A 249,532-nucleotide genomic window follows, 5' to 3' on the forward strand; every position below is an offset into this window, starting at 1 on the left:
AAATTATAATTTTGTCAATGATCTATAATTTCACAAATAACACTTATAATCTATAATCTTTATATTGAGAGGCATGTATAATCTTGCACAATAAAAAATAACCTGAAAACATAAAAAGTAAACAGTTTTTGGCTTACTGCATGATAATAATCCTTTTGTTAAAACTTTTTTATTTAAAGTGTTTACTCTTCTCTATTTTGAAGCTTTTTTTGCACGATCTCTTGCTTTGTTGGTTCCAACTGCAACTTTATCATTGCTATCAAAACTGTCTGATAGCAGAGAATATGGTAAGAATTTACTTTTACTATTTATGTTTTTTTACAGTATTATAACATTTTGCTATAAATTTGTAAAAAATTTTCTTAATTTCTTTTAAATTTTTGTAAAAGCCAAAAATATAGTCTACATTTATTCAGAAAGTTTTGTCACTGAATTAAAGTAGCTGGCAGATGAAAAATATAAAATTGAAAAATGCATATATTTTTTGTTGTGCAAATTTGAATAATGTCTTGAAAACTGTAATTTGTATGTATTACTTTTAACTATGTCCTTGTGAGTTAACAAAATTATAATTCCTTCTGCACAAAAAATAAATATTGTTTTTTGTTATTTTACAGGAAGCTTATTTGGTAGTTTTGGGGCTCTAGAACTTGTGTTACCCACTGTATCCACCATCATCTCTAAAGGGATTTTTCAAGCTTCATTACCAGATTATCCTGAACAGATATTTTTGTTTTTTGTTTTTTTAACAAGTATTACACTTCTTGTATTTCTGTAAGTTCAAAAAGTGCATTTTCTTTATATTTTATTTGAACTATCAAACCACTATACTTAAGTTTTATAATAAGACCTTGCTATTATTTTTTATACAGTGAATATCAAGTATACAAGAACACAAAGCACCATTTTATGTTTAAAAGAAAAAAAAACACCATGATACAAGAATGTCATTTACTCCATTCCTAATAACTTGCATTTAGATGTCTTTTCTCTTATTAATTTCTGTATGACATATCTTTGATATAGCATTATGTGGGTAACTGTTAAGTGAAATGTGATACAAATATACCATTCCTAATTTTCTTTCTTTCAAACACTATCTTTTTAATGTTTATGATATATTATTTTCCTCAAATATCTTATAGTTGTTTTTTATCATTTGTAATAACCCAACAGTTTATAATGAAATATGTTCTTTATAACATTTAGGTGTTTTTTTTGTTATAAGATCTCATATCTCACTTAAGTGTCTCATAATTAATTACTTTTGCTTTTCTGGTAATTATTTAATGTATATGGTGCTAACATTTTATCATTGGACTTTACCTCTTCTCTGATTTGGTAACTTTCTTAGGACATTTTGGAGATAAAAGCACAGGTATTGCAGAAGAATGCTAAACAGTTTTTCAACCTGTTCAATTAGATTAAAATGCTCATACTATTGATGTTATGAATATAATTTAATGAACTTAAAATAAAGTGTTTAGTATTTTTAACAGTTTGGACCTCGGGCAAGTTTCTCTATTAATAATGATGCAGCCTTTAAGGTTAACATAAATTAATCATGGTAATTTGTATACTTTAAGTTGTCAGTTCTTTAATATATGAATATTGTATCAAAACAAATAACTCTTCCAATGTCCAGGCCCATTAAAGAGCAAAAAATTTCAGTTTAAATTTCTTATTTTTGATCTTGAAAAGTGCAAAGTAAACAGTGCTATTAATCTATTTTTCAGCTATGTTCGTCGCAACTTGCATCCAGAGCTATTGGGACACATTGAAAGCTCTGAGAGAATTCCTCTTGTTGAGCAGCTGGATATTGTTAAAGGAGAAATTTTCTAGTTTAATGCATTTAGTTTTGTTAGCTCCATATCTTTGGTAGTTTTGTACTTTTCAATATACATTTGACAAACTTTAGCTCATTTTTAAAAGAATGTGTGTCTCTTCAGTTAATAATTTCCAAGAATCTTGACTGATGAATCATCACAATGCAAGATACTAAAAGAACTTTATTCCAGCTATTTATTGACATTTTCTTGTTGAGAAGTTATTTTTATAGTATAGTGTGTTTTTGTTTTATAGCTTTAAAACAAAACTGATCTGTTAGCTTAAAAAGTACAAGTGTAGAAAACTATTATGTATATTACTTAGAACTAATTTTATAAAACAAATGTGTTATAAACATGTATGTGATATTTTGTTTTACAGTGCTTATGATCACAAAGTTTTTGATTTAATAATCACACAGCCTAAAACCAAAATCTTTTTGTGAACTCGCGATTTAGCACATATAGTGATCCACTTAAAATAATAAAGGTTATGTAACCTAATTCAATTTCTGTTTAGATGATTTTTAAGATGATTTAAATTCTCAAAAGGGATACATAGAATAGTATAAACATTACACTATTTATCCTACACCCCACACACACACACACAAATGCACAGACAGACAGATATCCTTATTTCACCAGATATGTGTATCAACATGTGTTTGTTTTTCTGCAATCATTTGGACAAGATGATGCAACTTTACACTTTCTAGGCTAATAACTCAGTTGTTTATAAGCCTGGGTGTTAATGCAGTTAGTCACACAAGGAAATGAGAACTGTTTCTAGCCTCTCATGGCAGTTCTGTTCCTTCATGGTTTAGGTTTATTTCTTTCATCATCAGAATGATTGAGAGCTCATCAACACTTTCTGTGTAATTTTGAAACATTAGAATTGCAATCATTTTGGATGTGAATTTTTCCTTTTTAAGCAAAGTTAAGTTTTGAATTTTTAAAGACAAATTTGACATCTTCATGTTGACTTGTTGATACTTGTACCATAAATTTACTTTTATTAAATAAATCTTTCCATACAGATTTTTCAACTGTATTGTGTAATATCAATGAGAAATGATACTTGGAACTTATTACAAAATAACAAATCAAAATCAAGTTAGCACATTTATAATTTTAAAGTGCACGTTTGTTACTCATTACAATGAAAGATGAAATATAAAAAGGACGTCCTTGAATTTGAACAAACCTTCAATTTGACTTTTTGTTTGTATGTGTGTCACATTTACAAAATACCTATATTTAATTTGTTTTATTTGATAAATTCTGTTAAAAGTTAATATTCTCTTACACTGACTGTATTTCTGATAGGTACTTGCTCCCTTTCATTCAGAGCTATCTTGATCCTGATTTGGTAAAAACATTTTCATTAACAGAACACCAGTCTTTTATACCTCTTCATTTTTGCACCATTTCATAAGGTGCTGATCAAGTTACTACACCAATTATATTGTGTCATCTATACTAATGCATCCAGCTTCCTCTATTATTATAGCACAATCCTTAGTTTCTTATAATTGGCAGGTACAAACTAGAAACACCAGCTTGTTAGTGAGGAGAAAGAGTGGGAAGTGGGTGAGAGGTGGTAAGTACGTATGGGTAATACAGTTGCAGTGTAAAGAATTGAGAACTTCTGAAACAGTATTGCCTTTTCTTACCCAAAGCTAGAATCCCGTATTGCAAAGGTGGAGGAGTCAGTGAAGGCACGACAGTATTCAATCAAGCAGGGAGTAACTAACTACCTTGTGAGAACAGATGTGCCATGATATGAAAAGAAGGCATACTTGTGAGGTATAGCACTACTTCTGGAACAGGCATGCTCTAAGCACAGTAACGAACATAGTAATATATATATAGAGCAGAACGTAAGTTGGCTAAGCACCATGTCAGGTAATACAGAATCAGCACCTTGTCAAAGAGATGTCTGCATATGTAGTAAGTTTTAACATAGGATATAGTTATATTTAGTCACAATTTTACCTAATAATATATGGGACTATTTCTAAAAGCTTGTAAATTGTATATGAATATGGCAGGTGTGGTCCAGCTGGGCAAAAAACATCCAGTGGGAAGATTAATAATAAGTGTGGTCTGCCCAGGCAAAAACCTCCAGGAAAAGTGCTTTAGATATAAAATATTCTGGCCAATTAATTGTGGTATGCCCAGGGGAAGTGCCTTGCACTTTATTTTGTGATTAACAAGTGTGATCATACCAAGCAAAAACCTCTGGGGTAAGGACCTTGGATCCAGAATATTATGTTATTGCATAATTGTTAAGTATAATGATGACAGCCCTCTTTTCACTGGGTGAGTACAGAGGAGATACAATGTTTGATTTAGCTTACTGTACAACCCTATTCAGGAGGAAATTTCCATCATTTAACACTCCAATAACTGGCCCGGCATGTTAAGGCGTGTGATTCATAATCCGAGGGTCGCAGGTTTGCATCCCCGTCATGCCAAACATGCTTGCTCTTTTAGCCATGGGAGCATTATAATGTGATGGTTAATCCCACTATTTGTTGGTAAAAGAATAGCCCAAGAGTTGGCAGTGGGTGGTGATGACTGGCTGCCTTCCCTCTAGTCTTACACTGCTAAATTAGGGACAGCTAGTGCAGATAGTCCTTGAGTAGCTTTGTGCGAAATTCAAAACAAACACAAACTGGCAATTGAAAGTGGTAAGGACTCCTGTGCTCTACTAGAAGAAAAGTGGAGGGGGGGAAATATGCATTGCAAAATTTCGAGGAATGACTCACTGGAGACAGTGCAATGGATGTCTGCAATTCCCTGCTTTGAAAAGCAGAAAGATCCCAGTTGTAAAATCATGAGTCAGTTGGGATGGTTGAAAACTCCAACATGCTTTACTCATAAGTTCTATGTGTCATGTTCCTTTAGATGTGAAACAGTGATAAAAAGATATACATACACACTCACACCACTGGATATGCAACCAATGGTCTTTGAGAATTACTCAATCTCCACAGTGGGCATTAGAAAAGTATACAAATTTAGTACTTATAATAAGTATCTCTGACCAGGCAACACTTCCCACCATGTGGTATCCAGAAATATGATGTATGTTAATGAAATAAAGATAAATAATAATGTTGACATACTTCAGTCAAAGGCAAAAAGATGTGTGAAGAAATGCCACAGGAGAACGACAGTATCTGATCGTGGAAGACACGGCTACGTTGTGCAGATGATGTGCGACACGTATACTGGGAGTTATTCACATATTAGTCTTAATTATCTCCCTCAAAGGATACCAGTTTCAAGTAGTTAGACATAGATGTTGAATTCGGTGTGAAGAAACATTATATAGATGAAAATCTATAGATATGCCAGTAGTATGAGTTGAACTCTCAACCACTATGAGCCCTATAACATAGCAAAGAATGAACTGGACAGTGTAGTCAATCCAGATCCAAATAGGCATACAGATGGGAAATGGAAGGTAAGCAAATAAGAGAAAAGGCAGCTGATGTCCTGGGAAGGAAGCCCAAATCCAGTTAGAGGATAACGTAAGAGGAATGGTGAAGGATATGCAAGACATTAATGGCATAAATACTGGAATAACAACCACATGTCATGAAGGGGGAAGAAATAGGTCTTAAGGGAAAGATGGTACAAGGAATACATTGTAATGGACAGGGCATGAAGGACAACATTGAGATCCAAATTTGGCAAAACATAGGGATATGGCAAATGGACTGGACAAAAGGAGAAAAATAAATGGGGAAGAGAAGGCTTTTCAGAAGCAGGATAATGGAAGGTGTTAGACAGGGCAGCACTATAATAAGCAACAGTTGAAACAAACAAACCATGATCAAATAACCATGTGCAGAAGTGGGAGAGATGGGGTACAAATGGACAGAATGCTTGGAAGCCATAATGAATAGACCAAAGACTGAAATAAGATCAGAACCTTTTGTGCACAAGGAATGATTTCCTGAGCTGAATCAAAGGATCAGACAAAAGCTGCACATGAATATGGAGTTTGGTAAAGTTGGGATTAAATACATCCAAATATGGTTGTTGGAGTAGCAACCAGAACACAGTAAAGTGTAAGAGGTATTGCTCTAGTAAGGCCCAGAGCAGTGAGGGCCATGTTTAAGCCAACCAATATGGAGCAACCCACATCCCCAAAAGAGATAGAACCTCTCATGCAGAAAGAGAAGAAAAAGGTAGGGCCTTCTTGACTGCCTGCTCCATGTCCAAAAGCTAAAGTAGAGAAGGCTATGCCTGACTAAGATGGGAATTGAAGAGAACCCCCAAATGAATAAGAAACTGTGTGGAAGTAGTAATAATGAGAGACCCCACCCAAGCAGTTCTCAAAAATATAAGCAAAAGCGAATGACTGACAGGAGCCAGTTGTCCATGTAAAGGTGAGTCTGAAAACCCAATGAGTGAAAATAACATTCAAAAGAACACATCATTCAACAAAACTGATATGAAGCTGAAGAAAGACTGACTGGTAATGCCCAGAACTGGAAGACAGAATCTTTGAGGACGAACCACATAAAATGATGTGACATTGTGGTAATTGGAATATGAAGGTAGGCATACATTACACCAAACTTGATCGTCCAAAGTATACTGCATAATAACGTTTTTGCTTCTTGAACACTGTTGGGTGTTCCTTATAGATTTGTGGCTGCTGATCACGAAAATCACAAATTTGCCCATCACGTACCATTTCATCAAAATCTTCAGTTTTGTCATGTTTTTTTTATATTTGTGTCCAAAACTTTTCGTTTCTGTAAGAGACCTATGAACAATGTTTTGTGCAGTCTGGGCATGTCCAGGCATGAAATCAGGCCCACTGAAATCAAGTGTGCAGCCCAAAGCCAGCTTGACACTGTCTCAGCAGGATATAAAAGTGACATGCATACACAGATGCTGCTCATTGGATTAATATAGGCCTTATAGTGTGTACTCGTATTGTTTCAGAATACAGCATTGCCTCAGTAGCACTGTAACAAGTAAGTTAGATGTTATAGACGTTTTACAGGACAATTGGTGTCGGTCAATATGTCTCGTCAATGTCGTAACAGCTGCGATACATTCTGCTATATTTGTGGCAAGTATACGCTTGTTCATCAGAAACGCTCAATGACTGCTCTTGTGAAGAAAGCATATCATCTGTACTTTGGCTGTAAAATTGGTGATCAAGACTAGGAATGGGCGCCTCACATTTGTTGCGTGACGTGCTGTCTGTCTGAGAGCTTGGCTCAGAGGCAGTCAAAAGACAATGCCGTTTGCTGTCCCGATGATATGGCGAGAACAGAAAGACCATGTGACGGACTGTTATTTCTGTTTGATTAATGTGTCTGGTTTCTCTGCCAAAAACAAGATGTCAATTGAATACCCTAATGTGCCTTTAGCAATGAGACCCGTGCCACATGACGACAGTCTTCCAATTCCGAAATCACCAGAGGAATGCACCTAAGTTGAACCAGATGAAGAAACTGCAATGCAAGAAATTGGCAGTAACATTCATCCAGATTTTGAACCGTGCTCCTCAGGTGATCCACATCTCATAGCACAGTCAAAATTAAACAATATGGTCAGAGATTTGTGTCTGTTAATAGCAAAAGCCGAATTGCTGGGTTCGAGACTGCAGGAATGGTGTTTGCTGTCACCAGGTACGAAAATTTCTGTTTTTCGAAGCCACCAAGACGATATAACCAAATTCTTTGCACAAGTTGGCAGTCTCTGTTTTTGTGTTGACATCGAAGGATTGTTTTCTGCTTTGGGTTGTGAACATGACCTGCAAGAGTGGCGTCTCTTTATTGATTCATCAATGTTAAGCTTCAAAGCTGTTCTGTTACACAATGACAACGTTCACGCTTCAATGCCTGATGGCTATGCAGCACACAAGAAAAAAATCTGCGAGAACATGGAAGTGTTGCTGAAGCACATCCAGTACAGCAAGTACAACTGGGATATCTGTGGAGATCTGAAAGTCGTTGCTCTGTTACTGGGACTGCAGTTTGGCTATACAAAGTACTGTTGTTTCATCTGTGAATGGGATAGTCGTACCAAAGAGTCACATTATTCTAGACAGAGCTGGCCACTCCTTAAAAAGTTAGTTCTAGGACAGAAAAATGTGGCGCATGAACCATTTGTTGATCCAGCAAAGATTTTTTTGCCTCCACTTCACATAAAATTGGGACTAATGGAGAATTTCGTGAAAGCAATGAACAAAGAAGGCGAAGGTTTTCGTTATTTAAGACAGGTGTTCCCAAGAATAACTGACGCCAAGATCAAAGAGAGCATTTATGTTGGCCCTCAGATCATTATCAGTTATTTAGTCTATTCAAAGGGGAGAAGAAACCTATGTGAGAAATAATTAAACTGCCTGCAGCTACAAGTATTCCTTCTGTAATTCAACTGAATTCAAATGCCAGTTCATCTATGTCATTAAAACTGCTGATATGATAAATTTGTGATGCAACTGATAGCCATCCAAGACAATTTGAGCTATGTTGTCTACAACTGAAGTGTCAGATGTTGTGGCAGGTGCAGGTACTGTAGTTTCTGATAGAACCAGAGTAGCTCATTTGCTTCAGTATAGTACCTTTTTGCTATATAAACATATCCCTAATGATATCATATTAACTTGCTAGGAAGTCCCTCTACAAATGTTTTAACTGAGATATCCTCTTGGTATGCTGCTGCAATGCAAGGGTATGGTGTAAATATTTAAGCTTATTAGTACAGACAGTAAAGTTTTAAAGAGTGCCATGTTAATGAGCTCTGAATTCTTTTTAATAAGATGAACTAAATTTGTACCAGGTAGACTCATTGATGGAACTCTATCTGGTTCCACGTATTTTATGACATTTAGTACCAGACCATCCAAAATAAGCAGACTGTGCTGCATTATTTCTTAAGTCTGTCATTTTCATGAAACTACCTAGACAAACTACTTAAAGTAATTTGTTTATACAAGTATATACCTAAAAATAAAATACCAAGTTTGAACTAAGATAATTTATTATTGAATCAGATCTAATGCATTTTAACTGGAGGCCAGTTAATGTATCTTCCATGAATGAAAATTCATCAAGAAATGCACTTAACTATAACATAGCTATGAACATTTCTTTTTTTCTTTAGATTAATATTTGGCAGAGCAATCACTAACCTAATTCTATTGTAAATTATGACATTCGTAATTTTTTGACAGATTGAAAAACTTAAATATTTTGTCTAAGATTTACATCAAACAATATATTAAATTAATTAAAGTATAAATGCATGAGAGATTGACACTGACATTTTTATTTCCGTAAATGTTTTTAGTATTGGACAAAACAAATATTTTGTTATAATTTCCTATATAAAAGTCATGTCATTAAAATAAATCAATAACTGACCAGCTGAATCATAACATCACACAGTGTAGCCTGAGAATTGGCTCAATTTTATTTGGTCATCAGACTGAAGTTTAATTCTCAACAATATTTAAACTTTTTTTTTCCCAGACTTATTGTGACTTTATGATTGTTTGAATCAAGTTGAGTTATTTAAACTTTTCAAATTGTAAAAAAAAGTGCAAAATGGAATATTTAAAATTTTTATGCATGCTGATTCAAGGTTTTCGATATGAAGTTAAAAGGAAAGGCTTTAATGATTAATCAATTATCATTTTGAAAAAGATCAGTTTCACATGATTTTCCATCATTTATGAGGAAACAGAAAATAGATGAAGATACACTATATGGCCAAAGGTACGTGGACACCTGACCATCACACCCATATGTACTTGTTGAACATCTTATTCAAAACCCATGGGCATTAATATGGAGTTGGTTCCCCCTTTGTTGCTATAACATCCTCCACTTTTCTGGAAAAGCTTTTCGCTAGATTTTGGAACATGGCTGCAGGGATTTACTCCTTTTCAACCACAAGAGCATTAGTGAGGTCGAGCACAAATGTCAGGTGAGAAGGCCTCACTTTAAGTCAGCATTCTTATTCATCCCAAAGGTGTTCAATGGGGTTGAGGTGCAAGCCAGTCAAGTTCTTCTAAACCAACCTCGGCAAACAATGTCTTTATGGACTTTGCTTTGTACATGGGGGCATTGTCATGCTGAAATAAAAAAGGGCCTTCCCCAAACTGTTGCCACAAAGTTGGAAGCACACAATTCTCTAGAATGTCATTGTATGCTGTAGCATTAAGATTTCCCTTCACTGGAACTAAAAAGCCTTGCCCAAACCATGAAAAACAGCCCCAGACCATTATTCCTCCTCCACAAAACTTTAGAGTTGGCACTATATGTTCAGGCAGGTAGCATTCTCCTGGCATCTGCCAAACCCAGATTCATCTGTTAAACTGCCAGATAGTGAAGTGTCATTTATCACTTTAGAGAATGTGTTTCTACTGCTTCAGAGTCCAATGGTGATGTGCTTTATACCACTCCAGCCAAAGCTTGGCATTGTGCATGGTGGTCTTGGGATTGTGTGCAGCTGCTCTGCCATGGAAACCCATTTTATGAAGCTCCCAACGAACAGTTCTTGTGCTGACTTTGCTTCCAGAAGTAGTTTGGAACTTGGTAGTAAGTATTGTAACTGTGGACAGATGATTTTTATGAGCTGTGCACTTCAGCACTCAACAGTCCTATTCTGTGAGCTTGTGTGGCCCACACTTTCGTAGCTGAGTTGTTGTTGCTCCTAGACGTTTCCACTCCACAATAACAGCACCTACAGTTGACCGGGGCAGCTCTAGGAAGGCAGAAATGTGACAAACTGACTTGTTGGAAAGGTGGCATCCCATGACAGTGCCATGTTGAAAGCCACTGAACTCTTCAGTATGACCCATTCTACTGCCAATGTTTGTTTATGAAGATTGCATGGCAGTATGCTTGATCTTATGCACCTGTTAGTAATGGGTGTTGTTGAAATAGCCAAACCCACTAATTAGAAGGAGTGTCCACAAAATTTTGGCCATGTAGTGTATTTAATATAATTGAAAATGTTATTATCATTATTAACTTATAATACATTTAATGCTTTAATGGTAAAAGTTATAAGTTATTATTATATGCTAAAACAATAAATATCATAGTTGATATGAGACACAAATTTAGTTAGTAATTAATATTAACCTCTGATCAGAGCAAGTTTCCAATGTAGATCAAAACTAAAAATTTACCTGATAAAGGGCAGTTAATGAAATATACTTTACATAGGTTATTACTTAAAAAGATTAGAATGCATTGCTTCATCATTTGGGTACTGTTTCTCTTAACAATATTTTAGGCTGTAAACCCAATAATATCTGATGACATTCAACAAGCTCAGGAGATTTAGATTAGTCCTAAATATACCTATTAAGCTAGCAATGCAAAGCAATATCTATAATTAAAGTATAATAATAAAAATTAAAAGTAATACAATTAGATATTTTAGACATTCTAACTTGTACTGTTAATACAAGTAAAAATAAAGAAATAATATAGTATACCTTACTTACAGAACACACAAATAAAAGCTGTTGGTTTCAAGTACTGCTATAGGTTTAATCTGGCTTAAAATTTTAAGAGTTAATTTTAAAGAATTTCCTCGATATGTTGCCAGTTATTTTCTGACTTCAGTTATTAAGATGTCAGGAAAGGTATCTCCAGCATTTATACTTTTGTAGTGAAGAATGTTCTCTCATCTATTACCATGTAGTATACCATGAATCTTATCTAAAACAGAACTTAATATAGTTAGGTGCATTTAAACTACTGTGTACAAATTTTATCAAATGATAGCATTTTTCAACATTTTTTACAGTAATTGTTATACACATAATACTTGAAGTACATGTTATGTAGATTTATAGATTTGTGTTATTTTCTTTCAAATTATTAACAGTAAAATATTAAGTGATAAACATTTGATGTTCCACAAGTTGGTAGATTGCTTAGACATATCACAAAAAAATATTGCAACAAGATACTAATAATATTTCTGCACAGATGTGTTACGATAGTGAAAATGCTGTAATGTATAATATTCCAACAACCTTTATATCAAAGATGAAAGTATATTCTTTGTTGTATCTATAAAACACAAACACACACAAATAAATTCAACAAGTCTATTTTCTGAGAAGTTATTTAAGGAAATGTACACGTAAAATGAGTAATAATTTATCTTCAATGTTTAAATGTATTATTCAGTTTCTATTCTACTTTATAAGCCTTACATAAAGAAGTATAACAGATAATTCAAACAAGAAAGTAATTTGAAAGTTAAATTTTTTAAATTTATGTTGTGTAATCTTTAAACACTGAATATTGAAACAAATTATTTTTATATTTCTTTTTATTTTCTATTTCACAAACTACATAAAATTTATCAATCAAGCAATTATGTATATGGAATATGTAATAAAAAGAAAAATCTTAATGTAAGAAACAACTCAAAATCCCACAAAATAAAGGAAAAAATAGGTACAAAGTTACCTAAAATAGTAACATCTTAGGTCTTAAAAAATAAAATTTCGCTAATGCATTCTGAACACAAGATATTAAATACAATGAAGAAATAATTCTAACTTATTAGAACAGTATGAAAGTAAATTTCACCTTTTATTATCAGCACTCAGTTTTGTTAAAAACTTAACTAATTAACTTTAAGTGTAAAGAACCTGTTATGCTACAATCTGCTGGTATTTTATAATATTAAACATTATATACAATTCAAAAAAGTTCATGAACAGAATTAGCTAGAGTTATTTTCATGTTGAGAGCAAGGCTGTTATTCTATTATATAATGTAGTAACAGTTGCAGTCTAATATTACTGAGAACTTAAACAAAGAATACAATTACCTTTTGGCATAATATTCATGGACCTTTTCTGGTATTCAGTATGGAAGTTATAATCAGATATATTGGGCTTGGCAGAATTGTGGATAATATTGTTAAAATCATTGTTCTATGTACACATCATTTTTGTTTTTTAAGTAAATATTTTCAGATCAATTGTCCAAACATTTGTAACTAAATATAGTAAAATTATCATTTTCTTTATCATAGAGAAGGTGGCTTTAAAATCTTGTATACTGTTCATTAGACACATCAGAAAAACATTGGTAAAGCACTACTGTTTTTAGTAACAAATCCAACTTCATAAAATAAAACAAGCTAAGATTGTATTGTAAAAAATAACATTATTATATGTAGAGATAATACATTATATATGAACACTTATTTTATGCTATTATTTTGGTACTTTTATGATGTGATTTTATTACACAAAGAACAAAAATTTACTACAAAGGTGTATTAAAGGCAGAAAAACTACTACTATAAAAAAAACATCTAACAAAGATTGGGTTTTCGTGCTCATACACAAAACACAATTTAAGTTCTACAACTTTTAAAACTTAGAAAAGTATAATAAGAGTTTCCTTAATATGTAGTGGTCATTAATAAATGATAAAAGAGAGATTAAAAATTAACCTGTAATACTGTTTAACCTGAAATTATGGTAGTATAAATAATGTAAGTTGTTAATGAATAAGTTAGTGAATGTATATTATATACAGAGGGTGGACAAAAAAAGTGTCCCTCCCCTGAAAATGTTGTTAGTTTATTTTTTTATTAAAAAATGGAAAAATAAGTAAAACTACATGTTTTTAGAATATGCTTGATGAGATCTACTCAAATATTATCTCAAATCCTAATTTTAACACTGGATTTTGTAAATACCTGAACTTTTCATGATTTTAAGTGACATTTTCTCATAACAAGTATTGTGCATCTACTGTAGTTTATTAGATCTGAATGCTCTGAAATTAAACTGAAATGATTTAAAATTCTTTTTTAGTTTAAAAGTTAAACTGATTTTAATGATTAAGCTTTTAACTAAATACTTACAGTGACTGGTATAAACTGAGCAAAAGGTTTAAAAATAAATAATATTGATTGTTAAATATAGTTTGATATTCTGACAAGGTCTCTCCTTGAGCTCTGCTTGATATTAGTAATTGTAAAAGCTTAGTCCACTTCCAGACCTTTAGCACGATTAAAAAATGAACAATGACAAAAGAACTTTGGCATGGCCACAGCAAACATCACAACTACAGTAATGTTAAAACATGCTTTCAAGCTGAGTCCTTGTAAGTATCAGATCAGGTGTACATGGTCTTTTCCACCCACTAAACAAAAACAACATAAATATATAAGTAAAATTTAATCCATAAGAACTCTAATTTACTATATGAAAGTAAGAAATTTGTAATTTAACAAGAACGTTTAAAATCAGTGTAAAGAATAAACCAGAAACATTCTTAGTATCTGAAATTTTCTAATACAAGTAGCAAGAATAATAAAATGTCATGTATCACTTGTTGATACAAGTGAATTAAAAGTTCTGCAGAGAACTTTAACATAAGCAAAGCTTTCCAAAACACAATGCTATGTACACTTTTTTAGTAAAAATACCATACTAGTATTTAATAGAGAAATAAAAGTAAATGTGATTTTATGTTGATTGAAAATCTATACAACTTGAAAAAGTTGGTACAACAAACGTTCAGTCCAAATTTCACCAATTTTACTAGTTGTGTAACTAGGTCTGAAACAAGTGCCCTAGGCAAAAAGTTTGTTGCACCCCCATTAAAACATATTCCTTGTTTCAGAATATTTCTACTTAATTTCAATATCCAAAATATTTTATTTTGAGAGTTCCCTGAATGGTTTAAGCCCTAGGGCAGTTATCCCACATATTACACCATTAGTCAATACAGCTAATATATTAACAAAAATCAGTAAAAGGCAAAAACAAATGTACATTTCATTAACTAATTTAGATTTTAACCTCATTAACAATAAAACACTTGTCTTCAGCATTAATTACATAATGTATTTTAAATGGAGCTCAAATTCTTAGTTAACTGTTATCTATACTAAAATGGTACATTTTCTACTATGTTTTATGAATTTCATTTAGATTTTGTAAAAAATACCATAAATACAATAAATATTTTCTTTCTACCAAAGATGAAAGTCATTTAATTTACACCTTTTTTTCAGAATACAGAAATCCTAAAGTAGCAATCTTTGTAAATGAAAAAAAGCTTACTTCATCCAAAGAGAAAGTAGCTTTCCCAAGTCGACGAGGATCCTTTTCATTAAAGGTTTCTGAAACAAATAAAAATTCTTCACTGTGTAGTTTATTTCTCAAAACTTTGTAGCCAATTTTCAAGTAAAACATTTTTAACCTTCATAAATACCTTCAACCATAAATTAAAAAAAAAAACCTGTGAGAAGAATGGAAATGAGACAGAAATACAATAGTTAAGAATGATATATTATAAAATACCATTGTGTTGTTTCTCACACCAACCTTATCAACATTCTACAGAAATTTTTATCAGAAATATAGTACATTGTTGTCTTGAAATTTACAAAAGACAAGCTGTATAATCTTATCATTATGTAAAAAGTAAAGCCAAAACCATTATAATTTGGTCTTTTTACACTTGTCGGTGAAGGTAAGATATGTAAAGTCGACTTATTTTTTTGCAAACTTTTATCAACAATAAAATAATAGTTATAAACAGTCACAAAACAATGACCTTGACACTTATACTTGTCAAACATTAATACTACTATATCATAAATTTAATGATTAACTCCTACTAAGTTTTAAATGTATGACATGGAACTTTCAAGATGTGTTTTAATGAGCTCTATATACATGCATGTGATCGTATTGTATGCCATATTTCTACCAATATTGCCTTTTAAATACCTGAAGAACATTTAATAGTCAAGCAGAATTGTTTAATATTAAAGCCCTGAACTTCAACATGAAAAATATGAAATGATGGGGTTACCTTGTATGCACAAGAAATTAACCTATGAGCACAAGATAACAAGTCCTATGTACAAAATAATAAAGTATCTCATTACTTTTTAAATTTTTACTTTGTGGTTCAGGCTTTCCAAAGATTAAGTCTACAATGTTTAAGTTATATATTTTTGAAGAACTCCAATACAATAATGGCTGATAATTGATAAAATGCAATTAAATTTGGTGCATTTTACAGAGGTTAAAATTTTTTCCACTGATTTCACAGTATTTATAGAACAACTAATTTTGCTGGTGTCTTTCTCAAGGCTGAGAGAGACATAAAATTCTGGTTACAATCAACAATGCTATTGAAGCAGCATGTTAAGATTATTTACATAAAAATGGCCATTTTTATCAAATTTTATTATTAAACTTTTGTTTGTTTGGCTATTCAAATGTAGTAGTTACTATGTTTGCAGTTAAAAGTTTTATAAAAAATGGTTTCCTTTGACATTTCACAACAATATTTCTTTTTAAAAAATCAAAAGCTGTTAGTATGAAATGTTAAGATGACTATTGTACCAATGTACATTTCTAGGGATTTTGTTGATAACCTAAGTCAAAAATTAAACACATACATTAGACAGAAAATGAAATTAACCATTTAATGGATGGAAAAAAAATGCTCATAGGAATATTGTAATTCTCAGTGAGGTTTTAACTGGCTTCTCAATATCTTTACAAAAAATACATATTCACATCAACGTTGATATTATAACTGCATAAATTGAATCCTCACATTTTAGAATATAGAATTATTATATATGTAGATATAGAGTATTAATTAGCCAAAGATAGTGATGATTTGGATTCTAGTTAATATTAAACATTCCTCACTGATGTCACAAGCACTGTAAGTTCAAAAGAAAAAAAATGATAGTAGAATCAGGGCTAAAATATTTCTAGCAGTGAGAATATCTGCCTAATGTTGTCATCTAATTAGCTTATTTTTGTTCACAAATTACTGTTCAATAAGAATAACTTACCAATCATTGTTTTAAGCTTAACAGCACACATGATGAAATCATCAAAACTTATCTTTTCTTTTTTTCCATATCTGAGGGCCAATGCTCTGAGAATGTGAAAGTTCACACGATATCCTAATAAAGAATTATATTGCTTTATAAATGATATAGGAATAACATATATTTCTATAAAATAATATTCAATTTCATGAAATTTTTAATGGAAATTCAGATAATTCTTCATTTATACATTTTCAAAAACTTCATGGGTACACCATTCCTGTAAAAATGGAGCAAACTGTATTGTCAAATCTTACCAGCTGAATTCAGGGCCATTCTTAGTTCCATTGTATTGAGAAAACCAGAGGAATCTTTTTCATAGTTTTTGAAAACATTCTAAGAAAAAGATAAATGTTCATCTATGTGAAAATGTTATATGGAACTTAACAAATTTAACTTTTTCAATTTTTTTCTATAGAAAAAGTAAAACACCTAGAAATGCTAGGGGATTTTACTTACTATATGAATAAAAATTTTTGAGTAGAAACTTCACACTTGTATCAGTTGAAAAGTTTTAAATACCTCAACAAAGCATGACTTCTAATACAAATTACATCATCTTAAAATTTAAAGCTGGGGAAAGCTTTTAGATAGATGATTTAGAACCTAAAATAAAAGACAACGTTTAATTATTTTTATTCAAAATAATGAGTTTTGTTTTAACTCTGTAATGCTGAATATTAGAACAATAGGAAATTATTCAAACATGTTCATTGAATCCTACTCGATATTAGCTTTTTGACTAACTTTTTTGCATTACATAAATGTGTCATGTTTAATTTAAAATAGGTAGGTGCAGACCAAAATATTTTACACATATTTGAAAGGCAACTGCAAAAATGAAATTTGAATATACTTAACATGTATCATACTTTATTTATAAAACTTCCTTGAGAGTTACTTTCCATTTTAACATAAAATAGTTTAGAGAATACAAAACTGAAACTTATTTCATGTAACAGCAGTGTGACAAAAAGATAAGATTATTGATGCATGCAGACAGATGGAAGAGGAAAAGAAAATTAACAAAGTGATATCAATAATAAATTGCTAAAATAATAAATGTCATAGTCCTGTAATTTATTTAAAAAGTACATTAAATAAATGAAACTAAATTAAATAAAATACAACTACATAAATCTGTGATTAACTTACAAGTAAATATTAACATAATAAAAATCATATTATAACAGACTATTGTGAGAATGTATTTTCTATAATATTTATTCTTCAAAACTAAATTAGTGCTAATTTGTAGGCTTAACGAATTTCAAATCTTCCTGATGTCATGAGTAATTCAATAAGAGTTTTAAATATTTACCTTCCAGATACGCACATCCATCCATAGGTTTTTAAATTCCTCCAGTCCAAGTTTTCCAGAGCGATCAACCTAAGTTGCTAGTTAAGTTAATTATGATAGAAGAACAAAATACTTTGCATGCTTTTGTGTTGAAATCTCTTTATTGTATTTCTAAATCGAGAATTTGATACACACACATGATTCACATAAATAAAAAACATAATTTTACCAAGTAATAATCAGAAACACAATTCAATTCATTTTTTTAAAGTATTTTGTAGTGTATATGGAAAATTGATGGAAAAAAATAGGATTTTCAAGCCATGCCTTGTATTTCATGGAATTTTCAAATTTATAACTGTGATTTTATGAGTATGGTTATGTTTGTTGCACATTTATCATTTAGTTTATCTATGAATTTTCAGTTGTACTAAAATATTAACTCATCTCTAGATAATCATTTGTATTTTGAGTAAATACATGTGTATGTATGATGAAATGGGCACCAGCTTTCCTACCAGTGACATACAGATACTATTAATGTAGTAGAAAAATATGTAAGTTTATGATCACTTGAGGTTGTACTCTAGTGGTCTACCTTCCAGAAGCTTCACTAAAAGAAAGAGAGAGAGTCATGAGATAGTTACTGTAGAATACTGTTATTGCTGTTTGTCACTTGATATTATTATTGATATTGAAAGATATAATTGGAATATTGTATTTGCTGTATATTTTTTGATTTATAGTTCTTTTTCCTAATCCAGCTATTAATGATTTATTATATATTGTTGATTAATATTGGTGTGAATTCCTGGTCAGGAACTTATTTACTAACTGTGTTTTGGTATGTGTTGAATTTATTTCTAAGTGTTGCTATTGTGAATAAATTGGTTTTTGTTGCTAAAACGTCATTGTAATGGCATGTTCATTTTAGATCATTACATAACTATTATATATATATTATTGTACTTATAATATAGCTGAAAAGTAAAAATAAAAAGTGAATAAATATGAATTTGTGAAACATGTTAGAAAGTTATGCATAATATTAGGAATGTCTGTGGAAATAACAGTCAAAAAACATATACAGATATCACTATATACTTGTTAATTGTGGGATTGCTTGGTTTTATTAACAAAACTTCTCTGGATTTTCTTCTGTTAATGGTAGATTGATGATTTAGTATGATGACTCTCTGTTCAGAAAAACTGTGGTTGTTTTTATTTGCTATTCACATGTTCATGGACTTGGGAAAGGTGATTTTGATGTCCTTTTCACCCAATGTTCAATTTTTGTCTTGTGTCATGTATGTAAAAATGGCTGAGCAATTGTCACGTTTCATTTTGTAATTATTTCTTGGTAGAGTGGGTTCATTATAAAATCTTTCTAAAATGTATTTAATTTTCATTCCAGGAGTGAAAATGACTCTAGTTGTTGCATTAAGTTCTGTGACTAGCATGTGGATATAATCTGTCAATTTACACAAAATGATATACACATTTAAGAGCAGTTAGATTGTTGAATGTTGATTTAAATACAAAAATCGTTTTTATTGTTTAAGCTTGTGTACGTGAGAATGATTGCATCACTAATTAAAACTTTTACTGTGTAAAAAATATTCTACCTTATTGTAAAAACTGTAACTTGTAATAAGAAAAAAATAATTATATTATCTTTCATCACTGTTTCAAATAATGTATAGTAAATATGTGCTATGAGGAATTTTTAGAATTTCACTTGCATGTTAACAAGATACTTTAAATTTAATTTACAATGCAGTAAATGAAATTTATTTCCCTAGAAAGCTGTTTTACTTAGAAATTTAAAAACTCTCTCAAGAATGTCACCAAAGCTTAAAACTATGATTTGTGTTGAAAAGAAGAATAAAATATTACTCCACACACAATTCTTGGGGGCAAAATAAATACTTAAAAAACTAACACAATTGTAACTAAAGTAATATAAATATCGTACAATATAAATGAAATTTGACTGTTACCTAGAATAGATAGTTTACTAAATACATTTTTCATGCCATAAAAAAGGATTTCTAAATAACTGCTGTTTTCATTTTCTCACCTAATTAAGAATATTATTGTGAAAATATAAATACATTTTATTCAATTGATTTTAAACAGCACTTTCAGTGAAAAGGATACATCCATCATAGCTATCATACTTCGACAGACATCCACAGAAAACCCATCAAAGTTGAATTCTGTAAAATAATCAATTGAATTTTTCATTTGAAACCACCATGGTCATTTTCAAACGATTTTTAGCAATTGTGTGTGTACCTCTATCATTTAGCTTAATAGTTAGGATTAATAAGCAGATCATTTTGTGGTTCTTAATTACATGTTACTTGCATGGAAGTAAACTTTCATGATTTCATACTGAAATAATATACTTTATACTCTATTTATTAACAACTTACATTCATCATTTCCTATTATTTTCAAATAATTTAAAAGCATATTTGTAACTAACATATGGTGATCTTGAATTTTATAATTTAATTTATGTTCCTTTTCTGTAACATCTATGGCAAATAAAAAAAAACCTAATAATGTTTAATATGATAAAAAAATTATTGCTTCCACCTTTGCCAACCACTATGTATCATACCAACAAACCATGCAATTGAACAAAATTAATGAAAAAAACAAACTACTTAAACAAACACCAAAATCTCACATGCCTATGGAAAAGTATGAGAAATTCCATTATAAGAATGCACCTTTAAATATATCCAACACAAGATATTAGCAGTTGTGTTTAGTTTTCTTACCCTTGTCTAAGGATGTTGTTCCAGGACGATGACATTGAATGGTTTTGAAGAAATTCAAACATTACATATTAACAACTACAATCAAGAACAATGGTTATAAACTTATAGGTTACCATTCTTAATTGATGAAAGTTTATTTATATTAGAAATGTATTTATTTTGGAACAAAACAAATTCATAGAATCAAATGGAAACATAGACTATTGATATAAACTAAATTATTTCTGGTGATCAAAAAATATTTTGGAAAACTTTATAAATACATTTTTGTCAGAAAACAATGTATTAAAATGATTGTAGGTGTAACAACTCACCACTGTATTTTCTTATTAGAAAAGGGCATCAAACTTTTCAGAAAGAAATATCAATGTAAAAAAACTAAGAAATGTAACTATCTAAATAGTATAATGACTGAGAGAATTTTATTAAAAACAAAGTTGTTTAAGAAAATCAATTTTTTTAGTTGAATTAAAAACATCCACACACAAATTCACAAGAACAACAATTATGTTTAGTTCTTTTACTTGTTTTTATGTTATTGTTTTGTTTGTTTCTTGTTAAGCACAAAGTTACATAATGAGCTAACTGCACTGTTCCCACTAAAGGTATCAAAACTCAGTTTTTATCATTTATAGGCCTTCAAGTTTACTGCTGAGCAGTGAACAATTAAACTTTAATCAAACAGATAGTAATTTCAATCACATAACATATTAAGTTACAATATAATTTAGTTTGATTAAAGAGTAATATTACAAATGCTCATTGATTTTTCATTGTTCATAGTTAAGGAAACGTTTTATCCATACATTAATTATGACTCACAAAGTAACTTTATGCTACATGTTCCACATAATTATAAAAACTAACAAAATATTTTCCAAATTGACTTGCCTTTTCTTAGAGCAAAGTTCAATATTTCTTGGAGTTCATAACAATCAATTTCCAAATCTTCTCCAGCAATTCTTGAAAAAAATTCCTTTATTTGTGAATCCTTATCTTTCTCTTCTTTTACTTGTACCTGACACACAAAGATGTTTTAACAAAATGGCTTTATACATAAATTATTGTTTTTAAGAAGCTCATTGATATTTGTTATGAATGTTAAAATATTTGAAAAGGTAAAGTCAAAACAATAAAAGTTAAAAAATAATATAAATAAAATAAACATTTTGTAAACAATTCAGCTGATTTCTTAAATTTACACAAAATTTATCACAGATTTATGGTGTCTGAATGCCCACCTATTTCACATGCTGAAATTCCTATAAGATATTATTAAAAAGAAAAGTAGGAACTATGAATGGATGAATAACAAAATGTTAACAAGGTTTATTACAGAAATACTCAGAGTTACACCTAATAATTATATGTCCAGAATTAATTGGTCTGTAAATATAACTATTAGAGTTCAGGGTTATTAACCCTCATTTTAGATATTTATTAATGACAAAATGGTTTATGCAGATTAAGTCATTGAACACCCAATTTCAAATTTATAATGAGTTTCTAAGGTCTAACAGTTAATTCAAACTTCTAAAAATATGTCTGTTTGTAATGCAACATGATCTTGCATATTATACACTTTGTAATTCCATCAAAAAATGTTAAAACATGTAGCAATGTTAAAACTCTGGTGTTATTCTTTCTGACGTAGGATTAGGGAAACAGATTATGACCAAATACATTTCTTGATTCAGAGTTAAAAATCCATGACTATTAACTTGTTCTCTAACAGAATTAAATAAAACAAAGGTATTTAACTTTATATCTCTTTTTAATAGTTCTTAAAAAAGTATTACAATTCTATTCATCACATTGTTTTTTTTTAATTTAACAACTCAAAAAAGCTTACAAAACATGCAACACAGAGTTAACTAACATAGATTATGAATAAAAACATAACCAAACAGTAAGCATGCTTACATGCAATTTTGACATGCAGTGTTTAGGTCTAGCTGGTGCCTTGGGCTATGTTAATTTGAAACAGAGAAACAACACATTGAATACATTTAATATTAAACATGCACAATGAGGAAACAATAAACTGCAACAAACTTCATCACTTACCAACAAGAAAGACATACTTTAGACTTTAAAACATTTACTACACAAATATTATTATAGACCATAGTAACTGTATTACTGACTGGTATAGCTCAAAATTTTAGTTTTTCATGTATATTTGGATTTGCAACACCAATTTGATCAAGTATAATATATCTTAATCTTACTATATGGCTTCAGTACAAATCAATAAGAATATCTGTTTGTATATTTACATACGGACCACTCAAATATAACTTCAATAATTGGTTTTTCAAATATTTTCATTTAAGTGTTTGTAAAATGTAACAGTACATAAAAAAGGTTGAATTTCTGTGAATAAAAAAGTTCAAAAATCAGTGGTTGATACATTATCTTATTTCCCCACAAAGTTGTGTATATTTGTATGAATGAATAATGATGTAAGATTTAAAACATTATTTACTAAACTCTGTTGCATAAACATAAATACCAATATTTTTTATCCATGCTATTTTTAACACCTTTTTATCTTTATATTAACGTACAATAAAAAATCATATATGATACTCTACCAGTTAGATATCTTGTTTGTAAAACATTGGAATTAAATGAGAAACTGACTACTGACATGAGAATAGGCATTCATGTACAATGTCACAAACAACTAAAGGAAAAATATAATATATAGATGAAGAGCTCAACCAAAGAAAATGACTGTAGGTTTATCACAGAATGCATACTATAGGTGAGTTATAGAAAATGGAAAACAAATCAAAATTAATTTTATTACTTTTAAAAAACAAAATATATTTTGAAAAACGTTCTTTTATTCTGCCTGAATATAGTAGTTTAATTCTTGAATATCTTTATGAAAGTTTATTACTATTTTAAAATTACAATTTAATTATACAGTCATTCACATACATTTCTGATTTTTCTTCTATCCTCTTGTTCCAATTTATTATGAATTGTTATGAATTCTTAACAAAGTAATCAAAGTTTCACTATAAGAAAAATGTACATAAATGGTAAAGACAGATTCAAAATATTTCAAATATTAATTTAATTACATGTTAATAAAAAAAAAGAACTTATAACAAGATATATATATATAACCTACCTCATCATCTGGTTTCAGCAAATCTATTTTCTCATCATATTCACTGTAATGTGAGAATAATTCATTAGTTTGTATAAATTAATGGGGAAAAAAGTACGAATAGAACAAACATAATAGGGCACAGAACTGTGCTATATGAACACATTATACATTTCTATCTTGTTTTAGTCTTATAATATTTATTTTAAATTTATTCTTTGTACTGAATATATGGAGGTTTCATACAGCACATAGTTGAGAAAACTGTTAAGTTGATCTTGTTTCAAGTTTCCTTCATTTTATCTTAAAGGCTGTCAAAAGCAATACCTTTCAATGGTCTTTCAAGTGACATCTATATCTTGATGTTACAGTTCCGTTTCCATGTATAATGAGAATGACAAGTCACATGGTAGTGCATTTTGGCTGGTTAAATATGAGGCATTTCTTTTTTCTAAATCTAAGAAACCTTGGATTTGGTAGTCTGATAGATTAACCTGGGTACATCCAGTAGAACATATGACCTGACATAGGTAAAGTGCAGTACACTCACTGTGTTTGTGTATGACATTTAACAAAATTTGTTTTGTTTTACACTTGTTTGCAGTTTCATTACTCTTATTAACATGGTTAAGGAAGAGTTACAGCATTACTCCATAAACAGTATCTTGAATGAATTTCCAGTTATAAAACAGATGTATCTGGTGTGGCTCAACAGTTAATTTATTTCACTTCATTTCATCCCAAAACAATAAAAGTTATGCCTCTTAATCTGTAGATGACTATCTTATTCATAAAAAAATCTGTCTTGATCATTTCTTCTATAATATCTTTGTTCATTTATTCACTAAAAAATTATACAAAGCTGAACTTATATGTATTTCTAGAGTTAACAATTTATGCAAAAGTTTATTAAAGATCAAAAACATGGTTTGCATAAGACAGCAGTGAACAGAAATATTTTAATCTACAGAGCATGACTAATTTGCAAAGTTGTCTTGATTTGTCTGTTGTAATTTTTTAAAAAATCTTAGTTTTACAAAAATTTCACCAAATTAGTGAATTACTGAATATCAACTCAATCAGTTATTAAAAATAAAAATTTATCAAATTGTTGTAGCATGTCCTATTAGGTAGTTTGTTTTTGGGTTATTTAGTAAAATATTGTGAAGTTTAGTCTACGTTACAATAAAAAAAATAATGTATTTCTTGAATAAGGTTTGCTACAGGCTTTGCTTAGTTTGACACTAAGTTTAGGTCTAAGTTCACAAACAACACTTCAATAGAAACTATAATACTAATGCTCTCTTTACCTAACTTCAAAATAAACTTACTTACAGAATTTTTATACTAATAAATAATAACTCTCATTCTTAATGCTGAACTCAATCATTCATATAATGCTCAGTAACTAACTGTTTCATAAGTCTCTTATTTATATTGTTCCCTTTTTCCTAAATACTCCTCAAAATTACAAGATTATAGAAAGACCTTAAATTTCATGAAATTTCTAACTATATTGAATTATTATTATAATTAGCTTCTTCTAGCAAATAACTAACTAAATAAAAATAATAATATAATTTACAAACATGTTTATAAAAATGATTAAAGTAAAAATATTATTCTTTTACCAAACAACTGTATTCTTTATTAAACAAAATTTACAAAAATATGATTATATTAATAAATTATAAAATATTTTTATGTAAGGTATTGCAATTTTCAATTTAGTTTTGGAGGTTTTATAATAGTGCCTACTAAAGATGTATGGAGTTGATTTCACATCAAACTAAAGAAAGAACTATAAATCAAGCACATGTTTGTTAATTCTGTTGGTAGTGAAGCTGTATTTTTGCTCTCTTTAAAACATAAACTTCAAACATTTTCTAAAATTAACATGTATTTAGTTTTCAGAGTACCACACTTCTTACATCTTATACAGGCTAAATTAAGAACATTTAAATAATAATTTAAGCCTGTTGTTCAAAAAACACTCAGCATATATTAAAGTAATGCATAGAGATATTTTACTATAACTGTTAGGAACGTTAGGTATTAACTACTGATAACAGCAATAATGATATGTAAGCTAACAGTGAACTGTTAGCTATACATATTACTGACTTCTTTAAGAGTCAGAGATAACACCATGTAACAAATTTTGTTCCTGAATAGTATGTGTTATTTCTTAATTGCTCATGTTGTAAAAGTGAAGAAAGTGGCCATTATTTCCTTCAAACTTTGCTTTTGTGAACTGGATAATGAAATTTAGAAATTAACCTATTTTCTTTGTAAAAATGGGCAAATTTTCATATTTTCGTTTACATAAGATCTGAATAAAACAACATATGAATCAAAATTTACATGTATGTATACTAAAGTTATACAAAAGTGTTTAGAAGTGAATAGTTTTTCAAGATTTGTGACTTCAATGTAAATCCCTTTTACATATCAGCCCCTAAATATAGTCTCCCATCATGTTTTCTTTATACGCTCCTTGGTAGCAGCATTTAGAGTCCAGTATATCTTGGTAGAAGTGCTCACCTTGTTTTTTGAGGTGCACCGAATGAGCCAGACACTTATTCCCATTATGGAGCAGAACAGCTTTGAGGCTTCTGGATGAGCTATCAATGAATAGGTGCCACTTTTTCAGGTTACAGGTCATCTTGCAACTTTCACACTTTCATCTAACAAATCCCACTCCTTGAGCCTAGATGTCAAAAGCTCTACATTGATTGATTGATTTAGTGTTTTATGGCACAAAGCAGCAAGGCTATCTGTGCCAAACGTCAGGTAAAAAGGTAAAAATAAATTAAATGTAGTAAAACACATAAAAGGAAATGAAGGTAAAACAAAACAGCATTGAAAAACAGAAAAAGCATAAAACCAATGTTGACACCTAGTCTACAATGTTGAGAGAGAAAGCAGAGAAAGAGAAGTTGTAAAGGACTTACTCTAGCAAAGTGGTAATGATCATAACCTGCCACGAAATTCGTAAAAGGAAACAAAGGTATAAACAAAACAGCAATTAAAAACAGAAAATGGCATAAAACCAATGTTGACATCCACTCTACGAAGTTGTAAAGGACTTCCTGTAGCAGAATGGTAATGATCATAACCCACCAGGAAGACTAACAGGCAAGTACAAGAACCACCGTCAGTCACCTGAAGTTAACCTTTCCAGTCCTGGTTCAGGGTTATGTGTCATTACAGCCATTATCAAAAGGTAAAGTAATAAAAGTTTCAAAAAACATGTAGCAAAAGTGTAATAATAATTTGCCAAATGTCCAGTAAAAAGGTAAAAGTAAAGTAAATGTAGTAAAATTCATAAAAGGAAATAAAGGTAAAAACAAAACAGCAATTAAAAAACATAAATGGCATAAAACCAATGTTGACATCCAGTCTACAATGTTAAGAGAGAAACTACAGTAATAGAAGCTGTAAAGAACTTTCTGTAGCATAATGGTAATGATCATAACCTGCTAGGAAGACTAACAGGTAAGTACAAGAACCACGGTCAGTCACCTGAAGTTAACCTTTCCAGTCCTGGTTCCGGGTTAAGTGTCATTATGGCCAGTAACAAAAAGTAAAGTAATACATACAGCAAAATTGTAATAATAACTCGCCAGGATGACTAACGGGTAGTTCAAACAGCAGCGTTAGTCACCTGAAATTGGCCTTTCCAGTCCTGGTGTTGAGTTATTTAATGTCATGGCCATTTTCCAATTTCAAATCAAACTAGAGAGATTGAGACTCTTAAAAGGGAACCACAATTAAAAAGGTGTAATGAATAAATATCAAACACATAAATGACATTAAAAAAATTAATAGCCATTAAGAAACTAAAAACTTTATCAAGGTGGACAGTGTAATCGTCACCAATAACACTGTCTAATGTTATGGACAAACCTAGGGACAGAACATGTTTAAAATAGTAGTGTCTTTGAGAGTTGTAATGATGGCAAGAAAGTAAAATGTGGCTTACAGTGATTTGAGTGTTACACAAACTGCACACTGGTGCATCAGTTCCAGATAAAAGAAAACGATGAGTTAAAAAACTGTGAACAATGCATACTCAAGTTAGAACAACTTCCTCCTTCTGAACCTTATGGAAGCTAGACAGCCAATGTCCAATATAGGGTTTTATTTAGAAAAGCTTCTTGTCGCGTAGCTCACTCCAAGTTGACTTCTAGCTGGCATGGAGCCGAGCCTTAAATACAGGACCATAGTCCATGTATGGAATAGGCACAGTGGTGATAGAGCCAGAGCAGATAGATTTAGCTGCCGTGTCTGCAAGCTCGTTCCAGCAAATACCAACGTGGCCTGGTATCCAGAAAAACTGGATAGAAGTAGATGTTAAAGAGGAATAGGCCAGTTGGTTTTAAATATCGACAAGAACAAGGTGTGAACTAACATGAAGCAATTCCAGGGCCAGTAGAGAACTAAGCGAGTCAATATAAATAGTGCAGTTGGAGTACTGCTTAGCTTCAATATGATCCAGGGTAAGAGAAATGGCGTACAGTTGAGCATTGAACACAGAAGCTGTAGAGGGGATTCTGTGTGCAACCACTGAACTGCAACAAACCATGGCAGAACCCACAGAGGTACCTGATTTGAAACCATCCATATAAATTGGAATGGAATGATTGTTTGAAAGATGTTCAGTAAATAAAAGATGGTACTTCCAATCGGGAGTATCTACCTTTCTCAGATGACTTAAAGAAAGGTCACATTTGGGGACTGTAATAAGCCATGGTGGGATGGGCAGACCAGTGGAATCTGCAATGTTATCCAAGGACAGTCCCAATTCATCCAATTGCACCTGGATGCGAAGGCCAAAAGAAGCAATAGCAGATCGTCTGTTCTGAAAAAGTATGGCCCACCGAGGAAGGAAAACACAACCCCACGTGGGATGCTTTGGTACGGAATGAAGTTTTGAAGAATATAGTAAAGACAGTTGCAAACAGTGAAGGTGCAGAGAAGGTTCATGGGATTCTATGTATAAGCTCTGAACTGGGAAGGTGCGGAAAGCCCCAGTGCAGAATCGAAGTCCTTGATGTTGAATGGGGTCTAGCATCTTTAAGGCCGAGGGTCTGGCAAAGCCATAGACCATTGATCCATAGTCAAGTTTCGATTGAATAAGAGCACGATATATCTTTAACATAGAACATTGATCTGCTCCCCAACTGGTGGTAGAGAGGACACAGAGGATGTTCAGTGCTCTTGTGCATGTGACCCATAGCTACTTTAAGTGTGGTATAATTGTCAGCTTACGGTCAAAGATAAGCCCCAAGAACATGGTCTCAGGGACCACTGGCAGAGAAACTTCACCGATACGGAGTTCAGGATCAGGGTGAATACCCCGTTGGTGGCAAAAGTGCTTGCAAACAGTTTTAGAGAGAGAGAAATTAAAGCCGTTCCCCATGGTCCACTTGAGTACACAATTGAGGGCAATTTGTAGTTGCTGCTCAATATATCTCATGTTCGACAACTGACACGAGATGTGAAAGTCGTCGACATAGAGCCCGTTTGCAACATTGAGAGGAGTTGTTCAGTGATGGCATTAATCTTTATACTGAAAAGTGTGACACTCAAAACATAGCCCTGAGGGACCCCAAGTTCCTGTAGAAAAGAACGGGAAAGTGTCGAACCCACACGAACTTGGAATCTCTTGTTCATTAAAAATTTTTAATAAACATGGGTAAATGGCCATGTAACCCATATATATGGGGGTATCACAAAATGCCAAACCTCCATGTTGTATTATTAGCCTTCTCAATGTCAAAGAATATTGATACAAGATGTAGTTTGAGAAAGGTTTCTCTGATTGATGTTTCAAGTCAAGTTACGTGATCCATGGTGGAGTGCTGTCGTCGGAACCCACACTGGGTGGGGAAAGCTCTGCATTTGCCTTTGTTAGACCAAGATCTCTGATTAAATCATTGAGGTCTCTTTGGGTGTAGTAGGATGGGCTTCTCTTACCAGCTGCACATCTAAAATTGTAATCTCGATCTTCAACATCTACCTCTTCTTTTGATTTGCTGCTCTCTTCTGAGGATGGCTGCTTTCTCTCTGGTGGAGTGGGTACAGGGAGCTTAGGGTAGTGTGACATTGGGGTGATGGATGATGGAAGGTTCGGATACATGATATCAGATGCATTCTTTGGAAGGGTCCACCATGCAGAAGTAACAACTGCTTAAGTGGTCAGTGGGTTCATGCTAAGTTCTTGGAATGGCAAACTTTATGACTCTCTTTTCCCCTCTGTACCATCCTGCAAAAGAGCAAAATAAAATTGTCATTATGAAGAATAAATTTATTTCATCCACAACTAATATGTAAGAAGTTCGTGCAAAATATTTTCATATGTGATATTTTTTCTATACTATTGGAAATTTAAAAAAATAAATAAATTAAAAGATATTTAAATTTTAAAAGGTCTAAAATTTGTATAATATAAACTCTTACTATTCAAGCAAGCAAAAATTCTCCGTCTTACCTTCTAGAGTTTTTTCGCAGTGCTTGCAGGTAAAATGAAGTGCCCAGGGTTTGTCTTGATCCCTAACAAGCATACCAAAATATGACTTGTTGGCTACACACATTTTAGCAGATGCTGTCACAGAGTACGTTTTCGCTCTTGTCCTGATAAATTGGCCACATACATAGCAGAATATGTCTGGACAATGCTTGCAGCTTCTTGATGCCATATCTGATAAAATCAGATCGGTCTATGTATTCAGTTAGACAACTAAAACTAAACTGAAGTGGTGAGTCCCTGTTTGTGTCTATATATATTACTATGGAAAGTTTTAGAAAATTCTCATAAGTTCTACAACATTGTAGAAATTCTTCAAAATTCTTGCAAGTTCAAGAAAATATTCTATAACCTACTTGAATTTACCTGGAATGTTCAGAAAAATGGGTAAATTTGAAAATTTCATTACTCTAGTCACAAAAGCAAAGTTTGAAGAGAAAAATAGGTCTTTTCCATTTACTTTAGGCATAAGCAATTTGGAAATAACACTTTCTGCTCAGGAAAAAGAAAAAGTAAAAATGTTGTTACATAATGTAATAATTACTAAGAATGTGTTTATTTTCAGTACAAGATAATACCTCATTTTGTTTTCTTTTTCTGTGAAGATTCTAAGAATGAAATCTCCTTCTTCTCCTGGGTCAAATGTTGAGGGAATAATACAGTAGGTACCAGGGGAAAGCTTGAACCGGGCATTGACTTCTCGAAGGTTAATAAAAGATGGAGATTTGGCAACAGATGGATTGTACTTAAAAAATTCTTTGGTTAATGGTTTAGGAAGACTTTGTGGATTTTTCAACTAGACATAATAATAATGAAAATTCATGTTTAAACAGTAACACTATATTGTACATGAAAACACAACACAAGTAATGTAAGTTATTGTATTTTTATTTTAATTCAACTGGCACTATATATTGACATTATTTCTAATATTTTAAGGCATTTGATTTATCCCAGTGCAACTGTAATATCATTGACACGAAATACTTAGAAATGTCGCTAAGGTTAAAAAAAAATATCCTAACTCTTTAATACAGATACAATATTAACCAATAAAATATTCTTGATCTGACAAAATATACTTCTGTCTGCTGAGAAAGTGCTATCTGTAAACACGTCACCTCTGAATTATTCATTAATTCAGCTTCTTATTATTTTTACCACTTCCTGAAATACAAATAAGTACTTTTAAGAATCATTTTCAAACACTTTAAAACACTGTGAATACATCATTCTTAACAAATTCCCAAAAACATTATATAATGCAATAGTAACTATAATTTTGATATAACAAAGATTCAGCTTATTTGATGTTGGATAACAAGGTTTAACATTATCATACTTCATTCACACAAGTTTATTTCCACTATATAGACTTTCAAAATTAAAGACTTTAGTATTAATGCTGCTACAATAACTAAGCAGTTTATACTGTTAATATTAACATTTTCCTTACCTTAAAATGAATTTCTGATAGATAGATACTCACATTTTTACACAGATTAGTTAACTTCCTCAGCTCATCTGCCAAAGAGATTTGCATGCCACTAGCTTTGAAACAACTCCTACTAATTTCATATGATTTTTCACGAATTGTGCCACTGCATGATGGTACCATCCTGCAACAAAAGCTCTTCATCAATTGAAGGGTGATGTGCCCCTGTGCCACTAGCTCCTCCTGTACATATGCACTTGTGAATCTTTATTCTTTTGTATCTATAGAAAACACATTTTCAGGTAAGGCAAATGTTAACTTTTGAAATAATAACTTAGCTCTCGCATTTATTAGCTCAAATTCCATATTGTTTTGGTGGAAGGACTGGTGCAAAATTTACCTAGATATGGAGAAAGCATCTGAAAGACACCCAGTAGCAGGACCTTCAAAGGAGCACACTTGTGAAAGACTGCATATCATATCATGCCTGTATAGGGAAAGGGAAGAGGCAAAGAAGCCAATGTTGTGTTGGGGAGACAGGCATAATGTGAACATGACCATTTGAACTTTGTATACACATCATTGCATAGCCAGTACGTGTAGTGCATTCAGACCATACCTTGTATGCTTATCTTAACTCTACTATCAGGTTTTGTGGGTTTGTTTTTTCAGAGCAAAGTCAGTGAACTATCTGTTGTGTCCACCACAAGGAATCAAATCTTAGAATTTAGCTATGCAAATACATATACTTACTACTCTGCCACCAAGGGACACAATAGCTGTGGGAGAAGAGTGCGTGTGATAAGCATTCATGCTTACTTCAACTCAACCATTATAACACTATATAGGATCAACTCTAACTATAGGAGGAGGAAACATTTTGGTTATTTTGACTTTACAATGCAGACACTGTCTACAGGAGGAGAATATGCAAGACATAGATATATTGTTTATGTATGGTATGTAATCACCACTAATCAACTAAACGGATTCTATGAGGTAGATCCTCTGTGCAGGAGGAAAACAATATAAGATACATTACTGTTTTATATTAATTGCATATACACCTCAACTTCACTGGACAGACTAGTTGCAGGAAGTAGACACAGTCATTTAGTGTGTGCTCACCTCAATTTCACTGATTAAATTAAGGCTGCAAGATGGATGGCAGAGTGACATACATGTATTTGATTTATATGAGAGACAGCCCACACTACACTAACAGTGTCACCACAGTCCCACTTCTCACTATATTGGTACTCCTGTACTAGTCCCAGTGGTTGAGTTGCTGTCAATGATGGTTCTCCATGCAGCTAGAAGCTGGTAAGTGTCAAAGATCTTCCATGCACCACACAATGAAAATGTGGGAGAATTTGTATAGAAGAGTCCCAGATTCACATCAGCCCTTTAGTGCAGAAAGATATTTTACTAGGAGACAATGCAATAGGTGATTACAAAGCCTTATTTTTAAAAGACAAACAGTACAAGCTAAAGTTGTAGGCAGAACACTGGTACTGGCTTTTTCCAATAGGAATAGGTATGATCTGGATCAGACAATAGAATGAATACAGATATACATACCACTATGATACCGTAGTTGCTCTTGTGTAATATCTAATCTCACAGTAGTCACATGTACAGCCAGGGTAGATGGTATCAGTATTTCCAACTATACTGGCTCAATGTGAATTTTGGGTAAGAATACCCTGAGAGGCAACCATCCACTTGGTTGTACCCTGTATAACAACAGAAGGAAATAATATGTGTTTGTCTTAAATACAATAAGGTGATGATGTGATTGAAAAATGAAAATTTGTAAAAGCTGAAAACTTTCAGTGTAAAGGAGGTGAATGTATGTGGAAAATAAAAAAGTAACAAATTCAGAGTAAAGAAAAGGAAAACAGACTGTGAGAATTCACATCCCAAAGTGAATATACCAACAGAAGAGCCAGTGGAACTGCCCTGTAAGGATCTGTAAGGGCAGAGGTTTGTGGAAAAAAAAAAAAGGGTGGGTTCCAAAAGAGAAAAAGATGAAGGCAATGACCTTCAAAGGTGAGGAAGAGAAAAGTGCAGTTTACATTCTTAGTGGTCAAAAAAGAGAAAAAGATGATACAGAAGCCAGATTTCAACTGCCTGAATGAGGCATACACAAGATTGTATAAAACCTCATTTAAATATCAATCAGGCAAGGACTGAGGAGAACAAAAGAGTGGGATGAAATGGAAGGAATAGGGAAAAAATAGAAAATGAGAAAGACCATGGATTGGGCCACATGATACCCAAAAAAAGGGTTGGGATGAAAAATCCATCAATGACCAAATAAGAAGATGCACAAAATTACTACTAGAAAGAAAGAAGTAGCAGAAAAGTCAGTGATAAGACCCATCACAAACAGTGATAGATAAATACAGTGGAATGATGACAAGAATAATACCATATTAGTGGAAAGCCAAATGAGATAAGGCATATTCTATTTGTGAGAGTAGAGAGAGGACATCCATTTGTGGAAAAGGAAATGGTGAGAAGCAAGAGATGGGCAATGCAAAGACGAAGGGGTCTGAATACCATGCAGACCAAGACTAAAACAACCAAAGAGGCTGTGAGGATTTTATGTTTGAGACTAGATTCTTTATAGCAGGTGCCTGTGGTTTGTTAGCAATAAATTTCAACAATAAACAAACAGCACACAGTCCATTTGTTTTAAAATAATTTATTGAAACAAGTCAAATGTATTTACAAATGCTTGTTACACTGTTGATTATCACAGTTGCATCCAGAGATTTAAATAATTGTTTCTTTTTTGTAAAAGTCCACATGGGTTGGTTCAATTACTTTAGAACACATCTGGAAAGACAAACTCTTCTTCTTACTCTGTTCTTACATACAGTCTATGATAATTTCAATTTAAAGTTTGAGACTATACGATTGTGAGTTTGGACATAAAGAGAGTATCTGTATATATAACTATTTACCTGTATCTACATCAAACTACATTCAGACGTGCATTTATAGCCCAACAGAGGCCTAGAATGATCTGCACACTAAGAGATATTACCATGTAATAATACTCAATCAAAACAACAAGAGAAACATTAAAGATTCTAGTAACATGACACAATAATATAACAATTACCAGTTCAAAACAACTGAAATACACAACATAAGATTTGAAGATAGTTGTGTACATAAACCCGTAATAAACTATCATTTCTAAACATAACTAAATTTAAAACTTGCATCAAACTTAAACTGAAACAGTCATGTATAGCTAACAGAGGCATCAACAATAGGGCCTGGAAGGAGGATAAAATCAGAGTTGGTATAGAGAAAGAAATAAGACTAGGCTTGGCTGAGAAATCAACAACCAGAACCGAAGAATAAAGAATAGAGGACCATAAAAGAGGAAGCATGGATATGAGAAGGATGGTAAAATCGTCCAAATGATGTGTATCCAACTAAGGGTAAACTCCATGGAAGGTTTGTAGGTGTAGAGGCCATTCCAGTGATAAATGCAGACTGGCTAAGAGAGGCAGTCTGCCCCTAAGGTAAAAGTTCCTGGTAAAAGATTTGAACAGGCTAAAAAGCATATGATTAATGCCCAAAACAAATATATCATGGTACAGGAGCCACAGGTAAATGATGGAGCAAGAATAGACCATGAAATAGGCTGAGTGGAATATGGCAAAGTGAGCCATCAATAAGGACTGGAATGAGAATATTCTTGCCAAAGAGTGAGAAGGTCGAGCACATTCTCAGAGAGAGAATTACCAAACAATGTGGAGGTTTGGTTTGAGAGACAGAAAGGGAAGTCATGAAGTAGTAGGGACACTGTCTACTGATAAATCTATAAAAGAGGACAAGGATCCAAGAAAGAACAACATCCCACATTTAGAACAAAGTATAAATCACTGTAACTTGAGAAATCATGATAAAATATTAAACCTTTTGCAAAAACAGCTCAAGAATACCAAAACCAAAATTTCATTAACAATATAAATTTCAACAAATTGTGCACATATGACAAATTTTAACACATCTATACATCTAGTCCCAAAAAAATTAATGAAGATTTAGGTCTGCAAATGCATTTAGGGAGTTAATGCACATGGAGGTGTATTGCTCTCAGTTTAGTGGAGGACTTTTATCCCTTAAAATATCATTATCCAATGGTGCAATTCATGTACAATTATGTGAAATTAGATGGGAATTGCTTCAAAGATAGTGGCATACAACTCTTTTTGGCAACATCCTGAGTGAGATACCTAATCTGAGCAAGGAATGAATTATCTTCTCAAAAGAATTGTTTATAATTGTCTTGTCTAATGTCATTCTTACAAATATTAAGAAAAATATTTTCTTAAAGCATCCTGCTAACTTCTAAAAACCATGAAATAATAAAAATTCTAAACTTCATACACATACATTGTAGATTGAAAATCCAATAGTAAGGCAATCTAATCCCATTTTTTTCTTAGATCTACGGTTTTTCTGCATCAAAGCCACTATCATTGTGCAAGTATCTTCCTCATCATCATCATCCACATCTTCAAGAGTGATATTGTATTGTGGATTCATCCAAAATGTATCTGTAATAGGTTAAAACTGTTTAATTAATTTTTAGTGCTATCTAACATTATTTGAAATACTAAGCTAACTGTGTTACTAAATATTTCCATTTAAAATACAATCTCTAAAAATCATTATCATTCTGCTGTACATATTTCCACAAGTACATAAGATTTCAATGTGATAATGATAGAAAGTTCTTTTCTCTCATAATGCTGTTTCTTTATTTTCTCAGAAGCTGGATTTCCATACAAGTGTGAATAAGCAGCGTGTGAAACATTGTGCATAACAAAACCTTTACGTTTCAAGCCAAAATAGCTAAGATTCTGAACTAATCATACACATCTAAACAAAAAATTCATTCTGGAGTTTCACTTTATATTTTTTCTACACTTTACTCACCCAGAAAGTTTCTGCATCCTCCAGCTGATACACTTCGGACCCATCCTCCTTCAAATACATGAGTATCCCACTTTTTTTTGGACACTTTAGTCAAGGGATCATCAGTTAGTGAGTCAGGGTGAAGGTTACATATCTCAAGACGTGTAAAGTTCTGTAGAAAGTCTTTGAATGACATCCTTCACATGGTAAACAAAAGAGATGAAAGTATGTGGCATTAGAGAACATAAACTGATCCTTCTGTACTTTCCACATTCAGAATACCATCTAGACATAGTACATACAATCATACATAGGTGAAGCTGTTACAATAATCTTTTACACAGAACAGGTCTCATTAAAAACAGTATGACATTAAAAATTATTATCTTTTCATTTCTGCAGAAAAGAGTTAATACTAATGTAATTTATGCACATAATGGGATCAAATATCAAATAAAACACAAACATCATTGCATGATTAAAGATATTACTTACCAGAATTCTCCATCATGATCAAAAGTAAGTCCTAACTCCTTCCTCTCATTTTCACTAACCATTGTCCACTCTGGAGACCTAGGACAGAAGGTATTATGATCTCTTACTAACATTAATAAGATAAGGGAACATTAAACTTAACAACTTGATATACATCATATAACATGGACATTTTCATTAGCTGAGAAAAATATTATTATGAAAAATTAGTAATATATCACTACAGGAAATTTATTCTTACTTGCGTATTAATATTTTCTTGCTTTTTATCAATTCATTTAACAAAAGGTGGTTAGGTTATGGCATTTAACTTGCAATCTGAGGATCACAAGTTCAAATCTCTGACCCCCTCCTATATGGCATTGGTAATAACAATAAGTAACAGTGATCTTAAGAACTATTCTTAAATTCAGACATACAACATAAAAGTGTATTGTGTAGTGAAAGTTGATCTACAGGGCAATAGTATTTTTACTATATGCAAGAGAAAATCAAAGTACAAAAATCGAGATAAAATTTTTGGTATCTTATATTTTAAAATCAAATGTAACAAATAATGACGATAATAAATATCATCTAATGATCGCAGATTTATAGCTGAGAATATCTGACAAATAATAAGTTATGAAAATGAAATGTTGCAGTAAAAAGATGAAATAATTACAAATATTTAAAGCATGCAAACGTTAGCATTTAGTGAATGCTTCATTAAATACAAAAACGTTATTTTCTGCCTATAAGTGCTAAAAATATAGTTTCAATGTGGCATTTAATATCACTCTAACATTTAAAAACTCAGTCATATATACCTAAATTTTGATAATGATGAAAGATATTATTAACAAAACACCAGTTTTTAATAAAAAGAGATAGCTTAGTTTTAAGAAATAAATAATTAATAAAATGCATATCATAAAAAACGTTCCTAACCACAATTGATTTGATATTCAAATCACTAAATTTATCAATTCCAAGATTTTTCATATCTTCTTTTGAGATGGTTATTATCTTTTTATCATTATCTGATATAACTTTCCCCTTAGAACATAACTTTTTATTTGAATGATGTAACTTCCAAGTATTCTTATACATTCAGCTTCTTTAAATGCTTCCAAATAAACACAGGTGGTACATAACTACCAATAGATGGTAGGATTTTTGTTACTGACATTATATAAAGCATTTTATAACCCCAAATCATATTTTACCTGTCACTCCATGGACCCTTCCATTCACATTCATTACCCCAAGGGTTACGAATTCGAAGGAGAGGAATCTTCCCATTGACACGTGGGGTGTTAACTTCAACCTAATGTAAAAATTGTTTCTTAGCATACTAATAAAAAAATAATGAAAAACTGTTATGTAGTTCTTTATTTTTAGGGTACAAATTATATGAGAACTACCCTTGGAGTTTTAAAGTGTTGTAACTGGAACAACTATGAATTTCACTTTTCCATAAGAAGTTTAGAATATTATCCGAAATATTCAGTTAAATTTTCTTATAATTTGATATATTAACCAAATATCAAAAAGGTGTAATCACGTACTAATCATTTTACTCAGGTAAAAACTGAATATCTACCAATAGGTAGAAACTCATTACGCCTTTGCTTTGTGTCTCCACGCCAGTGATTCTCAACCTGTGTGCCGCGAGAGACTGGCAGGTGGGCCGCGGTGTTTTTGAAACACATTCAACTTTCATGGGATTTTACAAGCAAGTTGAACACATCAGTTAATAAAAGCTACTATACAAACACTCTGAAACCTTCCAAAGCATTTGGTTTTCATTGAACTCGAGCACTGAGAAGTTCATACTTAAATTTCATTCTCGACTGCAACGGTCGACTGTTAGTTTAATTGTGGCGCAAAAAGTGCTTCGTACGTCATAAATGATGCATCAAACAATCAAACTGCTTTCTGGAACACGTTCTCATTTTGCGGTAGGCTACAGCTACCACGCTGTTGGTAGGAATTTTATAACTGCAGAACTTCGTCCTTATCGAGTATGAATCAACTTTATCATTTATCCATGGAAAAATATTTAAGTAAATCTGGTGCTGCAAAGGATAATGTGTTGAATCAAAAGCAAGGAATCAAACGAAAGTACAAAAACGAATACGGTTTTATCGCTTAGGAATCGGAACATTACCATTCTGCCTACTCTGCAACGCAGCTTTATCGAACGAGGCGCTTGTTCCTAGCAAACTGAAGAGACACTTGGAAACAAAACATTCAGCTGTGAAGGATTAACCGAAAGAATACTTCGAGAATCTCGCGGCTCAACAACATGAACAATCAAGGAAGTTTGTGAACTTCATGCAGCTGCCGGAAAAAGGATTTATGGCAAATTATAAGGTTGCTCAGTTGTTGATAAAACGCAAAGCGCATACGGAATCCGAATCAGTCATTGAGCTAGCGTTAGCAATCATCGTTGAAACTATGCTTGGAACGGATGCTTGTTTGTTTGTTTGTTTTTGAACTTCGCACAAAGTTACTCGAAGGCTATCTGTGCTAGCCGTCCCTAATTTAGCAGTGTAAGACTAGAGGGAAGGCAGCTAGTCATCACCACCCACCGCCAACTCTTGGGCTACTCTTTTACCAACGAATAGTGGGATTGACCGTCACATTATAAAGCCCCCACGGCTGAAAGGGCGAGCATGTTTGGTGAGACGGGGGCTGCCAGAAAGGTTAAGTAAGTTCCACTGTCCAATGACACAATTTCACGCAGAATTGTAGACTTGTCGTCGGATTTGAAGGATCAAGTTTGCGAACACTTCGAAGTGCCTGAAGATGAATTGTCTCTGTTGTGGTCTCTTCGAGTTGATGAATTTACTGACGTTAGTGGAAAAGCTCAAGTTCTGGCTTTTGTTTGATTCATAAAAGATGGAAAATCGTAAACAAATACTTATTTTGCAAAGATTTAAAAAGTACCAAACATAAGGATTGTTCGCTGCATGATTCACAGAGGCGCTCGCCTCCAAATCTTTGCCGAAAGGTTTGTAACCTGTTATGAATCAAGTTATTCAAGCGGTGATTTCATCAAGTCTCAGCCACTTCAATCTCGACTTTTCTCTCTTCTCTGTGAGGCGATGGATTCAGACTATAAAAAGCTATTGTACCACACTGAAGTTCAATGGCTTTCGAAAGAAAAGGTGTTAAAGCGTCTTGTTCAACTGAAAACTGAAGTAATTTCTTTCTTGGAGGTTGAGGAAGTAGGTTTTTATTATAAGATCTGGTGGCTGAAGGTTCAATTTCTCTCAGACTTGTTTGACAAATTAAATTATCTGAACTTAAGTCTCCAAGGACCATTTGAAAACATTATTACTGTAACGACCTTCGATGAAAATGTGACGCCGTGGAAGAATAAGATCTCGAAAGGAGTCCTTGATTGTTTTCCTTCTGTTAACGAATGTCCGTCAAAGAAGAAAATTGTCCCTCAAATTTTGAACACATTAAGCGACCTACAGTCCGCATTAAAACATTACTTCCCGTCACTTGCTGTCGACGAATATAACTGGGTGACCTATCCATTCGGAATCAACGAGAGAACAAATATTACAACTGAGGAGGAAAAACAGCTCATTGATTTACGAAACGACAAATTTTATCAGTCAATTAATTCCCTTGGATGAGTTTTGGATCTCCATTAAAAATTCATATCCTGCAATCAGTTCAAAAGCAGTTGAAGTTCTGCTTTCATTTGCATCTTCGTGGTTTTGAGAAACTGGATTCTCAGCATTGACTGAAATTAAAACCAGAAAGAGAGAGAGGGCTTCTTACAGTCGATGATGAAATGCGAGCTTGTATGTCTACGTTAGAGCCTCGCTTCAATTTGGTTTGTTCTCGGAAGCAGGCACAAGCATCACATTGAAAACATGTGTAAAAATAAAAAGTTTTGATTTTTCTGCTATACTACAAAATCGTTAAAAAGCCTTAGAACGATCGATACTCACGGCCAAAGCAAGCGATAGTATTGTCAATGTGCAGATGACATTAATATAGCTTGCTTTGGCCGTGGGGCTCGGCATGGTCAAGTGTGTTGAGACGTTCGACTCGTAATCCGAGGGTCGCGGGTTCGAATCCCGGTCGCACCAAACATGCTCGCCCTTTCAGCCGTGGGGACGTCATAATGTTAATCCCACTATTCGTTGGTAAAAGAGTAGCCCAAGAGTTGGCGGTGGGTGGTGATGACTAGCTGCCTTCCCTCTAGTCTTACACTGCTAAATTAGGGACGGCTAGCACAGATAGCCCTCGAGTAACTCGAGCGTCACTAGAGTGTGCTCCACTCGTTTTGGAGAAGGGTGGTCATAAGATGATGTATATGCGAGACGCATTTGCAACAGTTAATTGTAAGGTATGTGGGAGTTCAAGGTTTCTGGTATTTGAAAATAATTTGCATATAGAGGGCAGCACAGAAGGAAAAAAATCATTTATATAAGCGGAAGTAATGTACCATATTGCAAGTTCAATGTAATATGGAATTGAAGAGTTCATAAAATAGTACGTTATTGGCAGAGTTAGATGTTGATTTATCCAGTTAGGATAATTATAGCATTGGAAAGAAGGAATAGTGTTACTTTCTGTGGTATAGTACTTTATCATATACATTTGTAGTATTGATTAAAGCTCACCAGCACTGGTTCCACACTGCAAGTCAAGAATTATGAGGATATATTTCATTAACACTGACAGTTTAACCTCAATGGAATGAATGTGTTGAAATTCTTTTAGTCCCTACAATACTAAACCAAAATGACTGTGGTACAGTTACAGTTAGTTTGTCACAATAAACATAATATTATTAATAATGTATCCTGCACTTAGTTTAGTTCGATTTACCTCGTCTCATCCTCGTACAGAACAATTTTAATAATACAAACATGTTCAGTAAAAAAATAATTAAAAGAAACAACATTCAGCTAAATTCTGACATTATTACTTTTGTTATTTGTATACTAACTAAACTAATATCACTGAGTAGAATACATTAAGCCACATTCAGTGTATTCAGAATTAAAAGTTATTAACTTCAACAGTTACTTTTAGAAATATATGCCTGTTTACAAGCTAATCTAAAAGAAATAAAGAAATCATTTTGTTGCGAATATCGAGAGTCTCTTTATCCAACTGATTAAGCTATGATAAGAGGAACAATTGCCACAGATCCAAACTTAGCACGTTCACCTACCTAAGTTTTATTTTTCTACTAATTTGATAATAAGTAAATCACCTAGAATGTAATTTATAGAATTTATCATTAGTATTAATGTGTTGGGACAAAAACACTGCATGCACTATAACACATAGCCAAGTAAGTGCAACTACATTATATACACTTTAGGATTTATCCATCTAGGGCCCCAATACAAAACACTAGCGACATAACACTACAACACAATAATTTTAAACATATTTCAACACAACACATTCTTTCTTAAAAAATTACATCAAAATTCAAAATAAATTATTTAACTTATGTTTAAGGCTCAAAGATAGAAAAAAAACTCACCATACGAATGGCTGTGATACTATAGGCATGACCACAGATCAAACCATTTGATAGTTCCATTTCTGTGATTTGTTGATTAGGCTGTTAAAGGAAATGACAAAAATATATAATTTGGTCAGTTGTGGCATACAAAAACGTCTAGTCATTTAGAATATATATTCTGCAGAATGTAAAAGCTTTAAAACTACTAAACATATATCGCTGTTCTATTTTAATTGTAGTAGAGTGACTGTTTGATTATTTAGTAAAATGTGACATCTTGTTTTTATTACAGCTACCTCTATGGAACAACCCATCAGTGACCATCTTTCATAAGCCTTCAGCATAATTTTCAACATGTTGGGAGGGGCTTTCTTCAACTCAAAAGATTCTGTGACTCCTCCAGTAAAGTCTTCCATAGCCTCGCATGTTGTTCCTCCTTTAAGAGCTTCATAAGATCCATGCAGCCTAACAGGCAGAAACAAAGTTGTTGTTGTTATACTAAAAACTCTTATGAAAATATACCTGAATGATTTCTGTTTAACTTCAAACATTATATTACTTAACAAATACATCTGCATCTATATTAATAACCATATAAAAACTATTATTGGAGATATAGCCATTAATAACTGTGCACATAATTATCTCTTTCTTACTTTATATTTTAAATTCTAAACAAATCCATACCAATAAAATTTGGTATATTTGTTAACGGTTGCTTCAAAGAGCTTTTGTCAGAATTAACTGAAGACTAGTTCGAAAAGCAAAGTTAACAAGGGTTTCAGGTTTAGTTGAATTTCTTTTTTATACATTAAGTTTTTTCATAACTGGTACTTGAAAGTAGATTGATGAGTTACTTAAGTTCCTCTGTTCAAAAGGATACGGGGACAAAAAGTCGAGTCTTAAAAAGATTATTCATTGTATTTACTACAGCCAGCTTGGTTCATTCTCCAAACGTATGATGTATTGTAACTGTGGTGCAGAAGGTTTTAAATAAAAACAGATTTGATAATTTTCTCTATAGCAGTGAAGTAAATTATTTTTCCCCTTATACACATAAAACTATGAAACCAATTTAACAAAACTTGTTGTAGAATAGAAAGTACCTGTAAGAACGTCTGACTGAATTACTTATAATCTCAGCGAAAGATTAACCGTGGGGACGGTTTGTCGAAGTGTACATGACATACCTTTCACATTGTGCTATTCAAAGTATTCTGTGTTTGATGCCAGAATTATCAACCATTTATTTTACTCTATATTGCCGATATAGTAATAATTCATAATACAGTAAAGTAAATATCACATACAGTACACAAAGATACTGAAAAACTTAAGATATGCATTTCAGTAATTCTAGAAGTTATGCAAATGCAATATGAAAACTGTATGTCGGACAAAAGTAATTTCATTTCTCTTACAAACATCATCTTTAACTCCGAGTTGTCAGACTGATGTTGTCAATTTACAGACATGTCTTGAGTACAAATAGTTTTGTAACACATCTAAGTTTTTATATACAACAGACTTATACATTTCATTTAAAGACTGCCTAACTACATGTTGATACACGTAATAAATTTCAAATTATAGTCAATATTCCTTCATTATTACAGGGTCGGTCCAACAGCTTACCTACACCCACATTCAACTGATATCAACGTGAGTTTCAGTTTTAAGAGTCTTTATGTTTTTTCCCTCTACTACCCCAGACATATCTATAATAAATAGTAGCAGGTGGTAGTTGCAGTACCTTAAGCTTTCTATAAGTAACTGCTAGGAGCAGTTAAAAAATACATATGTTTAATAAATGCTATCAGATATATTCTTGATTTTAAATACTGATTAAGAAATATTTTGAGCGTTCACACTTTCCTACCTGTACTCACACACTGGAATATAATGGTGGTATATCTAGAACTTTAGCTCGGAGAAGGAGGAAAAACGTATAGAATTAAGGAGAATCCAACCTCTAACAAATGTATTGTAGTACATGAGAAAGTAAACTAATTTCTGAATGATTTCATTTGGAGGATAGACGTATTCAGGCAAAGATGAATCACTTCAGTTGGATTTTACAAATCTTGCCATACATACCGCCAAGTTTATCATACATGCTGTAGAAGCAGGAAAGTTTACTATACATTTACGGTTTGTAATCACATTAAGTTATAATTTCTACATTATTTTATAATTATCCAAACTTTTAAAGCAAAGTTGGAAAATGTGAGTCAGATATTTGATTGAAAACAACTTGCTCTATCAAAACTGTCCAAACATCCTGTACATAACACATAGAGTCAGTCACAGCAAATTGAAATTAACGTATTAGGCATACATTTAGTGTATTAAATTCGGTTTAACCATGAAATTGCCTTTAATCTCTTTTTACCCACATTTGCGAGGCTATTGCAATCGAGTCCGTATATCGGATGCACCTCTAAACTAATAGACTGATGTACATGAAAATTTGACGCAAGATGGAAAGTCAGTATGGAATAGTTTGGCTCGGATAAAAATCCAAATTCTGCAGTACTTTGAACCTTTCTTATAATAGGAAAATAAAGAATTTTCGCGATTTTCGGTTAATAACTTAAATTTAACTGTTTAAAGTGTAATCTGATTTGTAACAAATTTCATTAAGATAAAGACTTTCTATTGCAAAAAAAAAAAAAAACCCACAAAAAACAAAACATTCTGGATTTTCGAAGGTGAAATTTTACACTATCCATTATAAACGTATGCAATCTCGGAAATGAGCGACAGAGTAGAGGGTTTTGTTGCAAATTTTGAGAGTCTCTTTAACTGCTTCTTTGTTTATAGAATTTCACGCAAAGCTACACGAGGGCTATCTGCGCTAACCATCCCTAATTTAGCAGAGGAAAGGCAGCTAGTCATTGCCACCCACTGCCAACTCTTGGGCTACTCTTTTACTAAAGAATAGTGGGATTGAGCATTACATTATTACGCCCACCACCCTCACGGTTGAAAGGGCGAGCATGTTTAGTGCGATGGGGATTTGAATCCGCAAACCTCTGTTACGAAGTCAAGCGCCTTACCCATCTGGCTATGCCAGAGCCTCTTTAACTAAAGCTTCTGTCCTTGATCCATCTGACTTTTCACTTTTCTATATAATTTTGCTTTTTAACTACCCTTTGTGAGGTATTGAGTTTAACGTAAAGTTTACATTTATGGTATAGCTATAGGCCTGGCATGGCCTAGCGCGTTAAGGCGTGCGCTTCGTAATCTGAGGGGCGCGGGTTCGCGCCCGAGTCGTGCCAAAACATGCTCGCCCTCCCAGCCATGGGGGCGTTATAATGTGACGGTCAATCCCACTATTCGTTGGTAAAAGAGTAGCCCAAGAGTTGGCGGTGGGTGGTGATGACTAGCTGCCTTCCCTCTAGTCTTACACTGCTAAATTAGGGACGGCTAGCACAGATAGCCCTCGAGTTGCTTTGTGCGAAATTCCAAAACAAACAAACAAGGTATAGCTATAAAAACAGGCCAAAATTAAGTATTAAAATTATATTTTCTATTTATGTTTGCTATTATTATATAAGAAACTAATAGTTAAAAATTATGTAAATCAGGTTAAATAAGAATAAAATAAATAGTCTTTAAAAGTTTTAATCAAAAATTAAAATTTCACAACGAGGTTTGCACGCGGATTCTGGTGAAGTTACGTCTTCAAGAAACTTAGGCCTTTTGAAGTAACTCTACCTGCTCAACAGTAATTAAACAGATTATCCCGCTCATCTTTTCTTAGCAGTTTTAATCTTACCAGTCTTATCAAGCGCTCACCCATCATCTCACTGATTGATTACAGACTGACAAAGTGTACCCAGTAAGAATTTTTCAGCCGTGAATTCCTACGTTCACAGTAAAAATATGTACTTATCTGGGTTCAATAAAAAGAACGGAGTGATTGTTCAACACTGATCTTATTATACCTACATTAAATATAAGTAAAAGGACAAAAAATTGGTTCGCTAAGACATAATTGACAAATACCAGTATATCTAAACCTAAGGTTTAATGTGGACCTATAGCTAGTGTGACGCATTAAAAAGTAACAGAAAAAGAAAACTAAAACAAAATGTTGAGTGCCTTTAACAACAAATACTTAATATCTATATTTTGAATTTAATTTTAAGCATATTTGTTTTAACAATTGCAAGAACATTGCCTAATCTAAACAATTCTACAGAAAGTTGAGTATGTCACATTAAAACCATTTTCGAAGCCTCGTTACTCCATTAAAATCCGTGTCGTCATGTCCAATTATGCTAAATTTGACTACCATGCATCTTTACAATTGACTGCAGTTTAGTTTAAACTGCAAAATGCTTCGTCGTAAAGCTCTCTTGTCTAAACCACCCTACTCCTCCCTGCTTACTTTTCATAATCTATTTAATATATGAGGAAGACAATTTCCTAATGCCTATTTCATCATCACCCGGCAATCCATAGACGCTCCGTTTGGTAACTTTAATGATACGTTTTCGTATGGGATATTATGAAAATCCGTTTCTTTCTTATACTGTTTGAGATATACAACAGTTGGCCAGAAGTCTTATTTCGGCAAAGCCATACACTTATGACCTCCTTTCCAAATAAAGATATGTCTTTTTACATATTGTTGCCTGGAGCATGTTGACATGTTTGTGTTTAAGGATTCTTACCTGTTACAATACGCCACACTTTGCTTAACACGTCTAGAGCTTGATTTGTTGTAGATCTCTTTCTGTATGGGCCTGTTGCCACGAGGAGATTTATTTTTCTTCCAGTGTCTTTTAGCACAAGGGATATCTCCATCTTGGAAATTCTAAAGCCCCGATACTTACGAATTTTTACGAAAATGTATGAACATTTTGCATTAAAAAGAACGATAACACAGTTTTCCTAAAATAGACCAATTTCTCTAACATTACGCTACCTACAAAGTGCCAAACGATCTTAAAATATAATTCAGATACATCCCATTTAATCATCATTTTATATCAGTTGTGGTTGTCACGTGGCTTGCTTATTTGTATGTTCAAATAGTGTAAATATAACGCCCTCAAAGCTGTATAACACAGGTTGGCATTTGTTTCTTGTTATTGTTGTTTTATTTTTCATAACGCCACTTATTTCTAAGACAACTGTCTTGACATTCATTATATACATGGTGGGTAGATCACAGATAGTCCATTCTGTAGATTTGTGCTTATTTACAAACAAATAGTAACGTTTTTTTGTTTTGTTTTTACCAAATAGTTGTATTTTGTTTGTATTGATATTGAAAACTTATTGTTTAAAATATTTTATCTTTGTTAAAACAGATGTTTCAAAGAAAAGAAAAAGACAAAGAAAGCCTGCTATTATTGGCTGGTTCAATACAAATAAAACTGGGTTCTTTGACCTATAGACCATAACTAGCTAAACTGATACATTAATGAGTATATACACGATGCCATGCTTGTTATATTATTATTAGTTATAAATACTGTTGTGGGAAAAAAAATCTTCCTAGTTTTAATATACATAACAGGGTGTATTTGTTTGCTATGTACTGTTTAGGAATGGAGTTTCTATTAGTTTATAAATGTCATGGGTGAAGTTAGGTTATTGTGTTATGATAATTCAAGATTATATCTGCGCACATTTACTAGTTTTTCGCAAAAAAAATTGAGGATTTGGCGTGTGGAAAGAAAAAGTTCAGTAATCTTTTGCGAGTAGTTTGAAAGAAACAACACACGGTGTTGATGTTTGAAGGAATAAAATAAGACACTTTATTTACTGAAGAATCAATGGTTGGTTGATCTTGAAGTTTGTAGGGGACATCGCGTTAAGTTTAACTGAAATGTAAAGTGAACTGAACTTAAAGGTTAAGTAAGCTCATACGGTTAGCAGAAGTAATAAATAAAAGATTAACACATGGGCGAAAGTTTATCAGTAAGTCTTGGTTTCTTCAAGATAAGAAGTTAGCAAAAGCCAGAACCAATTCAAAAAACTATATTAGCAGAGATTTTCACTGTAGCTGACCAATCAAAAAATAGGCAATGGTGGCAGACGTAACTCACATCCCTGTTCCATGTGGAAAAGCGAAGATATCCATCGATAAACAAGGTTAAGCAAGACACAATACAACTATCCCGTGAAACAACCTAGATGAATTGCTTAACTAATCAAACAGTAAAAAGTGACACTTCAGGCTAAATGTTGCACATTATTTCTAAAATTATAATTTAGGAGAAATGTAAGGATTTTGTGGATAGGAAATATATTCTGTAGAAGATTAAGATATGCAGTACACCAACGTTTACTAGTTTCAGAAGTATGTGGTTAGCTCTTGCAGTAATATTTGTATTTTTGATTACAGTAAAGCATACTTTGTGGTTACTTGCTTTCCCAGGGGCGTGTGCAAAAGGGTCGCTCCCCAGTAACTATGCGTATAGAGAATTGGTCATTTTGGTTAGTGCATGATTGTTTATTTTCATGCATGTAATTTATATGCTTGTGTTAATATGATTAATACACACGTACATATAATATATGTGTCTAACGTGCCTCCCCCTTCCAATAGTAGTCAAACTTAAATTCCTGTGCACAGCCCTGTATTTTCCAAAGTTTGAATCTAAAATATGTTTTGCATTTTTAGCCTAAAAAGTGTACTTTTTAACGTGAAAAGGAAGTGTGGTTGATTTCAACAGTAAACTCGCATTCTTCGTACACTCGACAGCATCACTTCCTGACCTTTGTTCCTTCATAGCATTGGTTGGCATTTGCATTCATTGAACATTTTTATCAGCCAACAAAAGATATTCCAGTGTCAATTTTTTAAACTCGAATGGTATGTATTTTACTACAGAATCTCTGCAGACAAAAGATAATCACTTATTACAGGGAACAAAGAATCAAAGCAGCAAGAACAAGATAATTGTAATATCTATCTAGACCACATGTTGCTGCTATTACAATACAGAAACTAAATAACTGAAAATGTGTTAAAATATCTCTGTCCCTAAAGAAGGTAAAATGTACTAATATGTCTGTATATCACACAACTAGCCCAAAAGACATGTTTCAAGTTCAGAAAAAAAATCATTATTATGCAGGGGATGTTTTTACAGATATTGTTTTTTATATTTGACTTTACAACTAGTAAATCCGGCTTTCCTCCTCTCTGCCAAAATTCCTACCAGAATACAAAAACATCTCTTGGGCTATATCTCACAAAGAGCATAAAATATGAATAGCCTAGAGGAATCGAAGATACAAACCATAGCTGCTTGCCCAGTGATTAAATCCTAGTTACAAATTTATACAAATGTCATAAAATCCGGCCCCCCAGTGGCACAGTGGTATGTCTGCGGACTTACACACTAAAAACCGGGTTTCGATACCTGTGATGGGCAGAGCTTTGTGCTTAATTCTAAACAAACAAACATAAAATCCGACAATATAACAGATGAACCTCAATTGTTTAAAATTCAAATCAATATGAATAAAAAAACTATTTCAATAGTATATAGCTGTACTTACCGTGTAGAAAATGTCTACAGATTATTTAAAGTAAAGGTTTATTGTACGACCAGTGGCACTTACTTTGCGTATGCTTTCTCAAGAAGGGCACTCCAAAATTCATTTTTCTCTGTAGAGTGCATAAATACAAGACGCCCTCTATAAGTAGGCAATCGGTCATCAATTACAATATCAATCCAACGACCATACTGCCAGAAACGGAAATGGAAAACACCCGCGTAGTCCGAATTAAAACTTTGGTCATCTGGCACTACCTGGTAGAAAAGTCCCTGGTTCAAGGTTAAGTTAGCCACAGCAGCTAACAACCAACAATCACCTGAAAGTTATGAAGATTTCAATTATAAGCTCAAGATCATGACGCTAAAATACATTTATTCATTGTAATAGATAATTCTATCCTTCTCGCTGTGAGATCTTAACCATATGTTCCTGGAGATGTAACAAGAATGCATTTAAATTGTTATTAACTCTGTTTTTAATGTTATAACTTAGATGTTTATTTGCAGGTTCATGATGTTAAGATAAAAAACAGTTTAATAATACAGGTTTAGAGATTTATAAAAACTTTGACGTCAGATTCTTAAGTATATTCGAGGCTATGCTCTAAATAGAGGTTCAGTAAAGCGTGGAGTAGACGAGAGAGAATTGTTTCTCGCCGGCAAAGTGAATCAGTCAGTACGTTTACGTTTCAGTTTTGTTTTCAGTTAAATTTTTGGACCTGTGTTAGCTATCGCGTGTAGTGGTTTATTTTTACTCTAGTATAGCACAGTCGGCACGACTATAAATGTGGTATACAAATTACAGCAGTGTTCAAGTTGTTAAAGCTGATGGAAGAAATTAACTTCTTACTGTTGTTATATGGACTGAACTTTGAATTATCTTCTCCAAATAATTTAAAAGAACCTCCAACGAAATAACAATGTTACAATAACATATATATTTGTTTTATCTATATGTTTCGTGTTTGTTAATTGGTAAGGTATCAAAATGTTGCTTTCAAGCTTTATATATTCTACAATGAGACTGACAAAAATATTTCGATAACATATTTGTTGTTGTTTTTTTCGAATCCGTGTTTATAACTCTGTGATTCGTAATGAGAAAATTATAACGTGGATCATTGAATTGAGGAACAAAAAATCACATCTGTTCTTCATACGGTTCACTTTTCTTTCATAGCAGCAATCTTACAACATTAATAATATAATTTGTATAAATGGACATCTGTTCATTGAGGTTTCACTTAGTTAATCTAGTTTTCCCTCACGGTCAGCGCCACGTAGCTTCCTTTATCCACCGTACGATTATTTGATCGTTTAAAATGTTTTGTCTTTGAAGGTGCAAACATTAAAAATGTTATTTACAAGGGAGTTTTGTAAACAATTTTTCCAATATGAATTTGAAATACCAGAAATCTATATATTTTGTCGAATTTCGACACTTCCTATTGGCAGAATAATATAACTTGGTAAAACGGTTGTATGTCCTCCACTGCCCATGAATATAAAGAAGAAAAAGATATATACAAAAATCAGTTATACGTATAGGTGTAAGGCCTACTAAGAGCGACTCTTGTGGATGCAGCTTAATTATCGTGTGTATGTGTTATTAGAATTTAGCAAAAACCTTTTTAAATAATAATTTTTGTGTACCGACGTAGCATCAAAGTACCTTTCAAAGTCACTTTTCAGATTACTGTTCAAGTGGATTTGTGCTAATTAGAAATATTTTATAGTTTTATATTTTAAGGAAAATACATGTGAAATAAGTATGTTTTAATATCTTTTGGTTTTAATCGAGTTTCAAATAGGTGTGATGTGTAATTTTCTATTTTTTTAAATTTCAATATTATATCGATTTCTGTTAACAAAGACAAAAAACATGGATGACTGATTTAAACTTTCGAAGAGAGGATGTTATAGAGTCATTCTTCTATTAATGAGCCAATGGAGATGACTAATTAACATCTTTGAAGGTGGGTGAGTATTCACAGTATCAACATTTCCAGAGATGGTTTTTGTTTTTAAAATAATTTAAAAAAAGCGTATCATGGTAGTAAAGAGGGTCACTTGAGTTAAATAACACAACTCTGTATATCTTGTCGAATTTCGACATTTTCTACTTGTATCATTGCATTATTATTTGAATCTTTCGAGCAAGAGAAATGAAAATATTTAGTAATTTACAAAAAACATCGCCGTTTGTTTTATTGTAATGCCATACATTTATACTTAACAGGCAGAATATGTCTAGAGAGAATGAGGACAGAAAGGCCAATAGAAGAAGCTGTGTTTTTAAAAAAAAACATTAAGTGAGTATTTTTCTCACTCCATTATTTTTCTTTTCTTTTCTAATATTTTTATTACAACGAAAAAACTAGTACTTTGTTTTGATTGTTGTTAATTTTACCTTGAATCTCATCTTATGCGATAACTGGGGTAAATGATAATGATGATTGATGAGTCTCTTCAACTATGGAGGTGTTATACTGTGGTAATCAATCCTACTATTTTTTAGTAAAAATCAACCCGAGAGTTGGCTTTAGGTATTGTTGACCACCTGCCTTCCCTCTAGCCTAACAATTTAAAATTAGGGACAGTTAGCCATCGAGAAGCTTTGCGCAAAAATTCAGTAAACAAATGGCGAAATGATTAAATGTTGTAAGTAAGATGGTATATAACAACTAAACTTATTTGACATCCAACTAAATATTGTCATTCTCTGCTGTATGATGGCGTTACTGACAGTTGTGTGAAGGGGTCGCACCCTAAAGAGGGAGTAGGATAGAAATCAGAAATATTCTGTTTAAGCACCAAAGGACTTCTAAAAATAGTTCAACGGTGAGAATTTCCTTATGAGAGTCACAGGGCGTACGAACTAATGGTTAGCTTCACCCCATTTCTATTTTAGAAGCATGTTAAAGCACCTGCTTGTAAACTTTTATTCGTTCCCACAAGCAGGTTCACACTCCGTTAAACATTTTCTTCTTTCCAACTTCGAATAAGAAGATATGACATGTATACAGCAAACACAGCTATGCACAAAATTGGATTCGACAGGCGTTTGTTTCTTTTTTAATTTCACGCAAAGCTAGACGAGAGCTATCTGCGCTAGCCGTTCCTAATTTAGTAATGTATGACTAGAGGGTTTGGTTTGTTTTGTTTTGAATTTCACGTAAAGCTACACGAAAGCTATCTGCGATAGCCATCCCTAATTTTGCTGTTTAAGACTAGAGGGAAGGCAGCTAGTCATCATCACCCACCGCCAACTTTTGGGCTATTCTTTTAACAACGAATAATGGGATTAACCGTCACATTATAACGCCCGACGGCTCAAAAGGACGAGTATGTTTGGTGTGACGGGGATTCGAGCCTGATATGCGTATTCGAGTAGATAAAACTCCCAACTCTGAACACAAGATATTAATGTGTTGAATTTATTTTATGTTCGTCCTTTTCCAACATTCGTCTTTGTAAAATAAAAACAAAAACTAAGGACGTCTTATTTTGTTGCAACTGAAAATTAAATGCTATTGTTCGTTTTCCATCTATGTCATATATAAAGTGGGTAATTTTTCATAGTAGGATTAATTGCAATATTGATAATACTTCGGTTCTTTTTATTGTTTTTATGTATGTGTGCAAATCATTGTACCTTTAATTCGCTTAAAATACTACTGTTCGGGTTATATTCTTACGGTACTCACAACACAAATAAATCAAGCAAAATAACAAAATACCATGACTAATATGTTATTATGGACCTATGATAAAAGTCATGAATTGCGTGTCTAAATAGCTTAACAAAACGTGTCTGAAAAGCCGATTGGGTAATTTTAGGCATAGACATATACAAATGGTATATTTCCCTAAATACCCAAATCTTAAAACACCAATTAAACTTTGAAAAATTTAACAGTCATAAAATAATGATCAAAATAATATTTAAATACATTATATATACTACCTGTCGTCTTTAAGTGTCACTTAATCCAACAAAATGACTAGTAACTAATTAACTTACCAAGTTCTCCCTGGACAACATCAAATCTAGTGGCGCCCTCGTGAAACAACACTGGATCTTCAGCAAGTTCCTTAATACAAACAAACGTTACTTTAGTAGTTACGCAAACAAAATGATAAAGAGCTCGTTAGTGACCGTTAAACAACAATAAAAGTGTTATTATGCGTATATACTGAGCATCAGAAAAATACATACAACTAGATAAATGTACTTGGTGAAGTTCATTATTACTATTATTACAATTTAGGCAAAAAGTAAAACGTCTATCAAATCTTCGTGTGTCTGAAAGTTTTATATTTTATTAACTTAAAGCAGAACTGTGATAACTCAGGCTCAAGTCGTAAAAAAAAAGATTGTATGAAACAATAGTTTAACATGAGTTTCGCGTTCATTCGTGAGGAATAACTTGAATTGATTAAGGAGTGGAAATTTTAATCCTCAGAACATTTATTACAGGTCAGTTCATTTACAATTTTTATTAATACTAAATACTTCCTGGATGTTCTCAATTTGTTTCACTCCACGGACTAATATTTTTTTGTTAGAAGTTAGCTCAATTGCAGCTTCTACTAAAAATTTAACTTACTGAAAGTTTTCGACCCTATGAATCGACAAAACCTTTCCTTCTTAAACTGGTTATGGACCGTTAGGGGTAAATAGGCTTAAAATTATGCTTTCTGATTTAACTTGGTCAGTAAGCTCTGAAGTGAAAATGTGTACGTTTGTTTCTATTTACACACGACGCTATACCGTGCAGGTATTAATCTCTGATGTTTAGTGTTTTAAGTCCTCAATTTTACCACTGAATCACTAGAAACTGAAAATAATGTTACTACTATTTGACAATGGAATAAGTTTCAGTTTGTTTGGAATTTCGCGCAAAGCTACAAGAGGGCTATCTGCGCTAGCCGTCCCTAATTTAGCAGTGTAAGACTAGAGGGAAGGCAGCAAGAGGGCTATCTGCGCTAGCCTCCCTAATTTAGCAGTGTAAGATTAGAAGGAAGGCAGCTAGTCAGCCCCACCCACCGTCAACTCTTGGGCTACTCTTTTACCAACGAATAGTGGGATTGACCGTCACATTATAACGCCCTCACGGCTGAAAAGACGAGCATGTTTCGTGCGACGTTGATTCGAACCCGCCATCCTCAGATTACGAGTCAAACGCCTTAACTACCTGGCTATGCCGGGCCTCAATGAAATAAGAAGGTAGGTATATTTTTCAGCTATTCCTAATACATGTACAAGTTTTAAGTTTCACAAAATTGATTATTTGAAAATACATTTTTTTTTAACTGCAGGCTCTGTGTTAAGGATGTGCAACATATGCAACTAAATAGGACTCTAAATTCTCTGGCGCTTTAATGTGAGCCTCAATGTCTGTTTAGGGCGTCAGTTTAAAGTATTTCCTGGCTTAATGGATATTTCTACAGTTGGTCAAGCGGTTAGGAACCACTTTTGTAAATTAAGTAACTATAATAAAATAGAGGTAGAGATTACGATGACAAGACGATGCCCTGTAAACACCACATGGCCACTGTAGTCCTAGTAATTACTCAAATAGTTTTTACCGTCCAGTTTGTTTATTTGTTTGTTGTACTCACTTACTGTGAGATAATGGTTTGGCAGTTAAGTAAACTAAATGCAATTATTTTTTGTCCTTACTATAAAGATTATTATTTAGTTTATTACTTATACTATACGTTCAAGAAACTTCCATTTCGCTCCTAGAGAAAGCTATCGAGTGAAAGGTTCAAAAAATTTAAGTGATTGCTTTCAATTTAAAAAAAAAAAAAGAGTCACCTTGTGGTAAGTAAAGATACTTTAGTTATTTGTAATATAATACCATATATTGTGGCACGGTGGGTCAGTGGTTAGGTTTAGGGCTTATAACGCAATATTTATGGTTCGATTCCCTACAGTGGACAAAGAGCGGATAGCCTATTATGTAGTTTTGCGCTAAAAGAACAAACAATCCACCATGTTTTGCAAATCCGCTGATTCATGAGGTACTAACAAATTTTATTAATTAACAGTCTGTTTCTAACATGATTATCACTCACTTTCTTTTTCCATCACAAACATAATGGAGACAATAAACACTTTAACCTTACTTTATCAGTATGTTACGAACATGATATAAAAATATCCTGAACCTTCCATCGTGGACCCAAGAGACAATAAACACTTATCCTTACTTTAACAGTATGTTACCAAAAGGATATAAAATTATACGTACCTTTCTATTGTGATCCTGAGAAACAATAAATATTTTAACTTTACTTTATCCGTTTGTTCATCTATCGATATTTTGTCTTAAGTAAGTCTGGCACTCAAATTACAAAACGTTAATCAGGCTTTTACTCTCAGTCAGTCATTCTTCTTCACCTTTCCCTATCTTCCTCTTCAAATCATCATACGTTCTTCCTTCTTTTAGCTTGTCTAGCAGCGTCCTCCTCTTTCTTTTACGTCGTTTCCCTTATATTCCTTACTTCTAACACTTCCTTCATCAATCTTTCTCTTACCCGCCCAATCCATTTCTTCATTTAGTTTATTGTTTGTTTGTTTTTCAATGTACTTCTATTCTCTTGTCCCATCTCTAATATTTTTACACTCGTCTGCTTTTTCTGTCAAATTGGTCTTCTCTAATTCTCGTCAAACTCACATATCAAAATGTTCTAATTTTCTGATGTCGTCTACCTGCTACGTATGCCACCACATTCCATAAAAAAGGCTTTAATCACCGTGATGTCTAATCGCTTTGTTAAAAAACAACAACTACTTATTTCTAAATGTTTCTATTTCAATTGCAAATTTATTTCTTTGAAACAATATTCACATACTGTTATTTTTTTATATGCCTTAAATAACAAACTGTTCCACCTTGTCGAGTTATTGTTTTTCATTCTTTCATTTTTATTTCTTTAAATTTTCATCACTTCTTTTTGTTTGTTTTTCATGTCGAACATCTTTTGCTGTTTAGTTAGATTTTAAAAAATAGTTTTCAAGTCTTCTTTGGAAAAATGCAGCTAGAATCATATTATCAACAAACGTCACTGACTTTATTTTCTTTCCTGCCCCCATATACAGAGATTCCTGCCAATAGTCGTCTGTTTCTATAATCTAGTCAAAATAGCTGTAGCAAGTTAATAATATTGATCATATATCCTATTAAATGCTCTTTCTAAATCCGTAAAGGATACAAATGCAAGCTTCTTTGACTTTTCGTTCTAATGCTCCATGCTCTTTCCTAAAGCTGACCTGACCTTTCGTGATAACGGTAAACACACTTGAAGTAAATATGTATCTCAAGACAGCTGGTATGGGTATTAAAACTTTTATTAAACTAAAGTAGAGAACAACGTTTCGATTTTCTTAGGTCATCTTCAGGTTAAGAAAGTGAGTTTGCAACTGACCGTTACCGATCATATGCCTTAGGGACGAGAGTGTAAACAGATACGAAACTGTAGGGGGCGTTGCAGTATAGGTATAAAAGTGTTCCCTTATATTGGTTTAATTTTGGTTTGAGTTGTTGTATAAGTAGAGATTCTTTGATTTTATGTTTGTTTATGTTTATTTCCCTACTTAGTATCTGGGTGTTTTCTTTGGTTATGTTGTGTTTATTTCTTCACCTCATTTTATTTTATTTTTTGGTTCAAACCTTCTATCAGTTTTTCTACTTTACTATGGGGTATACAAGGCCCTATATCTTCTTCATTTACATTAGTACTAATCCTAAAGTAATGTATTCTGGTTTCTTTTTCTTTATTAGCCGTAAACCTCTGGATTTAGAACACTAAAATTAGGGGTTCAATTCCCCTCGATGGACTCTGTAGGTAACCCGATGTGTTTTGCTATAAGAAAAACACATGCATAATTTACCGTATAATGCTTTTATATATTCTTTTCTTCTCGTTTCCTTAATAGTTATCCATCCTTACCAGCATGTACCCATAGACAAGATACACTTTAATCTTACACACACAAAGGTTTAATTTAAGTTGATATGTGTAAGAAATAAAAAAACAATGTTGTTATGCTTCAGTAGTAAGAACAGAGGTCCTTTGTTTAAAAACTTTTAAAAATGGCAACGCCCTAGGAGAAGCCATATTTTATTGACTGAGAATAAACATGTTTTGAACCAAATTGAAGTATTTCAGGTGGTGACGATGAAAGAACAAATTTATTCAGTTTTGACATCAATAAATCAAAAGTTGGGGCCAAAATTGGTCAACTTTGAGCCAAGTAACCAAAGTTAGTATATAGGTGTGTTGTAAATGGTGCATCATATCATCGTGTGTAAAACTAAAATCAGCAATCGACTTAAAAACAAATTAAACCAAAATACCAATAGTGTTGTGCTATTAATAACCCTTATTTTGTACCAAAGTTGCACAATGAGTACATCAATGTTTATTGTGCTCTCATTTATGAAATGAGTTATGCCCATTTGCAGATCAGTTATATCCTGAAAATTAACTTTCAGAAACGATTATGTTATATTTATTTATTTTAGAGGTTGATTAAAAAAGAGAAATTCCAGAGACGCTCTGTCCTGACACATGGTCTCAAAAACCTTATCAAAACACATCGATTGCAACTCTTCATTCATTTAGAAAATATTTTACTTTTACGACTTGAGACATAAGAAAATGTCTAATCGCATACAACGTGAATAATACGTTCTGTGTGATATTTTTCATTTCGCAAGTTTGGTTTACATGATTAAAGATAATGTAAAAACAAAATAAAAAAATTGGCACGTGACCAGATTTTTAATGCAGTGTAAACACAGGAAGAGAGATTGAATCACGCGATCCAGATGTATGACCTATTATGGAATGACCATATGTGCAAATGCGCCCCCTACCTTACGACACGAAAACTGACAGCACGTACACGTGCTGACAAGTATGAGCTATGGATACACGCGTATCACAAACTAATCTTTAAAAATGTTGTTACACTCGTTGTTTTTTAAACAATTCTTTATTGTCTTTGATGCTCATTTAACTAGTTGCAGAATCATTCTTATTATTTTACATTTGTATTGTTGTTTTAAAGGTTGTGGTTACAGTAATAATAAAAATATAATTTAAATATAAACAGAAACCTCTACAATTGTAAACAGTTTAAAATAAAATTTAATTCTGATATTTTAAATATTGATAAGAAAGCATTTACATGGAAATACATAGCAAAGCATGATAATAACCAGTCTCATATTGCTTATACAATATTACGGATAAAACAGAGGAAGTCAAGTTTCTCTACACTATTAGCATTTCCGTTTACAGTGGCCCTAAGACGTGATTTAATGACTTTTAGAGCTAACAGCTGGATGTATGTGAAATTATAATAATTTTAATTTCGTTTGTTTATAATTAAACGCAAAGTACAAAATGGACTATCTGTGCTCTGTCTACCACGATTATCGAAGCCCGGTTTCTAGCGTTGTAAGTCCTCAGACATATCGCTGTGCCATTGGGGTATGTCATTTTACTAAGAGCACGACAGGTATCTCAACTTCGAATTAAAAATGTTAGACAGCAAAAAGCTTCAAAAAGAAAAGTGTTCAAGAAATAATTGATTTTGTTGTTGTAAGCATAGAGTCTCACCATGAGTATCGAAACCGATTTATAGTATCATAATTTTTTGAGTTACTACTGAACCACTGAGAAGATAGGGAATATATTTTTCCCCTCCTACATAAACGAAAAGAAAAAGTAAGCCATGTAAATTAAGTTGCCAAGTAGAGTTTCGCGCAAAGGAACAACTTAAGATGTTGTACAGTGTAAACAATATATTAACTTCCCGCCATCTTATTAAGGATGGTAAAAATCGTTTTATATATTATTCAGTTCCGATTATTAACTCTCTTCTTCTCTTTCAACATAATACAATACAGTAATAGAGTTATTATGTCTAAAAAAATACCGCAGTGAGCATTTGATTTGAATTTCTCGCAAAGCTACAAGAGGACTAGTTGTCACTTGCTAACCCTAATTTAGCAGTATAAGACTAGATGGAAGAAAGCTAGTCATTAATAGCCATCGTCAGCTCTTGGGATATCCTTTTACCAACAAATAGCGCGATTGACCGTTACATTAGAACCCTTCCACTTCTGAAAGTGCGAGCGTGTTTAGTAGGACGGGGATTCGAACCCGCGACCCTCACATTGCGTCAAGCACCCCTAACCATCGGCCATGCCTGGCAAGCAGTAAGTTTAACGTCTATGTATATAAAATTATAGACAACAAATAGCAGCTATACTTATCCTTTCCAAAACAATAAAATTATTCGGTTGCATGCGAGTATAACGATTGATCTCAATTTTTTAATTATAGGTTTTAAAAATCAAATAATTGCACAATACATTCCATATTTCAAATATATACGGAATCAACCTTTAACTGAGCATACCGATTGTGAATGTCTGTACTGGTTCGATGACCGAATCGTAACCTTACCAAGAAAACTTAATTTTGCAAAACTTACGTGTGGACGTTTCCATTCAAATGGCCTCGGAGGAGTACGGCTGTAGAAGATGCAGTTGTCTGTGGCAGGAAACTCTGGATCTTCGAATAATCGTCCATCTCGCAAACACTGATTGCGTATTTTCTCAAAATCCTGAACTTCTCCTCTGGCCCTAATGCCAGATCCCCTCTCTCCAAACTGTAATAAAGTCAAATCGAAGCATTATTTTTTTATTTAACATTATTTTGATCAAGAAAAATCTAAGCTAACACCGGTTTTGTTTAGATACTAATGCTTTACTTAATGTAATGGAACTTAGAGATTGGCGAGAAGTGTATTAAAAGACACAAAATACACAGGAATGTAGTGTTTTAATTTCGACATAAAGAGTGAGTTTCAGAAAGATTTTTACTTTCATTACTGTATTCCACTTCAATATCTTTGCTTTAGCAAAACACGCATATCAATCGGAAAAGCAAATGAAAGCGGATGTTGTTTTTTTTCCACTTCCAGAACTTGATACTCAGCGCTGTTTACTTTTAAAGCTGTTACAACGTTTTAATGTCGCTATGACATACTTACACTCTATAATAGGATGAAGCGTTACAAAAACACGATACTGTTGCACAAAGCAAGAGCTATCCTTTATTAGATTGTATCCGAGCATAGGGTTCGATCTCAATTACTTAATTATAGATTTCAGAAATCAAAAGAGTTGTGCAATATTTGTACTTGATTTAAATATATATATATATATACACACACACAGTTTTCAATCTAACTCTACGAAATGACTCTACCAATGTATAAAAATGTATAATTAACAGTCCATGGTCCCAGCGCACATGAACAAAACACATCTATACCGTGAACGTATTGAAATAGTAAATATTATGTATTAGTCACATAAACCGAACGTCAGAAATGAGGAAATCACATACTTTGTATGCGATTATACGTTTTCTAAGATCTCGAATCTTAATATTGTTTAAAACAGCGTCATGTTCCAGAAATTTTTTCCGTGGGGGCGTTATAATATGACGATCAATCCCACTATTCGTTGGCAAAAGAGTGACCCAAGAGTTGGCGGTGGGTGGTGATGACTAGCTGCCTTCCCTCTAGTCTTACACTGCAAAATTAGGGACGGCTAGCGCAGATTGCCCTCGAGTAGCTTTGCGTGAAATTCAAAAACAAACAAACAAACCAGAAATTTTTGCTTCTCCCCCCAATGATGCTCGATCAACAACGCAATCAATTAACGTCTTTGTGGCCAATCTGACGTCTACATCTTCATTGTTATCATAATCATCCGAGTCACTCTCAAATCTTTATTCACTTTTATGCTTAGTTTTACAGTTATCATCGTTTTCTTTACATAAAGGGACATCAGTGTATTTTAAACTAACTTAAACATATTTACATTGCCTGTCACGACGTTTAAAAAGCTTAAATTGGTATATAGCTTTGAAGCAAACACCTGTGCCATCAAAAGTGGTAACAAATAATCATATTCCAGTCTAACCATTACTTGTTGGTAACAGAGTTGTTACTAAAACATGTTTTCACAGAAAATACTGATCAATAACTATTTTTAGATGTTTAAAAAATTGTTAAGACATAATGGTAAGGTCTTTTGTTGGTTTAGTTTACACCTGAACATTTCTCCAAGCCCCTTCCCTTGGCTGTGGTCTCGTTAGATAGTAAATAAAGACAGAGGGAACCTCGTTAATTCATTCATACGCATCACTAATTATACGATGTTACTGCCTAGTAGAAATAATCACCCAAATTCTGCAAAGTTTTGGAAATCCAGAAGCATTCCTTCTACATATTCAATAAGTTTTCTCCTACCTAGTCCTTTTGAAACAACTGGTTCTGTAGGGTTTTTTTAAACTTGCATAAGAAGGTAATTGTGTGGAAGTTAATCTTGGGCCTCACTGAGTAACAACGTTATATAAATGGATATATCGTGTTATGTCTTTGGTTTCTAGTTTAAATCAGAGAGAGATGCCTAACTGTTCAGAAAAGTACTGCGCAAACACGATCACGTCAATGTCTAGAGACCACACAACAACATATTAAGTACCGTGCTATATTATCGAGTCCTTAATGTACAAAAATCAATCTGGTAATTGCTCTTTCATGCAATGAGAAGATTTATCGCAGTTCTTCAATACTTCTATAAGATACCAAAACAATTTTCTTTTTGTGGTCTTGAAAGCCACCAGCAAAAACAGAACTTGTGGAGTAGACAGAATTTCAAGCACAAAATAAGAAGAAAAGACAATGTAAATTTTCTTTGTTCTTGTGGTTTGCAAAATATAATAATATTTGTTTTTTGTAATTTGTTGGGTTGGTTGTTTTCTCTTTCTTGGCTTTACACTTTCGTATCCATCTCTTATTTGATAATGTTACGTGTCCTTTAGAATGTAACAGGATCTGTGGAGATCCACAGATATTTCCTTGCCGTTTTCTCTTTTGAGTCTTTAACGTTCTTACTGTCGTACACGTCAGACATGATATGGTCTATATCATATCCTTGAAAGAAGTTTTTAACAGATTTTTAGCTTCGAGGTTATGAAGAGTTTGAGCTTTGTTCGATTTAGATAAAGAGTTTTCATCATTAGCGACTGCCAACAAAATGCTTATCAGTTTATAAGTGAATATTTCCTTATGATCAACATTTCTGTCATTTGGAACGGTTACCAACATAGCGAATAGTTTTCACTCTGATATTGGTATTTTAACCCTCTTTTGTTTTTTTCCTGTCGCAATTCGAGATACCATGGTAGTAAATGTCTGAAAGTTTGGTCTCTTGACTGGTTCTGTCTCTCCGAGACATTCATTACGTTTCGGCTTGTTTTTGTATAGTTCTCTAAAGCATTTACTCCAACATCCTTAACTATAAGAAGTTGTCAGTTACTCTGCTTTAATTAAAAAATAATCGTACCTTTGACTACTACGTAAACTACACCTTTTCAAACATTCATCATTTTTAAAACACATATATGTATATACATGTATTATATATTCTACAATCTAAATGTTTTGTGTTGAGCTTTGGAAAATTGCATCACGTTTATATACATTAAGAACTAAATGTTGTTCCGTAGGGTCCCCTAAAGTGTTCTGTTTCAAGAATAAACAAACCCAAAAATTAAGAGAAGCGCATATTTTTATTTCTCATTTTTGAAGTTCATATATCATGTTGAGTTCTACAATACAGAGTGCTTAACTATTCTCTTGATTATTGGCATGTGCACTCTTTTAATGGCGTTATGACAGTACAAACTGTAACGTTGAGCGTCTCTTACGTGATGTCATTTTAGTGTCTACTGACCGACATAATTCTACGAGTGGTTAAAACAGATGACCCCTCCAGGCGTTTTCGGTCTTCTTTCGGGAAAATCATTTCTCGTTTGTCTAGAAGGATAACTCTGTTAGCCGTCTCCACAAAACGTATAAAGAAATTGTACCAGACTCCTGTAATGATGGTGGGTAAAACAAAGTACGCGGCCTAACTAACTAACGTATATTTACTGTCACATTTTCATCAATGCTATAAATGTAGATACCAGTTTGTCCGCTAATTTTTTATTCCTTTAAGTCGCGTGCTTAGTCATTTTTGGTTGTACCATTTTTTCACACCTGAGATGTTTTTGATTAGGTATCATGACTCTTTGTCAATACATACCAATAAACCACAGCAAGTAAGAAAGTGACACTCGATAGTAACCCACATTAGCTTTAGGTGTCCCGGCATACCCGAATGGTAAACTACGCACAACTTGTAATCAGAGAGTCACGGCTTAGAATCTCCGTAACACCAATCATGCTCGCCTTTTCACCCGGGGGAACGTTATAATGTGACGATCAATCCCACTATTCGTTGGTAAAAGAGTAGCCCAAGAGTTGGCGGTAGGTGGTGATGAATAGCTGCCTTCCCTCTAGTCTTACACTGCTAAATTAGTGACGGCTAGCGCAGATAGCCCTCGAGTAGTTTTGCGCGAAATTCAAGACAAACCAAAACCAAACCACTATTGAAGAAACTAATTATAACGAAATGTCACGGGGTTCTCTTATTTGAAGGGTTTTACTTTCCTAATATATGAAGATTGTTAATAGAAGTACTGCAGAAACTTATAACTCGAGAAGTTGGCATCTGGCGAATGCGTTTTTAATTAGTAAATATATTAGCGTTATTCAACCTTTTCAAAGCTAATTTTATCATTTTGTTTATACAGGACTGTCATATTTATTTTCATTAAAATTTTTATTGCTTTCATACTACGTTTCACAGCAACGCTAAAGATTGCGTGAGTGTATTTAACTGATGTTTTGATCACGTTCTGTATAAAATACGTGCTAATTCTATACAAATAATACACAATACTGTCTAATGACACTACGTCTATACCAAAAATCTAAATTTTTTTTCTGGAATTATAATCATTTTCTGCAGAAAACAAGTGTACTAAACCAGAAAGTTTCAAACGTTTCGTTTCGTTGCCTGTACAATTCAGCTTTGTCTGGACTGGCGAAGAAAGGCCCGGTATGGCCAGGTGGTTAAGACGCGCAACTCGTATACGGAGGGTCACGGCTTAGAATCTCCGTAACACCAAACCTGCTCGCCCTTTCAGCCGTGGGGGCATTATAATGTAACGGTTATTCCCACTATTCGTTGGTAAAAGAGTAGCCTAAGAGTTGGCAGTGGGCGGTGATGACTAACTGCCTTCCCTCTAGTCTTACACTGCTAAATTAAGGACGACTATCGCAGATAGCTTTTATGTAGCTTTGCGCGAAATTCAAAAACAAACTGGTGAAGAAATGGAAAACATGCCGACAGGAGGCTGAAGCAATACATACAGGAAATACATTTGATTTCTTTTATTAACTTTAGTTTATCACAACCACATACGATACTGAAATATTTCGATTTATTGGGCACATATAATCTTTAGACTAATAAACTTGTGATATATATAAACTAAAATATTTCAGGTAACCCGTAACATTTAGTTGAAGCTGTCAGAAATAGAGACAATTAAACTGACTAAACTGAATACATAACTTTCACTCGCCCCAGTTGGACCGAGCGTAACAATAAATCTAAATAATGATTTGAAAATTTTTAAGTGGTCTTAATATTCTTAATATCGCCTTAAGTATTCAAATACATAGTTTGAAATAAAAAGTTACTAGTGTTTAAAATGGTTGAGCAAAAATACTAACAAATAACCTATAGGCTAAAGACACAGTATTGTATGTGAGGGATGTCCGTCAATAACGTTGTAAGGTAACAACCACGTAAAACGTAAACAATCACGAAGGAGAAAATAATAACAAAGCAGACACAGGTGTTTTAGAAGGTGTGTAGAAAATCGCTAAAAGACAAATATCTCACGAAATTTAGATTTTCGCAGCTTGAAGAACGATTACTAGCTTTTATAATCTGTCTCTAAATCGACCAGTAAGACCCAAGGTTTGAGTAAGAGATAGGCCACTGAACTCTCTCTACACATTGAAATATGGGCGTATTTTAAAATTGACAGTCAGCCTGTATTAATTTAAGAGTAGGGCGCTGTTGATTGGTTGCCCTCCAACTGTTTAGCAGTTCGAAATTAGAGATTGTTATGCCTGAGCCATGAAGTCTCTAACATAGCCGTTCAGTCATTGTGTTATATGACGTGCCCTTCAGATTTGTTTATTAGTTGTTTTTTTTAGAATTTCGCGCAAAGCTACTCGAGGGCTATCTGCGCTAGCCTTCTCTAATTTAGCTGTGTAAGACTAGAGGGAAGGCAGCTAGTCATCACTACCCACTGCCAACTCTTGGGCTACTCTTTTGCCAACGAATAGTGGGATTGATCGTAACATTATAACGCCCCCACGGTTGAAAGGGCAAGCATGTTTGGTGCGCAGGTTGAAAGTATCAAATACCATTATAAAACTAGCTTTTGGATAACAATAACTACACAATTTATTTTCTGTTAGAAAAAATTAATAATCTGTGTGAAACCGTGAATATTTTTTCCATTGCATAAGATAATAATAAATACCCTTCTATTCGTTTTAAGGAACACACGAATTCAATATAAGCAGTTACACATTTAGATATAAAAATATATATTTTTGACACGAAAGTAAATCAAAGTTGATACAGTTACAGTTGCATTCAGTTGCATATTCTTCTGAATAACAAAGGTTTCTCAGAGAGTTTGCCTCCCGCTAGTACAGCGGTATGTCTTCGGATTTACAACGCAAAATCAGGGGTTCGATTCCCCTCGGTGAGCTTAGCAGATAGCCCGATGTGGCTTTGCTATAAAAAAAACACACACAAACACACTCAGAGAGTTGAGACTAGGACATGGTGTTCTGGATGGTTTCGATTCAATTATAGTTTTGTAATAACGTATGCAAATACATTAAAAGCCTTGTCCACAACGAGATAAGTCTAACTTTGTTCAAGAATACCTCGATTCCATTAAAAACTTCGAGGAGGTTTTATTTATAACTAAGATTATGTTTTTTTAACAATAAGACTTCTATTTTTTTCTGGGTTACTTTATTATTATTGTTTCTTTGTTTCGGAATTTTCACATAAAATCTATACAAAAACTATCTGCACATAGCCACTCCCACTTTTGAAGTGATAGACTACAAAGAAGACAGTCAGCAACGCCTATCGCCAACTCTGATTAAATAGTGGGATTTGATAGTAAGTCTTATATTTTATAGTGTATCCGCAGTTCCATAGTGGGAAGTGAGTTTAAAAACGGGACATGAACCTGAATATAAGAATTCATAGTCCTGCATATCAGGCCACTCTTGAGCCTTTTTAAGTTACTATACGAGTATTCAAGTCACTGGGTCTGTTTTTCCTAGAAAATCAAAAAACACACAACTCTTTTTAGAGTGTTAGTTTGAGTTGCAGCTTATCGATTAAAACACAGATCTTGACGTCCCCCAAGTTTCCTCGGTGGGTGTCAGTTTTGATTACAAGGGAGATTTTTACACATTACCATGTAACACGGGTCTTCGACAACTACACACAATAATTTTTCAAGAGCTTCGATTACAAACAAGATATTTGTCTTGACGATCCCTTACAAATACACATGTACATGAATGACAAAAGATGATTTCTTAGGTATTGAAATATTTTGGTTTTGACTTGTTTGTTGTTATGCGCAAAGCTACACAATGGGTTTCCAGCAATGCGATCACAACATGTGTCGAAACTCGATTTTAAGCATTGTAAGTCCTCATACTTAGCTTTGAGTAATCAGGGACTATAGGTTTTTGAAATAATTCGTTTATAATAACGATTTCACAGAAAGTTATCGATGCTGGTACGTCTTTTCTTTAAGACGTTATTTAGAAAGATAATTTTGGGAATATTGAATAAACAATGGAACAACCTACAATGTCTAGAAACGATATCATGTTTACAAATCACTGTTTCACCACAGCTAACGAAATCCTTCATAGAACATTTCCTCACTCATTCGCTACAGTTACACAAAGTATGGAATAATTACATAATGCACTGCCACTTTTCTAATTCTAATAAAGACTGACCTTAAAGACCAATTGATTGCAGTGCTGTACCATGCTGACCACGAGCCACGTGTCATGCGTTTCTTTCTGTGGTCTTCTTGGAATCTTAAGTCAGCGGATACAACCCGCTTCCTAAACAACAGAGATGGGGCAGTTAAGATCACGTGCTCACGAGTGATAGGCATACACAAGACTCGGTGTCTAGCTTTACGTTTTTCTTCACGTATGCGTGGACTACATCGACAAATGAAAAGAAAAAGAGAGACGTAGGGGTAAGGCAGAAGAGGAACCGCACATAGACTTACTCGGTGCGACGATACGGCCGTGTTATTTAGTAGTAAACGTAGTGCTACAAACAGTTCAATCCAAATGCTTATAAAGTCCAAACTCCAAGTTTTGTTGGGTTTCTTTCATTACCTCTCGCCATTAAATGTCAGAGGAGAAAGTAGTACACTTTTCCCACCTTACTTTGTTTCACGGAATTATCTCAAAGCCTTCATGAATGGCCTTCTAATTCGGTTCCCACACACCGACACAGACAAGTTATTGAATTATCATCTACGAGTAATTTAGTTTTCTCCACGACAATATTTAAATCAACATTAAAACCGGTATATGGTGTTCTACGTAAAATGATCCGACCTTATTTCTTTGGACAAAACTCTTGCTGTAAAACTCCAAAAGAGACTAGTGACATAATATGTGTTTACATGATTTTCAATGAAATGTTTTAGACTTAAGAACATATTTTTTTGGAGGTACTTTATTAAAACGTTTTGTGAAACCGACTAAACTAAAGCAGGTATCATCAGCATCAACCAAGAAATTACTAAACGTATTGCACTTGTATGTATTATTTTATGTAGTAAAATAAAACCCTATTAACCTTTACGTTAACAAGCTAATATAAAAAAATACGTTAGACCAAAATAAGTGTGGAAATAAATAATTTACTATATCTACTAACGCGAATATTGATTTATTTGTTTCCAAATTATAAACTCAATGTATTTTATAGTTTATTCAAGACACTTTTCTGAAATTATTTGATACTGAGTTGTTTTGAGCTTTAACAATATACTCGCGTGCTCACAGATTTTTTTTTTTAATTTCGCGCAAAGCTACTCCAGGGCTATCTGCGCTAGCTGTCCCTAAATTACCACTGTAAGACTAGAGAGAAGACAGCTAGTCATCACCACACACCGCCAATTCTTGGGCTACTATTTTACTAACGAACAGTGGGATTGAACGTCACATTATAACGTCCCCATGGCTGAAAGGACGAGCTTGTTTAGTGCGATGGGGATTCGAACCCGCGACCCGCAGATTACGAGTCGAACGCCTTAACCCACCTGACCATGCCGGGTCCAGTTTTATAGAGAAAATGAAATACACTACTGGCCAAAATCTAAAAGCCAATGAACATAATGAAAAAATATGCATTTTTCGTTGTTAGACTCAACCACTTATTTGAGTGGAGCTTCGAAAGATGAAAATAAGAAAAGAGAAAATGAAAATAAAAAAATTTTTTAGCATTTAATATTGAAAATATGAACACTATGAAATTAGCCTAAATACTAGCTGGTCAAAAGTTTAAGACCTTAGCAAAAAAGAAGTCCTAAACAGGGTAGGAAATGCCCAACAAGAGGTCTTAGTAGTGAGTTGCACAGCCGTCATTGCGAATAACTTCAAACATTCGCTTTGGCATGGTCAATATAAGTGTTTGCAGAAGGCTGGATGGAATGTTATTCCAAGCGATTGAAGATGATTTCACGAAGATCATGAACTGTTTGAAATTGACGTCCATTTCTATAGACTTCCCTTGCCATCTACCTCCAAACATTTTCAATGAGGTTCAATTTGGGCAAACACGCTGGATGGTTCAAAAGAATCACGTTATTCGCCATGAAAAAGTCCTTTGTCCTGCAGGAATTGTGGATTGCAGCGTTGTCCTGCTGAAAGATCCAGTCATTTCCACACAAGTGAGGGCTTTCAGTTAATAAGGATGCTCTCTCCAACACGCCAATGTAGCCAGCTGCTGTTTGACGTCCCTGTATAATCTAAAGCTCAATTGTTCCATGGAAGGAAAAAGAACCCCTGATCATGATGGAACCTTCTTCACTGTGTCGTGTAGAAAATGTTTCCGGTGGGATATCCTTATCGTGCCAGTAACGTTGAAAGCCATCTAGACCTCCCAGATTAATTTTTTTTCTTCACTTTTCTACGTCCTGTGTTTGGTGCTTCTCAGCAAAATATAACCGAGCTGTTTCGTGGTGTCGAAGGAGGCGTGGCCTTTGAAGACGTTTACGGTTTTTAAAACATTTTTCTCGTAGATGCCGTCTTATTGTTCTTGAGCTGCATTCTGCGTCCGTAAGGGCCTTAATCTGGTTCGACGATCGGCTGGTGTCTTGCCGGACAACCTGTCGAATCCTCCTTCTCAACGCCGGCGAAATTTTCTTGGGCCGACCGTTTGAAATTCTCATTCCGTATCCCTCAGGGTCATTTAAGAAATTTGCAGCGGCAGTTTTACTACTCCCTAATCTCACCAGTGATAGCACCTTGAGAGAGACCTTGCTTTTGCAGCTAGACAATTCTGTCACGTTCAAACTCTGTCAACATTTTAGCCTTTGCCACGTTTTTACACAATGTAACACAGGATATGTCAGTGGGAGATGTTGACAACGCTAATGCTTGAACACAAATGACTAAATTTCGTTACGTGTTTACCGATTAACGCTTCGTTTCAGTATGGTCTTAAACTTTTGACCAGCTGGTATTTAGGCTAATTTCATAGTGCTCACATTTTCCATATTAAATGCTAAAAACGTTTTTTATTTTTATTTTCCCTTTTCTTAGTTTCATCTTTCGAAACTCTACTCAAATAAGTGGTTGAGTCTAGCAACGCAAAATGCATATTTTTTCTTTATGTTCATTGGCCTTAAGATTTAGGCCAGCAGTGTATAATACTACTGCACATATAATTTAATATAATGTGATTCTACAACTTTTTTTCCACATAGAATTAACTCTAAGTTTCCTTGACATACTGTGTTCACGTTTACTTGGAGTTTTTAAGAATCATTCAAGAATTAAACGAGCTTATTTATTTATGAATGTCTAGCTTCTATACATTTCTAAAAACAAATATTTACGCACACACAAAAAAAACATTCTAATCACACATTATAACAAAGATTTGCACATGATAATACAATGATGCATAACTGCTGAATAAATAAAACCACGGATAAAGTTATGGTCGGAAAGTGTCTATATTATATAGCTAATGCAACGGTGCATGACGGCTGATCTAGTTCACGACAAGTAACTGAAAAGACAACAGTCCAAAGACGTCTCAAGTAATCTTTTGTGAGAATAATAAGTTACCGAACTTTGGGAAGAAATATATTCGTATAACAAGATTGTTGAATGATTTAGAGCTAAAGAACTTAACATTTCGAATTGGTTTGCTTTGTTCTCCAGGACTAGAAAAACTAATATCAAAATGTTTAAAACCAGCAACAGTTTCCGAGACTACATCTCAAGTCAACATAGAGTAGCGCTTTCATTTATAAGTAAAGCCTATGGTTACGAAGCAAGAACATACTAGTACCATTTTTAAAGTTATTAAAGAGAAGTTTGAAGTTGATGAAACCTGAAAGGTTTCTGGTCACACCTTGAAAAAAAAAGTTGTTTTCGTGGGAAATATACCAGTAGAATTTGGGATTACGGTAATACCATTTGATCACATAGCTGTCGATACTTTCTAAGAAAATCAAGTGGATTTTTACCACTTTGGTATTCTTAATAGTGGTATTGGAAACCAACATTCATGTACAGTGAAAAGTTTGTAACGATATGTGATTTAACATTAACTCCGTTGCTTTTCGCAGGAACTTGTTATACTGGAAATTTTGGTGTAAGCATTATTACAAAACCATAGCCATCATATTGAGCGAGACTGACAATAGATGAAGCAATTCTACGGGCAGTAAGGGATGAGACAAAAAATAGCAATTTTATAAAGTGCAACTAACCATCAGCTTTGTTCTTTTGTGAATAATTATGAGATTTTTGTGTAAATACATATACATTAAAAATAATGGAGCTGTGTGAATTTTGATGAACGACTAGAAATTTAGTAATCGTTTATTGGAATTGAAATTTTCAGTTTAGATGACACCGTATGCTTCGTACGGCCAAACGGCTAGTACCATTCACTAATATAAAGACTTTCTCTGATGTTTGAACCGAATAAAGGAATTGACTGTTACTATTCTAATGCGCCCATACTTGAAAGTGTAGAGCGTGTTAAGAAGCATCGCGTCTCAAACCTCAGGCCCTTCGACCAGAGTTTAACTCACAAGATACCAACCACGTTGAATCCTTACTCATTTACCAGATGTATATTTTTAGTGCTTCTGGTGTTAGTATGATAAAAATTTAGGTGCACCAATAGATGCATATTTTATAACAGAAATATTTTATTTTTCGGTAACCCTTTGAATGTATAAATTAACTCTTTCTTTAAGAGTTGCATTTAGATTTATATCTGAAACTAAAGAAGCAGTTAACGAATTTTTTGGAGAGGGGTGTATCACTTGATTTAGCCACTGTGTCTGTGCCGGACTTAGTAAAATGTTACTTCAGCTCAGCTAAAAACAGATCAGTTAATCCGTTAAAGCATAACTAATTTCTTCACCATCTAGCTTTTTCAGTAAGGATTACAAGAAAAAAATTCGTTCTTGTGGCTATAAAAGTAAAATCTAACTATTTAGTATGAAAGATATAAATTTTGATCCTTTTTTTAGTTTTGGTATCTAACGTTTGAGAAATCACAATTTTACTCCAGGTTACTTAACTATGCAATTCTTAGAGTTATTAGTCATAAATTGTTTTAACTTTGTAGAAACTAATGAAATTCGAATAACAGAACGTTTCAAAACTGTTTTAGTCTTTAAATGTTGCTCGAATTTCTTTTTTCGTTTGCATCCTTATTTCAATGAAGATGTATCTCACGGATTCACATTTAAATCGTGATTTAACACAAGGTCACGATTGCCATGTTACTTAGTCTGATAAGCAGCAATAAATGTTGACCTAAGATACTTATAAATAAATGCCTCAAGTAAATGATCACATTTCAGAAAATTATCAGTAGATTAGTTAATGTAGGATTCCCTACTTTTCTTTTTTCTTCTGCAAAAATTATCAAAAGTAGATATATAGAATATTTTGGTTATTTAAAACAGATCATCTTGACTATTTTTATTATATTTGACATCTTGGTTATTTGTTTATTTTTTTAATTTCGCACAAAGGTACGAGAGGGATATCTGCGCTAGCCGTCCGTAATTTAGTAGTGTGAGGCTAGAGGGAAGGCAGCTAGTCATCACCACCTACCGCCAACTCTTGGGCTACTCTTTTACCAACGAATATTGGGATTGACCGTCACATTATAATGCCCCCACGGCTAAAAGGGCGAACATGTGTGGTACGACCGAGATTCGAACCCGCGACCTTCAGATTACGAGTCGAATGCTGTAACCCACCTGGCCATGCTGGGCCCTTGACATCTTGAAAAGATATAGTTTGAAATTACTCCAAATGCTTGGATTATGCATTTAGTATTGCAGCAACTAAACATGTGTTTATTATGATAAAAGTGAATATTGTACATCTATTCTGAACAATGTGTTGATCTTGCTATACTTTGAATAAAAATAAATTACCTACATATTGTGATATTATGCAGATCACTTCCAAACTTATAAGTTATTTGATATTAATATAAAATAAACAATGATATCGATACGTATAGGGGGTGCTAAAATATATTAAATTATTGTAATAACAACTTAACAGTGCAAGTTTTAAAACAACTTAACCAAATACCTTTTTTATCACTATTATTATACACAATTTCACTATAATATGTTAACTTATTTATTTACCCATATAAATAACTAAAATTTAAAAATTATAAAGTGCTTAATGTTATGGGTAGTACACGTCATGCCCTCGCATTGTTGTGACAACAAAACAGGAATTACCACACATACACATTTACAACGAGCTCTAAACGATTTTTGTTCCGCGCGTGCCACGAGATGTGTTTTACTTTGTCTTCTTAGACTACATTTCTAATCACGTATAGAAACAGATTTACATGTGATGAATGAAGACAGCTAGAAACAGATGTAGATGGAGAGAGATAGGTGTGTTGATGAATATTCATCATGGATGCATGGTATACTTTTTTATGTTTATGTAAACTGTTTATGACATTGTTATTTCAGAGAGTTTTCTAGAGATATTGTAGCTGTTAGCTAATGACTGGCAGGTTTTTGTGTCACATAATTAACAAACTTAGTGTTTTGTATAGTATCAGAAAATGACTATGTGAGACAGTATGCCTATGTATCCCAGCTATATGAGTTGTTTGTTTGCTATTAAGTGCAGAGCTACACAATGGGCCATCTGTGCTGTGCCCATCACTAGTATCGAAACACGGTTTTTAGCGTTATAAGCCTTCATATTTACCGCTGAGCCATTGTTGGAGCAGCTGCATTAGGTCTATAGTTTTGAACGAGGATACGTCTTTACTTTCTTAAGGGTAAAAAAAAAAGGAACTTTAGTTCCTTTTGGGTTGGGTTCAGTAGCAGTTGTACAATGGTGTATATTACTTGTGCTAAGTTACTTTGTGTAATTAATTACCCATAAAGCAGTTCTTTTTTCAAATGCTTGTGAACTCAATATAAGCCCTTTAAAAAAAAAACATGCTGATGATGAAAAATAGAAAAACACTTGATATTTCGTAGACAAGGAATATGATAAATGAAAATTATCTAACAAATGAGAATGACAACGACTGTATATCGTTGACGAAAGGATCAAACTAGTTTTATTTTATTTCTATAAGAAAAAATGACTGAATAGCATCGATAAAAATTGGAAAATAAAATTTCTTGTATACGACTGAAAGTGGATGGGTATATATATATATATATATATATATACATATATACACATAATAGAATAATAGCATTTACGTTGAGTTTTGCATACAAGATATATGAAAATGAATGCATATTTCTTCGAGTAAAGGCTGATTCGTTCGCAGTTGGGGTTTGGAATGCTAATCGTGTTTTTGTAGATGGGAAATACAAACGATTCGGCATGGCCAGGTGGGTTATGACGTTCGACTCGTAATCTGCGGCTCGCGGGCTCGAATCCCCGTCGCACCAAACATGCTCGCCCTTTCAGCCGTGGGGGCGTTATAATGTGACAGTCAATCCCACTTTTCGTTGGTAAAAGAGTAGCCCAAGAGTTGGCGGTGGGTGGTGATGACTAGCTGCCTTCCCTCTAGTCTTACACTGCTAAATTAGGGACAGCTAGCGCAGATAGCCCTCGTGTAGCTTTGCGCGAAATACGTAAACAAACACACGATTGTAGGTCTTTAGTAAAGATATCACAAACTGTTAAAAGTTTAAAATGTTTTTTACTTTATTAGTCTGCTTACAATGATTATCTTCGAATTTCTCTAGGTTTCTAACTCGAGATCTATCGACCTTGAGAAGTACCCAAATAGAAGAAGGCCAAAGTTTGATTCATCTTTATTTTAAATCTCTGTTTACCAAACACTACATGATTGAGAAAGCTTTTCTCTTTGATTTATTTAGAAGCGTAAGTAGTGTATACATAGAGAAAAGAATAAACAGTGCGATATAGTATCAAATAACGAAATAGAAAATAGAAAGAAAAGAGGCCTCTTCGTAAATTAGCTTGATACATACAGTCTCATCCAATATCATCACCATTAGTTCTTGGGAAAAGTCTTGCTTGATGAGAGAACTGACTCCCATGTGCCCTAAAAAGAACTGATAGATGTTAGCGGCTGGGTTGATATTGGAGTCATTCCAGTTTTGTTTTGTTTTTTCTCCCACCGTCTTTGAGACGTCACAGATGCTACTATTTCTGTCTGAGCTAAGTGTGCACACATTCGCAGAAACTTTTGTTTTGTTTTTCAGCACCTACTTCCACAGTTCTCTTTTAATCTGTCTACCATTCACAGTTTCGTTTCCTAGGTAAACAAAATTGGTAAATGTTTGCAACCTTTTCATTCAGAGTGATTTCCAAGTTGTCCAAATTTGCAGTTACATCTAGTAATAATGTTTTCTTAGCTTTTAGTTTTTTTTAATGTAAAATTAATCATATTAAATCCATGTTCATAGCCAGATTGTAAATCACCTTAGAGCATTTTGATGTGGAAAGCGCTAAATTATTTGAGGAAACGCTACTTTCTCAGAAGAGAGAGTGACGAAAGGAAGCGGAAAAAAGATTTAACTTAAAATCGCTTTCTGTTTGTTTTCACCGTTGGTTCATTGGATTACAATGTTTATTGGTGTTGGTATAACTTTGCGAAATGTATCTCTTTAGAAGCTAAAACATGGATAATTTACACCGAATGTTTACCAATAAGTCAGTTAATGTAACATAGTGTATTAATATCATTGTTATCTGCTCAGTGAAAACCTCTAAGTTACACCACCAAATTCCAAGAGATATCTCCTCCTTCCCATCTCAAGATTGTTATGTTTATTTAGTGGAAAGTTGTACAATGATTTATCAACACTGTGCCCGCTGCAGAGATCGAACTGCGAATTTAGCGCTATAAGCTTTCAAACTTACCGTTTTGCCAAACATTGGACCCCTCTCTCTCTCTAATGAGTAACACCATGCAGTACTTGTATGATCCTTACAAATCGTAGCCTAAATAAATATCCTTCCGTTATTATATACAGGAAATGAAACTGTACACCAATATAATAGTATCCGAACATAAAGCGTTCCCATTGGGAAAGTTCAGTATTAAAATAAATAAAACTTCCAGTATTTTCAAGAGACTTCTAGTGAAAAAAGAAAACCATCAACAATTTATAGAGAGTCATGTTCTGATAAAAAGAGAGAGATACGGGAAGAACTGGTAGCAATATTAGTGCTTGTCTCTGAACCTGTGCCGTGTACAGCAATAAAGAAACATATCAAAACTACACCTAAAGATACACAGCACATGCATATAATCACATGAATGTAAGAACCTACTTGGATTGAAAAGAAGAGAAAGGTAAATATTGATAAATCGCGTGAGTTAGGTCTATGTATACATATTTCAAAGCTGACTGATTAATATTGGTTGATGTTATTAATCAGTATACTTATATGTCTTCAAATCACAAACATCTGTTACTTAATGGTAGGGCGTAGAAACAATACAAGTAATGATGCATCACTTCAGCCATGTATATATATATATATATATACAGAGAGAGAGAAAAAGAGAAAGGTAACTCCTCCATATAAACAAAGGCAAATATATAAAGGTAACTCCTCCATATAAACAAAGGCAAATATATATATTAGTTAGGCCTAGTCACTTTGAAATTTCGTTAATTTTAATATAATGATATTTTAGAACGCTAAAATCTGGTAATAGATAGGGGAATACTCGAGAAAAACTAAATTTTAATTAACCAGATGTTTCAAATCATCTTTCTGGTGCATACTTTTGTTTGAATATTGTAATTTTTCTTCTGGAAAACGACCCCCAGTGGCTCACCGGTATGTCTGCGGACTTAGAACGTTAAAAATCTGGTTTCTATACCTGTGGTGGGCAGAGCACAGATAGCCCATTGTGTAGCTTTGTGCTTACTTCTAAAACAAACCCTAACTTAGCAGTGAAATACTAGAGGGAAGGCAGCTAATAATCACCATCCACCACCATTGTTTGGGCTACTCTTTTATCAACCAATAGTTAGAATGACCGTCACATTATAGTACGCCCACTGTTGAAAAGAATAGCTTGTTTGGTCGGATGGAATTTCGAACTTGTGACCCGCAGAAGGGCACGGCGGACCGAAACACAAATTACTCTATTGCTCTACACTTATTTCATATTTTAACCAACAGAGGGAGCTAACTCTATTTACGGAAACATTCCTTACTTGACCTTTTTCAACTGTTACACATTATCGGGCGTTTGTGATAACATATCTATATTATGGCAGTCATGCCTAAATTTTCACTAACACTACCAAAATATTTGGTTATCTCTTAAATTGCTTAGTAAACACAATGCCTGGTTTCCCTGATAAAATGTTTAAGCAAAATTGTTTTAAATTAACCATATTTATCTGTGATATAACTAGTTACTTCAAACGTTCCTGATGACGTGATAAATTTATAGTGTGTTACACATTTATATCAGTGACATTATTTTAATGACATTAGGTGAAATTTACAGGTAATATCCTCAATTTCTCAAAGCCTTATATACACAGTCTTACTAAATTTGATTGGATTCATATAACAGTCAATGTCAAAACCAACTGCAGTGTATATATCAAAACCCCAACTCAGTGTATATGGCAAAACTCAGTTTAATGTACATGGTAACACACGTATATATATGTTGTTGTTCAAACTAAAAATTCATTTCATTCTATGTACTGATGCTACAAGCTTAGATTTACTGTTTAGGAATTATAATATCGAAGTTTTAGCTCACGTAAATCTCGCTACCTAAATTTCAACAAACTGAAACAGTAAAATTATTGGGATTATTTTGGGACAATAAATAACTTACCCGATAAATAGAAAAATGACGATAGGTTCTTCTAGTGTAGTACCAAGCCATTATGGGAAATATAATATCAAGAGTTAGAGACAGAGACTGTTTGTTATCGCTGTCGTCATTATGTGTAGAAACGTGGCACTTTTAATTGATATGAGAAGAGCTGTTGCAAAATATGTCTAGTATAAACTGCTTTCTGCAGGTATATTGCACAAAATAACCCAGAAAATAAACAATACATGTGTCCATAAAAACAGTGTTTCCTTGAACAAAACATATATCTTGCTTGGTATAAGCAAGAAAACCAGGTATGATTCGTGATGACGTAGTACATTTCGAGCCATGTGCTTGTGCACCTGAACACTTGGTTTCAGCCAGTTGATCCAGTTGCCGTAGCCCTGAAGCGTTATCTGACAGCTGCGTTCATATTTTCCGCTATGTTGTTGTAAGAAACTTTCAAGGATGCCAAACATTGTTATAACATACAGTATCTCTTTCTCATGTGTACTTATGAAAATTAAATAATGGTTATTAAACATTTAAAGTAGTTTAATTCTATTTAATTTACTTTAAACGTTCCCGTCGCACCAAACATGTTCGCCTTTTCAGCCGTGGGGGCTTTATGATGTTACGGTCAATACCACTATTCGTTGGTAAAAGAGTAGCCCAAGAGTTGGCAGTGGATGGTGATGACTAGCTTCCTTCCCTCTAGTCTTACACTGCTAAATTAGAGACGGCTAGCGAAGATAGCCCTCGTTTAGCTTTGCGCGAAATTCAAAACAAACCAAACCCACCTATTATAACATTTAAGATCCTCTATTACCCTCAACTGCTTCTGTACCCGAAACAATAATAACGGCTGTTAGAACCTGTGGTACCAGAGCAGTGCGACCCTGAAACCACGTTCTAGACTCCACCATTCTTGTGTGACCATTCAGGTATGTTTTAGCTCTCTGCACGTAGCCTGTCAAGTTTCGTCTTGCTAGAAGTTCGCGGACAAACAAACAAATCACATGAATTAATATAGGGTTATTTATTATTTTCAGCAATTTAATTTTAAATATTTATATGATATTATTTTAAATTCTAAAGACTCAGTCGAGTTATTCTAAATTTCAAATGCTTGTCTGTTTGAATTTCGCGCAAAGCCACACGAGGACTATCTGCACTAGCCGTTCTCCTTATTTAGCAGTGTAAGACTACAAGGCAGGCAGTTAGTCATCACCGCCCACCGCTAACTCTTGGTCTACTTTTTTACCAATGAATAGTGGAATTGACCGTTACATTACAACGCCCCCACAGCTGAAAGGGCGAGCATGTTTGGTGTGATGGGGATTCGAACCTGCCTTAACCACCTGGCTATGTCGAGTCTTTCAAATGCTAATAATATTTTATCTTAACTTCATGTAAACGCTACAATTAGATTTACAGGTTCATCAATATCGGTTATCCACTTTTTTAATGTTGACTTAATATATATATATATTTCTACCATTAAATGAGGTCGCTTCAAGTTAAATCCTGCAAACCTGGGATGCTAAACATACGTTAAACTTGCATATAAAAATCTACAAGACTAACGCTACTTTATTCACTTTATTATCAACGTGACCGAATCTAGAACTCAATCAGTATCCAATAACTGCAATTTTCTCTTTATTGTGTTCGTATACCTATGATCTAATAAAATTCATTAACTCTGTTGTAACATGATTTATAATTGGGACGGGGTTTCTTTTGGATTATTTGATAAAAACAATGCCAGGCTCATTCCAAGTAACTATAACGAATTAATTTATTTTTAAACACGTTTATTACCTTACATGTTACGTCCACTGACCTAACTTCACAAACAATGTTTCAACAGAAATTTTGAATATAATGGTACATACACATAGTTCATAAATAAATTTACTTGCAGAATTTCTTAACTTGTCACTCTCTAACCCAGTGCCAACACCGAACAAAATACCTTACTGATTCTTTAAATATTTTACTAGCTTACACAGAACTTTGTACACCATTACTCATTTTGTATTAAATACACAAAACTAGGAGATTCTTAAGTTTCATGAAATTTCTAGATGACATAATGCGCCCATTGGAAAACAAACATTTAAATTTGAATAAAAAATATAGCTTACAACATTACCCCTTCCAGAATTGTGAAGTTCTTTGAACAACCTTAATACACAAATAAAACAGCACACTGAGATGTCCATTCATTATGTCTTGTTTCTTGTTTTTCTTTTTTGAGGGTAATGGTATGCAGATGAGATGACCTCTTACCCTTCATTGTTTCCCTGTAAGTGGGGAAGTTCTCTCTAGGCAAGTGATTGAGTGAATCCTCTGGCATCTTCATCCTTGGTAAAACTCGAAGGTGAACTCGTAAAAAAAAAAAACACTGAAATTTTAAGCATGTTGAATTTCCGTTGGCAAATTATTTTATCAAATTACTCAGTTGGCAGTTCCTTCAATGATGATCATGGAGGAAGATCTTTGGCTTGGACCATCTGTCCTATTGGATTTAGTAAACCACAATGTTGATATTCTTTTAGTACAATATATGTAAAGTCATGTATGGCATTACTGGTGTTTCTAGTATTTCTGCATGCTGTTTGTTAGATTCTGCTAAATGACAAGTCTCCAGATGTAAATTCAGAAGATCCCATGGCACTTTAATTAAGTGCTCTCTTAAACAACAGTAATCATGGTATATCATCTGTAGCTTTATGCACTGTCGTTACCACAAGTAGCAGTGAAAGATCTGGGTTTCACATTTTATGATATTCATTCAAATAAACCACTAATTATGTGAAAGTGTGTGGTTGTATCTTTCCATCATGGTATTGGGAAACTGATGAAGGGCTATTGTCCCAATCATTTTGATTCCAAGGATCTTGCACGTTTCTGAAAACATTACTGGCTAAAAGTTTCAACCCTGATTTCACTGAATTTCTAAAGTAATCCCAAATTTTAAATCAAATTCATTTACAAGTTCTTTGCTAGAGTTTTTACGTTTCCGTTAGAAACAGCATATGCTTCTTGACATTTGTTAAAACAGTCCATCACAACCATGATGTATTTATTCCCGTTGCTACTCTGTAGCAGAGAACCAACCACATCTGAGGTAACTCCCTCAACTTTTCACTCATAACATAGTTCTTATGATTTACATCAGTTATTGTCAGGTTCTTAGCATCCAACACAAAAGAAGCATGCTTTTACTCTTTCTAGCGTTTTCGAGTCTGACTGGACTCGAACATTCATCCTTAGGATCCTTGATGTATTATCAGTTGTAGATTCCTCACACTCTCTACCATATTGGCCATATTTCCCACAATTATAACAATTAGTTTTCACTGACATCCTTTGGAAGGAGTTGTTATTTGGAATAAACTTTTGCCTACAGTTTCTTGCAGTATGTTCTTTCAAAATACAGTAGAAATACCTGTTGTCTTTTAGTTTATTTTTCGTTCTAAGTAAATAGTCATCTCCTTCTTTCAACTTTTCGAAACTATTATTAGAAGAGAGTTGATACTTCAAAACTATATGAGCTGATAATCCTACAACCTTAAATGATGCCATTAGTGGTTTAGCTACGATTTTAACATATTCAAGTTCCAATTTATCTAACTCGGCTCCATTTTCATATCCTTATTTGCTATGGCATCTAGAAATTGGTCATGTATCAACAATCCATCATTTCACGTCGATCATCTGGATATAATAACTGGGCAACCCTTTATATACCTTCCGCAAGATTGGTTAAGATCTTTCCTTTGCTCTAGGCCTTGCTCCAGAACTATGCTTTTGACCTTCCTTCTGATGTTAACTGGCAATGTTTGATAATTTTATAAAGTTCTCATGTGTAATATTACTTAATGTTGTTAAAGCTGGTTCTTTTAAATGGGCTGAAAGAACAATAACTTGATGTTTACTACTCCACTCATTCACCGTGGAAATAATTTTGAACTAAATTTAATATGGATTTAATGGCACTTTTCCATTACAGTTCATTAGAGTTTTTTGCTTGGACAATTTTGTTCGTATTGAGTGTTAAACTGTCGAATTGGATATGGCAGTCACAAATGGTACAGCATTAGTGGTAACAGTTGTAAACCAAATAAGACCTTCTACCTCATATCTTATGGTAAATGACGTTTTAGGTTGGAATATTTTGGTAGGTGCATTGACGCTGTTTTCTACCTCAAATATCTTGTTGTTATAATTCTTTTGCACTACATTTTCTTTGTTGTAGTTTTTCTGTACATTACAAATGTCATCGTTTTACTTTGCTTTTAACTGTGTTGTTGCATATTTGTATTTCTTCAATTCTGTCTTTGTAATTCTTCTGTCCAACTTTATAAATGATTTATAAAATGATCTTTATAAATCTTATTTTCCACCACCTTAATTTTTGTACATAATTCTCCTTAAATAATTTTTTTTCTTTTAACTCTTCTCTTAAATTTCCATATTTTACCTCTTTATCTTCTTTGATTTTTTCTTCGTCTTCTATTGATTTTCTATCTGTTTCCTCGTGTTTTTAATTCTGTCTTCCTGTTATTGATTTGTTCTTAATACCCTTTGTTTCTTTCTGTAATTTTACAGTTTTCAATAAATTTTCATTTTTCCTTCATATTAAGGTTTTCATTATAAATTTCAAACAAGTTTTATTTTATTTTCACTGAAGTAACCCCTCTTAGAATAGGGAAAATAGTGTTAACACTAAAACTGTTTTTAATAGTAATACTCAGCACACACAAGAACTGTTACAGTTATAGGAGTGTGCGTGTGTGTGTGTGTTTTCTTACAGCAAAACCACGTCGAGCTATTTACTGAATCCACAGAGAGGAATCGAACTCTTGATTTTAGTATTGTAAATATTGTCTACACGTACAGCTGTACCAGCGAGGTACATAGTTAGAGAAAGAATTCAGTAGGCGGTTACTGATTTGTAAAAACTAACATCAGAATCCTTTTAGCAAAACTTTGAAGTAATTTGGGGGAGGGGTCCATTTCTATTTCGGGCAAAACATAAACTATTGTCATGGAACAGTTTTGTTATGCGCGTGTCTGATGCACTAGATGGAGTTAAAGCACTACACTGAATAAAATAAATACCCATCCATCTAGGGTCGCGTTCCGTAAGAAAAAAATGCATTGATCTTTCAAACAATGTATTTTCAAAACTCTTATAATTGGAACTTAATCAATCTTTATTATTTAATATAACTTTCCAGCCTTAATGTATTTTGAATAATAGACATTATAGGACAACATGATATATATATATATAAATGCTCTTTAATTTTACATAGCCAAAGTCTCCCGGGCCTCGCAGGAAAGGTCTGAAAGCTTATAACAATAAATATAAGGTTTCAATATTCATGGAGGGCAGAGCACAATTAGCCCATTGTGTTTGCAGCAGATAAACAAAATAAATAATAAACACAAAAATAAAATATTAAATGTAAAACGTCATTCAGTCACTCAAAATACGACCAGGGTACATAGAAGCAGAAATAAACTGAAGAAACTGTATCAAAAGTATTTGGTGATAAGAATACCTGACTCACAATCTACAGGTCACGAGTTCAGATTCCGCTCGCTGTTTCACCCTTGGGGTCATTATTATTAGTTGTAATTCAAAAGTTGACAGTAGGTGTTGTTGACTCGCTGCCTTCTCTCACTTCAAAACTAGGGATGGCTAGCTCAGGTAGCTTTCTGATAGGTTTCCGCGAAATTCAACAAACAAACCAATAAACACTTTATACTTCAGTAAATATTAATAGCATGTTATAATATTTCAAAAAACGTAACTCATAAAAGCAAAATATTTCAGTTTTATATAATAAAGAATTATAAGAACATTTTTATGGATAACTTTACAAAATTATTAACACGATCTATTCAAGAAAATGTTAAAATACTGTACAAGACGTAAGTTGTGAAGAAAACGTTTTAAGCTGTATTGTCAACATTTTAATGTATGCATGTTTCTTTATTGTTAAACACTAAGCTGCACAAAGAACTATTTATGTTACACCCTCCACGGCGTGGAAACCTGAGTTCTAGATTGAGAATACTACAGACTTAATCCTGAACCACTCCAAAGAGGTTGTGTTTGCTGGAAGCTAGCCATTACTTTTGTTATTATTATTAGTAATAATATAATAATAATGATGGATTACAAGATTGCCTCATCATAATAATAATAAACAAGTAATAATAAAACAACTGCAAAAATTAAGTACGTTGTAACGATGGCAATGCCAAATGGTACAGAAACAAAGTATGAATGAATACACAAAACCATATAAAAGTCCCAACGTAAGTAGTCAGTTAGTACTATTCGTCTGTTTTTCGCACAAAGTTACTCGAGGGTTATCCGCGCTAGCCGTCCCTAATTTAGCAGTGTAAGACCAGAGGGAAGGCAGCTAGTTATCACCATCCACCGTCAACGTTTGAGCTAGTCTTTTACCAACAAATAGTGGGATTAATTGTGGGGCGAATATGTTTGGTGCGACCGGGATTCGAATTCGCGACCCTCGGATTAGGAATCAAATGCCTTAACCCACGTGGTCATGCCAGGCCGAATTAAAACTATGTCAATTTTAGAAACTTATGGTTATTAGCCACTGTAAGACTGTACAGCACTATTAATTTTAAATACTTTTATTCAAACCTGAATCCATGCAACTAATAGGAAATGAGCATTTAGTTGTAAGTAAAAGTTATTATTGAAAAGATGTGGCTATTTATTAAATGATTTCATTTTACATTTACGAAATGTTTTCATTACTAGTTTTGTGACATGTTTTTACTTAACTAAAAGTTAGTATATTCTATGAATGTATGTAATAAAATGTAATATTATGTGAAATGATTATAGTTACTCCTTCACTTCGTATGTTATATAAGAGATAGCTCCCTAAAGACGCCCATTGTATGGTGTACAAAGGACTAAATATTTGATGTTCATCTATTATTGGGTGGTGATTTTTGTTTCATCCTGTACTTAAGCTTTTTAAGGAAATACTTCACGGAGTAATGATAACATTGTTTACAATAGAAGTATGATTTTTTTAAAGCTTATACTAAGCACTATTGTACTTTGTGATAGTTTGTTCCCAGGTGCTTTTAAAATTATATTATTTCGTACTAAAGCCATCGCGAAAACTTTACTCTTTTTTTACTAGCGTGGGGAAGAAAAAAAAAAAAGATGAAAACTTTGGTTCTGTAGCTAGTTCCCAGTTCTTCACTTTATTCAAAACTTTTCAGTAATACTGGGAGTCTCACAATCTGTGAATCACTCGATAATGGCAGTTAGAGACTCAAATAAGTTTATAACTCAACTCCAGTAGTTATTTATAATTATCATAGTGTAGTAAATTGAATGCGGCAGCCGTTTTTGTTTTTTTTCCGGCCCACCCTACTCTAGTGTAGTAATAGTACATAACAATGTTGCCTCATGTGTTTCTTCTAACTTAGCTTGTGTGTGTCTGATATCTGCACTTTTTTTTTGATTGGGCTATTTTTATAATTTGTCGTTTTTTCACATTCACAATGTTTTTATTACTAACATTACTGTCGTTTTTTTCTCTTTAGCACAGTACTTGCAACACTGTCTGAACGGTCCTCTCAGTATTACTGGTTTTAGCTGTTGTTGTAGACAGAATATATTTGGTGTGCGTAGCTGCTACTGCTCAATTTTTCGGGAAAGAATAATTTTCGGCTTTCTCTCCAAACAAAGTCACATGAGGCAGCTGTTAGGATCCACGTTTAGAAACATGTATCTTGTTTGCAACTGTAGCCTCGTAGTTTAAGTCACAATGCATTATAGAGAGCTACCCATCTCCTGGCTTATTTTGTCATTGAGGTATAATTTTCTTTGTTTGTTCTTTATAAATGAAATATCATAGAAAGTTCCACGTTGTGTATGTAAATGTGATAATTTAACTCCACTGTATGTGTTTTGAAAAACATGACAGAAAAAGAAGAAGAAATACACCTTTGCAGAAGTGAGGAAAAACAAGACAATTGCACGTTTCACAAATACATCATGGATTCGTCAGTAAAAGCATCGTCAGGTACAGACTTTACTAACGAAACTATGATCGTAATAAATGATATATTTGTAAAACATATAATTGTCTTATTTTTCCTCAGTTCTGTAATTATGTACCCATTGTTTCAAGTATCAGTTATACAAGTACATTTTTGCTTCAATTTGGCGATTTAACTCTTCTACTGTGTGACAGATACTGATCGTTTTCAACCTTTGACCCAAGATTATTTCAAACTGCATATTAAAAGAGGAATAATCGTTCTGGCTGACATAGTATATGGGTGTCAACAATACTATCCATATCACATACAGAACCACTGGTTTATATGATTTGACCGTCGTAACTCTGGTTCCTCTCAGTGTTTCATATTTATTTTACAATAACACTTCTCCCATGTCTTATACATTCAATATTTAGTGCGTTTTGTCAAATGTGTGGTTACTATTCAAACGTTTCTGTTTAGAAAATAAAAAGATTATGTTAATTGAATACCATCTGATCATGCTATTTCATTATAATTAAGCACAAAGCAACACAAAGGGTTATCTGTGCCTGTTCGCTGCAGATATCGAACGCCCGTTGCTGGCGTTGTAAGTCCGCAGACATAGCGCTAAGCCACTGGAGAATACAAGTGACGAACCAGCTTTGAATTCCTGGCTAGTAAAAGACTCTTCGAACACAGCCTTGCTAATTACCTTACCACAGCATATCAGGATCCAAGACTAATGTGTATAATTTGTATATGACAAATAACAAGAGTTCAACCATATAATCAAAGTCTAAATTCTAGTCTTCGTTAAGACAAGTGTAGATCAATGTTATCACATTTTAAAATGGAGTTATTTGTAACTACTTTTATTAATTTGTTATTAAGCACAAAGCTACACAAGAGTCTATCTATATTGCGCCCACCACAGCTGTAGACACTCAGTTTTTAAGGATGGAGTACGATAGTTATGACGTAATATTTTCCTTTTATCAGTTAATAAATGTAATAACTAAAATAAAGAACACTATAGTTCTGTAAAGCATTAACATAGCTCTTCCAACTGTTGTAACATTGATAAAAGAATTACGACACCAGAATAGAACCTATAATCATTTGAGAATGACTCAGTTTTTAAAAATTCTATCCAGAAAATTCTTTATTTTCTAAATTATAGGGCGTGGATAAAAAGTGATCCCCTCGAAAAAATTAACTTGTAAGAAATTACAGCAGGTATACAACACTTTTTATGAGAAAATGTAGCTAAAATAATGAAAAGTTCAAGTATTTACGAAACCCAGTGTTAAAATTGGGATTTGAGATCATATTTGAACAGATCTCGACAAGTGTATTCTAAAAATATATAGCTTTACATATTTTTATTATGTAATAAAATATATAATAAATTAATAATATTTTCGGGGTGGGACACTTTTTTGTCCTCCCCGTAAAATAGTCATTGTAAAATTCTTACCGTAAAATAACTCCTAAAGTAGCTCAATGTTTCTGTATTTGCGATTTGGCCTTTCAAGGTTCTGCAGATAGACTGGAATGTACCTTTATCTTGACGCTCACTACCTTCAACAAACTGTTTCCACCATCTTTCTTTACGGCTAAACTGTGTGGAAAATATCCCAGTATTGTAAGCGCTAACCCTACTCACAGGAGGCATTCGAGGAATCCATTCAGAAACTCCCGATTCTTCAGAACTATGCTTAGTAGCCCAGTACTGTGGATCATAAATGCTCAGTTTATTTCGTGCAAACAACTCACGTTGTTCGTTCTTATCACAACTCTCGGTTATTTCTTCCGAAGACATAGTGAGCTCTGAAAGTTTTAGTGTTGAATTTGAAAGCTTGTTTTTAACTTGCTGCTTGCCCTCAGTACAAAGTTGAGTTTAACTAGATACTTTAAACTGTACCAGAAACGCTGCAATTTTCGAATGGACAATGAGAGAATCCAAACGATAACATTTAGTTCCAACTTGATCAGCGTTCAGCCTCTTAGTGACAACCAAGACTGAAGTTTTACAAATAGAATGTAAAAAGAAAAGACATTTTCAAAGGTGATATAACCCTATGAACCAACCACTATAACGAACACTGCCAAGAACATGCTCGTTTCAGAAGCTAAAGATAGACATGGTTTAAATAAATAGCTCCTACTTATGTGATAAATAAAGTTAAAACTGTCAAGACAAATCATTATCTCCTTTAACTTGAACAATACGAGACTACCAATTCAAAGTGCAAGATTTAGTTAAAGAATTTATAGTACAAAATACAATTAGTAATAAAAACATGAGTGATTTTGATAATAAAAGTATACAAGCTTATTTAAGCTTGTTTTAAGTTTTCTTTGTTCACCCAATATTTGATGAATTTAAGGAATTAGTTTTATTAAAAATTTTTTGCAAAGTCCCAAAAGGACTAGCTCTAAATAGTCGTCCCTAATGTGAAACTGATAGATTACATCGAAAATAGCCAGACGACAGCACCCACCCAGCTCTTGTTTGATGGTATATTGGAATCTCACTCTTATAACGCAATCACGGTGCCATAGTACTTGTAGAGGCCCTAACACCACAACCACGAATTCCTGAATGCACAATACAAGTACACTAACCACAAAGATCATGCTCTGTCCTTTTTAAACTAAATTAAATTTGTGTTACTGACCTCACGGAAATTAATATCCATCGATGAATTAATTGAAAGTTTTAGACAGGTCAAGCAGACGTAATTTAATAAGGGTAGATATGAGTTTTTCAGTTGTTGAAACCACTTTGTTTAAGTTCTAAAATGCAATAAATACTAGGTATGAGTTATGACATAGTTGTGCTGAATCACATGAGACATGATGCAACACGGTTGTGTGAACATTATTTAATATGTGAGTACACGATGTTTGCTGAATTTCAATCAAAGCTGCTCGAGGGCTATATGCGTGAATCACTCCTTATTTTGAACTGATATATTAGGTAGCTAGTCAACACCTACCACCACCAGCTCTTGACTGTCATAATTTAATGTTCTTACGGTTGAAAGTTGGTTGATTGGTTTGTTGTTTCATGGCGCAAAGCAACTAGACCACGGTTGAAAGAGCAAGCATGTTCGGTAAACTGGATTCAATTCCACGACCGTCAGATTACAAATCGAACATCCTAACCATCAAGTCATATCAGACTATAAAGGAATACAAGATGAAAGATCGTATTTGTATCTTCAATATTATTATATAAAGATTTCTAAAAAAAAATTAACATTTCACAAAGAAACTAAAGTAAAATGATTACGGAAAAAGTTCGTATGTAGAAACTCAAAAGTATTTAACAATGACACTTGATTAACTACCTTATGAATACACCTCTCCTGAAGCAAATTATTTACTTATTAAAGATGTTAAAATATTCCATACAGATATTTCCGGGTTTACAATGTACATAAACGTACGACACTAATTGTATTAGATTACCTCTTCTTAGCTTAAGGTAGTAGTGACCAGTAGCGGCACCAGGATATTTTCGTTGGGGGGCTGAGGTAAAGTGTGGAGGGGCTGATTGCTAGTACCACTTCTTATTTCCAAGTTGTGTTAGTTGGAAACGAATGGGAATTTCTCTCCTTATATTGGCATTAGGGCTTACAAAGGGTATTAATTTTAAACATCGAAATCTAAGGAAAAAGATATACATACTATTGGGTCATTTCATGAATAAGGAACAAATAAGAACTAAACATAGTTCAATATTACGAACAACTGCTCTGAGGCATTGAAATCACTAAATTATATTAATAGCACATGAAAATCCAGAACATATCCGTGAAATACTGTTAGAGAAAGTGTTTATCTTTAACCATATAGTACAAGTACTTAATTAGAGGATAGTGATAATGTAAAAATACAAGGCTAATTAGGAAACACAAACACAGCTTTGATAGGGCATGTTGTAAAACTGTGGGCAGCTAATGAGAGTGAGCGGGGGGTGTGGCGTGCGGGTGGCATCTGGATCTCGATCGGGCTGAGCTGATCGTTAGCCGTACGCAGAGCGTAAACCATGGTCAGCGGCTCGGTGATCATACGCTTAAGGCGTTCGAGGCGGGAATCGTGCGCTCAAACAAAGCAAACCCGCGGCGTGGATATTGAATGGTCATGGTAGCACCAAAACAAAATGTCTAAATTGTAGTTGACCTTCACAGAAAGGCTGGTTTCTTCATAAGTTCACATTATTCATACAGGCTAAACTGTGATTGTGATATTGTTCTTATTATCATAAGTGTGACAAGCACCTGTTACAATAATGTAATTATTACATTACATTAAATTAGGCACTTCTAAATAGCCCAATGACAATTTCAAAATTCATTCTAGAATTGTTTATAAATATTATTTGGTCAGTTAACATGTAAGGTTATTATCTAATCATAAGTATAACATTAATTGAATTGTAAGTTACAATTTTAAGTGTATGCCACAATCATCAGTACAATTTTGGATGGCTGATACACAATGCAAAATGATCTCACAGAGAACACAATACCGGCTAAATGCTTCATAGTTTCGACCTATGCACAATACACTTATACATTCATGCTATATGTTTTACTTTTCAATAAAAGATAAATGAAATTAATGGGTAAATACCTGTGAAAACTTTGGTTTATCAAGTAAAATCCCTGATGATCTGTTGTAACTTGAAATCAACGTGGTTGTCTAATCGTCGTCAAAGCTCAAGATAGAATGGCATTACACAGGGAGCGGTGATTCAGCACATGAATTTCAGTGCATTCAGTACGTTGCTATGGGACGCATGACACATACTTCCGTCTTAATGAAGACGTTGAGTTCTACAGATCTATGTCTCTTTTATGTTAATTGTTAAGCAACAACGACGATTGTGTTTTCCATATTTTATGAATATATGTAGGTAACAATATTGGGGGACTTGGCTCATTTTGGGGAGCACAAGCCCCCAAGCCCTTCCCCCTTGGCGCCGCCACTGGTAGTGACTCTAGTAAACTTGAGGAAATGGGCGACTTGGGATAGTTTTATTTATCGTATTTGGTATGTTGCAAGACCACAAGTATAATAGAAATTCTAACATGTAAGAAAACCACGGATTTTAGATTGTAATTCTGTGAACTTATCGTTGTCCCACCGATGGACAAGGGCTATTCACTGGCAATCAGTGTAATCTAAGTACTTATAGACATCGCTAATATCTTCGAGTTAGCTTTATCCATCTGTAAGTGTATCTCTTACAAATCCCAACAAAAATCGTTTACATGGGTGATTCCGTTTACCTTTAATATTAGTAATATAATTTGAACAAACGTTTTAAGGAGATGTAAGTAAGGGTTGACATTTATGTTCCATCAATAAAAAGTTGTATGTACCACACTGCGATTAAACAGGACAAACACATCATTTTCATATTTTTTCAAGATATGTTTCCTCGTGTCGGATTTGAGTCAGTTTTCGTCCAACAGGAGAGTGCCCGTCATTTGAGCTAAGTATTAGCACTTGAGTGAGATAGTTTTTAATGGTTCAAACTACAACAATTGTTTGTTTTTCAAATTCGTGCAAAGCTACACAAAGGTTATCTGCGCCAAACGTTCCTAATGTAGCAGTGTAAGACTAAAGGGAAGGCAGCTAGTCACCATCTCCCACCGTCAAAGTTTTGGCTACTCTCATCAGTATGTTATGGTATTATTTCTTACATACCTACATGACGTAGAATTTAGTTATCACAATAAAGTAAAAGTCTGTATACCTTACATATAATTACTCGTAATACTAATACAGTGTACTGACATATAAATTTATACTGCAACCCATTATACAGATCTTGTAACTTGAATACAGTAGCAATTAGACGAATGATTGTTGTACGATAAAGTTCACCATCACACGGTGAAAACAAGAAACAAAGTGGTGGAGATTTTAAAACTGCTCAACATCAATAAATCAAACTAAGATAGAACAACTGGATTTTCCTAATGGATAATGTCAGATGTTCATACCCCCCTCCTTTCACACGTCTCGTGAGGGTTTTGATGAAAATGCTCGTTTTCCATAGACCGTGGCGTTATTAATCAAAATACACTTTTCTCAACAAGAAACAGAATTTATTCAAGACGTGACTGACTTTGGTATTTATCGACATTTATTTAAGATTTTTTAAATCTTTCACGCGAATTTTACACATGCGCACAAAAAAATTAACGTGGAGCCTGTATGAGTTGTTACATCTCATTTGTTTTTAGCAGAATATTAAAACACTAATCAAAGTCGATGTACTTTACTCCTTGCTTTCTTCACTCTTGTACAGGTTATTTTCTAAACAAAAACGATGTCTTTAAGCGCGTTCCAGAAGAAACTCGACCATTCAGCGGCGTAAGGATGATCCCCGCAACTGCGAAGTGAGGGAAGGGGGCGAGCCTAAAAGGCATCCCAAGTTGTAACTACACTTACATGGAAATAAAGGTAGAGCGAATTACTTTTTAACGCGGGTGGATGGACTTTTGCAATCACGCCGCTGCAACCATTATAAAAATTTCTTTGGGTTATCCTTAGACAACCGGCATAAAACTAACGATAGTTAAATTATAAGGGGATATTGAAAAAATATACATATGTTTTATTTTTAAGTTCACTGTTTACATCTTACCCGTGGAACGTTAGTTTTGTTATTCTAGAAATGTCCTTTTGGTCTTAAAAAAATTCGTTACTATCCTTGAGCAGCCTTAAAGTAGTGTTTTTGTGCGTTTGAATTCTTACAATACAATCTAAACATAGCACGAGGTCATCAGGTTTACGACAAAATAAACCTTTCTTACTTTGTCTTTCACATGACTTGTACTGCTTTCCGTTATGTTTTATCCACATTTTCCCTTTTGGCAACCTGCCAATAAGCGGTAACTTACTTGTTTGTTTGTTTTTTGACTCTCGCGCAAAGCTACTCGAGGGCTATCTGCGCTAGCCGTCCCTAATTTAGCAGTGTAAAACTAGAGGGAGGGCAGCTAATCATCACCATCCACCGCCAACTCTTGGGCTACTCTTTTACGAACGAATAGTGGGATTGACCGTAACATTATAATGCCCCCACAGCTGAAAGGGCGAGCATGTTTGATGCGACGGGGATTCGAACCCGCGACCCTCAGATTACGAGTCAAACGCCTTAACCTACTTGATCATGCCGGTCCCAGTAACTTACTTCATTAAACACTCCAAGTTACTTATTTACAATTTGACGTTTCATATTTTCACTAAATGTGAGAAAAATCATTGTAAAGTTACAGCAGTATTGTTACTGTTAATAACAAAGCTACAGAATGGACTAACGATGCTTCTCCCATTAAAGGTATTGAAACCCGGCATTTAGAGTTGCAAGTTTTCAGAATTAACGTTGAGCCATTAGGTGGAGTGGATGAAAGTTACCATGATCAAACAAACTTGCATTCAGTAATATTAAGTTTTTCAACGCGGTGACGTAGGAAGCTCGTGGAGACTCAATTTTCAATATTTCTTAGTAAACATACAAATGAATTAAGAAAATTACTTTGAAGAAAAGCAGGATCGTATATAGAACTTTGATTGAGAACCAAAAGATTCTAGGCTCCTAAGACGATCCCTGAAATCCAGCCGTGATACGTGCACCCGCTCCCTTTGTTAAAACAACAACCACATAGACCCGCTTGTAATTTACTTCTTACACCTCTATAATGTTATCATAATGATGTATAAACAAGTTACCCTTATTGTGTTCTCAGCACATGGTGTTCGTACTAAGGTGGGGCGCAGGATGATCCAGTGGTGAAGCTCTGTTCTTCGTATCTGGTGAAGCGACTTCTAATCCACAAGATAACACAGATATACCTATGGACGCATTACGAGAGTGACAGTCAAACCATTAGCGTGGATGGTAGGATGCTACTGATTGGCCGCCTTTATCGTAATTAGTCGTTCAAAATTACACTTCGTAACAAAATTTTTTACTTTTTCTTGTTCCTAGGCGGAAAGTGTTAATTCTCAAATGCTTATGCCTAAAGTAAATGGAAAAAACCTATTTTTCTCTTCAAACTTTGCTTTTGGTACTTGGGAGTGTATAACGAAGGCATGATGAGAGACTATATTTGGGGGCTGATACGTGAAAATGATTTACATTACAGTCGCAAATCTCGAAAAACTACTCACTTCTAAACATTTTTGTATAACTTTAGCATAAATACATGTAAATCTTGATTCATAGTTTTATTCAGACCTCATATAAAAATGCGCAAACTTGCTCATTTTTACATAGAAAATAGATTAATTTCTAAATTTCATTATCCAGGTCACAAAAGCAAAGTTTGAAGGGAATAATGGCCATTTTCTGTACTTTTACAACATAAGCAGTTAAGAAATAATACATACTATCCAGGAACAAAATTTGTGTTATATAGTGTTATCGATAGTCTTAGTAGTGGTCAGAATAAATTGGCTCAACACGTGCGAGAGCGCCACATATTTTGCTCATGTATCACTAAGTCTAAATTTTTCCGAGATTACGAAAACATCGATACTCGGATGATAGCTTTCGGGTTGACGGTTCCTACGTCCATTTTTCGTTCGGTCGTTTATAAATTCATTAAAAATTAATGTTAAGGTGAACAATCGCAAAATTGTTTTACATTTAAGGAAGGATAACATTTCGAAATAGCGCTCTTCGTCAGATCTTTGCGATTGTTTACCCTGGTATTTAATTTTGATACCTTTGTCACCTATACGGTTTTAATTATGGTGTTTCTTTCTATAAGTTCATTAAACCTAAGAATTACATGTGTGAACCGCCAAACCTTTTAAAACGTTTTTTTTTTCTAAACTTCTTGTGCAACTCGGACTCAGGACTATAATAATGTGCAGATAACATACAATATTTAAACTAAGATAGTAAGAAAATATAACAGTTGCATTAATTACAACCGTTTTTAGTGTTTTCTGTACGAGTTATTTCTGACGTTTTTCTTTAATTCTCTACATTAGATGTTGTACAAACAAAAACATAAATCTACCCTTATTTGAACCGTATCGGCAGTAAAAGGCATAAAAATAAGTCAATAATTTGAGGGCCTACAAAGGCCGACTGTGCAATATGCACGTTATAGATCAAATCACGCAATGTTACAAGCACGTAACTAGAAGCATCCGATGTTTAACTTTACCGCAAAACCTACGAGGAAGGAATGTAGTTTTTACCATTTTTGTCTCGATTCCCAGAAATTCCTTTTTATCAGTAAACATTAGTATTATTATAATTTTAACTAAGTTGAAAAACCAAGTTAATATGTTGTTGTCATTTTATTATTACAAAATGGTTTTACCGTAATATGGAAAGTTGAAAACAAAGTTTAAAACACCACTTCTAAACGATCAGTGCCAATGATAAAAACTACAGGGTGTTCGGAAAGTCACTGTGCAGTTTTGAAATCGTATTGTATTCAATCTATTTCAAGCCAGCAACTGATAGCGGTGTTTAGAAACAAAATAAGAAGGATTCAGGCCTGTATTGATCCAACGGGGGTCATTTTCAACATTGTTTATAATTGTCATTCATATTTACCTCCTGTATTCTACATTGAAACATGTCTGTTAATAAATATACAATTGCACAGTGACTTTCCAAACACCCTGTATATTTCTGCTTTAATGTTTTTGCGGTGAAAGCATCCACCAGCGGCTACTTGAGAAGGATTTGTAAATAAATGTTTTGGCTTAGAAATGAAACTTGCCAGCAAGTTAACCGATAGTGCAGTCATATCCTACTTTAGACTTAGATTCATTACCTCAGATAAAATACGTAGTACTTGCAATGGACTATTTTGACGTCACACACACAAATGCCCATGAGTTCGAAAATGTTTTTTTGAAGAATTGATTTGTTTGTTTGTTTTGGAATTTCGCACAAAGCTACTCGAGGGCTATCTGTGCTAGCCGTCCCTAATTTAGCAGTGTAAGACTAGAGGGAAGGCAGCTAGTCATCACCACCCACCGCCAACTCTTGGGCTACTCTTTTACCAACGAAAAGTGGGATTGACCGTCACATTATAACGGCACCACGGCTGGGAGGGCGAGCATGTTTGGCGCGACTCGGGCGCAAATCCGCGACCCTCAGATTACGAAGCTCACGCCTTAACGCGCTAAGCCATGCCAGGCCCCCTTGAAGAATTGAAACTTCAACTTACTGTAAAACATCGTCTTTCTGACTTCAATAAGTAATTCCACTTCCTAGTCTAACGTTTCGAACAGCTCGAAAATCCTCGTAAGGAAGCACATCAGACAGTTTTCGTGTTTCATACAGATCGGCTTATAGTAGGATCTACGACCTGGATCAAAGTTTGTTATATCTCATTTAAAAAAATTAAGTTTGGAAACGCAGCCAGATAATGCGATCATCCGGCTACAAAGGTATTTATGTCGTCATACCACTCTTTGGATCGTAATGTAAGGTCACTTACTCGTTATTTTCGTGGGTGTATTTACGTTTACTCGCAGTATACTGTATTTTACAGTAAAAGTCCAGCTTACTTAGAAACAGCCTTTCACGGTGTGCAAGTATCTACATTTTTAGTTCCAATAAACATTGAAATATTCAGAATTTTAAAATTACATTTCGCACAGAAAAAGCTCAGTTTAACCCTAAAATTATCAGTTTTTTTTTTTTTTTTTAATACCATTCACTACCAGAGGGGGTTCACATATTGAGTAATGTATCTCATATTCGCTCACGGCATTGAATTGAAACAAAAAACATTGAAACCATGCATTTCCTGTATATAATACATAGAATTAAATAATGGCAAAACTGACTGTATTCGTGACTTACGTGAAGTAGCAAGTAATTTGGTGCCAAATAATTTAGTAAAATGCATTTAACATATGTACGGACTTCATCTGTAAATTTGAATCTAAACTACTGGACAGATTTTAAAAAAAAAAATTCCATACCCCACCCTTCTTTCAAGTCAAAACCACCAGTTAAATAAATTGTCGTCAAAATTCGTCATTGATGATAAAAAATAAATAAATTGTGAAACAACTGAAACGTATTTATTGCTAAGCGCAAAGCTATGTAATGGGCCTACATAGATATTCAACACAGACTATTTGCGTCATAAGCATGGGAAGAAAAATATACTATAATCTTTTACTTAAAAAAAAAACAGTCCTTCATGCATGTCTCTAAAAAAATGCATAATTTAAAAACATTAAGTTCTTCTGGAGATGGCTACAACAAGAATCAACCATAACACTATAAAACTCCAGCATTTCTTCTCCATGTAAAAAAAAATTACATAAGTTCTCCAATGTAAAACAGCTTTATTTTAAAGCACAAAACGAACTTTTAAGAAGTAACAAATATACATCCCACAATAACGGAATGGATACGTTGTGGAAAATTCACTAACATAACTTCAAAATTCGTACAAAATTCCTCGAATAACGAAGTTATATCTAACTGAAATTATAAGTAGAGCAATACAAGAAATATTTAAGTTATACAGGTTTCACTTACGCGAGAGAAAAAAGCTAAACTTCTGAACTAATATTTATTTCATCCCATTAAACCAGACACGATTGTTCCGCTTGTAGAGCAATCGTAGTCGTTGACACTTGCGTATCTCTACACAATTTTATTCCATCGTATGTAAAATATTATTTCTGCGTTTCCAAATATTTGTTTTTAAGCCGTTAAATGTTGAGTACAATGGTATTTAGGACAAACGTCAGCTATTATTTCTAGATATTCAAGGGCCTCCACTTTAAGTAGGCCAGTACTGTCGATTTTCCGTTTTAATAACAAATCTTGCCATTGAAATATTCCTATAGCTAGTCAGATTTAATGGATAGTTAAGCTATTGGTGATACTATTATCAAATCTATACAACTATAGTTAATGTTAACTCTCCTTGTTCGGTTAAAAATGTGTCAAGATTTCGTGTATTACATGTTCAAAATCGGGTGAAATAAAAAATACGTTTTATATTTACAGGTAAAATAACATTACGTTTTTATTGTAGTTACAAATGTATTCAGTGAGTAAATGTGTTTCAACTGAAAACAAGCTGAAATCGAGTATTATATCTACATCACACAAAGTTACTTCTGTGGTTTAAGTTTGAATCCAATACTAAATCATTACACGAGTGGAGCCAACAGATTTTAGAGTATGTACTGTAATTTATATTTGTGACTAAAATGTCCAACAAATTAGATGAAAAAGTACTAGTAGTGGAGGACTCCTTGTAATACTTCACTAAAACAAAATAATCTAATTATTGAAAATAATTTCGTCAATGCATACCCAGCTTCCATTGTGATTTTTTTTAAAATTACGTTTCACATGTAAATGAACAGGTGGTCTTTACCGTAAAGAAAAAAATAAGTTACTTTATAGACATGTGCCTATAATATTATCTTGTTGAAAGTGCCCACTAAATTAAATATATTCAGTAAAAATAAAATTGATGGATAAGAGGAACTGTTCTGATGGCAAGAAATGCAAATTGTGTCAAGTGTCTCAGTATGGGAAATAATCATTTTTAGTGTTAAGATTTCTGAATGACACCTGATCTGTACGTTAAAACAGAAGATTTTTTTTTATAATACTGACAATTGTGTGGTTTTATAAAACGCTAGAATAAAAAGTGAGAGTTTGAACAACAAAATGATCACGTTTTGATTCTGCATGTTGTATCTAATATCAATTTCACTTTTAACAAAATATCTTATTCAAATTTTGGACATTTTTAAAAATGGACAAAACATGTTAGAAAAAATGTGATAACTTGGAAAGTCCATCCCGTGCAGTAATAAATATTTGATTAAGAAAACAATAGCATAACAGGACGAAAATGATTTACAGGTTTATAAACGATATTTTAAGTTTAAAAATCAACGAATTTTAGAGTTTAAGTAATGTGTCACACTGATCTGGAAAGTACTGTCAAATCTGATGTAAGTTGTTCACAATTAAATCAGAAGTTAAAAACATTCTAGACAGCTAGTTAGTTTCTTTTCAGATTAGATAGTTTGTTGTTTTTTTTACTTTTGCACAAGCTTATGTGTTAATGTATAACACATTAAAATCTTAGCCAAATAAGTGCTTACCAATTGTTTAACAGTACTGAAAGTAATAAATTACAGATTTAAATGTTAATTGAAAAAACTTGAAACAAAAATTATATAGTTTTTGATTTTTGTTAATAAACCAATAACAAAACATTTAATACACAGGTTTGATGTTTAATATTTTATCAAAATTTGTGATTGGAATTTTAGAATAAAAGATACATTTTAGTTTTAACTTATTTAGACATACCACTAAAATCTACATATTTATGACTATCTGTTCTTTAAATATCTAAGTAATTTGGTTGAGATTTGAAATGAATTGCAGCTGTTTTGAAATAATATATTAATGGTTTTGTTTTATTATAAGAAATAGTAAAATTGATAAAATTTTTCCCCCCAACTGAAATGTAACATGAATAAACATACAGTATGAAGCAAAATATATAAACTCAATTATTAGCCCTGTCCCACAACAATTTTTAAGTGCTATAAAATAGGATACAAAGTTCTCTAAACAAACCTTCTTACTGCATGTACACAATACTTTTGATATATACACATATCACACTGAACTGTTTTTCAATTATACACATTCCTTTCCAGATCAACTAGCTTTTAAACAAAATTCTAATACAATAATTCAACAGTTACTGACCCCTTATTAAAAGAATAAAACATTAAATTAAACTAAACAATTCCCCAAAGAGAAACATCTTCCTTATCCAAATACTCCGATACAAAGCATTAGTGCACATATATAAAAAAAAAGAATTTTATACACATAAAAAGAAATCAGACAAAATAAGCAACAATTTCAGTACAGATTCACTCAAAATTGTGTATGATGAATTAGTTATACTTTAAGTGCCAGAGAATCATTAAAAAAGTAGTTTAATACTCCATTCTGCTTCAATGTTTACTGCTGGCTTTCGAATAATTAAAAGCTGAATGCTACTTTTGTAGGTGAAGAGAAGATCTTTTTTACCAAAATCTGAAAGTAAAAATTAATATTCAATAGATGGCTATACAACAGAAAATAATCATGAAAAACATTAATACAACATCAACTAAGTTCCCTTAGTTTCAAAACTAAAATAGAAGTCAAAGTATTTGTGAAGTTTCCTTCTTGAAAAAAACGACAATTTTAACACCTTCTGATCAAGTCAAGTTTTCAAATGAGACAAAGTACTATGTCACAACATTGTTTATAATTAGCTTACCATGGCTTTCCACTTGCACTGTTTTTGGCTCTGCTAATAAGCCAATAATAATCACTTTTTCTAACCATGCTTTTGTTTCAAACTTCTCTGAACCTTGAAGAGCACTAGAAAACAGCAGTATTTTTCTTTAAAAGGTGATAAATTTAGTGCAAACTTCATGAAAATACACACATTTAGTTTTGAAAGTTACTAATTAAAGAAGAATATAAAATATAAACTACTGCAGAGTTTTATAATTTTCAGTATGAGAAAAGCATCAATAAATTATTGATTAGTTACTTAACATCTGGTATCAAATTGTTGAATGGAAATTAAAACATTCAATAACTGTTGATATTGTTAGTACATTAATTTTTTAAACTGTAAAATAAACTTAATGTTGATATTTAGTTTTGTTCCAAGTAGTCCATACATCTACAATACTCTTAAATGACCACTTTTATTTTATTACAAGTAATGTTTTATAATAAATCAGTGTTGCAGTTAAATGTTTAATTTTACTAGGTCTTGTCAGGATTAACAAGTACATCCAATATACCATTTACATTGTTCTTAGACTTAGAACTTTGTATAACAATGGCCACTGCCTTTTTGGAAGGACCAAAATAAAACAAAAAAAAAATAAACATCAAGTAATATGTTATTTATTCTAGAATAAATTTGAACATAGCTTGGATTACATTCTTTTACAAAATACAAAGTTTGTTGGGTGTAATGAGTGGTTTTTATTTGGGAACTTAGGACTGGCACATACTTTAGAGAGTTATCAATGAAGTTAATTGATTGATTTAGTGTTTTATGGCACAAAGCAGCGAGGCTATCTGCGCCAAACATCCGGTAAAAATGTAAATATAAAGTAAATGTAGTAAAAGACATAAATGGAAATGAAGGTAAAACAAAAAAGTATAAAACCAATGTTGACACCTAGTCTACAATGTTAAGATAGAAGGCAGAGTATAAGAAGTTGTAAGGTATTTACTCTAGCAAAAAGGTAATGATCATAACCCACCAGGAAGACTAACAGGTAAGTTCAAGAACCACTGTCAGTCACCTGAAGTTGCCCTTTCCAGTCCTGGTTCCAGGTTATGTGTCATAGCAGCCAGTATCAAAATGTAAAAAAATAGAAGTTTTAAAAGACATAGCAAAATCGCAATAATGAGTAGCTAAATGTCCAGTAAAAAGATAAAAGTCAAGTAAATGGAGTAAAATTTGTAAAAGTAAATGAAGGTAAAAACAAAACAGCAATTAAAACAGAAAATGGCATAAAAACCAATGGTGACATCCAGTCTACAAAGTTGTAAAGTATTTACTCTAGCAAAATGGTAATGATCATAACCCGCCAGGAAGACTAACAGGTAAGTTCAAGAACCACCGTCAATCACCTGAAGTTGGCCTTTCCAGTCCTGGTTCCAGGTTATGTGTCATAGCAGCCAGTATCAAAATGTAAAAGAATAGGAGTTTTAAAAGACACATAGCAAAATCGTAATAATGAGCAACCAAATGTCCAGTAAAAAGATAAAAGTCAAGTAAATGGAATAAAATTTGTAAAAGTAATTGAAGATAAAAGCAAAACGGCAATTTAAACAGAAAATGGCGCAAAAACCAATGTCGACATCCAGTCAACAAAGTTGTAAAGGACTACCTGTAGCAGAATGGTAATGATCATAACCCGCCAGGAAGACTAACAGGCAAGTATAAAAACCACCGTCAGTCACCTGAAGTTGGTCTTTCCAGTCCTGGTTCCGGGTTATGAGTCAATATGTCCAGTACTAAAAGGTATAGTAGTAAAAGTGTGAAATGATATGCAGCAAAAGTATAATAACAACTCGCCAGGATGACTAACGAGTAGTTCAAATGGATAGTTCAAACAGTAGCATTAGTCAACTGAAGTTGGCCTTTCCAGTCCTGGTGTCAAGTTATTTAATGTTCTGGCCATTGTCCAATGTCAAATTGAATGAGAGAGATTAAAACTGTAAAAAAGGAACCACAATTGAAAAGGTGTAATGAATAAATATGCAACACTTAAATGAGATTAAAAAGATTAATGGCCATTAAAAATTAAAAACGTTATCAAGGTGGACAGAGTCACCATTACCAATAACACTGTCCAATGTTACAGATTGACCCTGGGAAAAAATATGTTTAAAATATTGCCGTCGTTGAGAATTGTAACGATGGCAAGAAAGTAAAACGTGGCTGATAGTGATTTGAATGTTACACAAACTACACATTGGTGCATCAGTTCCAGATAAAAGAAAATGATGAGTTAAAAAACTGTGATTAATACGTAGCCTAGTGAGAACAACTTCCTCCTTCCGAACTTTACGGAAGCTAGATGGCCAAAGTCCAATATAGGGTTTGAAAAAGTTTGTTGTCGCATTGCTCACTCCAAGTGGACTGCCAGCTGGCACAGAGCCGAGCCTTGAAGACAAGACCATAGTCCATGTACGGAATAGGCATAGGGGTGATGGTGCTGGAGCAGACAGATTTAGCTGCCATGTCTGCAAGCTCGTTCCCACGAATACCAACATGGCCTGGTATCCAGAAAAACTGGATTGAAGTAGCTGTTAATGATAAATGGGCCAGTCAGTTTTGAATATCAGTGAGAATAGGATGTGAGCCAACGTGTAGTGATTCCAAGGCAAGTATAGAACTAAGCGAATCAGTATAAATAGTGCAGTTGGAGTACTGCTCAGCTGCAATATGATCCAGGGCAAGAGATATGGCATACAGTTCAGCAGTGAACACAGAAGCTGTAGAGGGGATTCTGCGCGCAACTACTGAACCACAGCAAACCATAGCAGAGCCCACTGAATTACCTGATTTGGAACCATCTGTATAAATGGGAACTGAATGACTGTTTGAAAGATATTCATTGAATAAAAGACGGTACTTCCAATCTGGAGTATCTGCCTTTTTTAGGTGACTGAAAGAAAAGTCACATTTGGGGCTGTAATAAGCCATGGTGGGATGGGCTGACCTGTGGAATCTGCAATGTTATCCAAGAACAGACCCAATTCATCCAATTGCGCCCGGATGCGAAGGCCAAACGGAGCTATGACAGATCGTCTGTTCTGAAAAAGTACTGCCCACCGAGGAAGGAAAACACATTCCCAGGTGGGATGTTTTGGTAAGGAACAAAGTTTCGAAGTATATTGTAAAGATAGTTGCAAACGGTGAAGGTGTAGAGAAGGTTCATGAGATTCATTGTATATACTTTGAACTGGAGAGATACGGAAAGCCCCAGTGCAGAGTCGAAGTCCTTGGTGATGAATGGGGTCCAGCATCTTCAATGCCGAGGGTCTGGCAGAGCCATAGATCATTGATCCAAAGTCGAGTTTCGATCGAATAAGAGCATAATATACCTTTAACATTGAACAGCGATCTGCCCCCCAACTGGTAGAAGAGAGGACACGGAGGATGTTCAGTGCTCTTGTGCATTTGACCCGAAGCTGCTTTAAGTGTGGTATAAAGGTCAGTTTACGATCAAAGATAAGCCCCAAGAACTTGGTCTCCGGGACCACTGGCAGCAAAACTTCACCGATATGAAGTTCAGGATCAGGGTGAATATCCCGTTGACGGCAAAAGTGCATGCATACGGTTTTAGAGAGAGAGAAATTAAAGCCGTTCGCCAGAGTCCACTTCCGTACACAATTGAGGGCAGTTTGTAGTTGCCGCTCAATATATCTCATGTTTGACGACTGACATGAGATGTGAAAGTCGCAACAGTGAGAGGGAGTTGTTCAGTGATGGCATTTATCTTTATACTGAAGAGTGTAACACTCAATACACAGCCTTGAGGGACTCCAAGTTCCTGTACAAAAGAACGGGAAAGTGTCAAACCCACACGAACTTGGAATCTCCTGTCCATTAAAATTTTTTAATAAACATGGGTAGATGGCCACGTAAACCACATGTATGGAGGTCTCGCAAAACGCCATACTTCCATGTTGTGTCGTAAGCTTTCTCAATGTCAAAGAATATTGATACAAGATGTTGGCGGCTGAGAAAGGCTTCTCTGATAGATGTTTCATGACGAATTAGGTGGTCTGTGGTAAAGTGCTGTCGACGGAACCCACACTGGGTGGGCGAGAGGAGGTTGTTTGATTCAAGGAACCAAACAAGTCGAGCATTAACCATCCTTTCTAAGGTCTTACAGAGACAGCTTTTCAAAGCAATTGGATGGTAGTTTGAAGGAATCTTGGGATCTTTCCCTGGCTTAGAGAAAGGTAAAATAATAGCCTGGTGCCAGGCATCAGGAAAAACATTCTCCTGCCAGATCCGGTTGAAGACAATCAGAAGGACATCAAGAGAAGCAGGAGATAGATGGTGCAGCATGTCATAACGAACATCATCAGGTCCAACAGACGTACTGGCAGACCGATGAAGGTTCCACCAGGGTAAAGGGACAATTATAGTCAAAGAAACAGTCAGTTTGAAAGGAAAGAGGTGATTGCTCTGCCTGAGTCTTGATGGCCAAGAAGGTGGAGGAACAAGCAGAAGTGTTAGATATCCGGCAAAAGCTTTCACCTAGAGTGTCAGCGATGCTCCAGACATCAGTCACCTCATGACCATCAGAGAGTAAGATCGAGAGGGAAACAGAATTGTAGTGCCCATTAACCTTTCAAATCCTGTCCCATATGATCTTGGAACTAGTGGTAGAAGATATGCTAGTTGTGAACTTAATCCAAGACTCCTTCTGGCTTTGACGTCTTACCCACCTAGCACGTGCCCGTTGGAAAGCAATACGGTTTGAAAGTTTGGGATATCTACGAAAAGTATCCCAGGCCCGTTTTTGAGCCTTCCATGCTATGTGGCAAGCAGGATTCCACCACGAACGAGGATATCGTGGAAAAAGTGTCGAGGTTTTAGGAATACACTGAGCAGCTGCTTGTATAATAGTCAGTTAATGTTGCTACACAGTTGTCTATTGATGGCTGATTTACAATGGCAGGATCAAGTTCTGCGAGAGCAGTGAAAGTGGACAAGTCTGCCTGATTTAGCATCCACCGGGGCACGCGGGTAGGGTAGCATCGACCACGGTCAGTCTCTCTCAAAAGGATCGGAAAATGATCACTGCCTAGTGGATTACTGTCAACCCTCCATGAAAAATGGGAGAATAATGAAGGGGAGCAAACCGAGAGATCAATAGTAGTAAAGGACTGACTAGGTGCATGAAAGTAAGTGGAAGAACCAGTATTGAAAAGAGAAAGATTGTGATCAGAGAGCATCTGCTTTACAGATCGACCCCTCCCATCAATAACAGCACTTCCCCAGAGGGGATGATGTCCATTAAAATCCCCCAGGATTAGAAATGGAGATGGCAACTGTTCAACGAGAGCATCAAGGCCTGATTGATCATATGTCTCTCCAGGGGACAGGTACAGAGAACAAACAGTGATGGTATGACCCAAGGAAACACGGATGGCTACGGCCTCCAAGGGTGTGTTGAGTGACAAAGACAGGGTGGGCACATGCTGATCAACCAACAGTGCCACCCCTCCATGTACTCGACCATCAAACAACCTGTCATTTCTGTACAGAGAAAACTGCCGAATGGAGACTGTATCAGCAGATTTGAGAAATGTTTCTTGTAAAAAAAGACAAACAGGATGATAGGAAGCAATGAACGTTTTGATATCATCCAGATTAGAACGTAAACCTCGACAGTTCCATTGTATCAAGGTGGCCATTTTTAAGAAGGGGTAGGTGAAGTGGCTGGGGAACCCTTCTGTTTACCACCATGTCTTTTTTCTTTACTGTCTTTAGTCCGAGGAGGTCTATCAACCTCCATGGATCCTGCCCTGGGTCGAGTGGGCAGGTTTTTGTTATTGGAAGGGGAATCCAGTGACTGAGGACACGAACGAATAATTGTTTTGTCTCTTGTGGTGGGAGAAAAAGATGTATCAGAAGAAATGCCTGTATTTGAAACTGAAGGACGTGGATCTTAAGGCTTGTTGGAAGGTATGGGAGAAACAGAGATGGGTGTGGAAGTCGATTTAACCTTTTTAACCACGGAGGTCAAAAGGCTTTTCATTTGTTTTGAAAACGATTCTCTTGGAGGGACAGAGATCTGTCTTCACTCCCACTGTAATTGTGGAATGAAGTGCAGCAGCATATGTCCGAGATGGAGTGGTGGATAGCAATTTCCGAGCCTCAGGATAATTAATGTTATGTATCGTTTTCAAACGCTGCACCTCTTTCCTCCAACCATTTTGGGCAAGAATGAAAGTAAGAGGGGTGAGAACCATTGCAGTTGACGCAATGTGGGTTTATGTCACAGTCATAGGCATCGTGGTCCTTGCCTCCACAACGAGGACATGTCAGGGAACCACGACAAGATGTCTTTGAGTGGCCGAATCTCTCACATTGGAAACATCGAAGAGGGTTTGGAACGTATGGCAGAACTCTGCAAATGAGATAACCTGCCTTGATGGTGGCAGGTGCATGTGATGATGTAAATGTCAAAACGAGGGTATTTGTTGGCAGTGTAACGCCATCTTTGCAAGTGGAGATGCGCCTCACTGCAGAAACTCCTTGAGTGGAGAGACCAGCGAGAATCTCTGACTCAAAAACGTTCTTCAAATCCCTTTCAACAATAACTCCTCGTGAAGAATTCAAAGTAGCATGAGGTGTAACTTCAATAGGTATATCCCCAATTGTCTTTGAATTCAAGAGGAGTTCACTGTGTTGGGTTGTGGATGTTTCAACCAATATGTCACCAGATCGAAGCTTCTTTACTGACTTTGGAGAGCCAGCAAGTCCCTCTTGTCCCTTCTGAATAAAAAAAGGGGACATTTGCCCTGAAGGTTTTTTCCGAAAGAGAATGTAATATAAGAAAATGAGGTACATGTGTTACTGATGTTGAAGATTGCTGTTCAGAGTCTTCAAGACGTGGTCGCTTACCCATTGACTGTTTTTTCACAATTTTATTTACATTTTTTAGAGGATCCATGGGAAAAGGAAAAAAATTTCGGTACCCACTGACCCCACCCACCATGGAGCCTTACAAGGGGACGCACTACAAAGTCACGCAAGGACAATGCAGCAACGCCAGGGTTTCGTGAGCACTATACCCAAACACCAGCATCAGGCACAATGTCCACAACATCCGTTGAGAACTTCCAACACTGGTACTTGGTTGACTCTAGCCCAAGTGGACCAGCCGATTGACCCAAGGTGGGCCACCCAAAGGCCGCCCGTCTACAGGAATTCGAGGCCAAAGTGGTGTGTTAGGGTTGGACCCCTCAACCTCCAGGATCCTCTCCTCCCCTTCACTGGTCGCCACGCACGGCAAACACGTAGGTGGATGTTTAGATCCCAGAGAAGGTAACCAGACAGAACAGAACCTTCCCTGGGAGGTCCCCTCACCACATACAGGAATCCACACCGAGGGGTATCAATGAAGATGTGCAATTTTTTTATGTAGAGTTTGTTGGTTGGAGGTTATCTTATTCACAATAGAAGCAATAGATAAAGAGAAGCACAGATTGTGAGAAATGGAAGCAGGATTTCAGGAGAAACTCAAGTGTGTACATGCAAGAGATAGACATCAGCTAACAATGACTTTCAGGAAATTAGAATCAGTTCTATTAGAGTAAAAAGTTATGAATTTAGTTATAATGAGCCTATTTTGTTGAGCAATAAATTTCAGCCCTTGGTTTCTGCAGATGAGGAATTATTGGAGGAAAAGAAAACAAAAGGGTCAAAGAAGGATGTGGATGATAAGGAGATTATAGTTGTGGGTGATTCCTATATAACACACATGGATAGGATTGTCTGTGGGGTAAATAGGAAGGAAAGCAGATTATGCTATTCAGGGGCACAGGTGAAAGATATAACTAGCAGAACAGGCAATACAATAAAGGCAGGTAGAGATGCAGTTTTGGTGGAGCATGAAGGGGGTTAACCATGTGAATGGTAGGTCGGAGGACCTAAGTAATACATACAAAAGGTTGATAAAGGTATTTAAAGTTAAAAAGTCACAACTTTATTTTATCTGGGATATTGTCCAGAATTAACTGTGTGGATGAAGTTATAAGTAGGTCATTGACTAAATGCTATGCTTCATTTAGTATGTAAGGATGAGTTGATAGGCTGGTTGGACTTGCAAGATCAGTTTAGTAAAAGAAAAGGAGCTTATTTCGTATATATGGTTTACACTTAAATAGGTTATGGAGTGACTTGATTGTTAAGGCTATTAACTCGGTTATAAGAGAGCTTTAAACAAGAACTAGACAGTGGTGAGGGCCAGGATAAACTAAATGCAAAAACAATAAGAGGCAGAGAAATGTTTATCATAGGAAATGAGTACAGAAGTAATTATAAGAACAAACTTAATTGTTACTATTGTAATGCCAAAAGTATTAGAAATAAGACAAAACTTTAGAGTACTGGTAGGAATGGAGGATTATGTTTCATTATATCAAATGCTATTCAGTAGAGATAGAGAATTATTGAAGGGGAGGAGTGCCTTTACATGTAAAACATGAGCTACATCCTGTTAAAAAGTTGATGATATTAAAGATAACAATGAGACTGAATTCATGTGCAGAACAAATGAGGCATATCAATAGTTCCCATGTTGTCCTAAAACATTATGTTATCTGTATTTACACTGCATTTTACCTGCTAGGTATAAGTGTACTCTTTAGGAAGCACACAACTGTTTAAGAGAAATCTGGTGTCATAGATTTTCTTTGAAATTACTAACTCAAATCTGAGTAAGGAAGCATATTATGGTAATATAATAATAATAATAATAATAATAGGTAGGTAAACAGTGACTTATAAGCATAAAGAAATATTTTATTGATGGTGGAACATACTATTTGTTTTAACAGAACCTAGGTCTTTTCTTCTTCTACAAGGTTTATATATCATTATAAAAAACAAAGACACAGGGATCTGAATGTTTCAGAAATGCTGTCAGCAGGTGACAGGACATAGGTTTAGGTTAAGTATGGTTAATATAAATTTAAAAATCTACTTACTTGTTTGTAAGAGTGTCTTTTTTAAATGAAAACCCTTGATAAATATATTCTCCTTGTTTATACTGGAATGTATGTCCGTCATCAATGTAAAGACTACCATTGGAAAACTCCCCCTAATAGAAAACAATTTATTCATGGTTTAGTATCAGATCTATCTATGAGAATAGATGTATTAATTCATAACAGAAACTGATAAATAATTAGCATCAGACTTTCCATAATACCATTACTACATTTATTGATTTAAACAATTGCACAAAAAAAGTAACATTTCATGTTTAAAGTTTCTTCAAGTCACGAGATAAAATTTAAGAATAAGAACAAAACACAAGTTATAAACAAAATCTGTTCTATAAACATTAACCTTATTGCACTAATATAAAAACAAAACCAGAACAACATTAAATATTTAATTTCTGTAGTGTATACTGGAATATAAAACACATTTATATTCCAAAATAGTTATCAAATTTAGTTGGCTTTTTGTTTAGGTTTTTATTTAAACAGACATTTTCAATAACTTCACCAATTTTCCACAATAAGCTTTAGTATGTATAGTTTCAAATTCACATTGTAAAAATGCAAGCTATAACATCAATTAGAATTTCTTAATCCAACAGAAGCTTTGTTCTGTCAGTTATAGCTTGTTTTAATATGACCCTCCTAAAGAACCAGTAAAGCAAAATACTGAGTACTCAAATAAAACAAACAAACAAAATAAAGTAAATTTGATGTTAATTTGTTTATTTCTGGAAGTTAGGTAGCATTAAATATTGGTATTCATTAATTTGGCAAAGTTGTAACAATACAAAGTAAACCCAAACATTCATGAAGCATTATATAATTAAAAGGTTATAAGTTATGGACACCACAGATAATATAATAAAACTACTATAAGAAAAGTATTTCTATTGTAGGTAAAAGTTATTTTAATAAAAGTATAATAAATCTCACTGTTTTATCTAAAGCAACCATGAGTGTATAAGGATCATCATGAGATAAAGAAGAGCTACGACGCATTCTCTCTCTTTTGGAATAATTGTTCCTCCTCGTTGAAACACAGGAATCTATGGTATAAAATCTAATTAGTTCCTACAGTCAACAACCCAGCACTGTTTGTCCAGAGAAATAAATCTATGTTATGAGTTAAACTCTTAGCAAATACATGTAATATTTGTGTGAATGTTTGTATATCTACTGACACGAAAATTGGACAAACTGCTACTCAATTTCACAAATGAATTTTATTAAAATGCTCTTTTTTTGGCAGTTGCACATTTATTTGTATGCCTTTTTTGTGATATGTTACAAGACCTGTTAAGAATTCTTACTTTGACATCATCACCTTAACCCTCTCTCTCTCTCTATGGGTCTTACTATGGTCAGAACTCAAAAGGCATGTCATTTTTGTAGTCTTACATTCAAATTTTTTTTTAACTACTATTTTACAAATATATCAATATAGTTGATATTAATTTGTAGTTTACAGTTCAAATTTTATTATTATAAATTAGTTCATTTCTTCTTTTAAAAGTACCTTTTAAAACATAATTCCTAAGTATTTATTTGTGTGTGTTTTACATATATTGAATGCATCAGCTTTGGCTCAAATCAGATGTTTGTGATGGCAAACAAGTACAAAGTTTGTAAGCAGAAAATATTTTCTATATTTTTTTTTTATTTGTTATTTGATATTTTAGGGTTTTGATTATTTCAATTTTCAATTATTCCAATTATTCAAGCAATCAAAATATTTGTTATGTTTATGGGCTATAAACACCAGTTTGTAGTTTTGTTTGCTTCAAGTTTGTTAAGCTTTGGTAATCAAAGCTTGGGTTTAATTCACACTGCCATGAAATTTGCTTGTATTTATTATGGTAAAGCTGCTAAGGCTATCTTGTCACAATCATTAAATTTGAACTGCTGACTAGAGGTTGGTACCCACTGCCAACTTTGTTTTTCCTAGAACTATGTACCTGAGGAGAGAGAATTGTATAGCAGCACTTTTGCCAAACAATTTTTTTGAATGACTGATCAGAGGACTGACAAATAGCTAGCAAACATTTTCTTTCAACTTTTGTTTTGTTTGTAGATACCATGATTTAAGGTACACTGTACTAATTTATTAATAAGGTCTTTGATTAATCAATCAGCAAATACCACTTGCAAGCCAGCTACAGCCAAGACCATGCATTTTCCACTTCCCAGCTCTTTATAGAACTTTTTATAGCTCTGAATAAGCCCTTCAAATGTTGTACTGTGTACCAATTTCAATTTTCTTCAGCCATTCCCAAAATCTTGCTCTTCTCATGACCAGCAATGTACAGAGTTCTTCTCCAGCATTATCAGTTCTACTTCATTTCTCATAAGGTATACTCGAACATTTGTTTATTCTAATATTTTCATGTGCAGTTTCATCTCAACATCAAGATGATAATGGTGTTTACTTCCCTGGCAAAGAAGGTGGAGGTAACTTGTTAATGATGGTGAAACTTGCAACTACACCACATCACACCCAAACTGTGACAGCTGGTATGTTCAACACAACATATTGTGATGAATCAGGAAATATAAACAAGGTCAATCAATCATGTTGTCACATCTGAAAGCAATGCCCATTTCGATCCAAAAACCCAAACTAAATTCAGTTGAATGAACCTTAAGTTACTGGTGTTTCAAACTATAATTTGAAAGTGAGAGTAATCCTTGCTTGCAGTCAAAATACAATTTTGCTCCAAATATGTTAGTTCTTTTACATAATGACCAGGAAATCCTTGTGTATTTGTTACTCGTGGCTTTTCTGTAACTTCTGGTAGAACAACTTTCTCTTCAATCATTATCATGCATGAGACACTTTCATTTTAATTTCTTTACAGGAACCTATCCTTTTTGATTTTATTGAAATTAGAACCCATTTACATTCTCACCTCACATGTACTATTTGCAGTTAATGTGAGAGTGAGTTGCCTTGACAAACCATTAATTTGGTTACATGATAAACTTCAATTTAATCACAATATATTTTGCATTAACCATACCATATGTTTCCACCATTACCAACCTTTCAAACATTAAAAATTTTCCAGTCTTAGAATTATGCATCATAAATGGATTGATCAATACATCTTGCCCTCAACTAGAGAATAGATGAGAAGCAAACATATTAAAAATGCAAGAAACTTTATAAACCAATGTTTGACAGACAGTTGTAATAACAAATATTTAATATACAGTGCAGTTTGCCAGAATAAATTAACAATTTATATAGTACATAGAATGTTAGGAGAATATCAACTATGCTTATTCAGTTATCCTTGCTTCTAGTAGCAAACTGAAAAAATAAAAATTGTGTAAACAATTCCTAATATTACAAACATTTAGCAAATTGCACTTATTCAAAATTCTGATTTATATGAAGTTTCAGTTCATTAGATTGGGTCATAAATAGCCTTGAGTATTGATAACAGAATGATGTATTGATTTTAATACAAAAACTTGAAACAAAGTGAAGTGTAAAAATGACAAATATACATCACATTCAGGCATGGTAAGTCTAGTTTATGCAAAAGCTTTGTATTGTAAATAAAGCCTGCATTACTTGCAACAATTCATGTTAGTTTTTTAATGCTAGTTAAAAGTTTTATTAATTACTTCATGTAGCAATTGACTAACATACCACTTTGTTTTTACCTTCAAATAGTTAAACTAATTCATGAAAAAAACTAAACTGGCTCTTCCATTTTGAGTAAAATCTTCACACAATAAATAAAAAATATTAAAAATTGAATACAAAATAAAAACTTACTTTGCTTATAGTTACAGGAATCATAGAAGATTCTAGTCCATTGAATTTCTGGTAATTATCTACATCATACCACACCTGAAAAGTAGTGAAATTAATATATATTTAATCTTTGTTACCTAAGTTTTTACACAGCACAAAAAACAAACCCAACAAAAACACAAATGTAATGACTGGTTAAAATTTACTCACAGTTACTACATTTACAAGATATTCACATTTAGAACTTTCTTACCATATATAAATATGGGTAATTGGATAATTTTTTTTTTTTTACATATATGATAGAACAACTGCATTATCCATATTTCTTTTTTTTGTTATTACCTACTTAACAAAACCAATGATTAGTGACGACATTCCTACATAGCAAATTCCACGGAAACAAATAACTGGTGCCATACTTTCCAAGAAGAATACTTATTACTGAAACAGTCTTGTCTCAGTTCCATTGCCACCTTGAGCACAAACAAGACAATTGACTATACAAAGCCCTGTACTGATTAATTAAAAATAGCATTTAAAATTAAAATGCAGTCTTCTTTTTATTTCCAACAAAATGTGATGTTTAACTTCTAAAAATAGCAATTACACACTTAACAGAAAAAAGCAATATCCATTAACACAATTTATTAGTGGACTGTGTGACCCAGATACTTTACTTCTTGAGGGTCATGTTTACTGAGACCAGCACTCATCAGATCTAAACAAGCATTGTTAAGATTATAAAGACTTATTGAACAATTATTTAATTTTTAGTTTACATCCTTTGGTTTAATATATTTGTTGATTTGTTTATTAAAGCCACATCTCCATTAAAATACACATATCTAGTATTAGTAATAAAATTTTGTCAATCCAAATCAAAGTAAATATTTTCTAGTCTGTATGTTAAAAAGGTGTCAAAAAAGTTCTGTAATATACACACACACACACAAAGGATACTTAGCTAAATTATTTTATTTTCTTGGGAATGTAATTAAACTTGTGTCAATTGACAAACACGCTTATCTTTTATCACATGAGATCATACAAAAATTAAAGATTTGTTTCATAGTTTTTAAAATGAATTATAATAAATGTATTAATTAAAATCTAAATTGTTTGATGTGTTGGAACCAACTTCAATAGAAATGAAAATCATTAAATGCAAAAGAGGGAGAAATAAACTTGTGAACTAGCTTGTACAAGAATCTTATATGCAGTTTAAACTTAAGAAGAATTCATCTTCTAGTAACAATACCCTACTTCATCTTAAATTTTTAGCATTTAGGTTGTACTAACTAGACAAATTCATTAAATTGATTATTACCACAAATATAAATATTTATCATGTTTGAAACTAGTAAATGAGCATTCAACATAACGTTATTATAACCAATAATGTATCAGATTGACTATTCAGAATTTATTCTTTCAAAAAATATTCAAGATAAAGTTATGAATGGCAATCATTGTGTCCTCTGCTTTTTATTTGTATATGCAATAGGATCTAATATTAACCTACAAACAAGTTTCAATAGAACCCATTTCTCCACCTAGCAGTAAATTAAAAATAAGTATGTTTTAAATACTATGCATTAACTATTATATCATCTTTGAACCTGCAAACATAAGAGCACAAGTGACTTACCAATAGCATAAGAAGTTTAAATTTAATTTCAAGATTTGAATAAATTCAGAAGAGTAAATTTTTTTTTCTGTTTTAATATGAATATTAAGGCACATCCAACAAAGCAAAATGAGACAAAGTTAAGATACCTTATTTTTTTAGGGTGCATAAGACAATACTTTTATTTCTAAAACAATGCCTGATTTGATCCATCATCTTATACAAAGGTTCAAAGATCAAAACCAGAGTTCCAGCATGAACTCTCTGGTTAATAGCATATTTAACCAGAACTATGTTGTTTCTTTTATTCTGGCTGGCTTTTTTGAGCAAGTGCATTGACATCATACCACCTACTGCAATACAATAAGATATTTATAACTATCATTTGTCTCAATTATTTATGACTAGAAGTTATTTATCTCACATGCTAGTTGCATTAAAATATATTAATTTCATCTCTTACACTAAAATATTGCTAATATATAAAAAGTTTCTGTTTGGTACTCTAATTTTGTAAACATGTTTTCTAAAGTATATTGATATATCTTGAGGTTAAGAGTTCATTGTCATTGAAAACTAGTTCAACTTTGAAACTTTGTAAAGTTGTTTATTACATACTTCTGACTTAAGTTATGCTACATTGAGCTGTTTGTAGCATTTGAAGAGCACAAATAAAACACCACACTTGTTCTTGCACTGATTACCCCAGAGCACAGGTTAGTTTAATAACTTCTAAGACTTTCTTTAAAAAATAACATCCTAGACTTGTTTGACAATAAAGACTGTCTTACACCCAAACTTCAAATAAATAGTTAATTTGCTAAAATAAATCCAGGGTTGTCTTACATGTGGAATCATCTTATACACCAAATATAGCATGAAGGTTACCTGATTTTCTCCTGGGAAATAAACCTCTACATTTGTTGCTTTAGATTCCATGACAGGATGTACCAAAATAGAAGAACCTAAACAAGATTGAAGACACTTATTTACAGTTATGATAGAGAGCTTGAATGGAAATGTAAATTAAACTTTGAAATAAATTATAAGTTAAATTATGAAAAGTGAAAAAGTAATTTTCCATCTAGGTATGATAGTTTGGTATCTTTAACCTTGTTTGCTTACAATTCATAAATAGTGGGAAAAAATATTTATCAAATATGCATCAGAAATCAGTTACATTAAAGTAATAAAACTTAAATCTGTTGTTCAGCCAATTAGATTGGGAAACAGTTTCTACTAATAAAATTTAATAATATGTTTCAAAAGTCTACCAACAAGTTAACCCAAAAAAAACATGCTACACAAATGCAACTAGTTATGAGGTAAAAGGTCAAGCCTTGGGAAGTGAAGAGCAACACTTACAATATACAACTCAAATACTGAAACAAAAAAGTGAAAGGGGGTATATTTTAATAACACTTCTGCACTGGAGTCACAGAAGAGAGAAGTAATGCTTAGCGAGGGAAGGTGGTTTAATATAAAACTACTACTGAAGCAAGATAGGAAGCTAAGGGCATCATTTACAAATGGAGGATTAGTCCCACTTCATTTAACTAACAGAATAACTATTAAAAACGTCAATACTTACATTTTCACATCCTGGAATACACATTACTTAATCTTGGTTTTGCTAGTGAGTTTCCTTGAGACAGTTAAATTATTTGGTATAACTTAAATTTTAGTGTTGGATCATATTAACAATGAAAGTTTTTATAACAGGTCATTTTAAACGATAGAGTAATTTTACATGCTGAATTTCATTTTCAAGATCTGAAGTCATATTACTTATAAAAATATGCAAGAAAAAAAAAAAAGACTACCAATCATGTATTCATTATCCATATCAAATGTTTTTTGATCTGATGGAAATTCCATCCACAAAGGTCGCATTGGGGCATTCCATTTTGTTCATTTTCCATAAACAAGGTGTACCAGTAAGGGAGAAGAGAGTAGCGTTTTTGAATTGCTGAACGGATTAACTGTTTTGTTTCTGCATCAAACAGCCAAGGTTCTCTTCGTTTCGTTTCTAAATGTGAGTGAGCCCGGAAAAATGGTTGAAAAGCTCCAGCCTGTAATGCCAAATGATTTTGGATAACTCATCTTGTAGATAAAACAATATATACAACATTGCTTCAAAGCATAAAATGAAAAATAACTTCAGAATCATTTTGGCAATAAAATTAAAATACCAGTATTTTTAAAAAAATGTTATAAAATAAGAAGATTCACCTGTGACAAAATGGCGTTACCAAAACAACAGTTTACTGAACTTGTTTTTCTAAAGTTGACCATCCTTCTATAAAATATTTAACCTATTCAGTCTTGAGACATGAAAAATTCTGAAATCCTGTTAATTACCTGGATAAAAGTGACTGAATAATAATATTAAAACATGGTTGATGTTATTAGTCATATACAAAACTTAAAAAATGCCCTGCATAGTAATGTTGGGAACAATATTAGTAATGCATTTCATAAAACAAGAATTAAACTAAATGATGTACAATGGTGATAGTATTCACTACAAAAAATTCAGTAACTTGTATTTTAATAGTAGAAACAGTAGCAGTGTGCGTGCGTACGTGCATGCATTTAAATTGGTAACATCTGCCTGGTGTCACAAATGTTGTCTTCTATTTAAATCTTGTCTTCATCAGAATCTGCCAATAACCTTTATTAAGTTCTATTTCTGAAAACAACTTTTGCTATGACAGCCTCTTGGCTGCCCATAAATTCAGATTTGAAATTTGCCATGAGACTGATTCCAGAAGTCTATACAGAAGTAGTCTGATCCATCCCCCTACTTTACAATTACAACTAGTGAACACTAGGCTTAATGATGCCACTTCCAACATTACCTGGACATTCTGCTGCATAATATCACTCACTTCATAAGGTATCTGATAGGGTTTCACTTGGGACTACTGGTTAAGGTCTTGATCTTGTGCTGTATAAGGTCAGTCTTTCTTGATCTATCTGTAAAGATATCTGCATACTGGCACAGTAGGTATTTTTCTGTTTGCCAGTCAGTTCTTCACTGATGTTGAAATCTTTGTATGTCTCATCAACATCCAATGGTCTGAGGTCTAGTGAGTTCTCATCTTCTAAGATAAAGTCACTGTCTTGTTGTTCTTTTTCTGGCATCTATGACAGCTATGTCACCTGCAACATCCATTTTTGTACCAACAGTGTATCCATTAGGTCTTCCCTCCCAAAACACTTGAACAGATTAGCATGGTAGATCTTGGTTTACCCATTCTCATTCACCTTGTTGTCCATTTTTCTGAGTAATTTATTTCAAAAGGCCCCTTCCACTGCAGGGTAAGTTTTTTGTGGGCTGCAGGCAGAAGGACTAAGATCTTCTGTTTGATCCTGAAACATCAATCCTTGACCTTCTTGTCAAAGATGCTTTTGACTGCCTTGAGCTTCATACAAGCTCTGTTGAGAAAGTTAAGTTTCCTCTTGTCAGTTTTTGAGACTAACACATACTGATACAGGTTCCTTACTTTTCATTCTTCCCCCCATCCATGGTTCTTTCAATATTTAAATTGAACCTTGTACTGTTCTTCCATTCAGTAACTCAAAGGTGGAAATCCTGTACTTGCTTATAGGATATCTCAAGCAAATAATACTGTCTGCAAGTACCTGTTACCTTCACATAGTGTGTTCTTTATCATGCTCTTTAAAACTCCAAAACTCCAATCTATATTGTGCAGGGTGGTAAGAAGCAGCCAAGCACTCATGAGTTTCCATACTTCCTTTATCATTTCTCAAGTAAACTGGGTCCCTCTGTCACTTTGGATTTCTCTAGGAAATCATCCTACTCTGCAAAATATCTCCAGGAGGAATACTGCTGATCTCTGTCTTTGCCATTGTTGTGGCTTCCAGATAATGTGTCTGTCAGGAACTAACTTTCTGGGTAGTAATGAAGTAAGTGTGTTGTTATTGGGTTTAGAATTCTTATAGTAGATGTCTGACTTGTTGGCAATAAACTCATAAATCAACAAACAGCACCCACTCTACTTGTTTTCAAAACAACATACATATTCAAAACTAGTTAAATGTATCTGCTACAACTTCTTTACATTGTAGAGATTATAGATGAAAAATGAAAACTACATAGTTCTCTCCTTCCTGTTGAAACTTCACACAGGCATATTCAATTATTTCAGAATTTAAGTTAAGTTGAATTACCTTTGTGTTTCTGTCACACTAGCATTTCATGTATAACACTATGCAACAAATGTTTTTACTTTTTCTTGTTCCTGGAAGAAGTGTTATTTCCCAATTGCTTATGCCTAAAATAAATGGAAAAGACCTATTTTTCTCTTCAAACATTGCTTTTGTGACCTCGGTAATAAAATTTTCAAATTTACCCATTTTCTAGAACATTCCAGGTGGATTCAGTACTGAGAAGCTGGATAGAGAATTTTCTCGAACGTAAAAGAATTTAAGAACTCTAGAATGTTGTAAAACTTATGAGAATTTTTAAAAACCTTTTATAATTTTCTAGAACTTTCCATAGTAATACACACACACACACACACAGGGGCTTACCACTCACCAGATGCATTCTGCTATGTATGTAGCCAATTTATCAAGACAAAAGCAAAAAGGTACTCTGACAGCATCTGCCTTGAAGCATGATGAGTATGACTGGGAGGTTATTTTTGCCTTTGGAACAGCAGGGACACAACAGCATACTACAACAGGAAGCACTGACCACAACAGACCTAGTTCTCTGTGGGGAGGCACAATGTCAAGTGTGAGCCATTAGTGGGCCTCCAGAAGGTGTTGTTCTCACCATTGCACATAAAATTGGGTTTTATAAAACAATTTGTCACAGCTCTTGATACGGAGTCTGCAACCTTCAAGTACCTTCAAGACTTCTTCCCTTAGCTGTCTGAGGCAAAGATCAAAGCTGGTGTCTTTGTTAGACCAAAAATAAAGGAGATCCTGGAGTGCAGAAAATTCCTAAAGAAGCTTAGTTGGAAGGAAGAAAAACCTTGGGGCAGCTTTGTTGCAGTGTTTTGGGGTTTCTTGAGCAATCACAAGGCCATAAAGTACATGAAACTGGCTAAGGATCTGGTGAAGAACTACAGCAAAATGGGCTGTAGGATGTCCCTGAAAGTCCATATCCTTGACACTCATCTTGATTAATTCAAGGAGGACATGGGAGCATACTCAGAGGAGTCAGACGAATGCTTCCATTAAAATACACTGGACTTTGAACACTGCTACCAAGGAGCATATAATGAAAACATGATGGGAGACTATATTTGGGGGCTTATACATGAAATTGATTTACATTATAATCACAAATCTTAAAACTATTCATTCTAAATATTTGTGTATAACTTCAGTATAAATACATGTAAATCTTGATTTATCTGTTATTTTATTCAGACCTTATATAACTGAAAATGTGCAAATTTGCCCGTTTTGATATATAAAATAGGTTAATTTCTGAATTTCATTGTCCAGGTCACAAGCAAAGTTTAAAGGGAATAATGGCCACTTCCTGTATTTTTACAATATAAGCAATTAAGAAATAACACATACTATGTGGAACAAAATTTGTGTTACATAGTGTAATTCACTTACAATTGTGGTAAGTGTTAATAGTCATGTACTACTCTTCCAGTAGTTATACAGCTCTCATACTTTAGATATCTGTTCCTTTTGTAAAAGTGCACTCAGGCCAGTTCAATTACTTTAAAACTTACCTTGATGAAACAACCTATACTTGTCTCTCTTAGAACTATTAGTTGTCCTCTAACACATTAAAGGTTAGGCCCATCACTTCTATGACAATAAACTTCACTTCACACTTTTATTTAAATACAACTTTTTTCTGCTATTGCCTTTTTGTCTTTTCTCCCTCATTTCACACTATTTACATGTTTATTACTTAATCGTAGGTTTGCTATATATTCAACAAGTTACAAGTACAACTTCCAATAATCATTTGCTTTTAACTCTTATAATACAAAAAAAATTCATTCACAAAATAAATTTAATTGATAATATCTAAAGTTTCATGTCAGGAAGGTGTCAAATAGCTACAGATAGTCCTTGTCAGAAACAGGTGCTAGTATTTTAATCAAATTCACATCTATTGATCTAAATGGCTCTTCTATGAGAGGCACCTCCATCAATGACAACTTGGCTACCTTCCCTCAGTCTTGTCCTTTGACAGATGTTACATAACCTGCAGAATCTATTCACACCTCCAACGACTCCCAGCAATTGCTATATGGAAGTTACTGGTAATTCTGTTTGCCACCTTCTTTGTTCCCAGGTGTTTTCCCACAATTAATTCATGAGCCAACTTCATTACTTGAGTCCAGTATTTTGTTGATACTATGATCTATTTAACTTCCCTGGTATAACTGCCTTGATATATCTGGTGTTGCACTTCCCTCCAGTTCTCTACAAGTACCTTTCCTCTTTGTCTTGTGCTCAACCTTCTCCTGAGCATTGTCCCAAAGTTTCTGGAATAAACTGTATTTCTTAAGCTCTTCCTTCAGTTCCTGCAAACCTATGTTTGAGATTACCTTTTGACACTTGCAGGGGCTGGATGTCTTGAGCTCTCATGATGACTGGAGATGTTTCAATCTTCTCTGTATGCAGTTCCTCCAAATTTTACTACCTGGTACATTTCCAATCACCAAGTTATATATTGGTGTCTTCATACATTCTTCAAGGTCTGTATAATATGAAGTATCCACCTTTATCTTTGCAAAGGGAAATTTCCTTGCTGTCCTATCAATTAGCACACAAAGATGTACTTTGCCTGTCTTAGATACTAGCCTGGTTCTTACTGCTGCATTACTGGACCCTGTAATTTTGTATCCTCTCGATTTTTGTCACATGCTCCGATCACTATCTGGCACTGTTAATCAATTTGCTAATTTAAGCCAACCATTATTCATGCAGTGATATATTATGAACATGTCACTTCTTTGTGATGAATCTAATGTGTTTTCTTGATCTGGTTCTTCTGACAGTAGCATACATGGTGCCAGTCACTTTTTTTCTAATCAGTACTGTCTCTAAAAATAGTTTCACCTGCTTTATATTGAGATTCAGTACTGTCTCTGTAAATAGCTTCACCTTCTTTATGTTGAGATTTCTGCTGTTATTAGCTAGTAACAGATTTGCATTCCTTTTCAACGTGTCCCATTTTATAACAAACAGCATTGCTTCTTTTTGTTTATTAATCTCCTGTCACCTTTAGAAGATTCCTACTTCTGATCAGCCATCACTGGTTTTATGGACTTGTTATGTATACTCCATGAGCTTCCATGTACTATTCTGCCAGCTTGATAATTTCTTCATCTTTTGATGCCCTCTCCTTCAGAAACAGTGGCATGTCAATCGAACACATGATCACAAACTGTTCTCATATCAGTAGATCTGTCAGTCCCTCAAAACTATTTTCAGCCTTGGCCATGTTAGTTCATCTGCTAAAGTACTGCTGTAGATATTCCACAAAGTTAAATATAGTTTCTTCAGTTTCAGGTTTGACTTTTGAACTTTCACTGAAAACACTTTTCAGCAAAGCCAATTTTAATTTGACATAGTACACAGCATCTTCTGATGTCATGCCTGCATATAATAGTAGGCTTTTACCTGTGAGAAGTGAGGCAGTTGCCTTTGTTCCAGTTCTGAATTTGACGAGTCTTTCATATTGCTCTAGGAAACCATCTATGTCATCTTTTTGTTCATCAAATTTGGGGAGCCTGGGTCAGATGAACAAGCTTTGCAGATTCAATTTGTGATCTTATTCTATATCCAGTCTTTTCTCCATTCAATCTTACTTCCCATCTCTCTTTGGTTCTTGTTGTTCTTTAAGAAACTCATGTTGTTCACTGTCTTTTAATAAGAGAGTCCCCTCTTTCTAACCATTTATCAAAATTTGACATGGTAGGATAACACGATTGTAATTTTCACATTATTTGCACTACCTGCTACAGTTTTGCATACACAAGCCCTACATATTTATGCTACTGCTCACATTTTCTTCTACCACTGTATAAGCTTGACTGGTCTGCCAAATGTTAGACACTTTTTAGCAGTATGCACAGTAAACATATGGATGTGCTAGTCTAAGGATTCTTCTATAGTAAGTGCCTGACTTGTTGACAATAAATTTCACAATAAATGAACAGCATGTAATTTAATATATACACTATCAAAATAAGTTAAACATATTTACAAAATTATTTATGCTCTGGAAATCAATTGTATCTTAAACACTATACAGTTCTCTTCCTGTCAGAAGTCCACTTAGGCCAATTCAATTGCTTTAGAATTCAGTTGTTTTCTAACTTTCTCTAACCAAAATTCTCTTTCACCTGAATTTATTTTTACCCTGTTTTCACTTCTCTGGTTACAGTTGTTTATACATCTACACTTAGGAGTTCTAAACATTTTTCCATAGCCTCAACTTCAATGAATTATAAACACAAAATAAATAATACCACCTACATTAAAAAAGTATTTTATATGACAATGTATTTGTAATTTCTAAGACATTTCTATCAGAAAAGTTAGCCTAACATCCATGTTTAAATGCTGTAAAGGTTATATTTACAACCTAATAACAGTCTAAAGGAATTTTTCTATTTAATGTTATTAATCGACTTACCTGGTACCATCTCACTAACAGCTCAATATCAGGGTTCATAAAAAATCCTCCAACATCAGCCCCACAGAATGTGATTCCCGAGATACTCATGGATAGGAGCATTGGGACAGTGATTCGAAGATGATCCCAATCAGCAGTATTGTCTCCCGTCCACACTGCACCTATCATGTACAAACAGGCAACTTGATGGCTGCTTGACAATACATACAACACACTAAATAATGATTCCTGTGTATCTCCAGTTTTGCAGCTGCATTTCATAATTAGTAACAGTCTAAAACAAAGGTATATCAACATGTATTCATCTTGTATGTTTAAATTTTTCATGAAAAGATACACTGTGGCTATCCATATACAGTTATCCCTAATTTCAAACAAACGTACTAAAGGCTACAACCAACTACTAAGCTATTCTGATTAAATAATGGGTCTGAATCATAAGTTCTATAGAACACCCACAGCCCCAAAGTGTAGGTTAAATTTTAGCAGAACACTTCCTGTATGATGAAGCCTTGGATATGTCCAGTCTAATCATTAAACCACATATAGCCCTCACTTTAATCAATCATCTAAAGTGTTTTGGCATAGACATCTCAAAAAGGCCTTCTCTATTATGATCATGTTTCTGTTGTTATTTGAGCATAATAAATTGATCTTAGTGTTACATTTTTTTTTAACTTGGCAACCTGTATAGGACCAATTACAAAGAGTGTAGAAATAAAAATTTTCCCCACTCAAGTTTTTATGACTACATATTGGCTAATATGAGAATTGTATACTTCCACATGCATTATTTATAGTTAAAAAATGAAGTCATAAACAATTATTAAATAAAACTGGCTAGGGGCAATGATATAAAATAAAGAAAAATATTTTAGCTTTAACTAAGAGTTTAAGATTTAATATAAAGTGTTAATGGAATTTAAATACTAAGTCTTCACAAGTATGCTCTTGCTTGCCAAGCTGTTGGTTCTTCTTAATGAGTTAATTTAACTAAAATTAAAAATAAACAGTTAGTGTTAAAATAATGCATTATGAATCCTTACCCTACCTGCTTTAACTCAAGATTAATAGAAAAAATTACACTTCAACAGCTTAATATGATTCACACCATAGCTGTTGTTTTACATAATTTTATAATTTAAATAATTTTCTAAAAACTACTACTATCTTTTATATCCCAGCCAGCCTGATAAGCCCTGATATTGGTCAAAAAGCCTCACCACTACTAGATATAGCAGATAGTGTAGTTTGCATACTTATATATTCTGCTTTACTTTCACCTTAAGTTCTTAGAATTGATATTGCAAGTAAACTGGTAAGCTCTTTTCATTTTACATTTATAAATCTAAGACCAATATTAAACTGTCATGTCTAAATTCCACAATCAAGAGACACCTCACAAATCTAAGAACTCATTGTGGCATATGAAAACTGTCACTGAGGATGTCAAGTCCACACTTGTTACATTAAATTGTGGATGCAATATCCATTTACTAGAGTTACAATACTATGGGTGCCATGGCTACAGTTAGCAGAGTTCAGAAGATGTGGCTATTCCTATATATTTCTATGTCATTCATAATTTGTTTTTGTACACATTATAGTCTACCTATTTCAGAAAAAGTAAAGAAATTAACACCAAGTTTTTAGTAGAGGAGAACAGATTATCTTACCATATCTTTGTGACCCTACATAAAAGGCACGAGAAAGCAGAAATGACCGCAGATGACCATTTGACCTCTGTAAATGCCCCTTGTAAGTTGACATTGTCTGCAAAAGAAGATAAGGTTTTTCTTCACAAAATAATTTGTATTCTTCAACAAAGCATAAATTTTTAATTCAATTCTTAAGGAAATGTTTATCAAATTTCCCAACTTAAAAGGTATATAGCAAGAACAATTGTGGTATTTTGAGATATTGTTATCCTATTCAGGTGAAAACAGTAACTGCAATAAGCTAAGGGAAAGTTCAGATGTGTAATACAAGAGTAAATAAGAATTTTCCAACTGAGGCAAATACAGTAACCAAATAATATAAAATGCAGTAAGTTGTGATATTTATTGTACAATGTAAACCAAAGCTAATGAGAGTACAGCAAATCAGAAAATGCACTTTTCTCACCCAGAAGGCTGGTCAAAATCTGAAGACAATTTGAACTGTGCATAGTTCTGAAGAAATTCTTATAAGATGGGAAAGAATATAACTGTACAAAATACAATAGGTTCAATCTTTCACAGTACATGGAATACTCAAGTTACTCATGGCCATCCCAATAGAAAAATTCCTCTGAATTTATTGCAGCATGACTACAATATACATCTAGTAAGTTTGTTAAACAGAATTGGTTTCAATAATTTATAAGCTATCTTTTAAGTCTGACCTATCCACTTATTGAAGGCACTCAACAGTTTTTACTGGAAATTATATATTAAGGGCATGAAGTGAATAAAAAGCAACAAAAAACAAATCTACAAACTGAAATATTGTGTCCTGTTCTATTGAAATTCAACATATTTTATTTTTATTTCTGAGTTTCTCTTTTAGTAGTTCTATAAATACCCATTTTCTTTTTATTAAATACTGTGCCTTAGAAAACCAGAGATCATAAAATTAATGTTTTTTGCTTTGTCTTCTAATTTCTCACAAAATTAGTTATTGTTGACAAGAAAATATGTTATTACAAATTGTAAGTTGATTCAGCAAGTTGAAAATGAAGTTTAAAAACAAACATTAAAAACATGGTAATACCATAAAAGATTTAATTATGGATGTTTCAATTTCTTCAAATTACATCATCAGTGGTGAAACTTCAAAATGTTTACAATATTCTAACTACAAAAAAGAACATTAGCTGTCTTTAATAGAGAGTTCACAATCTGTGGTTCTGGAGTCAAGAATTTTAGTTTTCTCAAAGATAGGGGTGGTTGTTATTCTTACTGTGCAATTAGATCAGGACTTGAGTGGATTAGTTAACTTATATCCATTTCTAGCTGAAACTCATATGCTTGTATGCACATATTTGTAGGTGTAGTTTCAGCAATACAAGCAGCTTTACAGCTTCCATAATTCTATTTATATTCACCCAATGTGCACAAAAATGGGTAATGGCTTTAGTCTTAAACATTAGTTCTAAATGTTTATAGCTTCATTTGTGGGTAATATGTTATGATTATTGTTTGAATTTAGGACAAGTTTAAAACTTTGTTTGCCAATGAAAGAAGTGACAAGAACTAGTGTGTTATTTGAGACAGTACAACTTTTTGGCAGGTTTTATTGTGTTAATTTGTGTGATAGCATGTATGAAATTAAAGGGATAACCGTTACTTTGTAATATGTTATGAATTTCTGAAATTTCAGAATGAAGACAGAAGTAGTTAGAACAAATAATAAACATGTTTAGAAGATTTAGAACAAGATTATATTTGAAGAAGACTGGTGTAAAACTGTCAAAATGAATATAAACACCAATGATTTTTTTCTCATATGATAAACAGGTGGAGCAAAGGTTGTTTATTTTGTTTAACTGGATGTCTGAAAACAGTTATTTTCTTCCATCTCACACGTAAAATTTATATACATTTATTTAGGTATTTAAAAACTTCTTATAGTGATTAATGTTGTAAAAGAGAAGAAAAGTATCATCAATATATCTTCTATATGATACTGCTTTGTAATAAAGGGGACAATTATGCAGCTATTGATGAAAAAAAAATGTATGGGTTGGATGCAGAGGGGATTCAATTGCCACACATTTAGAAGCTCTTTGAAATATTGTCTTGTTGGTAAAGTTAGAGTGCACATCATTTTTGTTTGGGATTAATTGTTTAATAGTTAATTTTAGTGGAATAATAGTGACTAAGGACTGAATATCTAACTACACAAGACGATGGAAGTGACCTGTAGGATAAAGTTGTCATTACTTCTCCAAAATGAAAGATATTTTATACGACAGAACAAAGTTTAAACCTACTGGTATCTTACCATGAGTATTCCATACATGTTGTGTAAATCACGATGTTCCCAGCCTCCATAATGTTTGGCATCTTTATGCATGGTAATTTCTGGACCATTGAATACAGAAGGTTCATTCATATCATTCCAGGTAAAAAGCTGAAGAGTTGATCCCTTGTAGTGGTCAAGCCCAAATTTGCTGGCCCACCAATCACGAACCTCTGGATTTACAAAGTCTAGATAACCAGATGATCCAGGCCAACACCAACCATCATAATCATGTCCATCTTTATTTTTGACATAGTAACCCTTACTTGTTGCTTCACTGTGGATATGGTAACCACTGTCTCGCTTAATATGAGGATCAATAATTGTAACCATTTTACGACCTTTAGCAGTAATGTTATTAATCATTTCTTCAGGGTTTGGAAATTTATGGGTGTCCCATGTGAAGTATCTAAATACATAATTACAAAAATCTCAAAATTATTTATCTTTTTTTGCAGAGAATGTTTTTACTATAATAACAATATTAAAATAACTACAGATGTATTTCAAATTTATAGTTTAATAAAGATTACCCTATGAGAAAAGCTTTACATAAGTAATTTCAATGTACTTTAACACTTGCACCAAATAGGTCAAGCTGGATATCACAATGTATCTCAAGACTGCTGGTATGAGTACCAAATATATTAAAATAAAGTAGAGAACAATGTTTTGACCTTCTTAAGTCCTCTTCAGGTTAACAAACACAGAGGATGTCACAATCTTGTAAAATTACACTCAAAGCCTAAACTACTCTATTGTCAATGTATACAAATAAACTTGGCCTCAAAATGTAGCTAATAAATCAAATTTTAATACAAGTTTTAAGCTTTTAATTTTATAAATAAATATTAAAAACTTCTTCAGCCTCTCTTAGCACAAAAATTGTGACATTTACTCTCTAGTTCTTCCCTCTAATTACAACCCCCTCAAAAATGTATTTAATTTGATGTAAATTACTCATTGTAAGAGTTATTGCCAAGGAAAAGTATAATTTACAGCCTTCAATCTTATTTGGTTACAGAGCCATAAACTAAGTCTTCAGAGCCTTCTTGCAACACCCTTTTTCACAAATTACCAATAGTTATCTATGATGTTTAACACTATTATTTATAACCAATAGAAAACCAAAGTTCAATCTATCAAATGACTAATGTTAGTTTCTGCACAGAGGATTGGCTATTTCACTTTCAGTTTACACTATTCTCACAGAAAGTACATCAAAGGGCTCAGCTAAATATCTTAATGGTTTCTCTTCAAAATAGTTAGATTGATAGAAAAATTATATTTGTAAGACATTTTCTGCTTTTTTCTATGTTATTATTATGTGTTCTTAGGTTCAGCATTTAATTAAATAAAACATTATTCAGTGTAGTAGCACTATATGGTATAAGAGTAGGTTTACCATTTCACTGACAGTCAACAGTAAAGAAAAAGAAGGCCCAAGTATATATTTTTTTTCATGCATATTATTTATTATTATGAAGTGCAACAATTATGAACTTATTAGATTAGATATAGTTAGATTAGGCAAAATAAATAATATTAATAAAATTTCTTTGAGGTATGCTCAGAAGTAGCTCATATGTTACATAACTCCATAAAGTAACATGAACTGTGTTTGCTGAGATGTATATGGTTACAAGTTTTAAGCTACTGATGACTAAATTTTGGTTTCCTGTTATACTCAGCAGTCACTCCAGTGGAAATAAAAGGGTTAGTTTAGATTTTTTTCTAATTTTTCTGTTATGGTGGTCATGAAATAATTTAAATCAAACCAAACAGTTTATAATACAAAAAATAAAAAAATATACAAGGTTTTACAAGTTCTGCAAATGGGATTTGAAAATTTTCAGATGAAGGAAAAGTAGTTTCAGTATTAACATGAAAATCACTTTGCACTTGGAGCAGTCAACACTGATACCATATAATTATAAACAAAGTTTTAGTTTTTGAAAATACTTAATTCTGATTTATTTGTCTTAGAGAAGACTTAATCCTTACTGAAAGCTTGCAACAAAAGCTTATTACAAAAAGGATCAGAGGGCAATTAAAATTTATAATTATACAAACTTTCAAATATTTCTTTAAAATTAGAACATGTCCTAGAATAGCTTTCTCTTTGTAGGCATTACTTTGCATTAAACTAACAGTTACAATATTGTACAATATGACAAAAACTCACTTTTTCCCATCTGTATGTTCAATATCTAACCAAATTACATCATAGGGTATGTCATGATCATCAAAATTAGCATCAACGTTTCTGACATCTTCCTGGTCATTATAATTCCAACGACATTGGTGATAAGCAATGGAAAAGTACTACAGAAAAACAAGACAGATTTTAGTACATAAAACATGATACAAACTACTGTTAAACTTAATTGGAAATAAAATTATGGGACACAACAAAAATATTGTACCTCAAACAGATCATCTTGTTGACACCAGACTACTTCCTTTTAGAAATAAATATTTTTCTCAGTCTAGCACATCTGTTGATTGTATAAATGGAATGTTTAAAACTGTGTTTAAAAAATCCTGTAGCATATATGGGAACAATATTAAAAAAGAAAAGAAAACTTATTACTTTGAACAGCTTCCTACGACTCACTCCTATATCTGGTCTGTGATTACGGGGATGATGTTTCATACTCTGATGATTTCAGAAGAGTCCAAAATTACACAATAACCAGGGATAGTCTGTAGGAAGCTAATCAAAATCTACACAAAATGTCTGAAACTTTCTTTAAAAGGAAAACATTTTTCATTTATCATCTGTTAGCTTGCATCAGATAAAACATTTAAAAACAAACAACTGAAGTCACGGCATTCCAACATCTGTAAATATGAAATCAAAAGATACTAGCTACAAGAAAGTAACTGTAATCATAGCTTGAATAAATCAATTTAAAATATGAAGTGATTTTTCCAAAGTGTTTACATTTTCTTTCTGAACTTACAATAGTTATTTTGTTTTCACTGTCTCTCACTAGTTCATATGCTGGTGACTAAACACTAAAAAATAATCTGATGGCAATGAAAAGTTTAAAAACATTTCAAATAGACAGAATTTTTTAAAACCTTATCTAAAATTGCCTATGAAGACATGATATAAGCAACTGTTAAACTTACTCAGGAAAAAAAAGTGGTATTTCAACTGTATCAATATTTCCAACACCACTATGGTAAGCAACGGAAAGTATTATGCAAAAATTGACTAAGTGGCTTAAATCCAGAAGTATTATATTAGGTGCACAATTAATCATTTCAGTATTTGCTTAGTGGTTTTACTTCCCAATTAACGTTTTGGCAATAAAAGATAAAAAACAAACATTAAAAACATTACAAAGCTTCATAACTCAAAATACAGTGATACCTCAGTTCTTGAACTTAATCCATTACAGAACTCCAAAAATTATGCATTATGAAGCATTTTAAGTAAAAATATTGCTTATTTATATCTGTATAATACTTACATGCATAAAGTCAACCACAAAAACTATAAACACAATACAAAAACAATAAATGAAAATTTAACTGCACTTTACCTGTGCTAAGGAGAGCTGATGGCGTAAGTGAAAGGTCGTGAGGAACGTGGCGAGTAGGAGAGTTATTGTTTGGAAGGAGAGTCACCTTCCATAAAAATGTCAGGTAACTCTCCTTCTGAGGTTCTTTCTCTTTTTGTCTCTTTGCACTGTTATAACCTGCTTGAGACTTACTGGATCTATTTCTCACTAAAAACTTGTCTAATGAGGTTTGTTTCTGCCTGCATTTTAAAATGTTTCTGAAGTAAGAAATGGCATTGTCATTGAAAAGGTTTATGCTGCGATTTGCTACAGCTTTGTCAGGGTGAAATTTTTCCACAAAACTTTGTAACTCCCCATTTTCCACACATTTCCTTGATTAGTGAACTAGGAACATCCTCCCTTCCATCCTCATCTGAAGACACTTCCTCAGTTGCCTTCTGTTGCTGCTCCTTCTGAAGGTCTTGGGGTTCTTCTGTGGTGAGCTCAGTGTTGTGGTCTTCCACCAACTCCTCCACATCATCACCACTCACATTCAAGCCCATACATTTGTCTAGTGAGACAATATTCTCGACAACAGGCTCAGCTTCAAAGCCTTCAAAGTCTATCTGCTACTGAGTCTGGCCATAATTTCCTCCAAGCTGAGTTCATGGTCCTCAAAAGACACTTCCCTTTAGGCTTTCTCTGTAATCTTCAAGCAATGGAGGATACTAAAGTGATTTTTCCAGATACTCTCTGAGGGTTAACTCTGTGTCAGATGTCACTTCAAAGCACATTTAAACAGTGCTTTGGTGTAGAGTTTCTTAAAGTTCAATATGACCTGCTGGTCCATGGGTTGAATGAGAGGAGTGTTGTTAGGGGGCAAGAGCTTCACCATAATGAAACTGTACTCCTCTACCAACCTGTCCTCCAAGCCTGGTGGGCAAGCAGGTGGGTGGCAACTGTTTTTCCGTGAGGTAATTCTTTACACTTGGGGCAAATACTTCATGGACCCACTCCATAAAAAATTGCCTGGCTACCCATGCTTTACTATTAGCCCTCCACATGACATTTGGTTTACTTCTCAGGACATTTTTCTTAAAAACCCTCAGATTCTCAGAATGGTACACAAGCAAAGGCTTAATTAAGTTTTCAGTCCCACTTGCATTACTACATAACAATAGAGTTAGCCTGTTCTTCATTGGCTTGTGTCCTAGCAGTGAATTCTCCTCCTTGGTGATGTAGGTCCTCTTTGGCATTTTTTTCCAAAAGAGGCCTGTCTCATCACAGCTGAACACTTGTTGGGGAATAAAACCCTCAGCTTCTACATAGTTCTTAAATTCCCTAACAAATTTATCAGCAGTGTCTTTGTTAGAACTGGCACCCTCCCCATGTCTCACCACACTATATGTATGCCACTTCTCTTCCTAAATTTTTCAAACCACTCCCTACTAGCCTCAAAGGCATCACTTGTATCAGCACTCCTTCCAGAGATGTTTTTCAGGAGGTCAGCATGCAACTGCTTTGCTTTCTCACAAATGATGGTCTCAGAAATGCTATCACCAGCTGTTTTTCGTTTACCCAAATCAACAACAGTTTTCTACCTCTTCCATTGTTTGTGATCTTTGTTTCATAAGCACTGTCACTCCTTTTGCAACATCAGCTCTTTTGATGATCTCTATTTTTCAGTATGGTGCAGACTGTAGGCTTCGCCATACCAAACTGTGTAGCAAGATCAGACACGCCAACACCACTCTGATACTTCGCTATGAGATCTTTTTTCACCTCTATTGTGGCTCTAACAACTTTGGTTTGCTGCTTTCATTATCCTTCTTTGACCCCATGGTGGCTTATTTAATCAGAACATTTAGAAAAACAACAACAAAAAACACAAAAAACAAGAAAAATGAGAATGTTCACAGCAGATTTTAGTGGGGTTGTAGACTGAGCAACAGGTGTGGGTAAAATGTTTTGGGCAAGCTTGGCGTGGGCCGAAAATGGAATGTGCGTGTGTGTTTACTTGCATTATTTCAACTACGTGGCCTATAACATATGTAAATATTACATGTAACTTAAAATATTTTTGGATTATGTCATCTTAATTATATATCCAGCAAAAAAAACTTTGCAGTAATGGGATAAATAATATTGCGTTAACATAATTTACCTTGTAGGCCTAATGCATGAATGAAAGTTCTATGAATAACTCATAACTTCAAAAATATAATCTTACTGGAGGCAGTGGCGTAGTTCCTGATAAAATAGCATTCTGTTTCATCACATCTTTTGGATCTGGTCCTGGGAGAAAGAAGACATCAATGATTCCACTTTCAGAGAACCAGTGGGTATCAGTCTGTGGCAACTGAGTACTGCCCTTCACAAAGTCAACAATAGATGAAACAACACTCTGTAATGACAGGAATATGCACAACAAGTTTCCTTCTGGTAACTCCTTTTTGCTTTAATTTAATAAAATGAAAACAGAATTAATCTTGATTTAATTAAAGGATCAATTAAATTTTTAAAACCAATTTTATATCTGGGTGATAATAACTTAGTGATAAATTAACTATACCTGTTGAGTAGCAGGTTCTATGTCAATCCATGTTTCAGCTGCATTCAGCCAGAGAAGTCCTACTGTTCTTTTATCACTACAACCACAGAAAAAACGTTTTAACAATAAATAAATATATGTATACACAGCCAGATATAAATTGGTGAATCAAAGATAAAAACAAACTCATAGAAGGACATGAGATTAATACAAACCTAATAAAAATAAACTCAAACTTCTTGTCAAAAGTTTTTGTTTTTTGAATTTCGTGCAAAGCTACACAAGGGCTATCTGCACTAGCTGTGCCTAATTTAGCAGTGTAAGACTAGAGGGAAGTCAGCTAGTCATCACCACCCACTACCAACTTTTGGGCTACTCTTTTACCAACTAATAGTGAGATTGACCAACACATTATAATGCCCCCACAGCTGAAAGGGCGAGTATGTTTGGTGTGACAGGGATTCAAACTCGTAACCTTCAGATTATGAGTTAGACCCCATAACCCACCTGGCCATGCTGGGCCCTAGTCACAAGTACAATTAATGTTCTGAATCTAAGATAAAAACAAAAAAATCTCATGAGGTAGTATTGAAAATCTACTTAAGAATATTATTAGAAACTTTTGTAATGGGAATTAGTCATATTTTAAAGAAAATGCTATTGAAGAAAGTAATACAATCACAAATATGATAAATATGTACATGGATAGGTATGTGCATATTAAACTTCAAAATATGTAACACTTAACTCTATTTTAAGCTTGTTCATGGTGGTTAGCATTTTTTCTCATTAGAATGTAAGAGATGAAATACTAAAAAACATTATAGAAGTCACACACTATTTAGCATTTACTACATAATTCTGTAAATAGATATCTTAATATTTTTTCTTCTCAAAAACACAAAATAGTTTAGTAACAATTGAATTTCAGAAAAAGAAAATACTAAAATGCTAAATAAAATGTTGTGGGTTAAAACTGATAAATATACCTGTGAGCAACCATAAATGGTATTGATCCATAAAGAGCCATAGGATTATTAACCTCAAACTGAAATACATCCAGGTTGTAAAGTCGATATGGATCTGTGGATCCTCTAAAGATGAAAGGAAAATAGTATTACCATTACAAAAACAACAACAAAAACTACTAATTTTAATACTAATTGTCATTAAAATGGATAATCATTTCACATTACCCAGATTTATGATAAAAATAGATTAAAAAGAGCTCCACATGTACACTCCATATACACTTCAATTATTATACTACTGGACAGAAATTCTTCAAATCTGTCATTTCTTTAAAAGTGTAAAACAGATATTCTAGTAATAAATTCTAGCCTTTAACTTTATAAAAAGGATAGTTATATGCAAGAATCAATTATTAACATTATTGTATAACAATCACAATCATAATTTTAACAAGTACATGGTTTTTATGAATTTTGGAAAATCCTAAATTTTGGGAAGTATGTTTTGAATAGTCTAAATCAGTGGTTTCCAACCAGGGTGTGAGATAACATTTCAGTTTATGCAACTTTTAGTTTGTTGTAATATTTTTTTCTTTTCCAAATGTTTTGTTTTTGTTTATATATAATTAAAAATTAATTATAAAAATTTGTTTTGGCCACCTTCACCTTTATTCTTAAATAGATAATTACTGTGAGGGGTGCAAGAACAAAAAATTTTAGGCACAAAAAAGGTTGGGAGCCACTGGTCTAAATGTTAAAAATAAAGTACATCATTCTCCTACTACAAAATTTTAAACCTAAAAAAAAGTTTGTTTTTTCATGGCTTTGGTGTAGGAGAAAAACTTTACTGAGGTATTACCAGCAAGGTTTTCAGTTAACTGTGCTACAGAAAATCTAAAATCATAATTTAAACATAAAAGAGTTGTGCTTTATAACCACATTTTATACAAGTATTGCAAAATTCCCAAGTTTCTTTCAACAACAAGTAAGTTCCTGCAGAATTTTCCTAAGGTGAAATAAGGTGGGTCATATGAAATTGCAATTTCTTAAAGAAGTAATACCTCTTCTTGCAAATCACATTCATTCACAGTTGTATAAGGATTTATATTTTGTATAAGTTTAATAACCTGAAATTTCTGTTTAACAAAGTCAAAAATATACATTTTCTTGATGTATAAATTCCCCTCTAACTATATTTTCTATTTTAACATTTAGTTATAATAACTATTTTGATATCAACACACCAACATTTAAATGTAATGCTCTTTACTACAATGATATCATTAAAACGATTAATGGCCTTTAAGAAACTAAAAACATTTCCAAGGTAGACAGTGTCACCATCACCAATAACACTGTTTAACATTATGGACAAAACCTTAGGACAGAACATGTTTAAAATGGTGCCATCATTGAGAGTCATAACAGCAAGACAGTGAAATATGGCTTATTGTGACCCGAGTGTTACACAAACAATACATATGGAACAGACAGCAGTGATACCAACATGACCTGGTATCCAGAAAAACTGGATAGAAGTAGATGTTAAAGAGAAATGGGCCAGTTGGTTTTGAATATTGGTGAGAACAGGGTGTGAACTAACATGAAGCAATTCCAGGGCCAGAAGAGAACAAAGTGAGTCAGTATAAATAGGGCAGTTTGAGTACTGCTTTGTTTCTATGTGATCCAGGGCAAGAGAAATGGCATATAATTCAGCAGTGAACACAGAAGCTGTAGAAGGGATTCTGTACACAACCACTGAACCACAACAAACCATGGTAGAGCCCACACAGTCACCTCATTTCAAACCATCTGTATAAATAGAAATGGAAGGATGGTTTGAAAGACTTCAACAAATAGACAGTATTTCCAATTGAGAGTGTGCTTTTCTCAGATGACTTAAAGATAGGTCACATTTGGGGACTATAAGGAGTCATGGTGGAATGGACTGACCAGTGGATACACCAATGTTATCCAAGGACAGACCCAATTCATCCAACTGCACCTGGATATGAAACACCAAAAGGAGCAATGGCAGATCATCTGTTCTAAAAGAGTATGGCCCACCGACGAAGGGAAACACAACCCCAGGTGGAATGCTTTGGTAAGGAATGAAGTTTCAAAGCATGGAGTAAAGACAGCTGCAAATGGTGAAAGTGCAAAGAAGGTTCAGACTATGTACAAGCTCTAAACTGGGAAAGTGCAGCAAGTCCCAGTGCAGAGCCAAAGTCCTTGATGATGAATGGGATCAAACATCTTTAAGACCGAGGTTCTGGCAGAGCCATAGACCAGTGATCCATAGCCGAGTTTCGACCAAATAAGAGCACGATACATCTTTAGCATAGAACATCGATTGGCAGTTGTTGCATTGTATTTTACAAATTAAGTTGGTGTTATGTTTGTCAGTGTAGTTTTTACATTGTATGGACTTCAGTTTTGTACCTGGTTTCTGAATAAATTTGGTGTGTACTGGAATGCTGTTTTGTTGTTTTTTCCAAATGTTGGTTATGTTTTTACTGATTTCAAAAACATATGGTATGCAGCAGTATAAGGTTTTGTAGTTTGTTGTGTCTTGGGACTTATTGTTTGTTTGTTGTTGGTCTAAATGTGTGCGTATAATTTTTCCCATGATTTTTGAGAAAATTTGTTGATGTTGATGAAGTGTTTTATTTTGTTGATTTCATCATTAATTTTATCAGGTGAGCATAGTTTTCTAGCTATGTTTATTTTTTATTAATATGTTGAGTTTTTGTTTCATTTCATGTGCTGAGTCCCAGGAAATGAATAATCCAGTATGGGTGATTTTTTCTGCAGATTTCTATTTTGAATTGTGTATCAATTCTGGTGATCTTAAGGTTAAGAAATGCTATTTGGTTAGTTTTTCCTATAATTTATAAAATACAATGGAACAATTGCCACTTCTATACTGGAAAAACAAGCAGAAAAATGGAAACTAGATTCAAATAACAAAAAAAAACACCTTCACATGTTTTTGAAAATCAAATAAACACAACATAACCATAGAGAACATCCAGATACTAAGCAGGGAAACAAATATAAACAAACATAAGTATACAGCAACTAAAACCAATATAAAGGGACACCTTTACACCTATAATAATTAGTAACCTAACATCCAACTGCAACATCCCCTACAATTCCACATCCGTCTATACTCTCGTCCTAAGATGCATCCAGCAACGTTCACTTGTAAACTTTTTTTCTTAACCTGAAGATGACCTCGGAAGATTGAAACATTATTCTCTGCTTATCAATAAAAGTGTTAATACCCATACCAGCCATTCTGAGATACATTTTTACTTCAAGTGGGTTTTCATCATCAAGATGTTAGTTTTTTCATGTTCACGAGGGAACTTAATGTTGTGGTGTATCAAGTTAACGTGATTGAAAAAACTAAATGCATTCTGTAAATGCAAATCCTGCAATTGTATCATCAACATACCTGTACTAATATAGTGGTTGGTGTAAGGTTGAATTGATTGCTTGAGATTCAATCTGTTCATAAAAATGTTGCCTAGAACTGGTGGCACAGGATTTCCTATACTTAGGTCATTTATTTGTAGGTAGTTGTGATTATTGAACATAAATATAAACAAAACCAAAATTAAAGAAGCCCTACTTATACAACAACTAAAACCAAAATTAAACTAATATAAAGGAACACCTTTATACCTATACTAATTAATAACCTACCATCCACCTGCAACACCCCATACATTCCCATACCCATTTATACTCTCGTCCCGAAAACATGCGTCTGTCAACGATCACATTCAAATTCTTTCTTAACCTGAAGATGGCCTAGGAAGGTTGAAACACTGTTCTTTCCTTATCAATAAAAGTATTTATACCTATACCAGCAATTCTGAGATACCTTTTTTTCCTGTATTTGAAAGAAGTCTATCGACCTGTATGGATCCTGACTTAGGTTGAGTGGGCAGGTCTCTGTCGTTACAAGAAGATTAAAGTAACTGAGGGTGTGAACAAATAATTGCTCTACAACTCAGGGCTGGAGAAGAAGATGGACCTGAGGAAACACCTGTATTCAGAACCAAAGGAAATGGATCTGGAGAGCCACTGGAAGGAATGGCAGGGACAGAGATGGGTGTTGACACTGACTAGTAAACTTTAACCATGGAGGGCAAAAGACATTTCACGTGGTTTGAAAACGACACTGCCAGAGGTACACAGATCTGTCTGTACTCCCACAATAACAGATTTCTGATTTCCCACCATATTTATATGCTGAAAGAAGTCTAAGTTAAAAACACTGAAGAGTACAAGAAATCTGTCACAAAAACCCTGACCACATTTTCCATATGAATCATTCCTTTCTTAATTAACACAACTGTCTCATATGCAGCAACTTTTATTGTGAACACAATTTTTAGGAAGTTGCTCATACATTTTACTTTAATAGTTTTTTAACTTGAACAATGTACATACACATGTACATTGCATGCTAAATATGCATGTGAAATGACAGCCAAGGACATTTTATACACCCATTTCTTAAAATGACTATTACTGAATATTTGATGGTAATATTCATTTTAAATAACTTACTTTGTTTGTTTTAAAGATAATGCATCAGCATGCTCAGGAATTCCATAAACATGTTTGAATCCAACAAAAGAAAAGTCCATTCCAACTGAGGATGGACCTGCAACATTATTAAAGTATGATATAGTTACACAAGGAAAACTATCAAAGTTGATTTTACTCAAAAAAATTGTATTCAGTTTTAATAATAAACATTTTTATATCTCCCTTCTACTACTAAAATTGTTTGAAAAATATTATGATCAAATTTCTACTTTTGTGAAAAAAAGCAAAAACTGGATATTTAACAATGACTAAGTTAATGCAATTCCTAATGATAGGCTTAGTTTTATTAATGAAGTTGACAGTATATAAAGTTGGACATCCATGTTACAACTGTGTGGAAATTAATATAAGGCAAATGTTGACAAAATAATTTGATTTTAGTATTATTTCCATGGTTTCACAATAAAGTAATAAATATGGAACAGGTTTAAGGTATTTCAAGAATACAGCAAAATCTAATTAATGTTGAGTGAAAGGCACCAACAAAAATAAAGGTCTGCACTATTGTCTTATTTCCTGTCCTTCATGTTAAACTTGCAAAGTCCTGACCATCACGTTAGACGTCTTTTTATACCACTGATAGTGGTCAATATATTACATCATAGAGTAATTTATATTTTTGCCTTTTATAGCTTTCAATATAAATAAAAATGATGTAAAACAATAATTTTCATTATAACTTTAAACTTTTTGCAATTGGCTATGAAGCAAAGGCCAGGACTTCAAGTTTGTTGACTTGCAATCAAAATTTTATTCACATAGATTCACAACATGGTAGTTGAATAAGTTTGGTATCAAATTGTAAATTATAATTTAAATTTTTTTATATATGAGAGTAAATTTCTTATTTTAAAAGAAAATTAAAACAACATATCTAAATATCAAATTTTGAGTCCCATAGTATGTTTAATGTAGCACTGGTTCAAATTGGATATCTGCAATGCCACAATTCTAAGTCTATAGTTTTGTATGAATTATGAATTTAAAATTACCAACATTGACAAGCTAGAATATAAAATAAGAACCTTGTGTCTTTATTTTGCTGAGATATGCCTCATGTACTGAATCAAATATAGTGGCTCCATTCACCACTTTCCATTTTTGGAAACAGTCCCTTCTATGTATATATACTTATTTCAATACATGATAGCTTAGAATGTCACCAGGTTTTTCAGCCATTTTAATTTGTTAAAAGACTACCATATTTTTGAACTAATATTTCAAGGTCTTTAGTCTGCTAGAAGTTTAATGTTTTTTTAGGCCTAAGTGCAGCTTGGTTACTAAGCTTGATAAATTATAGTGAGATTCTATGGTATTGACATAATAGTTAGATTTTTTGGTTAAGCTGTATACATATGCAAAACCTAAAAGCATATTTTGATTCATATCCTCACATGTGAAATTTGAAAAGGCTTAGAAACCTATGGCACCCAGCAAATGAGTACAAAAGTTCTCATAGCTAGAAGATTTAATTGTTCTTTATAATTTATTTACTGTTCTACATTAAGAAGTTTAATAACTTTTCTAAATAGTAATAATCCATATACATATATAATATATAACTGAAATGTGACTGCATATTACAAAATACTAATTCACTAAATTACAGCCAAGACATGGTCACTTTGTAAAGACTAAACATCAGTTTTATATTATTGAATATCATAATATGTGCATCACATCAATGCAAGTTCTGTAATCTTAGCCAGATATGACTGGAATGTCAATATAATAAATATATACTATTATGAGAATTAAGCTACTAAGACTAAACATTTGTATGTGTTATAATATGTAGTCATTCCAGACAACAAAATAGCATAATTTATCTTCATTTCCCAGTTTCAACTCATAACAGTAAACATCTATTTCTAATTAAATGTTTTATTACTCTTTTAATGTGTGTGATTACTATCTGCACATTAATAAGTTGTAAGTCACCCATGGCATGTGCAGCTTGTGTGCATGCATCAGGAAACATTATTAACATTTACTTTACATAATTTAATCTTAACTAACCTGAAAAGCTCCCTATTTTTACTGGGTTACATCTATAATAATAAATACAAATATACATAAAAAAACAAGAAATAAATTACTTACTCAACCTTCTTTTTTCTTGCTGTCTATTATGCTTACTCCAAGATATTTTATACTTATGATTATAGTGCATTAAATAATGCACCAAAAACAGGCTAACAACATGCTAAAAGCAGACAATTTCCCCTAACTGTCAAAAATCATGTTTTGCTAAATATGAGACAAAAGCCATTACAAATTCACCAAAATTAGTTGTTAACTTTCCCATAGGAATGAAACATGTACTCTGAATGAAACTGATGCTTATTGGTTTAGAAACTAGTTATACATCATTTGATAGATGTAAATCTTGACTTTCTATTGGTTATAGGATAATATTTAATGAATTGCAAAAGAGAAGTATTAACAAAACCTGAAAGAGGATATGACAGGTAGGTGTGGAAGGGGTCCAATTTTCTATTTATAGATCTGTAAGAAACAAAATTTAAGACTATACACATTATGGTTTGTTTGAATAATTATGATAGGGAGCAATTTATGTTTAATTTTGTACATTTTGAAGGGGTGGTAGATAGAGAGGAGATGCTTAGAGAAAATGTGTTACTATGTAACAATAGGGGAAAAATTTAGGATTTTTAAAAATGTTAAGAACTAAAAACATACACTAAAATATATATTACTAGCTAAGGGCTTATCCATATGAACTTGAATAACTAACATTTTGAATGCAAAACACTAAAAGCAAGTTATGTGACCAACTGAGCTGAAAACAAAAGTTATTCAGTGTTAGTGTGTGTGGAACATGAAATAAGCATTTAGAATTTGATGTTTAAAGGAAACTTTGCCTGGTCATATGACACCTGACAACAGTTCACAAAGTTGTAGTTAGAAAGTAGATTGAATTCATATGGATCCCAATGAAATCTACTGTTGAAGAATATATTGAAATTAATTTAGATTACAGATAAATTCTTTTTAAACATAAAACTTCAACAATATTATAAAATCCTACCAAATGGCTTGGAGTCTGCATGACTTTTAAAGTGTTCTTCCCATGCTCCATCCATGTCTTCTACTTCAGCAGCAGGCTTTTCTTCTCCCACCTGGAGAGAACAAACACTATCTGATCAGAATATTATCCTTTTCTCTTATTTCAAGCATACACTCCTTTATGTATTTTTTTTCCTCGAATATAGACATTAAATCCAAATTAGCAAATTTACAAGCTCAAATAAATCACTGACTTAAATAATTCATCTCTTTCAATTTGTTTGACAGAACCAAACTAGTGAAAACCAAAGCATCTAACAGACTCTGAGAAACCTAATAAATAAAAACTTTTACATTCAGAATTTTAGACGTTTTAGTAGTTAAGACACAATAACATTATTTTTACCACATATTTGATAACATACCTTAAAATGATGTACTTTTGAGTTTTTTATCCACAAAAGTTAATGATAAGTCTCAGAATAAAGATAATGTTCTTTGATTTCAAAAAAGATTACCAACATGCTATAAAAACAAAGCACAGAATGTTGATTACACAAAATCTAAGAATTATATGAACATATCAACCTGATTTGCAGGAGCTTCTTGTTCTTGATTCTCTGGTTTTCTATAAAAAGAAAGAAATCAAATTATTTAAGTATTAATGTGATTTTAAACCAGTAATAACTTTGGAAACATTAGAAAAAGGCATTTAATTTTTGTTCTAGTTTTATACAGCTCAAGAATATCGACTCAGTTTGTCAAGGTTTAAGTATTATAAATAGTGCTAACAATTTATATGTTAACTTAACAGGGCTCCATCTATTAGCCACAAAACAATATACAAATGTAAATCATTTAAATTCCCAAAACACAAGAGTAAAATTATTTATGATTCTGGTTTTAGCTTGGTCATCTGTTTAATCACATTTAAAAACCTACAAGTAAGTCAAAATATCTTATATATTTATATCAGGAAAATAACTCATGAAAATCTTGGTAAATTTAGAAATACATGAACAAATGTAAAATGAAACTTTAAAAGAAATAAAAATACAATAATTAAAAACATTCAAGATTTCATATTCAAATACAATGTTGGCAAAAGGTCAAAAACTTGTTTTGATTAACAAGTGCAATGACCTAAGGATTTATTTATTTTTTCTTCAAATGTAATTACAAGTTATAAATACTATGTCAGATGTTGAAATTTCTTTGCTTCTTAAGAAGTTTTGAAATAAACAGTGCTATTAATGAAATAGTCATAATTGGTCCACTTTAACTATGTAGTGTCACTGGATTTATAAGTGACATGAATACTACTCAATCTGTGAAAAAGAAAAAAGTGGCACAAAAGTATGCCTATGGACTTATTCTGTTAGGAATCGAGTTTTGATACCCCTAGTGGGCTGAGCACAGGACAGTCCTTTATGTAACTTTGTTTAATAACAAAAACCATCACCATCTTTAAGGACAAAATTACACCATTGAAAAATAAAAATTCTAAAAATTGTAAACATTACCTTGTTTAAAATATTTAGAAGTTTTAATACATTCAATGAAAAAGTTAATTTTGTACTTACATTTGTTTTAAAAAGCATTTTTAACTTTTGGTTGATTTAATTGAGCTCCAAACAAAAAGATGAGTGTTTGTGAATTCCCCCAATTTTTTCTGAACATAATATAGTTTTCATAATCAATTTAGAAAGGAAGTTCGGATAGTCTTAAAACAGCACTGGAGTTGAGACTTGAAACTTCAGCTGACGTTTTTTATCTATTTCAGTTAACATGTCTAAACCTCTTGTTATTGTGTGATGTAATTAGGAAGTCACAGGTTAGTCATGTAAATATCTACCAAAAGCACTTTCTTGGTCCTCCAAATTTTGAAATATTGTCCCAGAAGGTACCAATTGAAAGACAAACTACTTGACTATACTATTCAGAATCTTTTTTTCACATTTGAAAGCCATGAAGTGTAAAAAAAGATACATATGTATATAGCAGGAATTGTTTTAAAGGCTGTTGTTGATTTTGAATTAAGCACAAAGCTACACAATGGGCTATCTGTGCTCTGCCCACCACAAGTATCGAAACCCGGTTTTTAGTGTTGCAAGTCTGCAGACATATGTTTTAAAGGCTTCAACCTTCCCATCTTCTCCAGAATGAATATCATATACCTTGCTTTCTTCTAATCTCAGGGTATTTGTCCTTCCCTACTACTATTCCTTCTCCACTTTCAGCATCATTTCTTTGCTTCCAGTTAATATAATTTACTTTATTTGACTGTGAATCCAAATGGAAGCATTTCACAGATTTCATTTACAAGAATGCATTTTTGTTAATCAGAAGTAAGTTTTTAAGATTGTTTTCTTGGATTACAGTTACACAGTCTGGCACCTCCAATACAGTTTTTTTTGGTTTGACATTTTTCCCCTAAATTTAGGTCAGTTTTTGACTGAAAACTTTATTAAACGTGTTTGTGTAACTTAAATACAAATATTTACTACCTGTAACAATACATGCAAAATGAATAATGACTGTCCTGACACCATTAAAAACAAACAATCTGACCAAAGAAGTACTTACTGCTGCTCTTTTGTCCTGTAATGTTCAAATTTCATCAAACCCCTAGTATTGGCACTAATAACATGCTGGTCTCCAGAGTAAACATCCAAACGAAAGGGATTAGCATGAATAATTGCTTTGTGTTTTCCAAACTCTATTGTCAAACCTTCAGAGTTCTGAGAAACAAGCTTTAAACTGAAAAGAACAGTAATAATATGTTATGATTTTTTTTAAAGGTACTCTTCTGTCAAATGTTACTTGATTTCATAAAGCAGATGTCTAAAACTGTTCTAAGATACTTTTAAACAATTTAATATACCTAAAGCCCCAAACAGCAGTTTTTGTTTCATGAATTCACTCTCCACATTATGCTGTTCACATTCACACATCATGCAATCTTAAACTGTTAGTATCATTCTGTTATATTAACAAAGAAATGTAGCTTATTTCATCATGCCCAAAGTTTAACAAAAAATGCAGCCTGGCTAACTAATTCATACTTGTTGTAAAATTCTTATCAATGCAACAAATGTAGTTGCCAGTTTGGCCACCAATTTTGATTTCATTTCTTTAAGTCACACACTCAATTCTTTCTTGGCTGCACCTTTTTTTCACAACTAAGGTGTTTTTGATTAAATATCATGACTTTCTCAATATACACCAACAAATCACAGTACTGATGCTTGATAGTAACCAATATCAGATTTAGGATTATAACCCTATTATATGGAACAGACCTACACTTTACAGAACCCACTAGATTCTTTAAAATACATGTTGGTAGTTTTTCCTCTGAAACAGTCAGCAATTTCTTTATAGTAGCACCATGAAACTAGATTAACAGTTTGTTTGTTACCACTTGCACCACTCTGTACAGCTGTATCAAACATTATTTATTACCCATGCTAATTGGTTAAGTTAATCATGTGATACTAGAAGCTCTTCAATATAGGTGAATTTCATAAAAATTAGCAAATTTGAGCTTAAAGCTGGCAAAATATAATGAATAATAACCATCAACCCATAATTTATTTTGAAAACTTGAGTAAGAAGTTGCTAATCTAGTTTGCTTGGCCTAGCCAATACGTATATATCTGCATGTGCTTTCGCCATATAGTCAAGTGCCTTAACCACATGGCCATGCTGGGTCATAGGTTGGTTGGCTGGTTGATTTAGTGTTTTATGGCACAAAGCAGCTAGGCTATTTGCACCAAACATCCGGTAAAAAGCTAAAAATAAATTAAATGTAGTAAAATACATAAAAGGAAATAAAGGTAAAACAAAACAGAAAAAGCATAACACCAATGTTGACACAGTCTACAATGTTAAGAGAAAAAGCAGAGTAGGAGAAGTTGTAAAAAACTTTCTGTAGCATAATAATAATGATCATAACCCACCAGGAATGCTAACAGGTAAGTACAAGAACCACTGTCAGTCACCTGAAGTTGGCCTTTCCAGTCCTGGGTCCAGGTTATGTGTCATTAAGGCCAGTAGCAAAAAGTAAAGTTATAAAAGTGTTAAAAGACATGCATCAAAATTGTAATAACTCACCAGGACAACTAACGGGTAGTTCAAACAGCAGTGTTAGTCACCTGAAGTTGGCCTTTCCAGTCCTGGTGTCGAGTTATTTAATGTTATGGTCATTTTTCAATTTCAAATTGAATTAGAGATTGAGACTCTTAAAAGGGAACCACAATTAAAAAGGTGTAATGAATAAATATCAAACACATAAATGACATTAAAAAGGTTAATGGCCATTAAAAAACTAAAAACTTTATCAAGGTGGACAGTGTCACCGTCACCAATAACACTGTCTGTCTAATGTTATGGACAAACCTTGGGACAGAACATGTTTAAAATAGTTGTGTCTTTGAGAGTTGTAATGATGGCAAGAAAGTAAAATGTGGCTGATAGTGATTTGAGTGTTACACAAACTACACACTGGTGCAACAGTTCCAGATAAAAGAAAACGATGAGTTAAAAACTGTGACCAATGTGTAGTCTAGTTAGAACAACTTCCTCCTTCTGAACCTTACAGAAGCTAGACAGCCAAAGCCCAATATAGGGTTTAATTTGAAAAAAGCTTGTTGTCATGTTGCTCACTCCAAGTGGACTGCCAGCTGGCACAGAGCCAAGCCTTGAATACAGGACCATAGTCCATGTACGGAATAGGCACAGTAATGATAATGCCAAAGCAGATAGATTTAGCTGCAGATACCAACGTGGCCTGGTATCCAGAAAAACTGGATAGAAGTAGATGTTAAAGAGAAATGGGCCAGTTGGTTTTGAATATCAGCGAGAATAGGGTGTGAGCCAATGTGAAGCCATTCCAAGGCCAGTAGATAACTAAGACAATCAGTATAAATAGTGCAGTGAGTACTGCTTAGCTTCAATATGATCCAGGGCAAGAGAAATGGCATACAGTTCAACAGTGAACACAGAAGCTGTAGAGGGGATTCTGCACGCAACCACCGAACAGCAACAGACCATGGCAGAGCCCACAGAGTTACCTGATTTGGAACCATCCATATAAATTGGAATGAAAAGGTTGTTCGAAAGATGTTCAGTAAATAAAAGACTGTACTTCCAAACAGGAGTATCTGCTTTTCTCAGATGGCTTAAAGCAAGATCACATTTGGGGACTGTAATAAGCCATGCTGGGATGGGCTGACCAGTGGATTCTGCAGCTTTGGTAAGGAGCAAAGTTTCGAAGAATACAGTAAAGACAGTTGCAAGCAGTGAAGGTGCAGAGAAGGTTCATGAGATTCCACATATAAGCTCTGAACTGGGGAGGTGCAGAAAGCCCCAATGCAGAGTCAAAGTCCTTGATGATGAATGGGGTCCAGCATCTTTAAGGCTGAGGGTCTGGCAGAGCTATAGACCATTGATCCACAGTCAAGTTTTGAACAAATAAGAGCACAATATATCTTTAACATAGAACATCGATCCGCTCCCCAACTGGCAGTAGTGAGGACATGAAGGATGTTCAGTGCTCTTAAGCATTTGACCCGTAGCTGCTTCAAGTGTGATATAAAGGTCAACTTATGGTCAAAGATAAGCCCCAAGAACTTGGTCTCAAGGACCACTAGCAGTGAAACTTCACCGATAGAGTTCAGGATCAGGGTGGATACCCTGTTGGTGGCAAAAGTGCATGCAAATGGTTTTAGAGAGAAAAAGTTAAAGCCGTTCGACGTAGTCCACTTCAGTACACGATGGAGGGCAGTTTGTAGTTGCTGCTCAATATATCTCATGCTTGACGACTGACACGAGATGTGAAAGTCGTCAACATAGAGCCCAGTTGCAACAGTGAGAGGGAGTTGTTCAGTGATAGCATTTATCTTTATACTGAAAAGTGTGAGACTCAAAACACAGCCCTGAGGGACCCGAACTTCCTGGACAAAAGAATGGGAAAGTGTCAAACCCATAAAAATAAGGAATCTCCAGTCCATTAAAATATTTTTAATAAACATGGGTAAATGGCCACGTAACCCATACATATGGAGGTCTCGCAAAATGCCATACCTCCATGTTGTGTCATAAGCCTTCTCAATGTCAAAGAATATTGAAACAAGATGTTGGCATTTGAGAAAGGCTTCTCTGATTGATGTTTCAAGTCGAATAAGATGCTCAGTGGTGGAATGCTGTTGTCAGAGCCCACATTGGGTGGGTGAGAGGAGGTTGTTTGATTCGAGGAAACAAACAAGATGAGCATTAACCATCCTCTCTAAGTTCTCACAGAGACAGCTCGTCAAAGCAATTAGACGGTAGTGTGAAGGAAACTTGGGATCTTTCCCAGGTTTAGAGAAAGGTAAGATAATAACCTGGCACCAGGCATCAGGAAAAACATTCTCCTGCCAGATCCGGTTAAAAACAATTAGAAGAATATCAAGAAGCAGGAGAAAGATTGCGCAGCATGTCATAGTGTACATCATCAGATCCAACAGATGTACTGCCAGACCAATGAAGGGCCATTTTCAATTCCACCAGTGTAAAGGGACAATTAGAGTAAAAAATACAGGCAGTACGAAAGGAAAGAGGTGAACGCTCTGCCAGAGTCTTGATGGCCAAGAAGGTGGAGAAACAAGCAGAAGTGCTAGATACCTGGCAAAAGCTTTCACCTTGAGTATCGGCAAAGCTCCATACATCAGCTACCTCTTGGCCATCAGAGAGTAAGATGAAGAGGGGGACAGAATTGTAGTGCCCACTGACCTTTCGAATCCTGTCCCATATGACATTAAAACTGGTGGTAGAAGATATGCTAGTTGTGAACTTAATCCAAGATTCCTTCTGGCTTTGATGTCTTACCCACCCAGCATGTGCACAGGCCTGTTGGAAAGGGGAGCAAACCGAGAGATCAATAGCAGTAAAGGACTGACTAGGTACATGAAAATAAGTGGAAGAACCAGTATTGAAAAGAGAAAGATTGTGATCAGAGAGTATATGCTCTACAGAGCGACCCCTCCTATCAATAACAGTACATCCCCAGAGGGGATGATGTCCATTAAAGTCCCCCAGGAATAGAAAGGGAGACGACAACTGTTCAAAAAGAGCATTGAGGTCTGATTGATCATATGTCTCTCCAGGGGACAGGTACAGAGAACAAACAGTGGTGGTATGAACTAAGGAAACACGGGTGGCTTCAGCCTCCAAGGGTGTGTTGAGTGACAAAGACAGGGTGGACACATGCTGATCAACCAACAGTGCCACCCCTCCATGTACTCGTCCATCACACTGCCTGTCATTTCTGTACAGAGAAAACTGCTGAATGGTGACTGTATCAGCAGGTTATAGAAATGTTTCATGTAAGGAAAGACATACAGGATGGTAGGAAGCAATCAGTGTTTTGATATCATCCAAATTAGAACGTAAACCTGGACAGTTCCATTGGATCAAGGTGGCCATTTTTAATGATGGGTAGGCGAAGTGGCTGGAGAACCCTTCTGTTTATGACCATCTTTTTTCCTTACTGTCCTTATTCAGAGGAGGTCTATCGACCTCCTTGGATCCTGCCCTGGGTTGATTGGGCAGGTCTTTGTTGTTGGAAGGGGATTCCAGTGACTGAGTACACAAATTAATGATTGTTTTGCATCGAGGGGTTGGAGAAAAAGATGTATCAGAAGAAATGCCTGTAGTTGAAACCGAAGGATATGGATCTTGAGATTTGTTGGATTGTATGGGAGGAACATAGATGGGTGTAGAAGTCGATTCATCAACCTTTTTAATCATGGAGGTCAAAAGGTTTTTCATCTGTTTTGAAAATGATTCTCTTGGAGGTACAGAGAGATCTGTCTGCACTCCCACTGTAGTTGTGGAACGAAGTGCAGCAGCATATGTCCGAGATGGAGTGCTGGACAGCAATTTCCGAGCTTCAGGATAACTAATGTTATGGGTCATTTTCAAACGCTGCACCTCTTTCCTCCAACCATTTTGGGCAAGAACGAAAGTAGGAAGGGTGGGAACCATTGCAGTTGACACAATGTGGGTCCATGTGACACTCATAGGCATCGTGGTCCTTGCCACCACAATGAGCACGTCAGGGAACCACGACAGGACGTCCTTGAATGGCTGAACCTCTGACATTGGAAACATCGAAGATGGTTTGGAATGTACGACCGTACCCTGCAAATTAGATAACCTGCCTTGATGGTGGCAGGTGCACGTGGTGATGTAAATGTCAAAACGAGGATATTTGTCAGTAGTATAACTCCGTCTTTGCGAGTGAAGATGCGCCTCACTGCAGAAACTCCTTAAGTGGAGACCAGCAAGAATCTCTGACTTGGGGACTTTCTTCAAATCCCTCTCAACAATAACTCCTCGTGATGAATTCAAAGTAGCATGAGGGTAACCTAAATAGGTACATCCCTAATTGCCTTTGAATTCAAGAAGAGTTCACTGTGTTGGGATGTGGATGTTTCAACCAATATGTCTTTAGATTGAAGCTTCTTTACTGACTTTGGAGAGCCAGCAAGTCCCTCTAGTCCCTTCTGAATAAAAAAGGGGAAATTTGCCCTCAAGGTTTTTCTGAAAGAGAATGTAATAGAAGAAAATGGGGTACAGGTGTTACAGATGTTGAAGATTGCTGCTCAGAGTCTTCAAGACATGGTCGTTTACCTACTGACTGTTTTCACTATTTTATTTAAATTTTGTGTTGGAGGATCCATAGGAAAAAGGAAAAATTTCAGTACCCACTGACCCCACCCACCATGGAGCCCTACGAGGGGATGCACTACAATGTCATGCAAGGACATTGCAGCAACGCCAGGGTTTCATGAGCACCATACCCAAACACCAGCATCAGACACAATGTCCACAACACCCATTGAGAACTTCTAACACTGGTACTTGGTTGACTCTAGCCCAAGTGGACCAGCCGATTGACTCAAGGGAGCCACCCCAAGGCTGCCTGTCTACAGGAATTCTAGGACAAAATGGTGTGTTAGGGTTGGACCCCTCAACCATCAGGATCCTCTCCTCCTCTTCATGGGTCACAACACATGGCAAACATGTGGGTGTATGTTTAGATCCCAAGGTGGTAAACTGAAAGAACAGGACTTTCCCTGGGAACTCCCCTCACCACATACAGGAATCCACACCTAAAATAGCTAAAATTATATGTTGATATCTCCATCTATAACTACATCATAGTGAAGAAGTTTAATAACAGAATGACATACATCCAATAATAAAATACATCACTATACGATGCCTTTAATGTATTACACACAATTACTATTGAGACACATTGTTAGGACTGAAAATAAATATCTATAAATTCAGCTTTGAGAAAGCATATTAATGAAGGATGTTTAGGAGGGTTTGACAAGTACATAAAAACCTTATTAGCCAGGATAATATACACATTTCATAGTAGATAAATCAAAATCAGTGAGTAGGCTTACATAATAGTATAATAAAATTGAACAATTTTTGAATGAATCTTTCTCCACCACCCAACTCAATGAATAAATTATTTTATAAATCTTCAGCATTACAGCAAAAAAGTTAAATGATGCAAATTGAATTGCAACTACAACCACATGACAAATGACTGAAGCTTATGGAATTGATTACACACTGTAAATCAAGGAAGCAAAAAACAATTCCCTTGAAACTTAATTCAAGAAATTTAAATTACTTCTTAATATATTACAATTAGTGAATTTAATTGTAACATTATATTCTCAGTACATATATTAAGTAACTGTAGGTCTATATTTTTGCAAAGCTATAGCCTACATGTGTAATTTGGTGGAAAAAATAATGGCTGGGAGACTGACTGCAGTTGACTTGACATCCTTCTGAATGATGCCACAAAACAAAGGACCACCATGCTGCTTTATCTGAAGTATTTTCATGGACATAAAACCCTCACTAGTGACTGATAGGAATGAATTTTTGAAAATACAAAATGATATGCTGAACATTCAGTTTCATACAAGTGTATCAAAGCATGCTTAGACAGTAAAAAAATTTCCTCTCAGGTGGGGACCGAGCAAGTGCACTTATCAAACACTGATCATAAAAACAGGTTTAAAATCTAGACAAAAAACAGAAATTTCACTTATTGATATTTTTAAATTCCTTAAAAATAAAAACACCTGGATTGAGGGATTTGTTATGCAATACTCTTGCTTACCATTTTCCCAAGAACTTTCTGGGCTCAGATATTGATTTTCAAATTTCTAGAAATTCAAAATTTCTGAGAACTAATACAAATCCTATAATAAGTACTGTACATAAATGTACACAACCGAAATGAAACACACATACATTTTAAAAAATGTTTTAGCCCAAACAAATTTCAATGGATTTAGTTATTTCATGAAGTTTTAAATTGGTGATAGATAATGAAAGTGAAAACCTGAGACCAATATAAATACCAAGAAGGTTTCTTCACACATAGACCTTAAAAAACACTGCTGCTAGAAAGCATGAAAAATTTCTTAAAAATATGTTAATTATTTAGGATGTAAAATATTAGTATGTATGCCTTTAACCTTCAAATACTGACTCTTACAGACAACCATTCTTAAATACATAACACAATATTTTTACTAGGTTTTCATTTCCTCTTAAAGCAGCATTATTTCTAAGTATGCAACTCAATGTTATAGAAATGAACAAATTTCATCAACTTCTGGTAAGATATTTAAGATATTTCTTCCCTTTAAACAAAATTTAATTTAATAATTAAACTTCACCTGGTTTCTTTAGGTTCTCCATTTAGTGCTTCAGTTGCCTCAAACCTTTGCCTGACCGGAGTTGCTTCATTAATTTTCATTCGCAACATTCCATCCATCAAGGCACTGATTTCCAGTGTATACAGAACACCTGTTTTTGCATTAGCAAGACGGCTTTCTATTTTTGTTGGTGAAACCTTTAAATTATTCATAAGCAGATAGTATGGGGATTCTCCTGGCTGCATGTTTCTGTTGCGTCTATTCAGGAAGCAAAATATTTCATTTGTACATAACTATATAATAGCTAGAATTAGAATAAAACAAAGTTTCCACTGTTAAACAGTGGATAATATACTTGTTGACTGTTGTATTTATAAGATTTAATTCATTTAAATATTAAGTTTCAAAGGCTTTCACTTGCCTCTTGAGCATCCCCTCAATAATCTTAATAATAAGAATGGTCATTTCCATCCATTTTGCTCCAAGAAAATCTGCAATTTTTTTTACATGGTGTGCATTTTAGTTGTGTAACCTGAAGTTTACAATGTTTAAGGTAAATCACAAACATAATGGAATATATAAGGAGTGCACTTTTCTGTTTAATAAAAATTTGCCAAGACCTAGAGTATTTCAAATATCATGAATTCACTCATTATGACAAATATCAGTTGGAAATCAATGACTGGGTAATTTCTTATTATCTATGTTTTTTCACGTACTTCAACATTTTTAAATTTATGAGGAGAGAAGATGAAATCAAATTATTAATTTGTTTGTATTACAGCAAAGCCACAAGGGCATCTGCAGCATCCACTACAGGGAATCAAACACTGGATTTTAGAATTGTAAGTCCATAGACTTACTGCTATCCTATCAGGGGGACTACAATAAATAAATGATAAGAAATAAATGTAATTAAAATATGTTGAAGTTATTCACTGAAGAACTGCTAGAAACAGAAAAATGTGTACTGTATAATGTAGCAACTGCAAAAATGTTCATTTGCATATTAAAGTGGTTACATAAAATACTGAAAAAGATATTTGAAAATAATTTTACAATATTTTTCATAGGTTAAAATAAGACTAAAGAAAAAAGTTGTGTTATTAAAAGGTTAGGTATTACAGAGAGACATGTGACTTGCATACATGCATTTTATACTACACTTCATATTCTACAAGTACTTTTCATTTGAGCATTTGAATTTTTTCTGCTGGATTTAGTGCGAACTAAAATGTTCCTAAGATAGCCATCCATAATCTAAGCAAGATTAGGCAGGTAGTCAAACACCACCCACTACCAACTCATGGACTACTCTTGTCTGACCAAATAATGAAATTTTAACCATACTCTTGTAATGCACTCACAGCCCCAAAGTACAGAGATCAATTTAATTTTTTACTTCTAATGGGATGTGAACCACAGAACTTCAACTCCCTATCTGAATGTTAACTGATTTAGCACTAGTAGAAAGATTTTCCAATCAAATATAAGTACAGAATTAAAGTGAAAGGTCATTCATCCCTTCATGGTTGCCTCGCAACTTTCTTTCAGTAATAGTTGTCATGAGTTGTGACACTAAATGGTTAAACTCAAACTTAAGATTAGATAAAATGTTATAATTAACACTCATAATAATATCAATATTTAAATTATTGGATAGCTGGAATAATTGTAACACCAATTTCAATTACTAGCTAGTTCAAATAATCAGAACCAGTAGTATAAAAAAAATTAGTTGATAATTAATTATTTCATGTGACACTAATCAATGTATTTAAGAATCAGATAATCAAGTACATCGACTAATAAAGTTAATGACAGTGCTAATTATGAGAAACTTCAACTGCATGTTAACATGTTGGCTCCTACACAACCCACCAGTGAGTTGCACTATACTTTTATTTTAAAGGGCCATGACAGTTACATATACCCTTCCTATAAAAGTAAGTGTAAAATGACAAGTGAGATCTTGCAAAGTATTGGCAAAATAGGCTTGGGAGCCAACAAGTTAATGCATAAAAATATCTTTTTAAATAATATGACAAAATTAAAACAAAGTTGGGATATTAAAAATAAGTCCTGTTCTGGAAAGTACTGACATTTCTGAATGAAATAAAATGATTTGGGAATTAATGTCAGTTTAAGACAAAACTCAGATTTTTTTTGAATATATACACAGTAAATCCACAAATTTTTTCAACTTACCTGCAGAATCCACTTTGGTCACATGTTTTAAAGTTTCCTCTGTCTACACCCACAACAAGAGACAGTGTAGTAAGTACAGAAAGCAACAGTAACATTTTCATTGCTGTAAAATTAATGTTAAAGTAAAGAGAATGTTAAGAATCTTCACAAAACATTTATAGATTTCAAATATGATTAATTCATTACTTTAGTAACTTTTCAAATGTGCAGTCAATTTGATTCAAGTCTTCTATAGAAATGTAAACATGTTCAATCCTAATAAGCATAAATGTTTTTTTACAGAGAAGGGTTGTATGTCCTATGGGACATTTGAAGTGATTTATGTCTATAAAAACAAGGTCTACTTGTATTCTCCAAAATTATTTTACATGACTAAAATGGTACATTTTTAAGAATACCAATATTTTCAACAAAAATCTTAACATTTAGAAATATAATTCTCAAATTCTATGATCTAAGAAACTTCAGTTACTAAACACAAGAGATGTCAGCTAATTCCGTATGCTTTTTAAAAAAACTTCAAATGAATTACAATGTTTGGCTTCTATTAACAGCATACAAATTGTACTTTGAGCATATTAGTAGTATGATTTTCCACATAAGTTGGATATATTATCAAAACACAAAAAGAATTTCTCATCTACATTCCAGTGGTATAAATTGCTCTTATTGTTCAGCTTTTCTAAAGAATACCTTAAATCACTCCCAAAAAGTTTATATTTGATTCTTATATTGATCACATGAGAACAAATATTTTAGCAAAGCTTTGCTACACAGCTAACAAACTAAGTGAATTATCTTTCACCTGAATAAGCCAACGAAGCCCAACACTGCATTAGACTGCAAAGTAGGCTTATCTAATGGAATTAATTGAACTCTTGGCAATTTCTAACATTTTAACAATTTAATTTTCAGTATTTATAAAATTTAAAAAAAGACAAGTAAAACTAATTTTACTCTCATAACTCCAAGTGTTTAAATCATACAAGAATTATATACTAGGAGCATGATAATTTGGTAAATATTTGTTGTATCAGAGAAGCATTGGTGTTACTGAATTAAAAAAAGAATGAGTAATTTAATTGAAACCTTTATAGTATTTAGCTGTAACGAAAATAGTTTTATATAATTATCAACAAGGTTATTATAACCATGTTTAGGATTCTCAAAAGTAGTAGTGTATGTAACTCAGATTCCTTATTAAATGATGAAAAATATCAGGAAGAATAAAATGACATAACCAATGGACAGGAGTTCATTTGGTTCTTTAGTCATCTTTGCACAACTACTCTTCAGAAATGTAGAAATTTAAACCCACTCTTTACTTTAAAACTAGTCTTCATAGGAAAGTAAATAACTGTACGACTTAGTACATTATTGCAAAATTAGGAGCTTATTCACTTTTCATATAAATGATTTGTTGAAGTTGTGAAACAAAAAAGATGAAATACAAGATTTAATATTAAGAATAAAAAGTTAATCAGAGATGTATGCTCTTTAATATACTTGAAATGTGTGATAATTACAAAGCTGATCACAATATTTAACTTTAAACCCTCATGCACAAGTTCCCAAAATTTAACACAAAGTCCTCAATGGATTTATAGATACTGAATGTTAACAGTATTGTATAATTCACATTTTTGTACTGTTAGATATTCCTTCATTCTACATTGCTTTCTTTTGATGAAAATCATAATGTAATATTTTTCTGTATAAGAAAAAATATTTTTATAAAAAATGTTAAACTTTTCATGTTTATAGTTCTTAAACTGCACTTTTTTTTTATTAAAAAATTCTCAAACTTCCATGTCAAACCAACAGCGATTCTCCCACAAAAGTCTTGAGTTTATTGACTCTAATAACAGTTCTTCAAAACAATTACACATTTTTTAATCATCTTACAACTTCAACATGCTCCATGTCATAAGTATAACACAAAATCTGTAAAACTGATGTATGAGCAGCAATTCTAGACAAATTAAAAGCATGATTGCTGGATTTAAAGGTGAGCAAAATATAAAGTACAGCATGACAAAAATACGAAAGTCAGAGTTAGAACAAGCATCTGTTAAAGAAATTATTAATTTTAGAATCATATTACTATTAATGCCAGTCTTCAAATTAATAAATTCCAATTCTTGCACACTAACCTAGCACTAATCCTTTACTTAATTAATATCAGCTTTCCATCATGATGGTAATTTTTGTATGTGTGTGAAATATTTTATCATTACTAGAGTTGTTTTACATTACGTAATTTTTCATTAATAACTTAACCACACTTTAAGTGTAAATAATCAAACAAAACTGTATATACGTACTTTGAACTTACAAGTTAAATGTGTAACATTCAAGTAACAGACCAGTTTTAAAGCAAGATCCAATTTAAATTTTCTTCAATCCTAAAATAAAAAATATTGTTTAATCTAAACTTTAAGTTATAGTATTATTATGATTTAAACAATCTAACAACTGATATTGTACTTCATCTCAGTGCCGTGCAATTTACTACTACTTAGTTAACCTACCTGCTTAAGCTGTTAAAGATAAGTACTGCATCCTTAGCTTACTATCAGTTACTCACATTTCATTCTCAAAGTCATAATACATACCACCGCAACTATTTGATGAACTCATTATTACCAATGTCGTACGGTATAGTACTATTGATAGTATTGGACTTACACTTATATGAGTAACAGCTAAGAATTATTCAACTAAACTTTTTCTACAGTAGAACACAAAGAGAAATAACATTTAATGCACATCATCAGCAACATAAAAATATAAATATATTTCTTAAATATTACCTCAAACATTGATAAATCAACAGTATTAAGCCTACTGCTAAATGACCAATTCACATAAATGAAAATCAAAAGAAGACAACGTGTGAAGCTTAATTTAATATCAATACCGGGTGAAGTGTTAAGTCGTCAGCCCTCTATTGTCAACTTAGGTCGTAATAATATGGATTCAATAATTGAAATGAAAATATACCTGTACACATAAAATTCAATTACATGTACATTATGAACAATGAATTGTATTATGCAAATTTGAACGGCATCTTTCTCGTCAGTAAATAAATGTTAACAAAATAATCAATGATGATGTGTCAGAGATGCTAGTTGTTACACCAGAAAATATATATATCAATATTTATTTGTTTATAATGATTGCACAAATATTATGTTAATTTTAGCATATAAAGGAAAGATATTTTTATGCAGCTATTGAGACAATGCAGACAAATAAAAGGTTTCTCATATAAAAGACCCAAATTATATAATTAGAATAGCAAGATGTACCGTAGTAACTGTTTTTTGTTTGCATTTTATAAATCAAAGCTCATTGGGCTATCGGCTGTGTCTACCGCGGGGAATCGAACCCCGGATTTTAGTAATATAAAATCTGTAAACTTACCGTTATTCTAACGAGTGATACGTAGTAAGAGGAATATCTATCATAACTGTAAAGCTCACACAATAGTAGGAATACACTTTCTGTTTGATGTAACCTTTATTTACAAATCTCGCATGTGTAAGAAATTAAACCTCAGAACAGATATGGATATTCAAAGTCCACTACGTCTTTTGAACGGATAAACCACTGGAGCGTGAGGAAGCATTCAAAGTATACACATATACATGTATATATGTATTATTGTAAGATATATGTTTTTGATATTTATACTTAGACGTTTGTATCGTCTGTAGAAGTGTTGAAGTGAAGTAAAGCTGGATACATCTGAAATTTTCTTGAGATATAAAAGTGTTAATTAAAGTGGAATAGAGTTCTTTAATTGACTAACGAGTTGTTGTGTGTGTTAGAGAGATGTATATTTCTTCAGCCTTGTAAATTCTGGAGTTTGTTTCAACTGAGTACTAAAGAGAAGTTAAATAAGTGACTAGCGTTACTTACGAACTGTACTTTGAAATATTTTTATTGAATAATTCAAAATAACCGTCGAATCCCCGTCGCATCAAACATGCTCGCCTTTTCAGCTGTGGAGGCGTTATAATGTTACGATCAATCCCACTATTCGCTGGAAAAAGAGTAGCCCAAGAGTTGGCGGTGGGTTGTGATGACTAGTTGCCTTCCCTATAGTCTTACACTGTAAAATTAGGGACCGCTAGCGCAAATAGCCCTCGTGTAGCTTTGCGTGAAATTCTAAAAAACAAAAAACAAACAATTCTTATCAGCACATATTGGTAAAATATTGTCAGGGTTGAAGAAACAGATTCAATGCCAAATGAATGAGAACAGATGATGCTTGGAATTAAATCTTAAAGCTTTGTTACATATTTTAAAATGTGATACACGCAAATACATTTTTGAGATAAATATATTGTTTAATTTTTATTTCGTAACTTGGCACTAGATGACAGAAGCAAAAGAAGGGATAGCTATTTTGATTTTGGCTGAGTGAAAATAAACATTTTCGTGTGCATATAACACTCTACCTTAATTTAATATGATTATAATCTGCAACGTACATTGAAGACTGATTATTTCTAGAAGATAGTAGGATGCAAGTTTAACCAACTATGCTAAACTTTGCATCAAATCGAAACAATAATGTTGAGTACAAAAATTCAAAATTCTCATTATAGTAAAAAGTAAAAACAGAAAATCTCTCAAAGTAATATTTTTTTAAATATATTTAGAAAAAAATTAAATTATGTGTGTGTGTTTTCTTATAACAAAGCCGCATCAGGCTATCAGCTTTGTTCACTGAGGGAAATCGAACCCTTGATTTTAACGTTGTAAGTCCGTATATTTATCGCTATCCTGTCGGGAAACTTATTTAAACCAAAGACAGTTTTTTATAGGTATATATCAATTTAAAATTTCAAAAAAAAAATTGTTTATTGATTTATAAAAGGTATTGTACTGGCATTTAAACTGTTGATTTAATAAATACAACACAAAAAGAAATTTGGATTACTTTTTAAATTTGACTATCAACTACTGTTCAAATCAAAACCAATGTCTCTGTCTCCTTCAGTATAAATATACACACTTGTGTTTGTGTGTGTACAAGGCGTATGTATGACACTGTTTCAACGTTTGATTCACATGAAGCTCAAACGTGGTGTCAATATTTCTGTTTTACACCACTTACTTTATTTGTTCTTTAAGATTTAATGGTTACTCCATTAAAAGCAAACGAGGAGTTGATCTTTTGAGCATATATATACAAGATTAATATAAAATTGTCAATTATAAGATGGTGTATGTTTTTACAGCAAACTTACGTTAAGCTATCTGCTATGCACATTAAGGGAAATCAAACCTCTGATTTTAGCACTGTAAATCCGTAGATTTACTACTGTCTCAGCAGGTGACTAAAATGTACAAAAAAGAGTTGAATAAACATGCAAAGATTGTACTTTTCAGGCTTACAACTAGTTACTTTAAAAATATAAAAAACAAGACTGGAAATAGTATTTTTATTATTTTCTCAAGTTGCAAACCTCAATTTTGATTCCATGTTAACAGTATTTGTCAATTTTAGTAAAGTCAAACTAGAGATTTTTAGCTTGAGAAAATAATGTAGACGCTATTTTAGCCTTGTTTGTTAACTTATTTTTGGAGTTCTTAGTTGTGGGCTTGAAAATATAATCTTTGGATTTTGATCCAACTTATTTCCATACATTATGAACGATCCTTATTCCCATTTCTAAACTGACAGGTTTTACTCATTTTGTTTTTTATATCAATTTATGGATAATAGATAGGTGCGAATGCGTTTAGTTTAATGTTATATGTTTTTCAACAGTTTACTCCTGCATTGGCCTTTTTCCCACCTAACCACTACATTGAACTTGTTCAAAATAAATAACAAATGCACAACAAAGAGCAAACACAGGCACTGGTATGCAAATACAACTAAAAAAATGTAAAACTGTTCTCAAAGGTACATCTTTAAGCCAATTCTTATATTACTAAAGATTTAATGAGTCGCCTTCGTCAATGTTATAATGACAAAGAGAAGCAAAAGCAAAGCAGTCTCACCAGAATAATGTTTCTTCTAAGATAATATAACACAGAATAACGCAATGTAAACAAACTGAGTAACATGCTTAACTTATTAGTTCAACATGACAACTATTTACATTCTTCAACAGCCTGCTGTGTAAATGTGTTTGTTAGAATAAGGCAAACCAACTACCTTCGAGACTTTCTTCTTAAGTTGTCTGAGGAAAAGGTCAAAGCTGGTGTCTTCGTTGAACCACAAATAAAAAAGATTCTGGAGTGCACAGAATTCCCCAAGAAGCTCAGTATGAAGGCAAAAGTTTGGGGCAGCTTTGTTGCAGTGGTTCGGGGCTTCTTGGGCAATCACATGGTGGAAAATTATGTGGAACTGGTTGAAGATCTGGTGAAGAACTACGGCAAAATGGGCTGCAGGATGTCCCTGAAAGTCCATATCCTTGACGCTCATCTTGATAAATTTAAGGAGGACATGGGAGTATACTCAGAGGAGGCGAGTGCTTCCACCGAGATATGCTAGACTTTGAACGCCTCTACCAAGGAGCGTATAACGTAAACATGACGGAAGACAATATTTGGGGACTGATATGTGAAAGTGAGTTACATTAGAGTCGCAAATCTCGAAAACTACTAATTTGTAAACATTTTTGTTTATTTTTGTACAACTGTAGAATAAATACATGTAAATCTTGATTCATATGATGTTTTATTCAGACCTTATGTAAATAAAAATATGCAAATTTGCCCATTTTTACATAGAAAATAGGTTAATTTCTAAATTTTATTATCCAGGTCACAAAAGCTGTGCTTTTACAAGAGAAGCAATTAAGAAATAACACATACTATCCAGGAACAAAATTTGTTACATTGTGTTATCGACAACATTTACAACCTGTAATGGATTTAACATTGTTTTAATATTTATGTTTGATTCAGTTTAATATACATTAAACTTATATTGTTAAATATGTATTGCGCAAGTCCCACTTATTCTCTAAATTTGTAGAAGAAGCTTTGAGTAGAATCAACAATGCGTTTTACAAAAGCATTAGAACTTCGCTTAATTGTTATAAATCCACGCGCTAAAAGGCAGTTTTTGGAATATTGTTGGTCAACTACAATCAGTATACTGTAAGTCTTGAATGCTATAATTGTAGTAAACGCTTATTATTCAGAAAATTGGCCTGGCATATCAGGTGGTTAGGGGGCTCAACTCTTAATATAAGTATCGTTGGTTCAATTCCCGTCACACTAAACATGTTCGCCATTTCAGTTGTAGGGACGTTTATAATGTGAGAGTCAACGTAAAATTAATTCGATCGTCGCGGACTTCGACTGTCAATACAATATTCAGTTAAAAAGAAAATTTAATATTCTTTTGTAAATTTGTTAAACTCTTGTGTATAAACTATTATTTGTAACAACCGTTATTATATTTTGTTAAGAAAGAAAAGTGTGTATCAGTCTTGTTGGAAAATATCATCAATTTGATATATATCGATATTCAATTAACTTCTAAATCAAAATTTTCGGCTATTTGAAATCGTAATATGTAACAATAAATTGGAGACTCGTCACAGAAAAGTTATAATACCTAAAACATGAGTTGTGGGAAAAGGTTTAGAAAGTATGATAAAAGATGCTTTGCAAAGTCATTTAATAAAGTTTAGAATTTTATTGCACAGTTGAGATGGTTTCTTTGAGGAAAAATCTTGCCTTGAAAATCTTTTGATATTCTTTGAAAAGGTTACTGCACATGTAGATGAGAGTAAGAGTAGATTTGGTATAGATGGATTTTCAGAAAGCATTTGACAAGGTGCCTCCTAAAAGACTTGTCGCTAGGTGTGGATTAATTAGCAAATTGGATCGAAGAGTAGGTGAATGGAAGAAAGCAGAGGATTATTACAAACGGAATTCAGTCAAATTGGATTAATATCAGAAGTGAAGTACTTCAGGGTTCAATCTTAGGACAATTGTTCTTTTTTATTTACTTCAATGACATAAATGAAGGAATTGTCAATAAATTGATTAATTTTTTCCGACGATATTAGGGTTTTGGGTGTTGCTAGCTGTGAAGAGTATGTTGTTGTCTTACAAAATTATTTTGATCACTTATTGAGTTGGGCAAATAAATGGCAAATGGATTTTAATTATGATAAAGAAATGCAAGATAATTGTATGTGGCTTATCATAATTTGAAGTATAAGTATAATTTTGATGGGAATAACCTTAACAGTATCATGAAAGAAAGGGATATTGATGTAATAGTTAATCAGTCTGTACAGACATTCAATCAGTGGTAAAGCAAATAGAATTTTGGGTTGTAAATACGAAAATATTGAATACAAGCCTAAAATAAGTTATAAATTCATTGCACAGGCCGCTGGTTAAGCCACATTCAAAATATTGTGTTCAGTCTTAGGCTTCCTACGTTAAGAAAAACATTGAATTGTTGGAAAGGGTTCAGAGAAGGGTTACTAGAATGGTGTCTGGGATAAAGGGGTTGTTACATGAGGAGAGGCTGAAATCTCTCAAACTGTTTTCTTTTGAAAAAGAAGATTTAGAAGGAAAATCTGATTGAGGTACTTAAGAATGTAATTTTTTTAATTAAGCACAAAGCTACACAATGGGTTATCTGTGCTCTGATCACCACGAATATCGAAACCCGTTTTTTAGCCGTGTAAGTCTGCAAATATTTCGCTGTGTCACTGAGGGGCTTAAGAATGTAAAGGGAATTGATAGTTTTTTATATTTAACAGTGAAAATAGTTCAACTAGCGGACTCAAGTATAAATTGTGGAAGAGTAGAAGTCATCAGTTTTATATTTTTAACAGGGTGGTTGGCCTTCGGAATGGGTTGTTTTAAGATGTTGTAGAGGCAGTTAATTTAAATTAGTTTCAGAAAAATATTTAACAAGAAATGAATTTATGTTATTTTATTTTCCTTAACAGGCATTTAGTAAACATCCGAGAGCTCACGCATTTAATATTGTCCAAACTTCATCGAGACGTCGAAATATATAAGGTCATATATACGCCTTTTTTATAATGAAGACTTATTTTAACAGCCTCTCACGAACATTACTTGAAATCAAAAGATACGATCAAAGCCAGTATATTCTCCACACAGTTAGATAAACCTATTAGCACTTGTTTAAAAGACAAGGATTTGTTTTCACCCAACATGGAAGGTTGATCAGAGTAAGAAAGGTTAAACATTAGATGAATCATTTAAAACTGAGGTCACAACTTTACAGGTGTCTGTAGGTAGCAGTTGGTACAATATAATTCATATTAATTATATTTGAAAAAACAGTCAGTGTTAACATTAAGGAATAGCGATGATACTTATATGTCAAGGCTGATATTCTAGGTTTGGCACATCTCAGAAAATTGTCATAAAAATATATTATTATTGCACACACAGCTAATGAACTGCAGGAATCATGGGATGTTTCAATTGGTTTGTCCCCCCAGTGGCACAGTTGTATGTCTGCGGATTTACAACGTTAGAATTCGGGTTTCGATATCTATGGTGGATAAAGCACGTGTAGCCCATTGTTTAGCTTCGTGCTTAATTTTAAACAAACAAACAAACCAATTGGTTCTTGTGGAATAGAATAAATAACGATATTTGAGCATCACCTGATAGTTCAAATACACATTTTGTCTTCGGATAATTTCCATGGAATTATCTACATAGGACCATCATATCCCGAAAACATTTTCCTCTGGTTTCATGACAACAATTTCGATCTTATAACATCAATAAAGAGTTTTCTCGGTATCTCATATTATTGTTTTGATTATGAGAAGGGGTTCTGTAACTTAAATAAACATTACTGTGTGAATTATTGTAACATTTAGTGCAGTAATCTTTTCATAAGCGATCAAACCCTTGTTTGTGCTGATTGTAACAGATTTTGTAAATCAAGACTGTTATAACTGATACAAATATATTAGCGGCATGTAGAAAGTTTCATCAAGTAACAAATTTAATTTAATGTGAAATGTATTCCATTATCATTGACAGGACCAAACGTTGTAATGAATTCCACAAATGAGGTGAAACACTTTGTGTACGATTTAAAAAACTTGTTATACCCTCTACACAACTATGTTTCTTCCATTCAAAAGACGTTAATGTCTCATCTAAAATTATTTGTTTTTTTATATTGAGACTGACCAAGAAACGGTAACTCACGAAGTAAATTACTGTGTGGGTCACAATTTTAACGGTAAAGAGACAATATTTAGAGAATTCAATTCACGCGGTGAGTTTTATGAGTTCTTATTTTCAGGATAACATAAGAATAACACAGACACTACTCATAAAATGAAAAGTTTGACGATTATTTCATTTTAAATTATATTATCTATCAAGGCATAAAACCCCACATGATTTTAACTTTAAGGGCAGAATGATAATGACCAAAACTGTCAAACCCTTTAAAATTAGAATGATAGAAAGATTCAACTTTATCCCCATGTCATTGCCATCATTCCATAAAACTTTTAGCTTAGCAAAATTACAGAGAGGATATTTTCCTCATCTGTTCAACACGAAGTTTAAACAAACGTATCAAAGCCTTATACCCGACATGAGTTTCCGCTCACATGACACCATGGCAACACTCGTAAAAGAGAAATTTTTTATCTATTACCAACAGCACCAATAAAAAGGGTACATTTACGACTTTCAAGATGAAATGCACAAATAACATTCATTTTCTTTTAATAGTTATATTCTTAAAAATCGAAAGATACATAGGTTTGTAGTTGTGTTAATATGTTGTGAAATGCAATGAGGAAACTTTATTAAAGTTTATTCAAACATATACATTTTTTATTTTATCTCATTACATACTGTCGATCAGACTTTAAGATACTTCATCAGTACTGTCTGCAGTTCAGAGAAGAGTTTCTTCCCACCTATAGCATTAATCTTTTTTGGTACACGAATACTGTTTCCGTAGGCATGGCCATATGCAGAATTAAGTTTTTACCACCAAAGACTATAGCTTTTGTGCCTAACCATGGATACAATACAACAAACAAGTCAGGTAAGTATACAGTGGTTAGACCACATGCGACAATCTGAAGGTGTCAATATCCAACATGCCCGTAAAGATGGCGAGGTTAAAATCTTAAATTATATTGTTGATAGTTTTGATAAGGAGAATAACACCATATATGAATTTTACGAGTGTTTGTATCATAGGTGTAGTTTATGTTATGAGTATGACAATGAATATTTTTTTCTAAATAAACCCATGAGATCTGTTAGAAAATTAACATTAGATAGACAACATAAACTAGAAGCTTAGAAATAACAAGATGTTTCAATCTGGGAATATTAATTTAATTGTATGAAATCCACTGATACAAGTTTAGTTATAATTCTTAAGAACCTCACCTGGATATAAGGGACAGCTTCAGTGGTGGTAGAGTTAATGGCACTAGACTTTTGGATGATGTGAAGGAAGATGAAAGATCAAGTATACTGACTTTACATCCTTATATAATAAGTGCTGTGAGTATTCAGTTGTCCATCCTGTAGTCATTATAAAAAATGTTTCAGATATACATAATGATTTTTGTTTCATTAAGTGCAAAATTCTATTTCTAAAGAAACTCTATCATTCTGTTTTACATCTGAAAAGTAAAGGCAATGACCTATTTCTCTGTGTAACACATGTGCTGATTTAAGGATACTGCACCCATGTAATCATTTTGATGACTAGAGAGCATTTATCAGCACACAAATTACCCGAAAAGTGAAAAAAGCAGTCAAATGTGGTTATAAGATAATGCAAATTTATGAAAGTTATCATTTTCTAAAAGATCAACATTATTATTTAAAAAATATATGGACACATTTCTAAAAGTAAAAGAGGAGCATTCATGATGAGCCCTTCTCTGCGTTATGTTAGCGGCAAAACGTTAATTATTGAAAAGTATGATGAATAGAAAGATATGCAAATTACCTCTAAAACGTAGAATTTAATCCAGACAGAAGGTCAGTTGCAAATCTTTTTATTGACTCGTTCTGGGGTCGTTAAGGTATCTCCAAGGATAAATCGCAAGTAGCATTACTCTTTAATGAATGATAACACCAAAAACTGTAATAGGTGTTATGTTATTCAATGACGAAGTTATTGTTCTCCATTGGGAAAACTACCAAATTTGACCAGGAACATTTATAGATTTTGAACATTATAAACCGCTTAACTTCTGCAAATTAACTTAGAACATTATTATTTCTCCAAGGACATTAAAAGTCAGCGTCGTGAGGCCAACAAAGCGAGCTAGCTTAAGTGAGGTGTAACAATATCAACTTAAAATTAATTTGCTCGTCGTGGATTTAGATTATCAATAAAATATTCAGTTCTAGACCAGATATAAGACTCAGTATTGTCTGTAAGTTTGTAAAACTGTTATATATAAATTATTATTTGTAATAATCGTTATTATAAATTGTATTATTGTTTGCATGTTAAAATATGTCTATGTTAAGGAAGAAAATAGTGTGCATCATCATTGTTGGTAAATATCATACATTTGATACATGTTAACAGTCAATTAGGTTCTAAATTAAAATTTCCTGTTATTTGAGATTTTAATACTTAGTGTACGAAATATAATAAATTGAAGACTCCACTGAGATAAATTATAATTCGTAGCGGGTAGCGTTCTCCATAGCAAAGTTTGATTCACTTATATACTCAGCAACGACGGTCTCTTGTAATCCTTTTTCTGGATGGGCCGACCCCTTATTCAAATGAACCATTTATTCTGCTCGATTATTTTTTGCGGAGGGATTCGCAAAAACACTGTCACTACTTCTGCTTGATCGATACACGACAGGTTCCAGATTTTCATGCTTCGCACTCCCAATGAAAAAAAGTCATTGAGTTATAATTGATTTGCGTCGACTACTGCATTGAATTCGACTTTTTCGCCCCTGTGGATTTTTTTTTTCACACGAGTTTCTTTATAGTTCGAGACAATTTCCTTTCTGCACTCTTTGCATACGACATGCTACCGGAAGTGTCGGTTTCGTGACTCTTTGGAATAGGACTTCTATGACATTTTAGTGAAACCGTGGTTTCCAAGAATTTGAAATTAAAAAGCGCAGCTGTTAGTATCGTGATAGTAAATGCATGTAAAGCGAAATTCAATGGGATGAATAGGCTATATATATATATATATATATACTAATCATTAAATTGGGTATCGCTAATTATCACTAGATAAATTTCGAAGGTATTTTACGAATTTTACTAGCTTTTATCAACAATCAATTATAATCATAAAGATAGACTTGAAGCGTAATTTCTGTACAAAATATGAGTTTTAATACTTTTGAAAGATGAATAAATGTTAAAATGAAGATGAAGTACATTCAGTAATTGTACTATTAAGCTTAATTTTCCACCTACACTGGTATGGAAGTATGCATGATTCTTGATAACTCAAAATAAAATTACTGTTTTCATATTTTGCCTGAATCTGAGAAAACAATTTGTTTGAAAGTTTGTTTGTTTGTTTGTTTTGAATTTCGCACAAAGCTACTCGAGGGCTATCTATGCTAACCGTCCCTAATTTAGCAGTGTAAGACTAGAGGGAAGGCAGATAGTCATCACCACCCACCGCCAACTCTTGGGCTACTCTTTTACCAACGAATAGTGGGATTGACCGTCACATTATAACGACCCCACGGCTGAAAGGGCGAGTATGTTTGGCGCGACGGGGATGCGAACCCTCAGATTACGAGTCGCACGCCTTAACACGCTTGGCCATGCTGGGCCTTTGCCTGAAAGACCTGATCTACTTGGATTTTTGGAGAGCGACTACCCTCGGCCTGCACGTCTATGCTATCAAGCAATGTGAGTTTGTTGTTCTAACATCCAATTATTAAGCGACATCAGTATCCTTTGATGTATTTTCACTTTGTTTATAGCTAAATTCTAACACAATTAATTGTTAATTATTGCCAAGAAGGTTCTACAAAAGTGCCAAAACGGTATTCTGTCTATCAAATTAAATTCAAGAATGGTGTTTCTTCACGTTCCGTTTTGACATGAGCGCTGTGTTTATCAGTATTTAATTTATGAGAATTTTAATTTTATCAACAATGGACTTGAACAAGTGTAACATAATACCAATAAAGGTTAATAATCACCATTTATAGAGATAATATTCAACTACATAGATTTGTTTTTGCAGTTGTTTTTAATTATTCTTAATACAAAGTTTTACAAAGAAAACTTAAAATCATTTGCACACTTTAAAATATATTTTAACAACTTTTAAAGCATTTTTCATATTTTGATTAGAATAGGTCGATTATTATTATTTAAAAATATCTAAAAATTTTGAATCCTTAAAAAGTTCTTTGAATTAATTTTTAACCAAAATAAACGGATATTGTGCAAGACAAATGTCCATTTTTTACTCAAAGTTTCCTATCTCAAGTGCACGGCTTAAAATTTTTCAATTTTCGAAATAAATTTCCGTATTGTTGCTTATGTATTAAGATTGTATAAATCCTTCCAAATTGAAAGAAAAAGTCTACACAGATCAATTTTCCAGTATGTCTTCCTTAAGAGTGTTAAATATTCGAGTTTTACACGAATGATTTTAAACATTTGCAAAATAATGATAAAAATCTGTAATAAGTAATTTTTGAGATCTAGTAATACTAATTCTTTTGAAGACACAACAGTTATTTTAATTGTAAATTAAAATTTAATTTGTTTTTAATAGAAGTGCTATAAGTGATTAACGTTAATTTGCGAAACTTTATCCAGAAGACACAGTGTCCTTCTGTACTTTCGCCACAAACTCGTTTTCATTTGCTGTAGTCCGAAGGCTAAGTGTAAGTAATTCGTTTTACAACAAGAGAACGTGTTTAGTTTAGTTGTGATCCATAAAACAGCATGATTCGCCATTACATATACAGATATACAGACTTGGTCTCAGCTTTTGACTTCAACAACACCACAGAGAAATTTTCCTCTTCGTGTCACTCAACCACATAGTAGTTCTACCAGTTCTGGGTTAACTCCTCAAAGTTTAATGTAATCACAAACTACAGTAAGTAGCTGCATACTCATGTAGTCATACAGTGATATACTGTATACCAGTACTAGAACTAGTAGTTGTAGTATTGATAGTGATACCATTCTTACTCAAAGCTCAGAGTTAAAAGACTACTCTCGAAAACATCCAACACCCCTTACTGTTATAGCTTATAATTTAGGTAACATTGGGCAGTGTCTGTATACCTATATCATGTATATGTAATTTTTAAAGGAGAGTAGGCAGAGCTGTTGTTTTATAATTTGGTGATAGTCTATTATACTCTTACATTCTAATTATAATACGTCAGAGCGATATACAACACAATATAAAACAAAATTTCATTTTTTTGTATAATGTTGCTTTAAAAATTATACTTCAGATTACAAAACTTTGAAGACTGAAACTAAAAGGCATCAGTTGCTGTCTCTACCTGAGTTTGAAAAGTGTATCACTGCTACTATCAGTTCAAGTAAATTATCGTCCAGAAAGCCTAATAAGACTGTTCACTTCTCAAGAAATAGAGAATATTATCAAAGTTTCATTAATATCAGTTTTATTTTTCTTATATCTAAAGCAGGGCAAAACTTATAAACTTCAAATAATGTTATGATTGTTTTGAAATTTTAAATATAAATATATGTTTAATGGTTACCCATACTATGTAGTTACTTCTTTTGGAATGGTAATGATTGCAATAGGCATTATTCAGTCTGATTGCTGAATGGAATGTTAAAATTTGGAATAAAACTTTCTTTTTGTTTGAGAGAAAAGTACTTTTGGAAAAAGAAATAAAAGAGAGAAGAAATTATTATACTACTGATAAAAGGCTGAAAATTTTAGCTTGATGTTTGGATGTGTTAAAAGAAGTTAACCTTATTCTATTATCTGTTTATAAAAGGTTTGAATGGCAAATCACAGCAGTATTTGTCCTTTTCGTATATTTTTGGTGAAAACTTTTTGAAAATACTATTCAGTTTCATCCTATCATTTTGGCAAAAGTATTGAGATGCTGGAACATATTTAAAAACTGTTAGAATTATATATGACCTAACAATTATATCACCAGAGTGTACAGAAACTGGTATCAGTTTGCTTAATCTGTCCTCAAACAGTTAAAATGGATTCTATTTGATGAAATCAAGGAACAAGAAATCAGATTTTTGCACCTTCGTCTTACCATCACTTCTATCTTACAGTACTTGTCTAGCATTCACCTCCTCTGCGAGGCAATCCACTCAAGATCCTAAGAGTTTGGGGAAGATAGATTTGCCCTAATTACATCCTTTTTGACAAACTTGTAGATTTGGATTCTTTCTTTAAACAAATGATTACTATGTCATGTGAATTTTTTTGAAAAAGCCATGGTTTTTTCTCCACATTCTTAAGAACTTAAGCCTGACTCCTTTTCTCCATCAGTTTGTGTTTGGAGATCTTCCAGTGATTTTGGAATACGTAGTGGAATCTGTAAGACTCTTTCCTTCTTAGTTGATTAATTGTCGTGCATAGAGTTTAGACCAGCCCCTATTTCTATTCCTTATCCCAATCTTGCCTACCCCTTCCACTAAATCTTCTCGTCGTTTTATAGGATGATGAGTGTTACGCCATCAACAGCGTCATTGACTATCCTGTGGACTACTTGCTGGTGGGTGTTCTTTTATCCTTGTTTGTTTATCTATGATGAGACTTCACCAGAGATCTATGGGTTCTTCAGGTTTTATTTGAGAGACGTGTCATCCATTTTCTCACCCTTCTTCCACTGTCTCAAATACCTATTTCCTTTAAATTGGCCGTGTTTGTCCAAAGCACGCCAGGATATTTTCTTTCAGGCTCCTATTGAATCTATAGTTTATTCTTCTTCGGGTTTTTTATTCTATACTGTTTGTTGTTCTCAACAAAACTGGAGACTGCCAACTTGAAACCAATCTGTCACACCTCAATCATTTCTTGGTGCTACCTCGCTTTTCATACTCAGATGGTATTTCTCCATGCTTATGAATGACCAAGGTCGACGTCTAGAATACGTATCTCCATATTTCCATGTTGCAGCTGTCGAGACACTACCTCTGACTTGTTCATCATGGGTTCATCGATTTCTGTTTTTTTTTCTTTTCGGGCTTGCTATGGCACCATACACCTTATGTCAGGTGATCAAGGCTTTTACTGGATTTATGCATTTTCAAGGGTTGTGCTTCCACCATTACATGACTCATATTGGTTGGTTAGTTGATGAAACTGGAGAAATCATTCCTTATTCATATGTAGTATGTTATTTTTTAATGTTTTCTTCCACACTCACTACAGCCATGCCCAATCTTCTTCTCCTTGACCCCATTTGATGGAGTTGACAGTCATCACTTCCCTTAATGCTCCCTTTATTACTGCTTGCAAGATCCTATCTCTTTTGAGGATGTGGTCCAGTATATTGGCACTTATCCCAATGAGTCATGCTCATACAAGATCCCTTCATTTTACTCTTCACAATCAATGAAGCTTTGCACAGGATTACTTGGATATTCCTGTTTTCTTGTAAATGATCTGTATTAATGGGTGGACAAAGCTCACACTTTGGCGATGTTTCTGCTTCCTCCCTTTTGTTCACATTTACATATTTTTAAGGATGCTTAGCTTCATGGATGGGAGCATGGGTCAAGCAGCAGATTGCTTCAGTGCAATGGTCTGCAACCAAAAAGCCTTACAATATCAATATTCTGGAGCTTCTTACTGTCTAGAGGTCTTTGGATCATTTTCTTTCTCTTGCCTGCAATAGTTTAGTTGTGATCCATAATGACATGTCTATACTGATGGCGTATATCACCAAAGAGATACCCATTTTCGTTTCTTTTGTTGTCGAATGTTGAATCTCCTTTTCTAGGTCTGCACACACAGTATTCATCTACGTTCATATCATGTTCCTGGTACTTTCAACCTTGTTGCAGATCATTTAGCTCGCTTGGAAAAGGAATATCTGATAGAGTGATCTCTAAATCCATAGGTTTTTCAGTGGTTGTGCATTCGGATCGTTACTTTGCACCTAGATGCTTTTGCCAATATCCTCAATACCAAGTTACCTCAACTTTGGTTTCTATTGCCTCATCTACTTTCTCTTATTCTCGATGCATTCATTCAGAATTGGAAATTCAAATTCATTGATGTATACTCTTCTATCTGACTTCTTAGGGCGATTTCTATCACCTACTCTATTCCATGTCAATTCCTTCTGCTTCCCCTTACTGGCAAGCCTAGCCATGATTTCTGTGGTTGCTACAGATCAATTTGTTCCACATTTGTCTGTTTCCAATACTTCATCCCTTATACAGAAGAATCGATCCCACGTAGTTCATTGCTCCGTTCCCCTTCATCTTTACACCTGTATTTTATCCAGTTCTTTGTAAGGAAATCCAGTTTATCACTACAAGTATATTCATTGTTTATAAGTTCAGTCTGATTTCCTTCTATGGGTTGTGGGTACTCTTTGCTTGTTTTGTTCTCCTTTATTATGGATAAGTGGACAGATTTATTCCACATTTTTCGATTTTTTCCCGATATCTTAAAGTATTTGCATCTCATACCTTCTCATTCGTGCTACATTCCTTCTGGCCCGGCATGGCTAGGTGGTTAAGGCACTCGACTCATAATAGAGGGTCGCGGGTTCGAATCCATGTCACACCAGCATGATTGCTCTTTCAGCTGTGGGGGCGTTATAATGGGACGGCCAATCCCACTATTCATTGGTAAAAGAATAGCCCAAGACTTGGCGGTGGGTAGTGATGACTACCTGCCTTTCCTCTAGTCTTATACTACAAAATTAGAGACGGCTAGCGCACATAGCCCTCGTGTAGCTTTGCGCGAAATTCAAAACAAACCAAATACATTCTTTCTAAATTAGTCGTCCTTTATGTTTTGCAGTTCTTCGAGATTTGAATGTCAATGTGGTGTTGCACTACCTCTATTTACACCTTTGCCTTCTTGTCCCATTTTTCATTTGTCCCTTAAAATGTATTTTTTCCTCCTTTTAGTCTGTGGACATCATTGATCACATTTGTTTGGCATTAACATTTACATTTCTCATCTTTTATCGAGGTCTGATGTGTATAGACTTCTATGCCCAGTTTGTGTTCTTTGTTGTTATATCTCCTATGTGGCTTTCTACTATTATAACCATTCCCATCTATTCATCCCTTGGCAACTATCCACTGTTCATGAACTCCCTCCTTCAACCTTACCAATTGGGTTCGACTTTTAATTTGATTGGTTCTTCCTTGTCTCCTTTTCCCTGCCATTTATTACAGATATCTTTTCCATCAGATTTGGCACTTTTCATTGTCGTCTTATTTGTGTCGTCCTTTGGAGGAAATTCTTCAAGTGGGCATGTGGACCTCTCCACATATGATTTCGTCACTCACTATCTGCATTGTATTGCTGTTTCTTTCTCGCTGGGTTATTGTCTGTTTCAATTTTCAGACTCTGGTGTAACTATAACTTTCATTAAATCCTGGTTAGATAGTTAGCACACAGGAGCACTTACAAAAGTTGTAATATTTTCAAAACGAGACCCCAACTACGAACACTTTCGAATAGTTGACTGTTCTTCTTTAGGAGAATAAAGGGTTATTATTCTCTTGAAGAAAAATAGTGAACTATTCGAAAGCGCTCAAGTTTTGGATCTCGTTTTGAAAATATTATAACTTTTATTATTTATCTTTTTCGTGGTTCTCTTCTACGTTTTCATCTGGATCCTGTTCTGTGACGAGTGGTGCCTGCACAGGTATACCTCAATTACTTAGATTTGTTCTCAATTCTGCACTGCAAGACCATGTTGATTTTACCTTCATAATTTCTGTGACCACTATTGTTTACTATTACATGTACTGGAGATGGGTTGATGACTTGTAGGTTATTCTAATATGATATTTACCATACTGGGTTTGGCATGCTTTTCAAAATAGGGTTTCGTAGTAACCCATTACACTATCTCTTGTGTATACGTTCTTCCAGAATTTTTTCCGCGTTTTCTTTTCCCATTTCTTCCAGTACTGTAAGAGAGTCCTTACTACTTTTCAATTCCAAGCCATTCTGATGATGTACCATGGAGGTATCATCCTGAATGAGAGATATACAATATAAATAAGGAATAATCCATTCAGTTGATTGTAGGGAGATGGTGCTCTGTTGATGTAGTTGATGGAAATCCTCCAAGAAGATATGCCATCTCTACAAGGGCTTTTTCATAGGTAATGTTTTAGTTTTGGAATGAGTCATCATCTTAAGATGAATGGAATCCCTTATCATGTCGTCACACATGTAGTAAAATTGGAATCCCTCTTTCGCATGCATGCTGTTTTCCTGTAGTTGAATTTTGGATTTAAAGCTGAACCAATCACAATGTCATCACATATGTCAGGCAATTGGGATCCCTCATCTATCACGACATGGATGTTGGTTCATGACAAATGAATTTTTTATTTACAGTTGAACCACCTGACCAGATGTATTTACACATGTAATGTGTTGGCATATATGCAGATCACCATTTTACTGAGAATTTTCATCCTACGTGCAGACAGCTCTCGAGTAGCTGTGCGTGAAATTAAAAAAAACAATCGTCATCCTACCTCTGCATGGAATAGGTTCCTTGTGGTTGAGTTTTGGATTTAGAACTGAACTAATTATCATAACTCCTCGCACATGTATTCAAGTGGTGTCTAGTGCCTCATTCATCTCACCTCAAGTGCATTGTTTTCTTATTGTGGATCACAGTGGGGGCACTTGCTGATTGCTCCACTTTTTCCTTTTGTGCTAAATCCCGATATGGTTAGGCCGATGATGCTACTGTGCTTGAGGTGGGCCAGTGTGTTTGGTTTCAGTGAGCTATCTGTGTATTTCACTCTGATCTCGTGTTCTCCAATCGGTGTTGGAAATTTCTTCCTCCAGTCAGCTGAATTTGAGATAAAGATAGCATGGTTCTTTTTCCTAACCCACACGGATTGTGGTCCCTAATGGTTGAGTTTTCGACAAATTTGACTTGCCGTGTACAGTCCATCATGCCCTAGCTTGAGACACCTTGGGGCACTTCTTTTCATTTACCCATATTTTGTTTATTGTAGAGATTGAAATCATTATATATTGTGTTTAACATCATTATTGGTTTTGCCATTTATTGTGATACGCTTTTCAGATTTTTCCACCAAGATCTCTTTTACCTTTTCCACATCTGGACGAAGAGTATACCTGGTACAGAAGTGGTGTGGTATCCGACGTAACAACCTCTTATTAGAGGGTTCTCTCATGAATGTATCCTTCATACACTTTTGAAGAATGCTCCTATTTTCTCCATTGCACCCGTCTCTCCACCCATTCAATGTGAGATTTTAGTTATGTATGTGAGTGGAATTAAGGTCAGAAGCTATGATTTGAAACCTACAATGAAAATATATTTCCAACAGGTACTTAATGCCGTTCACACTTCCCACATTTCCTCCTCACGGTCCACTGGTGCTTGAGTTTCTGATTAAACCTGATGTGATAATTAGGTAGAATAGCGTAAATAGTACAGAGGAAGTCAATAGAATCACAAGTGTGTGTATCCGATGGGGAAGGGGAAGGGCATCTGTTGGTAGAGGTTTGTCATATGCCTGGATCAATTAGAATATGCAACAAGTGTAGCAAATAGAGGGGAGCACTAAATGAGAAGAGCTATGTATATGAGGGTAAGTACCTGTTGTAAATATATTTTCGGTGTAGAAAAAATTATAACTTTCAAACATAACCCAATCTTAACATCTAAGGCTCTCTATAAAGTTCCTCCTACTAATCCCTAACATTTCCTAACCTAGCTCTTTTACCTTAAACAACAATAAGTTAAGCCTAGTGATAACAGTATTAATCATAAGGTTAAAGCTTTAAGTTTGATAATAAATGCAGAAATAAAACATCGTCCAATCATAAGTTACGAAACTGAAATACACTAAGGGAACTACTTAAAACTTTAGTAATACTAAAATGTTCTTATACTCTCAAGCAAAACATTATAATCTACAACTACAATTATTTCTAACTCCTTTCTCTCACAGCTCAAAACGTATTACAGCCATTATTCTCAGCAGCTTCCTCTATTATCTTATATTTAACGTTGGTTGAGGAGAATAGCCTCTATCTGATGAAGGTGCCAAGTAGTCAATGTATCTCAACATATAGGAGTTTACGTGGTGAATTGTTTACTCTGTATGATTGTAAGTATCACCAGAGAATAAATCTGAATAATTTATCATTAAGATACATACCTTATGCCTGAGAAACATGATGCACAGATTAGTGTTTCGTGTGGCATCAAATTACAGTAAGACTGTGAAAAATTTGTTTTACAAATCTTTCTTTACCAGCGTTTCACATATGAAGCTAATAGAGATATTTTTAAAACTATCATCAGTTTTACTTAATGTCTAATCCGCTAAACACAACTTGTTAGTTCATTACCACAAATTCAGTTTTTTAGAATGTGGCCTGATCTTCAACTTACATAAGCATCTTTAACTTTCTTTTAAACTTTGGCTGTAGTTACTTTTAAGAACAACAAAAAGTTACTACATAATTTTCAGGCACACACACACATTGACATGGATGAATTTAATTGTTGCTTAAATGTTGGCCTGGCATGGCCAAGCGTGTAAGGCGTGCGACTCGTAATCCGAGGGTCGCGGGTTCGCGCCCACGTCGCGCTAAACATGCTCGCCCTCCCAGCCGTGGGGGTGTATAATGTGACGGTCAATCCCACTATTCGTTGGTAAAAGAGTAGCCCAAGAGTTGGCGGTGGGTGGTGATGACTAGCTGCCTTCCCTCTAGTCTTACACTGCAAAATTAGGGACGGCTAGCACAGATAGCCCTCGAGTAGCTTTGTGCGAAATTCCAAAACAACAACAACAATGCTTAAATGTTAATCTAGTATAATAGAGGGCGGCATACTTCTCATTCACTCCAAGCAACAAATGGATACATCATCACAGTATTGTAGAAACTCTAGCCTTGATAATTCGATTTAATATTTGCAGATAATTCTTAAATACATTAAAGCATTATTAATAAATTGTGATAAAATATTTTTGCTTTCAACTTTGACTGAAGCGTTATTTTATGTAAAAAATATCAAAATTAAATTCTACTTAAAATATTTCTTTTATTGAGGAAGTTTGTGTTTGTCACTATTTTTATGTTTTGCTGTGTTCGGCCGTTATAGCCTGTGGTAGCTAGTTCGTGCTTAAAATTTCAATTAGTATTGTAAACTGGAGTTTACTGGTATAATTAATTACCTGTGCACATTGAATAAATATCAGTTGTTGTAACATAAAATAATCAATTAATTAAAATTATGATTAAGTGAACTGTTGTCACAAAAATAATAAACTAATCAAAATTAGTGTTTTCATTATTACTGTTTTTGATCATCCCAATTATCTATGTAATTGAAGTGTTGCCATTATGATTTCTGTTGATTATTTTTTTATTAATTTGAGAGAATTTAGCTTAATTTATTAGTGTCACAACTCACGAGCATTGAAGTTAGTGTTTCAGGTGGTTATTATTTGCAAATACTCCAACAATCCAAGTTTCATGTGAAAAATTATTCTAAGAATACTCTAAGAAATATACTTAAATACTTTAAAGGTTTCAGAATTTAAACAGTTAGGTATTTACATTTTCAATTTAAATCATATTGTGGTTAGAATGTAAATAAAACAAACTTTGTGAATTTAACTTATGAAAATGTGCGAGACGTGAATGAGTAAGTTAACTTATTTTCAGACTTTGCTCCTTATATGTGGAAAAAAGAATCAAAATCAAATGTATTTTATTTCTGACTTAAAAAATCAGAATATATGGACAAGAAAAGTTGTGGTTGTCTTCTAAGACAGCTATAAATTCCAACCTTCCAATGAAAGTTTGAAGTTTGATTACTTTTGTTGAAACAATATTCAATTCAATTTTTTTTTATGTTCAATGTAATATATTATTGTATTCTTTCTATTTTATCAGGCAAAATATCTAGACTTTAAAATTTAAAACATGGTGGGCAGTTGTGATGTGAAGTTTTCTATAAGGTCAAAATGACTTGTTTTAACCCACAACCAGTTTTCAAGGTAAAGACATTTGGTTTATCTAAACTTAATAATTTTGTCATGTATAGAGATAATGCTGAAGAAACTGTTTTTTGTAAAAAAACAGCAACAAAAAAAACCCGAAAGTAACAATAACATTTGATGAGAAAATTGTAATTAGAAAAACATGTATATATATATAATTGATGTGAGTAATTTATACATAATATTAATGAGCACTTATAAATGATTTGCATTAGTAATCGTCCAGTTTTGATAATTTTAGTTTTCAACCAGAATTATTTCCTTGATTCATTTATTGAATCATCAAACTTAGGATTGTGTTATTAATTTTTGTTTCAGGTAAAATTAAGAAAACTATTTAAGAGTCATAAATTATTTGTATATAACAATTACCATCTAACTTTGCATCCTCAATACTACTACTTATTGTAGTCACTAGGTAACATTCCATTAATTAATTTTGACTCACTGTATATAATACTCTTCAAAAGAATAAATGTTGAAATTTACTGAAAGGAATAGTGGTGAAATGAAAATTGTAAATAACAGGTGGTAAGGAAGAAATTTAAATTGTAATTTAAACTGTTTTTACCTTTAGGGATGATTTTCATTTGCCATTTTTATTAGAATTGCCTCAATTGAAAATATAAACTTGATCTTACTCTAAGTTTAGTAAAACTTTCAAAATTTATGCTCTTTGTTTGATTTGACTAACTTTTTTTTAAGGGAAATTCATAATTGCCTCATTTATATAAACATTTAACATATGATACATTTTGGTATGCACTGTTTAGTTAGTGTTTTTGTTTCTCTGAATTGGGAAAGTATGTAATGTGTATGAAGTCAGCCATTTTACAATAATTTGAAAACTTCAAAAATAACTGTCATAAGGTAAAATATGAGAAGACACTTCTGGTATTTGCAAAAAATCTTGTTCATATTTGCACTGAATTTGAAACTAACATTTCATAGGTGTAAAAAATTTAACAAATAGTTTACAAGTACCTTAATGTAAACAGTTAGGTACCATTGGTTTTAAGTTATTAATATATGTAAATAAGCTTACATAAAGAAAACCATTAATTAATTGAATAATTATTTCAATATTACTTATTTAGAATAATTTATACAACTATTAAAATGGATAATTTTTCAACATGATTTTCTGAAAAAAACAAGTACATAAAACAAACTTGGATTAATGTATATGGCTGATGGTAAAAGGTCATATGAAAAAAAAAAACTGTATGGTAGTGTTTTATGCCACACAGAAATAACTTTGTTGACACATTTTGTACTGGCTAAGTGTACATTATAGCATATAAACTAGTTCAAAAAACAAGAGAAAAGGCACTGCACATCTTTTAGAAAATTCAAAAAATAATGATAAGAGTATTAGTATTAGGTTTGGAATAGGAGCATGCAAATTACAATTTGTAATGGTACTTTCCCTATATGAGCAATAGCCATTATTCTAAAATGTGTTTAAAATAAAGTACATATTTAGTCATGTATGAATTTATTTTAAACAGTTCATACTAGGTTTTCATAAATGTGCAGTCTTTAATTTATTATTAACTTTTTACAATAACACTTTAATGTACCATTCTAGTATGTAGGCATACTAGATGTTTTTCATCTCCTTTATTTAGTAAAGTGAATACTTATTAAAGTTCATGAAAAAATTTGTGATGTATGTTTAAAAATAAAATATTGGTCCAAACTATGAAGTTCATGTCATCCTATTACCTATTGTTCTGATTTATTCCCTTATGATATAACGTGAACCTTCATATGGGAAAAGATGCTGTGAAATAGAGCAAAGATTAAGATTTTTGGTTCACTAGGAAAATTCCCTCTTTGGTTTAATAGAGTTAACTGATGGAGAACATGATTACAAACGTGTTAATTATCCAGTAAAGGCAATATTTTGCATTGTGTACATGTTGATTTTAGTAGAGCATAAGTGTCAATTAAAGATTGTTTTCATTATGTTTTACATTGTGTTCAGTCTCTTTCTCATGAAGAATGGCCCAGCATGGCTAGGTAATGAGGGCACTCAGCTCATAATCTGAGGGTCATGGGTTTTGAACCCCTATCTCACTAAACATGTTTGCCCTTTCAGCTGTGGGGGCATTATAATGTCATGGTCAATCCCACTTTTGTTGGTAAAAGGGTTTCCCAAGAATTGGCAGTGGGTGGTGATAACTAGCTGCTTTCCTTCTACTCTTTTACTGCTAAATTAGGAATGTCTAGTGCAGATATCCCTTATGTCCTTTTATGGAAAATTCAGCACAAACCTGACTTATGTTTATCCAATTCTAAAGAGGTTTAGAAAACAACAGCAGCATTATCAAAATATTTTGAGAATTAGGAATCATTTTTCATAGGCTGTCGTATATATTGCTGTATTAATTTTGTAATGTGTTGATGTTGAGGAAATGTACAAGACTGTGGTTTGTATTAAATAATTTGTATGTACTATCACCATGTTTTTTTTAATGCACAAGCTTTTGGGTGAATTACATAAGCCTTCTTTTTAGTAAACAATAGGATCTTAAATTTCTTGCACCTATAGAAAGAAGGCTTAGGAAATTGAGCTGAAAGGTTGTGCATTAAAAAAACTAAAAAAGTGGTGATAGTTCAAATAAGTTACTTAACACAAATATGATTAAATTGTGATAAAAGCCTGAAAGGTTACTTAAGCTTGTGGTTTGTCTTTAGAATTTTGATTACTCAGCAGTTGTAAGAGAGTGATTGTTAATTTAGCACTTCCTTCCCATACATATTTAGTATGTCTTGAAAACATCTTTATACTATAAATTAAATTTAGTTCTGTATTTTAACAAGGTTTAAGCATAGAACCTTCATTGTAATGTTACATGAGTAGTTTTTTTGTTTGGAGATTTGAAAATATGGTTTATATATAGCAGGGGGTTCCCAACCGGTGGGTCCCTGGGGGGTAGCAAAGGCTTGGCAGGGGGGGTCGCAAAGCCTTGTTAGAAGTAGCTTGGGATAACATTAATTTTATTTCATCAATTACATTTTCATGCTCTTACATTTTTTTGTTTCGGTGCAAAGCAAAACGTGTGCTACGTTAGTTCAATGTCATTAGGTGATATGGGTGTATGTATGCATGCCTGTGTGAATGTGTATGTGTCTGCAACTGTATGTATGTGTGTACTAGTGAGTAGCGAGTATGTGAGCGCACGCGCATGTACGTATACTTGTGTGTCTGTTTAGCTGTGATTAAGTGTGTGTGTGTGTGTGCTCGCTGTCGACACGTGAGTCACATGTCCGTTGTTGATTGGTGGATGACGAATCCCGCGACTGGCCATGCTTCCTTCCCTCTCAATACTTACCCCATCATTACTCTACCTGCACCCCCCCTCCACAAGTAGTCAGTGTAAGATCTACAGTTGCCAAAGCGTTCATTATTCAACATTTTTATTTTATTTTAACAAGGAGATAAGTAAGCAGTAGAGGTGAGTTGTGTCCATGGCTAAACGGCGCAGATACTCAAAATGCTACCTCAACATTGGCTTCACCACTGTGCTTGCCAACGACGGCATCGAGAAACCACAGTGAGTTTTGAAACATCCAGAACACGCAAAGAAGGGTTTGGATTTCTTCAAACGGCATGAACGGTGTCTTAAAAGCCAAAGAATTGATAGAAGTGGGTCGTTTAAGCAGCAGAGTGCAGCCGTAGTGGAAGCTTCATATGAGATTGCATTCGAAATTGCTAAACAAAAAAAACCTCACACGATTGGAGAAACACTTCTTAAACCCTGCATGATGAAAGCAGTAAATCTTATTCTTGGAGAAGCCAGTGCAAAGAAGATGCAGCAAGTATCCCTGTCAAATAATACTATACAGAGGCTCATTTCTAAAATGTCTATGGATGTGAAGGAACAGGTTTTGACTGAAATCAAGGGTTCCCCTTTGTTCTCCTTTCAGCTCGACGAGTCAACAGATGTAAGTTCATGTTCTCAGTTGCTTGTCTTTGCAAGACACATTAATTCAGGTTACATCAAAGACGAATTCTTATTCTGCAGTGCACTTGAAATCACAACAAAAGCTGATGATGTCATGGAAAAAGTTTCAACTTTTTTTCAAGACGAAGATCTTCAATGGGAAAACGTGTGTGGGGTTTGTACGGATGGGGCACCGGCTATGCTGGGATCGAAATCAGGATTCCAGTCGAGAGTGAAGGAGCTAGCACCTCAAGCAAAGGGCATCCACTGCATGATTCACCGATATGCTCTCGCCAGTAAGACTCTCCCTGCCTCTCTGCAGGAAGTGCTTGAATCTGTAATCAAAATTGTAAATTATGTGAAGACTCAAGCACTCAACACTCACCTATTCAAAGAACTATGCAAAGACATGAATGTTGACCACAAAGTCCTTCTTTTTTACACAGCATTACATTGGTTGTCGAAAGGAAACGTTATTAATCGCATCTTTGAAATGAAAGATTAAATAAAGCTATTCCTGGAGACTTAAGAAAGGAAAGATCTTGCAGCTCACTTCGAAGATGAAGCATGGAATAAAAGGGTTGCGTACGTAGCCGACATTTTTGACCAGCTGAACAAGCTCAATTTGAAGCTTCATGGAAGGGAAACACATGTTCTCCTTTTTCAAGATAGTCTTCGGGCCATTGTTTCCAAACTGCAGAACTGGCGTCGGAAAACCAATCTTGGAAACATCGCTATATTTGAAAAACTTTGTGGAGTGACGGATGAGTCTCAGATCCAACTGGATCAGTTCCTCAAGGATGAGATTACCGAACATCTTCAGTCTCTAGAAAAGGAAGTCGAGCGTTACTTCCTTGAGCTATCACAGGAACAGGAGGCCCTGGTAAGGAACTCATTTTGTACTGAACTTGGTGTATCCAGCATCCCAGATGATACCCAAGATGAATTTCTAGATCTAAGGAACGACTCTTCAGTTCGTGATCTCTTCAAGGTGAAATCCGTGACTCAGTTATGGTGCGCTATGTATCAGTCATACTCCAAAGTCAGCATGATAGCTTTACGTGTCCTTGTTCCATTTGCTTCTACCTACTTGTGTGAGGCAGGATTTTCCACTCTTGTCAATATAAAAAACAAAGAATAGGAACAGATTGGATGTTGGAGATGACATGAGACTGGCTCTAACAAACTCTCGGCCACGAATTTCAAAGCTTGCTGCTGAAATGCAACATCAGGCATCTCACTAGCTGGGTTGGATAGCTGTACAAACCTATGTTAATATTATTTTAAGAAATATATGTTCTTTTTGTGAATTCAGGTTGGACCAATGTGATTTAATTTGCTAATAAATAAATACAAAATTTTTAAATATTTTTTTAGATGTTTCTTTCTTTCTCCTTCACAGAAAATAAAAGAAAAATTAAGCTGCTGATAGTAAGCCCTAAATAGGGGGTCACATGGGTTTCAAACTTTTAGGTAAGGGGTCACGAGTGCCAAAAGGTTGGGAACCCCTGATATATAGAGAGCATCATTTGGATGAATGTTTCTGGTACATTATGTGTATATGCATAATAAAAGTCACTTAGTGATTTTGTTTTGTACATCCTGTGCATGTGTCCCTAATGAAATTTGATTTATAAGTATGGATGTCCAAAATGTAATGACAAAAAAAAGATGTGTTTAGTGTATAATACATTGAATGGGTAGTTCTGTTTATTGCATTTGATTACATTGTACATTTGAATTTGATTTAGTGGAAATTATCCCCATGGACAACCATACATCCCACTAGTGAATATGTACTTATTACTAGAGTGTATGAGAGATTTTTTTATTGTTAATATGGTTGCTTTACAGAATTTCAAATTAGTGTTGATTTAGGAGGTATTTGTTTATATACTTGCACTGCTAAAGTTCTTGCTCTTATTTAAATTTTTCTTATAATTAGTTGTGATAAGAATGACAAATGGGAACTATATTTACATTTGGATCCATCATGCTTGTAATATTTTATAATTTAAATTAAATGATAATCTAATTTTCTTAAGGATTATAAATTGAATTCATTGTATGTCACCTTTTTTAATTACATGAAGTTGTCCATTAAATGGCACATGTTTACTTATAGTTAATGTAATTTTTTTATAGTTTAACAGTAAGGTGTTTTATGAAAAATGTGTTTTAGTTGAATATTTCAATACATTCCTTTGTCAATTAATGTGCACATTTTACCTATATGTACTTTCTCTTTAATTTTCATGTTATAATAAGAAGATCAGCTTCCAATACAATATCTTTCTACCCTTCCCTCACTGAATAGCTGTACTTGATACTCCCACCTACCCTCACCTCAAGATAGGTGCATGATAGCATTTATGCAGCTTAGCTCAAATTCACTTCTTGATTAACACTCGTGTTTAGGACTTATTTTCAACTCTAGCTTTACTTTATAAAATTGCAATCCATTCCTTGTTTTTGTTATGAGAACTTTAAATGGATTACATTTATATTCTGGCTTGGCTCACTATTCTGCCATTTACCTGCTTTCTATGGAGCTTTTGGTTTAGACCATTTCTTCTCCTTCTCCTCAAACAACTACATGAGAGGTTTTATCTTTTTCTGAGGATGTGGACTTCTTTGGAGGCCCTAATTACCCTCAGTCAAGCTCAAATGGGGCCTTCTCAATGGGCTTTACAAGATCAGTAGAACCTCATTCAGTATCCCTTGGATGCTCCTCCTTTCCTTCATATGGACACTGTCTCATGATTGGGCAAAGACAACACCACAGTGGGTGTTCCTCTTCCTCCTTCTGTCCAGAGGTACATTCCTTCGTGAGCACTTTTGAATTAGGATGCATATCTAACAACAAGATATTTTTGGCTGTTTGTCTGTCGACAAGTTGTCTCTGCATATCAGTCTCTTAGAACTGCTCACTGTCCATTGAGTTTTGGTTCACTTCCTTCCATTTCTCCAGAACCAGTTATTTATGATCTGTTGTGACATCTCAGTAGTTGTATTGTACATCACTTGGAAAGATAGCATATGGTAGAGTTTTCTTTGCTTCCACACATTGGACATCATTTTTTGGGCCCATAGCTATCACATTTGCTTTTCGTATATTGGATGCCCTGAATCTCTGGTTGTAGGTTGTTTATCATGCCTTAGCAAGATTCTTTTTGTGGAGTGGTTTCGTTCCCCCCAGGTCTTTGGCTGGCTGTATTGGCAGTGAAGTACTCCAGAACTAAAAGCATGTTCCACCTACCTGAATTCCAAGCTTCCCACATTTTGGTCCCCAATTTCACATCCTTTAGCTGTAGCTATAGATGCCCTCAGTCAGAATTGGGGAGAATTTACCTATATGCCTCTCATCCATCTTGTTCCTTATTTCTTCTTCATCAGTCAAATCAATCTTTGACATATCTTCCTGGTGGCACCACTTTGGCCAGCACAGCTGTGGTTTCCACTTTTGTGCCTACTCCTACTGGTACCTCCCTTGCCTCTTCCTCTCTCATTCACTGTCCTCAGACAACCTCAATCTGGCTTATTAAATTCTCCATTCCAGCACTCTGTCTTCATGAGTGGTATTGGCTAGGTAAGAATCTATCAGAAATACATTTTCAGCATACAAAATTCTCAGCTTTCAGGTTTGCATCAGAATTTAGCATAATATATATTTATTGCCATCTGATAAGATTAGGTGGTTTATTGTACCTAAAAATACTATCACAATACTAGCCAAAGTCTGAACTTGATTTGAATCTGATGGAAGACAAAAATAAAAGATAATATGGATTAAGTCCATATTTACTGGTGTAAATGAGTTTCATTACATATGGAACAAAATTATTTTTTTCCCAACCAGTAGTTTTGTGTAAATGAATACATTGTTGAAAGATAAATTTTGTATATAATTTATCTAGCTTTAGAAAGTTTGAAGGAAACACTTATGTTAACATAGTTTTGAAACTTGTAACAGTTAAACAACCGATTTGTACATAAAAGCCTAAAAGCAGATTTGTTGGAACAGATGTGTTATAATGACAGACAAATCTAAAAGAAATTTATTTATTAGAGACTGAAAACAGTGTAAGATTAAAATTAGATGAATTATGAAGTTTAATAAGTAATCAGTTAACAAATGAACTAATCTCATTTAGTAGTTTTTGTTTAATATATGTAATATGCTATTTTCATAAACAAACCACACTTGTTAAGTATCATGTAGAAATAGCTCATTTTCATTTAGCACTTGTATATTAGTTGTATTTTCTACTTCATTTATGTGATCATGATTCATTTCTTTATTAAAAACTGAAAAATGTATGATGCTTTAAATGTGCATTTCTTGTTTTAATTCAAACTATAGATCAAATACACTACCACAAAAAGTGAAGTACATCCATTTAACACAAATAATGTTATTAGTTAGCTTCTGAACTTTAAAGATTACTTCACAAATATTAATAATTTTGTACACTGGAACTATATTTTTTCCTAAAGCCATGATAAACTACTCAAATTTTGATCTGTAAAATACATTATGTACTACAAAGTACTACACACTAGTAGCTATTATATGGCGGGCTCTTCATGATCTATGGTAACAACTTTCATATCTGTTTATCTTGCCTTTTTCCATCCTTGTGACCTTTGTATATGCAGGTCAGATGCCTTAATGTGTTTTCCGAAATTCATTTAAAGTGTGTGTGGTGGTTTTTAGGCACAAGTAGCACCCGATATTGAATCCTTTCTGGAGTGTTATCTTATGTGACTGACATTCTGATGTAAATTTCACATATCCTGAGATTATAAAAGTAGGCATGAATTTATAGAATTTCACAGAAAACAGATATCTGAATATTAAGTCATAATGATAAGGCTTAGGAAGGCATGATTTTAGCAAAGAAAAATCAGACTATCAAATAACTAGCATCCACCTACATACCAGTGGTAGTGAAGAAATTAACACATTTTGTAACCATAGTAATTCAAGAACACTGTGGTCCATTTCAGTTAAAGTAGAAGCCTTCTATGAAACTATAAATAAGATAATTTCTGTAAATTTAGGCCTATAGAAGTGACACAAAGCTTTGTTCACAAGCTTCTTCCAAAGCCCCTATTCAAAAAGAAGACAAAACTGTAGGAGCAGAATTTAGCATGTGAGGAATGAAAGTATGCCATTGCATTGGAAGAAGCATATGTCTTCTTAAATGATTTATCATAATCATCTTGCTGGTGGAACAACATGTGAAATATGATACAGAGCATGCCACAAAAGGTTTTTGCAAGAAATTCCTATGGTGGTTGTAGTTTACAGCTACTGTGTTGAATTACATATCAAGAATAATACCAAGGTGAACTTTGTTTTTTACTTAACCACACATCCAAGTTACTAGATCAGTTCCTCCACAAGATATGAGTCCATGGAAATTCATGTTGCACCATTTGTAGATATGCCAGTTAAATTATCAGGTGCATTTTCCACTGACTTCAGTACCTTTGGGTTGTTTAAATAGACCATTAAAAGTCATTGTCTGTGCATTACTAATGGTCCTTTATAAGGTTAAAATAGAAAGTCGATTAACACTGACCTTACTTGTTTCATAAAAGGTTTCTGAAGTAGAAACTGCAGTAGAACATAACCAGAGCCACCATGTAGATAGAACACCAGTAAAGGTGGAAGAAGTTAATATCAGACACTCATCCATGTGTTATCACCAGGGATTGTGAACACTTATCTGTAGTCTGCATAACAATATATTGCAACAAAACTTTAATAAGAAAACCACAGTAGTGCTTATACTAACAAATTAAAAATGCTCACATACAATTGGTAAATGATAGTATTTTATTGATAAGTCTTAAAAATATTTATACTAATAATGATTACTTAGCTACCAGCAAATGAAACTTGTGTCACATTTGAAAACTGTATAATATTTACATTGGTTAAAAAAAAAAGCATGGTAGTGTTTGTGGTACTAAATCACACTCTGGCTAAAATTAGCAAATATTGTACTATTCAAAATTAGTAAAATAGAATGAACTTCATTCTGATATATGTAACAGATAATCACACTTGTGAGTCGTTAAATTAGTATTAATAAATGTGCAGGTGTTCACGCAAAATTCACACCATTGTTATCAATAGTATAACATCAGTAGCATTCAGGTGTTTGCAAGATCTGAAGAAGATAACCAAAACTACAGAATAAATAGGCAAAAAATCATCTAATTTAAATAACTTTCACAGAGTGACATTTCAAGCAAACTCCTTTTAAAATACATTTTAAGCAAATATTGTTCAATAATATCTTTTTATAGGGTGAGTTGTTTTCTCGTTTATGCATTCTCTATCTTAGACTCAAATTAGTAAATCACAAAAGAGGCCTATTTTGAGAGGCCAAGTGGTTAGTTGTGGGTCCTAAGTTGCCGTGAAAAAATATTTAAATATCGCGCTTGATACTTTGTATAAAAAACGTGTTTTTAGAAACCACATTTTAAAAGCAAAACGAGAAAAAATACGTTATTTATACTGCACGAAAACAGGTTGTTTTGAAACATTTTGTAATGGGTTGGTAATTTCAGATCTAGTGATTTGAGATGTTGTGAAGTGTTTGAACTGCGAGTTTTAATTATGCTATGAGATATGAGTCAAGATAGGGTTAATCATGGTAAATTTTTTGTTTTTGAATTTCGCGCAAAGCTACACAAGGGCTATTTGCGCTAGCCCTCCCTAATTTAGCAGTATAAGACTAGAGGGAAGGCAGCTAGTCATCACCACCCACCGCCAACTCTTGGGCTACTCTTTTACCAACGAATAGTGTGATTGAGCGTCACATTATAAAACCCCCACGGCTGAAAGGGCGAGCATGTTTGGTGCAACGTGGATTCGAACCTGCGACCCTCAGATAACGAATCAAGCGCCTTAACCCACCTGGCCATTTGGTTAAGGCGCTCGACTCGTAAATTCGTGCAATGTTCCCGGCTATCGAAAACATGAAGATACTCTACAAGAAGGTATATATTTAAATATCACAATTAGAACGGTTAAACTAACAAGACATTGGCATCATTTATTCATGTCATACCCCTACCCAATGTCACAACGGTATGTGTGCGGACTTAGAGCACTAGAAACTGGGTTTCGATACCCGTGGTGATCAGAATGCAGATAGTCCATTGAGTAGCTTTGTGCTTAACTTTAAACAATTACTCATGATATAATGAATATTTTTTTCTCGGCATTACAGTTAGTGCTAATTTGTTTTCTGATGAGAATAATTTATGTATTTCACTACTAATAATAATGAGATACGTTCTGATATTTTGTTTGTTTTGAATTTCCTGCGTAGCTGACTTAACCGATCATAATTTAGCAGTGATAGTCTGGAAGGAAGACGGCTAGTCAACACCATCCATCGCCAACAAACACTGAGATTAACAGTCACATTATAAACCCTCTACAGCTAAAAGAGCGAACATGTGTGGCGAAGGGAACTCGAACCTGCAGATTTCGGGTAGAGTGCCCTAACCACCAGGATCAGTTCTAATATTTAAAGGCTGTTTGTATCGCACACTGGCTAATTCAAACGAGAGACAAGGAAAACGTACACAGTGCACAAAGTCTAATAAGTCTATTATTATATTGTACACAACAAAACCATCTCCAAGTATTTCCAGCGATGTTATTGTAAACATCTATTTAAGTGTTGTTTTTTTCTTCGGTTTGTTTGTTTGTTGTTTTTTGAATTTCGCGCAAAGCTACACGAGGGCTATCTGCGCTAGCCGTTCCTAATCTAATAGCGTAAGACTAGAGGGGAGGCAGCTAGTCATCACCACCCACCGCCAACTCTTGGGCTACTCTTTTACCAATGAATAGTGAGATTGACTGTCACATTATAACGCCCCTACAGCTCAAAGGGCGAGCATGTTTGGTGCGATAGGGATTCGAACCCGCGACCCTCAGATTACGAATCGAGCGCCTTAACCCACCTGGCCATGCCGGGCCTTTTTTTTTTCTTCGCACATTTTTTGCTAAACTATAGATGCACATTAATATAAGAACGTCTTTTAATTGATAGATATTTTATTCACATACAGAACTATTTTACATAACGTTATTCTTTTACGAAAGATAACCATCGACAGGAAAGATCGGCTTTATATGTGCATGTTTAATTTTGTAAAGTAATAAGTAAAATCGTTATCAATTACCAAATACAGAGTGTTTAATCTTTGATGAATGAAATTCCTCCATCTAAGTTTTTTAAAATAAAATGTAATGTACTGAATATCTACGTTTTATTCATTGTTTTTAAACATATTTTGAAACAACCACATTCGGAACCTAAACAGCTATCTTGGTCAGGAACTTGACTGAAATGTTAGCATTGCGCTCAGCAACAACTACAAAATAGACCTAGATTATAAACGTACTGTGATGTTGTCTGTGTATAAGTTACTCTCCGTTCTACGTCTATGTATAAGTTACTTTACTTAAAAGAATGTGGAAGATTTTGTATCTTTTGTTATATATATATTTAAAAATTGTTTATTTTACCAACTGTTTGGCATGCCTTGTTGATACGAGGTTTTATGTTTTACCAACTCCGAACAATGTGAAACAGAAAGGCTAATAATTTCCTTCACAGCCTTACCAATTTCTCAAATCTGGCCATATACTGAATTATCTGTGTAATCAATTATGTCATTGGTGCACTGATCATTGTATTCTTCAGATTTTTGTGATTTACAGCCTTTGCTTACAGAAACACTTTCGGAAAAACCAGCATTTGAAGTTTCTTGAATACTTTCGTATAAGTTCATGTTTTCTTCAGATTCCCCATTCTCAAGATATTCATTTATATTGATTTCTAAAACATCGCTGCATTTTGTATTTTGCTCAATTTCTGGTAAATTTGTGTTTGTAAGTAGTGCGTAAGTATATGTAGCACACGAATTAGCAGTATTAGATCGTTTGTTTTCACTTTCTAGTTCGTTATAGTAATGATCTGAAACTGAATCTAGTCCCTCGGAGCTTCTATTTGGAGAATCAATTATGCGACCGTACGTACGCATTCGTTTATAGGCATCACCAGGTTCGAATACCAAGCGTAAGCCTGAATCAGCCATCTTCTCTTCACACACTCTTTCAACTGCTTCGTTTTGTTCCGGAGTGAAATAATTTTTCCAGTCACCAATAATTCCTAATGAAGGAAAACAACAAAAAATACATTGATAATGATACTGAAAAAAAATATTTATAATATTTTCACTTGTAGAATTATATTATTACAGTGCATAACGACGGACTCAGCAGATAGCCCAATGTGGCATTGCTATATGAAAAACAAACATACAGTACATAGAAATAAAAAGAAAATTATAACTTCATCTCAAAATAATATAATAACGTATACAGTTTAAGACAAGACACTAATCAGCAAAACATTTTTTGCAACGGAAATTATACGTCATGCATTCTGAAGCGCATTATTTTGTTGAAATGTAGAATGTGTTTTAAAGTATTAAATTTCCTTAAATAATCATTATTTAACAGAAAAAAGAAGAATAAAAACAATTATCGAGCACTTTATTGTTACTGCTCATTCGCAAGTGGCCTTTTAATTTAATTATGAATTTACTTCAACGTAGAAAACCGCTTTTGCAAAAGTTGTAAAAATGAAATGACCGAAAGAATAAAATACAAACAAATACGTTTTCAAGAATTAGTGGTTGTTCTACTCAAATCACGAATACTCGTGTTAATTTATTATTTGTTTGCCTGTTGAATTTCACGCAAACCTACTCGAGAGTCATCGGCGATAGCTGTTTCCTAAGTAATAGACTAGAACAATGTTTTTCAGCCGAGTTTGTAGACGACATAACAAAGATGCCCAAATCTCAGACATCTCGAGCACTGATAAAAAAGTTGACTCGGCGCAGATTCACTACATGGCCAAAAGTATGTGGACACCCATTCTAATTAGTGGGTTCGGCTATTTCAGCCACATCCATTGCTAACAGGTGAATAAAATCAAGCATACAGCTTGACAAACATAGACAAACACTGTCAGTAGAATGGATCGTAGTGAAGAGCTCAGTGTCTTTCAACGTGGCACTGTCATGAGATGCCACCTTTCCAACAAGTTAGTTCGTCAAATTTCTGTCCTGTTAAAGCAGTCCCAATCAACTGTAAGTGCTGTTATTGCGAAGTGGAAACGTCTAGGAGCAACAATAGCTCAGCCACGAAGCGGTAGGCCACACAAACTCACAGAACGGGACCGCCGAGTGCTGACGCGCGTAGTGCGTAAACATCGTCTGTTCACAGTTGCAACGCCCATTATCGAGTTTCAAACTATTTCTGAAAGCAACGTCAGCACAAGAACTGTTCGTTGGAAGCTTCATGAAATTGGTTTTCATGGCCGAGACGCCGTACACAAGCCTAAGATCACCATGAGCAATGCCAAGTGTCGGCTGGAGTGGTATAAAGCACACCGCTATAGGACTTGAAGCAGTGAAAACGCGTTCTCAGGAGTGATGAACCACACTTCACTATCTGGTAGTCTGACGGACGAATCAGGGTTTGGTAGATGCCAAGAGAACGCTACCTGCCTGAACCCATAGAGCCAACTGTAAAGTTTTGTGGAGGAAGAATAAGAGTCTGGGGCTGTTATTCATGATCTAAGCTAGGCTTTTTAGTTCCAGTGAAGGGAAATCTTAATGCTACAGCATACAATGACATTCTATAGAATTGTGTGCTTCCAACTTTGTGGCAACAGTTTGGGGAAGGCCCTTTTTTGTTTCGGAATGACAATGCCCCCGTGCACAAAGCAAAGTCCATAAAGACATGGTTTGCCGAGGTTGGTTTAGAAGAACTTGACTGGCTTGCACAGAGCCCTGACCTTAACCCCATCGAACATCTTTGGGATGAATTGGAACACCGATTGCGAACCAGGCCTCCTCGCCCGACATCAGTGCCCAATTTCACTAATGTTATTGTGGCTGAATAGGAGCGAAACTCCGCATCCATGTTTCAAAATCTAGTGAAAAACCTTTCCAGAAGAGTTGAGGCTGTTATAGCACCAAAGGGGGGGGACCAACACCATATTAATGCCCATGGTTTTGAAATGAGATGTTCAACAAGCACATATGGGTGTCCACATACTTTCAACCATGTAGTGTAGCTCGTGACTAGTCAGGAAACCTGCTCGCCATCCACCTTTTGAGAGACACTAGACTAGAGTGAAGTCCACTTACACCACTTCAAGGGATATTCAAATCAAATAATGGAGTTTGACCCAAGGCTCTAGAGCGCAAAGCGAGTTTGTGTGTGTGTATATATAATCACACCACGCAGTAAAACTAAATACGTAATTCAAAATACCAAATTCAGCAATTCAAGTAAGCACAATCTTTTCCTTAACAATGGGTTGAAGTCTCCAAATCTACAACAGGAATTTATCCCAAAATGTTAACACTTCGTGACATCAGAAGCTAAATATATTTACAACAAAAACATGATATCAAGTTTAATAGGAGAATATAATAACGGAGAATTAAAAACCATAATACTAATAACAAGAGTTAAGTCATATTGTAGTAATAACACTCGATAATAAAACTTCTCATTTATGGTGGTTCTAAAGTAACTAGTTTTTACTATAAAAATATCATTGCAGTGATAAAACTAATCTTAAAGTATTACAAGGCCAGGACCAGTTTTACCTTTTCTCATGAATTTTGTGTGTGACATGTTGAAAAAATCTGTGACAGGAAGTTGTTCACGATTTACCATGTTGTTATTTTTCATTTGGTCGAAACTACAATGGTAGGCTATATTTTTTATGGCTTCTGGACGTAACGACCGATCTAGAAAATTAGCTATGCGTTCTATCATACCTTCCAGGTCCTACAAGAATGTAAACAGTCACATTTATTAGTACAGAGTTACTACGTCAAAAGAGTTTTGAAATGAAACAAAAATACCAATTATATATGACTATATCAAAGTTAAAGGTTCCATTAGTTACATATACAACTACCTCTTCATGTTAAAATATTTTATCACATATCCTACCCAGTTGATATATAATATTTAAAGGGGCATTGTCAAAGAGGAAGGGGGTAGTGGATGCGATACAACCCCCCTTTTTGGGTCGTAAATAAACATTAAATTCCAGGAGTTTCCATATCTAGATGCAGGCTAACAGCGAAACCAATAACTTCAGCACCCATCTTTCACAGGTGTATTAATAGCCAGTGAACCAGTTTCTCGGTATAATATGAGCGGTCAAGTACCGTACGGCGTTGTACAGAACTGTTTGTTTATTTGTTTTTGAATTTCCCGCAAAGCTACACGAGGGCTATCTGCGCTAGCCGTCCCTAATTTAGCAGTATAAGACCAAAGGGGAGGCAGCTAGTCATCACCACCCACCGCCAACTCTTGGGCTACTCTTTTACCAACGAATAATGGGAGTGGCCGTACGTTATAACGCCCCTACCACTGAAAGGACGAGCATGTTTGGTGTGACGGGGATGCAAACCCGCGACCCTCAGAATATGTGTCAAGTGCTTTAACCACCTGGCCATGCCGGGCGTGTACCGTGCTGACTAGACAAACGACATATAGTAAAACCATGTATTGACCAGGATAAACCCTTCATGTCTTCATTGATGCTAAGGCAACAAAATATGTTTCAGACAGCTGTGTCTGCCCACACCACGATGCCTGATTAAAGTTTTACGGAGGTAGTGGAGAAAGTAGTATGAAATTGTGAATTTAATAAAAAAATTCATATACATACGCTTAATGAATAATGAAAGATTTATTCATCCCATTTTCCAGGGAACGAGACAAATGTCTCTTTTCCCCTACTCCGCCAAAAACAGTATCAAGTATATTTTGAAAATTTGCATGAATATTTATTTCAACACAACTTAATGCAACGTTATCGATTTCTCGTCTTAATGTATGCAACATTAATAGGAACAATATCCTTACTTAGAAAATCCTGGTGACGCCCATGGTTTATTTTATTGTTTACTTTATTTTTATTTGTAAAAAAAATCCATGATTAATTATACCTAACTTTGGGTGCAATATTCCACTCTCCGTAGCACGAAAAAATGATACAAAATTGAAAAATAAAATATTAATCTGATGCATGGTGCTATTAATTAAAGTATATGTTGATTTCTTTACACGATAATGGCGTATAAGGTATTTTAAAGTGTATCTTTTTATATCTTAATTTGCAACTTGGACATTTTACTGTACTTATAAAATCAGTTTTATGGTATATTTACCACTTTCAGCTCTTCATAAGATATAAAAAGGACTTTGTCTGGATGTTGCTGGTGATACTTCCAGTAGGAAAGAACGTGGTCAAACCAAGAGCCATAAACCACTTTGGAATTAAAGAAATACAACAAAATGTACATGTTAATACCTTGCATATGTCTAGAAATAGATAACCAGTTCAAGTACACATTTTTTTTTTATTTTGAGGCTGATATTGATTCGTTTATTCAGAGGTTGAGTATTTTTATATTAAAACCATTTTCAAGATTAACCACGTCGTTACAATTCAAGTGACTACATTCGGTTATACTCCGTTTGACGTACCTTGAAAACAGTTATGGTGTGTAATTTCTATTCCAAAAGCTTTCATTGTAAAAATGTTATGTCCCAAACACACCACTCCTCCCTGCTGCTTTCCATAATGTACTTATTGCATAAGGATGACGGTTTTCAGGTGCTTATTTCAATATTCCGATTACACAGAAACTTATAGGCGCTATGTAAAGCTACTTTACCAATATGTCTTAGTATGAAATAACATTAATAACCTTTTAATTTTTCAGTTACTTATTGTATGCAATAGTTGATCAGGTATGCGATGAAAAACTTGTAAACATTTCGAGATGCAATGTAGATTCTTTTTGTATTATATTTCCGACGCAATTTATTTATACACTCAGGACATAAAGACATGAGATTTACAGTTTCAAAGATGGAGAAATCCTTGGTGTTTAATGTTCTTTGAAAACTAAGTAATGTGGATTAATTTGGAATACAAGAATAACCCAGAAAGAGCTGTTACGTACCTTGCCCAAAAGCGACCAGTTTTTGATGGCATCACACTAACTACAAAATGCTAATGAATATCAAAACGTAATGTCGATACACAACGTTACACTAACTGTATATCTGTTGTAGTTGTCATGCGACTTACTGATCTGCATATTCAAAATAGTTTTAATATAACGTACTCAATCCTTTGTAATAAAATCATATACACAATTCAAAAATACACACACACATTTACTGTCGGAAAAACAAATGCTTAAGATATTTTACAATTAGCTTATGTGCTATAATATGAAAACTTTTATCTGTTCTGTTTATTCTCATCTGATCTGAGTTGGAGTGTTACATTTTCTAAACACTGCTCCTCAATTAACAATATATTCCTTGCATATTTGTAATGAAATATTGGCCAGAAACAGAGCAACATTATATATTTGCATTATTACAAGCCATCATATTAGATACACTAGAAAATACCTGAAAACTACTTTGCGTGTATTTTTAGTCATATTTACTATTGATATGTGTCAGAAACTATCTGTAAAACTAATAAATTTAAAAAATGAAATAGGTGTTTCTGATACTTAATCACACTAAGGGATAGCATCATGAATCCTATTTATTATATAACACAATTTAGAGGCCAAGTGATTAAAAACTCGTAAAAACATACTTTAATTAGGGCAATATTAACAGTTTAATAAAAATGCAAGACCAAGCACACAAACAAACAGAACGATTGCTGAATTTTTACTTATGTTCAGAGCTGATCTCAGGCAAAATTTTGACTAGTGCGAACTTTGTATTCGGTGCCTCTGTCCGGGTGAAATCAACAAGAATTTCTAATTGTAAGGTCGATTCTGGAGTGGGCGCTCTGTGCTTCACGAGCCACCTCTGCTTGTTCTTACCTCTACAATCAACTCTGACAAGGTTAACTCTTCAACCAACTTCACTTAGTGACAAGGTTAAGTGTTTCGTCTGTATTCATAAAAATACTTTATGATGATAGTGAAACAAAGAATTACAACACCAAACAGTTATAAGAATTTATTGTAACTAAAAACCTTTTTTTCATGTTTTTTCGTTGTTATTTCTGTTCTAATTCAAATACAAAAGTTTATTTAATGCATAACGTTTGTCGAATATGATTGTTGCTAGGATACTTGATGACAGCTGTATTAAAGTACATGGCCCTTTGCACACTCTTAGATAAAGATCGTATTTTTACTGTACTCATGTGACTTACCGATAAACGCAGAGGTTAAAAATATTTCATTATCAAGTACATTATTTTCAAGTATCACAAAATACATCCACTATTACCGAAATTGCACAATTAGGATAAAATACGCCCCACGTTTAAGGTTTCCAATTTTAGACTTAATTTTTTCTTATATATTATAATAATCATAATTAAAACCTATTTCATATTCTTTATGTATGTTTTCAGAAATTCACGCAAATCCATTCAAGAGCCATCTACCCCTAAGAGTTCATAATTTTGAACTTATAAGCTAGAAAAAGGTTGGTAGTCAACAATACCAATCTCTAACTCTTGAGTAATTTTTCTTAATGTATTATATAGTATTTCCGTCATCCTAATAACGCAACCAAGGCCTCATAATAGAAAAAGAAATATGGGACTCTCAGATCCAACAGTCCAGCATGTTAACTACTACGTTAATATTGGCTTTCGTTAAGATTCAAATTGAAGGGCGCACAAAGTTAATTTTGAAGTACTAAATACATGACTTATACACAGTCAATTTAATGTTCATATAAGTGAAATGTTCCATCCGACAAACAAATGTTGACGTTTAAAGAATAGTTCTCTACATGTTTCACCAAAAACCTTCAATATTATACGAGTGATAAATTTACGGTTAATTGCAGTTTTGAGATTCCGTGCTCTTTGCATAATTTAATATTTCACGGTGTATGTATACGTAAAAGTGGATCAAAATTGTCAGAAGTGCACCCGTCGAAGGCAGGTGAAAACTAGAGAATAAGAAGACACGTAGATAGTCGGGGAAATACAAGCAAAAGAAATGTGAAAATAAATTGTTGAATGATTTACTTGTTTGTTTTGAATTTCGCTCAAAGCTACACGAGGGCTATCTGCATTAGCCGTTCCTAATTTAGCAGTGTAAGACTAGAGGGCTTGTTTGTTTTTTGAATTTCGCGCAAAGCCACTAAAGGGTCTTCTGTGCTAGCCGTCCCTAATTTAGCAGTATAAGATTAGAGGGAAGGCAGCTAGTCATCACCACCCACCGCCAACGAATTAATGGGATTGACCATCATATTATAACGCCCTCACGTCTGAAAGGGCGAGCATGTTTGGTGCGATCGGGATTCGAACCTGCGAGTTGAATGCCTTAAAACACTTGGCCATGCCGGGCCTAAGACTAGAGGGAGAGCAACTGGTTATCACCACCCAACGCCAACTCTTGGGCTACTCTTTTACCAATGAATAGTGGGGTTGACCGTCACATATACGCCCCCACGGCTGAAAGGGCGAGCATGTTTGGTGTAAGAGGGATTCGAACCCGCGACCTTCGGATTACCAGTCCAGTGTCTTTACCACCTGGCCAAATCATTTACTTCCATGACGTTTTATTAAAAGCCTTAACCTTTATCTTTATCTTTTCCGACTGTTGTCTCCGGCTACCAAATCTATTTTAAAATCTTCATGTGTTTGTAGTGGGTCACTATTTTAGACCCAAAATTGAATTCAAGTTGGGAAAATCGTAAACCTTTAGTTGCTTATAAGTAAATGTACTTTGTTTTCTTTTTGTTTTTTTTCAGTACAAATCCAAATTGAAAGTACCATTATTTTCTTATGAAAAGATAACAATATGAAACTCTTTTACCCGAGTGATTTCAAGCGGTACACCTTTCATCATCAAGGACAAAGGTTATAAATCCACCACTTTTCCTGATCCACTAAGACTTTCAGAGAAACATTAAAATCTCATCTAATATTCTCCTCCGACACTGCTTATCTTATTTTACCTAATTTCGTGTTTTGCGAAAATTACGTAATTTCTTTAATATTAATGGTTAGGTTATATTTTATTGTTCAAAACACTAGAAACGATGTCGCTTTCGCCCAAAATATTAAATGTTTATTTGTTTGGTTGTCAAGTGCATAATAGGCTATCTGTACTGTGTCCATTACAAAGACCAAGCACAGAAATTTAGAATTAAGTAACCAGGGGACCAAACTGTTAATAAAATAATATTCAAAAAAATATTTATACTGTAAAAATATATTTCAAAACCTATCATCTAAGTAAATACATGTAACAGAATAACATTATAGTGCATGGTAATACATAAAAACGTTCTTTGTTAGTTTATATAGTCTTTAAGAAGTCGTTTTATGTGTATATATTTGATCTGATAATGTTTACATACAATAAAAACGAATGTTGTTTTGTACAGTATCATGCAACCCTTGCACGTTAATTTCATCCACTTGATTCAACTTAGAATTAAAACGTTAAAAATCTTTGCTTATGCGAAATTAGATTAATCCTTAAATTTTACATCATAAACAAATCTTCAATTTACTACGCCTACAAAAAATGATAATAAAATAATTCAAAGGAAAAAGTACCATATACTTACAGTGTCCCTGTAAAAACAAGGTAAGAAAGTCGTTCCAAGAACCAGTGTAATTTCCAAGAAAAGTGGAAATCTGATGATGATGATAGCAAGATACAGCATTATCCTTTGGATTTCTCATCACATATATAACCTGCAAAACAGATACATAAGCTTTAGATAAATAGAAACAGTGGCAACTACTCGGTAAAGTGATATTTATGTAACAGATCGGCTTAATATTATTCTATCGGCTTCTTATTATTCTAAGAAGAAATTACAAAACTTTAAAGAAAAAAATCAATAAAAATGATAAAACTATGAAATTGTAATTACTAATCTGCTAGCATGAAAAACTATAAATGGTGGAAATGACACATTTATTCCTTGCTTTGTATAAAATAAAATATATGCCACGAAAATATGAAATTTTTTCATTACATAGTTTAAAGTAATTGTTGAACTAAAGAAGAAAAATAATATCTAATATTATTGCAACTATCACTGCTATACACTAACTAACAAAGTAGACGTACTTTACACTTCGCTTCCTGCAACTGTTTTGGAATTAAATCAAAGGGAAGATGAGTGGCCATCAAACGAGGTGATCTAAGTTTTCGTAGAAAACGAAGATGGCCAATAGGTCGTCCTACTTCCAAATGATGCACACGAAAAATCAACAACTTCTTTTGTACCTTCTTTGTATCCCCACCGTTATAAATAAGAGACACAATCTCTTCGGTCCATGTCGTGCCTGTAAGAGGACATATTTTGCTGTTTGATCATTTAACTTAGTTATATGCTGGCCAAAACGATAAACTAATGAAAACGAAAATTTCTAAGTATCAAGTTTATGGTCAGTATGTTTTAAGAAACTTACTAAAAACAATCACATACAGCTTTTATTTCAGGTATGCTTTACAGCAGTTCAAAGTTGTCTATACAGGCTCTACAAATTTTATGGTTACTACTAAAAAATTTACTTATAAGAATTAATAATATATATTTTTTATTAACAAGATATTTCTTTTTAAGCATGTTAAAATAATTTATAGTTAAACTCAGCTTGTTAATATAAAACAAAAAAAGTTCTTTTGTTAAAACGAAACAGTTATTTAGCTGAACGATAATTTACAATAATTTAGTCATTCTTCAATAATAAAAAGTATTGAAAAATTACTCATAAAGCGCTAATTTTCATAAAAATGTTCTCATTGTGAATATTTGACAAATGAGTTACTTTCTGTCGCAATTTTAGAAACAAGTCACTTGTGTAGAACTTCGAGAGATTTGGTTCATTGCAGAATGAGAGTAAATCCGCAACACACTCTATGATAACGTATGGACCAGACGTGGCATATTGGTTAACGGGCCGAAAAATTAATAAAGGCTCGGGATTTACTTCCTCTGAACTTACTCTGCATTTTGAGATATGGACGCGTCATAAAATTCAGAGGCAAAACTGTTATTTGGTTCAAAGACCAGAGCAAAGCTTCCGTGGCAGCAGGTGCAGTTGATTGGCTGCCCTCCTTTTGATCAAATTTAAGGACGATTGTATATGATCCGTAGAGGTCTATAAGCAGGTTGCTTAGTCCACGTGCACATAATGTGCCGTTCTTATTGCAAATTAGTTTAAAAAACAAACAAGCACAACTAGATGTCATGGTTCGATGAAAAAATTGTTTGGAGATTGTCTTTGTAAAATTCAACAAACAACATCAAATATTTCCATAAATGAAAATCTTTTATGATCACTTGATATAATGTTAAAGTACTGGTTAATCATTAATACAATACACCCCACAAACGCTAAAAACAAATCACGAATAAATTTAGTGAAAGAATGAAGTCAAATTCAGTTTGAAATATTTAAATATTCTTTAACATGTATTACTTACGATGGGATAAAAGACTAGGATAAAGTGTATTTGTTTTCATAAACTAAATATGGCACTTTATGTGCACTTTTTGAACTAAATGCTCTGTCTTTGCATGTTAGTTTTTCTTATTCAACCAATCAATCAATTATTCACAAACATTATTTTTGAAAGCAAAAATCATACCCAAGACTCAACTTAATAGCATTTAGCAACTGCTGTAATTATAAAATTTCACTGATATTTTTGAACGTAGAAAAGCAGACGAATCAATAACACGATATAACAAGACACAATTTAGGCTTCGACCTAAAACTGGCATTTAGCAGATGTTTTTGATGGTTCTTCCACAGTTCAGGTGTGCTGATTCGGAAAATGACTGACGCCACTTTGGCATCCCTAAGCGTTTAGAAATATCCAAGATACCTGCCAAAACACAAATTTGACTATATATTTGCTTTTATTGGAAGCATTACATTAAAATATGAACCTCATGTTTTTGAGTGCCATGATTTAAATTTGCTATCATTTTGTTCCCGAAATGATCATAAATCCATTGCAGCGACTAAGATGGCCAAAATATTGAAATTTATGCCCTTGAGGTTGAACATTTTAAGATAAAATTACTCTTTGTTTCTATGATTATTAGCAATAGCATGTAAGGTAATTACATTATTTCCAATAAATATGTACGCTTGAGGGTAAAATCACTGCAGGAAGTATACTTATAGGCTAAGTATGCCTATATTCTTGTTAAATAAAGTCTGTGTGGAGTATAGTCTCTAGTTGCCAAACATTTGAGGTTATACATTACACAAGTAAGCTAACGTAGACAGGCCTTTATCATACAACCGACGTAGCGTTAGCTTCTGGTTATTAATCTGAGATAACATGAACATTTTTGCATGGACTAATACATGTACAGGTATATGTAATGTATGGTGGTCTTGAATGTTTAGCAATTTGACGAATTTACTTTCTTTTAACATTAAAGACGGTGTTTTTGGTATTCAGTGTCATACTGATTTTTGACGGCGCCTTGTGCGACATATACATTCGATGTCTTCCAACCTAAACCATTAATTCGTATTGTTAATTAATTGAACAGTCTGAGCTCTCATTTGAGCTGGCGCCCTGTATGGTCATATTCATATCATTTGGTGACATTTTGCAGTAGTATTTTGTAACTTAGTCACTTGCTAGGTTTAATCTTACTAATATTCTTCAACCATCAAATTTACCAGCGAGTATTATCAGTGTATATTTTGACCGTTGTTTATTTTTCACAATGTTATTGCTAAGAAAAAGCAACCTTCAAACTAACCAGCGAATACAGGCACAGAATACCACGAAACAATGGAACCTCGGCTTATACATACGCAACTACTTAGTAAAAAACCTTTTGAAAATGAGAGATGAAAGTGCCCAGTCTGTTGAGGTGATCATTTCACAGGAGGAAACGTTATCACGCATTGCATCTGGCAACAATGACAAAGAAATAATTAGAACAAAGTTGTAAACACGCATTCATCCTTTTAAATTAGCGAATTATCCTGCTGGACAGATAAACATTGTCACTGGCTGAATAAGTCGTGATGAAATGTATGTTAACCAAATGATTGGAATTGGCAAGCAGCATATGTCAAAGTGCAAGACAGGCTTACACGAATGTTTCTATAAACCCACGAAAGCAAAAATATTGACAATGTCAGCAGGTCAAAAAAGTGCCAAGGTTGATTCCGTAACAACTTGTGCCAGTGACTTTATATACACCAAAATAATAGGCTTGCCAGGTTCACATTACAATGACGTCAAAAAACATTTTAGGTACGAACATGGCCTATCCTAACATTAATGTGTGACGATAATGGGCAAAGAGAAATATCCAAAGGAAGCCAACCCTAAAGATAAAACAACAGGTTAAGCAATCAAATTACACCGTGCCTTTACCAAAAGCTGTCATTATATACGGGTGTGCCCTTACGTGAGTAATACATTGTCCATCCACTGGTGCAGTGCAAGACTGCGTCAATGGTTTTACAATGTTTATCAGCAAAGTTGCTTCAGTCTTGTTTTTGACCATCATTATGATTTTAGTGAGATAATATATAGGCCAATAAGCCTTATATCATGCATTATAGCCTAGCTTTTCAATCCCAAGCCAATAAGTCGTGCTTAGTGTTGCTAATAACAAAATGCCACTTATTAGCATAAGTTATTGTAACGCCAATTCATGAATAGCGCACAGTCACCGACATTGGGCTAACTACGCGTAAACACTCACAGATTTCAAATTATCCTCTAACTGTTCGTGAAACTTCTGGGTGTGATCCCACTTCATACATGTGAGGGAATAGTTAAAGAAATTATTGGTAAAATACTGTCAGCAGGTTACAAACTTGATCATTTTGAAGCTTGTAATGCAAAAATGAATGAGGTCATTTGTAGCTGCGGGAAGTAAGCCGATTCATACCAACCTGTTTGACATACGCTATGACACTTGAAAACTTCCACCAAAGTAATGAAGGCTGGTACAAAGCTAAAATCTTTCTCACCCACATCAGAAGTCTTTGCTGAAAATGCCAAAAGAACTCATTTTCAAACATGTAATTAAATGGCAACATTAAACAAAAGATTCCCAAGATCTTGACCAGACTGAATTTGGATGGGAGCGTAACTTATTGACAAAGACTTGTTATCAGTTGAAAAGTCAATAGCTCCAACCAAAATAGTTCAGATGACTACCATCTTCAAAGGCCAGGTGTAGCTGTGTAGTAAGTCGTTGTTTTGTCGGATTAATGAAAGCAACAGTAATTACAGTAATTAAAGGTTGTTCTTGTTTTGATTTAAGCACAAAGCTACACAATGGGATATCTGTGCTCTGCCCACCACAGGTATCGAAATCCGGTTTTTAGCGTAGTCAGTCCGCAGACATACTGCTGAGCCACTGGGGGGGGGCAGTAATTAAAGGGCTAAAACACTAGAGAACCAAATTTACGAACGCGATGAGGAGGTTGAGAATGAGGAAACTAGTATTTATATACTGTATTTATTATTAGTTAGTGGTATTAGTGGTAAGGATATTGTGAAAGATGTATTTCATTAATTTTCTAGTGATTAAGATACGTACAATTTAAATTGCAAAATTGTTGCAGCGTGTATTGCCATTATTGATAAGATGATTTGATAACAGTTTATATAATAGGGGCCTTCAAGATATGTCATAGTACAGGGGTGGCCAAACTTGCGTAACGTAAGAGCCATATACGATAAACTTCAGATGTTTAAGAGCCACAAGACATGAACAAATATTACACACACACGTGTTTATTATTACATGCATAATTTGTTACATAAATTTTATATAAATATTAATAAATACATGTGCATAATAATATTTATTCATGTATGTAGTTTTTAAACTGTTAATTTGTATTAGTTTCAATAATCACAAACTACACATATATAACAAATGCTTTCAAAATCCTGGCTGATTATTGTTTTAACTATATTGAGCGTACTTAATACGGCAATGAACTACGGAAACATCTAAGAAAAATATGCAAATTTGCACTTCACGAACATTAAATAAGACTGCAAAGAAATAAAAAGAAAAGGGGTAAAAACAGATATTTTTAATGATATTTATTTGTCTTAGTAAATATCTGGTCAAAACGTGGAGGAAAATATGTAAAACAATAAAATTAGAGATAATTTAATGAGATACCACCTTATAAAATTTTAGTCTTATCATAATATTTTTCTGACACAAACAGACATTGATACAATTATCAGGCTATTTACTGCTAGTAGAGAGAGGTCTTGTGAGTTTCCATCTTGGTTGTGAGTCGTTGAAATTCTGGCTGATATGTTGTCAAGGCTGTATGAACTAGCTCCGTCAGGTGTTGATTTGTAAGGATTGCACGGTGTTTCAACTTCACAAACTTCATTAGAGTCCAGTGATTCACAGCAGTTGTTATGCTGAAAATTGAGATGAGGCGCACATTGGTTTTCTTCACTTCAAGATATTTTATTTCTGGAACATGCTTCCAGAACTCAATTGTGGAATGGGATTTATGGATCATCTTCAGACCCAGATCCTCCTGTAGTTCTATTAGTTGTATTTCCACAGCACATGATTCTGTAACCAGAGGTTCGAGAATTGGGCAACCATTATTAATCACATCAACCAGGAATGGATTTACAAGAAAGACGAAGCAGGGCTTTACTTTTGCAAGTCCTCAAACCTGTCTAGGAATTATCAAGCAGTCCTCGTAATTTATCTTTGTATTCTTCCAGTTTGTGGTCTTTTATTTCAATATCAGGGAATGTATTTACTCTCCTTTTGAAATTGGGAAAGTAACTGAAGTTTCTTAACAATATGTCTCTTTGAAAGTCTTATTTTATTCTGAAAGTTCAAAATTGTCCGAGTACGATCAGAAACGATCTTATCCTTCCCCTCGAGTGCCAAGTTTAGAGTTTGCAGATGATTCATTATATCAGTAAGGAACATTAGATCTTGCATCCATTTATCATTTCCCAGTTGAGGATAGAATCTTTTCTTTTCTTCAAGAAAAGTAATAATTGGCTCCAACAGATCCACAAATCTATTTAAGACATTGCTGGTTAACAGTCACCTCATAATGCAGTAAAAAGAGACATCACTAGGTTTATCTTCCAGCTCCAGTTCTTCAACAACTTTTTTGAACTATCGGTGAGTCTTCCCATTTAAGCGTATGAATTGACAATTTCAAGAACAAATTTCATAACATCTCCATACTTAAAGTATCTGGCTGCCTGGTGTTCACAATGAATAATGCAATGAACAGGGAGAAAGTCCAGAAAACTGGGATTACTTTTCATAAGTGCAATTAATCCTGCATTTTCCCCCATCATTGCAGGTGTTCCGTCTGCTGCAACACTGACGAGTTTATCCAATGGAATATCAGCATTTGTTAAGGCTCTGTGAAGTGCATTTTTAATGTCAACATCACGAATTGTTTCTTTTAGTTCCACTAAGTCCAACATCTCTTTTTCATAGTTACATCAGACGAAACATAAACAAATACCGCCAGTTGTGGGTTGTCTTGTATGTCTGTAGATTTGTTAAGGGCTTAGCTGAATGCAAGGAAATTCTTTAAATCATTTTGCATTTTGCCTGGAACATCAGTTCTGATTTGGGAGATACGTCTCTCTGTAGTGGGGCGTGAAGCTAGTGATTGTGCTATTAGTCGCTGAAGTTTTGTGTTAATTTGATCTAGCACTGCAACAACTTCAGCTATATTCTCCTTAACAAATTCACCATCAGAATATAGGCGTTTAACAATATTTCATGATATAGCAAAACTATATTCAGTCGTTGTATCAACTTCCTTATTGAACGTTGCCAACAGTGTCTGTCGGTTACTTGATGATGATTTTAACATAGTTAACTTGTTTTGCCGTAATTCTGACTTCGGTGGATAATCACACGAAAAGTTTTTTTGTGAATTGTTTCATAGTGTCGTTTCAAGTTATTGGCTTTGTAATGACTGAGTAACACATTGCAGATAAGACAAAGGTTTACCTCCTCTAAAGGTGAATGCAAAATATTCCTCCCACTCTGGCTTAAAATTTCCGTTTTCATTTTCATACTTTCGCTTCTTTCAATTTGATTATGCCATCTTCCTCCACAAAATTTTCACAGACACTTCTAAAAATTATTAAAGTGAAAAGAAACAATAAGCGAAACGCAACCAAACTCAACAGCGCCCAGTATCTCACTAATACTTCACTAACTTAACTGCTCGCAACACAGCCACACACGCCACAATCAGGCGATCGCAAGCCATGCCCACTAAAACTAACATTGTCAGCACCAGCTTGTGGGATTGCTGATTCTCCACCACAATTCCTCTGTAATCCTTGCTGACCCAAAATTTCTTTAATCCCCGACTCAAATCTAGCATTAAAATTAGGATTTAAATTATTAAATATATTTACTCGCCATGAACATTAAACTTACGTTTTAATCCAGTGGACTCGTAGCTTATACTCGGTAAATAATTATAAAGTTTTCAATTTTTTTATTACCTTGTACATTAAATGTGAGGCGAAAATGAGCTCAGCCAACATATTTCCGCGAGCCGCACATTATACGTCAAAGAGCCGCATGTGGATCGCGAGCCGAGGTTTGGCCACCCATGATATAATATATAACAAAGTAAACGTATACAGTTGTATAAAATTTCACTTAAATAAAGAAAATAATTTGTTTGTTTGTAGTTAAACAAAAAGCTACATAATGATATATCTGTGCTTTTCCCACCACAGGTATAGAAAACCAGTTTCTAGCATTGTACGTCCGCAAACATACCGCTGTGAAAGAAAATTAATAACATGCTCCAAACAAAACAAGATTTTTGGTGAGTGTGCACGCAGTTAGAAGAAACTTTTATTTCTACATTAAATTATAATTCGTGAGAATTTTCTTTTCTTTTGCGAAAAATGTACGATTTGTTCTTTTGATAAAGAAGTTTCGTTTATAAATAAAAAGGAAAAAGAATTACATGAATGAACATCATTTTGACTACCTGAAGTTATATCATATGTACAAAACAGAAAAAAACAACAGTTGGGTAAATGTGCTTTAGTTCACAGTGACAGGAATCTTAGCATACCGCAGGTAAGTGAGTTTTTGAAAGTCCAAGGAAAATTAATCTTTGTACAATTAGGATATATATTGCTTGCTTTATATATTTGTAATTACCGAATCACTTTATGTTTCACAACAACTCGTTTATGCATGGCAATACCTAAATAGCTCTTTTGTAAACAAAACTCAAAAGGACTTAAAGTCTAAGTTAACTGTAATTTGGATGTTACTTAGTAAGAAACAAAAAACAATATTTTGACTGAAAATCAGAGATACGATTAAACTGTACCGGACTACAAAGTGTTCAAACCCATAAATAAATGTAGAAACACCTAATTCTGAATTTGTCACTTCAGAGATTTATCCTTCCCTTTTTGTCTTTGTTTAATGTACAACAAATATATATTGGTAATATTCCTTTCAAGACATCAAGTAATGAACGGCAACCCAATGTTTCTTACCAGACTTTGGATAAGTGATAATAAACACATCATGAGGCCTTATTTCAAAATTTTCTAGTCCTTCCAAGATGGATGGAGGCACAAAATATCCTTGCATCAATATATTACGATAAAACTGAGCTTGCGGTATTGATCGAACGTAAGACTCCCACAGAGGATCACTAATGGATGACAGACACTTACTGGCACACACAACTTCACCTTTTCTTGATCTGTGCTTGGTGATCAGAGCGCCGATTGGATTTTCATACAGAAATTTTAATGAGAACATACTTTAAGTAGCTATGAACTAAATCTAAAAATAAAAATAAGAAGTTGTAAACGTCATAACTCAATCAATTCACATAATGTATGCTCAGAATCTTACCAAACTAAACAAGATTTTTTATATGCATGCACATCAAACGAATTTAGAATAATAAAATGATGTGTCATAACACCAGTGTTTGCATCACAATTGTTAAATTATTGAATATTCAGAAACAGAGTAATACTTTTCAACTATATCTCGTTCAATAACCCTAGTAAAAATACTTATAAAAATAATATAAGCTGAGAAGTTTGTTTACTTTGAGAACAAAGTCATTTTGGGCTATTTGTTGTTCCACTGCATGAAAGAATCGAGTCTTAGATTATAGCATTTTAAGTCCGTAATTTAATCTAATGCTCTAGATGCTAGTTAAAATTCTTAACACTCATTCTAAGGTTGAATTAAGGAAGGAAAAGAACAAAAGCATTTATGGATGGTAACGTTTTTATTACTATTATTCCAATAAGATAGTTGCTAAAACCGTCATCGATAAGCTGGTTTTTACTTTTAGCTAAATTTTCATCTGAAATTATACGTTATAAAGTTATGTACTCATTCACCACGCGTCACAGTAATACGAATTAACGAAGTTAGTTGACTTTTCTATACTTTATCTACTGGATGAAGAAAGAAATAGACCCGTTTAAAAGGATTTCCCATGTAAAATATAAAACAACAAACATACAATAGCTTACGATATTTTCTCCCTTAAGATCGGTTGTTGTTTTTATTTGTATTTGTTTTACATTAATTACTGAGACCGAACATAACCTTGTAGTTAGCGAGCTGGACCCTGAACATGAGGCTTCATAGTTTGATTCTACTGCTTAAAAATTTGTCCACACTTTGGGTAGTGGCGCGTTATAAGTGTGACGGTCCAATCCCACTATTCGATTAGCATAGTTCAAGAATTAATTGGTGGGTAGGTAGGTTTGGTGTTTTATGGCGCAAAGCAACTAGGCTATCTGTACCGAATTAACGATGAATACTGTTGTATATTAGTTCAAAGTAGAGACAATTAGCGCAATTAGCTCTTGTGTATCTTTGCGCGAAATAGACAAACAAAACGTATTACTGGCGCAATTTCTCCTGATTTATATTTCGTAGACACGTTATACATTTTTAAAAATCTAACGTCACTTTAAATGCTCTGTAGAAGAGGAAACCAACAGTACTTACAGTTAAACTAGCTAATGTATTTTATTTTGTCGACTAAACATGGTAAAATATATGATCGTACATTTAAAAAAAAACAAAATACCTATTTCGGGGTCATCGTGATGTCGACTGGACTGAAACACACAAATAATCGGTCAAATGATATTTATATCAGTCATATACGAGAAACTAATAATTATGGTATATAACATCGTATGTCGGCAACGTGTAAAATATAGATTTAATGATGATTATTATCAGTATTACTGTGACGTTATATTACACAAACTAATAACCACACTTTGTCATCATAATCACAGTAGTACTCACAGCGTTAATGGGTCCGCTCAGTATAAATAAAATATCTAAAACACTGCAACCAGCATGTACACAAAATTTTATTAAAGTATTTTACACACCCTGTTGGACCCGGCATGGCTAAAAGGTTAGGGCGCTCAGCTTGTAATCTGAGTGTCGGGATTCGAATTCCCGTCACACAAAACATGCTCGCTCTTTCAGCCGTGGGGACGTTATAATGTGACGGTCAATCTCACTGTTCGTTGGTAAAAGAGTATATAGTGAGGGGGGGTGATGACTAGCTCCCTTCCCTCTAGCCTTACACTGCTAAATTAGGGACGGCTATCACAGATAGCCCTCGTGTTGCTTTGCGCGAAATGCAGAACAAACCAAACCACACAATGTTGAATAGTAGGCAAATCAACTACAGAGTAACAAGCTACCAAAACACTTGAGAAAGTCGGTAAAGTAAAAACAAAAATTTCACAAAACGTAGATTTGTTGTCGGAAAGGTATATCTATTTCCCGCCTTCATCTTATGTAAATCTAAAGACACATGAATAAATTACGTCACCTTAGTTAGAACCAAATTATACAACAAGTAATAACAATAACCATTTTGCAAAAACACTAACGAGCAAACAATAAATACACCAGTAGCTACATTCTGTAACTGAGTTGTGAGTCACAAACCGCCACCGTATCACGTACGAGTGCATGATTACGTATGCACCACCTAATCAGCCTACAGCTGTATCAAGTAAATAAAAAAACTTGGACTACATAATAGGTTCTCTGGGTTCATTTGTTTTGTTTTTTTTAATTTCGCGCAAAGCTATTTGAGTGCTATCTGCGCTAGCCGTCCCTAATTTAGCAATGCAAGACCAGAGTGAAGGCAGCTAGTCATCACCACCCACCGCCAACTCTCGGACTACTCTTTTACCAACCAATGGTGGGATTGACCGTCACATTATAACACCTCCACGGCTAAAAGGGCGAGCATGTTTGGCGCGACCGGGATGCGAACCCGCGACCCTCAGATTACGAGTCGCACGCCTTAACACGCTTGGCCATGCCGGGCCGGTTCTCTAGGTCTGGGTTCTAACTGTGATCTAACCTTTAAAAGCGAAATTTTAATTTCCATATATCTGACTAAGGTTCTGTGTTAGACAAAGAAAATGTCACAGCAGTCAGTGCTAAGAGGTGAGTCTCCTACATGAAAGCTAATGCTACCATTGCGAAAATCTGACACTACTTTTCTAAAGTGGTCTGGACAGAAGTCAAAAATAATAAGTTGTATAATTTACCTCTGCATGATTTTCAAAATAATTATGTCCTATTGACATAAAAGGTTGGTTTTCAAACATTGGAATTTTTAAAATATGCCTTTCAATGAAACAAAACACGAGAAAGGGAGAAAATTTGATGTTGATAATCTTGGAAATCCTTTGTCCCAGCACATACACCATTACTGTAAGAATAGAGATAAGGATAGAAACAGTAATTCTGAATTTGCAAAAAAGCCTTAGTCATTAATCCAGCCAAAGAAAAGACTGCCACCCTGGAGAGATGGAAAGAAACTATAGCAAAGATCTCAGTAACTGCCAGAATGTGTCGAGAGATACCACTAAGAAAATCTCTGAAGGATAGATTTAGGGTTCAGTCACCCTCGAGACTTATTACCAAGAAAAGTTACAAAAAGTATAGGCCTACAGCCCAGTCATTTTCTAGATTTAGAACAAAGATATATTACGAGACAAGTGTAAAAAATTAGGAACTATAAATGAGAGCACCAAAAAGAAGGAAAGAAGGTTCAATGGGTGTTATAACATTATAACTCTTGATAAATTTTGACAGGGTGCAACCACCAAAGTGGGTATGACTATCTTTGTGTTTTACATTGGACTTTGGTCCAATTATAAACTTGAATTGAGTCTTATCAGTAGTTAATTCTTTCTAAATATTCAAAAAAGTTAAAACATTCAAATATCAATGGTTTTGCAACTCTTCTTTTGGCTCACCCGTTACCAGTCAGATAGCTATAATGTATCCCATAAGCAAAGAATGTCTATTGGAGCTTTCTGTTCGACTTTTGACATCAATCACTCTTCTTGTAATGTCACGCATTTCGTTAGGGTTACGTAATTTGAATTGCAAACATGTATCTGTACTTGATTGCTGAAACAAATTTTACAACAGAGAAATGTAGCTATTTAGTTTGAATATTTACAGAGTTATAAGAAGCACGCGAAGTAAGAATGGGCCGAACAATAGCTGCACCTACTCTGAGGTTGTAATGTTTGTTGGATATACAAGAGTGTTCAGTGTAAGAGTTATTATTTAGTCCATTTAGTGGTATAATATTTAATGATTATTTAGTTTTTTATAACAAGTTATAACAAATTATTTTATGTAAGTTAGTAAGAGTCGTATGTTTGTGTGCAGTTTAATTATTATACTATTGTTGATGTCATCTTTCTCGAGACCTCATAAGGTTTTCTCGCTATACGAGTATTGTTACACCCTATCGTCTCTTAGTTTGTAGAACAATCGAGGCCTCAATTGGGTAACATAGATATACACAAGTCACCAAGTGAGCACAAGTCAAGTGAAATTAAATCAGAAACAGTGAAGTTAGCTGGCGTGTGAATAATTAGCCTTAACAGGTGATATCTTAAAGTGTGTTTCACAATTTAACAAGCATAAGAGGAATAATTTGTCTCATAGAAGGATATTCTATAGTAATTGAACCCGCCTATATGAACTTTGACGAAAAGGAGACATTTTTTATAGTTGAGGATACAACCGTTATTTTTGTTTGTTTGTTTATAATTAAGCACAAAGCTACACAATGGGCTATCTGTGCTCTGCCCACCACGGGTATCGAAACCCGGTTTTCAGTGTTTAAGTCCTCAGACATACCACTGTGTCACTGGGAGCACAACCGTGATAATCCATGAGGTATGTGAGCGAATTATTCACTGATACTATTGTGATAAAAGTATAGAAAAATAATTCTTCTTGTCGGTTGGATTGTAAAGTAATTGAGTCAGCCTGTGTGTGAACTTTTGACAAGAAAAGATAACTATTTAGAGTTTTAAATAAAACTTTAATATCCTATAGGGTAAAGATTTTTTGTACATATGTTTGACTTGTTTCGAACATTATTTTAAAACAAGTTGATTGTGTGTTATTCGCTTATTTTTCGAATGTGTCATCAGCAAGTTATAGCACCTACTGTAAAAAATCCCATCCTACTCATACATTAAAACCCTGTCGATGTTAGCCCACCCATTCTTACCTTGTTTCCTTACATTTTGGTGCTCCCATACCTACTTCCCAATTTTTTATTAAAAATTTTGTTACACTTGTAAATCTATATAAATTCTATCAAATAAATGATTGTTTGACTGAGATTTGGCCCATTTCACTTGATATGCTGAGGTATTAAGATCCTCGTTTCTTTGCGTCGTTTTTTTTAGATACTGCGCAACTTACGTAAGGCCTTCTTTTTGTGTGTGTGTTTTTCGTATAGCAAAGCCACAAAGGGCTATCTGCTCAGCCCACCGAGGGGAATCGAACCCCTGATTTTAGCGTTGTAAATCCGGAGACATAGCGCTGTACTTTTAGTATCGAGAACAGTGACCGAAATGTAGCTGCTAAATTCAGCTATTTGAAATTACAGTGGTTATGAAACAGATTGGGCTATTTTATCCCATCTTAGAGGTCCGTTTTAACTTCCCTTATGGGCAAAACTGTTCCCAACCACGAGAAAGGCAATTTTCAATATCTAAAAAAAGGGTACATGTCTGATATTTGCTTCAACTAGATATTATATTTAAGTAAAACAAGTTAATTTCAAAACATTCTTATCTTTCATGACATTCTTCGTACTTAGCGAAAACCACATTGAAAGTTAAGGAAGTAATCTTACCTCACTTTCCTTTTGTTAATGCAACTAACATTTAATACAGATGGTTGTAATTTTTACGATACTGATTTTGTAGACCTGTGAAAAACGGACTACATTAAATATATAAAAAAGCTTACTTTTTGCAATAATATTACAAAACGATCACTTCAGTCCTAATTTTAGCATGCCCTTATCATTTAACGTCCATATCGTGAGCTATAGTAACATACAATTCATATCGAGAAAACTAAGATTAACATGCCAAATAAATTTGACAGTTTGTTTTAAACAAGCCTTTCAACATAAGAGAAAAAAGTTATGTTTTTAATCTTCTATTTAAACCCTTACCTGATGAGAAAATGTTCTGATGTAACAGAACTCCTTAAATGGGATGCCACACTAGAAATATCATTAAAAGTAAAACTAATCAGCTAAAACGTACAACAGTGTGTTAGAAAAAGCAAATGAAAAACGCGGACTTTACTATGAACACGTTAGTTCTAGCAAGCAATTCACAGTAGCTGAACACTGATAAAACAAGAATGTGACTTGAGGATGTACCATCGCCAGAAAGATTCTTAACTCCATATGCCGTTATCCAGCTTTATCAATGTTCTTTACTCATGTAAAAGCAAACACTTCAGTTGGTTGAAATAATATACGTAAAGAAGATTATATCAGTTAAGACGCACCCTTCAAACACCTGTGTCTATATTACGTTTTGCATAAATTATAACGTGTGACATTTCAAATCATGCAAAGGTGCAGGGAAAAAAAGAAAAAAGCCTCTGGTTTGATAATAAAACGGAAAGTTAATTAATTATTGAAAGTAACTGGTCTAAAATAATTATTTGAATCAGACCAGCGAGGAATAAGGACGCTTTGTATAACTCTTGCCTAAAAACTACACTTTAAAATTTATTATAAAGCATTAACTCCACAAAAAAAATATTGACTTGAAGGGACCCAAAGCACAAGGTAAAACAAAATAAACAAACTTGTATAATCTCGATTTCATATATATTGGATTTGTGTGTGTGTGTGTGTGTATATATATATATATATGTGTAACAAATGGTTTCCACATCATACTAACTTGTCTTTAATAAAATGACACAAAACAGGAAAGTAACGAAGGAATATCTCAAGAGATGAAAATTACTGCGAAATCTGGTCGAAAAATTTGTTACCGAGGTCTTCGCTTACGTACAAACAAGTTTGAAAACGTTTCAGAATCAACATTCTGTCAAAACTAATTAAATGCATCACTGTAATCGATTTGTTTTGTTTTTTTTGTATTTCAAAATTTTGGTTTATCAAAAGTCATTGACGAATTATAATTTGTATAAAAAAGAGTAATGTAAACTTTATGTTTTATAGTTTTGGAAGTTTAAACCAATAAAAGATAAAAACAAAATATTTGCAAATTTTAATATTAATACATTTATTAGATTGTTACAAAAGATTTAAGTATTATTACAAACAATATACACCTTTAATTAGCAGGTAATATGATATCTATGGTAATCATTTCTGTATCTTGCCGAGTAGATATGACTGAACCTCTTGTTGTATTTAAATTAAAGAACTCAAGCGCAAGTGTCAAAGATTGACCACCTTTCTTCTGAGAGTTTGAATTTGAATTTCGTGCAAAGCTACAGGAGGGTTATCTGCGCTACCTGTCCCTAATTTAGAAGTGTAAGACTAGAGGGAAAGCGGCTGGTCATCACTACCCACCACCAACTCTTGGGCTATTCTTTTAGCAACGAATAGTGGGATGGACCGTAACACTATAACGTCCCATGGCTGAAAAGGGGAGCGTGTTTGATGTAACGGGATTCGAACCCGAGACCCTCGGGATTATGAGTCGAGCGCCTTAAACACCTGGTTTTGCTGGACCCACTGTTATTGTTATTAGGATTCATGAATCATAAGTTTCAAAATTATGAGCTAATTCCATGAGAGTTTGCTGGGCTTTTCCCAACACCCTTAACTCTCAGACAAAATGGCGTAAACAAAGCAGTAAAGGTAGTGATATAGCTTGGTGTGCTCAGAAGTTTAATGACGGATATAACTGTTAAACGTAAATTCCTTACTGACAAGCGATTGAATTTGAGTTAATTATACCAGTTCAAGCAAACATGTGATTAACTGTTCGAATAACCCTCCATTGTCATATTACCTAACACAGTTATCTGACTAACTCCTCTACTGCTGAGATACTATCCTTCAATAACAATAAAATCTCTTTTAACGCCCATTCATTGGTTTATAAAAATAAGTACACAGAGAAGTTTACGCATCTTTTCTCTGTAGTAAAGCCATTCCGTAATACAAATAAACTTTTCGATAAGAAGAGTTTTCTCTTCGCCTCATTATAACTGATTTAATATCATATACTTATTTTAATTTATATATTTGTTTCAGTTTAATATACATCTAGAAATGCATGTAACTTATATTGTTAAATGTGTATTGCAAAAGTCCCGCCTGTTCTCTAAATTTGTAAAAGATTCTGGAGTGTAAGAATGAGCAATGTACATTTTACATTGTTGCCAACTGAACTTTCGAGAGCACCGTCTAAAGTTTATAAATCGACACGACAAGAGGCGGTTTTTAGAATATTTTTGGTTTGTTGCAGTCAGTATACTACAAACCTCGGAAGCTATAGGTGTGATAAACACTTATTAATCAGAAAATTACAGATATTTGACCAGGAAGGTTTATAGATTACAAAAGTTACAAATGTTTAAGTGAAGAAGCTAGCTGGCTTCCCATCAAGTGAAGTATATCAACATAGAATTAATTCGCTTATTGTGAACCTTCAATAACATTTTCAGTTCCAGACAAGATAGAAGACTCGTGTTTCTTTGTAAAACTTTTGTACATATATCATTTGTAAGAACCGTTATTATAAATTGTATCGTTGTTTGTATATTAAAAAGATATTTGAGTGAAGAAAGAAATTATGTGTATCAATCTCGTTGGCAAATATCGTAAATTTGATACATAAACATCCTACTGACACCTAAACTAAAAGTTCCGGTTATTTGAAATTGTAATACATTAACATGCGTAACGTAATAAATCGGAGACTGGTCTAGGATAAATTACAATTACGTAACACCCATGCAATGTTGTTTATGTTGTTTTGAACATAAGGTCACTCACTCTGGGTCGTGCGACCGATAACAATTCACTTAAGCAAAGACAAACTTAAGTCTGGAGAGTGTAATAATGCTTAAGTTCTCTTAATAAAAGTTAAATCCCCTGTCTAGATTTTCGCTATGTGCTTGACATAGTTTCAGTCTTTGTTAAACACATGTAACAGAAAATTGCACAGAGGCTTAGACATTCTTTGATATAGTTCAAAATCTTTACAATCTATTTAGAACATTCTTCTCAAGAATATGGGCAGCCCCCAATGGCACAGCGGTATGTCTGCTTACTTACAATTTTCAAAACTGTGGGTAGAGAACATATAGCCCGTTGTGTAGCTTTGTGCTAAGCTACAAACAAACAATATGGGCTGTTCTCCTCAATTACTTTCCGGAATATGGTGGATAGATAGAGTGGATAGTGTCAGACCTATTGCAGTTCATCGTCCTGTGATTCTGGATGGGCTATTAGAAATTATAGAAATCAGTCATACGTCTCAAACAAGAGCTGAAATCGAATGTATAACTGTATATGCACAGTTACGTTCATTAATCTTGATAACTGGGATCTAGTTAAAGATACTTGTGATAATCGATCCGCGCAATCAACTACTGCAGACCAGCAAGTCTACCAGTGATACTGAAAGTATGTTGACTGATTTAAAAACAACGCGTGTATATTGGAGTTTAATCCTTAAAAAAGCTGGATTGGTTGTATGTAATACAAATCTTCTGCCACAAGTACCTAAAAAACGGAAGCAGTTCGCAAATATTTTCATAATGAAATTAAATATTCTCTCCCCCCCCCGCCTAAATGTGAAGAAAATTAACGTATAAAGGAGACAAAATTCAGACGAAACACATTTAATAAAATCATAGACTCTGTTACTGCTGAGCTAACTACAACATATCGAGCAGCCATGTACATTAATCAGATTTTTTTTGGCAATATCTAGATATGTAAAAAAAAGAAAGAAGAAGAAACATCTAAATGACATACACAAAGCTAATATTTAGCTTTACTTTCAAACTCGGTATTAAATTAACCATAACTTGATGGAAACCATAACAATAAATATTATCCACATTGTTTGACCGTAACATATAAAATCACTATTAAGACGCTTGTAAAGGCTATTGGAAAATTCAGCGACGTCTATAAAATTATAGAAGAAAAAAGTCTTACTGTAACATTTTTTTAATTTATAACGGCACGATCGAGGGAAATATTTTGGTTGAAAATTGTCCAGAAATGTAGGTCTAAAATAAAACATTTTACGCTTTGCCTAGACTTTTCTAATGCGTTAAATCCATGAACTTAAAAGTAATTATGCTAACAATAAGCATAGATTAAGTTCTTATCTTTTGAGAAAATAGGCCTAAATTAAGCCACTAGTTTGTTTTATCTAGTTTATTATTGATATTAAAAGATGATAGACTTAATATATCCCTATTATTAAGTTAACGACAGTTAGTAAAGACAAATTATAACTATAAATAAAAAACAACACCTAAGACTTAAATCTGTTAAAATTGTATGTGAAAACCCTAGACTCAGTTTTAATTACTGTCCTCTTATATATCACGTAGAACTAATTCATTAATATTAGATATAGGCCTAATAATAAATATTTTGGTAGTTAAGGTATTGGTAGGCCTTAGTCTTCCATATGACGCATATTAGATTATGACTGACATACTCGTTTAAGCAACTTCTTTATAACAAAATAAAATCTATTTGACATATCAAAATTAAAATAGGCTAAAGCTTGGATCTAAATTGTAAGTTAGGTTAGCATTAGACACAAGGCACAGTACGAATTTAATGATTAGCATTCAGACCTAACATCAGTACAGCTTTACAGTTCGCATCACAACCAATAACATTTGGAGACACGGTTAGTCGGCCAGACTTGAATAGTTTGTTTAGACAAGTAAACAAACTGGCACGTGGCTTTTGACAACATACAGTGAAGATGCTTAAAATGTCAGATACTCACTCACTTGTGTCTTCGAATCACTCTTTTATATTGTATTATTCAAAAACATTTTGTATCTATAAGTATCTACTAGTTACATTATATTATCATACAGTATTTATAGATCTATTAGTCTTACATCACTTGTGGGGCAGTTTTGAAAAGTCTGGTAATAGATACTTTCAACGTCATTTAACAAGGCTTAGAATTTCCTTGGATGATTAACATGGTTTCACTAAGGGAAATATATTACCTTACAAATCTTTTGAAATTCATTGAAAACGTTACTGCTTATTTAGGTTATGGTAAGCGTGTAGGTTTGCTGTATATGGATTTCCAGAAAATATTTGGCAGGGTACCATATAAAGGACTTCTAAAAATGAACTCCATAGATGTGGGGATAAGTTAATAAATTGGATAAAAGAGTGGTTGGATGAAAAAAATGGAGCGCAAACAAACTGAATTAATGTACAAGCGGGGTATTTTCAGGACTTAGGTTGCCCGCCTAATCCAGGCAGCCCATGGGCAACAGGCACTGACTCGTCGCTGTCTACCTGCCTCATTGGGCGTATGGGGCTTAGAGGTAGTGCCCCAACAAGTAGACAGTAACTTGTTACCTACAGATACAATAAACTCGACAATTAGCGCCCATGCGGGTGCTGGCCGGCGCTACGGTGTGCGTGTGCCTGGGCAGATGACCCAAATGGTCAACAGAAAAGGAGTTGATAGGAGTAAGAGGAGGAAAAGAGGTCCTAGGAAGAAGAGGCCTGGGAAAAGAGCTAGAAAGAGACGACTCATTGGAAAGTGTGAAAGATTGAGAAGGAAACATCTCATGGTTGTAAACTGCAACATCAGGGGGATAAGAGGAAGCAGACTTATCTTGAAGAATGCTGAATTCGATCTTGAAGTATGGACTTTGGGTAGACTGCTAGACAATAAATGACTAGCCATCGCTAGCAGGATAGATAGCACTATCAGAGTGGAACATCTGGATTACCAAGCATACAACACCCATAACAGGAAGATCCACTTAGTAAGAGTGTCCGTCCCGAAACTACCCAGCCCATTCACCATGGCCAACCTTAATATGGCTTGTGACAGTGCACCCAGTGCTAAAGAGTGGGAATTCCTTCAGAACCTGAGCTGCAATTATAGCCCATTTCTCATTGTGGGAGACTTCACGCCACACCAGCTGGGATTCCAGGGCTGCAACAGGAATGGCCTAGGATTTTTTGAGGCCCTTGCTGAGTTAAAGATTTGCACCCTCAACACTGGAGAACCTACAAAGTTTGCGGAGAGATATGAGGACCTTGACACAGTGATTGACCTGGTCCTGATAAATGAAGATGCCAGGGATTTGGCCATTCGGAGAAGGAGCTACTAGGTTGGGAGTGTCCACTTCCTGCGTGAGGTACGCTTATTTTACCAGCTCCATCATGTCACTCCTTCAAGGAAGAAGGCCTTGTACAGTCAGAGGCACAAATCTGGGGTTTGGGCTACTATCAAGGACAGAATCAGGAAAGAGAAACTCCAAGGACCATAATCACACTAAGAATGCTCCAAACTGGTGGAATCCTGACGTGGATGCAGTCTGGAAAGAAAAGAAATAAAAGAGTTTTAGCAGTGCAGGGGCACCGCTAACATAACCATGCTACCTCAAGGGTCAAGAGCACTGCAGCTAGAACTATCAGAGCACAATGAGATAGGCTATGTGATAAGTCCAACCTCAACACCAGGGAGGTTTGGAAGCTCCATAACAAGCTGAAAGCTCGGAGGTCTTCTAGAAGAACTACTTTGTACAACGACTCTAGACAAGTACTACTCACCGATAAGGATCAGGGAAAAGCCTTTCTTGCTAGATTCATCAATCAAAGTAGTCACAATGACAAGGATCACAGGACAGTGGTCAGGAATCAAATTGAAGAGATAGCTAAGGTAAGTGAGCCGATGCAGTGCTTCAGCATGGAAAGTGTGATGGATGCTATCAGGATCAGCAAGGAAGGAGCACCCAGACCAGATGGCATCACTGTCAAGAATGTTAAAGACCTGCCAACAGAGATGATCCAGAGCTTAGCAAAGGCTTATGAGCAGACCTGGTAGTCAGGAGTCATCCCAGAAGTCTGGACAGATGCTTTCATAAGTGCTATGCCAAAGCCAGGAAAAAAAAGACCACAAAATCCTCAAGGGATATCGTATCATTGTGGTACAGCACTTTATTGGAAAGACCCCTAAGAGAGTTGTTGCTCGCTACAAACAGATTGAGCACCTGCTTTCTGATGGTCTTGGAGGATAAAAGTTTCAACGTGAAACTTAGATCAATGCCGCCAGCTTCACAGCAGTAATGTGGTCTGTATTTGAATGGATTGAGAACACTCTAGCAGTTGCCCTTCATTTGAAGATGCCTTCAATAGGGTACGACTTCCTCTCCTCGATGACAAGATGTTGCACTTGAAACTCCCAATTTTGTGTATCAGATGGGTTATGTAAGCCTTCAACCACCGCCGTGTCATCATGAAACATGGTGAATGGCCTCCCACAGAGTTCATCTCTGTCACCTGTCCTTTTTAACATTTATACCCTTGATCTAGCAAGGCTGGACTGATTTGACATCAGAATCCAAACCTTTTATGACGACATCTTGGTTCATACCAGTGGGACATCTACAGAAATTATCACAAGTAGTATTCAACCCAGGCTGGACCACATAAGAGACTGGTATAAAGATAATGGCATGTTGATTAATACAGAAAAGGCCAAAGCACTGTTCCTTACTCTCAACAACTGTGCTGACACATCAGATATTCCCATTCCAACCTTCAGAGGCACAGAAGGGCTTATTGTGCTATCTGAGCATCGTGTTTGACAGGTAACCGAACTTCTTCAAACATGTGGATGAGCTCATTGTCAGAGCCGCAAAAGGAATGAATGCCCTTCGTGCTGCAGCAGGCAGGCATGCTAAGAAATATCACTTGAACATGCTGTACTGAAGCCTTGACCTTTCAGTGGTTGATTAAGCACTGCACCTGTCACAACTCAGTGACAACCAACTTGGAAGGCTGGAAAGGCTGCAGAACGCATGTCTCAAGATCATTACAGGTTGCACCAAATCAACTCCAGTGCCAGTACTTCGTCATCTCACTGGATCCCCAAGTATCGAGGACAGGCAAATATCATAAAGAGCCATACCGTTTGCAAAGGCTTGGCAAAATCCAAGGCATGGACTTCACATCCTTACAAGGAAGTACTCTTTCACTGTTGAACCATCCAACCAACAAAGACGTCCTCCACGCCACACAAAACTTGAAGTAGCACCTAGGTCTCATCTAAAGAGGAAGTCGTAGCTTGAAGTAGCTGCACTGGCTTGCAAGAAGATCTGCAATTCATATTCCCTTTCCAACAAACTTTCATGGCTTTGGTCTGCACTAGAGGAATGGCCGTGCCAACCTGCAGTGATTGTGAAGTTCAACAGAGACTGTAGAAAGTGGCCTCAAGGTGCAATGGAGGCCAGAAGGAAATCTCATCATTGCAACAGAGATCATGAGAGCAGGTTGGGGATTTTCTGCATTTCTGGATGGCACACCCGTAACTGAGAAGTCTGGAGCATGCACCCTGTACACAAGTAGCACCAGGATGAACTTGGTGCTGTCAAACAAGCTCTTGGATGGCTTGTCTGAGAATCCCCTGATGTCACCACAGTTGTGTTTGCCACCGACTTCATGGCAGTGTTGCAGAGAATCCAGAGCGATTGGCTACCTGATGGGTGGAGAGAGGCTGCACCTTATCTCCATGATAAATCTCCCATATTTGCGTATGTTCCAGATCACTAGTGTCAGGTACAATGAGAAGGCTGACCAACTTGCAGCAGCAGCAGGACCAACAGACCAGATGTCACTCTTTCATCAAGATATAACACTCTTGTGCCAACAATCAGCACATCAGAGCATTAGAGAGTCTCTCATGCACTCAGAAGAGGGAGATAGAATTTTCAGCTTCAGAACATCTTTTGGCATCTCTCGTGATAGTCACAACAAAGGCCCAGACAAATGTCACAGGAATCACCTGATCACCGGCAACATTAGCAGAAGTACACTCGACCTTCTATTGACCGAAAGGGTCAAGGCGAAGAGGATTTGTGACCCGCTGGACACGCCATCCGGGATGCCCACCGGCCAACCCAAGTAATAAAAATATGAACTTTATATAGACAAGGATGGATAGATATAAATACATAACCTAAATAACTATAGTGAAATAAAAAGATTTTATGTTATAAAAAGTATTGAGACAAGATTATTAAACCTACAAAAAAAAACGAGTAATTTAACAATTTAAAGAATTATCCCAACTTTTGCAGACCACTGTAGTTATGTTAGCCTGAGCGAAAGTTGTTTCTTTTCTTACTTTAAGTAACTCAGTTCTCGTAGTTTTGACTTTCTTTTACAATACGTTTTCTAGTATTAAAACTTGCTGTATTACTGTAGCTTTCTAGGTTACGTATATATTGATCCCTACGTGTCTTTATAAAAATAATTTTTATTATTTACTTGTTTATTTCCGTTTCATTAGCAATATTTTTGTGCACCAACCTATCCCCAAATCTAATTATATGTCCAAAGTAGCCCATCGACCGCTTTACTTACATATACTAGTATCATTTTAGGTTAAAGATATGAATGATTGTGATCACAGACATAAGACATATGTCAGATAAGCAAGACAATATGGTTCGTCTTTAACACTAACTAACTGTGGGGGATCTGTTTAATATAAACTAAACTGTAGTAGTACAGTTATAATAAGGAAACAAACTTTATAGAGATAATGCATGATAATTACTACAAGCTAACTGAAGATGGTTGATAGTTTATACAAATTACATCCATAGTAAGCTAGTAACAAACTGAAAATTGTTACTTCTACCTACACGCACAGTTACTACAGACTACTTGGGAACGTTCAAACAGCACATGTCACCTATGAGCATAAATTTGATTTTCTTTCGAACTAACAGAATTATTCCTTCTATTGCATGAATCCCAACCATTTTATTCTGTGATACCACTGTAGTAAATCTTGCTTATTATAAAAACAATAAAGGTGTTGCTTTGTCTGGAATAGAATAATAACCATTTAATTATTCTGATTTCAATGGATTTTCTGTGAAAGTAGCATGTGTGCACTTGACTTGTATTTTTTTTTACAGATAGATAGATATCTTTACTGATTGTATTGCATACTGTTACCTGGGCACGTGGACACCTTTTTTTCGCACTGATTTGTGTGTTCATGGATTCTCATCTATTAAAACACTCCACACTTTGATTAACATTCTTTGGGTATAGCTTGTTGCAAGTCTCTTTGTGGGTAGTTTAAAAATCAAAAATTCACTCACTTCTTTAAAACAAGGGATATATCCGTCTTGGAAATTATAATTCCCCAACATGAATGCACTTTTATGATCTGATGTAATAATATGTTACATCCCGTTCTCAAAAGTATTACAAAATATACTGTTTATAAAATTGATAATTAAGTATAGATCTTCTTAATACATATGCCGATGTTACCTTCAGAAGAGTAAGATACATGAAGTCGTCTCAATGGACATGTAGCAGCTTGTAAACGGCCGCTGAAACGTGGAAAGGTCGTTGGATCACAAACAGTAGAATCAGCAAACCTTGGAGACGTATACTCTTTATAGATGATTCCAAGTTCATATTGTTTCACAAAATCAACGATCATTTGTTTAATGGTGGTATAACAGTAATTGTACAACATGTACATGGCCAGGTGGTTTAAGACGTTCGACTAGTAATCTGAGGGTCGCGGGTTCGAATCCCCGTCGCACTAAGCATGCTATTCCTTTCAGCCATGGTTGCGTTATAATGTAACAGTCAATCCCACTGTTCGTTGGTAAAATAGTAGCCCAAGACTTGGCGGTGGGTGGTGGTGATTAGTTGCCTTCCCTCTTGTCTTACACTGCTAAATTAGGAACGGCTAGCGCAAATAGCACTCGTTTAGCTTTGCGCGAAATTCAAAAAACAAAAAAAAACAAAACACAACAACATCTACAATAAACAATAGTGGGGAATAAGTTCAAGTTTTGGATTGTATGACTTTTGCAATTAGCTCAGTGACATGACTCACTGGACAGGAATAAATCATTAAACCAGACCATGGTCCAATGTACACAATAGACATGGTTAAACGATATTCTGCCAGTAAAGAGGCCACTGAAACAATAACACCCGTGGTTTGCTCGACATATGGTCCTGATTTAAAAATCTTGAGACTATTTGAGCTTATATACAAGCTGAAAAGATCAAAAGACGGCCAAACAGCTAAGCTGAATTATTTTACACTTATTCACAGAGAAACTTCATGGCATTATGAACATTATGCTTATGTATTATAAAACTTAATCGCTTTTCCATTGTATTTTCTTTGACAATGTATCGTACCATTTTAAGCTATACTGCATAACGTAAATATCAACATCATTGTATTATGGCTTGTTTGTTTGTTTTTTGAATTTCGCATAAAGCTACTCGAGGGCTATCTATACTAGCCGTCCCTAATTTACCAGTGTAAGACCAGAGGGAAGGCAGCTAGTCATCACCACCCACCGAAACCCTTGGGCTACTCTTTTACCAACGAATAGCGGGATTGATCATCACATTATAATGCCCCTACGGCTGAAAGGGCGAGCATGTCTGGTGTAACGGGGATTCGAACCCGCGATCCTCGGATTACGAGTCGAGTGACCAAGAGAGAACTGAATTTCTCACAACACTCATACTTAATTTCTCCGAAAGGGGGTTGACGGAGTAATGTGTTATCAGTCAGTCAGTCAATAGACACTAAAATAACACAACGTAAGGGACGCTTAATATTGGAGTTTGTACTCTTAAGACGTCAGTAAAATGTTCCCATGTCATGAATCACGAGAAGAATTGTGAACTGTATAGGCCTCAACACAGTATAATATACGAACTTCAAAAGGAAGAAACAAAAGTATTTGTTACTCTTAATTTTGGTTTTGATTACTCTTGAAACAGATCACTTTCTGGGAACCTGCGAAATTACATCTAATACGTAGAGTAGTGATTATCAAACCTTTTTCTGTGACGACACCCAAACTCACCTTGATTTGTTGTGCGACACTCTTGGTGCCATATGTAGTATCTCTTGTAGTTTGTTTTATAGTCTTAGTTATTTTTCGTTTGTTAAACTTATAAGCGACACCTTAGCAACTTGCTACGACTCACTAGTGTGTCGCGACAAACAGTTTGGAAATCACTGACATAAGTAGATATTTAAACTATGTATTATATCATGGTGTTTGAACGGAAACGATAAAATATTTTCTTTACTCTTCCATGCAGTAAAACAGAATAAACATTATGATCAATGAGTCATGACGTTTAAATGGAAGACAAAACCAGGTTTATCTTCACACTTATATTCTACTAGCATGAAGAGTAAGGATTAAATAGTATTAAGTTCAATGTGTCAACACCGGGCTTTTCTGTACACTTGTATCTAGCATATAGAGATTAACGTCAGTGTCTTATGACATATGAATGTAAGTGATAACCAGGTTTATCTTTACACTTATACCCTACTAGCATGTAGAGTAAATATTAAGTTCAGTGTGTCAAAACTGGACTTAACCACATACTAATATATAGCACGTAGACATTACGATCAGTGTGTTTCATCTTCGAACAGATAAGAGCATTGCATATTGAAATAGATAATTATTCATTAAGATACGGTTTTGGTCTTGAAATTAATTGTATGCCACTTGTAGGATATATACATATATACCTTTAGAGATAAGAAACACTACGGAATAATATATTACTGGAACTCACGGTAATATCAATGGATAAAATATTTATTTAATTCAAATGGCTTCGACTTTGCTTAAAATATAAATAAATCTTACTTTTGAGGAATACTTGTACTGTTTTCACGAACTTTCTCTCCCTAAATTTCTGTGTCGTAATATCTTCCAATTCACATACTTATTAGTATTCTAGTATACTTCATACTGTGTCGTCAATGTGTGGGCAGGGTGCCTTGGACGGAACTACGAATCTAAAGATAGATGGTTCGCGTTCCATTGCGTTAAAATTCGATATCCAATTCATTGAAAATTATGGACTGATATGAGCAGACAGTCTGTAGTTCTGCGCAAACTTTCCGAATAACAACGATCATGTTATTAGTAAACCTAAACTTGGTTCATCATTCATGTATCAATAACTAAACGCGAAAAAAATCAATGCCTTTTGTTTTCGTAATTCAGTGAAAGGCGCTGACTTAACGAAGTACTTACGAAAGTCTAAACAACGTCAGTTCGATACTGATTTTTGATCTTCTGCTCAGATTGCACATACTTTGTGTTAATGTTTTCCATAACACGCCAGCGATTGTAACCTCTATGATATTTAACAAGCCAAAATATTACGCTTCGGTGAACCGTTAACACAGTCCAGTAAAATATTAGAATCTTATAACATGCCTTTGACTTTTAAAATCAATATTTTATACAACTGAATTTGGTCAACGTTTTGCTAGATTAAAAAACAACTATATCGTGGACATAAAGTTTTGTTATTATTTCTAATACTTGCATGAAATTTCAGTAATATTTTTCACACTTTATTTACAATTTCTCTTCCAAAGTAATACTTACAAATACCGCGTATCCGTTTTTCTTTTCCTCATTATAACAGGTTAGTTAGCTCTTAGTCTGTCGTACAAAGTTCGTTTGTTTGGGCCCGGCATGGCCAAGCGTGTTAAGGCGTGCGACTCGTAATCTGAGGGTCGCGGGTTCGCATCCCGGTCGCGCCAAACGTGCTAGCCCTTTCAGCCGTGGGGGGCATTATAAAGTGTTGGTCAATCCCACTATTCGTTGGTAAAAGAGTAGCCCAAGCGTTGGCGGTGGGTGGTGATGACTACCTGCCTTCCCTCTAGTCTTACACTGCTAAATTAGGGACGGCTAGCACAAATAGCCCCCGAGTAGCTTTGGGCGAAATTCAAAAACATCGTTTGTTTGATTTTTGAATCTCGCGCAAAGCTACACGAGGGCTATATGTGCTAGCCTTCTCTAATTTAGTAGTGTAAAACTAGAGGGAAGACACTAATCGTCACCACCAACTCTTGAGCTACTCTTTTACCAACGAATAGGGGGATTGATCGTTACATTATAACACCCCCCACGGCTGAATGGCCGAGCATATTTGGTGTCACGCGGATTCGAATCGGCGACCCTCGGATTACTAGTCGAACGCCTTAACCACCTGGCCATGCTGGGCCATCGTATAAAGTCACTTGATAATAAATATCTCGAATATGCACTTGCTTTGTACAATCAAGGGTTCAAGGGCTATTTATAATTGTACTTTATATTAGAAGCCAGGATTCTTAAACTGACGTTCGTGAATCGAAGAATAAAGACAGAAGTATTAAATAAATAGATCTGACAGACGAAGAGATCATCTTATTCAGGACCGTAATGAGACGTAATCGTGTACTATTGTGTGATTATTATTATGACAATATAACTTGTATTCAAAGAATTCTGAGAAGAGCAAGAATTTCGTTTTTTAATATACCGACGTAACACGACATTATTATTCTCTGTAGTGTCAGCTTGTACGCCCTAATAGACTAAGAATTTCGTTCTACGTAGCAAAAGAACAGACACAAGGACCCTGGTCCCGATTCTGTTTAACAGTCCCCCGAATCCACACTTGGTCTCTTAAAAATCAGTATAAAAAAAAACATGATCGATATGGTGCAGAAATGTCGAAATTTCCCGCTCTTATGGCCACGGTCCCCGAATTTTTTAAACACCTAGCGACACCTCTGGTTCGTATAATATTTAACTTTTTTTGTTAATGTATTTGAAAATTATTATAATGAAACATATTAAAAACAATGAAAGCTGTGTTGTTATTTGAAACTGAAATTCTTTCTTCTTTCGTTCTTTATTCCTTCTTATAGAGCTGCCAAGATGAGCTCCGTAAACTATTAAAATGGGTCAGCTCTTCGACACTTACCCAAATAACCGAAATTACAGATTGCGATCTTACGTACTGTACTCTATACGATTTCCATTTTGCAAGTTAACGATAATACTTCTTTGCCTCCTTCAGTGACAAATGCATCAAGTATTCATGTCATTTTTTTAAGTTGATTCATAGTTAATGATGTTCACAATTTGGTATTTAATATACACCTTCTATGCAGCAGGTTTACTAACGTTTTACTGTAATTATCTAAACAGCAGTTAGTCATCAGGAATTCATATGCATTTATGTGAAAATCAAAACGCTTCTTAACATTTCCAACAATCGTTTTTGAAATTAAATTATATGTTGACATTTGTCTAATTATCCTATGTTACCACCCAAACTGTCCACTTCTGTATTCTAGATCAGTGATTTTTAAACTGAGTGTACGCTTCCTAGATAGTGCGTAAAATATCATGAAGGGTTAGGGTCCATTAGAAAATTCAAGAAAAAAAACAACAACAACTTGTTGCAATAAATAACACGACAATATCAAACGCAGTAGAGTCAACATATGTCTAAACACAAGGTTTTTGACTAAAGTGGAAATTAAGTAAGTGCGAGGTATATCTGATCATTTCTTTTTTGGCCAGGTGGACTAAAGTGATGTAGGCGAAAGATTCCACGATCTGACGAGATTAAAGTTCGCGCTAGTCGTCCATAACTTAACAGTGAAAAACTAAAAGGAAGGCAACTAGTCATCACCACCCGATGCCAACTCTCGGGCTATTCTTTTACCAAAGAATAGTGTAACTGATTGTCACATAATAACGTCTCCACGGCTGAAAGGGCGAGCACGTTTAGCGAGACAATTGATTAAGAGTCAAGGCCATGCAGGGTAAAAAAGTTTGAGGACTACTGCTTTTAGATATAGCTTTTCCAAAGACGAAGAATTATTAACTGTCATGTATAATGAAATTATATATTAACAAGTAAATTATGAAATATTGTAAAATAATAATAATTATCAGTCATAGAGGGCTGTTTATTTATAATGAAGCTAAAACTCAACCTGATAAATATGTATCTAATAAAATATACGTTACTTAAGTTTCTACTTATAAAGATTAAAATGCATTGTTTCATAAGGTTTTTGAACCCGTTTTAACTCTATGTAGTAAGTGTGTGAATAATATTTTGGCATTGCTCCTAATTTGTTAACCAGTTTTATAAAATGGAACAACTATTGCATGATTGTATTTCAAATTTATTTACACCAAAGAAATTATTGAAAATAAAATTCGTTATGAGAACGACTAAAACATTATTTAATTTGCCTCATTGTTTTGTAAATTCAGTACCCTTAGCTATGTTATATATACTATCAGAAACACCATGCTACGGGCGATGATTATATGTGCTAGCAATTTATAATAATAGTATGTTATTAAACTAATGTATTTATACATTAAAAGTGATACTGTTGATTGAAAGAATAATGGGTTTTTAAGAACTACAATTAAATACTGTATAGTATTTAATGATGAATTTGATGAAATGTCATCACATTAAATTAATTTGAGTGACAATATGGACATCATTAACTAATTGCTTTATTTTTAAATAATTTACAAATCATTCTGAAATATGTGAATAAAGTATTATACAAAATTAAAACTAACAATAAAAAAATTGCAGAGATTTAAACAAATCAATAAATTTGGTAAGATGATATCTTTTTACATAAGATTTGTTATACTCTCATATGGCCTAAAATCCGTCATTCTTTTAACAGGAAACACAACGAAAGTTCGAAGAGAAGTATAACAAAAACAAGTTATTCTATAAATAAATATTGATATAAATGTATAAAACAAAGTGCACCAGAGATGTTCGATTTTTTGTATTAAAATATTTTTTCTTAAAGTGTTAAAAACAGATATTTTATTATTTTTATTTACTATTTTAAATCTTGAAGTTTTTTTATAACGTATAACTACTGTATGTTTAGTTATGTTGAAAACTACTATTCATACTGACTATCACCATTTTTGTTTAGAAGGACGACGAATTTCAAAAAATAACAACAAAAAAATTAAAGTTTACAGAAATCGGATTAACAATATTAATTAAAAAACTAGTTTTCACTACATTCCGGAAAGGCTGAACATTTTATTTGAGCGCCAAAGGCCTTAAGATAAATTTTCCATATCAGCCCTAATTACACCGGCCCGGCATAGCAACGTGGTTAAGACACTTGACTCGTAATTTAAGATTCGCCGGTTCAAATCCCGGTCACCCCACCCATGTTTGTTGTTAAAGAGGTTTATAATGTGACAGTCCGTCCCACTACTCATTGCAAAAGAGTAGGTAAATTTGGAACGGCTAGTTCTGAGAAGCCGTACGCGATTTAAACAACAAACCTACTTATGTTATCTCTTAAACATAAGTTAGGTCAATAAAAAAAAAAAAAAAGATTAAAAAGCTCTACACTGAATGAAGTTATCTCTTTCAGTAATGCAAATGATCAAAACAATTTATAAACATTATATATTGTGGCACTTTAAAGGATACTTGTAACCTTTTACATTAAAACAAATTATTTTAGTTCATGCTCTGCCATCTATTGAGTAAATAACGACATTTTGTGTTAATTTACAACTAGCTTTTTACTTAAGGTATAAAAACGTCCTCATAGTATTTTGTGCAGGCTGTCAAACATCTGTTATAAGACAGGAATCAAGAGGTTTGTGCATAAAATAATCGATGCGACATAAAAGTTGTTAATAACAAATTCTTGTTTTAACGGAGCAAATGTATAACAATTATGCTCATGGAAAAATATTGACAGAGAGAGAGGTATGACAACTTTTAAAAGAAGTTTAAACATTAGAATAAGGTACACTTTATATACGATTTGTATTTGAAGTTGGATATTTCAAAAATTGTAAGCTAAAGGGTTTCAAATCATAACATTCATGTTTAGACTACTTGTAAAGATGAATTCAACTTGAAGCGAAATAAACATCGTTAAAAAATAGACTTTTAGACTGTATATTTTAGACACTTAAAACTAGTAAACAAACTGCAGCAACTCTGCTTTAAAATTATTTACTAGTTTAATTTGACATTAAGTTACCGAATACTATTGAAGTAATAACTATCATTTGATACAACCTGAAACTAAATGGTGGTTACTACAGTTTTAAAAAATTCTTTAAAGTCTTTCAGAATCCAACAGGTGTTAAACAAACATTCTTATTCATAAAATAACCTTATATTACAAAATAAACTTGAATCAAATATTTAAATGTTTTTTCTTATTATTATTTGATTTCTATAGTGCATATTGAGGTATAAAAGATATATTACTCTAATTAATTTAATTTTTTTTTAATAATTTTAATTTTTAAATGTTTTTTCTTATTATTATTTGATTTCTATAGTGCATATTGAGGTATAAAAGATATATTATTCTAATTAATTTAAATTTTCAACAATATGCTTTACACACCGTATAGAAACGCACATTACAAATTCGTTTATGATTTATTATTTTAACCAGTTTAATTTTACACTGTTAGTTAAGGTTCGAGTTTTCGTGACATACTCCTGAAGAAACTGTAAAGCGAAACGTTGAGTATGCAATTAAATATCGAAAAAACACACAAAAACAACAACATTGAGAACTAAATATGGTGTTATAAGGTTGTTTACTTGTAGAAGTAATTCTCTTCTTCTTGTAATGATAAGTGTACAGATTTTTACATTTCTTAAACATGTTTACCACATCCCGTCTTCACGTGTGACTGTGGACTAGCGACTAACGTTCTTAAATTGTCAAGGGTAATGTTTCGCTAGCTGATAGTTAGGGCTCTCGACTCTGTCTTTGTTTCGCGAGTTCAAATCTCATCACCGATTATGATAGATCTTTCAGCTGCAGGGGTATAACGTAATATGACGATGAATTTCATTTTTCGTTGGATGAAATGAGAATTCAGGTTGGCGATGGGAGCTGATGACTGGCTCTTCTGTTTATGAATAACGCAGATGGCCCTATGTAACTGTGCGCGAGTAATCGAACCAAATCTTCTAACTTGTCTTACGCAAAACGTGCTCCGTCTGAAGTTAGTATGGCTGTATTTTTTTTATACAAGTACAATGTAAAATTGAAACAACATTACAATGAAAATACCTCCATTACTTTATCAAGAACGTTATAAACTAGCTGTTATTTTCCTTATTAAATAAGGTGTTTAGACTTAAAGATTTTCAGTTATAGACTAAACAGTAAAATAAACATTAACATTATTGAGACCTAGGAGTCGTACACGCTGATTTGAGCAATCTAAGATATTATTAAATACAGAAATTTGAACTTCGGGGATATTGATTCGTGCATTCTACACTGGATTGGCGAAATTCCAACTCGCCCACGCAGCAGCACGTGGCACAAAAAGTTAATATTTCAGTATTACGTGCAGCGAGAAGGCGTTGTTATAGCGATAGTGTCTTAAAGCGATTCTACTAAAATACAAAAAAAACAACAACAAACAAACATATAATATATACAAGTAGGCTACCCAAGGTTAACATCAAATAATGTGATCATGGTAATGCTGGCGTAATCCGTCGACCTACGCAAAATACCCTCATAATCGTGAGTAGCGGTCACTTATCTAGCAAAACAAGTTTTATCAATCTGCGATCAAGTTGACGACACTAAACATTTAACTTGTAAATGAAAATTTAAAAAAAAAAAAATCACTGTTATTACAATGAAAGCCAACTTGATTCAGTTGAAAAGGTTAAGGTCAAAATCAATATGATAATCAGACTTGTTGACTCGTTGTCTGCCGTAGCTACTGCCATCTAACGAGACATTTTTATACTTATATGAACAATATAATTATATATGTGCATCAATATTGCCGGTTAAATTATTTTATTTATTTAATTTTTCTGTTGAAAAAGTTAAATTCCTAAAACACTTTTCTATTGTAACTTGCATCAGTAATAGTTTGTATGTTTTCCTTATAGCAAAGCCCCATCGGGCTGTCTGCTGAGTTTACAGAGGTGAATCGAAGCGCTGATTTCACCATTGTAAATCCGTAGACTTACCTCTGTATCAGCTGCGGACGCGTCAGTAATGAAAAAAAAATTATGGTATAATAAGATATAATTTTGAATGATACACTCATAATAATGAATGAGATTTTGAGATTATTTATCTTTTCAGTGAGTGCAAGCGTTCAGAATATCTTAAACTTTAACAATATATTTGGTTCTTGTTTGTTTGTTTGTTTGTTTTGAATTTCGCACAAAGCTACTCGAGGGCTATCTATACTAGCCGTCCCTAATTTACCAGTGTAAGACTAGAGGGAAGGCAGCTTGTCATCACCACCCACCGCCAACTCTTGGGCTACTCTTTTACCAACGAATAGGGGGATTGACTGTAACAATATAACACCCCCACGGCTGAAAGGGCGGGCATGTTTGGTGCAACAGGGATTTGAACCCGCAACCCGTGGATTACGAGTCGATCGCCTTAACACACTTGGCCATGCCCGGCCTATGATTAATAATATCAACGAATTAGACACTGAATGATCATTTCAACAAAAATGTGTTTTTGCAATATCTAGAAAAACTAACAGAAAATAAAATAGTTTTACACATTTTGTTTCTTTTATCTCTTTCAATTCAACACTAGTGTCAAAGATTGTCATTTCTGATGATAACTTTGATGTGTTGTCCAGAAATAGAAAATTACTTTTATTTTAAACAAAACTTGTATTAGGAATATTTTTCTACTCGTAAAAAGTTTGGAGAAGGTTTTATTCAGGTTATGTCATTGGGGTTAAATATTTGTTTAAATTAGGTGCACCCAGGTTAGTTTTACTAAATGCATTCGTACACAGTAACATGCCATAGATCAAGTTTAGTAAGTAGGCAAACTATAAGCTTTACTGGGAGTCAGTGTACATCAACATGCCATACATCAACTTCTTTAAGCATGCACCCGATTCACGGCAAAATTAATACACAGACCAGTTTGACCAAATGCACTCCTTTAAGGTACAGCCCAGTCTTACTAGATATACTACTTAGTTTGTTTTGTAGTTAAGTACAAAATTACACTATGGGCTATTTGTGCTGTCCACTACAGGCATCGAGACTTGGTTTCTAGTAGTACAAGTCCGTAAACATACCACTGTGAGGCATATTGCTTGGACAGGCAAAAATGCAACATTACTTAATATGATCGAATATATGAACTCCATTGGTAGTAAACAGTGCAAAAACAAATCGGAAAATCTAGGGTTAAGAAGATCGACATTACTACTTTAATTCAGTTATGGTTTTGGATTTCGCGAAAAGCTACACGGGAGACTTTGCGCTACCCATTTCTAACTTGGCAATAAAAGCGTAGCGAGAAGGCAGCTAATCAACACTACCCACCGTCAGCTCTTGGGCTACTTTTTTAATCAACGAATAGAAGGACCGACCATCACATTATAATTTCCTTACCGCTGAAAGGGCGAGCACGTTTGGTGGGACGAAGATTCGAACCAGCGACTCTCAGATTGCGAATCAAGCACCCTAACCACCTGGATGTACTGGACATTGGTTATAGTAAAACACGAATCAATCAGTATTCATAATATATTTTTTCCACAAAAGTGGTTATGCATTTAAATGAGTAGTTGAATAAAAAAAAACGAAATTTTAAAAATCAAAATCGTTTCAGAATTTTTTTCCGAAGGAAACGTCATGATGATTTATAAAGAAATAATACCGCTAGTAACATTTTAAAATGATTTGTTTAATTTACTGTATAGAATTTTAAACAACTGTTGTGCCTATTCAACCTGTGTTTAAATAACCTAGCTATGATAAGTACTGTTTTATCTATTAATGAAAAGTAAAGTATATTTTTTTAGGAAGCTTTAAGGTAATTTGAATTGAGGCGTGTAAAGGTTCAGAGGGTCGAAGCTGCGACGAGGAATTAATATGTTTGAAATAACCCCTTTTATGTAGTTCTATTAGTTTTGATCAATATTTCCTTGTTTTGTTTATTGTTGTTAAAAAAATGGAACGATCTTCTTCACAGCGAACCCGAATTTGACATCGTATTTTGTGTTCCTACTCTCTCTCTCTCTCCGACCCCTCTCTGGATCTTAGGTTTAAAACAGTGTGCATACACCACACTAAAACTAATGTGAACAATTGTGGCACACTCGCTAAGGTACCTTGTGCAGATGTTCTAATAGGCATTGGCATTGAAATAATTTCTGTAGCGATGGCGTTTAAAACCACTGAAGACAATAGAAACTAACGTACATGATAGGAACTATGGTAAGCCATGGGTGTTGCTGCACCTTCAGGACCTCTAGTTTCCTTGTCCTTACTAAGGAGATTTGTTTTTGGATACGGACTTCTTGGGTTTAACTATATATATATAAATAATTGGGGATAATGAAAGAGTTTGATCGGTATATCTAGGTTCTCCAAATACCACAGCAGAGTGTGAGCATTTTCTGCTAGTTTTACAAAAGAATGGTATAACAGTCAAGTGGAACAACAATTATACTAATATATGTTGTGTACAAAAAAGACAAGGGTTGAAGTAGTTGTTTATATATCTTAAGAAAGGCTTACCATTCTCCAGAGTTGTTAAAATACCTGTCGAGTGAAACCATTGCAGTCACGCACATCTCTGTTAACCACATTATAAAACGAAATTTAACCAGCATGATCTGAACGAGAGAGCAAGCTTCAGTCCACAAATTAAAACTACTTCTTTTCTGTGAAGGTCATTTTATGACGCAGAAATTGCACATCTCATATGCCCAGTACTAAAGATTTGCATTGGCCCACGTACGCAACGTCATTGAAAGACTATGCCAATGTAGGATGAATTAGTCACATAAATAATTACATCAGAATTAAATAAGTAACACTTAAGGAATAAAATAAAATAAAAAATATTGATCTTAAATTTTCTAATAATATTAAGTTTGGTTTGTTTTTCAAATTTTATGCAAAGCTACACGAGGGCTAACTGCACGAGCCGTTTCTTATTCAGCGGTGTAAAAATTAGAAGGAAGGCAGCTAGTCATCACAACCCATCGCCAACTTTTGGGATATTCTTTTACTAACGAATAGTGGGATTGACCATAACATTTTATGATGCCTCCACAGCTGAGAGGGCGAGCATATTTGGTGTGACGGCGATTCGAACCAGAGACTCTTACATTACGAGTCGGGCGCTCTAACCACCTGTTCATCAGGCATAATAATATTAAGAACAACGATACTGTGAGATATGTTTTTTAATTATAGCTTGCTGGTAACAGAGCTATGATTTAAAATCAACTTGTTACAGTGTGTTAATAATCCACACTATTTATGAGCAGAGATTTAAATATACAATTCAACTATGTTTAGCTTCAGTGTGTCTGTTTTCTGTCTTTTGTAATAATTTGTTTTTCATTTCAGAGCTTTCATAAAAACTGTACAAACGATTATTTCCGTTAGCCGTTCCAAGTTTGAACTGATATACTAAAACAAAAAAGCACACCTTCACTGCCAAGTTGTAGGCTAGTCTTGCATAACTGAGCATTAGGCTTTGATAATCAATCTTACAGCGCGACCACGGTTCGAAAGTGCAGCGCGCATTTTAGCAGCACCGCGCACACTAAGCCCTAGGATTTATGGTTCAAGCACTTTTCTCTTTTAGCACTAACTGGAAATAATATTGGGAAGTTGAACGTATACAGTCATGTGATAACAATTTTAAAACAGCCGGCACCAATATGTAATATTTTTTATTAGTGTCACAATTACAATATAGAGTAGTCTTCAATTAAACGGTATCATTCAATAAGATATAATGATGACAGTGGAAAGTCACGTTCCTAATAAATGGGCACGGATTTATGCATGCAGTAATGAAGGTTGTGAGCCTCATTAAGAAGGCAACAGTCGTATTTATCGAGAAGAATCTATTTGCACTGTTATTTTCAATAAACTCAGCGATAAACAAGAACCATTAAACTAATGGGGCTACCCTAAAAATAACCTTCACTCCAATCTGTATGACCTTGGGATTTTTAGCCATGGTCGGATCGCGTTGTTAGGTGTAAATACCCGAATATTTCCATGTAGAATCGAGTTTTAACTAAACATATCCTCCCAGCGTTATTCGCAATTGCTAAATACGACCTTGAACTTTGACAAAAAATCAACAAAAAACATCACCTACTCTCCACGAAACCATTTATCCTTAACATAAACAGTGGCCAACTTTATTTATTAATCGTTTTTAGAAAATTAATGGTAATTCCGTACCAAGTAATCAAGTTTAGGAACAAGGCCACATACAGCATAATTCAGCTTAACCTTCCAGAATTGGCGTTGAAGCCACGTGTAGTTAGGAACTTTTTTTTTTTTTTTGCGGTAATTACAATCCTCTAATACGTAAAGGCAAGAAGATCATAACTTTATAGAAATTTTAAGTTATGCAGAAGAACGAAAGTTATTAACAGATAGAGACAATTAGGACTCACTGTGGTTCAAATGTATCAGTTGTGAGGCACAATTTTCAAGCTTCAAGGTCGATATTTGTATAACCTTGCTGTTTTTGTGTCTCGTGGAATGTTCCTATATATAAAACAGGTGATGATCTCAAGTTACTAGCAGCTAACAAAATGCTTTGTTCCCACACGCCAGGTAGAATTTTAGTTGAAAGAATAAACCAATACAGGAGCGTACATATAAACAAAATAAAATAATTGTCAAGTTTTCTGAAGCTTAGGGGTAATCACGACTGATATCTTACAAACACCAGGACAAGTAACGTTAAAAATGCCAAACGTAGGCATTTCTCGCTAAGCAATACAGATAGCGACATATTCAGGAAACTTGTTAATAACTAGAAATCTTGCGGCAGGTTCTATTGAGTGAAACAATAGGTGTTATAAAGATAAATTACAGATCAGTGAAAAACCGTGAAATGCTTCTCATTTAATAGCACACGAAAATTCCCAAACGTGCAGGGGTGTGAAAATGTGCTTTTAAGAATAGTGCGTAGATTAATGTTCTACGGTAGAAAGGAACGACTGAAATTGTGGACAGGCTAAACGTCTGTCTGGATGAAGAACCGACCAAATTAAAATTGTTGTCCAATATGTTTTGGATCGAGGTTAGACTTTTCTTATAATGTATTCCAAACTGATAAAGTAATCACGATTTTTATATTTTCTAAATTGAACTCATGTCTGATTAGAATAAATTTATTGACCATATTAATTTCGTTGCATAACTTTTTCAAAATGAGTTTTATTGTCAGATTAAGTTTTCTCATATGGTGCAGTTTAGGATGAATTTATTGACCAGATTAAGATTCTTAAATGTTCTGCTTGTTCAAATTATGTTCTTTGTATAATCTGTTCAGGATGAATTCATTGGTCAGATTAAGTTCGTTGCATATACAGGGTGTTCGAAAAGTCAGTGTGCACTTACATATTTATTAACAGACATGTTTCAATATAGACTACAGGAGGTAAATATGAATGACAATTATAAACAATGTTGACAGCGACCCCCGTTGGCATCAATACAGGCTTGGATCCTTCTTATTTTGTTTCTAAACACCGCTATCAGTTTCTGGCTTGAAATAGACTGAATGAATGCTGTTATTGCTGCTTTCAAAACTGCATAGTGACTTTCCGAACACCCTGTAGAACCCCCTCACTAATCATGCTCGTCCTTTCAACCTAGGGTGTGTTATAATGTCACGATCAATCCCACTTTTCGTTAGTAAACTTTAGCCCAGTAGTTGGCGGTGCATGGTGTTCACTAGATACCTTTTGTTTTGTCTGTCGTTTCAAAATTAGAAAAGACTATATTATATAGTCCACCCCACCCCGAGCAGTTTTGCATAAAATTAAAACAAACTAATTAACTAAAGTTGTTTTGTTGACTTTTCTATTTTAGAAATCCTATATCTACCTCTGGACACACATGATATTCATAAAGGAACATATCATAAGCAGACCGACCAACGTATACAGGTTTTGTTGAATTCTGATATTTTCTTTTTATTTTATACATGAAGAAACTGCAACACGTATTTTTTTAGAAAATTATTGATTGACAATCAGATATACTTTAGCATCTCTATATGAAACTTCTTATTGGATAATAAAATGCGAGTCCGTGAGTTAGACAGATTATTTTTGTAATTTTATTGGGTGAAACAACAACAAAATACGTCATACTGAAGGACGTTTTTCAAACTATTTTTATGAAACACATACAAGAACGTGTGATGCTGGTTCTACCTCCATTGTTTATAGAAATCTCCCACGTAATAACTTTGTTTGTCAGAAAACAGTATCTTCATAACAATACTATGAAAATATTTAACTATTTCCTGTCTGGTAAACAAAAGTTGAGTGTGTTGTATTAAACTGACTTAAGAGTCTCACTTCCAAGGTTGTCAACCTTACAGTTTTGTTTTTATTGACATACAGTCGTCCTTTATACTGTCACTGAAATTTTTACTAGCGTTATTCAAATAAAAACATTTTTGGCTATTTAAGTTAAAAAGTATATTTTTGTACTGATTGTCCATATATTTACGCACGGTTGGTAATCCCGTCACTATATCATTGGAATCCAAGTCCCCATGTTCTATCTGACAACCATGCATTTTGCAAGTGACAATAATCCTGTTGCTTCTCCAGACGAAGAATCTTCTTGGTTATGCTAAGTACTATTTCCTGGGGTACGTGGATGATTTTTACCACTGACATTTGTGTTTGTGGATTTTCACCAGGTACAAGACACCACTCTTTGCTTACTATGGGTCTGGTGAAAGGTGTTATAGGTCTCTTTCTCAATGGTCCTGGTGCCCCAGGTTAATTCACATTCCTTTGAGATTAAGTACAATCTGTATGTCCGTAGTTGAAATTTTAAATCCCAGTCTGAATACATCTTTATGATCTGAATCTATGAAACAGCCAGAAATAGCTGCAAAACACTATTCTCCAAAGCGATCAGTTTGCGGTGGTATCACATTACCTATGAAATGTCAAACAATGGGAAAATGTAGCTCTAATACATGGCGTTCTCACTGCGACTTGCTAATCTACATATTAAAATTCATTTTGATATAATGCACTCATCTTTCTGTAGTCACTCAAGACTACACATTGCCCTACTGTTAAAAAAATCATGTTAATTTCAAGTAGCAGACTCAGTTATGTTTAATTCAGTTAATGTGTTTTTTTACGTTTATCAGAAAAATAATATTAAAAGGCAGATGCAACACTGTAGCCAATAATCTATTATCGTTGTTTTTTGTTTAATTACCTTAGTACTATACTTTAAGTTCGTTATAAATCTTAAAACTATGATAATTTATTTGATAACAAATAACATTTATAAATTAAATCCTACTAGAGGGCGCTAAATTAAAACTTATTATTGGAAGGAATTCAACTATAATTCTTTGAAACCCCCAAGAAAGATAGCAACAATTTACTGTACGCAAAACAAGTAGAGCGGAATATGAAATGTTTAAGGATAGGAAATACTTAACACAGAGAAACTACGTCTCTTTTGTTAATCGTACTTACAAATGTAATTTAAGCGGAACTGAGACTGGGTATTACTTTACAGTAAAGTGACCATTTTTGGAAATTTGCAGACCTTGAAAAAACAATATCACCCGTTTCACTGAGTTCGTGGAAACGTTTTAAAACTTTATGAGTAGGTGGAACTGATGAAACGGATACCATATGGTAAGTATATAGTCCTTTCAGTTGCTACTGGAAAACAGTTTGTCTTTAAACAAAACAAACTAATACACATTTATGGAACTAGAAGGAATAAAAGTACCAATCGAGATGAACTAAACAACAATAGTTATGTGGGTTGTACTTAAAACTGTACATACATGCATTACAGCATATTTTGTAAGTTCTATAATTGCTGATAGAGAGCGTAAAACTGAATCACCAGGACTTGGCTTCTTTGTTATTGAGCGTAAAACTACATAGTGGAGACATTTAATCTATGCTCACGCGACTTGTAGCGTTATTAGTCCTAATTCTTCTGCTGAGCCACTGGGAGACAAATATCAATAAAATAAGATTTTTTTCTCTTGAAAAGATGTAAGACCAGAAAACTATTAACACAAAACTACCCAACACATCTGTTATTTTAACATATCAGTTTTCTTTCATATATATTCCTGTAACGGTAATTATTTTCATAAAATCAATAAAAACTAAATATTTAAAGTTTCAGTCTTTATTTTCACGTTGTTTATTTGTTTTTGAATTTCGTGCAAAGCAACTTAAAGGCTATCTGCACTAGCCGTCCCTAATTTAACAGTGTAAAACTAGAGGGAAGGCAGCTAGTCATCACTACCCACTGCCAACTCTTGGGCTACTCTTTTACAAACGAATAGTGAGATTGACCGTAACATTATAACGCCCCCACGGCTGAAAGGGCGAGCATATTTGGTGCGACCGGGATTCGAGCCCGCGACCCTCAGATTACGAGTAGAACACCTTAACCCACCTGACCATGCCGGGGCCTTTTCACGTTGTGCCTCATGATGATTTGTATATGTTTGTGTGCGGTTAAGAACAAACTACACAATGGACTATCTGTGCTGTGCCCACTACGGGTATCAAAAGCTGGTTTCTAGCGTTATAAGTTCGCAGACACACCACAGTATCACTGGGGAACGATAATTTGGATACTTATATTCGCATTTTTTTACTACCAATGTAAGATAATATATTTACATGACGTTAAAAAGTAAAATGAGACCGTTTCAGTAATAACAACAGACAACGATAGAAAAGGTGATGCATCATTAGAAGAAACCTTTCTCAAACAACCTATAAAACTCGTCCAAACTCGTCCTTTGTGAACCTGACGATGACCGAAGAAGGTCGAAACGTTGTTCGCTCCTCTATGTAAAAACTTTTCTCAACCCAAACGAGCCGTTTTTACACATATATTTTTCGTCCAAAGAACTACACCTGAAAAAAGAGGGATAGCCTCACAGGACATCTAAATGTAACAACAGTATGTTATGAGCATGATGTACGTTTTGCTTCTTTTCACTGTTTTCTGTATTATATGTATGTTGTGTGAAAGAACAGAGGTAATTCTGCGGCTTTTGATTTTCTTTTAGGCAGTATTAGAGAAGATTAATCTATGAGACTTTTAATCCCCCCTCTATCAGTAGTATTCTTTATGCCAACAAAACCAAGCGTGGCTATGCGCGTATACCCATTTTGATTTTATTACTGATTAAGATCTCTATGAGCCTATCTTCATATTGAAATTATTTTAGGCAGGATTACACTAAATTAATCTATGAAAACTTGAGCGTGGTTAAATACATCAATCGAGAGGGTGTGACCCCTGAGTCGAAATCTGTAATTACATCTCAAATCGGTAAAGAGATGACAGAGCTATGAACTAAATGTCTGTATGTCAAAAAAAAATCAGAACCGTTTTATGAGCCACTCGTCCATCGCTAATAATTTAATGATTAATTTTTATTTAATTGATATAAAACGCTGGACCGTATTGCGCTCATATCACTAATAAAAAATTGAAAGGAGTTTCTGTACATCGTTGTTTACAAAGCATTCAGAATCATACTTTCGTAAAATAAAAATCTAAATTTTAACTGGAACGCAATTAAAATGATCATTCGTGATACTAAACATATTTCTACATACTACGTAGTTTAGAATTGGTTTGGTTTGGTTTACTGAATTTCTCGCAAAGCTACATGAGAGCTATCTGCGTTAGCCGTCCCTAATTTAGCAGTGTGAGACTAGAGTGAGGGTAGCTGGGTCATTACCACCTACCGCCAACTCTTAGGCTGCCCTTTTACCAACGAATAGTAGGATTGACTGTCACGTTATAACGCCCCCACGGCTGTAAAGGTGAGCATGTTTGGTGTGACCGGGAACGTAGTTTAGACATTTTAAAAGTATGAGCACTAGTTGCGGGAATGTCAGCATACATGAAGTACTGGTTACGAGAGTATGTCTATATATATATATTATGATATATATACATAAATGACATAATTTTTTTTAAAAAACGGTACTCTCTTTTTGAAATTCATAAAAGCTCTTCTGAGTCAGAAATGGAGTTGTATCTGAGGATGACTGTTAATACCCATACCAGCCGACCTGAGATGCATTTTTAATTCAAATGGGTCTCTCGTCATCACGAACCACAGGATTGGAATTGTTTATTTCATTGTGTTTTTCTATTTACATTTTATTTTAGTTAATTGAATGGAAACACGCAATTTATTTCTAAAAAAATAACCTACTCCCATACACTTCTATATTTAGACTTTTCGTTTTTTTTAATCACTATATCACGATCTACCTTTTTTTGTGTTAACAGCTGATTGTACACAAATAAACATGTCATCTCTTGAACTCAGTTGAGGAATACTGAAAACAATTATTTGAGATCAGAAAGAATAATAAATTATTCAACAGAAGTAAACCGCTTACAAAGGCTAGCTTATTTAAGAGCAAAGATGTACAATGGGTTATCAGCACTGTGTCCATACAGGAATCGGGTCCAGAATTTTAGCTTCTTAATTTCTCAAGCTTACAGTTATGCTACCGAGTTACTTAGCAGGGTTCGAATCTGTCATTAGTTATTAAATGTAATAAAGAAGATTAGAAAGAGGTGATTAAATTTTGGTTTCGATTGTAACACCCTCACTTTAGTAAAGGAGTGAAAACTAAAACTCCAAGTACTAGAACGCTTAGGATGTATCGATGGTTCACATGTTTTTTTTAAAGTGTGTATCAGGGCATATGCTGTATTTTGTATGTCAAGTTACACACAGAAATCTCTACATGTTATTTGCAGGTCTTTGGGTTTTCCAAGTGCATTCTGTAGGTGGTCCGTTATAGAAATGTTTGTTACCAAAGAACGCTGCACATCAATCACAACACCTGTGTGTTTTAATTATGTGTCACAAGTTAATGTGTCCTAATAACATGATTTACTTACAGCTTCTCCTAACGATTTAATATCATTACAAGAAGGTGTTAATAAAATAACATTACTACTTGTGTCACCTAATGAGATGACATTGTTCTCAACATTTTCTTAACACATTGTCATCACCTCTAGCGTATCTTAATGAAATGATATTACTATCAGCGTATCTTAAAGATATGGTATCATTACAAATACATATTAATGAAATGCATAACTAACAGCTATTGTGTTTTTGCGAAATGACATCATTCCCTGCGTTTCTCTGATGAAATGGCATCTTCTATCGTCTCTTAATGAGATGGCATAATTTCCTGTACTTCTATAATGAAATGATATAATCATTATCGTCTCTTAGTTATATGACATCATTTCCTGTGTTTTTCTAACGAAATAACATAATTTCCTGCTTATATTTAGTGAGTGACATTACTACTAACATCTATTAATGAAATGGCATAATTCCCTGCGTTTCTCTGATGAAATGACATCACTACTGACGTCTCTTAATAAATGACAATTCCATTTTTTTCCTAATACCAGTGTCTGATAATTAGGTATATCACTAACAGTGTCTCTTAATTAAATTACTTAACTGGAAACTCGTGCTTTGCATACATAACGTTTTTGGTTGTGATAGTTTGTATTTAAATGTACTAAGTACAGTAGCATTGTATATTTAAAGTAATCAAAACAGTTAAGTGAAATGCATGAGAGGTTAGGTATGCAGAGTTATAAATGAATCTGATGGCCGTGCGGGACGTCTCAATGACTTTGAGGATAAACTTGTTCCACAACACGTGATACCCACCAAACACCTCTAGTACAATACACACTTTGAGCCGAATGGTGTTATTAAAAATGACAAACCGATTGACTTGTTTAGTAAAACACATCAGTTCACGCGACGCTTTCAAAACTTGGGCATCGAAGACAAGTATTAAAATTCAAAAGGGTGATGATACTGATACTATTCACACACAAAACTTTAACACATAAACACTGATGTCTGAGATGGAGCTCTGATATATCCATTTACTAATTATCTTTCCTCTTGGAATACACAGTATTATTTACACCTACCTCTCCCTGACGTCTATGGTAAAGTCGTTCATACTTACCTAATCCTTATTTTAATTTGTCGTAGTTTAAAGAAGTTTAAAAACTTCCCACCCAAGCGTACACGTTACTATTTTAATTATATAGATACCACTCTCATTGTGTCATATGAAGATATAATGTTATGATAATATGACATTGCTACCAGTGCCTCTTAATGAATTTATACCGCTCTTACCATGACTTAATGACATGGCATCAATAACAGCATATTATTATGATGACATCACCATCAGTGTATATTAATGATAAAACATTTCTTATGGTAAATCTTAATGGCGTGAAGGTGTTACCAACGTGTTTGTAAAATGTCATCATGAAAATATCACTCTAGAGTGGTCTAAAGTTATAGCGTAACATCAAAAGTAGCCTGTCATAAATTCCCCTATGTCACAATTGTTGTTTGTTTGTTTTCTTATATTCGCATAAAGGTACTCAAGGAATTTCACTGTGGGACCCTATAATTCTGGACTGATAAAGAGCAGTTAGTTAAA

General features: G+C 33.9%; 6 protein-coding genes across 24 annotated transcripts in view; 2 read left to right on the plus strand and 4 right to left on the minus strand.

The window, feature by feature from the left end:
- The window catches only part of LOC143254305 (putative peptidoglycan muropeptide transporter SLC46), a 21,818-nt gene extending 18,954 nt beyond the window's left edge, over positions 1-2,864 (plus strand). For 3 of the 5 annotated variants that reach the window (XM_076509287.1, XM_076509271.1, XM_076509249.1), the window contains exons 4-6: positions 204-287; positions 618-774; positions 1,737-2,864. In XM_076509287.1, the coding sequence (XP_076365402.1) occupies positions 204-287; positions 618-774; positions 1,737-1,842 (347 nt within the window). In that variant the 3' untranslated portion in view covers positions 1,843-2,864. The remainder of the gene's footprint in view (positions 1-203; positions 288-617; positions 775-1,736) is intronic. The other 2 variants (XM_076509281.1, XM_076509260.1) reach the window with 1 other exon arrangement.
- Positions 2,865-12,146: 9,282 nt separating this feature from the next.
- Positions 12,147-89,196, minus strand: LOC143254319 (calpain-B-like). 8 transcript variants are annotated; one of them, XM_076509299.1, is made up of 20 exons: positions 88,596-89,196; positions 60,892-61,068; positions 54,397-54,466; positions 50,437-50,689; positions 43,143-43,311; positions 42,865-42,945; positions 38,561-38,661; positions 37,353-37,430; positions 36,879-37,054; positions 36,333-36,496; positions 31,054-31,271; positions 23,965-24,007; positions 22,743-22,787; positions 21,711-21,837; positions 20,188-20,246; positions 18,049-18,117; positions 16,985-17,063; positions 16,689-16,802; positions 14,929-14,987; positions 12,147-14,002 (listed from the first exon to the last, which is right to left on the minus strand). In XM_076509299.1, exons 1-20 carry the CDS (start codon positions 88,938-88,940, stop codon positions 13,976-13,978), a joined length of 2,454 nt encoding a protein of 817 aa, XP_076365414.1. In that variant the 5' UTR covers positions 88,941-89,196; the 3' UTR covers positions 12,147-13,975. The 8 variants fall into 8 exon arrangements, with proteins under 8 accessions (XP_076365414.1, XP_076365432.1, XP_076365450.1 ...); XM_076509317.1 differs by lacking the exon at positions 88,596-89,196 and adding an exon at positions 79,073-79,226; XM_076509335.1 differs by lacking the exon at positions 88,596-89,196 and adding an exon at positions 77,119-77,253.
- LOC143254340 (uncharacterized) lies at positions 27,053-31,047 on the minus strand. 3 transcript variants are annotated; one of them, XM_076509378.1, is made up of 2 exons: positions 30,440-31,047; positions 27,053-30,214 (listed from the first exon to the last, which is right to left on the minus strand). In XM_076509378.1, exon 2 carries the CDS (start codon positions 29,105-29,107, stop codon positions 28,325-28,327), a length of 783 nt encoding a protein of 260 aa, XP_076365493.1. In that variant the 5' UTR covers positions 29,108-30,214; positions 30,440-31,047; the 3' UTR covers positions 27,053-28,324. All 3 variants share the same exon structure in this region, with proteins under 3 accessions (XP_076365493.1, XP_076365503.1, XP_076365511.1).
- Positions 89,197-98,456: 9,260 nt separating the features above from the next.
- On the minus strand, positions 98,457-159,111 carry LOC143254350 (neutral alpha-glucosidase AB-like). The gene is given in 23 exon segments (XM_076509406.1): positions 98,457-101,222; positions 101,452-101,555; positions 110,445-110,557; positions 111,399-111,469; positions 111,472-111,511; positions 114,250-114,324; positions 116,747-116,823; positions 117,682-117,759; positions 117,762-117,930; positions 124,515-124,675; positions 126,191-126,287; positions 128,499-128,925; positions 130,702-130,841; positions 134,259-134,432; positions 134,601-134,676; positions 135,569-135,673; positions 140,138-140,234; positions 143,232-143,322; positions 143,798-143,837; positions 145,796-145,969; positions 153,976-154,212; positions 156,163-156,265; positions 158,976-159,111. Coding segments are annotated over 22 exon segments (2,760 nt in total). The 5' UTR covers positions 156,264-156,265; positions 158,976-159,111; the 3' UTR covers positions 98,457-101,109.
- An 18,727-nt stretch (positions 159,112-177,838) lies between these two features.
- Positions 177,839-188,962, plus strand: LOC143254391 (protein FAM200C-like). Its single transcript, XM_076509498.1, has 2 exons — positions 177,839-177,955; positions 178,319-188,962. Exon 2 carries the CDS (start codon positions 184,154-184,156, stop codon positions 184,838-184,840), a length of 687 nt encoding a protein of 228 aa, XP_076365613.1. The 5' UTR covers positions 177,839-177,955; positions 178,319-184,153; the 3' UTR covers positions 184,841-188,962.
- Positions 188,963-190,162: 1,200 nt separating this feature from the next.
- On the minus strand, positions 190,163-239,671 carry LOC143254371 (sulfotransferase 1B1-like). 6 transcript variants are annotated; one of them, XM_076509448.1, is made up of 7 exons: positions 239,508-239,671; positions 211,006-211,300; positions 202,570-202,787; positions 202,058-202,187; positions 197,644-197,744; positions 196,063-196,246; positions 190,163-193,541 (listed from the first exon to the last, which is right to left on the minus strand). In XM_076509448.1, the coding sequence occupies exons 2-7, from the start codon at positions 211,274-211,276 to the stop codon at positions 193,000-193,002; spliced, it is 1,446 nt and encodes a 481-aa protein (XP_076365563.1). In that variant the 5' UTR covers positions 211,277-211,300; positions 239,508-239,671; the 3' UTR covers positions 190,163-192,999. The 6 variants fall into 6 exon arrangements, with proteins under 6 accessions (XP_076365563.1, XP_076365602.1, XP_076365592.1 ...); XM_076509487.1 differs by having other exon boundaries at positions 211,006-211,217; positions 239,508-239,650; XM_076509477.1 differs by lacking the exon at positions 239,508-239,671 and adding an exon at positions 217,032-217,308 and having other exon boundaries at positions 211,006-211,217.
- Between the last annotated feature and the right edge of the window lie 9,861 nt (positions 239,672-249,532).

Source organism: Tachypleus tridentatus, chromosome 1 (assembly GCF_004210375.1).
Source record: "Tachypleus tridentatus isolate NWPU-2018 chromosome 1, ASM421037v1, whole genome shotgun sequence".
In the NCBI taxonomy this organism is placed as follows: domain Eukaryota; kingdom Metazoa; phylum Arthropoda; class Merostomata; order Xiphosura; family Limulidae; genus Tachypleus; species Tachypleus tridentatus.

Bases quoted from the DNA above. Each gene is read 5' to 3' on its own strand.
- LOC143254340 (XM_076509378.1), bottom strand. From the start codon at position 29,107: ATGTTAAAGATATATCGTGCTCTTATTCAATCGAAACTTGACTATGGA.
- LOC143254319 (XM_076509299.1), bottom strand. From the start codon at position 88,940: ATGTCTTCGGAAGAAATAACCGAGAGTTGTGATAAGAACGAACAACGT. The intron at 50,690-54,396 runs GTAAGTTAATTA...CATAACTTTCAG, and splicing joins TGTTGTCCAGGGAGAACTTG to GTGATTGTTGGTTGTTAGCT. The intron at 42,946-43,142 runs GTAGCTGTAATA...TTCCTTTAACAG, and splicing joins TGATGGGTTGTTCCATAGAG to CCTAATCAACAAATCACAGA.
- LOC143254391 (XM_076509498.1), top strand. From the start codon at position 184,154: ATGATGAAAGCAGTAAATCTTATTCTTGGAGAAGCCAGTGCAAAGAAG.
- LOC143254371 (XM_076509448.1), bottom strand. From the start codon at position 211,276: ATGTTCTCATTAAAATTTCTGTATGAAAATCCAATCGGCGCTCTGATC. The intron at 196,247-197,643 runs GTAAATATACCA...ACATTCTTGTAG, and splicing joins CTTATGAAGAGCTGAAAGTG to GACCTGGAAGGTATGATAGA. The intron at 193,542-196,062 runs GTAAAACTGGTC...TTCCTTCATTAG, and splicing joins CACAAAATTCATGAGAAAAG to GAATTATTGGTGACTGGAAA.